At 32.6% G+C, this 241883-nt stretch overlaps 17 protein-coding genes and 2 long non-coding RNA genes across 32 annotated transcripts; 9 read left to right on the top strand and 10 right to left on the bottom strand.

The window, feature by feature from the left end:
* The first annotated feature begins 17653 nt into the window (after nt 1–17653).
* LSm3 (U6 snRNA-associated Sm-like protein LSm3) lies at nt 17654–18464 on the top strand. Its single transcript, XM_088230443.1, has 3 exons — nt 17654–17891; nt 17975–18082; nt 18220–18464. Exons 1-3 carry the CDS (start codon nt 17871–17873, stop codon nt 18397–18399), a joined length of 309 nt encoding a protein of 102 aa, XP_088086569.1. The 5' UTR covers nt 17654–17870; the 3' UTR covers nt 18400–18464.
* Nucleotides 18465–20157: 1693 nt separating this feature from the next.
* LOC148285070 (U3 small nucleolar RNA-associated protein 14 homolog A-like) lies at nt 20158–24988 on the bottom strand. The gene is made up of 3 exons (XM_088230700.1): nt 23942–24988; nt 21810–22002; nt 20158–21669 (listed from the first exon to the last, which is right to left on the bottom strand). The coding sequence occupies exons 1-3, from the start codon at nt 24613–24615 to the stop codon at nt 20293–20295; spliced, it is 2244 nt and encodes a 747-aa protein (XP_088086826.1). The 5' UTR covers nt 24616–24988; the 3' UTR covers nt 20158–20292.
* Nucleotides 24989–28871: 3883 nt separating this feature from the next.
* On the bottom strand, nt 28872–42442 carry fl(2)d (Pre-mRNA-splicing regulator female-lethal(2)D). 2 transcript variants are annotated; one of them, XM_088230645.1, is made up of 5 exons: nt 42354–42442; nt 41194–42079; nt 32540–32664; nt 30397–30739; nt 28872–29942 (listed from the first exon to the last, which is right to left on the bottom strand). In XM_088230645.1, exons 4-5 carry the CDS (start codon nt 30638–30640, stop codon nt 29461–29463), a joined length of 726 nt encoding a protein of 241 aa, XP_088086771.1. In that variant the 5' UTR covers nt 30641–30739; nt 32540–32664; nt 41194–42079; nt 42354–42442; the 3' UTR covers nt 28872–29460. The 2 variants fall into 2 exon arrangements, with proteins under 2 accessions (XP_088086771.1, XP_088086761.1); XM_088230635.1 differs by having other exon boundaries at nt 41847–42079.
* Nucleotides 42443–42604: 162 nt separating this feature from the next.
* Nucleotides 42605–64721, top strand: LOC148285068 (glyoxylate reductase/hydroxypyruvate reductase-like). 2 transcript variants are annotated; one of them, XM_088230581.1, is made up of 11 exons: nt 42631–42960; nt 55495–55557; nt 57695–57778; nt 57908–57991; nt 58121–58217; nt 60594–60742; nt 62254–62443; nt 62516–62679; nt 63314–63478; nt 63559–63684; nt 64200–64721. In XM_088230581.1, exons 1-11 carry the CDS (start codon nt 42717–42719, stop codon nt 64316–64318), a joined length of 1485 nt encoding a protein of 494 aa, XP_088086707.1. In that variant the 5' UTR covers nt 42631–42716; the 3' UTR covers nt 64319–64721. The 2 variants fall into 2 exon arrangements, 1 of the variants encoding a protein (XP_088086707.1); XR_015823010.1 differs by lacking the exon at nt 62516–62679 and having other exon boundaries at nt 42605–42960.
* On the bottom strand, nt 64369–66217 carry Lamtor3 (Late endosomal/lysosomal adaptor, MAPK and MTOR activator 3). Its single transcript, XM_088230682.1, has 3 exons — nt 66044–66217; nt 65767–65959; nt 64369–64597 (listed from the first exon to the last, which is right to left on the bottom strand). The coding sequence occupies exons 1-3, from the start codon at nt 66085–66087 to the stop codon at nt 64460–64462; spliced, it is 375 nt and encodes a 124-aa protein (XP_088086808.1). The 5' UTR covers nt 66088–66217; the 3' UTR covers nt 64369–64459.
* A 156-nt stretch (nt 66218–66373) lies between these two features.
* LOC148285066 (endoribonuclease ZC3H12A-like) lies at nt 66374–104045 on the top strand. The gene is made up of 4 exons (XM_088230572.1): nt 66374–66641; nt 100207–100730; nt 101539–101658; nt 102332–104045. Exons 1-4 carry the CDS (start codon nt 66618–66620, stop codon nt 103563–103565), a joined length of 1902 nt encoding a protein of 633 aa, XP_088086698.1. The 5' UTR covers nt 66374–66617; the 3' UTR covers nt 103566–104045.
* A 3229-nt stretch (nt 104046–107274) lies between these two features.
* On the bottom strand, nt 107275–111450 carry LOC148285065 (uncharacterized). Its single transcript, XM_088230693.1, has 3 exons — nt 111228–111450; nt 110928–111062; nt 107275–107899 (listed from the first exon to the last, which is right to left on the bottom strand). Exons 1-3 carry the CDS (start codon nt 111338–111340, stop codon nt 107290–107292), a joined length of 858 nt encoding a protein of 285 aa, XP_088086819.1. The 5' UTR covers nt 111341–111450; the 3' UTR covers nt 107275–107289.
* Nucleotides 111451–114482: 3032 nt separating this feature from the next.
* LOC148285064 (uncharacterized) lies at nt 114483–116673 on the bottom strand. The gene is made up of 2 exons (XR_015823030.1): nt 116608–116673; nt 114483–114575 (listed from the first exon to the last, which is right to left on the bottom strand). It is a non-coding gene; the product is annotated as an uncharacterized LOC148285064 (long non-coding RNA).
* LOC148285063 (uncharacterized) lies at nt 116434–125391 on the top strand. Its single transcript, XM_088230597.1, has 12 exons — nt 116434–116749; nt 119556–119698; nt 120612–120771; nt 121071–121222; nt 121948–122064; nt 122141–122322; nt 122570–122697; nt 122780–123194; nt 123306–123454; nt 123986–124075; nt 125025–125107; nt 125223–125391. Exons 1-12 carry the CDS (start codon nt 116720–116722, stop codon nt 125251–125253), a joined length of 1680 nt encoding a protein of 559 aa, XP_088086723.1. The 5' UTR covers nt 116434–116719; the 3' UTR covers nt 125254–125391.
* Nucleotides 125160–140477, top strand: LOC148285062 (death-associated protein kinase dapk-1-like). Of its 3 annotated transcripts, XM_088230617.1 has the most exons (9): nt 125160–125414; nt 125684–125881; nt 127040–127222; nt 128723–128965; nt 129252–129471; nt 129560–129706; nt 129788–129877; nt 132142–132365; nt 140338–140477. In XM_088230617.1, the coding sequence occupies exons 1-8, from the start codon at nt 125292–125294 to the stop codon at nt 132354–132356; spliced, it is 1419 nt and encodes a 472-aa protein (XP_088086743.1). In that variant the 5' UTR covers nt 125160–125291; the 3' UTR covers nt 132357–132365; nt 140338–140477. The 3 variants fall into 3 exon arrangements, with proteins under 3 accessions (XP_088086743.1, XP_088086735.1, XP_088086752.1); XM_088230609.1 differs by lacking the exon at nt 140338–140477 and having other exon boundaries at nt 132142–132487; XM_088230626.1 differs by lacking the exons at nt 125160–125414; nt 125684–125881; nt 140338–140477 and adding an exon at nt 126152–126955 and having other exon boundaries at nt 132142–132487.
* A 35-nt stretch (nt 140478–140512) lies between these two features.
* LOC148285061 (glutathione S-transferase-like) lies at nt 140513–148491 on the bottom strand. 3 transcript variants are annotated; one of them, XM_088230657.1, is made up of 5 exons: nt 148351–148491; nt 142980–143127; nt 141481–141648; nt 141013–141155; nt 140513–140792 (listed from the first exon to the last, which is right to left on the bottom strand). In XM_088230657.1, the coding sequence occupies exons 2-5, from the start codon at nt 143113–143115 to the stop codon at nt 140625–140627; spliced, it is 615 nt and encodes a 204-aa protein (XP_088086783.1). In that variant the 5' UTR covers nt 143116–143127; nt 148351–148491; the 3' UTR covers nt 140513–140624. The 3 variants fall into 3 exon arrangements, with proteins under 3 accessions (XP_088086783.1, XP_088086799.1, XP_088086791.1); XM_088230673.1 differs by having other exon boundaries at nt 148426–148478; XM_088230665.1 differs by having other exon boundaries at nt 148278–148375.
* A 3400-nt stretch (nt 148492–151891) lies between these two features.
* Nucleotides 151892–166037, bottom strand: LOC148285060 (glyoxylate reductase/hydroxypyruvate reductase-like). 6 transcript variants are annotated; one of them, XM_088230535.1, is made up of 25 exons: nt 165526–166036; nt 165379–165429; nt 165234–165293; nt 161148–161231; nt 160911–160994; nt 160674–160757; nt 160437–160520; nt 160200–160283; nt 159963–160046; nt 159726–159809; nt 159489–159572; nt 159252–159335; nt 159015–159098; nt 158778–158861; nt 158541–158624; nt 158304–158387; nt 158067–158150; nt 157830–157913; nt 157580–157676; nt 154388–154536; nt 153820–154009; nt 153584–153747; nt 152787–152951; nt 152579–152704; nt 151892–152054 (listed from the first exon to the last, which is right to left on the bottom strand). In XM_088230535.1, exons 1-25 carry the CDS (start codon nt 165842–165844, stop codon nt 151936–151938), a joined length of 2700 nt encoding a protein of 899 aa, XP_088086661.1. In that variant the 5' UTR covers nt 165845–166036; the 3' UTR covers nt 151892–151935. The 6 variants fall into 6 exon arrangements, 3 of the variants coding, with proteins under 3 accessions (XP_088086661.1, XP_088086679.1, XP_088086670.1); XR_015823001.1 differs by lacking the exon at nt 153584–153747; XM_088230553.1 differs by lacking the exons at nt 160200–160283; nt 160437–160520; nt 160674–160757; nt 160911–160994.
* A 341-nt stretch (nt 166038–166378) lies between these two features.
* Nucleotides 166379–172188, bottom strand: LOC148285059 (uncharacterized). Of its 3 annotated transcripts, XR_015822996.1 has the most exons (5): nt 171740–172188; nt 171160–171222; nt 170847–170936; nt 169801–169875; nt 166379–166600 (listed from the first exon to the last, which is right to left on the bottom strand). It is a non-coding gene; the product is annotated as an uncharacterized LOC148285059 (long non-coding RNA). The 3 variants fall into 3 exon arrangements; XR_015822995.1 differs by having other exon boundaries at nt 170847–171222; XR_015822997.1 differs by lacking the exon at nt 171160–171222.
* Nucleotides 172189–179482: 7294 nt separating this feature from the next.
* LOC148285058 (uncharacterized) lies at nt 179483–195104 on the top strand. Its single transcript, XM_088230434.1, has 8 exons — nt 179483–179693; nt 185600–185700; nt 188520–188537; nt 190597–190710; nt 191999–192772; nt 192862–192974; nt 194046–194189; nt 194839–195104. The coding sequence occupies exons 1-8, from the start codon at nt 179483–179485 to the stop codon at nt 194954–194956; spliced, it is 1593 nt and encodes a 530-aa protein (XP_088086560.1). The 3' UTR covers nt 194957–195104.
* A 331-nt stretch (nt 195105–195435) lies between these two features.
* Nucleotides 195436–197651, top strand: LOC148285057 (uncharacterized). Its single transcript, XM_088230509.1, has 2 exons — nt 195436–196803; nt 197327–197651. The coding sequence occupies exons 1-2, from the start codon at nt 195572–195574 to the stop codon at nt 197544–197546; spliced, it is 1452 nt and encodes a 483-aa protein (XP_088086635.1). The 5' UTR covers nt 195436–195571; the 3' UTR covers nt 197547–197651.
* Nucleotides 197652–200764: 3113 nt separating this feature from the next.
* On the top strand, nt 200765–202715 carry LOC148285056 (zinc finger protein 277). The gene is made up of 2 exons (XM_088230496.1): nt 200765–201142; nt 201242–202715. Exons 1-2 carry the CDS (start codon nt 200872–200874, stop codon nt 202309–202311), a joined length of 1341 nt encoding a protein of 446 aa, XP_088086622.1. The 5' UTR covers nt 200765–200871; the 3' UTR covers nt 202312–202715.
* A 2271-nt stretch (nt 202716–204986) lies between these two features.
* Nucleotides 204987–225668, bottom strand: LOC148285055 (brefeldin A-inhibited guanine nucleotide-exchange protein 3). Its single transcript, XM_088230476.1, has 23 exons — nt 225245–225668; nt 225030–225163; nt 223765–223884; nt 222668–222842; nt 222182–222311; nt 221627–221806; nt 221443–221538; nt 219052–219282; nt 218152–218379; nt 217938–217993; nt 217172–217473; nt 216527–216694; nt 215985–216168; nt 215344–215464; nt 214271–214466; nt 213494–213635; nt 212660–212903; nt 211647–211740; nt 211404–211571; nt 210608–210811; nt 208476–208649; nt 205729–208392; nt 204987–205295 (listed from the first exon to the last, which is right to left on the bottom strand). The coding sequence occupies exons 1-23, from the start codon at nt 225327–225329 to the stop codon at nt 205098–205100; spliced, it is 6294 nt and encodes a 2097-aa protein (XP_088086602.1). The 5' UTR covers nt 225330–225668; the 3' UTR covers nt 204987–205097.
* Nucleotides 225669–225712: 44 nt separating this feature from the next.
* Nucleotides 225713–236116, bottom strand: Prp6 (pre-mRNA processing factor 6). The gene is made up of 18 exons (XM_088230486.1): nt 235905–236116; nt 235761–235820; nt 233760–233883; nt 233422–233552; nt 232926–233185; nt 232096–232160; nt 231807–232002; nt 231314–231507; nt 229861–230131; nt 229299–229435; nt 229083–229160; nt 228744–228960; nt 228067–228230; nt 227801–227977; nt 227513–227646; nt 227128–227278; nt 226933–227043; nt 225713–226557 (listed from the first exon to the last, which is right to left on the bottom strand). The coding sequence occupies exons 1-18, from the start codon at nt 235997–235999 to the stop codon at nt 226333–226335; spliced, it is 2790 nt and encodes a 929-aa protein (XP_088086612.1). The 5' UTR covers nt 236000–236116; the 3' UTR covers nt 225713–226332.
* A 2752-nt stretch (nt 236117–238868) lies between these two features.
* On the top strand, nt 238869–239978 carry LOC148285053 (pre-mRNA-splicing factor Syf2). The gene has a single exon (XM_088230466.1). The coding sequence runs from the start codon at nt 239051–239053 to the stop codon at nt 239747–239749; it is 699 nt and encodes a 232-aa protein (XP_088086592.1). The 5' UTR covers nt 238869–239050; the 3' UTR covers nt 239750–239978.
* The last annotated feature ends 1905 nt before the right edge of the window (nt 239979–241883 follow it).

Below are 241883 nucleotides of genomic sequence, written 5' to 3'. Positions count from 1 at the left end.
AACGAAAATACTTTATATTTTCATACAAATATTCAAATTTTCCTACAAATATCGATTTTACTTTATACCATTTCGATCTGTACCGATAAAGACAGTGCTTGTAATTATGGCCCTGAGACTCGCTAAGCGTTTTCAAGGTGAGGGTTTTTACAAATTATTTATGCCTTATCATTTTTTTATACCTTTTGTCTTTTTTCATATTTTTCATTTTCTTTATTAACAATAAGTACTCGTCATATATTTCATTTATTAGCTTTCGTATGATTATTTTATTCTGTGTCCGGGCGGATAAAGGATACAACTTTGTGTGAGAAATAGAACCAGAACTCTGGATGAGTGTTTTTGACTCAATGGCTTCTCTCAAGTAAAAATCCTGAAAAACGAAATCGAGTTAACATAAGTGCAACTTGTTGTATAATGGTAAGCGCGTTTGCTTACCATTTTTTAGATCCTGAGTTCAATTCCCAGTAGGGCGGAAGTGAAATATTAATTTGAATGGTTTTCTAAACTGTAATATTTAAGTTTTCCTGGACTAGCACTAGTCACCTTAGCTTCATGTAACAGATGATGTGCCCTATGCACCACTAGGTGCGGAAAGGGGAATGATGATTATGATGATTCTTACAACTGGTATTGATCGCGCCACTTGCCTGTTGGCAGATGAACGCTCGAAATGGTCTTGTTCGTGGGATACGTTTTCCTTATTTACTTTGCCACCGAACCCTAAATACAATGAATGCAATTACCTACCTTGTACTGGGTTCTGGCACTTTTATTGCCTGGAACGTTTGTCGTGGCAGTCAGGATCAGATCAGATCTTATGGTCAGAAAGGAGGGACACTTGACGATTACACGACACAGTGGATTAAATAAGTTATTGCTCGTAAAAAACATTTATTCGCGATCGCGGTGAGAATATAAAAAGCACATGCACACACGATTAGTTCAGTTGTTATTATGGGGCCGGAACAATAATTGGAACCCACCACGGTAGGCATTGCAACATCTTAACCGGGGCCTAGTAGGTAGCAAATAAATTTGAACGCCTCAACCTAGTCAATGTGCTATACACACATAGAGTAATGTGACGTAGCCAAATATGCCGTGGACAGTTATAAAGGATAACTGATATAGTATTCGCATGTAAGTACTATTGTTTCAACAGTCAACTTGAAATTTCTTTCTTATAATTTAAATGCCCTGTTTTGAAACATAAAATGTTTTAATTACCTTTCTCAGTTACACAGTTATCATTATAGTCAAAATAAATGTCAATTTTTTTTTTTTAGATTAGATAGATTAAGCCATCGTCATTTAAAATACAAAATGAAAAAAAAGATTTGCACATCGTGGCATAATCTTAAGTCTATAGTCAGTCTAACGCCGTTTTCTAAGAAAAGTGGCATAGTTGCTCGGTTTGCAAAGGGGTTAATTACTATTTTGAAATAGAGCATCTGTCTGCAAAATGTCTTCATTCGAGAAACGTGGAATTGAGCTTATATGCATTTTCAAAATATTTAATGCCATATGTGATGTCCCACCTCTATTACAATGAACTTTTTTTCATGTTTCCAATGTCACCAGAAGTCAAACTCTGCTATTTATCAAATCTTCTAAGAGCAACTTTTGTTTTTATGCCCCAATGTCCAGAATGTATAGATTAGTCAATCCGTCACACAACATGGAATTATTTGGGGTTGATCTTCCGGCTTTTTTCGTAGATCTCTTCGCCACCCAAACAGTGTGGGATAAAGTTGGATTTGCATGATTCTGCTGGAAGTCTTATATGTTTATTGAATTTATGAATATATTATTTACCACTATTTTTTTGCCCTTATTTGTCTTAGCTACATAATTTTATGTTTTTTTTGTTCAGTTTCTTGTACAAATGTTTCTTCATATAACTGTTGTAATTGGCTTAGGCCGTACATCCAATAAATGAAATAAAATTATTATAATGGTTACAAAGGACATCTATCAACTATGCAGATCTACCTGCCAAGGGATCACAAGTCTCTGTATGAAAAAATTACCTACATAATAAATTTACGAAATACTATAATGACTTGTTATTTAAAATATGTAAACATGCTTTATTTTTAAAACATACTTTATAATTTCTCATTTGAGAGTTTAAATCGGTTTTTTCTTCCATTTATAATAATGGAACAAATAAATAACTTTTATTGAGTACACCCTTTTTTTATTTTATAAATGACATGAAGCACGAAGGATGCTTCAGTTTTAAAACTATCGCAGGGGGTACAATAAATAAATTATACAATTAATTTATTATAACTGATAAAGCGCCTTAAGTACATCAATCTGCTTAACATTTCAGACAAAAATAATCCTGAAATATTTATAATGGAGATAAGCTATGTATGGCAAAAGTCGTTATGGTCTGTTTGGCCGTTTGTTTGTTTGTTTAGATTAGTTATGAATTATGGGCAATAATTAAGAATATAAAATAGTAAAGGCATTATTGAAATAAGAATATAAATAAAATGGCCGAACACTGTCCAAGTGCAACGGAAGGTCTGTTAAAGTCCATCAATAGTCCGGCTCTTCTTGAATAAGTTTTCTGTGATTTTTTTAGAAGGATCATACATTTTGCAGCAATTAAGGCTTGTATAAAATAAGCAATAAAAATAAGCAAGGAAATACTAAGCAACTTCCATATTAAACTAAACTTATTATTTGGGTGAATCAGATTGTTCATTAGCTACTAATACAATTTTAAAAACACTTGGGTTCTCTTCCATCGGTTACTGAAGCTTATATTCAGATAAATAAGTTGTAAAGACACTTTTCGTATATTTTTTTACTATTTATTTATAGTTAATGTTGTGCACACAGTGCTATGGTGTCATTTACTTATTTATTATACATAAGACCAAAGCCAATTACAACAGTTATATTAAAAAACATATACTCGTATACAAGAATCTGAACAAAAGACATAAAACTATGTAGCAAAGACAAACAAGAGCAATAAAATAATGATGTACAACATATTCAAGAACGTGACCAACATACAAATTTCGAGCTAAACCATGCCAATCCATCTTCATCCCACACTATGTTAATGGCGAAGTGATCTACGAGAAGCTAGAAGATCTATATATTTATTTATTTAACTTTTTGTACATAATGTTATTTGTACATTGGCGGGCTTATTGCCAAATGGTAATTTCTTCCAACCAACCAATTATATATATATCATATGCATATGTATTTTTTTACAGTAAATATATATATATATATATATATATATAAAGTGTAGGTACACAACACAGTATGCAATACATTTTTTAACAAGGAATAACTGAGAATACAGATGATATTTGAATAAATCCGTAGTATTTGACAACACAATATTTTTTTTCATTTAAATTACAAATTTAAAGGCTTCAATTAGATTTCTTAATCTGTAGAATCACTATGTAAAGCGCCCTTGATACGAAAATGGCGCTGTATAAGTTATCCATAATAATAATAATAATCTTATAATATTAGAAATCAAACATTGATTTGAGTGTACCAAACACTTTATTTTATTTTTACAAATATAAAAAAATATTAAAAAAAAAAAAAACAAATAACCATAAAATTTATATCTCAAATAAACCAATTCCATTACATGTTGAAAGCAAGGGGCGTAAACATATACTCGAACAAATGGAAATTAATAAATATCTAAATAACCCTAATTTAAAAATAATTATCGGACAAACCAACCTAATATCTTCACCACTATTAAACATATATAAATAGACTGTTATTCTTCACTTCGTCCCTTTATTTACACGCTTACATAATGCGTAATAAATAGATGAATCACGTTACAATTGCATTTACATATTGTGATGAGAAATTCTTAAAAATAGAAATATTGTATGATAATACATTTATGTTTATATAAATTTCTTTATAATATTTCAATCATGTTTTAAAATGAAAAAGAACAGCAACCTATTATAATACTATTGATATATTTTCGACAACAATTATCTAAAGTTATAAAACTATAAAGCTTCATTAAGTATCTCACAATACATACATGTGTGTCAATAAATACTTACTATGTTATATTTTTTCCGAAATTCAAATATAAATACTCAAATTCTCCATAACCTATTAAACACTTAGCCTAGCCCTTAACCACTGGTTTTTCCCTCAATTATGATTGATGAACATGCTATAGTTCATAAGATTATTTTTATTTTCTACTTAAGTACCTTGAATTATATAACTATAGAGGGAAATTTAATCCGTCTAATCTTCACATTTGTTTGAAAATGCCCTAACAAGGCAAAACAATTGTTACGAATTTTTTATTTTTTTTATACATATTTGTAAAAATAAATTTTGATTTATTTTATCTTCTTTCTCTCTCTTTCTTTCAATTTTCTGTCTTTCTTTCATACAATATTGTATTATATAAATAGCAACGCGTGTAAGTTAGTTAAATTCCTGACGATGAGGTAGTAACCTCGAAACCGGTCGAAGTGTAATTTAAAAAAAAAAGTGGTTTATACAAATTTATAAACAAATAAGTGTAAAATGTCATACCACAAAGTGTGTTCAGTAGACTCAAATCAGTGTTTGATTTCTAATATTATAAGTTTAAATATGGAGTTCTACAAAATAAACACCAAATCAATCAATAATAATAATAATAATAATAATAATAATAATAATAATAGTAATAATAATAATAATAATAATAATAATAATAATAATAATAATAATAATAATAATAATAATAATAATAATAATAATAATAATAATACTAATAATAATAATAATAATAATAATTATAATAATAACAATAATAATAATAATAATAATAATAATAATAATAATAATAATAATAATAATAATAATAATAATAATAATAATAATAATAATAATAATAATAATAATAATTATAATAATAACAATAATAATAATAATAATAATAATAATAATAATAATAATAATAATGATGATATAATTGATATTCGTTTCTGTGTTTTGAGTATGGAGTGTGTTATGGGAATATATTTATATTTAGTTTAAATAAAAGAAGGCTAGTGAAGATAAAATAATACCAATGAAGCAAGCTTTTACATTTGTATTGAAAAGCTAATTAGTTGAACAAGTCCAAATCGTAAATCTTCTCATATTAAAAAAAAAAAACTCTTTCTAATTAAGAATTTGAGCTTCTCTAGTATTGTAATTATTGTTGTTAAATAATAAAGTGTGTCAAGTAAGATGAAAGGGAGTACTGGAATTTATTTCAGACAGCAAATGGGCACAATCGATCTGATTATTAATTAAGTAAATTGTAAAAAAATCATTGATCCGCAATCATACGCTATTTGTAAAGGCAAGGTTAGTTCAATATCATCATCATCATTCCCTTTCCGCACCTAATGGTGCATAGGGCGCTGCAATGGTACACCAGTCCCAGCGTATCTTTATCATTTTTGTTACATGAAGGTAAGGTGATCAGTCTTACGCTTCAGGTACCAGTCTAGGACCATTTCTTACGTTTACCGTTTGTTCCCTCACGATACAAATTTGTCCAGGTGTAAAATAACTCATATATCTCTTATATGATGATGCATTTGATGTAAATAAGCAATGTCCATATTTGAACCTTTTTTAAAGTTTTGACCATTTTTAAGTTATTAGTTCCGAAAAATGCCTCCTGGGAATCGGTTTGCGTAGACATGTCTACTGTTTGATTGTGTAAATTTACGACTCCTTACAAACGCGTCGCGTTTAAATTCAGCAATCCAATATTTTACCATGTAATCTGACGGAGCAGACTCACCGTAATGTTTATCGAGCTTTTCTGTTTTTCTCTTTCGCCGTTTTCCCTTTCAAATAATAGTGTTTAATCACTGCACGAAATTCGCTTTTTTCAATTTTTTAAGAAACACAAAAGTTGTTTACTTCAAACGACTACAACAAATAAACTAATCGATGAATTTGGGTGACATATTAACAGCTGCCGTTTGATAGATCGCAATTCGGAAAAAATAAATATTTTTTGTGTTTGTGCTGCCATCTAGCGCTAGGTAGCTTCATTATCAATCCGCCCTCGTATTGTCAGATTTTTATTGTCTTTGAACCAGCCGCGACCCCATATTTATTTCCTAACAAACCGCAATATTAAAATTATCATGAAAACAAATAAGTTCTTTTTTTCAAATATTTTTTTATTTTAATGCGGGTTTTTCATTTATTTTTGTAAATATATCGTATTGGAAATACAATACCTTTTTTATTGCAATTACCTGGCAGTACTAATTTGTACCACCATTTTTTTTAAATATAAAGAGTTTTAAAAAAACATTTAAAATACATAATCGTTTTCAAGCTTTAATTAACATAATTCAAAAAGAAAACGTTCAAAAACCCCAACTAAGTTTAAATTTATATTCAGGGAACTAACTATGAAACATTTTACTGTAAAAAAAAATTTTATAATCAATATTTTGTATTAATATTGTCCGGAATTAGCGTGTAGAATAACGCCAACATAAATTGACAAAATATATCAAATCAATTAATGTATTTAAATAAATATTATTTGTTCGATTTCAATTAATAGTATTATGTAAATAAATGGATGACAAAATATTCAATTTAATGCATTTCTACACACAATATAAATACAATGTAGGTTAATCACATTAGGTACATGATATTATATCGGTAAATTTAAAAATGAGCAAGATAACCCTGAACCAAAAAACTCCCTAAGAACTCATTATTAATACCAAAGGGTGTAAAAATACGATACAAGATTGTACTTTCTAGAAAAGTACCAAAAAATTCGTACCTCCCCAACATATGAATACGCAGTGTCGGTGTGAATGTGAGGAATCAGTAACTTGGGGAGGGGGAACAAGGGAAGTAGAGAGGGGGGGATCGTTGATTCATCGCGGCTATCAGTTGCAGATTGCACTCGGGGCTTTTTAGTGCACCCTCTTCACCCCCCAAAGTCTCCAGCCCCAAGCCACCACTGAAGAAGAGATGCGTAGTATTTTTCTATAGGTAGGTGGCTAAATCAAACATTATTATTATTGAAACATTTAAGTTTGTAAGTGAAAATTCTTGATGAAAGTTCATTGTAATTTATTATATAAATAAAAGACGGGTTAACTAATATTTTTTTTATTTTTTATATTGATCCTTAAGATAAAAATAACTTTATTTAATTTACTTTTATATGATTTTGAATTATCTATCCTTACCTCTGTTTTGTATAAATACATTGAACTCCTTAATAAAGATACCAGTCTCGAAGATGTCGTGAAAGCGATGAAACCGGTTACTGGATATTCCAAATTTGCGGATTAAAGTATCACTCGTCTTTTATTTGTAAAATAAACATTATTATTATTATTGATAACTTATATACCGCTATTTTTGTAATTTAAAATTAAAATTCTCTTCAAATTCATGATACACGCTAAACGTAATAAAAACCTTTTTAGTGAGATGGGTTTAGTTGAGCTGGGTTCATGTTTTCAATGAAATAGGTTTTCAATTGATGTAATATGTATATGTTTTTACATCGATCACATTAAAAAATAAACAAAAATGCACACTATAATATATCATCGGAATTTTATTGTTTTTGAACCAGACGCAACCCCATATTTATTTCCTACAATTATTAAGACTGGGAGCCTCGTTCTGTTACATTTAAAATTATGTTTTATAGAACTCATTTAGGAGAAAAAAGGGCATTAATGTCTCGAAAATCGAAAAAATGCTACGAACTGTGAAGAGAAGCCATATATCCTTCAAATTATATTTAATAATGCGTACTTGCAGACAAAGTTTACCTGACAAAAAAAAACTTATGTATGGGAAAAATTAATACAAACGCAAATTTATTTTAGATTACCTTTTCAAATTGTATTATTTTTCATTGATGTTTTGTTAATATACTCATATATTTAAATTGATAAATGTATATAGAACCAGAACCGCGAACAGGGCTTTTTTTTCCAGTAAAATTCCTGAAAAGGAAATTAATCTGAGATTATTAGCCTCATGTTGTACTGGTTGGTGTATTTGTCTGTCATGCTTAAGGTCCCGGGTTAGATTCCCGGCAGAATCGAGGTAATTTGTCGTTTGGTTTATGGTTTTTCAGTAGAGTAGTTCGTGGATTATCTTTCTTCTGGACTAAAACTCCAAGGTTACCAGATTTCAGAGAGCTTCTTCAGACAGCTTTTCTCGTTTGGCAACGGGCAATTTTTCTTTGTATTTGGGCACCGCCGCGCCGCGCCGGGGAGAATTAAGTCTTCAGATGCAGTGTACGGTATGTGGTGGGCAAGTTGCTGAATCTCAAGCGTAAGACTGATGACCTTGCATTTGTGTATCAAATTACCAAGATACAGAATACAAATGCAATGCCCTGAGCACTTGATCATAATAAATCACCAATCACAACTTTCTTGACATATTACACGGGGTATTGTAATCGAGTATTTATATATATATATATATATATATACATATACTATGTTATCGTCAACGCATTAACATCTTTCTCGTTTCTCTTGTCAACAGAGAATGTTATACATCATAACACTTTAATAATACTGGCGAATCGCAATAATCGAATCAAAATATTGGGCATGTGTCTGCCTTTATAAGATTATGTTACACTCTCGTTATTCTACATAAACATGATTTACAATTTTGATTTATAAAAGACATAAAGTTGTGTAATATTTAAATCGTTTTAATAAATATCAAAAGTACTCATACCTATTTAAGAGTCCCATTGAATTGGGACTTATGTCTCAAATAATGTACAATAAACTAATGTATGTAAATAAATGAATAAATAAATAGTAGGTACACCTCGATATGCTCCTATACAAATAAATAATAAACACCTACAAAAGGACGCTCTTGACGCCAATTTGCCTTCAAGCTCGTAGGTATTATTTATAGAGGTGGAGAGTGGTAAACCTTCTTTATTTATTTAACTTTTTGTACAAAATGTTATTTGTACATTGGCGGGCTTATTGCCAAATGGCAATTTCTTCCAACCAACCAATTAATCTAACAATTCTGGAAGGATGATGTAGGCTCTTTTTGAAATTTAAACCAAAGGTCCTTTAATCTTATCCAGCCTGTGTATGGTGTAAATAGTCAATAATATGGTGGGATTCGCCGTAAAACTGAAATGTGTGATTTTGCAGGTTGAGCGATGGGCAAACGGAGGAACATAATATATAACACCTATACAAAATAGGTACTCAATATCTACCACTGAACCCGAGAGAGCTTATGTTGATTTTCCTCACCTGTTGTGGCCTGTGTCAACAAAGCTCGGGCTGGCGCCTTAGACCAAATAATATATTGACAAATGCTTCACACACTCCTGACTAGAATCTCCCACATTCTTCCAAGTGTCAGAATTTACACCTTGGCTTTGTGATCAATTCAAATACAGCCATCTATTATGCATTTTTATAAGTCTGTTTTTTACATTATTTTTTAAATCAACACCTCGACATTCATTCTCGTATTTATATTCCTACTGGGGACGTTAGATACTTTAGACCTTGAACGGTTTTATTTGATAAATTGAACATATTGATTTAAATACATTTTTCACATAACTAAAACTGCACAGATAAAATAATAATTTTCGCAAAACTATGCAAGATCTGAAATGAAAATATGAAAAGATTTTATGTTATTCATTTTTAGTAAAACAAGTATTAAATATTTTCCATGAATCTATATTTATTCGTAGTTTTGCGAAAAACGCTGTTAATTACTTGTTTTATTTAGGATTTAAAAATAAAATTAAATGCGATAATACCGTCGCGTATTTGTGTATTTTTTCAGCGCGTAATCAAGTCAAAAAATATTATAATTTTGAAAATGTTCATAACTACGGTGCACAAGGAAGGTGTTCATACGAAGAAAAAAATATATTATTCCGTAACATAAATATAATCCACTATAATATCTTTACCATCTCCCACCTGCAGAAAACCTGCTTACAATGCTTCAAGCCCCGAATAAATAAGCACCACCTGTTCGGCGCTTTTCGGTTACCTTTTTATTGAACTTTTTATTTTGCCATGTGGTGTTAATAATGCGCAATGTGAAGGTACGTAAATGTGTTCGATACGTAAATTCTGACATAATGCATACCAGCACTGTATTATAATGTTTTACAAAAACTAATGCCAGTTTCATATAACATCCTGGTCATCGACTTAGCTATCGTGACTATCAATAACCAAACTCATATCGTACAGAAAGCTGTCTGTGCGGCTTGGCTTATCCACCCGCGTTTATATTAAATCGTAATTTAAAATATTTTATATATTTTTATGTAAACAAAAAAATTGAAAGAATTCGAACTTTTTCGCACCTACCCACTTATTATTATTATTGTGAATAATTTATATAGCGCCATTTTTGTGAAAATCACAAGAGCGCTGTACAATAAATATCCCAGCACGTTTTGCAGCTACATAGCGCATTGACGGTTGGGATTAAAGTTCCTCGTTTTTAATTATAATTTAATTTAATAACAGATAATCATAGGAGCTATATTACATCATGTCTTGCAGCTACAGAGCGCATGGACGCTATGAAGCTTAGCCCACATTTACATGATTTAAAAAATGTAATTTGGTTTTTATAATTATTTTCAAGTTTACAAATAAGAGCTGTATTACAACCATCGAGCGCACAGACGGTTGGAATTTTAACCCTATTTGTGAATTTTTGTTTTTGAAGTAATTTTGGAGTTTATGACTAAGATTTACATAAAAAATATACATTAGCAGAATAAAAAGTTAGTCGAGTGTTCATGATAAAAAGTGAACAATAAAGAACCAAATAAATAAAGCACTGTTTTCACATATTGTATTATTGTTCACGAGATGAAAGCGACTACCGATGTCCAAAGGGTTCTGGGAACGTATTCTGATGGGAAGTTAAAATTTATCTTCAATTTTATCTACAAAGAAAAATTAAGTTTTCTGTATGAAAAATATAATGTGTTTACATTTTTTTTCTAAACATGTTCAATTACCGGTTACCGACGAAGATACTTGGAATTTTCACACATACATACACACTTTCCTACATAAGTATCGATATTAGTTTATACGTATATACTCTAAGGTTTATACTGTCTCAGTAGAAGAAGAAGATAGCCGATAGATAGATAGATCGATAGATCTTCTCTACCGACGAAGATAGCCGTTTATAATCGCGACCCTGGTAACCGAAAATATGTTGAATTTTCTAACATAATGCAATAAAATAAATGGTTTTCTTTTTCACCCTTTGTTCAAAATATATGCACACATTGACAACTTATAAACACAAATTTAATGTTTTTTTTAAACAATTTAGAACATTTTTTTTAATTTTAAGCCAGAGTTGGAGAGAGGAACTATATTCCACGCCCGACCCGTACGAAAGCTGGGCGTTTAAATACCCACGCACGTACTATATTATTTATTTATTATTGTACAATATAATCTGTGTACCTACGTACCTTTATTATGTAGGTACAAGTACCTATGTACTATGTATATACCAGTGTTTCTCCTTACAATATTATTTCAGGATTGTGGTTTACGTAAGTACCATATACCTTCACAATATTTGTGGTTTTTTTTCTGGTAAATGAAATATGTTTTAAGAGTCATTTATCGTTTTCATTGGCGAGAGGTCTCCTTATTAGGTACCTAATTCATTTTTAATATATCACGATTTTCTTCCGGGCCAGTAGGCACCTACCTGCTTACTTTACTCACCTTTGTGCGCTGGAACTATAAAGGTATGTTTATTTAATTTCTGCATATGTACTCGAATTGAGAATACTCGAGAAAAACTGCATAATACTCGTGTCATTAGATGTTTCAAAGTCATGTTCACAAATTCTAAATCATAAATATATTAGGTAGAAATCAATTTTGAAGCGCAACCTAAAACTAACTGAACCTTACTTGATTTGATGTTTATTTTGTAGAACTCTATATCTGCACTTATAATATAAGAAATCAAACACTAATTTGAGTCTACTGAACACTTTATTTTATTTTTACAAATATAAAAATATACGTATGGTATTCCTCCCAAGATTATTGCTGTTATAAAAGCACTCCACATAGATAGCAATTGTCGTGTGAGAATCGGCAGCTCTTTGACTGATTGGTTCAGGGTCTCCACTGGAGTGAGGCAAGGCTGCGTTCTTGCACCGTTCTTATTCATCATACTGATGGATTTTATCTTATGCAAATCAATACCACCTGATCGAGGTATAGAAGTGAACTTCCCCCTAAAGTTGTGTGACTTGGAATATGCAGATGATGCAGTCCTTTTTGAAAAGTCTGTTGGTGATTTTCAGGAAATTGTTGACACACTGCAGGAAAACTCAACTCGTCTGGGTCTTAATATTAATACAAAAAATACTCAGATTATGTGCAACAAATTTTGTCCTGACCCTGATCAGCCTCTCTATAATAATGGACAGAGGATTGAGAAAGTTGACAGCTTTAAATACTTGGGAGTTCACATAACTGAGGATGGAAGCATGCATAAAGAGCTCGCAACCCGCCTAGGAATTGCTGGAGCAACTTTTAACATGATGCGTGTTGTCTGAAACTCTAGTCTATACTCGGTCAAAACAAAATGCCAAATATTCAACTCTTGTATAGTGCCAGTTCTCCTATATAGGTGTGAATCTTGGCACCTTACCAAAGTTCAAAACACCAAACTTCTTAGTTTTGAGAATAAGTGCTTGAGAAGAATATTAGGTATAAGATGGTTCGATTTTATAAGTCCGAGAACGGACGTAGCAGCCTCCTATAACGAGCGTCTTGAGGATGCGGCGGTGGACCTGGCAAGGACACGTGCTGCGCATGCTCCAGGAGAACCTAAACCCTAGTTGCCTTTTCTTTAAACCCGCGGGATCACGCCGTCCTGGAAGGCCGTCAATGACGGTCTTTAGACTTTATTCGGCGGAATTAAGGGGCGCTGGATTGACATGGGAAGAAGCGAGAGTGCTGGCTGGCGATAGGGTCCCCTGGAGGCAACTGGTGATGTTCACATGCTCCACTTAGGAGCGGATGTGGAAAAGAAGTATAAGAAATATAAAAAATATAAAAACAAAAATTTCGTGACGATAGTTTCGCCTTGTTAGGACATTTTCAAATTAATGTGAAGATTAAATGGATTAAATGTTCTTATATAGCCATATAATTCAAGGTACTTAAGTAGAAAATAAAAATAATCTTATGAACTATATTTATTTAACTTTTTAATTTATTTATTTATTTAACTTTTTGTACATTGGCGGGCAAGGAGGAGAGATTTAGGAAGAGAAAGGAGATGTTTCTTCAGACGTGATTTAAGCAGAGATAATGTAGTAACATCTTTGATGGTGGATGGGAGATGATTCCACAGTCGAGCCGCATGGACACTATATGAGTTAGAGAAGAAAGAGGAATTGTGGATGGGTATTAAGAGAGTGCCTTGAGAATTAGAACGAAGAGGTAAAGCATGCACTGATAAGCGTTGAAATTTTTCACGTAGGTATATAGGAGCGTTAGGACTATGAAGTACATTAAACAGAAGTGAGAGGGAGTGATAGTCTCTCCGCTGTCTAATTTTGAGCCATTTCAGTTGCCTACGATAGTCAGAAATGTAGTCATATTTCCTTAGACCAAAAATGTACCTTATGCATGTATTCTGAAGTCGTTCAAGTTTATCGAGTTGCTCACAGCTTAAATCAGTCATGGAAACATCAGCGTAATCTAGAATGGGTAGTAGTAATGCTTGTACAAGGGTGCATTTACTATTAATGGGTAAGAATTTTTGCAACCTTCCAAGTGAGTGTAGACTGAAAAATATTTTGCGGCTTAATTCATTAGTATGAGCTCGCCAGCAGAGATGTTCATCTATTTGTACTCCTAGATTTTTTACGGATTTTCTGTATTGAATATTGGTACCATTGGCATTAAGAGGATTAAGTGAAGATACGTCTAGCTTACTAAGCAATCTTTGACTACCCGCAAACATAATTTGTGTTTTAGATGGGTTTATTAGTAAACCATACTTTTTTGTCCATGTTGACACGCAATTTAGTGTATTAGACATCGATTCTTTTGCTTCGCTGGTGTTTTCAGGTCTGCAATGAAGATATAGTTGTAAATCATCTGCATAGAGATGATATGAACAATTATAGGATGTACATTAATCATAATTGAGGGAAAAACCAATAGTTAAGGGCAAGGCTAAGTGTTAAATAGGTAATGGGGAATTTAGGTATTTAAATTTTGGAAAAAATATAACAAAGTAAGTATTTATTGAAATACATGTATGAATTGTGAGATAATTAATGAAGCTTTATAGTTTAATAACTTTAGATAATTGTTGTCGAAAATATATCAATAGTATTATAATAGGTTGCTGTTCTTTTTCATTTTAAAACATGATTGAAATATTATAAAGAAATTTATATAAACATAAATGTATTATCATACAATATTGTATGAATTGTGAGATAATTAATGAAGCTTTATAGTTTAATAACTTTAGATAATTGTTGTCGAAAATATATCAATAGTATTATAATAGGTTGCTGTTCTTTTTAATTTCAAAACATGATTGAAATATTATAAAGAAATTTATATAAACATAAATGTATTCTTTTAAAATATTTCTATTTTTAAAATTTTCACAATATATAAATGCAATTGTAACGTGATTCATCTATTTATTACGCATCATTTAAGCGTGTAAATAAAGGGACGAAGTGAAGAATAACAGTCTATTTAAATATGTTTAATGGTGATGAAGATATTAGGTTGGTTTGTTCATTTATTATTTTAGAATTAGGGTTATTTAGATATTTATTTATTTCCATTTGTTCGAGTATATGTTTACGCCCTTTGCTTTCAACATGAAATGGAATGGGTTTATTTGAGATATAAATTTTATGATTATTTTAAATTAAGTGATTGGCAAATTGAGAATCTTGTTTTTTATTTTTAAAGGATCTTATGTGTTCTGAATATCTAGTTAAGAAAGAGCGCCCAGTTTTCCCCACGTAAACTGCATTATAGTCGTTACATTCCAGTTTGTAAATTCCGTTGTTTTTTTCAAATATTTAGCTTATCTTTTGAGTTTTTTTAAATAGCTCCGTTATTATTGTTTGTTTTGAAGTCTAAGTTTATTCTATATTGTTTTAAAACATTGGAAATCTTTAGGGAAATCGGACCTGAAAATTCTATGCAAGCAAACTTGTTCATTAATTGATTTTTGATACGAGGATATAGGTATTAAGTTAAAACTATTTTTATATGTTTTTCCGTTTATTATTTTATCAATGGTCTTTCCACCAAATTCATTATTTTGAGCTATGATTTTTATTGTTTTTAATTCTGTTTCGTGTGCAATTTTATCTAGAGGTACGTTTATTAGTCTGTGTATCATGGAATGATATGCTGAGAGTTTGTGAGACCAAAGCTAGGGTTTCCTAGGACAGCGGTGCCCGTATCTTAACGGCCGTAGTGAACGGTGATGCGGTGGACAGCCGTCGTAACGTCGACTAGAGAGGGGTTTCCTAGAGAAACGGTGTTAAATGGTGTTGATAACACCGTTTTCCTAGGAAACCACTCTCTAGGCACCGTTACGACGGCTGTCCACCGCATCACCGTTCACTACGGCCGTTAAGATGCGGGCACCGCTGTCCTAGGAAACCCTAGCTTTACAGACTCAACAACGGTACACACCGTACACCACGTGAATGAGAGGCATTCCTCGCGATTGGCTGGTTTTAAACTCGATCGGCGTATGTATTATTATGATATTATGTGAAGTATATTGAATTACCGAAAATTTGTAAACATTAAATAAAATGACTAAAGGTCGAGTGCATAATAAATAATCTGAAACTGCACTAAAAATATTATGTATGTTTACAAATTCATAATTTTTATTTGATATTCATCACACACTTGCATTTCGGGGGGTACAAAAATTAATAGTTATGAAGAACGAATTATGTGCTCATTATTACAAGAATTTCTAAATAAACAAACCAGCCGCGTGATATCCGATAAAGAATGGCATATTTCATGCTTATCGTCCAAATCTACACTCCACGGTAAAATTAGGGTGGATTGACAGTTATTTATATTTATTACATTTATTTTTAATCTTTGTATTTATTTTTCATTTATTCAGCGGCTGAGCTCATGTAAAAATCCTGTAAAAGGAAATCGAGTGGAGATTAGTTTGCCTCGTGGTGTACCGGTCATTGGGTGTGCCTGGCATCAATGGGCGTGTTGCGATTGTAATCGACGATTCAGTCAGATTCTCGGCATGCATGGGTTTAAAAATCAATATTGCGCAAATCACGCCTGATTTCCAAAATCCCCTGACTCTGTCAAACCAAGTCATCGAAAGAGTCGAGAGTTTCAAATATCTGGGAGTAGGTATATCTTATGGAAAATGGCAGGCCACTAGGGCCGAAAACATAAAAATACCAAGTTTTGAGAATAGGTGTCTTACAAGATTTTTGGGTGATCGGTGTTTTGACTTTGTAAATAATGAAGTAATAAGAGAACGGACGCAGAAAGCTCCGGTGACATCTGCCATCAAGCGGAGGCGAAACGGTTGGTTAAGCCATATACTGCGGATGCCTCCCGAGAGCCTTAACCAGGCTTGCCTACTTTACAAGATTATCAACGCCCTGGACGTCCGTTGGCAGTTCATGTCAGAACTACGGGACGCGAACCTGACTTGGGAGTATGCACAGGATCTAGCAGCCGACGAATATGCCTGGAGGATTTTCATCGACACCATATTATGCTTTAACTAGGGAACGGACATAAAATGATTATGGAGAATAATTTTTTAGGTCATAAGCTGTAAAAATCCCCCAACTTCCATATTTCCTTTACTAAAATGTTTTCTATCTTTGATGTAATATATTAATAATATATTTCTCTGGGTGGTGAAATTTAGTCTTTGTCTGCAAAAAAATGTACAAAATCAAAATCGTTGATCGAACCAACTGGTCTAAGAAGAATATTTAAAAAAATAATTTTTCAAGTAAAATAATTCAGTCACATGAATCTACCCTTATCTTTAAAAGTTACAGCTCTTTAAAAAATTTACAGATAGAAGAAATGTGAATGTTCAAAGATAAGCAGCATGTTGAATGTTACACAATGTGTAAAGTGGCCACATAAACCAGCCAACGGCAGGTCATAGATCCTGTAAATGCGTAGCCGTCCATGTTCTCTTCTCTAAAAGATTCTCAATCTCTGTTGTTTTCTATGTTATTCTTAATAACTCCCTAAGTGGTGAAATCCAGTCCTTATCTAAATTGTACTATCTCAAAATATTGTTCAAATTTATAATTATTAAATTACTTGAATAAAAATGATGAAAAATTGTTTAGTTCAATGGTTAAGACAACTATTTTTTGCAATAATCAATATTTTTAATAGGTGCCAATTAAAGGCTAAAATATTACTATTTTTTTTTAATTTTATACAAACACAATCCAATAGATGTTGCACAATCCATCATTCGCATAAATTTTATAACAAATCAGTATTTTTATGCGTCACACTTTTGCCGTTTATCATAGACCAGTTACAGACAGCCATTTAAAAACCATAGAACAGTATATATAATATTCTTATTCTGACATTTTGACAAGCCGCATACAATAAAATTAACATAACCTCTAGCTTTAGTCGCATTTATTTGGTAAACCATTCTGAAATTGTGAACCTACAAATAGTATTAACCAAACATTTTTCCTTCTAAGATCGACTGATTGAACAGTTTGTAAAATGGCTGATGATGCGGAAAACGTATGTTCTTTTATATTCAAATTGATAATTCCCAACATAATACTTTTGTCTTAATAATGTTTACAAACTGTTCATTTTTTTAGATTCCTATTATGACTGTAAAGGAGCCATTAGATCTGATACGTTTAAGTCTTGATGAAAGGATTTACGTTAAAATGAGAAGCGAGAGAGAACTTCGTGGTAGATTGCACGTAAGTTAACCATACTCTGTTTTATTAGCTTTTTAAAGCTGTGTGCTTCTTTCATCTATCTCGGATTTTTAATTTACATGAACAGTAAGAATTTGTGTATGTATATCTGTCAAAATACAAATGTGTGTTTTTTTCAGGCCTACGATCAACATTTAAACATGGTTTTGGGTGATGCAGAGGAAACGGTCACTACTGTTGAAATAGATGAAGAAACATACGAGGAAGTTTACCGCACAACCAAAAGACATATTCCAATGTTATTTGTGCGCGGCGATGGTGTTATTCTAGTGTCACCCCCCATGAGGGTCGGAGGCTAATGCTTCATTATGTGAATTCTCTTCTATAATTTAATTTTATCATCATTAACATATTGATAACAATATTAAGTCTTTTATTCATTTTCTTCAGCATTATGAACAAAGAGAGAGAGTTACTGACCACTGTCAGAAAAGCCTCATACTTTGGTCACATATTCCGCAATGAGAAGCATGTCCTTCAACTTATTATGGGAGGAAAGATATACGGCAGGCCATAATACTCCGATTACTTAACCCTTTGGGTTTCCAACCAATGAATTTGTGCAAAATGTACAGATAGTCGTATTTCAAGCATCTATAGATAAAACATAATATATTCTATGAATGATTCATATTTTTTTTTAGCTATTTCAGAATGCATGACTTTTTAAATGTTATTGAATACTTCAGAATTAATATAAGTTTGTCGCAAGAGGCAAAATTAGCAGTTCACAATGATGTCCTGGTCCCGACACTGATGTATGGGAGCAAAGTATGGAATTGGAAAAACAGGGATAAAAGCAGGATAAATGCTGTTGAAATACAATCTCTCAGGTGAATATGTGGTAAAACAACGTAAGATAGATGCACAAATGTTGAGATCTGTACATTATGTAAGGCTGAGATAAGCATTATTGACAAAATCAAGAAAGGAGCTCTGTGTTGGTTTGGACATGTAGAGCGAATGGACAGCATAAGAACGGCTAAAAATGTTTACAATGCGAATGTTGATGGATGTAGAATACGAGGAAGACCGAGAAAGACATAGCATGACCAAATCCAACAAATACTTAAAGATGGACATGTTTAAAGTCAGAATAATCACCGCGCGTGCATGAGAAGATGTATGAATGTAGAGGAAGCAGGGTCTATATGTAAAGATAGAGTGATGTGGCGTTCTATCCTCTCTGCCTTCCCTTACGGTGAAACGGTGTGATGGTTTGTTTGTCGTTTATTCAGAATAAATATTTATACTGCGAAATAATGTTTATATGTAAATATTTTATATAGGCGCAAAGGGCCCTCCCCGGTACCAAACGCATCAGAGAGGATGAAAGCATTTATTGCTGTTATTTTGGAAATGAGCGTAACCCGCAAACCTGCATTACCAACTCTACTGATTTTTCAGTTTCTACCAATTTTGGGAGCAATCTACCGAAATCGATGGTAATTCTACCGATTTTTAAATATATTGCTATATAAGCTCTCCTCACCACGGTTTGGTTTTAGAGAAGCGCAGTGAAACCATGGATAACCCCTCCCCTCGCAGACCACGAAAACAAAAAAATTAGGCCGGAAATGTGAAGCTGTTAAAAAAACACCCCCCCCTCTCATAGAAATGAAAAAATGTGAAACTATTCTAACTGATAACGAATCTACAGATTTATTTTTCAAAATCCACCGATTTTAGGTTAGCAGCGCTGCCGCAAACCAACATTATTGTCTTACTGGGCAAGTAATTCCTGAAATATACCATGGTTTGAAAAAATATTTGCAAAAAATCGTTTTCTGTCCATTTTACAGTATTTTCATACTGTCACCCAATTTTTTACTTTTTATTCTAATTATCTATTGCAATAGGCTCAATTACAACGGTGAATTATTACTGAACACATTTTAAGTTTTTAGCCATATTGTGTAAGTCTCGTTTGCAATATAAGACAGACTGAAAATAATAACTTACTTTTTATTAATTTTATTTAGTAAATATTATTAAATATTACATTTCTATAAAATTACATAATAGTGAGTAGAAATTTGAAATGCTGTAAGGGACAAGGTGTAAATTGTTCAGGAGAAAGAAAATTAAGCTTTTTTAATTATAAATTCATGTGTAAAGTTTATAAAGATCAAATTCTTGTTGCACAATTCTCTCCTAAATAATTTGCATTCACCAATGTTATTATTTATTTTTTAAGAACTAATTTTGTGATTAAATTTCAAAGGTAGACTATGATTCTCCCTTTTCTTAACAAATAGTTGACTCTCATCCATTGGTTCAATAATGATACCTGTTTTTACAACAACAGCTGGTCTAGTCAATTTTTTGTGGGCAGTTTCTGGTATAAATGTATTGCCTATTGGCGCCCTCAGTGTAGATTCAAAATCACTGACACTTGTAAAAGGGAATGGTAGTTCAGATACTTGATGAGCTTTAATCCTAAAGTCTTTAGACTCATTTATAATAACATTATCTTTTTTACTATCTTGACGCGGGAGAACTTTGGGTACATTAAAGGTAAATCTTTTACGTTTTTTTTGCTTTAATCCTTTACCAGCCCAAGAACCCCAACCAGGAAGAGACAAATCCTCTATTTGAGGTTTGTTTTTATTTATATCATTATCTTTGTCTAGTTGGAATTCAGCAACAATATCATCATCTTCAAATGCTTCTGCTATTGTCATTTTTTTCTCATTTTCTTCATCATCTAAATGGTCACCATCAATATCCATATCGGGTAAAGTGGTAAGTAAATGTCGTGGTTTTATTGCGACAAATTTATCAGGATCAATTTTGTTTTCACTATTGATATTATTATTTACATTATCCACTGCTGTATTAAAGTTTTCGGCACTAATGATTTGCTTTTTTAATACTTCTTGCTCTTGGGAGTCAATTTTATTAGTGCTTTCATTTAACTCTTCGTCAATTTGCGGCCTTATATTCTTTCTTTTGAATTCAAGGTTTGATGAACTATCGTCACCATATGCTTTTGATTCCTTGTTTTTACGTTTACTGCTAGAGACATCTGGTGTCAAACTATTGATCTTGTCAGTGACCTTAGTTTTTAACCTATATTCAAAGTCATCAAATATATCTTCTACAGTTAAAGTTGAACTTTGAACTTTTTTTTCTTTAGTAGGTGTTACAAGTGAAAAATTCTCAACGTTCCATTCGACTGTCGATTTAGCAGATACTTTTTTAGTTTTAAAGTTTTTTATCTTAGGCGTAGAACTTGTTTTTTCAATTTTATTTTCAATTTCTTTTTTGATATTATTATTATCTCGCTGCGCAATAATTTGGGTAATCTCTTGATCTTTGCTTGTTTCACCATTTATGACACGAGATACATTATTTCTATCCTCCCAGTACTTTTTGTAACCGCTTACAAAATCTGCAACTTCATTAGACTGATCATTTTTAACTTGGGAGAACCATGGATTGGAAGCATCTTCTGGCAAAATTGGCAATTTTTCGATTTCTTCATCACTTTCCGATTCATTGATTATTTGACTCTTCTGTGTTAATTCTCTACTTATAGCAAGTTGCTCAGCCAATTGTTGTCGCGTCTAAAAATAGATTAGATCTTAATAACATAATTAAAACTTTGTTGAAATCTAAATATGAATTAAAGTTAAACAAAAATAATACTTTATAACATGATTACAAAATGAATATTTGTGATGATTTATATATAATATATAAATACCTCTTTGTCATATTTTGCCCTGACCAATTTATTTTTGGCCCATTGTCCTGTACTTTTGTGTCTCAGAGTTACCCTTTCCTGTGCTCTGGTTTTCTCTAGCTGTTCCAATTTTCTAAGAGCTTGTTCTGGATCAGTCTTTTGTAAATTCTCAAAATCTTTTAACTGTTGCTTAATTTTCTCTTTCCTCATAATTCTGTAAATACAAATTAATAAATAGTAAACCAAATAATATAAATATGTACTTGTCCATCAAAGAGAAAGGCTAATTTTGATTCAAAGTAAATCAGGCTTTTCTACTATAAAATGACATTGTCTTTTGTATGCTGATGATGCCGTGCTTCTTGCTAGCAACAAAAAGGACCTGCAATTCATGGTAACAAAAGCCTATGATGTATGGAAGAAAAGTGATTTGATGGCAAGTGCTAATAAATCGAATGTGATAGTTTTTGAAAGAAATGAAAGTATGACTGAATGCGAGTTCACTGTGAATGGCGTTATACTGAAACAGGTAGAGGAATTTGTACATCTAAGAAGTATGTTTACTAGGGATGGAAAAAGATATTGAAAGGAGTTCGAGTGCCGCGAACAGGATGAATGGTACACTAAAATCAACTTTGGCAAATAAATGTTTGTTGGAGGAGGCGAAATTAGCAGTTCACAATAAGGTCCTGGTTCAAAGATCATGATCACTTTTAGTTTTTTTTTTTATTGCAATTGAAATTTGAGTTTAAAGTTTATTTTTACCACTTCCAAAAACTTTCCGAGTTATTAAAAAAAACTAGACATTACTGGCACGTAATTTTGAATTTGTAGAACCGTACAAGAGTGCACATTAAAATTAAAATAAAACTTGTAGCCTATAACCAAAACATTTTAATTTTTATTTTAATGATTTGATTTCAGATTTTCGGTAATAAAGATAAAAAAGTATGTGTGGCCTAGATTTTTTTTCTGGGGCTGATGGGATAGCAAATGACCTCTTCTTTCAGCCAATTTATTTTGGCAAACGATTACATAAATGTATTAGTATTAATATGCCGATAGATTCTACTCAACTAAATAAAATAGACGTTACTGGCCATTTACTGCTTTTCAAACTAGTAAAGTCGACCTAATGATCAATTAACTTCCAAATTCGAATACGAGTAGGTACATTCATTTAAGATGTTTTTAAAAATGGAATATAAGAAAAAATAAGTATTTTAATTAGTCTTGTATAATTATATAATTCAGAACAGCCTTTTATATTTAGTAATCTATAAGACTTTTTGAAGTCAAGTCTCATTTATTAGTGAAAATAATAAGGTTGTTGTTATTTTAGGAAGCTAATTCAAGTAACACTAGATGCATTTTTTTTCCTGATTTTAAATATGTATTTAACTCATTTTCGAAAAAAATGTTAGATGCGTCCTTCATTCTTATGACAGCAGGATAGGTAAGTGACAAATATAGTTGGTTTGAGAAGGGTGACAATAATATAGAGTATTTTGTCTAGTTCTACGTTTTGGTAAATTATAATGCTTCTTTCCATTCTAAACTTCTCTATCATTCTATCTTCCAACTAATTGTGGCCTAGGGATGGGCCTTCGTTCTACATAATTCGCTGCGTGGCACTGAAATATTAATATATTTAGTATGCATAAGCTGTTAGAAAAAAAACAATGTAGATTTTTCTTCTGGACATGTCCGGAGAAACGAGAAATAAAAATGTCCAGAGGAACACAGAGTAGTGATTTTCGATAATTTCAAAAGATTTTCATTTTGAATTTAAGTTATTAGAAAGGTAACTAATTTTGCGGTTTCTTAGAAATAAACGCATTCTAGATTAGAGTTCGACTATTATAGAAGGAATGTTCAGTCTCCACAACACAATAAGAAAATAAAAAAACTTCCTTGAAAAAAAAAGATAATTACCATTCCTCACTTCAATTTGACAGGAAAGAATGTAGATTACACCAGTATAGCCAACACTAAAATGCGCATTTGATGAAAGTGCTTAATTAATATGAAAACTGATGTTTTAGGAGATAACACTACTGTCCCGAGGAACATGTGTTACCCCTTACATATTATAACACAGTAGATTCATACAAAGGACATTACGTTTTATAAAAAATAAATTGTAAACAAACCTGTGAAACTTTTTACTTTTTATTTTGCTTTGTCTTCGAGCCTTTGCTTCTTTATAGGACTGTTTAGCACGAAGTCTAGCAGATTCCTTTCTATGCTCCATCATTTCACTCATCGTCATGGGAAACGTTTCCTCAGCAGGTTCTTCTTCAGTTGGTTTTAATTTATCGAGTTCATTTTCCAGTTCAGATTTCAATGTAAATTTAGATAAATAATCTTTAGTTACTGGTTGTTTGAAAATCGTGGTTTCTATAGGAAATTTTTGATGCTCCAAAGTTCTGTTTCTGGATACCACAGCATCCCATCTCCCTAACTTTTTTTTTACTTCGTCGAATCCTGTTGATCTCTTAATAACGGCTGCTTCGTGTTTTTCAAGTGGTTTTTTAAGGGTTTTAATGTTCTTTTGAGCAGTTTTTAACTTTTTACCAGTGTCCGCATGTTCGCCAGAACTCTGTAATATCTTAATAAGATCACCCACGGCAACACCACTCTTAAGATTATTATTAGATTTGGAAACATGGAACTCTGATTTCTTTCCAGAATATCCTTCCCTTGTAGGTTTTAAAATGTGCTGAGTTTTGTCCAAAGTATTTATTGCTTTTATTAAACGAGTGTGACTGACTAAGTCTTCATCTTCATGATCATCGATTTCAAAATCGTTTTCACTTTCAGACATTCTGTTTTTTTACTTATTAAGATAACAAGCCGAATTTTATTTTGTATAAGTTAATATTTCTTGTTCACATAAACTGAGGAAACTAAGAAAATAAACACTAAGCACGCGTTATCAGCCAAGCGAAAGTAAGGTTATTTTTCTTGACACTTGACATTAGGCTTGTGTCATTCGTGAACGATCGAATCTTTATGATTCGATCATTTTCAAATATTGAATGATCGAATCACTTGTACGAAAATATTGGATTCTCAAAACGATTGGATACTGAAAAAGATTGGATTCATAAAAAGATTGGATTCTCAAAACGATTGGATTCTTAAAAATAACGAATATTAAGATCGAATGAAACTTAAATCTACGGATCTACTACTGCGAGTGATAAGCGAGACAACGAATAAGAAAACATATTTATTGAAGCGAGACGAAAAGCACAGTATGGAGAATTCAATTTATATACGAACGGCTATCTGTAAAAAGGGTCCAATATTATAGAAATAATATGTTTAGAGCATATAGCAAATAAACTTTTTCGCTACTAAGATGACAAGTATTCCATGCACAAAATAACTAAGGCCAACTACAGAGGATGTGATGAACATTATAGGTTTGATTTCTTATCAGTATATCAGTAATTACTTACCGGGTACCTAATAAGATTTTTTCCGGTGTCGATTTATATTTTCATAAATAGACACATATTATTGTCATTCACCAAGCTATTTTTAACATAATTTATATAAGATGGTTAACAAACTTGGTAAAGTATTTCTTTGTGCGATTCCATGTGGAGAATAAATCAATCATCACTAAAGTACATCATATCTTAGTGTTGCGTTTACTAAACATAAACAATAATGTTATTACACTCGAACCGAATCCCTTTCTATAAAAAATAATTTATCAAATGAAAAGATGTCATTGAACTTTTAATAGTTCATAAAGTAAAAAAATTGACTTCATTTTTGAACGACTATAGTGTAAAAGTAATATGCAGATGTACTCTCGCTTATCATTTGAAATATTGTTTTATGACATCATCATCATCATTCCCTTTCCACACATAATAGTGCTTAGGGCATTGCATTGGTATACCAATCGCAACGTTCCTTGATCATTTCTGTTACATCAAGGTAAGATGATTAGTCTTAGGCTTCAGGTGCCAGTCCTGAGACTATGAAATATTCTAGTGTAAAAACGCCTTATTAAATAAACATTTCATGCCAACCATGTCAGAAATCAAACCCGAAACCTCTTGCATAGTTGGCAAACGCGCTGACCACTACAACACGAGGCCAACTAGGTATACTGTTTTATGACAACTGCGTTATAATTTACATTTTAGTGCTCCATTTTAGGTGTTTTCTAATACAAAATGAATAATTATGATGAATATATAATATATATAATCCCAAAGTATGCAAATAAAATTTTACAATTATTTTTTTTAAAAGCTAGGAAATTTAATTTCAATTTCAAAAACTGTGGTGAATTACAGAACAGTACACCAAGGCTTGAGAAAAATCACATTTGATTTTTGTGTTTACACCGGGAATCGAACCCGGAACCTTTCGGGTACGAGTCAAGCATCTTAACCACTAAACCACGGAGGCCGCCAATATGAATTTAGCATGGGTAACCTCAGGTTACACACAGTGACTCAGGGGGAATTTTTTCATTTAGTATGTCAAAGGTTAACACAATCAGATCTATTTAACATATTACAACAAAGATGAAAAACATTTTAGAAAAGGTAATATGGAAGTCTAAGCATCTACAGGGGATAAATAGTGAATGTTACATAGTGTGTAAAGTGGCCATTTAAACCAGCCAATGACAGGTCATACGCCTTGTAGATGCCTAGACTTATATATTACCTTCTCCAAAATGTTCTTTATCTCCGTTGTAATATGTTAATATTAACAGCTCCCTCGGAAATTGAATCCTGTCCTTGTCTACAAAAATTTGGACAAACTTAAAATATTGTTGATAAATCCACCTGATCCATGAAAAAGTATAATTTTTTTTTTTAAATAAGCCGTTGCCTAGTATGCAGGTGAAATAATTATATCATATGAATATCACCCCCATAAATAAAGGTTTCAGCTTTTCAACTTCACAAACATCAACAAATGAAAGAATTGAAGGAATGTAGATGTTTAAATATGGACAGAATGGTGAATGTTACACAGTGTGTAAAGTGGCCACTTAAACCATCCAATGACAGGTCATACGCCCTGTAGATGCCTAGACTTCTGTATTACCTTCTCTAAAATGTTCTTCATCTCTGTTGTAATATGTTAATATTAACAGCTCCCTAGGAAATTGAATCCAGTCCTTGTCTACAAAAAATTGGACAAGCTTAAATTATTGTTGAGATCTACTTAAGATTAAAATGGGTCCAGCCTTTTAGCATGATTCAATATTTCCATACACATCACAAAGTGATAAAACCAATTGATTCAATCATTTTTCAAACCAATCTTTTCAAATGAACGATTGACAGAAGCAACTCTATCGATCAATTTATGATTCAATCAAAAAATGATAGAATCATTTGATTCGATCATTTTTGGAACCAATCTTTTACTGATTCGATCTTTTCAAACGAACATGCCTACTTGACATAATAAAACCATAGACATATGGACAGCACCACAGACAAGAGTAATTTTTTTTTTTTATTCAAGCATCTTCTTCTCTTTTTTTGGCCTTTTCACCTCCCAACTGGGGTGTTCTAGCCAGTGTCGAGTTTCAGATTTAATTTATTTGAATATTTACACATGTGTTGTTATTATTATATTATACAAATTAGTGAGTTAGTATTTAATACTGCATATATTAGACAACTTATTTACAAGTCATTACCATTTATAATTACATAAAATTTGTATATACGTTTATTGGGTGGGGACTGGGGACAAAGGAGTTAGAATATAAAGAATGGGATGTTGATATCGGAGAGGTTAAATAGAAACTCAGGATAACATTATGGGGCATCTAAAAAAACATGTTTTAGATATTTCTCCTCAAGATGACATTCGCACATGGCAGAGTTCCAGACATGGATTCTGAACAGGTGAAAACAAGGTTTTTCTTGTTTCTCAAAAAAAGTTTTGTTTTGGCTTCTGCCTGTTTGAAAATCAATAGATTTTTTAGGCTTTTCCTTTTCAAGACTGCCTCCGCACATTGCTATCCCACCATGGGGCAGGAGGAGGTTTACTTCTATTATTTCCTTGCTTTATATGGACATGTCTGTCTGCTGCTTTGATGATGTATGATAATAACGCTTCATAGCATTTCATTACATTTTCTTTCATCGTGGGCAGCTCGTTCACTTTGAGTTCAATGTCATCAGAGAAGTCCTTCCACTTAACTCTTTCCGTAATGTATCTCAGTCTTCGCCTTCCCCCAGGGAATAGGCCACTTTGGCAATGTCTATAGCTGAACATGATGTCGACCAATATGGGATAGTGGTCACTACCAAGAGTGTCTTCTTTGATTGACCAATGCAGTAATGTTATTCCAGCACTGGAGATTGATAAATCTACAGCACCGGGTCGATGGTTTGGGAGTTGGAGACGAGTTGGGAAACCATCATTAAGAACCTCATCTAAAAGATCAATAATGTCTCTTCCCATTCTGTCGCATGTCGGAGCGCCCCACAGGGGATGAGCATTAAAATCTCCAAGAACAAGGAACGGAGGAGTTAATTTTAGAAACATAGAGAGGAACATTGACTTTAAAGGTTTATTGGATGAGGAAATATAGATGGATAGGATAGGATACCTTTGCAGCTGTCACTTCAAAAGGGCAACCTGCAGGTTTAATGTTGACAGGGGTAAAGGAAAGGGAGTTTTTGATAAGGGCCGAACCACCCCTCCCATCATCGTGATCATCACGGAAACAATAGATCCCAGTATCATCTATCTCTCCAAAATGACATCGAGAGACAGATTCTTCTTGCAGGGTATGAAGATCTTTTTATTTAAGTGGCTATGGGCGTTCCACTGTAGAATCCTCATCAGAGGAGTGATTTTGAATATTTAAAATTGAGTTAATATGTTGAAGTTGGTATGCAACATTGCTCTAAGATTGTAAATTGCAAAATGATTCGCAACATTTGAGGCACATATTTTTTAAAGTCTAGGGGTTCTATTAAGGACAATTTTATTTCCTTATATTGAAACACATAGTAATGATTTAATTTAGTGCGTACATTATAGGGGTCGGTGGTTATATAATAGGAAATGCCTTGAGATGTACATAAATAAGTTTATTTTTTGTCAAAATAAATTGTTCCCGAATAAAAAAAAAATTGCATAAATTCAGAGCTATAAAAAACAATATATACAAATTGTAAAAAATTTTCAAAAATAAAGAAGAGTGCGTTAATTTCCATGTTTCATTATTTCAACAAATAATAAAATATAGAAACAAACACCTTCATCATAAAATATATCAAACAGTTTTACGAAATTGTCGCCAACACAAACAAAAATTTGTCACGATTGTGATGAGTGTTCTTTATATATTTAAGATAATTTAGAACCAATTAAGTAATGTAGGGGAATTTTGTCCCAATTTTCTCATAGATTTGTAAACAAATACAATTAAAATAATCAACATTGTCAAAGTTTATTTTCTACAGCAATATAATATTCTGTATACAAATATTCCACTCGTCGATAGCGGTCCAAGTTTTTCACCATAAAAGTACATTTACCTACTAAGTGTTTTGTATTTTTTTAACAAGCTTGCAGACGAATCACCGAAACAACGAATTATAGTACAAGTGTATCGTTTTGCATAGAAATAATAGCGTAATATTTATTCACTGGAATGAGTTCAGTTAGCATCTCCATTAGTTGCCGCCAGTGCGTCGTCTTCCTCACTATAGTCGAGGGACAGTACGGATGCTCGCCGCTGCTTCTTACTCCGAGTTCCACACTCTCCCCAGTCACTCTCCACCCCGCGCTTCTTATCTACTCCGCTATCGCACTTAGTTCTGGCTTTGTTTTCATCTACCCCGTTAACATTCCAACTTTTATCCTTTTCACTAGTCCGCCCGTTGGCAGTGCTGTCCCGACTGTCATCTTCGTCCTCGCAGATCCTCTCCCTCTCTGACACCTTTAGGATGAGGCCAGGGTCGGAATCGTAGTCTCCATTAGTGAGGGTAGTCCTCCCAGCCGAGGTGCGGAGGCTTCCTACCTCCGTCTCCAGAACCTCGGCTCTCTGCCGCGCCGCTCGTAACTCCTGTTGCAGGTATAAGATGGTGCTTTGCATTCCCTCTACATCTTCGTCCAATTCTTGGAGAAACTCGTCCAACTCTGCGAAAAGATATACAAACATACATATTGTATTTGTAAAAATTGTTGTAAACCGCTTTTATTGAATATAGTTTTTTGAAAATAAATAATTACTTTTAAAAACACTTATTTAATTAATAAATACCGCATTAAATTTGTTTACGGAAACATATATACATTATTAAAATATTACAACAGAGATGAAGAACATTTAAGAGAAGGTAATATAGAAGTCTAGGCATCTACAGGGCTTATGACCTGTCAATGTCAACCTTAAATGTTCTTCATTTCTGTTGTAATATGTTAATATAAACAGCTCCCCAGGGAGTTGAATCCAGTCCTTGTCTACAAAAATTTGGACAAACTCAAAATATTGTTGATACATACATTATCTTTTAATCAGCCATAGAAATATTTAGTAAATAATAAAAGCAAATGAACATCAACAAATGAAGTGTTTGTTTGGTGAACATACCGGATTGAGATTTCTTCGCTTCTTCACTGAAAGCCTTCTGCAATGCTAAATCTCCCTCAAGTTTGGCTATTCTCCCACTCGTTGTCATTTTTCCTAGCTCTTCGTTTTCTTGGTGTAATAATCTGCATTTTGCCATAAGTTTCTTTCCGGTATTAGAATCAGGTGTAAACTTCCAAGCGGAAAATTCATTTTGAGTTTCTTCTAAATGGTTTCTCGTGCCCGTCAATTCCTGTTTCATCCGCATTACCAGAACATTAACGGCGGGATCCAGTAAGCAGCTTCTCGCACTTCCAACAATACCGATAGCACCCACTTGTGCCGACTTTAATTCACCAATTTGAGCCTGAAAATAAATGCAAGAGTGTTACATATGACATAATTCATTGTTCATGTTATATTAAGCATTAAAAAATATCTACAAATTACAATGATGAAAATCAAATGATTTCTTTTGATTTCAAATGGACACGATTGCTAACAACAAAGAGGAACTGCAATTCTTGGTAACAAAGGTCTACGATGTATGCAAGGGAAGCGATTTGCTGATAAATGTAGATAAATCGAATGTGATGGTTTTTGAAAGAAATTAAAGTATGACTAAATGTGAAATCACTGTGAATGGAGTTATACTAAAACAAGTAGAGTAATTTGTGTACCTGGGAAGTATGTTTACTAGGGATGGAATGACTGAAAGATATTGAAAGGAGGGCGAGTGCTGGAAACAGAGTGAATGAAGCACTTAAATCAACGTTGGCAAATAAATGTTTGTCGCAAGAGGCAAAATTAGCAGTTCACAACGGAGTCCTGGTCCCGACCCTGATGTATGGGAGCGAAGTATAGACTTGGAAAAACAGGGATGAAAGTAGGCTGAATGCTGTCGAAATGTGATCTCTCAGGCGAATATGAGGTAAAAGAATGTACGATAGATGCACAAATGTTGAGATCCGTACCTTATGTAAGGGCGAGACAAGCATTATCGACAAAATCAAGAAAAGAGCTCTGCGCTGGTTTGGACATGTAAAACGAATGGACAGCGAAAGAACGGCAAAAATATTTACAATGCGAATGTTGATGGATGCAGAATACGAGGAAGACCGAGAAAGACATGGCATGACCAAATCCAACAAATACTTGAAGATGGACATGTTTAAAGTCAGAATAATCAGCGCGCGTGCATGAGAAGATGTATGAATATAGAAGAAGCGAGATCTGTATGCAAAGATAGAGTGATGTGGCGTTCTATCCTCTCTGCCTACCCTTACGGAGAAACGGCGTGATGGTTTGTTGTTGTTGTTGTTGTCAAATGAACATTATTACAAAATGAATTTTTTTATTACATCTTATTTTAAAGTTTATATTTTTAAAATTAGTTTGAAAAAAAAAGAAGTTTTATCAAAGTTACTACTTAAATATTTTATTCCAATGTGGAAGTTCAGCCCTACAGTAAATTAGATATAAAAAATGTATTCTTAGGCACGGTAAAAATTAGAGCATTAAATTGTACGGCAAAATTTCCTGAAAATGTATGAAAAAAATAAAAAATTATATTAATAAAAACAAACTACTTTGCATGACGTCACTAGTTCTATTGAATCAACCAATGATAAGAGATATATCATAGATTTCCAGTTTACGGTAGGTCAACTGACCACCAATCAGCAGAACTCCTCGAGAAGAAGGCGAAGAGAACTTGAGACGAGTGAAGTAATTTAAAAAATATAAAACTTGAAAAATCATAGAGCTGATAATACAACACATAAAAATCAAAAGAAAATTAAAAAACCACAAAACTTCGTCATTGAAGAATGTGAATATTATAATTTTGGGAGTGTACTACTGAAACTTGATGGGTATCATAACAGTAATATTGAAAATCATGATCGGGGTGTAAAAATTATATTCGATTGCAGCATGAAACTAGGCATATAGATGAATTGGTAGAAAAAGCAATCGTACTAGACAAGGTCTATACTATTAGTAGTCCAGTAAAGATGTTATGGAACTGTTCATTTTTATATGTAGCCGGGTGCAGATGCAGTTATAATAAAACTCTTTATTTGACTATAATTTACTAAATTAATTCCGATTCAATTGGTAGAATAATATTGTTCAGTCGCTTTGAATATACAATGAGGATACTTACTACGTAGTCTTGTACTTCCTGTTCCTTGGCAGCTAGTCGTCGAACAAGTACTCTTTCTCTGTGTTGTGACTCGGAACATTGCAGTTTTCTTCTCTCTTCCAGTTCTCTTAATTTCTCCAAGGAACCTTCAAAAACAAATCCAATCAGTTGTTTCATCAGGGTGTATTTTAACATAATGCAAAAACATCATGTCTAATACATAATCATTGTATAATAAAAAAAGCACAAACATATAAATAAATCACAATTTATTTAACATTTAATTGATTTACAGATTCAATTAGTGACAGTAATAAACACAAAAAAAAAATTGTTAAAAATCCAATAGTAACTTATGTGCATGAACTATTTTACTTTTTAACTTTAAATAAGTACTTAAATCGGTAACACTAATCTCTGGAAACAATTTTTTGGGGTCTGTTACAAATCACAAAATTCACATTATTTGTGAAAGTATCAATACACTTAGGTATTGATACTTATCATAAAGCGTAACAAAATATTTTTCCCATTTTAGCAAATTTTTTAGTGAATATCAATACCCAAAATTAAAAAAAAAACATACATTAATTAATTTTAAAACAAATTAATAAATGTGGAGCACTCAGTCAAAATGAAATGCATAATATTATTTTTTTTATGTACAAAATTTTTACCAGTGACCGGGTTTCGCCGTGACCGACATCTTTAGACTGGTGGGAGACTAAATAAATTTCTATATTATATACAAGTGTTATGGTTTTCATAAAATTTAGATAAATATAATTCAAATACATTTTTATTATGAAACTTGATAAAATTATATCTTTTACATCAGTTTTTATTATATACATTCAAACAATTGTTATTACTTTATACTTAAATGATTTTAATTTAAACTCTTCTATTCCCATAATTATATGAAATCATGACCCCTGCTTGCACTTGTGTATAACACAGAAATTCGTTTAGTCTTTTACCAGTCTGACGATGTTAGTCATGACGAAAACCGGTCACTGGTAAAAAATTATAAATAAAAGTGGAATAAAACAACATTTGTAGTTTTACTATTATAATTAAAATGCAGTTCCACCAAGAAATGCCAGTAGAAAAACTAAATCTATAATATTAATTAGTTTTTTCCATAATAAATCCATCTACATACTTAAATTTATCATAAATTTGTTTTATTTTAATCTACAAATTTGCACAAGTGGATAAATTAAAAATAAATTCTAAGATACTTAAATGAAAATTGAATGTATCTATAACAAAAAAAACTTCTTTTCACACAGTAACGTGTAAAAAAAAAATGTGTAAAATAAGTATACTAAAAAAAGAAAAGTGCTGGATAGGTTTCCTTATATAAAAATCAATTTGGGATTCCAAAAACACTAAATCGTTCACTATTTATTGTACATGATTTTTTTCTTAAACATAAAGTGACATTATATTATACGCCAAGTAAGTAAAAGAGCGATGTAGGGTATTCCAACAATGAAAAGTATAATTATATTATTATTATCAATTGTTAAATTAATATTCCATTTTAATGAGGTTTAAAAAAAAAGGAATAACACGCTGAGCCTCTATTTAGAGGCTTGTCAGCAGGTGGGATAGAGGGGAAATGGAAGGAGGTAATGAAAAATACACAACACCCAATGAGGAACTTAAGCCCTAAGGGAAATTGGGTACAAAAAATGTTATCTTGCGCGTGGTAAAAATTAGAGCATTAAATTGTATGGCAAAATTTATTGAAAACGAACGAAAAAAAATTAAAAATAAAAACACACTACTTTGAATGACGTCACTGGTTCATGTGAACCATCCAATAATACGAGAGCTTTGAAGGATATCCGGTTTGGTCACCGTAAACGAACCAATTGGAAGAATTGCGGAGTTATTTCGGAAATACAAAACTTTTAAAAATCATAGCGCTAATAATACGATATTTAAAAATTTGGTTTAGTTTAATATTTTATTTAAAAATAAAAAAATTTAAAAAAGACACTGAACTTCCTCATTGAGAAAAAATCTTTCTTGGATTTTTTTCTTGCAACTGGCAGGAATCGAACTCGCAACACCAGTTTCACAGTTGGCTGTCTAACTAACTGCGTCACGGCACCTTTTCGAGTATATCTATGTATACACCTAACAAAAATACTCTTTTAGACATATTATGATGCAGCAGAAAAAAATCGCATAATAATTCACTTTTTTTCCGAATAGCAATAGGTCAAAATAGGAATAAAACAGAAATATGCATACATTATATGTACACTTAACACAGATATAGACAAAAAGTTAGTTTAGTAACATATAAAATGTGCATCATACATAAAATATAATAAAAACTCTTCAAAAATATATATTATTTTATAAAAACAAGTAGAAATAAAAAATCTATCCAATAAATGTTATTATTATCAAATACATTATGTTCATTAAAATATTACCTTATTAATTTTGAACATTGAATCATATGAAGAAACATGCGTAGTCATGAAATCAACATTTCAAGAAAAACCATTTTTTAGTTTCAAAACCGTTTTAAACAGTACTGATAAATGAAGTGCTTATCTTTTTTTTTCATATTTGTAATTAATCAACATTTTTGAATGACTCCAAATAATTAGTCACTATAATAATAAGCAAACAAAAGTATTATGCAGATAAATATAAAAATATACCTCATTGTAGGCATTGTAGGTAAGAAACATACTGGTATGCTTTATACGCGGAAGAAACCTTCAAAGTCAATGTAATTTTCAACAGAGTCACATTCCAAAAAAAATATTTTGTGTTCAGAGTTAGTTTTCATCAAGTGTCTGGACAATACGAACGATATGATAGCAGAATTGGATATGGTTAAGTTTCTCTTTTGCTTTCCAGCGGAGTCACAGAAAATGTGTAACTCACAAACAGAAGCTGGTTTGAAATTAGTTAAAAAATAAAACAGAAATGTGAAAACTTCATTAGGACTCCTTTTTACATTAGTTTCAGGGTATGTGTAAAATACAGAATTTCTATTGGGTAATACTTGAATATTAAAAGAATACATCAAATGTTTACTTTTCCACTTTGATTTTTAATTGAAATTCATCACATATCGCATGTGTCAAATCTTCCGAGAGGTAAATTCGCTTGGAATATTTAAGGCTGTAATGGCTGTTACAGCCTTTAAAACATCGAATATGTTCTTTTAGTTTCCGGCGGAGACTAGATTTGGACCCTCTTTTGTCATTGGGGGCGTAGCTTAAAGATTTTTTGATATGGTCTTTTTTCCCTTCCCAATACCATGTATAGACATAAAAGCTTTAGCACAAACAGTAATGTACTTGTACTGTTTTGTCTCCGAGTCAGGGTCAGGATTAAAGACAACTTTAACTTTGTAGTTGTATAAAACATAATTTCTAGTGGTAGAATCACTTGAACGAGGTCTTCTTTGTTTCACACGCATAGCAGTTATCAAAATATTTCAATATATCTATTATTTGCCTTTCGTTCACATTATCAAAGCATTTAAACCTTGTACACATGGAGTTTTCTCCGGTCTCATGGCATTATAAATTGATTATATTAAAAACAGTTGATAATCTACCAGTTTTTCGTTTCTTCTTGGTTGACTGCAAAATTATCACACCATTGTCGTTGTTATCACTGTCACTTATTTTTCAACACTGATATTATAAATAATTATTGAGACCAAAAATCGCACCTTTCCACAAAAACCTGTGATACGAAGTAATTTACATAGCAAGTAATATGCATTTTTCAACGCGCATTCTTGAGATCCGCCTGACCAGCGACTGACTACGCACGTTTCTTAAAATTACGCGCGAACTTTGAATGTTTATTCTCCGTATCATACTGACTACTCGCGTTTCTTCAGCTTGGCCCAAAATATTAAATACGTTTTGCAAATAATTGGGTGGATATTACGGCATTTTGATAGGACGCACAGGTACACACTGTTAATACCTAAAACTTGGCATATTTAACTCAAATTTGTAAAAATCATGACTCCGCATGTTTCTTGCGCCTACCCTTCATATGAAACATTTTACTTTGTTAGAATAAAATAAAAGCAAAAAGTAAAATGAAAAGTAATAAAAATTTAATAAGGTATCCAAAATAAAACACTTTTATTGGATTGAATTCTACTTTTATTGGATTGAATTCTAATTTAATTTTTAAATATATATATATATGTGTGTGACGTGTTTTGTCTTGTTAGGAAATTATCAAAGAGTTTGATAATGTCCTAACAAGATGAAACACATCATATATATAATTTTTAAAAAAAGGTAGAATTAAATCCAATAAAAGTGTTTTATTTTGGATACCTCACCAAATTTTAATATGGAATTCTACCAATTATCTGCATACACAATAAATAATTGAAAAGTAATGATTGAAATGTATGAGAATTAGTGAAGGAAATGAAAAAGTACTATATTATTAGTTAATTTAAGCAAAGAGAGGAAATTGAGGAGATGTAGTCTTAAATTCACTATCCACGTAATCATAGTTTGCAAGTCTTAAAATTTGATTTGCGGATATAAATAATAAATAAATCAAAATATTAAAAGATAAAATACAAAAAATAATATTGTGTTCAGTTATTCTTAGATAAGTATGTATATGTACTGTAATTCTTTTTTTTTTAAATGTTGCTTGCTGTGACTTATTATCTTTCTTATACAATTAAGAGACAAACACATACTTAAATTTGATAATTAATGTTTGGCATACCAAACTGAAATATTATTCAAAAAAGTATTTTTTCTCTTATGCATAATTTGTTCTATGAGAATGTGTAGTGTAAACTTTATTTTAGCCACCATGGAATTAACATTAAACCTAACTAGATTATAAACTTGTTAATATTTGAAGTAAAAAAGAACACTGGAAACATAACAATAAGAATTTATCCTAGAACTCACTGAAGGTCAAGTTGTATTACGTTGAAGTAAAAATAATTTTGAACAATGCAGAATATGTTACATTAAAAAAAATATAAAATAATTTATAATCGATTCATCAATCTTAATATTACAATCGAGAGAGAGAACATTTTTGAGAAGATAGTTTTGATAAACAATTCAAACTTGGACATACTAAAAATATTATTAATTGTTTACATTCTCTATGATTTACTATTTTTCATATAATACGAATCTAATTCAGGGAACATTCGTTTTTGTTCAATCATGTTAATATCTTCAGCAGATAAACTGAAGTCCAGTAACAATGCAGGTAATGTTGTTAGAAATGGCGAGTATTACGATATAGAGATGTTTCTAGAATTATAATTTGCAGTAAAATAATTGTTTACATAATCAACCTATTTTTAAGCAACCGGTTTGTAGACCCGTGGCTAGTGTTGCGGACAGCTCTACCACAACCTGATTCCCATTTTCTAATAGTGAGTTATTTACAACTCATTGAAAATGATACAAAAAACTGAAATATTTGGGTAAATCAAAATGCTATTTCTTAATAAAAAATATTTAAAAAAATAATTCATGTCGAATTTTTTTTTTCTACGAGGCAGAATTTATAATGTGTCTAAACACTATATTTTATTTAGAAAAATCGATTTATGCCTTTTCTAAAACAATTGAAATGGAAATATTGCATTTCACTATATGAACCCACATTTACTATCATCTTATTCAACAATCCACCTCCCACGAGCTAACGAAATTAGATATCCTAATTTAAAAGGATGTACCAAATGTGATTGTTTTATACCTTTATACGGGTGTCACCAATATAATATTATATTTAACGGTTTACCTACATTTCAAAATATTAATAAATGATATGAAAAATTACAGCGCTATTAATTTAAGCAAATACTTAATACATGTTATTCTTTCACCAATTTTATAATATAAACTAAATAAACCTAACCAATATTTGACATAATTTTATTACAAACAATTGTTAATGAATAATTACAAAAAAATATAGTGGAAATTATGAATAAGGAATATGTATTATAAGCAGAATCATAATTCATATTGATAATTAATATGTTACATAATATTTCGACGAAAAGTCTAAGAACTTACTTTTTTTTAAAAGGAAAAAGAGAAATAATTGAGTTCTTATTATTTACTCAAATATTTAAATTTTTTAGAGCATTTCCTAAAAGTCGTAAATAACTTGTGCTGGAAAAACAGAAATTGAGTTGTGGCAGAGTGGGATTTAAATCTCGGACCTTTGGCCCGTGAGTCCACAATACTACGAGACCACAACCCGGTTCAAACTTATACTTATTATGTAAGTGTACGTACAAAAGGTTATTTGAAATCACATACAAATTAAAAATATATTACTTATTTGCCAGATTTAGCCCCCTCGGATTATTTTGTTTTTTCAAGCTAAAAAAAATGGCTCAGCGGTAAAAGATTTGCCAACAATCAAGATCTGGAGTCTGCAGTTAACAGCCATTTTGAGGAGTTCGACGGTTCTCATTATAAAAAGGGTATCGAAGGGAAGGAACATTGCTGGGAAAAGTGTATCGAGCTAAAAGGAGACTATGTTGAGAAATAAATATATGTTTTTCAAAACTTTTTGTTTTCTTTGTTGTTTTGCATGTGTGCGCTTTGAAAAATAAGATTTTTATTTGTTGCAAACCAAACATGTTATGTCTTTGTAAGGGTAAAGTACATTGTATTTCTTTTGAAGCGTCTGTTACAGTAATTGAATATGTTATGTTTTTAAGTTAACATATAATAATTCAATGTTAAGTTAAAATTTAAAAAAATACTGTGCACTTACAAACAACAAAAGACACCATAACTCGCTCATTGTATATCTTGCGGTGTCATATTATAGACACACCTTTCTTGTATTTATTTTAAGTTTCACAGATATAAATATTAGAGGAATACAACCCAAAATATTAAGAATAAATACGTATTTTGCATTCAACCAGCTGTTTTATAAAATATTGTATAAACCAAATGATCTAAAAGATGTGTTCCATCTAAAGTGTTTTTTTTATTTTGTCTTCTTGGTCTCAGATACAATAAAAGCCTCTTCACCATTAATGATAAATGTTAGGACAATTTCAATATCGATTTGAAAGTTTCCTGTTAAAAATGGTGTATTCACTTTTAAATTTACAAATTAGCAAACCTTTTTACTATGTTTCATGGCTTGATAATGATTGACCATAATTGACATCCTTATATTTCTAAATGAAACATCATTAATGACAAAGAAGCTTAAATTCCACCATAGTATAAACTTATTCGATCGGTAGTGATAATTAAAAATCAACAATAAGATAAATAAAAAAACAGGAAAAATTAATACTTATTAAAAACATTTCTGATAAACTATTACTAATGGTTAAACTACGAGATGTAAAAACTTTTATGGTAAGTTTTGAATCTCCCGGGGATTTTATTTTTGAGTGATATTAGCGCCAACGTGATTTAAGGAATGGAAAATATATATGTAAATGTCCAAACTTTGTTACCTCACCGTTGTTTGAAGTGTCACACCTGAACGTGGTTTATATAATCTCTGACATAGATGTATTATTTGATTCTGCTTAATACTTCATTAGTTTATGGATTATAATAAATTATTGACTAATATTATTAAGTGTGTTATTCCAATAAGTGTCTTTTACTATATTTTAGCCTTTAATAAACATCAAAATCAAGACAAAATACCACCATTCAAAACATGATATCCCATATATCAAATCAGTTGGAATAACAACCATATTTAGTACTGGGTTCAGATTTGGGTACTATTTAGACGTATCTCCATTCCTAATTTTAATTTGTCATTATTTATTCTGTTATTAATTTCAATATCAATAAATTATTGGAATATTCTTTGGGGAAATAAAATTTGGGTTGAATTTCTTTAGCTTTGCAAAGTTCCACAAATTTAGTACTGTCTCGCTGAGATCACTTTCATTTTTCATGATAGCTCCCCAGCTGTCATTTTTTTCACTACTCCTATCTGAGCTAACACAGATAAATAGGAAGCGGTCCAAATCCACTCAGATCGGATGTCACCATCCAAATGCAATAGGATTAGCGGTTGCCACAATACGAGTAGCATCCTAGCAGGTTGAGCGCACTCAAATCATGTCGATGCAGCTTTACAATATATTATTTTACTCCCAAATGTTGATTATAATAAATTAATCAATTTGTTCAAATTTTTATAAACATTTTTGTGAAGAGGGTATTTATAATATATAAAATAAAACAATATTTATAACAAAACCAAAAGTAGCCTCTAGGCCGGGCTGCAGTCGCGACAGTAGTAAAGGTAGCATCCTAGCAGGTTGAGCGCACTCGAATCATGTCGATGCAGCTTTACAATATATTATTTTACTCCCAAATGTTGATTATAATAAATTGATCAATTCGTTCAAATTTTTATAAACATTTTTGTGAAGAGGGTATTTATAATATATATAATAAAACAATATTTATAACAAAACCAAAAGTAGCCTCAAGGCCGGGCTGCAGTCAAAACAGTAGTAATATATCCTATTCAGGAGGATAACGGAGCGTACCTGGCAACACTCGGTGGTAAGCCGGATAGGAATATAGTGACTTGGCTCGTAACAACAACACGGTTGTAATCTATGAGACATACAAACTAAATGTATCTAGTACAAAATAATATACCATTGGATAAAATCGGCTGTAGTAATGTGCCTCACTATACGACTTGATGCCGGTGTCAGGATGCACTGCCACTTGTGTTACCGTGAGAAGAACGATTTAGGCAATTCACTGTTTCAAATGATTTCTTATACATTCACCAGTATATTTTATTAAACCGATGCCATATATTTGACCAAATACATTGGTAATTTTTAGCAATACACTTAAGCACTGGCTAATGGACAAATTGCCATTATTTTTCACATCACAATAACCGGTTCACATTTTTCACAAGAAAACTTTTTACGGTGGTTTTAATATCACTGGTAACACCAAATTCAAATTAGAAATAGCGAAAATTCTTCTTACGCATGAATTAGTCAATGTGAGACTACTGGCTTCGCTCTCGACCATAATGGATGCGAAGAGCTCATTTGAAACACTGACATTATTCGGAATGGAAACAGACACATTTGTTTTATAAAGGAGATAACCAAAAGTATGAGGCAGGATCGATCGCGGCAACAACTCAAGTCGATAGAATTTGGCAAAACTATAACTGAACAGAAAAATCGTAAACAACATTGCACAATTTACACAGCCGAACTCCAACCTCTCCAGCTTGGCGCTTCAATACACGGATAAAAATCCACAAAGTTGTAGAGTTTTAGTACCTTCGATGGATTTGTTGTGCGCTTCGAGGTGGTCTATGTACAGTTCTTGCGAGCGCCAGGCGGTGCGGAGGGATTCGGTGCCGGCAGCGTCTATCTGAGCAGCTGTGAACACCACTCTACTGGGAGCATTACCGCTAATAGGAGGCGCTCCACTTCCGCAATCCTCTGACATTCTTATTTCGAAAGAGGATTGGGAGAAGCTGGGTGAAGTCAAATTTCTGATATGAAGACCACTGGAAAATAAACGCACGTGAGAATATATACACAACAAACATTTGATAGTTACGGTTGCGAGACCTCGTGCAAACAGACTGGAGAGACATATATGTCATTTACTGCAGAACCAAATAATGTTAAAAATTTCAATTGAGGTCAGATTTCATCAAGCTTCGAAGGTGGTAAGGATAGACAGATCTGAGATTATGTCAACCCTATAAAAAATACACTCCTCATGTAAATACCAATCGAAAAACGGTATTATTTATGCAACAATTGTTAAAAACTCACCTCCGCTAGACGATTAACGGCTAATAACTAAATAACATTTCATTTGTACTAAATTTACGAACGCGACGGCCATTTGCTATTTTCAACACGGAGATGAACCATAGACAAATTCAGAATTCAGCGGGTTTTCAACCAACGCAAAACCTTTTAGACATTCTTTAAATGCTTGCACTTGCCACTACTAAAAAATCATTACTGTTTGTAGCGCTACTGTCGACGGCGTGCGCCCAGCCACGCCGTGCCGGCCGGCGTGCTTCTAGACGAACCGCCAATTTATCCACTCAATCCGACTCAATCCACTTCCATTCGAAATCGCTGTCACGCTGCCGTCTAGTTTGTGTTTTTGCACTTTTTTTATTCGAAATGCCGAAATGTTGCGTACCGAATTGTAAATCTACGAAAAACCTACATCGTTTTCCGAAACGATATCCATTTTTATTTAAAGAATGGATCAATCGTGTTCAAAGTCCCAAATTTATGAATTTATCCGATGACGAGATTAATCGACTTTGTTTTGTGTGCATTAAACACTTCAACGCATTCAACTTTAGCCAATACAATAATATCCAGCTTTTATTGTGCTCTGTGCCTACGATTGGATTGCCAGGTAAATTGCATGATATTTCATACATAATTATTTCAAGAATTTGACTCATGTTACACGTTTATTTGTCATGTTTGCCTGCCCTGCAAATTTTTATTGACAATCTTTATAACTCAGGGAAAGCATACTTTATTAATCTGGACCCATTTTACAATAAAAGTTATTAGTATTTCTGCAAAAAAAAATATGTACGACTTAGGTTAGCTTTCCACTGTAATTGCACCTTATTTATCTGTCTTCTTTTTTGGAAGGTGGTGTTTGTAATTTGTCTTACAATTTATTAATCTGGTTATTATGTATCTACTATCTACAAACATGATGTAGTGCTTTTTCCTGCAACTTCCGACATTTTGTCTGTAGTCTGTGGATAAATTCGAAAAACTTCTTCGTTTTTTTATGGCCTTATCTTTTTTGTTCTGGCCAGTGTCGAGTTTTTTTTTTTTACATATTTACACATGTGTTAGTAATATAATATATACAAGTTATTACAGCCTTTCTTCTCCCGAGTGTATAACTGAATATAATTAAAATTTATTTGAAACTGTATTTATTTGCTCGAGTAAACTTGATTTTTAAAAGTGGTAGAGAGGTGGAGAGAAGTAAAAACAGGTATTTAGTTATGAATTTAAGTATATTAGTTAAAACGTTTGAAGGCATAAAACATAGTAGGTCCAAAGACAAGAAACAACAAATAAAGTGTATTAAAATAAAAATAATGCAAACTTAATTTTAATTTAAACTATGACTCTACTATAGGAAGGGAGGAAATAATTCTGTTACTTAAGTTGGGTGTTATGTCAGTTGATGCTGATGATGGAACCGTGTGATCTTGATCCCTTGGTGATGTGGTGTTGGATCCTGGGTGATGTTGACCCTGGAGGTGGCAGGCTGGCTGGTGGAATCGGGTGCTTGAAGGTTGCGTCAGTTGTAGATAGCTGAGAGCTAGTTTCCTCAGGGGGAGGAAAATACCCTCCACGTCTCTGTGGGTGGCAAAGTCCAGATTTCCCACGTCTCAGTGAGAGAGCCTCCACGTCTCAGTGGGGACAGCGTAATTGCAAGGGATGCAAGAGAGCAAATAACTCCCTTATGCTGCTTATATACTATTTTGATGGGTGCCTTGTGGTGGGGGGTTGTATCTCTCTCCCTATTGGTCGTAAGCTCCAGGCTACCCTTTTCCTTTGCCAGATTAAACTATGGAATTTATTAATTTAATTTAGGGAGTGAAATACCCACATAATATTAAGTATTCTTCGCATTATCTTCTCCTTCCTTTTTCCTTTATTTTTAAAAACTATTTTTATTATATTTATTATACCGAACTTACAAGAATTACAATAATACTATACTAACAAAGACAACAGGTTTTATTTACATTAGAATATCATTACATACATTTTTATTGATAATATTTAGACATTGGGAATGTTAACTATGATAGTGATTAACCTAAATACTTAATTAAGAGTTCTTATAATTACAAAATAATGAATTGGGAAAAATAAAGTCAGGTCAGCTTACTGTATATTATAATTTATGATCGGAGGGTGTTTATGAACAGATGAAGTAAATTATGAGCATGGACGATTATTATATATTTCTGAAGATGAATGTTGTATTAAAGTCAATTAAAACACAATTTCCAAAAAGATAATTAACTAATTTGGATAAGTTATTTATACTTTAATATTTTTTTAATTAGCGCTCTCTGTGAGATGGCCGGCGAAGCTCTATTTGTTTTTTCTAAATTTATCTAGGCGTCGCACCTTTCTTCCACAAAATGATAATTATTTACAGTAGTTATCGTCAGATGGTGCTAGTGGTACTAAATATAACTTATCACCGGCCCTTGGACTTGTGACGTACGTCGGTTTCTATTATCGAGATTATCCCTTCGCTTTGTCAACTAGAGGTGTGTAGTTCGCGAACGACCCTGTCATACTGACAAGGTCAGAAACATTGAACTAGAGACATGTTTCTTTCATCTCGGTCAGTTAGTTCGCGAGCGCCGAACTAAATACCTCTTTGTGTTATTTGGCTCTTTGTGTCATTTGGATCTTTCATATCCTTCGTGTCTTATGGATCTCTAGCTCATTTTGTTCATTCATTGAACGAGATTGTGTCCTTATCTCTGTAGTTAGTAGGTAGATTAGGTACCTACACATACACTCTGTATCTATAGTAGGTACCTAAATGCGTCGACTGTCTGCTTTGTTCTCCTTTATCTCCCACGAGTCACACTTGAAATTTAATTGACACTAATTATGAAATGTCACAATAAAAAAGCTATTTTATGAGTTATTATTTACGTTGAGATGAAAAGTATTCGTATTTCACTAATGCCCTCTAATGTGAACAAGAGGTTAGTTTGTTCACTCGAGTTTATTAGATTATATATTTTTCTGTTCAGTATAAATAATTACAGAAACCATTTAATTAATAAATTTATTTATTAATTCATGATAAAAACATTCATATTCACTAACCTAATAATGGCTTTTTAGGCTGTGCCTGTGTTAAACCATAATAATTAATATTAAAAAAAAAATAAAGTAAATTAAAATAAATAGTGATTAAAATATATCAATTTCAGAATAACAGTCCCAATCGGACGATATAACAACCTAATAGTTGTGGAATAATTTATTAGGTCAGTTATCCATTTTGTGCTAGAGGCCGATTAATGTTTTTTTTAAAAAAATATTTGTGAATATATATTTTTTCATTTGGCTTAGTTTGTTTTATAATAAATATTGTTGCCGACGTATGTCAACTTGGCGGCCCTTCCTGGGGCCTTTCAATATATTTTAATCAGGAACTTTAGTATGTATGCGAGGTACTACCTCCCCAATAAATACTAACATTTGTCGCTTTCCGGGGTGGTCATCGCCATACTGAAGCACATATAGAATAGAATTGAATAAAATATTATTGACTGCCTATAAAATTATTTACTGTGTCACAGAGAAAAATTATTCATTATTCTGTTTGAATGGGGAACTGCGGCCGGGTAGCGGGGGGGGGCGTCCTTATACGTGGCGCGAGAGAGACCGATAGAGCGGGCGAATGTGCTCGCTATCTCTCTCGCCGCGTGATTGGTCAACCTAGTACCGCCCGCTATTGGCCTAGCATCGCCGCCGCACGGAAAAATGTATTGTATGTATAGCCCCGCCGGGCAAATAATAAATCAGTCAATCGTTAACACCACTAAGGGCTTTTACTCTCCACTTCGTCTCCCTGCCTCGCTTCAACCAGACCTCGCCGCCACCTAGAATATTGGACCGCCGCTACCCCTGGACTTGGAACTCGGATACTCTTTGGATTGGATTTTGGACCCCGGATAAATTGGACCCTTGGCTACTTCCCGGGAACACACCCCGCCGTTACCACCGACGGAGAGATACCGGCCTTACAACCCGGTTGCCTAGGCAGCGATACCTCCCCAGAGCTTATAGTTCGTCGGCCGAGGCCTGCCTGCGCCCGGCCACTCTGCGTCGACATCAGCGCCTACAGTATACAGTTCTTGTGACTGGCGCAATTGCTACGGAAGCCAGTGATCCGCTGCGTCTGTTACATATATCATAACTGCACTCGTTATAAATATAAAAACCTATTTTTTTTTAATGTAAACCCTCTAAGGGATTTTAAAAATTAATTGCTTTTACTTTTATAAATAAAAAATTAATAAACCTAGCATGAAATATAACTTTCTTTTAAATAAGGTTTTTTTGTTTTTTTTTTTTTTTTATAAAATAATTTATCTGTTTTCTACAGGTTTGTGATATTATAATATCTAAAGAACAATATTATCAAATCTATAAAGAAAGTCATTCTGACAAACCAGCCACCAGGTTTAGAATTATTTGTTTTATTCACCGCTCGTACGCATTTGAGACACGAAAGATATTGAGACACAGGTGATACGATGATGCGAAAGATGCGGAGATATGATGACCCAAATGAGCCGAATAAGCAAAAGGCACATTCGTTCAATTGAATTACTTAAAAGATACGGTCACTTTGGTGATGCAGAATGGCCGTTTTCTCTCATGCCACGCAAATCCATACGACCCGGTAATTTTACCGCGTTTATTCTGCAAACGCATACAAAATGTGTTACCTCTTCATACATGTTGTAAAAATCCGACAAATCTGACAAAAGGGTATTATCACCCGGGAGGAATATCGGATTTAACATGGTGCACATATAAAGAATTCCTCAAAGACTCTTTTAGTGTTTATAAAAGCTCTAATAATCAATAATTTCATTCACAATTTCGTTTACTATTTTCAAGATCTCTAAAAAGCTATTTTATTCGGTTGGTAATAAATTCGATCATCCAAATCCACCCAACAGTACACCACGAATCGTGCATTTGTTTGAAATGTTGGTAGTACCGAATAGAAATTCAAACGACGCATATTGTTGTCTATGATTTTTCCCCCTCTCTAGCAAACCTTGAAATAAATGGCGACCATAAAATGGGGCGACATTTTAATCGTAAGGCGACTTTGATCAGCGGATATATTGTTTATATTTATCTCTAACTTCTGATCATTAATAAATTTCGGTCAATTTTAACCCTTTTTTTTATATGGTAATACGGAATACGCTTTAAACGCAATTGTTATATAACTTAATTTCAAGTAAGAATCGTCTAGCTATTTTTGTTTTTTTAATTTAGTGACTATTTATTCAATGATATAAGTAATTTCATGTAATTTGCATTGTCTTGACATCACTGGTATTTATATCACTGAGTATCCATTATTATGATTGTTTTCATATTTTAATTTTTATTTAACGAAAAATAAGAAGTTTTCTGAAATGAGCTGAAATTAATCATTTTATTTGCACCTTTTTTTTGCGAGTGACATGATTCGAACTTATTAATAAAAGTTTTTAAGACGACCTACAAAAAAATATTTTGCTCAAATACTAAGAAAAGCTGTTATAAAAATTCGAGCTGTTTCCGACCTGTCCGACCCTTCCGAAAAATATTATGGTCTTTAAAAAAAAATATATACATATATTCTTTGAAAAGTACAAACATAATATATAAATGTCCTAATATTAACGTATATCTAATTATTATTATAATATATACTAATTATTAACATTTCTAAACAAAATACACACACTTAAAATTTTTTATTTTAAGCTAACTCAAAAACGATTACTTTTTAAGAGCTAATTTATCTACTACACACATGTTTTATTAACTTACATTAAAATGAAATGTTTTTTTTGTTCTCTAATTTCTAATGGTATTTCCTTAAACCATCCAGCTCAGTGCATCAACGAGTTCTGTGTCTTCGTCTTCTTACTTAATACCGATCGTATAAAATACATTTAATCAATTGTATTTATTTTTTTGGTTTACAAACAATAAAAAAGAATTCACGGAAACATTGAAATAAAAAAATACACAACCTATTTTTCATCAACTACATGTAAACGCACTAATAAAATACATATTAAAACAAAATGACCAATATAACCCACTATTTTATAATTTAAATTAGAAAGGGTATAAAATAAATAATATGCACTTATTAGTGCAATTTTTAGTTTTAATGTAATTTATTAATTATTCGGAAAATATTGTTTTTAAATCAATACCAATTTTTTTCAAAAAAATCGAAAATAAAATATTCGATTATATCAACAGGTTAAATAATATCCATATGAACTTCACGAAGAGCCTTATTGGAATAGTAATGCACCGCCATTATTTGTTTCAATTAGCTTCGATAATAATATCGATTTATCGTTTAGAAAAACGGTTATTAAAGTAAATTTATGTATACTTCGGTAAAATTTATATTTAAATACATTATCACCAAACCCTTATCAGAACCCAATGGTGCATAGGCCCTATCATTGTTAATTTGAATGTTTATATTATTTTAATAATTATATTGCCATAGTAAAGTAATAATTGCATACAATAAACATTAACGTATGCGAGTGTAAGAGTCCTTGTTTACACATTCAACTTAAGTAAGCAGAATATTAATTATCAACAAAATTACCAAAACAATCAAATTATACAAAAAAAACAATTAAAAATACTTTATTGATAAACCACTTTATTTGTTCACACAACTGACTAGTTTCGGCTACAAAACTTTTCCCTCTTTAGGGTTTTTTAACAAGTAAACATGCATAATACATATATTTGGTTGTGTAAACAAACACAGTGGATCACAAAACAGTATTTTTTATTCTCAAATAAGAATTATATATTACGATGATCCACAATGTTAGTTTTACAAACATCTAAAATGATATAATTACATTATGTTCATCATCATCAAAATCTTATTTGCACCCAATGGTGCATAAGGTACTGGAGATGCAAGTAATGATGTGCCGCAGGAAAATTCCCGAGAGCCTAACTCCCCTGAGCGGGAGTACATTTCTCCACATACCCGAAACCGTTTTAAAGACTGTGGGTCTTCCTATCGGTTTTACTCATACAAAAAAGCAATATTTTTGTCAATAAATGAGTTGATCTTTTAAAATTTCCAATTTCATATATTATTTTAATTAAATTTAACTCTACTACCTTCACTGCCCCTTTCACTGTGAGTCTAAAAGATTATATGGATGGTCTTAGTCGGATATTGTCATTCATCCTTATAAACATACGTGTGTATATTGCAAGCATAAATGGTAGCAAAAACAGTATTTACTTGTTTTACAATAGCCTATGTCCATTGTAATAATTTTATAAATTTCGTAACATCAGATAAGATTATTTTTGAATTTTCTAATTCCGACGCCCTTCATGTAAGTCACCAAAAGATAAATCCTATATTGACTAAATTATGCATTAATCCCATAATAACCAATGAATAATTGCAGTGTAGATTTGCCATTGAAACTATTATTTTACGTAGATTATGGCCAGGAATCAAACCCAAAACCTTAAATATTTTAGGCGAACGCACCAACCACTACATTTCAAGACAGGTTTATCTCCATTCGATTTCCTGATTCAGATTTTTTACCTGCAAGTAGTCTCCGAGGCGAAAACACTCGTCCAGGATTCTGGTTCTATTTCACATTCAGAACTGTAATTTTTATCTGCCCGGACGGACGTAGAAAAAAGATGCATGTGCAATGTTCATAGTTTGTATACACACATAGATAAACATATGAAAAAATGATTCATATTCCAATTTATATACATATTTTTTATGTTTAACTTATTTTTTTTTATGAACAAATAACTTCATTATTGATGTTATAAAATAATCATTATTACATTTATTTACATATTATTCATACATTCATGTAATCATATATGTATGTGTATCGGACATCGCCGCGCGTGCGGTAAATGAGACATACAACGCGGCCTGTGACGCGGCGAACGAGCGCCAAGCATTAGACACCGACACCAAGCCGAGCGGCCCTTTTGCGGGCTCCCAGGCGAAGATGGTAGCAGCACGGAAAAAATAGTGGGAATGACCACGGAGAGGCGGTCGAACCCCCGGCCGCGACTGAAGCTTCCCGAGTGGCCGCCAGGGCGACGAATGGTGCTCGGACGAGAGTGTACGATGCCAGTGTTTTTATAGTAATATTTATATGTCAGGTTTTCATGTTTATTTTCGGCTAGGAGTCTCGATTTGTAATGTAACTAGCTGCCCCTTAAATAAAGACGGTAAATTATGTCACTCGCAGGGGCAGAAGTTAGAATATCGAGACCCTAGCCACATATTTGTATCAGATTGCGGGGAATCAGACCCTGTCCAATCCCATTAAAACTTATGTCACCCTCTTTATCAGTATGTAGGACCTTTCCCTGTATCATTTGTACATTAATTAAGATACGGGGAAGAGGCCTACATACTCGTTTCATATGTAAGACTTATCCCGAGGGAATTATTAGACCTCATAAGTATGAGAGTAAAAACAATATGTGAAATTGTCCAGCCAATGGGAGAGCGTGCTACGACGTAAGCCGGGAAAGTCCGACCCTTTCTCGCTCTCCCTTGCGGCCTATGTATGCTGTCTCGTACTGTGCCCGACCGTGACACTGTACAAATTTGTTGATAAAACCTCTGCCTTTTTTAAGAATAAATGTTGTGTATAAATCGAGATCGCGTTTTTATTGAATCTACGCCCTCTCGCCGATCGCCGAAGACCCAGCCTGAAGAAAGTTATCTCACCCGAGATAGCCGGTCAAATAGCAGCTGCAGAATCACCCCTATCTACAGTTCAACTGTATGCACGGCGAGGTGTCGTGTATAGTATGTGTGTATATGAGTACTTACACATATATTTATATTTTTGTTTTTTATTACTTTGTTGAAATTTTTAAATTTTTTCGAATTTGGATTTTAAGCTGAAGCGTTCTTAACAATGTTCTGAACAATTTTACATCGATTGATAAGGTGGTTGATAGCTTTCCTCATTAAGGTTTGAAAAAAACAAATCATTTTTCAATAAGTACACTTATACAATATATATATACACATCCATACATATATACACTCATACACACACCCTCACACACACCCTCACACAATATATATATATAGTCACCCCCACTAACATGTACAATAACACTGATGCATTATAACAAGTAAGTACTTAGTATAAATATTATTATGTTATAGTAAAAGTTATCCTCATAATGGCATTGAGACACATTATATATATATATATGTATATATTTCTACCGACATATTAAAACCATTGTATAAATTTTATAATGTGTTTTGTTTTTATAGTACACAAAGTTAGAGTTAACTCTAATTGACCAGTGAAGTTTACATATTATATTACATGCTAAGGTTATCAATTAACTGATTGAATTTTTCAAGTACGATGATATTGTAAGGAAGAAAAACATAAATAAAGGTAATTTAAAAATTAAAATCGAATTAAAAATGTTCTGTTAAAAATTTCTAGTTGGTATTTACATAAATGGAAATAATATTATAATGAATAAAAATGTTTACAAAAAGTAAGAGTTAACATAAATAAGAATAAAAATGTTTACAAAAAGTAAGAGTTAATATAAATAAGAATAAAAAAACAGCATTAAGTGCACAAACCATTTTTTTTGAAAAAAGGAAAAATATATATTTACTTACATATTTCAAGGGATTAAAAAAACCGATGAGAATCAACTTCAAAAGAAATAAAAGACAATAAATTTAAGTTCATTTAAAAAATTAATGTTAGGAAGATTGAAAAAATCAGTCTAGTCGGTCTAGAGGGGAAACGGTAAGCTAGTAGATTAATTAGTTCTAGGGAATCAAATTTATTATTCAGAGTTTTGTAAAGCAGGATCTTATTGAAGATATCTTTTCTGTATGTTAATGAATTAAAGTTATGAAATTTTAAAGAAGCTAGGTATATAATTTGGAAAATGAAAATTAAATTTGTATATATATATATATATTAATACATAGGACCTTACTCATAAACCTGGTATAAAGTTATGCCTAGGCATAGTGGTAAAAGTAGGATGGGAATACCATCCTTATTGAACCACTGTTATAAGGATGATATTTCCATCCGTATTCTACCACCTATGCCTGGGGTAACTTTATACCAAGTTTATGATGATGAGTAAGGCCCATATTCTTTTGAATTTGACATGTTTTGGATACACATTCCATTCGTTTTTTCATCTTAGGTATGCGGGGATCCGTATCATCAATGTATGTAAACCCTAACCTTGGAAGTGTTTCGAAGATAATGACAGTGCTTCCACATCCAGTACTTGAAATATATTTTATATCATTTAAATATACTAGTTGTTCCGGACGAGCTGAAAATGATGGAAGCCGCATTTGATTGTCTATTATGTAATTGTTTATTGTATGTTTATAAATAATGTTTAATAGTATAAGTTCTCGGTATATGTGAAAGCCAAGGGCTGAATCCATAATAAAGGCGATTTGAACCACTTTCGGGTTCGGCCTTGGCTATACCGAGGAAAATATAGAATAGGAAAGACTGGATTATTTATGTATGTATTTTGTATGTGTTTATTCATTGTGTATTCATATCTGTATGTTGCTCGCGCGCGCGCGGGTGGACGCCGCTATTTACGTGGCCGGCCGTCGGAACAGAGTGACTGGGGAAGGCCGGGCGAGTGGTCGCCCGTACCCCCACTCCCGGATGGTGGCTAGCGTACACGGCGGCGGCCACGCGCTCGGGCGTCGGGCAGTGCGCCGCGAGGGCCTTATAATGGGTACACTTAAAAATAAATGTTAGTTCGCTCAAGACAGTACTACTGTGTTGTACTCTCCGCTCCTGCCCTTCGCTTCCCGCTGGACTTCGTTCTTCACTGCTGCTTTCCGCCGTGACTGCCCTGACTGCGCTCGCCTCTTTGCACCAACAGGACGCGTTGGAAAGCCCTTTTCAGAGCCACTGAGGTTGACTTAGCGGTCAGTGCTTTCTCGGTGCACCGGGCTCAGGCCCCCCATTTACGCCGGGTGGGCCGATTGAACGGAACCAGGGAGACGAAGCCGCCACCCCCCCCTGTAACGGGTTGGTTACACTAGTATTAAAAATCGATAACAATGGTATATTCGTTTATTCCATGCAATCAAATAATAGAAATATTTTTTTGAAGTCTGCAAAACCAACACTTAAAAATCTATGTAACTAATAAAGAGTTTTTGCTTTTTTTATAAACAGGACATTAAAACCAGGATAAATTGTTTACATTTTATTTATTTTTATGATTTAAATATGGTTAATAAATAATATGTAATATATGATTCCGTTACTTCGAATCGTCATTCGAATATTCAAATTGATACTTTAGGAATGAAATCGTTCCAGAGTTCCCATCCCCTTCCGTTGGATTACCAGGTTAATTCATGATATTTCATATATAATTATTTGTTGAACATGACTAATTGTCGCGTTGGGGAAATAAGGTTCTATCAAACAAAATGTGTTTTTTTACTTTTAACTTTTATAGTCTTTATATTTAAATATTAGTTATATCTATGCAAAAAAGATTTTTCATTTCATTTCATTTTTTTGCACCACAACAGGCCAGGAGGCTCAATTACAGTGGTGAATTACATTACAGAACAACCAGGCTAGAGAAAAATCACATTTTTAAATTTTTATGTTCTCACCGGGAATCGAACCCGGAACCTTCCGTGCGTGAGTCAAGCGTCTTGACCACTACGCCACGGAGGCCGCCGAGATGAAGATGAGCGAGCTATGCTTAGACTCGGTAAAGGAACCATTGCTCAGGGTACGTATTCCGATACAAAGTTTAAATTTATCTTCAATTTTATCTCCAAAGTAAAATTAAGTTTTTTGTATGAAAAATAGAATATGTTTATATTTTTTTCCTAAAAATTTTCAATTACCGGTTACCAACGAAGATTCTTTAAATTTGCATACAAATATACACACTTTCGTACATAAATATCAATATTAGTTTATACTGTCTCAGTATATACCGATGAAGATAGCCATTAATAATCGCAACCCAGGAAGGCAAAAGACTAAAGCCGAATATTTTTCTAAAAGTGATTTAAAAGGAAACCCTATATGCCGAACTTGTAGAAATGATTCACACAAAAGAGGAATTTTTGGATTTGGGATGTATGGTTACTAGGGATGGAAACACTGAGTATGAAATAAAAATGATAGTGAGTTCCGGGAACAGGTTGAACGGTTCTGCGTTGGTAGAGTGAATGGACAGTGAAAGAACAGCTAAAAAGATTCAAAATGTGAATGTTGATGAATGCAGAAAACAAGGAAGACCTCTTGGTCTGTCATTCTCACGACATGGCATGACCAAAGCCATCAAATACTTAAGATGGGCATGTCAGAAGTCAGAATAATCAGCGTGTGTGTATACCACATTATGGTTTGTTTGTTATAAGTTAACTTCAACTGTCCGTAAAGGGAAAACAATTTTCTACTTGAATGTATATGTTTTTCTAAATATGTCAATCACAAGTACAATAAAGGTATTAAAAATTTTCACACAAATAGTATACACGTTTTCATTGGTTTGACTTTATAGATGATTTGAAGAAGACTGATTTCCTATTGTAATTGCACCTTATTTATCCTTCTCATATCTACACAATGGAATAGTTCAGTGCTACGGGAAGTTGTTGTGTTTTTAAAAATTTGAGTGTTTGATTATAAGGCAAAGTTTCTCGAAAAAAATGTATGAAAAAATCAATAAAAATTATTTTGATAAAAATAAACTACTTTGAACAACATCAAAAGTTCTTCTGAATCAACCAATAATAGAGTGTTTTGATAGATTTCCAGTTTTCCAAAAGCCAACTCTCTAATCAGTAGAACTCAATGGCCAGAACTTGTGACATTGCAGGTGGAGTAATTTCAAAATAACAAAACTTGAAAATCGTTTCGCTGATAATACGATACATAAAAATACTTTTTAAAGTTTTGATTTACCATAGCTTGATAGTATATTAATATTTTTATCTTTTTTAAAAACCTCTTAACTTCCTCATTGTTATTCTGTGTCTTGCATGTGGTGTCAGTAATTTGTATATATTTTACAGGGTTTGATAAGTCACCATCCAAAGAAAATAGTTTTTGTTATTTGACGGCTGAAAACAATCTGGGTAAGTGTTTTCTATAATTTTCACATTTCCTTACACCCCTTTCTCAACCATACATACAATCTCAGTTATTCTATTGCTGTTAATGCTCATCTACCTTCAGTCTTGTCACAATTACCGTCTTACATCTCACATTTTTTTCAATCCTCACTTAATCCTCCTTAGTTTATTGGTCGATTTATCCAGCAAACAATATTAGGGCAGCAAGTAATGCCTATTGATAAATGGTGTTATAAGGTATAAAAAAATAAGCACTTGCAGGTTGCCGAAAAAATTAGGTATCCAAAGTCTAAAATTTTAGCATATTTTTTCTGTGACATGAGGGTCTTAAGAATGCATACCAGACTGCAGGATCCATTCCTGATCAGCTTACATAACGTGTTCCACCTGCATCCATATTTTATACTTCTTCCATATGTTGAATGACGTTAAAGTCTTGAGTAATCATCACTTAAACCAGCATACAAGTCATAAGCCCTCTAACCCTTTATAGGGCAGATGAATTATTTTAGAATTTGAATTTCAAATGTTATATTTCAAAATACTTATTGCCCGCATAAAATAAATTCGATAAAAAAAATTATAATATTTTTTATATTTTCAGAAAAACTAAATTTTTCATCAGTCAATATATACCAATGATAGTTTAGAGTCATGATAAAAAGATAACTGATATAATATAAAAATACACAGATATACTTTGAAAAAAATTATCATTCAATTTTATATTATAAACAAATACAAATATAAGTATAAATAACAGTAATTACATTTTTTTTACGACTGTTTTGACAACGGCATAAACACATGGATTTCTAGGTTACCGCGCCAACTTCACGCAGTTGGAACAATAACTTAACCAACGACCGTTCTGGGCAACGTATTGAAGTAATATAATTGAAATTTCTATGGGCGGTATTGGAAATATGACCCTTAAAGCGACTGGTTAATATATTAACCGATTTCGGCCTTAGACCTATCAAGGGTTAAATGGAAATTTTGTTATGGGAGGACCATGATACTTTTTAAGGGTATGAAAACGTTAAAAGCATGCTTGTGCAACTCTTTTGAAACTGTATTATTTTTATTGCATTAAAATTCCCGTTGAAACCTACACCAACAATATACTGGATGTGGACCGAATACCTGTAAAAAAGATATTTCTACCCGGAGTTCAAACTTCACTCTACCCCAACTTAATTCCCATTTTCTAACATTGAGTTATTTTCAACTCATTGAAAATGGCCCCGTATTTGTGTAAATAGAGAATGGAAGTATTTCTTTAAAAAATGAGCCTCCTAAAACATAAATAACTGTAAATATTGAGTTCTTAGTGTGTTGTATTGTACCAGAGTTGGTGTTTCTGTACTGGTGATACTACTTTATAATACAAGGCAGCTAATGATTTTTATAAATCATTGTTTTGCAAAGTGTGCATACTTCGCATCCTTTCATATTTTCCATCGTAGGCCTACTGTATCTAACACCACAAAAGACAGGTTAATTGTTTTATTAGCCTCTAACTCAACGCCAAACTAACTAAATAACTTATAGTTTTATACTTAATTACTTCAAAGAAAATGTCAATAGCTATTAATATTGGTCTGCATATGTAAAAAATGTAAATAAAGTCAAACATTTGTTCCAAAATGATGTACCTATGGCATTCTATCCTCTCTGCCTATCCCTACAAGGAAATTGGATGGTTATTTAGAAATCTGAGGACAGCCACAACGGGTGTACTTAAATTACGAGGTCATAGCTGTAGACTCCACAATTCATTAATGTAGTAGAGATTCATTGTACACATAACATTGGTCCCAGCCACAACAGTGGTTGCCACTCGATATCTGTAGCCTTCACCTGACACTCTAAATGTTGACATTTGCTACTCAGGAACAAACAAAAATCAAGGCCAATAACCATTTATGTCATCTACTTGTCACCACTGGCGGTCACATCTGTCTTTAAGTGGCTGGTGACTTGTGGCTGTGGTGAGTTGCCCGTGAATGGGTAGCCTTATCAATTTAGATATATTAACTATAATTAACGCTTATCTAATCTTATGTAAAAAGATAAGGACTTTCTGCCTATAAATAAGGTTGATCAATCTTTTGATTTATTTGTTTCCATCAAATAGGAATGAATTCCGAGCCTTTAAACATGGACCCTGGAAAAGAGATTCCTGTGAGCTCCTCAGAACTTCCTGAAGCTGGTTTGAAAGGTAGCCTTATCAATTTATACTTATTAACTTAATTATTTACGTTTATCTAATCTTATGGAAAAAGATAAGGACTTTCTGCCTATAAATAAGGTTGATTAATCTTTTGATTTATTTGTTTCCATCAAATAGGAATGAATTCCGAACCTTTAAACATGGACCCTGTAAAAGAGATTCTTGTGAGCTCCTCAGAACTTCCTGAAGCTGGTTTGAAAGGTAGCCTTATCAACTTATACATGTTAACTTATAAAAAAATGCTTATCTTATCTTATGGAAGAACGTAATGAATTTCTGCATATATAAATAAACTTTATTAATCTTACTGAATTTATTTACATTAAATAGGTACAAATTCTAAACATTCAAACATTGACCCTATGAAAAAGATTCTGGTGAGCTCCTCGGAATTTCCTGAAGCCGGTTTGAAAATGCTTCGGGGCAAGTAAGTATAAGTAAATGATAAAATAAATAAAACAACTTTGTTTTTAATCACTAATTTTTTTTTCTTCCACCGACCAGTTTCAAAGCAAACAAGCTTCTTCGTCAAGGTTTACGTAACTAATGAATTAATTCCTATTTTATTTTTATCATGTTAACTAAATACTACACGTGGACCCAATAATTTAAGTCTTTTTTTCCTTGCAAGGGTGGTAATTTGATATCAATATTTTCGAAGCTAGACAGGAGAGGAGTAAAATAAATATTGTTTATTTGATTATAAAATTATTTTTTTCTTATTATGAATCGCTTTTTTAATTTCTAAGATTCGGTCGGTGTAAAAAAATATATATTAGCCGTTAAAAACAAAGTTGTTTTATTTATTTTATTATAATAAATAACCACAAAGTTAGTGCTTCAAATATAAAATTTATATAAGTAAATGACTTTGTGTGCAATATTTTTTTTATTTTTAATATAAAATAATTAAATTATATAAGTACAGTCAAACTTGGTTATTAAGAGGAAGATGGGACCAACTGAATTAGCTCGTTATAAGCATTACTCGCTATACCAGAGAAAGGTTTTTAAAAAAAATCTAATCACCATTGCATATAGTCACTAAGTATACAAATAAATATACGTATAGTTCATACAGATAATTGTAAAAATAAAACTATTTAGGCAAATTTTAATATATGCTCACAAACATACTACTTTATAAATTTAAAATGCAGATAAATAAACATTCTTATTTTTCCACAATATTTACATTGTGGATAAGAATTTTTTTTTTTCTTCGACTTTGCCTTTTTTCTAAATAGGAGTCTAATTTTTACATTTTCTCTGGTATTGTGATCATGTTCATGTTGGCTTTGTAATTGTTTTTCCAAAATCCTGTGTTTTAAAAAAAATTATATTATATACAAACATCATGGTAAAAAATATTATTTAAAAACTAAACAGCAAAAGCAATTTATCAACTAGCGACGGCACAGATAAAAAAGCTAGTATATAATGCAGTCGAACTTGGTTATTGTGAGGAAGATGGGACCACTTGAATTTGCTCATTATAAGCGTTATACCAGAGAAAGGTTTTTTTATACAAGCACTATTGCACATTGTCACTAAGCAAACAATTAAATACATATGTGTACATATATATAATTCATACAGAAAAATTTTACAGGCGGTAGGTTTTAACTGATCTGGTCTAGAACTCATTTGATATCACCCACTTGTAATGCTTATTGTGTATTGAAATAAGCCTAGAATATAAAAAAATCTAAAAAAACACCGTAAAAACCCCCGAAACAAGCATCTCATTCATAAACTACAAAAGCAGCTGTAAATTGTAACAATGTGCCGAACCGGCACTTACTTAGTTCACAAAACTTGGATTTTTTAAAAACCATGTGTGTTCATTTTTCAATATTGTCGGCGAAAAATCCGATTACGTACTTAGACACTTACATAGCTATCATAAACATAATCCGATCCCAACGCCCGGCGGTATTTATCCTTTACGTTAGCCAACCGTTTAGATTTTATTACTTAGCTTCTTATTTCGAGAATGATGTTTTTAGCAATTGAAGATTTTTGTAATTTTTGACAATATTTTTTTTCGGTATGTCCTAGAAGTAGCTCGTTATAACAGTGAATAATTGTATGGAGAAAACCACAAACTAAAATGTCGACTAATGTTTCCTCGTTACATCCGAGATTTCGCTATTTTCGTGATCGTTATAACCGAGTTTGACTGTCTAAAAAGTAGTATATAGTTGGCCTCTTAATATACTTATGGTTTTGTTATTGGGGCATTCCGTGAGGGGGAATTTTGAATATCCATTTGTCACCTCTAATTTAATAACAACATCGCTAAACATATTTCTTTACAAATCTATACAAACATATTAAGGAAACTGTTACACACAAATTTACTATTTAGAAATCCCATCAGTCACAGAGCTCTTTCCCCCGTGAGTCACAATTTTGTTTTTTTCTTCTTTCTATTACATGCGTTACAAAAAAAAATCTCATTTATAATGCGTAGTTTGGCAAAAATTGGTCTTCAAATGCACAAAGGTAGAAGAAGAGATTTTCCCGTGTCCCACCAGTCAAATTCATTCAAATAATATGATTACACAGAACATATTGGCTGGCTTTTTCTTGAAAGCAGCACATATAGTAAAATGGTTCTTTATCTTATTTTAAAAACTAAAAAAATGTTTTACTAATGTTTAAATTCTGATGACACAGTTACAACTCAAAGTTGGTCAAATTCTGGAATCAAATGTCTCATCAGTAGCAACGGAATGCGAATTAATACGAATTATGAAACTAAAATAATTAATTTCTTTATTTTTCCATGTGTTTTTAGATTTGAACTTTTACAACCAAAGTATAATGGCTTTGATAAAGATACTTTCGATGAGTTTACTAAAGAAATTGAACAATTGATTCCTGGTGTTGATGCAGTTATATGGTGTTCAAGGTTAAGTTTCGGAAAAGATCTTTTAAATATAGCAGGTAATCAATTTTTTTTTTGTTTCACAACCTCCTTGATAATATGTAATAAAAGATGCAGAGCAGTTTTACTATTTACATATTTGCAAAAATACAAAAATATATATATACACAATGGGTAAATTTCATAAAAATTAAAATAAAAACTTTTACAACCAAAGTATAATGGCTTTGATAAAGATACTTTCGATGAGTTTACTAAAGAAATTGAACAATTGATTCCTGGTGTTGATGCAGTTATATGGTGTTCAAGGTTAAGTTTCGGAAAAGATCTTTTAAATATAGCAGGTAATCAATTTCTTTTTTGTTTCACAACCTCCTTGATAATATGTAATAAAAGATGCAGAGCAGTTTTACTATTTACATATTTGCAAAAATACAAAAATATATATATACACAATGGGTAAATTTCATAAAAATTAAAATAAAAACTTATGAAGTACTGTTACAGTTAAAATTTACACAAATATTTTGCTTTGTATCAAACTTACTAAACAATTTAAACTTTCAAACATAATACGTCTAATCAACCATGACCCATCTCTTGTCTTTTACCAATACCATATTTAGGGGTCTGGAGAAAAATAAACAATTCGATGTGATTTAAACCGATGTTTCCGAAGCTTTTGACAAGGTCGATCACCAAATACTGTTGACCAAACTGTCTTCATTTGGTATTCGTAATCCAATTGTATTGTTCTTTAAGTCATATATCAGTGAAACGAAACCGTTCGCAAGGGTAAATAATTCCATTTCAAACAGCATCAATATATCTTTAGGTGTATCACAGGGTGCTCACCTTGCTCCAATCTATTCATCAATGATCTAAAAAATGATTTTTTACTTTATCAATTTGGCCATTTGCTAACGACACTAAGATTCTCAAACAGATTGACAGCCCTTCCGATTGTTATCTATTACAATCTGATTTGCTGTCTTTTAGCACCTGGTGCTCATCCAATAATCTACATCTCAACTTAAGTGTAAGCCTATGAGATTTTTTTGTCTGGAAAATCCAATTATATATGACTACTCACTGAACGATTAAATATTATCATCTCTGTCTAGTATATGAGATTTAGGTATTATACTTGACTCTAAACTTTCTTTTACAATTCAAATTGAACATGTTATCAATAAATCCTTAAAACTCCTTAGATTTATTAACAGAAACACAACTGACTTAAAAAAGATCAATACCCTTAAAACTCTCTTCTGTTCCTTAGTTCGCCCGCACCTAGAGTATTCCTCTGTTATCTGGGCTCCATATTGTAATGCTCACATTAAAAATATTGAATCAGTTCAACATCGATTTTTAAGAAAGATAGAAACATACCAGTCTTAATTTCTTTGATAACAAGTTGTCTTCTTTCATATGATCACTGAATTGGAAAAATAAACAGTTTTCACTGTACATACTTGACACTCATGACACAATGAAATAATATTATTTTATGGACATTTTGTCGCTATAATGGTGATTCAAATTGTAATGAGTATTGTAAATATTTTAGGTAGACAATTAAAGGTAGTGTCTGTAATGTCAGCTGGGATCGATCACATAGATAAACAAGAGGTCTTATCTCGTAATATCGTTCTTAGTAACACACCTAATGTGCTCAATGACGCAGTAGCAGATATGGCCATACTTTTACTTCTCGGGGCTTCAAGAAGGGTTCCTGAAGCCATCGAACAGTGCAAAACGTAATTATATACACACAAACTTAAATTGTACATTAAATGAAATGTTTTTTACTGCAATAGTTTTATTTTCAGTGGTGAGTGGCAAGTAGGCCCTCAGAAAATGTTGGGACCAGATATTAAAGGCAGCACAGTAGGAATAGTTGGTTTGGGTGGAATAGGGCAAACTATTGTCAAAAGGCTTCAAGGATTTAATGTAGATAACATCTTATATTGTGGCCACAAGGAAAAGCCAGAAGGTATTTTAGTTTGTATGTTGATAACAAAGTAATATTATAACAGAGACGGAGAAGGGAATATGGAAGTCTTTTGTCATTGGTCGGTTTAAGCGGCCACTTTACACACTGTGTAAAATTTCACCATCCTTGCTCTGTTTGAACATCCATATTTTCTCAATTCGTCCATCTGTTAATTTTTGTAAAGTTAAAGAGCCGAAACCTTTATTGATGGGATGAGATTCGTCCGACTGAACTATTTAAACCTTCATACTAGGCAGTGCTTAAACCAGTTGATTTTATCAATATTTTGTGATGTCGAAATGTTTGTAGACAAGGACTGGATTTGGACACCGCCTAGGGAATATGAAGTAATTTATGAGTGGAAATGACAAAAGCATAACGCAAAGATATATTTAATGTTTTGAACACCAATAAAATTATTGATAAAATTACACCTTCATTCTCTCTCAAAATCGGTTTTCTGCTACTTTTTTATGGTATAGTTAGCTTTATATGAAAGGGCTGTACATAAACTCTTCATCTATGTAAAAAAAATACATTAAAAAAAATTTGCAACATAACTAACGCCTTCAACCAGCTATGACTTTAATTTTCTTTTAAAAAATCCTTCTAATCTGTATTTTTTTATTTTCAGGAGCCAGGCTAAATGTAAAATTTGTGTCGTTTGATGAATTGCTGAAAAGAAGCGACTTTATTTTCTTAGCCTGTCCATTAAATGAGAGCACAAAACATTTAATGAATGCTGATGCATTCAATAAAATGAAAAACACCGCAGTCCTTATCAATGTTAGTCGTGGAGGTCAGTTTTTATTTCTTGTTTGAAAATATTTTTTATGCATACGCATTTATTGTATCTGTATGTTGATAATATTTTTATAGGTGTGGTGGATCAAGAGGCTTTGATCGATGCATTGATAAATAAGAAGATCTGGTCTGCTGGATTAGATGTCACTACACCAGAACCGTTACCAAAAAACAATCCACTGAATTCATTATCAAATTGTTGTAAGTTTAACGAAATAATCTGCATATTCAAAACTAAGAGTCTTGATTGAACACATATCTGCATGTAATTTTACACTCAATTTGTTAAGATCGTGTTTCAGGAGAGTACTCCTCCATTTATTATAGTTTATATTTCTTTGATTTTAAAATTATACACTATAGCAAGACTCACTTAAATAATCAATAACAGAAAAGTGCTTACAAAAAAAATATGTCTTAAAACTGGCAGATACAAAAACTCAGTGAATTGTTATAAATATATGTATAGACGGTGTCTACGTTTAAGGCGCGCGGAAGGAATGTGGTAATGTGTGTTAACGCTGCCTGGTTGAGTTCAATATAAATTGGCACCTCGATATTTAAGAATATAATATATTCGTGAATATCGACCAGCCAATTTTTATCTAAACTCAACCGGACAGCGTCACAACACACTACTGAATTCCTTCTGTACTATAAAATGTTAAATTGTTTCTATAAAATTCTATAATTTTTTTGTATTTTTAAAATTTTAGTTTTGATGCCACATTTGGGAAGTGCGACTGTTAACACCAGAAATGAAATGGCAAAGCTTGCATCTTTGAACGCCATTTTAGGGTTGAATGGGAAGCCCGTACTCACACGAGTGTCATAAAATTATGAAACCTTTTGTTTACATAGCTACATAAAAATAAAATACTAAAGTCGTTAAATGTTAGATTTTTATTACCTACATATTATTTAATGTTATGATAAGGTTACATTTATAGATTTTTTATATTTATTTTCAAATAACTCATGCTTCGGTGACAGCCAATTTTAAATCATTTAACAATGGATCTATATGTTCCTCTAATGACATTATGTGTCCTGTGTTGCAATTGTCACTTCCAATAAATGTTAAAACCAGGGGTAATTTATTTATTTGTATGACCTGAAAATTTAAATATTGTTTCATATTTTCTTATAACATAAATACAAAATGTGTAGTATGTAAGTAAAAAATCAAGATATTTATTTTAAATATAGAAAAAAAAAAAAAAAGTTCTACAGAAAAACAAGGATTTTTTTTCATTTCCTTTCTCCTTTTGGTATCTTAGTATTTTTTTACATAAAATCTTCAGCAAATATTTTTTCAATTTATTATTGTAGATAAAGTAGTTTCTCAATTATATCCCACGTTTTTGGCGGCTATATCTTATACATTGGTGTGAAAGTCTTCAAACAAAATGTTTATCCGGGAAAAGTGAAGATTTCTGGGAGTAAAAATTAAATTTTATTGGGGCAACACTTGCTCATTAAAATAATGTTACAACTACAGATTTATTTAATATTTTGTATGATACACTTTTTGATTGGTTTTTTAAAGCATTTTGGCATGCTCAAAATAAGTTTTTTGGTGATTTATTGCGGTATTTTCCCCATTCTTCGAGTCTTTTTCATTTTTTTAAAGAATCATCATCATCATTCCCTTGTCTCACCTAACAGTGCATAGGGCACTGCATTGGTACACCAATTGCAGCGTATCTAGATCATTTTTGTCACATGAAGGTAAGATGATCAGTCTTACGCTTCAGGTACTAGTCCAGGGACTATGAAATATCCCAGCGTGAAAACACCCTTATAAAAAAATATTGCGTATCAACCATGTCGGGAATCGAACCTGAAACCTCTTACATGGTAGGCAAACGCGCTGACCATTACACCACGAGGCCGACATATTACAACCAAAGTTATATTTAATCATTGCACCTGTAATAACTAATATAGTTAATTGTTCAGGAAATAATGAAACCATTTATCTTTTGATGAATTTTGAAGTGCATAAACTTAATGAAAAATACATTTAAAAAAGAAAGTTCACTTAATGGATATTGCCAGCGCAATGACGATTTAAAAATTCTGATAAAGACTGTTTTTTTCAGACAGAGAGATACGAGGTAGGTATTTGATTTGATCATTTATCATGATTGACATATAATAATTTTCATCAAATTAATAAAAACCTATCAAGATTGCAATTATACCAGATGTTTAGGTAAGTGCTTCTTAAACAATCTGAAAGAATCATTCAAAAGTATATTAGATAATGAAAATAACTACCTGGTAATTAGAATACATGCATATGACGGATTTATTCTTTCCTAATCCTAACTTGCTTCCTTGGTCGGTGGCCATACCAAATGTAGAAATGAAGTTAGGGCGGAGGGCCAATTGTGGCGCTCTCTCAGTGGCTGCTCTAACTAGTGGTACTCCATCTCTATCGGTGATTAGTATACAATGTAGGCCATTTACCCTGGAATAAGTCATGAAGAATATAGTGTGAAAATCAAATCACCATTAATCAACAATAAAATTACTATAATCAACATATTTGTACTTGTCAAGCAATTGGTTCAAATATTTTCTAAGTTCTTCGGCCATTAGTATAGCTTCAATAAACGTTTTATGTTCTAATTAAATAGGAAGTGAACAACAAGCAAGAATATTTTACTAAATTGTGACAGGAGTTTATACGTTTATAGTTTGACAACCGAACGAATTTTTTGCAATTTGTAATGTTTTATGTTTGACGTTTGTCTATAGGTACTATTTATCTATGGCCAGGAAACAGGTATCTACGTCAAAAATAATACCTTTCTTTTCGTAATTAAATTATCTTTGGAATTGAAATTTTGTCTACGTCTATGGATTTTCTGTTAGAAAATTTATTTTTGTGTAGGGTGTCGGCGTTCGTGCATGGTAGGAAATAATAATATAATGTTTTTTTTAAAACACAAATTATAACCAAGTAACATAAAAAATATATTTTTTTTAAACTTTTACTTTTCGTGATATATTAAATTATGTTGTTTACTGTTGTATTGTGAATATGGTGATCGAGGACGACTTTTGAAGTGTGTGCAATATATATTTTCCTTTTGGGATGTGACTTGTTTCTAAATAATATATAAATGGAATCGGTGAATATCAATCAGGTGAGGTTTATTTGCTGTTTTATGTATTCTTTTGAAAATATTTTCTAAAAGGCATGCAATCTCTTTTGTGCAAGGAATACTTTTGGACCCGGACGTAAAAATTGCCTCTGTATTGTTCACGCACGTCATTTGTTTTGACCATTGAGTTAATACGTCAACTGGTCATGTTATTATAACTATCAACTTAGCAATACTGGATGTAAAACACATTTTATTTTTATTTGTAGGTAAAATTGTTTTAGAAATCTGTTATGTACTCGCAATAAGAATAATTATATTACGTCACCTGGATATTTTGACGTTTTGTTAGTCAACATTTACACTGCTATAATATATTATGTACCTACTTAGAAGTTTTATTAATTTCCTTTTGCATGATCAGAACATACAGCTCTATTCCAATTAATCAGAATTTATCGAATTCAAATTTATCTTACATGAAATTTTCTTTTTTTTAATGGGAATTCATATTTACATTTCAGTCCTACTGAACTGCTTATTACATATTATAAACAAATTATGATTTTAATTTTTTTAGTTTTTTACATTTTAACTTACACTTAACTCCAATAAAGGGTCTGATTCTATAGAGAGGAGTTCATACTTTTTTTAGCTCAAAGGCAGCAATTCTATATAGGCCCGAGGACATATAACCTTATCCCAGATTCATGGAAGTGTGGTGGGATTGTCAGGCTGAGTAAGGTGTTGACTGCATTTTTAATCTGTATTGGTCGGAGGGAGTCAGAGTAATTGTCCGATGTAGAAGGACGTAAGCTGATTTCTAGTTTTACTGGTAATGACTTAGGATTATAATAAAATTATAATTGTTTTTTGTAAATATTATCATAAAATACATTTTTTATTGTCGTAGAACGGGGAAGCTTTCCCTAGTTAGGCAGTTTAGATGAGCCACCAGCAAAAACAAAAATAAAACCTTATTTATTTTCTTTAACATCTACTTAATGTTATGTAGTTATAACTGATACCATTTTAAACATGTTTACTTTGTATTTTCAACTCTCATTTGATTATGGTATGTTCCTGCTCGATGACACCGCTGCTTTGTGTTAAGTCTGAACAAAGTGCACAACTTTTATTATATCGTTGACTGCAATCCATCACTGCACAAGTCAAATTTGACCATTATACAGGAGAGAGGAAAAAACATGTATTTCAATGTCTGTCAAGTAAAAAAGTGGCAATATTTTTTTGTTTACATATAAATCTTTTGAACGGTTTCAGCTCTTTAACTTCACAAACATCAACAGATGGATGAATTGAAGGAATATAAATGTTCAAATATAGGCAGAATGGTGAATAATATATTATGTTTACTGTAAATCACACCATGAGTACTTTAGTGTATTACGTCAAAAAATACATTTTTGAAATAAGTATACAGTTTTGTTCAGAATTTTATTATTTTACAGTATTGCTCTTTTTATTACTTGACCACATAAATTCAAAATAAAATTTACGGCTAAATGGTAAAACAACACTAAAGTATTTTAGCAATAGTTAATTAGGTTTAGTGTTTTACTATATTATTAGGACATAATACACCAAAGCATTAACATAATAAATATTATTGGTGCATTAGTGTATTATGTAGAGATATCCCAATCCCTTAGATTTTGCCAAATTTCAAATTAATTTGGTAATGAAGTTTCTAACTTTAAATGCTCATCTCTTTAGCATTTTTTAAATTAATACTCTAAAGTTCTCATGGTGCGAAATTTGTCTGCCTGTTGATTGTTATAAAAAACTCTTATTTTGATGTATATAATTTTTCTTAATTACTTAGTTTTATTTCTCCATTGCAAATACGTAAGATATTTAATCCATTATTATTATTAAAAGCTGTCAAATTTCCTCTTCCAATAATCAATATTATTATTAACCAAATTACAGAACAGCATTAACATAGCAAAATTCTAAACTTATTGATTTATTTATTTACGGACGTATTAAGTCCATTTAACAATGGTAAATGAATTTCTTTATCATAAACAGGCACAATTGAAATAAAATACAAGTAAAGAAAATTAAAGCTAGGACAAAAATTTAATAATAATTACGTCCTCAAGACAAGATTTTGTATATCGGTATAAGTACACCAAAAAAGTCCAGATCTTGTCTCGAGTTTACAATGCGACACAATCGGGACATTGGACAGCTTCTATATGTATAATGTAATCAAAACGCTAATATATATAACTTAATTGTATGTAATATATTAAATAAACAAATAATAAAATATTCGTTTGTAATTTGGTGGAAGTTTTTTTTAATATTAAAAATAATATTTACTTAGTTTATTTTTAAGCCATGACAAAGGAACAGTCATGTTCTTAAAACCTGTTAGCATATAAAATTTATTTTAATGTTTTACATAAAATATGTATGTACATATCAATATTCTTATTCTTTGTTATTCTAGTCGGAGGCCTATCCGGCCCATTTGCCGTATCTTCCGTTACGAATAATGCAAAAGGTCTATTTTTGTATGATTTCTTCCTTTTTCTTTTGGTGATCCGGACCCTTTTGCTTTCGCGGTAATTTTACCCCCGTAAGCTTGAACTGTAAGAACGGATTGACAAATAAACGTTAAAATCGAATAGATTGACCATTGAATTAAAAATTTCTAAAGGTATGTTAACCATTTTTACTTACAACCCATTGGATTGCACGTATGCGACCTGTGACCGACTCGACATTCAGTTGTAATAACTCTCATTTTTATTTTTCTGACAGAATTTTTAAAAATGAGTCATGAAAATGTATTATTATTACCATAATAAATCTACCTGCAGATTTATTTTTCAGGATAATATATATTTGAATTCCTTTAAATTTATTTATTGCATTTTCAATTATAATTCGTAATATAGGCTATTTATTATTTGCCGACAAAATTTAAATCACTTTGAGAATATATTTTTTTTATAAAATTTTACGTAGTTTTCTCAAAAAAAAAAACGTAAATGCCAATTCAAAAAGAAAAAAGTCCCATTAAGTACATGCTATTATTATAGGTAATTATTCTACTGGAGATGCAATGTACTATACCTTTATATATTACTAGCTGAACCCGGCAACGCTTTGCTATTTATAGGTTTGAGTACATTCTCATATATTACATTATCATTTTTGTGTTTCAGTTTACATAAATTGTGAGGACAGAGAATTTTGATAAATAGGTATTCGAATATTGTTTTCCTGTCACTGCTTTGCAGGTGCCTACCCGATACTGTGCGAAAAAGACAACTGCATGTCAGACCTTTTGTTAGAATATACAAAATCGACGTTTCGCTGTTCCGTTTTCCGCACCTCAAAACTGAACCCATTTTGTGATTATTTTAGACAGAGTATCGGAATATATTTTTTTGTATCAACTCGTTTCGCTTTTTTCAAAAATAGTTATAGGTATTTGTATACCGTGTGCCCAAAGACAGCAGATAAAACTGTGCTTTTTTACGGGTTTTTGGGTGGTTCTAGTTCCTATAGTAAACATTTTTATATAATAAACGCAACAATAGGGACACGCCAATGGTAAAAATCTATAGTGTGTAAAAAAACACTGCTGTAGTGCCACAATCCAGAGAGAAAATACGGAAATACGTTTTTATGAAGAAAAGTCAAACCGCATTTTCTCTTAAGATTAAACATTATTAAGTATACTTACAAAACTTTACTTCATAATGCTTTTATGTAACCATAGAAACGAGTTCAGCGTTCTTAAATAAAACCACCGACCTATTAATACACGGAACCGTCTAACATTATGACACTTAACTCATGCCCAAACGCTCAGTCCTGCCCTACGCGTATTTAGTCGTTCTTTAACCGCCAGTTGGGTTTTGACGTGAGCTTAAAATTTAATTCGAAACCGATCTGCTTGGTTGTGTCGTGAAAACATGTAAAAACCGTTTGGATAAACGTAATCGATAGTGTAACTTCAACTTTATTGGTAAGTAGGTACCTAGGTACTTGTTTATGATTGAATTCTAGAATTTGAATGAATTAATTTACAAATATTGAATTTAAGTAGGTACCTAGGTACTTGTTTATGGTTGAATTCCAAAATTTAAATAATTAATTTTCAAAAATATAATTCTTTTTGAAAATGTCAAACTCCGCTCTTCTCACCAACAGGGGTGCACTTTATTAAGGAATGCGATTTTCACGAATGTGTTGAATGTCAGTTTATATTATTATTATTGTAATACCAAAAAACCAGTAATAATAAATAAACGGGTAGAAATTATAAGGAATTTAAGGAAAGAATCCGATTGGGATCCATAAGAAGAGAATGTTTGTAAACATTCAAAAACATATACATATATTTTTTTTTATACACATAAAAATAACATTTTTCCAATTTTTTTGTATAATATGCATTCTCAGCGAACGCAGCCCTGGTGAACAATGAATCAAACATTTACACTACTAACTTTTTTTCTACTTGATAAATTGAAGATGTTAAGAGCTATATATATATATATAGCATATATGCTAATTGCAAAAATCTACATTTCGATGAAAACCGCACGTAAATCGGTCCAGTAGTGGTTCAGTCTATCGAGGACACACATATACAAACATTGCCTTTTATATATATATGTAGAAATAAGATATACAGGATGTTCTTTAAATCCTGTCACATCCGAAACCACGATGATCCGTATGGACAAGAAGACATATTAGCATATTTAGAACAAAGAAAATTTAAAAAAAATATACATAAAAAAAAAAAACAAATGGTTGCTTCTGCAGGGGAGAAGTGAGGGAAGCGCGGCGCAGTATCAGACTCCCCCCTCCCTCCCCCTCGTTTCACCCTTGCAGAAGTAAGCAACCATTTGCTTTTTTTGATATTTTATTTGTTTAAATTTTATTCGTTCTAAAAAAATATTTTAATGAGCCAATATGTCTTCTTGCTCATACTGATCATCGTGGTTTCGGATGTGACGGGGTTTAATGAACACCTGTACATATGGGGCCGTATTAATAAACACTAACCCAAATGTTTTTTTTTATTTTGCTATCAGTCGTTTTTTTTAAGTAGGTAATAATTGCGTTCTTGTAGTACTGGAATGCAAAAAAAAGTATTTGTGTTCATTTTCAGTAATAAATTTACTTTATATAAAAAAAATAACCATCGAAATGTTAACGAGTTTTTCTTTGATGTTTTAAATCAAAATTCTTATTTTTGATATACAAAATCAAAATATTTTCATTTTTGGGGCTCATTTTCAACGAGTTGTAAATAAATCACTGTTAGAAAATGGGAACTAAGTTGTGGTAGACCAGGTTTCGAATACCAGACCTCTGATCGTGGGTCCGCGACTTAAGCCACGGGACCACAATCCGGTTCGATTTTTGTAAGTAAAAATGCTGAAACCTTTGTTAATGTTGATGCTGATGTTGATGAGATCCTGCCAAATCTAAATAAAAATAATATAGTTTCATTCTTAAATACAATCAAATTATGAAATAAGTATTTAATTAGTAATTTTTATGTACATATTTCACAATTTTGAAGTACATAAATAATAACAGCTGACGAACAGTGTCGTATCTGTGGTAACGGGGTATATCTCTTTCTTACATGAATGATTGGACGTGTATCTTGATTTTCTATCTCTTGTTTTCAAATTGTTAAAAGCAACTTGCTCCGTCATCGGTGATACTGCAATTCCTCGTAACCTGTTGTTTTTACTAAAATGTTTTACTGCAATTAATTCGTTTTAAGGACTAAGAGCCGTTAGTTTTTAATTATTGGTATTTTTACTCCAAATAATGATAGTTTTTCTGATACCCTTGCGTTATTTTTGGTTGATTCAAATCGTAAGTAATATATTAACAGATCGCTTTTTAGGTTCGATACCCTTGCGGTATTTTTGGTTGATTAAAATTGCAAGTAACATATTAACAGATCGCTTTTTAGGTTCGATACCCTTGCGGTATTTTTGGTTGATTAAAATCGCAAGTAACATATTAACAGATCGCTTTTTAGGTCCCCCTACCAAAAAAATTCATTGATAGCTACGCGGTATCGCAGTTTCACCGACGCTATCATAGGTGGAATAACGTGTCTATTTTTTACACGTAATTGATTTCATTCTAGTATTTTCTTCCGGAGGTAGTTTCCCTGTTATCGTCATTTCTCTTTTATCAGTTGTTTATCAACTCTGCTTATATTTATTTATTAATTTAAAATTTCATTTACACATTCACTCACTTATTATGGCCTTTGATATGTATGTAAACCGTCTCCAGGACAGGCCATTTTTAGACGGTCTGATAATTAACATATTCAACGGATGCCCCATTGTACTCAATAATGGTGACACGTATTCAAAGGTCCATTTTTTCTATGATATCCTCCAGTCTCTCGTAACCCTAATTTGTAAAACTCATTAATCCACTAACGGTCGAAAATGATATTTTGGCGTTTTCTGTCAACATTTCAAATAATCTATAATATATTTGTGTAAAACTTTTATATCCATACAGTGTTGCATTATTAAAAAAAAAAACAATATGTCGAATAAAACTTCGCTACTATTCGCGCCTTCTTCTTCTTCAGCCTTGTTCTCTCCACTGCTGGATAAAGGCATCCTTCAAACGTCTCCATTCCTCCATATCCATGTTTTACCGGCTATAGAGGCAATGCCATCGACCTATATTATTACTATTCGCTACAGTAGCTGAACTAAAAACTGTTTTTACTCTCCCCTGGAAAAAAGTAATCTTGTGATTTATGAGTTCTACAAGTTAGGCCGAAGTTTTAATTTCATTTGCTTACACTGCGGCTTACTCCTTCGAGATTCGTCGCTTATAATATCGACTATAGTAATTCAATTCACTTATTTAAAATAACATATTAACTAAAATTCAAGACGTGCATATCATAAAAAGAAAAAAATACATAAATAGACTCTTGTAAAAATAGTAGGAGAATCCTGCTACGAAAACCCCCTTCGGATACATGGAAAGATCAACATCCAGAGCGATGTTGTTCAGCATAGCGGTAGCCCTTCCAACAGGCATAATCGTCGGCAGGTTGGTCCTGTATATTGGAAAATGAAACAATCTGCGCTGACGCTGTCTAAGGTAATCAAGAACATACATAGATCATCATAATCTCAGAATTATCGACCATACCGCGCAACAATCGATAAACTGTGTAGTCAGATACACATTCCTTCTAGTCTCTAAACCGTTGTACCCAAGCATACTTTGGAGAAACTCGGTCGGGCAGAGCCAAGGATAATACTCGCGCTCTCTCATGTAGAGATATCTCCGAAATTCTTTTGAATTTTCTCTATCATAAGAGAGTATTTCAGTTAATGTAGCCCCCACATCATCGAGCCACTCTCGAGTCTATTTCGCACCAAGGAGTTGTAAAGAGTTCTCAGTACGCGGGTGTTTTCGAAAACACTGGCAGTACGCAGAACGAATCTTTTTAAAACATTTTCAATGTTTTACCAATGATTGCCTCTATGTGATCATGAAATGTCAGGGTGCTCACAAATCTAACTTCTGGTCATTTATTTTGTAGTAAAAAAATATAGTTTTTTGGGCCCTAGTGAAGGCCGTTACCGAACACTTAGAAATATTAAACCTAAGTTTGTTTCGCCTTCCCCATTCACATATATTAGATCTTATATCCGCTTGGAGATGACGAAAATTGGCAAAAGTCGTCACCTTTAAGAAAAGTTTTAAGTCATCCACAAATAACAGAAAACACGAGTTCAAAATTACAATACGTAATATAAAACTACGAAGCCCAAAAGTTGTTAAGGTCTTCTATCGAAATGTCCTTTTTTTACTGATTAATCATTTTATCCTTCTGTGTACAATCGAATAACGTTTCTTTGTTTTCGCAATTTTTCAACCTATCTAAATATTTTATGTGGTTCTCGTCAATGACGTATAATCAAATAGACACGCTACAAGCGCGAAGAAAATAGCATTTCAATTCGTGGGTAATTGCCTTCCGGGCCTTTATTCTCTAACCGACTTTTATCATGGTCAAACGTGACGCTACGCATAAATATGCTGCATGCCGTCGTGTGTAAAGAAAACTTGCTTTCATTGGACTGCAACTGTAAAAAAGAACAGATATATTGTTTCATTCGTAAAACCAATCCAATTTATTAAGTATAATAATAAATAAGTTACATATCAAAGCACATTTTCCGCGAATATAAAGAACATAAATAAAATAACATTAACAGCTAGTGTGTAACTTTGGTAACGACTTACATACAAATATTGATTAAGGAAATATGTATATTTATTTATTTATTATACAACGTCGGACCAATTGGTATAAGTATGTTTTATTGTATTATTATGTATATTATTTATTATTTATTTATTATTATTATGTATGTATATTTTATTGTATTGTATCACTCGCTAGACTGATAAACAGATTGAAATTTTATGGGATTGGTGGAACGGTTCTTGTGTGGTTAGAAGAATTTAAAAAAACAGAATCCAGTACACCAGGATAAACAAAACATTAAGCGATTCAGTTTCCTCCTGCTTTGGCATCCCACAAGGTACTATTCTAAGTCCTATACTCTTTATAATCTATGTCAATATAATGTTCAATTTACCACTTAAGGGTGAAATCATTTCTTACGCCGATGATACTGTGATGAATTTAATGAAAAAACTTGGAATGAGGTTAATAAAGTGGCAAATATTGACTTAAAAGTTTTTAAAGAGTGGTAAGATCAAAGTTACCTGACAATGAACTCAGAAAAAACCCATTACCTAACTTTCACATTAAACAATAAAAATAGACATAACCTTATAGACCTAAAATCTCGCGACAAAAACTGCGAAGACCATACAAACTGTTCTTCTCAATGTGTTACCCTGACCGAAAAATCTAAGATAAAATATCTGGGAATAATAATCGACCCAAATATTAAATGGAAAGAACAAATAGATTCAATGTGCAAAAGACTAAGAAAATTATTCCACATATTTTTAAAGCTTAGAGATATTTTATCGACGAATCAATTGAAGACAGTTTATTATGCTCTCGTACAGTCAATCATTCAATAGTTGGATGGGGAGGGGCTTATAACGCTCATCTTAGAACCTTAAAAGTTCTACAGAAAAAAATCATTAAAATAATACCATCCTTATTCTCAACTACCGAACTATTCAAAAAATTTAATGTTTTAAGAGTGGAGGATATCTACGGAAAGTTGTATGTTCCAGGTGCATAAGGAGAGCCTCCCATCGGACCGTATTACGGGAAGGTTAAGAACAGGATGCCTTGTTCTACAGAGAACTAAAACTACCACAGCCAAAAATCATTATACTCACATAGGACGGGAGCTTTTCAATAATTTACCACAAAATCTACGTCAAGAAATAAATTACGGAAAATTTAAGGATAAATTAAAGAAAAGCTTCTTGACATAATTAACATTAACTGTATTTCGACAATGGAGATGTATGTTTAATATGTGCCTGTGTTTATAAATTTATTTTTATTTTAATATTTTCTCAATTTTTTAAAAATTGTTTAATTTTTTATTTATTTAATTATTATTTTGTTTTGCATTTTTTGTTTCTTTTTTATGTTATTTTGTAAACTTGCCAAACACAAGAGCCAGACTCTTTTTTGGCAAGTTCAACCTTACGTGTCCCATTTTTATACTGAATGTATTGTTAATTGTTTATTAATGCTAATAAAGGTTTTTATTTAAAAAAAAAAAAATGATTGCTGCGATTTTCAAAATGTGACAGGCTGCCAGTTTACGGATTTGCGACTCAAGAGTCGGTTTGCATTACGAGCAATACATTTTCAGGGTTCCAGAAGTAGGTATTGTAACTGTTTCTTTGAATTACCGAATCTATTTTGACTTTCAGTTCTATGAACAAATATCTAATTGCAGCAATGAGTTTAAAAAAGTGCCGCTCTCCATGTTTACAGGAAGGATGAATTTTGATAGCAAACCATGTCGGAGCATAAAACTTGACGACATAATATTATGTTGCAAGAATTACTAAGTTTTTAGGAGATTCCATCGAAACGTACAATTACAGAAACATTTTGCCTGGCAATATATTTTCTAAATCCTTATGAAACCGCTCAACTATTCAGTACACATATGAGTATGTTTGGCTTGTGCTAATATTCGGGTAACTTTCTCTCTTCGGGTTGAAACAGAAGTGCAGGCCTCTTTTTCCATATGTTTAGATCTTTTCCTATTGTAACTGCTGCTGATTAGCGGCCGGCTTATTGAGAGGAGCAGTCTACGTTGAGGATTTTGATTGTGCTTGAAAAATACACTATCGTCAATTTCCGATTCACTTTCAAATCAACACTTTGAGCCTGTCTGTACTTTCTTTTTAAGTCTGAATCTGAAATTTTTGCCTTAGCATTTCCCTTTTCTAAGCGTTGATTGTTTAATTGCTTTGACACTTTTAACGGTTTCAAGTTTCTTTCACCATTCTTCTAATAGTTTGTTGGTCGATAAGGAAGTTAGACACTTTTTTTGTGTCGGACATGCATTTATTAATGTTCTTACACTTAATGATAATAATCTTTATTTGGCATTTAAAAATTACGTTTACATAGCATACAATATTATAATATGCAATGTATACGACAAAAATATATTTAAATATCATTATTCCAACAGTATAATTCAAAGTACTATGTATATTTTCACATGTTTGTTTTTGTTGCATCTATCTATGTGGGTTAACCCGCGGACGTAGGATGAAATGTCAAACAACCTTTCTTTTAGTTAGATTGAAACCCAAATTAGAACTTATCTCGCGAAACTTTGATATCACTTTGATATCTGTCCAATTCTTTACCACCTTATAAGCCCAAAATATCAAGTTTATTTGTAGCAGCTCGTCAAACTATTATTGACAATCAATTTCATAAATTAAAAAAAATACTTGTTTATTTTTATTACCTTATACTTGTTTTTTATTTTTTACTATTATATCAAATTGCACTGTAGTATTGGCAAATACGCATTTCATAGATACATATTTTTATTTCTTATTTTTTCGTGATAATATATGCTTGCTTGTTTATTAATTTAACTTAATAATGTCTTTCTTGCTTACCGTAACACTTTATTTATTGTTTGCCTTACAGAATTTATTTGATAAGCTTCTTTTTTTTGCATTTTTTATTTATTTGCTTACTGTTTTTTCTTGCATACCTTTGTTATTATTGTTTTTTTTACTTTGTAAAACTTTTTATCATATCCTTTTTAACTAATTTCACAATTTTTTCTGTATATTCTGTTTATTATTTAGTATGTTAGCATGTATTTCATTTTTATTTTTTGTAAATGCCTTTTAGGCGTTAATGAACAAAATAAATAAATAAATAAATATCGATCAAGAGGCAGTTCGACTTACCAGAATGATCTCATACCTATACAATAATACTCTTTGCACTGCTGATAGTGCTGATGAGAATAAAAGGCGGAATTTTATAATTTTTACACTATCTTATTTAAATTTAAATAATATAACCGTTTTTTTTATTTCATAGAATATAATTGTGTTGTCGTGTCCTTGCTGTTCATCAAACTGCTGTGTGGAGGCTTACCTCACCAGAGTTTAAACATTCAAACAGTTTTATGATTGAAGGGTACCCGGTGTAGTCAAAAGGTACCACCACATTTCCTGTTTTAGAATAAACTATTAAAATTTAGAAATATTTGGGTTCTTGCGATTTACCCGAGTATTTCAATTTTATGGTTATACGATAGATGAGAATCGTATAATAAAAAAATTGTGGCTATTATCATACGATAGATGAAAATCGTAGATTACCTTTTTTTAAATAAATATTTGCGTTCTTATGATATCAAATATAAATAAATTAAATATTTCAAATATTTCATTCTGAGGCCATTTTCAACGAGTTTTAAATAACTATTAGAAAATGGAAATCAAGTTGGGGTAGAGTAGGCTTCGAACCACGGAACCTTTGATTCTTAAGTCCGAGACACTAGCCACGGGACTACAGCGCGATTCGAACTGATTTTAACTCGGTATTAGAAAATGGGCACTAAGTTCTGGTAAAGCAGGATTCGAACTCTGTACCTCTGCTCCGGGAGTCCGTGACTCTAGCCACAATCCGATTACTGAAACAGTCTTACTTACCAGCAAGTTGTATTCTTTATTATGGCACTAGGTCTATGTTTATAATAGGCATTGTACAATTTGACAAACGGCCCGGCCCATCTCACGCATTTTCATATTTCAGTGTTTGAGAAGTATCGATTTACATTTTATTTAAAAATAACTTACACGGAAGTAATCCGATGTAACTGCACGGTATCGGTGACCAGTTGACCTCGCCATTTCTGGAAATGATGCGTTAATTATATTTCGAATACACACAAGCAATTTCTGGTGACCTTTATTATCTAGACGCGTTGCTGTTTTATTCAAAGCAAATATCCATTGCATTTGTATGTTGAAAAAATCCTTGGCGCTATTGCATTTACGTTGAATGCTGCGAATAGTGTCGTAATGTGTCATGCGGACATTTAACCGATGTAAACGACGACGAATTGGGAGTTGTTTGATGACTTACACCTTACACTTCTCACTTTCACTCGCGTCGTGCGTCGTGCGGTGGCAATGGGACGTTGTGTCGGTACTTGGACACCTGCGACCCTTTAGTGTCTTCAGTACTATTCCACGGCCGTCACGGGTGCCTGAAAAAATGACGAATTAAACATTTTTACAGAATAGTCCTTTTCATAACATCTTTGTAAGGGGCTGCCTTTTTTCCTCATCATTCCCCTTTCCGCATCCAGTGGTGCATAGAGCACTGCATTTGTAAACCAAATGCCGTGTATTTCGATCATCTGTTTTATGAAGGTAAGGCGATCAGTCTTACTCCCTGTCCAGGAACAATAAAAAAATGCAAATCAAACCCAAGACTTCAAAAATGGAATACGAACGCGTTAAACACTACACGACGAGGTGGGCTTATCTCCACTCGATTTTCTTATTCAGGATTTTTACCTGAGAGAAGCCATCGAGTCGAAACACTCGTCCAGGGTTCTGTTTCACACACAGACTGTATTCTTTATTCGCCTGGTCACAGAGAAAAGCCTATAGTAATAAATAAATAATGTACACCATTAAATTATCTATAATGGTGTAAATTTTCAAAATAAAATCTGTTTTTAGCCACCCTGTAAAGTTTAGTGATTACAATAATTTACCTTATTTGTACTGTACGAGGTATTTTGCAGGTCGAAATTTTGCAAGTCAAATGTCGTCTTATATTTTTATTCTTTGATATATTATACAAAATCACAAATGCCTTGATGTTGTGTCGCCTTTTCACGCAAATTTCCGACTAAAAGTTAAAGATGGGTCGTTTGGGTAATTAGATGATTTCGCATGTGGCAAAGGACCTGATGAAAACAAGATGCATAATGAAATTATTGTATCACATCACTAAACCAGATTTAAATTCATAAATATAATCGATGGCCACATACACACGTGTGTCAAGTCCGATAATGCGATTTTGTTATGTGAGTTTAGTATCCTTATCGCCCAAAAAATACTTAGTGGCGCACAAGTGTTTCAAGTGATATTTCACTTACTGTTGTCACAATTTTCAATACGAATTTATTTGCAACACTGGCTGCACGTCGAACAGAACATCTAAATTATCAAATTTGCATTTAAAAAAAGTAATATGACAGCAGGTGGGAAAAAGGGGATATGGGGGGAGGTTATGAAAATACACCACAACACCCAGGAAATCGAACCCGCAACTCCAGTTTCACAGTTGGCCGTCTAACCGACTGCGCCACGGCGCGGCGCGGCGCCTGTCTTCGTTATACGAGGGTTGCCACTTAAGTTTTGAGATAGACAAGTAAAAAAAAAATTCTCCTTGAAGATCAATACACTTTTGTATGCGTTTGAACCTCAGAGTAATAACGCGTAACCTAGAGAGGAGCCCAAACGTAGAAAGACCATTATATGACTATTGGGTATTAAGTTAGCTACAGTTCGCAGCAAAACAATGGGCCGTACTCAGGTCGAGAATTGCCAAATGGATATTAATTTGCATTGTTAGACGAGGACGACCAAGGAAGACGTGGCATGATCAGATAAACCAAAATCTTAAGTCTGGTCATGTCAAAAGCAGACAGAACCGAAGGGCATGTATGACAAGATGTATGAATGTGGCTAGGATTGTATGCCAGGATAGACGTGTGTGGCGGTCCATTCTCTCTGCCTACCCCTACGGGGAAATGGCATGATGGTAGTAGTAGTAGTAAATACTTACATGTGTATTTATCATTGCAGGGTTATTCCAATATATTTTTCTATAATTCGCCTATATTTATTATGTAAAACTGAAAATACATGTGTGTGTTTATTTTTTTATTTATTGAGACATATATCCCAACTCCATTTAACCAAAGTCCTGTGTTGAGTTTGTTTGTTTGTCCGTCACATCTCTGAAATGGCGAGTTGTAGCAGCCTGAAATTAGGACACGTCATTTAAGATGCGATTTCAAGGTTAACGTTGCTATTTTCGAGTAAAAAATTTAATCGACCTCTACTCGATAAAAACTCAAACTTTATATGTAGGCCTAGTGCGGCCCAGACATATTGCCCATAATCAACTGTCATTATTAACAGTAAACATACTTTAATTCACAAATGTATTCCCTAAATTGAGAAAAAATAGTATCTGAAGTAAATATGTTGATATAAGGAAAGTTTTTAAGCAACATAATACACGTGCCGGGACAATAAATGTCAAAAATCAATGTAAATCATGGTAAAATATTCGGAATCAATTACCTGGGAAAACTGACTCCTTAAACACCTTTGACGCTCCTACTGCTGCACCCAAAAATACTGCAAATTACCATAGTCGATTTTTATTTATTATAACGTAAATATCGAAGTTATTTACAAACAAAGCCAAGTACAGCTACAAATGCATCCGATCGAACCGTTATGTTTATGTTGTCAAATAAAACAAAATGGCCACCAATTGGTTGCTAACCAACAAACCAACATCACTTGCGTTCTATGAAACATAGTGATTGGGCGTCTCTCTAGGTTACGCATTATTACTCTGAGGTTTGAACCAATTTTCAAAGGACTTTTTCCAGTCCGATTGAGGTACCTTCAAACATGTGATTTTAACGTATCAACCACCTCTCAATTTATTTTTGATATGCGGGAATAAGAAAAAATCATTGGGAGCTAAATCAGGACTGTACGGCGGATGACCCATCTATGTTTTGAATGCTCAAAAATTCACTTGTTTGAGCTGATGTGTGACAGCTTGCATTGTCGTGGTGGTGAATGATTCGTCTTCTGCAATTGGTTTCCCTTATTTTTTCGAACACTTCTGACAAACAAATGGTGGTGTACCATTCAGATTGACCGTTCCACGCTGCTCTAGTGGAACGGTGGCGACATGTCCAGTTATTTCGAAAAAACAGGCGACCATTTGTTTCGAGTGCTTCGTGCGCGAACAACTTTTGTTGGATTTGGCTCGTCTTAAAAGACCCATACAGTCGATTGTTGTTTAGTTTCGGGTTCATATGCATAGATTCGTCGCCTGTCACGATCTTATTGACTTACTGATTTTTTTGTACCAATCGACACGAGCCTTTTTTTGAGCGATTGTTAAATTGTGCGGTATCAAACGCGAACAAATCTTTTTGACGACCAAATGTTCATACAATATTGAATGTATGCGAGTGGAACTAATTGCCCAAAAATGCCTCTATCTCACGGTATGTCACATGACGATCTAGCAATATCAGTTCACGCAAAGCATCGATTTTTCTGGCGCAACAGCCGACTTTGAACGACCTTCACGAAATTCGTCCTGTAACGAAGTGCGATCACGGTTGAATAAAAAAAAAAACAGCGAAACATTGTAGTTCTAGATGGTGCTTCATCACCAAAAGTCGCAGCGAGTTGATCGGCACACTGTTGTTGGTATCCACGTCTAAAGTCATAGAAAATCATCGCACGAAAATGTTCACGATTTAGTACCATTTTTTTTAGTAAAATTAATTTTTCAAGTATCTGTAAACAACACAAATATCACTCGTATGACAAAACGTTCTGAGTACGTTTACCATTAAAAATGGCAAACTTTACGATGACAGTGTCAGATTTGACAAATTCACACTGGTGTTGCCATATCTCAAAACTTAAGTAGCAACCCTCGTATGGAGCCCACATTAAATTATGGAGTGTTGAGGTTTGGTAACTACGCGCGGCGAATTAAAAAAAAAACAAATTCAGTTTTTTCATGCGCCGTCTCGGGCGTAGTACTATGCGGGCCATGGCCAGAAGAGATCGGGTTTAAAAATGAAGAATTAAGGTTAGTGGGATACATAAAGAGTGCAGTGTGTTGTGTACCGAGTCCGGATACACGGACGCGCGGTAAACTCCATGCACCACGCTTGCCTGTTGAAATTACGCTTATATTAGACGATTATTATTTGGACCTGCAGAGAACGGCTGCGACCGCGGCCGCCAGATCCGGCTTGATGAAAGTATGAAGTAAACGGTTCGTTAATCGGCCGTGGCTGTGTGGCTGCATAATATTGTGTTACTGAAATACTGAATTGACACATTCAAACAGGCGTGCGATGTCGTACTGTGCATAGAATTTTAAATCTCATCTATTCATAATTTATTTTAAGAAACGCTACTCAACGACTGCCCATATGGAAGAAAACTTACACTAAGCCTACACATGTAGTTGTGACCGTCTTCCGATTGCCGTGGGAATTTATAATCATTAACCTGACGCTGTTAATCTATCGAAAATCCTTGTAGTTTTTCCGTATTTATTTTTAAATAGTTCAGGGATTTCCCAATCGTATGATACATATTTTATTTTTCCTCTTGTTTTTTTATTGTATTACAAACGATCATGCGGTTTAAACATTCAATCTTTCGACATTCGTTATACCCAACTAAAGAAATTAAATTCTAGTATAACTATAGACGAAGTCTACGTTCAAGTCGCACGAGAGGAATGCGGTAATGTGTTTTGACGCTGCCCGGTTAAGTTTTGATAAAAATTAGCGCCTCGATATTCAAGAATCAATATTATTATTATTTCAGTAAAAGGCCGTGCAGGCCCACGTGTCGGACACGAATTATGTAAAAGGTAATTTTTTTGTATGATTTCTTCCAGTACAAGATTTATCTATTTATACGGGGTGAATTACTTTCCCAGTAATTTAATCCCCAAAAGCTAAAATTGTAAGAACGGATAGTCAAATAAATGTTCAAATCGAAAAAGTTTGAAACCCTCAATTGAATAATCCTAAATATGTGTTGACCCTTTTTTAAACTTATTTCGTTATGTTGTACGTGCAATGTTTCGGAATGATAAACAATATGTAAGTATTATATTATTATGACATAATAATATAATACTTACATAAATTTACCTCTAAAGTAGTTTTTAAGATAATATTTTTTAATTCATTTAAACGTATTATTTCATTTTCGATTATAATTCGTATGCGGGATATTTATTATTTGCTGAAAATTTTTTAATAACGTGGAGATATGTATAGATTATCTTAAATTAAATTTTTTTTTCATCGTCATCATCATCATTCCATTTGGTGCATAGGACACTGCATTGCTACACTAATCGTAGCGTATCTCGATATGTTTTTTGTTACATTAAGGTAAGATAAGAAACACCACTTTAAATTAATATTTCGTATCGTTGATTCTGTTTTTTTGTAATTTGTATATACTCGTACTCTTTCTTTGTAAATCTGAAATACGTTTTGCTTTCGTTCACGTACTCGTGTTTTTGTCATTTTTCTAACATTTTTTTAATTTGAAATTTATTTAAATGGGAAACCCTTACGGTTTATATATTGTAAATAATATTTTGTTTAGTTTTGTCTGGTAGTTTGTTGTATAATTTCAATGCCTGGTTTATTAGTCTCGACTGTCCTTGTCTCGTTTTAAAATCTTGTATGTGATATTGTTACGATATTCTCGTATTGTGTCTGTGTTTACTACAATTTATTTCCAGTTATATTTCATTGTTTACAATTAAATTTGTAAATAAATTTGGAGGATTTTAGTTGAATAAGTTAAGCTACATTTAATTTATTTATTTATTCACACTCTTTATCAAAATACAATTCCATATTCACTTTGCCCAGCTAACAAGGGTACATACCCCGTTCCAAGCTAGGCAATTACATTTTAATATATTATAATACTTAACAAATTAATATAGAGCACAGACAAACAAAATATAAACTTATTCGGATACACATTTTGATTCATATACATACAGACATACACATATATACACACATGTATATATAAATATACACATATATACACATGTGCATACACACACACGTACATACACCCATGCGCATACACATACATACATTCATAAAAACATAGACAATTTATTTATGCGAAACTTCATGGTTGTCATCTATAAATATATATTTTTAAAATTATTCCTTATTTTTATATTTTATTTTTGACATCCAGTAAGGTTCTCCAATCCGTGGCATGCATCAACTTTTCTGACTCCCTACGACCAATGTCATGAAAGAGCGAGGTCAACACCTTCCGTAACTTGACAACACTCCCGTCTTTCCACGATTCTGGCAAAAGGTTATGGACCTTTTTGCCTACGTTATAGTGTTGTCTCGATGCCAGAACAGTGTTGACCCCTGCACTTAGTATCAGATCCCTATTAGAGTATCTTGTATTATGGTTGTGGTTGACGCTTGGGTAAATGTCTCTCTTTATGTGTGTAACCACTACCGTTCTCAATATATACTGTTGAATAATATTCAGTACTCTGAATTCTTTGAAGTTTGTGAATTGTTTAGTTTGTTTAGAGAGTTCTTTAGTTGCTGCTAGATAAGGGAGGTCATATACTTACTAATTTTAATATTTTATTTTGCTGTCTTTACGTCATTTTGGTTTCCCGTTCCGACGTATTTTAGATTTTGCATAGGCTTCATACATTAGAATTTTTTTCCGTTTTTGGAACAAACAAACAATTTTGATATAAAGATTAAAGTTTCAAAATGGATAATATTACTTTTTTTTCATTAAATATAAGTTAGTTTGTGTGTATCCATTTTGTCAACATAGTTGTGTGTTTGTTTATGTCTTTGTATGTTAATGCGTCAGTTTGATTTTTATAAAATAGTCCTTTGTCGTCGGCATGCTCCTATGAAACTGTACAATGATAAGTCATTAATATATAGTGTGTTTGGAAATCTGAGAAACCATAAGCATTGAAAAAAAGAATTACGATTTGGATGACAGACATTGGAAGTAAGGAATCTGAGAATTTATTGAGGATAGTCATCTAAATACAATGTAATGTATTTTTTGTATCTGCACATATATATATAAACAGGGTGTTCTTTAAACCCTGTCACATCCGAAACCACGATGATCAGTATGGGCAAGAAGACATATTAGCGTATTAAAAAAAATATTTAAAACGAAGACAATTTTTAAAAATAAAATATTTATAAAAAAAAACAAATTGTTGCTTACTTCTGCAGGAGTGAAGCGAGGGGGGCGCGTCGCGCTGTTGACGGTGTATCAGACTGCCCCCTCCCCCCGCCTCGTTTCTCCCCTGCAGAAGTAAGCAACCATTTGTTTTTTTTTTTAATATATTATTTTTAAAGATTTTAGTCATTCTAAAAATTTATTTCAATGGGCCAATATGTCTTCTTGCTCATACTGATCATCGTGGTTTTGGTTAATAATTCATCTTATTTTTATACTAACGTAAACCGTACTTTTTTTTCTTCAATATTATTTTGATTTATAGGAAACATATTCGATAACCACATTTGCCGCAACAAATCGGTTTCTTAGAACAGGCATTTGCCCATATAGGAACCGATTGCAACATTAGGCATACTAATATTTCTGGCTTGCCGACCCTTCATATACTGAGCCTACTCCTCGTACAAGCAGAATTTGCCAGTGTTTTTGTGCCATTTTGTAAAATATGAAATGTTTGTATAAATTAATAAATAAAACATATAACACTGGACCCAAAATAGATCCTTATGGTACTCCAAAATTAACTGTTTTTGTTTGACTTTTTTTTCGTTTGTGTAAGTATGTATCTTCCGATCTGTTAAGTATGATTTCATTCTTGATATTTTACTCATACATCCTCTTCCCCTCTCATTAATCTGCATAGTTTGTATTCCTTGATAATATTTTTGCTAACTTTCTTCTATACACAGCTGACAGAGTCCCCTAGGACATAACAGCTGCGGGCGGATGATGGACTTAATGATCCCCTCAATGTCTGAAATGGGCCGTTAGCTGGATAGCTTATTTATATAAAACGTAACAATTATTTAATTATAAATTATTATTCTTTTTCCATTCAAACAGGCCTTGGCAGTATTGATTACTAGTACCTAATCAGTAATCTTTTTAAAATTGATATTAATGTCTAACGTCATAAAACTGATCGCTGTTTCTTAAAATAATGCCAAATCTGAAAAAAGCCATTTAAGTAATCTTTCATAAAAAATCGATGGGTCCTCTTTATCTATTCACGGAGCCAGTACTCGCTAGGTACCCATTATTAACTCTCAAATTTCCAATATAATGTAAAACATAGAATTTTTGTACTTTATATAATATGTAAAACAACCAGATGACTTTTATTGTAAGACGACGTTATTTATATTTAGATTGTACAGAAATACTAATAAAATACATACTATTATTTCTGTACGTGAAGGTATTTCTCAGTATTTCCCGTTCAAACAATTTAAAAAACAATAGCGCAAAATTATTTGATTCGTTTTTAATTTACGTTAATTTTTTATAACATCTTGGCTTAAGTTACATACCAAATAATACCTTAGTTGTGTTTGACGTCAGAGTAACATAAAGGTCTATCAATTCCTGAAGTAGAGCCGGATTCGACATTATTATATTATTTCCCTCTCAGGCGTAGGAGAACAGTGCTAATGGCTGGCTATGGCCTTAACGTAGGCATCTTTTATAACGTCTTGGCTTAAGTTACATACCAAATAATATCTTATTTGTGTTTCACGTCAGAGTAACGTAAAGGTCTATCAATTCTTGAAGTAGAGCCGGATTCGACATTATTATATTATTTCCCTCTTAGGCGTGGGAGAACAGTGCTAATGGCTGGCTATGGCCGTAACGTAGGCATCTTTTATAACGTCTTGGCTTAAGTTACATACCGAATAACACCTTAGTTGTGTTTGACGTCAGAGTAACATATAGGTCTATCAATTCCTGAAGTAGAGCCGGATTCGACATTATTATATTATTTCCCTCTCAGGCGTGGGAGAACAGTGCTAATGGCTGGCTATGGCCGTAACGTAGGCATCTTTTATAACATCTTGGCTTAAGTTACATACCAAATCATATCTTAGTTGTGTTTGACGTCAGAGTAACGTAAAGGTCTACTAATTCCTGAAATACAGCCGGATTCGACATTATTAAATTATTTCCCTCTCAGGCGTGGAAGAACAATGCTAATAGCTTGCTATTGCCGTAACGTAGTCATCTTTTCAAAACAAGAAAAATTCATTTAATGAATGCCATTTATTATTTTTTTAAATCCCTAGTGTTGTAAAGGGCACTGCAGTTAAAATAAAAGTATTGACTTTACCGAGTCTTTACTACGCTTGCCTACTTAATAAAGGATCTAGTTCTCCGACGTCCTGGACGTCCACTACTGACCTTTTGTCGGCAGTTCATGTCAGAAGTACGGGACCCGAATCTGACTTGGGAGGATGGGAACTAGCAGCCGACGGAGACTCCTGGAGGCTCCTTGTGTACACCATATGCTCCAACTAGGGAGCGGACGTCGAATGATAATGGTGTAAAGGCAACGTTGAGCAAGGTAATCAAGGTATTCTTACTATAGCAACGTTGAATTGGTAATCAATACTAAATTCATGAATTTTCTTACAGTATTTAAAAAAACATTTGTTGCATTGTTATTCAAGTCTGTATAGAAACACGTAAAATGTGCATAAATAATTAATGAAATATTTCGGTATTTTTAACAAAAAAATAATTTTAAGAAAACCTGTCACTAGTTCATCCCGCGCAACGCGATAATCATTACGCCACGGAGGTAGGAGAAAAACGATTTAAAATACATTGATTTTTATTTTTTATGATTAACGATATTTGGTTGTACCTAACGCTGTCATTGGGAAATGTAAATGGTATCTATTATCTATACTAGATACCTCGTGAATTCATATCCGTTTGTATCTGAGCAACAATCTAAATGTAAAATATTTCTAATCAAATATCTACCCACCATCTCTTGGCGATAAAGTGCGCACATCCTTCGAATGTCTTTAGCATTATAAAAAAAAACTTGTACTTTATGGATGAGAGCTCGGCGAGGTTCGGGTGAAGGTCTCGTGTCTCGTCAGAGGATACGTAATGCGCCAATACGACACTGCTGGTTTATAATAATATAATCATTCCGAATCGTGGCTTTCTGCAGACAGATTTTTCAACACGGGATACAGCCAATTGATCAGAACGGGGATACGTATCACGCTTCACGCTGCAGAAGTGTTGGATGCATACTTTAGTATAATGCCGCGTGTAGTCGTGTCCATATTCCATATCCTGTATGAAGCAGGTCGGCGACCGGCCTACAGAGAGCGCGGCTGCGGGTCAACTTCTCTCTCTGTGTCCGCGTTCGGGAACTCCGCTCTCCGCTCCACGGTGATCGGTGATCGGTGATGGCTGATGGCGACTGCGACTCGACTGCAGACTCGGCAGACTGGTGACACCCAAGCGATCGCTCGCGCCACTCTCTTCTCGGTATCTCGGTAACCGACAACCCCACCGGCTCTACACTCTACACAGTCCACCCAACAGATTTACTACAAATTTAATCTAATATCTTGAGCCATGTTTTTACATCATCGCCATATTTAAATCTACAAATATGCGCATGTTGTGGTGTAGGCAATCGTTACTTATTTTATTATTAAATTTATCTCTACTATCCGCCGATATAATTTATAATCAGCAATCAGTATGCCAAGCTATTGATTTTAACCCTTTGACGTAGCGGATTAATGAAGTAATATCATAGATAAATAAATACAAAAACCATTTTGATCGCATACCATTTATTACGTTTATTTGTGACAAACTATCCACTTTTCAGACAGCTACTAGCGATGTAATTTATTACATACTTATGAAATCACTCGGTTCGTGCCTAAACGGCGTTTGATTATGTGACGTTTATATTTTATGTATTATACGTAAACCAAAAGAAGGATTCTGTCAAGATTCAGGATCTGCGTGACTGTTTCAATAAGATGTGTTTGAAAAAAATTACACCCATTTTATTACTATTTACATATATATTTGAACGGTGCCTCATCAGATCTCATTAGATTATACTTACTTAACCTATGTGTTTGTACGTGGTTTGTCACCGGCGTAATATAAAATAATAAATTTAGAATTTAGTAGGTGGATAAATTGGTTTAAATACTATATCCGTGTAAACAATGTAGCCTCGGGTTAATAAGGGGTTATCTCGTACTGGAGATATCAATCAGTACACATTTTGTATACTCGAATTCTTGTATCCGCAATGGAAGGATCCGATATGAAGGTTATACTTTCACATATTTTTAATGTCAATGCATACGGTCGTGTTGTTTGGTCGGTTTGCCTATTTGTGTTTTTTATGTCATGCATCAAATAACTCAATTCTTCTTCTTTGTCTTACTCGATTATAATATTATCCTATTGTTTGTTTGTTTAAAATGCAGCTCTCCAGCCTTTAAGGATTCCCGAATGCTTGCGTTATATGGGTACGTCTATAACGATAGAATCTTCCAGATATCCTAGTTCTCGGTTTGCACTGCAAGGCGGATGTTGGAAATAAGATCTAAACAAGAGCGTTGGTGGGTGTGCAAGAACTATTAAATAGCATGTCTTTCACGCAGTTTGGGAATACTGATCGAATTCGTAATAAATACAACCGTAACCACTTTCAAACGTTGTTTCCTATTGGGTATCAACGATAAGATACTTTTGGTATTGAGTATCAATTGACATCCGAGCTGTGCTTAAAAGTAATTTGTTCCACTCGGTCCATTCTTCATTAAGTCTTATTATTTTAATATATCGTCGGCGATACTGCAATACCGCATAACTAACTATTGATTTAATTATTTGGCTGGGGATCTAGAAAAGAGTTCTGTTAATATATTATGTGCTATTTCAATCAACCAATAACACCCCTGAAGTATCAGAAAAACCTATCATTATTTCGAGTAAAAATAGCTACAATTTAAAACGAACAGCTCTTTGTCCCTATAACGAATTTATTTCAGTAAAACATTTTCGTAAAAAAAAAAAACAGTTTGCGCGGCATTGCAGTATCACCGACGATATTTCGGTTATTGATTTTCAAAAATAGCTGGGTAGACTCAAAATATATCTTCTCTATCCATCCCAGATGTGCTATGTAATGAACATGGTGTGTCCGTGTAGTATTTTCAAATGTGTAATTTCTACCGAAACCTTCGGTCCGTGTCTGTATTTCTCAACATCAATACTGCTTTCACGAAAATGTTGGACAGTCGTATTGCTGAAATAGAGTATTTGTCGGAATATTCTATGTGCGTTTTCAGAATTTTCACCAGAATCCTCGATTGTGTCATATCACGTAACATTTCATTAGCTCCCCACCAAGAGTAGAAACAACAGTATATGTCGTCAGTCGGCAAACGCAAGTGCCGTGGGCTTTGAACCGCCTGCGCCTTTTGATATGCGCTATACGTCAGGTATTGGTACTGTACACCGTATCCGAGGCAACGACGATGATGGAACGGACGCCGAACGCCTACTTTCTAGGTGGTTCGCTTTATATCGACACTGGCTGCGATACAACTAGATACCTACTTCCGGTTTCATTTCGTCTCGCGAGTCACGAGTCACGAGACAGCGCCGTCTATTCGGAGTACGCGGAAATCGGATATGTACTGTCAACTTTTCATAGTTACTACTTGGAATTGCCAACCTCTCTATCTATATTTTGTCCCCGTTTACACTCTTCAACGGTAATCCGGTTTGTAATAATACCTATCCCAGTTTTTTTTCCTAAACAATTCATTGGCCTTATGACCCAACTTGGATGTTTAGCAAGACGAACTGTTATTATTAACTTTTTATTGAGTCATTTAAATATCACGTGGGTGTTGTAAAAACATTACACCTTGGAGATTATTTCGACAATGTTCGTGCATAGCTTAATTTGTGTTTTGAATGAAAAAATCTATGAATATTTCATATTATGCATTTAAAAAGTTGTAACGCGATTATGTTTATGACTTTTTGATAGTTTATTAATTATCTATCGATTTGGCGTTTATTTTGTAGAACTCCATATTTATACTTTTAATATAAAAATCAATGTTTAATTTTTATATTAAAAGTATGTTTATTATTTAGTTTTAGGTAGATACTAGATACTCCGTAAGATGACTACTTTTTATCACGAGATTCTAATACTATAAATGGAGTTTTCTTCGTGGACTCTACTATTGTAAATGTATCTTCTTCATCTCCGACGTCGATGCTACTATTTGGTCTCCTCCAACAATGCGCTCCATCGGCTCCTGAATCTGGCCACCCTCGTCAAATTTCCACTCCCCGCTACCCCCTGCTCAGGTCCCGTTCTACACAATATATTCTCTATATCCCTAATCGCTTCCGTATCCATCTCTTCGTGGTCGCGCTTTTATTTCATTATCATTGCCATTGTTTGGTCTTTGGTCTACGACTTGGGTGCACTTATTCTGTTGTTTAATATTTTCTTGATCTCTAATTGTCTACTCACCTTTATCCGCACCCGGTGGTGCAAATAGCGCCATTGATATGTCAATCGCAGCTTTATCTTTGCGAATAAACTACACGAATATGGAGGCTAGGCAGAGAGGATGGGACGCCACACGTGTCTATATTTGCATAGACTGCCCGAACCGAATCCGGGATATCTAGCGTGGTAGCCCAGCCGCGCCACGAGGTGAAGAAAAGCATTAAAATGTGGTATTCTGTCACAAAAAATAAAAAGGAAAATATATGTGGATCGAGAAAATGCGCCCATCGGCCATTACACGCGCAAAAGGAAAGCATGTTGTCTGAACCGAGATCCGGCATGTGTGTGGCGGCGGCGGCGGCGCGGGTCGGCGGGGCGGGGGAGCTAAGTGGTCCAGTGGGCGGCGGCGGGCGGCGGCGGTGAGGGGACATCCTATTCGGAGCCGCACCGAGCGAGCGGTCCACCGACACTTGAACCACTTCACCAACGGACCATATCTTCACCAAATAATACGGCCTGTCCGTTTCCCAAACCTTTTTACTTTTCAATTTCATTACTTTCGACCCGCTGGTTTCTCTTCCCGAGGATCAGTCTGATGATGCCCAACGAGTAGTGATTATAAAATAATACGTTTGACACAATAACGCACGGTCGTTTTATGACCGAATTTCGAGTTTTTTTCATATTTATTTATATTTGCTGCATATTACGACGGCTATCGGCTATAATACGTAGTTACTCGGTACCCACTTGGTGCTAGTGGCGCTACGCACTTCAAACATTATAATTTTTGGATAAAATTCATGTATTTCTTGTAAAAGCATCCCCGTTTTTATTCTTATCTAAGACCAGTAAATAAATAATAAGTTTTAGTCTTATAATTAACTTAATAACAAGTAACCTATCTGGGTAAATGCAGATAAATAATAATAATACTGCAAAATTTGATTAATTAACGTTTAATAATCAGTACAGTTCAGTTCAGTGCCGAAATACGTCATTTTTTGGCAAGCGTTGTTAATATTACAGGTATATTATTTAATTGCGCAACATAGCATTCATTGATGTTCATAGGTGTACCAAATACACAAATACTTTTTTCAGAACCAAATAGTATCACAATATCACCGAGCATTTTATTTACCCATTTTTAAGTCAAATATCGAATATCGGTCAGCGTCATCGCTTATAGTTTGCCCAGAATTGAACGCATGCCCAATTACTTACTCAATATACGAAGAATTAGAGATCATTGAAGAATCTAGTCTCTAGACCGCCATTTAGAATTTTTATTTTATTTTGCTTCTCTAAAATCAACAGATGGAAGAATCGAAGAAATATGAGTGTTTAAATAAAGACAGAATAGCGAATGTTACACAGTGTGTAATGTGGCCATTTTTTATACTTTTTATATCTTCCAGTAGACTTGGTTTCAATTTAAAATAAAATATATACCCACTCACAGGCCATGCCTTTGAGGGATTTTTTTTGTGTTAATGTAATTGTTTTTTTTTGTATTTGTAACTTATGTATACCAATTGTAAAATGCAAAGAAAAAAATATTATAAATAAAAATAAACATAAACACTTCATGACAGGTCATAAGCCCTGTAAATTCCTAGATTTCCATATTTCCTTTTCTAAAATGTTCTTTGTCTTTGTTATTTTTTAATCTTAATATTTCACTCCCCAGGGGGTGAAATCCAGTCTTTTGTTTACAAACATTTAGAGAAACTTAAAATATTATTAAAAAAAACTGTATTTTTATGTCAAATGTACAGCTCTTTGTAGGTATATGTCATGTTTATTGAACTGTTAGGAATAAGTGAGCTTTCTGGAATATTTCATAAAACACGCAACTGTTGCAAAACCCCCATATCCGCATTAGCTCAAGTCAACAGGGACTATTATAAGTACCTATTTATTTTCACCTAATACATTTTTGATCACAATGTTCACATTTTTGCTATTGCTAATCGTCAAAAATACCACATCGACGTCAATTTAAAAATATAATCATCGCGTGCTGCTAGCTGCTACTACCGGGTTGCAGACCAATGACTTATGACACAAATGAATCGAGATAGCGTTTTATCTTCTCGGGCACATCCTTGTGTTGTTAGTGGGACACGAAATATGAGCACGCGCACGCGGTGCAACTCTCCAGTTTTCACTTGGCCATAGCTCGCATTTCCGGATTATCAGTCAACTTATTGCTTAGTGTCGCGGTGTCCCGCTGCAAGTGCGATATTAGTATAAGAATTCAACGCCAAACTGATACACTAAATAAAATTCTAAATAATTGCTGGTGGCGGCTTTGAAAATTGCGCGAACATGGTTACCAATTTATGTGTGTCAATGCTAAATCTCCAGTTGTAATATTTCACTTGGAAGGTAACGTGATTTACCTACGTGAGGCGCCAAAAATAAAAACTTTGTGGCATTTATTTAAGTTAATTATTGCTATCAGTGTGCAGGGAGCTTTCAGAGTATATTAGGTATTATTATGTAGGCAAAAAAAACTATCCCATTTGAGGAAACCCATGTTTGTATTCAGTTTGTACCGCTGAAATTCAATTCCATGTTTAAAATGTCAACTTCGTTAAAAACTCCTAATTCTGAATACCTATGATTCTAAGTTCTGATAATATGCAATGTTAAACATCTTGTTAGCGAAACTATTTTTTATTTTATTTATTAGTATTTATATTAATTAACTTTAACAGTTAAGTAAATATGTATGTCTTTCTTAGAACAGGTTTCCCTAGTGAAGAGGACTCTTAAACTATTTTTTTATAAAACAATATTTTATACGGTATTTTAATAAAATTGTTGCATCGAGGCATTGATTTCGTTAGGTACATTGTCCTTGGGCGCAATAATAACGTGTTCTCGCGTTTTCCGAATTAGCTAATCTTCGACAAATTGTTTGGCAAGATCCTTAAACGGATCCGTGAAAGCTGTCCAAGGAGGCACTGGTCGACCTGTTTTCTGAATATCCGCCACAAGTCGTGATGGTACTAACCGAGGCTATCCTCATCATTATAATATACGCAGCGGCGGTCAATAATACGCGTATTTAGCAAAGTCGGGCGAGTGATCTCCCCGCTTGTAGGTATAACATAGGTCATCGTGACCTTTCGAGGACTAATGTTCTTATTTACCTCGAAAACCGAATCGAAAATCGCCTCGTAAAATAAGAATTATCGTTATGACGGAAACTGATAACATCAGCTTTTGGGAAAAGTCCCTATTTTCTCGATAGCATTCCTCTTGTAGACCCGCAGGGTAGACTTTAACTCTGGTGAGCTAACGAACGCAATCGCCGGATGAGCGGAGCCGGATTCGAGGAGCCTTCATATCGATATTCGGAATATAGTCGAGTGCCTAGTGCCTAGTGCCCGGTGCCCTATACACGCCCGCCTAGTGCCAGCACTCACTGTACCCAGTACAGCGGCCGAACCGGACCTGCGTCTGTCATTGGGCACAGCCAGGTAAGGTCGGCACGTGAAATCGTTTTAACGCTAGGCGATTGAACTTTCGCACGGATGCATCGTACGATGCGACGAATCTTTATCGGCGCTGTGATTACGACTTATCAGACTTAAACAAACGTTGAAATAATCGTTTTTTTTTAATATGTTTTCGCAATCGTCACCTCCGTGCGTCGTCGTTCAGAATCGGAGCGTAATATCGTATGGAAAATCCCCAAAGCCCCTTCGCTGGAATCGTTTAAACTTCGAAAAATGCGCATATGTCCGGTGCACATTGGGGCAAGATTACTGAAAAATCGAAAACAATTCACTGGGTGCATTTAACACAATATATTTTTATTTAATTTGAATAGAAATGAGGTCTAGTAAATACAAAAGAGGATGTTAAATAAAATAAAGACTAATTGAAACTAATTATCTGCACAACAACAACAACAAACCATCACGCCGTTTCCCCGTAGGGGTAGGCAGAGAGGATAGAACGCCATAACACTCTATCTTGGCATACAGACCTCGCTTTCTCTACATTCATACATCTTCTCATGCACGCACGCCGATTATTCCTACTTTTGACATGTCCATCTTCAAGTATTTGATGGACTTGATCGTGCCATGTCTTTCTCGGTCTTCCTCGTTTTCTGCATCCATCAACATTTGCATCGTAGATCCTTTTAGCCGTTCTTTCGCTGTCCATTCGCTCTACATGTCCAAACCAACGCAGCACCCCTTTCTTGATTCTGTCAATAATGCATGTCTCAGCCTTACACACTTCACGGATCTCGACATTTGTGCACCTATCATACATCGTTTTACCACACATTCGCCTGAGGGATCGCATTTCGACAGCATTCAACCTACTTTCATCATTATTTTTCCAATTCCATACTTCCATACTAATTATCTGCAACTTATTTAAATGACGGGAAAGATCGATGTATTTATTTATTCATTCAAAATTACACTCGTTCAAATATTAATGAACTTATTAAGGCGCTTTGGGCTGTGCCCGTGTCAAGCCATAATAATTAACAATAAAAAATACAAAGTAAAATTAATTCAATTAAATTATAATGCCATGTGATGCACTAGAATAACAATCCAGAAATACAAGGTATAAATAATGAATAATAAAATTCCAAAGAAGACAATGTAAAAAAAATAATCAGATATAAATATTAAAATATAAATTATACAAATTGAGATTCATACATAATTTTTATATTTATACATTTATAAAAAAACATCTTAGAATTCGGTCAGGACAAGGCAATTACTTTCAAGTGGGAATTACCAGTGTTAATATGCACGCAATATTTTAAGGGAATTTGCAAAATATTTTAATATTTAAAATAATTGTATGTTCACATTAATGTATTCATAAATATATTTGCCTATTTTATCGTTTTTATATGAATTGGTACTTGAATAATTTATTTTCTTACCGTTGAGGTGTAAAGGCAAGTTTTGTAAAATAAGATTTTCGGTCATATGATAAAATCTTTCTTGGTTAATATCATATTTTTTAAGATGAAAACATATCTAGATCTTTGATTTTTATGAGATCATATTGGTGCCTTGTGAGTTACCATAGTTGAGGAGCTTCTTCCCCAGATTATAACTTGGTTTATTTTACTTCAGTTGTCTTTTAAGTGTGTTTTTATTTGGATGCTCCCTTAGGTGAGCATATTATTTCAGCTCATCATTTTGATGCAAATATTTTTCAAATTTATTTTCGCTGGAAAATCTAATTGTAAAAGTAATGTGAAGTACCTAAGATTTTCGGTTTTGGAGCGTTTGCATGGTTCAGAAAAATAATCCAAAGCTCGCGAACGACCAAACTGCAGTTTTGTAGGGGTAATATCAATATCGTGCTGTGTAACACAAATTTATGTTTACAGTCAATATTTATTATTCACAAGCGGACCCGACAAACATTGTCCTGCCCGAACGTTAGCTTGTCTGCTATTAGCTGGTTGAACAAACATTTTTTTCGTAATTAATTACACACCTTATTTATTTTTGAACTTTTTTAAGCTATTTATATATTCGTAATAAGGGTTTGTTTTTTTGTTTTATCTCCACTTGTGATTGGCTAAGAGGCCTCATCGTGCAAAAATCACTACTCTAGTGCCACAATCTATGGAGAAAATACGTGAATGCGTGTTGATGAAGAAAAGTCAGACAGCATTTTACCCTGAGCCTTCTAAAATTATGACACTCAACTCATGCCCACCGCGAATTTAGTCATTCTTTAATCGCCAGCCGTGTTTTGATGTGAGCTTGACATTTAATTAGAAATCTAAATAAATTACGAAAATGACAAAATATATCGTTTTAACTTTACATATTTCATTACACTACATATTTCCAATTAGCAAAAGTGCCGGTCTGAGGGTATATAATTTATTATGACACAATAGTTTTAATAAAAAGTCGATAATTTAATATTACATATCACTAACACGGGCTGTAAGAACCGTTTTGTTCGGGTGTTTATTTAAGTACGTATACGAAACAAATGCTATAATAATTGCTCAAATGATAGTACAAAAATAGTGGTGCATTTATGTTGAAAACTACCAAAAAACGTATTAATGTGAAAATTTATAATATTTGATATATACCTGTGATAACTGAAGCGTTTTCTCCCTTTTCTAGTTCTATTTGAACATCCTTTCATGGCACAAGTCGGCATAATGAATTTTGATGTAATTAGCACTAAATACACTAAACAATCATCAAAATACCGACAGAGCGTTTGACAGTTCGAAGCAATACTGCCCGCGTACGTAAAAAATGAGCATCATAAAATTTTAAAATCGACTACAAAACAAAAAATTAGAACCGTACCCACAGATTTATTTTGTCTCCCTTTCTCTCATTTAGAACATATTGTAAAAAATGAAACAGCTATAATAGGCAACATGCATTGGATTGGTAAAATGTTTTGTTATCCCTCTACAGATATATATACTTTAAATTTGTACCTGTATTTAGTATAAGAAAATGTGTTAACCATTGTTGGAATGGACCGTATAAGTCCGTCAATAAATAAATAATAATAAAAGATAAATGATTGTATCGTGGAAGCGTGCAAAAACTTTCCGGATAAAAGGAAAAATACTTTTCATTGATATGTATGTACCTAAGTACTTGTTTATGATTTAATTCTAAAACTAAACATTTTTATTATTCAAATATTGGATTTAATTACCTTGTTACTTGTTTGTGGTTGAATTCCAAAACATGAAATAATAATTTTTCAAATAAAGAATTATTTTTGTAAATGTCAAACTCTACGCTACTTACCGGCAGTGGTGCATTATGTGTAAGAATCCGTTTTTCAAAAATGTCTCGTTAATTTTTTTTAAACATTACTAAAAAATCCATTAAAAATATGTTATCATGTAGAAATTAAGAAATTGTTAGGAAATTAATCAATTCAGTATCCATTAAAAATAATTGATGTTTGTAAATGTTAAAATACAAACTTTTTCAATTTATAAAAAAACAACATTCTCAAAATTTTTTGTAATACGCATTCCAGTCGAATGCAACCCTGGAAAATCGATGAAAACACATATATGCTTCTAACTTTTTTTATACTCAATATATTGAAGGTGTTATTATTTTTAAACCTTAAGCACATAAATTAGAAAATTTTGCAAAAAACCGCACGTAAATTTATCAAGCCATTTTCAAGTTTTTGCGAGACACAACAGAGCGATTCATTTTTATAAATATAGATAGATATAGATTATAAATGTAAGTTTATATGACCAACTTCAATCCATTTTACTCTAATTCAGTTCCTTTAAAAATATTTCATTCATACTGCGCTTAAATTGTGTTATTAAAAAAAAAAATCATGGTTTTTATATTACTATAAATTTTTGCATCCCAATTTTTCCAATATGTTGAAAATTTATATTTCTGTGATAAACACGTCATTTGAACTAAAACCTATGCAAAAAAATAATATATGAATAAAAAACTTTACAAATTAGTGTTGGAAAACTTAACAAATTAATTGTTTTTAAAGTTATATGTATATGCTCTACATTTAAGGAATTGCTTTGAAATATCAAACATGTTATATCCTCACCCAACATAAATCTTATTGGTTCCTTTTTTTTCGCAGAGTTATGTGGACTCATCGAGTAAATGTAGCAGTGAGACATCGAGTGCCGATACAGTTGTGGAGACCAATGAAGACTCCAGCTACGACTCGGATTTCGAGACAGATGAGGCATCTACGTGGCACGGAGACGTGGCCCGCACTCCGAGCAGCTCCACCCACCTCCCCGTGTCTCGCTCGTCCTCAGCCGCAGCTCACCACGACGTATCCCGCACCGTGAGTGACACCCTCGGAGCCGAGTTTGCCGAATATGTGAGCACAGAACAAGACGCCAAAAAGCCGCCGGGGTACGCAGCTCGCGTAGAGTTTGCTGTGAAGCTCGGCTATACAGAAAAGTTGGTACAGTCCGCATTGCAGAAACTTGGACCGAACCCTGGTAACAATGAATTACTGGCCGAGCTGATTAAACTCGGTGCTCAAATTTGTCGAGTACCCGACCCTTCAACTAGCTGCTGTAATGATACCACTGCCCACTCTGCTTCTCACTTGAGGCCCATTGTTGTAGATGGAAGTAATGTTGCCATGAGGTAAAATGCTTTTTATGTTTCAGAATGTTGATTTATAAAATAGTAATTGGTTGAAGTCTTGTATACAAATGCTAAATTTTAGAACAATTTTGATCCAATCCATATTCTCATAGGAATCCATTTAATTTCTGATTAAGAATCTCGGGCTCATACAAACATCATTGTATATTGTGTAATGGATATTTATTGTGCATTCCCACAGACTAATTTTAAAACAGAAAATTAAACCCTAAAAATTTGCAAAATTAGCCCCAAGATTTATCCTTCAGATTTGTAGTTATTCAGTTTTCTGATCTTTATTATATGAGCATTAAGTATAATATGAGCGTTAAATGACTCAAATCTGGCAATTATTTGAAAAAAATTCTTAGGTAAATTGTTTAATTTTTATCTCTAATAGGCATTTAAGTTATTTCCCATATTATTTTTTACTTATTTAAACAAATGCTCAACTTGTATAACCACAGATGGCATTGCCATGTCTTTTTTATGAATAATTTCAAGGGAAGATTTTTGACAAGTGACGCCGTACAATGTATGTCCATACTCATTTTTGCATAAATTATTTGAGATGTTCACGGTACGGCCGCCATACTTACTCAAATGTTAATGCTAATAATTGGTTTTTAACAAGGCTAGATTAATAAATCAGTAATAAATTTAACGATAAGTAGGCGCATATAGATGAGAAATAATTAAATAACACAAAATACTATCAATGAACTGACCTACTAATAAGAATTTAAAGATAAGTTTCATTCATTTTTTCTATTTTGAACATATCTCAATATATACATTTAATTTTTAGCCATGGAAATAAGGAAGTTTTCTCATGTCGAGGCATCAAGATATGTGTTGACTGGTTCAAAGCACGTGGACATAAAGAAATAACTGTTTTTGTACCTAAATGGAGAAAAGAAGCTAGCAGGTATTATGTTTTTTTTTGTTCTTGTCTTTTACATTTTGAATCACATTGCTGGAACTTTATTATTTAAAAAATCTCTACGTATTTTTTTGTGTTATGTGATAATGTATGTATAGTCGGAGTCCACGTGCAAGGAAGGAATGCGGTAATGTGTTGTGATGCTGCCCGGTTGAGTTTTGATGAAAATTGGTGCCTCATTCAAGAATAGAATATATCCAATATTGACCAGCTATTTTTTTCTAAACTCAATCGGGCAGAGTCCCAACCCACTATCGCTTTCCTTCCGTGCGTCTTGAACGTAGACCCCGACTATACATAATACTGGCTCAATCCTAATACCGAGTATCTTAATCTTTCAAATATTGTGTTCAATATCCTTACATCTAACATATTATTATCCTATTTTAATAATACGTATCAAGAGATTAATGAATTGCTACCAATTGGAAAAAGATATTTTTCCAATTGGTAGCAATTGGAAAAATATCTTTTTCAAAAGCTTGTATTTTGTATATAATGTAAATAACATTCGATTTGCTTATTTAAGTAAAACATAGATGTTAAATTTAAGATCCAAAAACTGGATAAGTTTCTCGCCATATAAATAATAATTTCAAAGAAGGATTGATTGTATTATTATTTTTATTAATTAATAATGAATTATTTTTCTTCGTAGACCTGACAATCCTATCACAGACAAAGACATCTTGGATGAACTAGAACGGGATAGACTTTTAGTATTCACACCGAGTCGCCATGTTGGAGGGAAGAGAATGGTATGTTACGACGACCGATACATTTTAAAACTGGCATTTCAAGTGGATGGAATCGTGGTTTCCAATGATAATTACAGAGACCTATCTCAAGAAAATACAGATTATAGGAAAGTAGTAGAAGAAAGAATACTGATGTACTCGTTTGTTAACGATCGGTTCATGCCTCCCGACGATCCCATGGGCAGATCTGGACCCAAATTAGATACATTTTTACGTATGGCTAAACGTAACGAAACACTCTCAACATGCCCATATGGAAGAAAATGCACTTACGGAAATAAATGTAAATATAACCATCCTGAACGTGGAAACATGCCCCACAAATCTGTCACCGAGTGCCTTTCAGAGCATGCACAGAAACACATTCCAACAAAAGGAAACCTCAGAGAATCCAGTCCTAGGAATGACCTGAAAACAAATAGCCTGCCCTTGTCCTACGAAGGTCAAGGGGCGGTGCCCCGGGGGAAGGTTGCCCTCAGCCGCACTCGATCGGCTGCACCAGCACACACCCTACCACTCTCCCCTCTCGATCCTCTTACTCACGCATCGGTGGTTTCCAACTTCAACCGAGCTCAGCGAGAGTATCACCAAGCTGTCTCATCAGAATACCACACCACAATTAGAAATTCGGAAGTACCTCCCAAGAGTCGAAGCATAGAAAATATATCGGGATTAAAGGATATTAACATCGGAGTTGGATCTTCTTCGGGAAACCGCGGAGCGGGGTACTCACCCGGGGTAAGGACTAGCGGTGGAGTTGGGGGGGCTTGGGGCTCCTACACCGAGGGCCAGGATCCCGCTGACGGCTGCAATATGCACAGAAAGCTGCACCGCCAGCTCACGCTGAATCCGGCATACGATCCCCGGCTGTATCGCATGATGCACCCGACGGGGGCGTGGGGCTCGCCGACTCCCGCTCCGCCCCCCCAGCATCAGGTGGTGGGACGTAACGCCTCGGCCCCCGCAGCATGCCCCCCGTGGCAGTGGGCCCAGAGCCACCACGATGCTAGGACCCATATCCACTACCACCTGTCCAGCCTCTTTCCTGAAGACCAAGTCCAAAAAGCGATGGCTCTGTATCCCGATGAGATCAACCCGCAAAATATATGTGCCGCTATTATAAATCAAAAGTAATTTGTATATTTGCTTTTAAAGGGCCAGTTTAAAAAAAAAAAGAGTATAAAAAAGATTAGTAAATATAATGAAAAAATTAAATTTGCAGTTCGTTTATACATAAATTGCATATTTGTTGACTGCTGACTGAAGTCTATTTCTGTAAATATATTTTATTTAACGATTTGCCGCATGTTTATAAAAATTGTAGTGACTTGTATTAGTTCGTTTAATAATATTTACAGAGATTTCATAATAATGTTCTTTGGAACTTCAGTGTACGGCTTTAGCCGCAGTATTTAAGATGTATTGATTTCATTTACTTCATACGGTGAATATCTTACTTCACTTGTGTGCGATTAATATGGATATATCTGCAAATACTAATATAATCACAATTATTTAATTTGTGGTCTGTTATGTATTTAAATATACTAAAAAGTATTAGATAAAAATATACAGAAAAACAAAACAAAAAAATTGTTTATAAAGAAAGAAAAATTAAACAATAATGTACTTTTCTTATTCTATTTACGCTTTTGGATTTATTATTGCCTCTGCTAAATATGTTTTAATGTTCTTTTATTAAGATATTACAACAGAGATGAAGAACATTTAAGAGAAGGTAATATAGAAGTCTAGGCATCTACAGGGCTTATGACCTGTCAATGGCTGGTTTAAGTGGCCACTTTACACACTGTAACATTCACTATTCTGCCCATATTTGAACATCTATATTCCTTCAATTATTTCGTCTGTTGATGTTTGTGAAGTTAAAGAGCTGAAACCTTTATTTATGCGGGTGAGATTCATCTATTTGAATTATTTCACCTATTATTTCTTTTATTAATTTGCAAACTTATTTATGCAATGGGGAAGTTCAGTAGTTTTTTTTTATTACTTGTTAATAGACCGTCAAACTAAGCCAATTTTTTTTTGTTTATTTATTAGTATTATCAGCGCTATGATTTTTTAAAGTTTTAAAATTACCCCGCATGTAATGTCGCAAGTTTTTGTCAGAGAGTTTTGTCGATTGGCAAGTGGCTTTCCAGAAACCGGAAATCAATCACAGCACTCTTATCATTGGTTTATACGAGTGAATTTGTAACTCAGTTTAAAGTACAGTAGGGCCTCAACAATCCGGACAGGCAAAAATCAGGACCTTGGTGGATTACCAAGGCGTTGGTCTGAAATATTTTGAGGGCAATAAAACATACGTTTCTTAATTTTATTTAGTCAACTTTAAGAATATTAATAATAGTGAATAATAAACATGAAAGGCTGTGCATTCGAAATGAAGCTAAATTTTTTTAATGAAAACAGAAAAACAGAAGTGTGGCCCTCGATGTAAGTGAAATGCCTTCCGTCTGCCCCGGGAACGCCCCCGCCCCATGCTTTTGGATTACTGTGATCACCAGATAAGTGAGGGTCCGGATTAGCGAGGCCCTACTGTAGTTCACTTTTATACATTTTTCAGAAACTTCGCTGATCAATTAAATGCTCTAATTTTTACCGCGTGCATGAAAACATTTTTTATATCCAATTTCGCATAGCTGTGAACTTCCTCATGAATAGATATACATATCATTACATTAACAGTAAAGAGATGCCTTCCACCCTAAAATAATTTCTTATATATTTTTATTTCTTATAAATATTGTTTGCTATAAATAATGTGATCCAATGATTATTTCCAGTAATCCTTACTATTTTTATTAAAAAAACGAGCGTTAAAAAGATTTATGTACTTAAATTTACATTCTTTAATATTCCTACTGACAATGCCCGTTTTAGGGGAAGTCTACCATTGTATAATTGTATTCAGTCTCCAAGGTTAGTTAACCCCTTGCAGGGTATAAAAGTAAACCAGAATCTTTTTTAATGTAAGCTGAATTTTTATTATAATGCTTTTTTTCTTGTTTAAATTATAGTTTTAAATGGGCTTAACAAATAAAAAACAAATAATTTTCATAATGTAAAGAATAAAAAAAACCATATGTTTAATCATGTTTTTTGTTTTTTATTGTTAATGGTTTAAATTAAGAAACTCACATTTTTTTATACTTTGATAATTTTATGCCCAAATCACAAAGCTCTATAAAAGTGTTGGTCTTGAGCATTTTTATTTTGCATGATTTTACAATAGTGCATTAAACAACACAAAAAACCTAGATTCTTTTATATAATATTTAAAAAAATCTCGCATTGATAACTTTATTTAGAATAGTAAATTGTCTTTTTATTGAGGCATATTAGACATAGCTTGTCGAGCATTTATGTACTATAGAATCTTGTCTTAAATCTAATTGATCGGTGCATTGAAGTGCTCTTTGCCCTAGAATATTATCTAGAGTATTTATTAGAGATGCTTGGTAAGCTCCGTGCTAAAAGTCAACTTCACATTGAAGCTGACAGAAGTTGTATCCAATGAGATGTATCATGACTGTCTAATGAAATGTATTATATACAAAAGTTCTTTTGGTACTGTGTACTAAATTTTTATTTGTATTTTATCACATTCCCTCAAAGTGTGGTGTTGTGTACAAAATGTTATATTGTATCATTACAAAAAATCTCGTTTGATTTTTGTAAAAATTAAACACGATACTGTAATAAGAAGTTGCCATGCAAAAAGTATTGATAAGATATAAATATCTATTGATTATTTTTAATAAGAATATTAAAATACTCCTTTTATTTATGGAAACAAATTTACTTTAATAACAGGGCACATTGTGCCGAAATATATATCTCAGTTAGTAGAAAATTATTTCTTTACATCCTTTAAAATCTTATACATATCCTTCAATTACTTACATTCACATCCATATTGATGCGGGTGAAATACCTCCCGCATCCCCCGGGAACACCTCCCCCCCACCCCATCTGTCTGGATTACTGTGATCACCGAATAAGCGAGTGTTTGAATTAGCGAGGTTCTACTGTAGTTCATTGAACAGTGAGCAAAATGTAAAACTAATGTTTTGAAGTACTAAAATTTTTTTTTAGGATCTTTCTGTTATTGTAACGTCAGCGGACGTGAAAGATACTGCTGCCATATATTTTCTGCATGTGCAAGTAGCAAAATATTTTAGTTCTATGAAAATATTTGATCCTGATCAGATAGTGGGCACTAAAACTTCATATTTATGGTTCACATCAGTAAATTATTATGTTCTCCATTGCAAAAAGTAGCATGTGATGTTTGGCTATACGGAGTGTGGATTTTTAACAATGATATCCATAAATATACTGTACACATATAATTATGCTTTATAAATAATACTGGGGTTGATTTTAAAATTGAGCATTCCATGATCAGGGTAGTTCTGCCCTTTTTTCAAATGTACCATTCAAATAAAAAATTATAAAATTTCCGAAAAAAATGCTTGAATACTTAAATAACACTTAATATTGTTTCTAGGCATTCTTGACTCCCCATCTAATTTTTTGAAAATCGTTTTTTGAATTTTGTCTTTGTCTCATTTTATTTTTTAAGAGTCATTAATTGTGTTATTGGTTTTAATTTTTTTGGCCGTAATAAAATTATTTTAATTCAATAAATGTGTGATAAAATTTTTAGTATAACCAACAATATAATGTAAAGTTATTCAAATTTATTTATTCTGCAAAAAGTTATACAGAATACATTTCGTTTTTGTTTTTTCAGTGTATGGTGATTATCTGTTAATGTTGACTGTCTAATGTATCTTAAATTAAACAATAAAAAAATATTCAAAAACATTTATTTCATATTTTTATTTTTCAACCTGTTAGTATTGTTCTGTACTTTATTGATAATGAGAGGTTTGAAGGGTTTGTTAATTAAATTTTGTTTATCTTTAATATTAACTTTAGATAGCTGATCTATTTTTATAAAATTTAACTGTTTATTTATTTGTGCTTCTGGACTTTCTGTACCTTTAGATAATATTTGTGGTACAAATGCCCTTTCTTTTTTACTATTTCTATACAAATATATTACAGAAGTACCCCGACATATATTTAAATTCGAAGCTTCATCATTTTCCATATTTTTCTTTGTTTCTATTGGAATTTCTAACTTAAAGGGAATAATTTCTTGTGAACTGTTATTTCTTATTATATTTATAACTTCAGTAAATCTACTAAGTGCTTCGTTTTTCAAACACATTGTACTACTTTTAAATCCAAAGTTGATTTTGATAACGTTAGTCAGACCACGAACTCCAGTTACAGGAATGTGATTAGATGTTGCCATATAGATTAAATGTTGGACCAGGATTCGAGGAACTTCTGCATCAAATATCAATGCTGAACAACTGTTATTCTTTAAACACCTTGCAGTTTCGTTTACTCCAAAAATTATGTTTTTCCTGAAAGGTAAAGGAAAGGTTATACTAAGTAGGAATTTATAACAATTACAATTATTAACACTGAATATTGTTCATTTGCTTCGATCAATTAAACTAAAACATACTTGGATCTCAAAAGATTAAGAAAAAAAAAATAGTTAGGCATTTACAGGGAATACAACCAATAAAGTATCCATAAGTATTTCTTATTTTTTACTTATTATTAAATTAGTGGGTAGATTATAATATAACTATAGTCTTCAATTGACATTCTTTTTTTCACATTTTGAAAATGGAGAAATGTCAATTGAAGACTAACCCTGTTCAGGACGCCCCTCAACGTCAAGAACTGACAAAAACATCGACAAAATCAATGCTCTTGTTCGTAAAGACCGTCGCCAAACCATTAATCAACTATGTGAGATGCCTGGATATCATTGAGTTTAATTCAGAGGTTTTGAAAAGATTGAGGGAAAGTATCCAAAAGAAAAGGTCAGATCTTTGGCGCACAAGCGACTGGTTCTTCCATTATGACAACGCGCCGGCCCACACCGCTCTCTCCGAAAAGCTGTTTTTGACTAAAAACGGCATGACGCCAGTTGTTCACCCCCCCTACTCACCTAATCTAGCCCCCTGCAATTTCTTTTTGCTCACCAGACTCAAAAGGGACATGAGAGGAAAGTGATTTGCCACTGTGGAGGAGGTAAAACAAAAATCGCTAAAATGGCTAAAGAACATCCCGATAAGTGAATTTAAAAAATGTTTTGAACAATGGAAGGATCGTTTGCAGAAGTGCGTTGTGGTAAAAAAAGAATACTTGGAAGGTGATCAAAATTTGGTGTAAAAATATTAAAAAATAAAGAACTTATGACAAAATTCCAGTTTTTTTGGGTCCCCCTCGTATTCTTGTAAAAAAGCTAACAACCTTTTAAAAAAAGTAGATAAAACTGAAATAAAAAAAAAGTGTTTGCGATTTATAAAAAATGACGCCATCTTAATATCAGTAAACAGTTTTTACAAAATTATCTAACATATTTTTACGAATAAAGCTAAATCTGTGCGTCCAGGTAAGATAAACTGAGTAAAAAAAAAAACAAATAAAAAGTCTCAATGTTCCACGGTAAAATTACCGTCATTTACGAAAATTATTGTTTAATTTTAACTACGGGTATTTTACTGCGCCTTTTGGTAAAATTACGCAATTTTACATCCATTCTGATAAAAGTATTGAAATTTACAAATATACAGGCGGTAGGTATTACAAATACTTTAAACAGTGTACATTGTAATATAAAAATAATTTACTATTACATAATGCTACTTCAGGTTAGCCTGCTTAACGAGGCATCAAGTTCTCAGCGTCTTAGACCTCCGCTGCTAATTTAGTTGGTAGCTCATGTCACAACTAGGAGGTGCGAACCTGACTTGTGAGGATGCACAGGAGCTGGCATCCGACCGAGATGCCTGGAGGATCTTTGTAAACACCATATGCTCCAACTAGATAGCGGACATGGAATGATGATGATGATGATGATTGATTGATTGGTGGCCTCCGTGGTGTAGTGGTCAAGACGCTTGACTCACGCACAGAAGGTTCCGGGTTCGATTCCCGGTGAGAATACAAAAATTAAAAATGTGATTTTTCTCAAGCCTGGGTGTTCTGTGATGTAATTCACCACTGTAATTGGGCCTCCTGGCCTGTTATGGTGCAAAAATAAGTATAAGTATGATGACTTTTGGTAGGTCAACTATCAAATAATTATTAAAAAGTTAGTGCTAATAGCGCTTTCCGCTATTTTGATAAAATGTATTTGATGTTCAAACGTTTATCTTGGAAAGTATTGATCCTACGAAGAAAAAATAGTACTATTTTTAAGTAAATTTTATTTTCTCAGACTTTCGTATATTTTTTTTCTATAAAACCGTCAGGGTCGTAATTATACACAAAAAACTGATTTTAAGCACCATTTATTCAAAATCGTGGCATGAGCGGTGGTCGTTCAAGGTCACAAACTCAAGGTTTTACTAAGGACCTTATGTCCACCGATCCTGTTAAGTTTCAAAACATAATAACCCTTTTTATAATAAAAAGTGAAATCAGTACATACCGAATGACCTTGAACGTCCCATACTTCTAATAAATCTCGACAACTACCAGATGGATCTAAACCTGGTTTTTGCAGTCATGTAAAGTGTCTTAAAACAAAGCTACTCGTATTTGTAATATCTTTGAAAAATTAAAATTAGTACGTCAAATTCGTTTCTTACCGAAAAATACCATATTTTACCAAAATCTGGTAAAATTCCCGTAAAATACCGCGGTAATTTTACCGCCTTGCATCTCTTAATATAACTCGTGCTATTTACCCTTTTTACCTTTTTTACCAAAGCAGTGGTCAAGTGAAAATAGAAATATTGTTGCATGCCATTGGTTCTCGCTATTTATTTTGTTTGTATCCTAATATTGCACTTGTATTATTTTAACTGAAAAAATTGTTTTCAAAGAAATCTTTGAAAACAGTTCTTTTCCTACATACTATTATTATTTAATTGTTTTATTATTTAGAAAAATATTATTTTAGTTATTAATATAACTAGATACATAAATAAGATAGTGTAAATGGAAGTTTCGACATAGGTTGTGTCCAGTGATGTGTTCATACAAAAGAAAAAAGGTACTTTTGTATGAATTAATTTACACAGAAAAGGTAAAGATTATATTTGAGAAGAGAAATAATAAAATAAAGATGAATATTACATTTCATTCGAACTAGAATATACACTCAAGAAATACAAGAGCGTCAAATAATTAAACATTTGTCATAATACATATTATATCCGCTCATACCAGCACTTTCACTGATTGGGAATATTTTGTAGCAATAAAATATGTAATGTAATGTAAATAAATGAGATTGAAAAGGCTTCTGGTTCGATTTCCAGTGATGATTTCAGTCAAAACGATGATTTCGGGTAAGCCTGGATTTTCCATGCAAATTCAGCTCTTTAAAGACATCTGCTGAACACAAAAATTATTGATTTTTATTACCGTAATTTAATGTCTTCCTCAGAATCAATATCCATGGGAGAAAGATCTCTGGAAGATTTATTTTTGGAGAGTGACTTCACAAACTTCAAGGATTTTATCTCTTCAAATATGTTAGTATTGTCTTCCAAAACTGGCCTGCAAAATAATTATTTGATATAACCTAAAATACATATTCAGCATTGATATGGGCAAACGTTGATATTATTATGGCCAATGCATTTTTAAACACCAGCTTTTTTAAATAATACTAGTTGAGATATAAATTACATATTAAAACATTCACAAAAAGTATTTAGGTACCAAAAAGAAGCATTATGTGACGATAAAATATTACGTATGGTTTTTAAGGGTTTTTTCTTGGCTGAAAGCGTTTTATTTTGTTGCTTTTTAGACATAACTGGTGTAGTGGCCATGATATGTGATAAATATTTTTATTATTAGCAAGTTATGATTATATTAGTTATCACGCCGACTTGACAGCTCGAGGTAGTTTGACCCACAGATTATATGTTTGACCACAGGTTTGACGTTTGACACAGAGCACAGAGATTATATTTACCGATGAAAGTAGTCGACTACACTCGATGGGTAAATGTAGTCGACTGAAAGCCCGAATGCAGTATGGTAGTCGAATGAATTCACTCAGAATATTGGGTAGCCTCCTCCCAAGCCAAGGGTAAACATCTTTTCCAACTGAAACTAAATGTAACAGAAAAGCCTTGGTTTTCCAAAGTGATTCTGAACAAGTTTGAGACATCCTCCATATGCAGAATGCGCATTGGACACTGCTGCAATGGTTCTCACCTGTTCAGAATCCATGTCCGGGATTCTGCCATTTGCGAATGTCAGCTAGATGAGGAAGATTTAAACCATATATTTTTTGGATGCCCCATAAATGATTGTTATCCTGATTTCCTATCTGACATCTCTGATATTAATATCCCATTCCATATTCTAACTCTCCTGTCCCCGCCCAATAAACGTGTATTTAAAATCCTATATCTAGTTGTAAATGGTGTAAAGCTGTAAATATTTTTTTATCATTATATTAAATACTAACATGCTAACTTGTGTATATATATTATATTACTAACACATGTGTATATATGTAAAAAAGAAAAAACAAAAATACTCGACACTGGCCAGAACACCCCAAGTTGCGATGTGAAAAGGCCATGAAAATACGAAGAAGAAAAAGAAGAATGAATCTACTCGACTACAAATAGACCAATAGGCGTGCGTTAAATTCATTCGACTACAAATAGACCAATGGGCGAGTCTCACGCCGACTATCGAATGAATTAGTAATTTCCAAACTAATGAATTCACTCGACTACAAATTGACCAATAGGCGTGCGTTCAATTCATTCGACTACAAATGGACCAATGGGCGAGCTTTACGCCGACTACTTTCATTGACTACTTTCATCGCCAACTAATTCGTTATTACGTAATGGGCGCTGGGATCTGGCGGACGTGATAGTTGAAATAAAATGCTTTTGTTTTTTGTAGTTATGTCAGCACAGATAAAATAAAGTGACGTTTGTTTATAGGTCTGCTGCTAGCCTATTTGTGTACTTAATAATAATAAAATTTATATCAAATCCATCCGATCTGAAACATCAACACAATAACAGCTGACTGTAGTTTTACATGCGTGACCTTAAGTATATACTCTAAGGACCTAAAATATTTTTTTATATAATTTAATAAATATGAAACAAAAATATTTTAATTTTCATCCTTTCTTTGGCAGATAAATATTAGGTTATGTCAAGTAATGATAACCACAGACTATAATTATACCCATGTAAATATTCTAAATTACATAAAGTAAGGATCATGGTTGAAATTATTATTATTGCCATAGTTAAAAAAAAAACAAACTGACGTACCTAATGTTTGGATAATTTATATTGCGCCATTTTTGTGAAAATCACCTCTTATGTAGGTTTATAATTTGTTGCTCTACGGGTGGTATTTTTTAATTTTCAAACCATGTCTCTATTTTCCCATTTGTTTGTTTGAAAATCACTATTAATTTGTTTTTTTTTTTTAATATTTTTTTGAATTACTTTTTTATTAGGGTTACATACAATAAACACACGACTTTTTATATTCATGTCCCGGCTTTCTAGAAATAAAATCCGTATTAGAACGTGACTTCTGTTTTTCATATAATATTATTAGTTTAAGTAAAATAAAAATTCAAAACATTTGAAAATATTCTAGAATGTAACCAACTCTAAGTTTTCATACAATGTAGGTATCGTTTTTTGCTGGTGTTCATATTGTTATTGCTTTATATTTGTGTTGTTTTTAATTTTAATTTGTAAATCTATGTCACTTGTTTTTGGCCGATGTTATCACATTTTGGTAGAAGGCTCTTTTCTTAAAAAGGAAAAAAAAAGTACCTAACATTCCCAAAGCATGGATATTTCTCCCGAAAAACGGAGTTTGTCTTTGAATAAATTTCTGTGTCTATTGTACGGTATACCGGAAATAAATTATTCAATCGAATGATTAGTTCGATTATTTCCTTCATTCGATTGGTAAATTTAGTCGATTATTTTCATCTCTAATTATATTAATTTGACAGCATGACACATGACGGCTGACCCAGAGATTATTACAGCTTTCTTCTTTTTCTTCTTATTCGTTTTTTATGGCCTTTTCACCTCTCAACTCGGGTGTTCTGGCCAGTGCCGAGTTTTTTTTTTTTTTACATATTTACAAATGTGTTAGTAATATAATATATACAAGTTAGTATTTAATATAATTTATACATGTAATAATGTAACATATTTACAGCTTTACACCATTTACAACTAGATATTTACATAGAATTTCAAATACACGTTTATTGGATGGAGACAGGAGAGTTAGAATATGAATAGGGAATGGAATATTAATATCAGAGAGGTCGGATAGGAAATCAAGATAACAATCATTAATGGGGCATAAAAAAAACATGTTTAAATCTTCCTCATCAAGCTGACATTCGCAAATGGCAGAGTCCCGGACATGAATTCCGAACAGGTGAGAATCATTGCAGCAGTGCCCAATGCGCATTTTGGATATGGAGGATGTCACAAACTTGTTCAGAATCACTTTGGAAAACCAAGTCTTTTCTGTTACATTTGGCTTCAGTTGGAAAAGATGTCTATCCTTGGCTTGGGAGGAGGCTACTCAATATTCTTGCCATGTGCGAAGTTGCTTCTCCTTGGTCATAACAAGGAGATCGCCCAGTGGTAGTAAATTACTGTAGGCAGGATCCCCGGAGTGGACCCGGGAATACCACAATGGCTAAGGATCATGGACAAAACAATACTCTTATTAGACGCCTCTGATAAAGAAAGAAAAAATCAAGTTTCCACGCAGAGCTCGTCCTCGGATAAAAGGATGGAGGGGATTTGATTTTTTGTAAGGCATTCAAGGAATCAACAGTTGACGGTTATTACTAGTCTTGTCATTTTTTAAAAAATATTTACCTTTTTTTATTAAATCTGTTTCTTTTTTGGTTTCTGCAGACAGAAACTGATGCTTTTTTAACTATTTTTACAACTCGTGTGGCTTAACTGCGATAGGAAAACCCGTTGGTGGAAGGTAGTATCGCTTCTTTAATAATAAATGTGTCTTCTATTGCTTCTGAAATCATTTTATAGGTAAATTGTTCAGTCATTCGAGGCTCTTCCTGATTATTTTTTCAAGTCTAATATTTATAATCTGTTGCACAAATATCACATTCTGGAAATTAGAATATTCGAATACTTGTTGCAAGTATAGTTCGTTTTATTTTGCAGGCTCTCGGAATTCTCGTGAAAAGTTATTTTTTATACGTGTTTTTTCTTGTCAGCTAGCACTGATAAAATAACATTCTCAAGATACGATGTAAGTCTTTTTTAAACTGGGTCATAATAATTCAATTAAATGATAGTTTTTAATGTCACTTAAATCTCGGATGGATTATTTATTATTATTTATATTTTTATATTACGTATTTTTTCTCTTATCATTTACATTTGCTACATTTAACATAATTTGAATTATTATCTTAAGTGTAAATAATTTATTTGGTGTGTGCATGAATGGCATATACTAATTTACAAAGAAATAGTCAATATTAATGAACATTATGTTTGTTTACCCAATAAAATAAATAAATAAAATGATCTTGTACTTAATTTTGGAATTGGTGCTTGTTAGATATTGTCTTACTTCTTGAAACATTATTTACACGGTGCAGAAATGTCTTCCTTATGTCGTATGTCGGTTTAAATTCCAAAATACGAACCAGATTTCGTTTTCACAGGTAGAAAGCATATTTGGTGGCATATCACAACCAGTCCCGAAAATATGGCAAATCGTGTATTTTCTTAATATCGCTTTAGTGCAAAACTAGTTCAAGTTTATCGACTCACATAATTCACACAGTATAATAGTAATTTATTTATCGAGAACAGCGGTCGCGCATGCTATTCTGACGGCCGCTTGCTCAGTTTAATGCAGTTTTACGAACTAATTTGAGAGGATGAGGGGAAAGGATTGATTATCAAAGCTATTGTAATGCATGATTTAATTGATGATTATAACAAAAACACATTAATTTATTATCCAAAATTATCTTACCAAAACATGACTTTTTTCAATAAAAATCTAAAATTCAACCCCTCGCAGTAAACCTTTAAAAAATATTTTTTATTTCATTTTTCCCTTATTCTACATACTATAGAACATTTTATCCGCATAGCGCCGTTTTTATAATTTCATTTTTTTTTTCTCCGTACAAGATCGATCCACCCTAATGAACATGTATTCGGTACTTACAATGAAATGTGATCCCATCTTGTTTCTTTAAGATCCCAGCAGTATTTTTACACTTCAAAACGACACAACACGGTATAGTTGAATTAAAATCGGGAGTTGCGTACTGAGCGACGTCTACAAAGAAACTAATGGGTCAAAACGTAAACCTACTCATTTATGAGGAGTTTAGTCGCCTTCTGTTTGATGTGCGTATGCGGTTTCTGGACTATTCTTAATTCTATGACTCTGTATATAATAGAACAATACCCATACATCTGTGTGGGTATTGTGATGGCCTCAAACTTGTTTGTTATTATTATTTCTATGACAGACCCCAATTACTACGAAATAATTCAAGACTAATGTGACATCTCATTATCTGCATTTTTGAACTAACCAATCATAGCATTGCAAGTACTAAAACAAATTAGTCATAAGTTTAGAAATGTATGACGTCATTTGTTTATCTTGACTTTATGACTCAACGTCACAAGTCACAACACATACCTAATTGTTTTTCTTCCGCGAGCCTTGAATGTAGACTCCGACTATACCTATGTAGGTAGGTTTCAAGGTTATACATATCTACCTTTCCGTTGGTTGCCCCGATAACTTTTGGGGTGAAAATAGGAGCTTTCGCACGGAGTTTGCGCGGAAAATAAGTACTTACAAGTACAAATTCACAAAGCCATGCACAGCCACAACTAGGCTCGTGATAATGGTATCAAAATGGATAAACGAAAGGGAGAGGCGGCTTCTACGATGTATTACATTTTATCACTATTTATTTTGATGTAATGGTGTGCCTATCACATAGTGCTATTGATTATAAAGAGGTTTTAGTTATTTGATTTTCCTTAATTCAGCACGGTACCTGATAAAAGTGACAGACTGTGAACTGACAGATGATTTTGCTGTGTTCCAATTTTCTGCTCGTGTTTCTACGATAACACGATCGTTATGTGTACCATACGAGAATAAAACACATGGACGATTTGAATCGAAGAAACAATAATGTTAGTACTTTTTTTACGTTTATAATAGTATTATTTAATATGTTTATATTTAATGTATCCTTATAAATAAGTTTGTAAGCAACGACGCGATATTACAAGATCATCACCCGCCTATATTTTTGCTTATCTAGGTATTTATTCATTTGAAATTATCATTACCTACCTATCATAATAAATATACCTACTATTTTTATTTTATCAATTAGGGAAGACAATAGGGGATAACACACGATATGATTTAATATTACATTATTCTTTATAATAATAAATTATATATTTTCACATCATTATTTGTTTATCAACATCGAAATCAATTTCGATGTTGTGAACTACCTACATAATATATTTTTTATTATTTACACCGTTTAAGTAGGTAGGTGTTTCTTTTTTCATAATATAAGTTCAGGTATAGATAAAATGGGAAAAGGTCAGTAACAAAATGATACCGATGAAAATATTTATCCATTAAGTTAATATTTATGTATTTAAATTTTCTATGAAGTCAAATTAGGTACACCGAGAATATAGATTTTTAGGAAAATTTAATGTTTTCATGGACGTCTAAGAACGCGAAATTCATTTAAAAAAATGCATGAAGAAAATCAGTAACCAAAAATAAGATGAAAAAATGTAAAACTCTAAAAATGTAAATGTAATGGAAAGACAATAATGTTATTTGAAGAGATTAATAACATTTTTGAGAAGAGAATATTGAATTTGAGTCATTTGTAAAACTCGTGTCCCGATCATTAGCCGGTTTAAGTACCTAATCGGTTAAATAATTTACTCACTCTGTATCATTTACCATTCTGCCTATGTTTGAACATCTCGATCATCAATTGACAGATTTATCTCCTTAATTTTTGTGAATTCATTGACCAATAATATCGCATATTAATAAAACTTAAATTATCATTTACACGTTATTCAAATTCATTAGCATGTAGAAAAAAAATATTTTCTTTCCCTTTATTGAGTCGTAATTTATCATATTTCCATGAGTTACAAAACTTTTTAAAATTTATTTTAGCTTTATGGCTAGCTTTTAGGTTTATTTTAGCTTTTAGTAATATTAGCCAGAAACAAAAGTATTTAAATATTAAATGGAACCAAATCACAAAAAAACAAGACAGAGAAATCAGATAAAACCTAATACAAAATTAAATTACATGGGTACTTAAAATAAAAATAACGAAATTCGGAAATAAAACAGATATCACATTAATAGTATATTATGTATTATGAATTTCAAAACTAATAAAGTACATAAAAATAAAATTGTATTAAATATTTTTTTTTTTTAAAACTATTGATAAATAAAATCTCTTAAAAACGTAAGATGGACACATTCTAAAGATAATGGCCATTAGACACATAATATTACAGTAGCAATGCGATTATTGAAATTTCTTCAACTCTCAAAAAATTGTTTGTCCGTAATATATCCAGTTTTTTTAAATATCATTGATAGTTTTTAATTTCATATTATAAAATCGTCAGTTTCTAAAAGAATGAAGTAAAAAAAAGAACAATTTTCTGGCGTAAAAATATTTTTTCCTGGAATTAAATAAAAATATGTTTTTTTTGTGAAATTTTTCAAAATTTTTTTGTATGAATAATTTAATTAAAAGAAAAAAGTATTTATTTGAACAAATATTTTTCACTTGTTAATGAGAAATACTAATTATTGATATTTGCTTGGCTTCCCTTTTTTTTTATCACCACTTCAATTTGCCGCATCTTGGAACTCATCAAATTTTGGAGATAGTCATTAGTCAAATAATCATACCATTTTTATTGATGGGAGTAAAAAGTCTTTCAAATTTTTTAAATAAGGTTTGGCATTTACAGTTCCATAGATGAATGCAAAATGTCCCACTCTGTAATAAAAGCATCCCCAGATCGTTTGTTCAGCAAGATGTTTTTGTTGGCTGAAGACACTTGGCGCTAAATCCTTCTCCAGATCTCAGTCTAATGTACTGGATCCCACCCAACCAAAGAATTTTAATTTACCCTCATCGGAGAAAATGAAACCTTTTCAATATATTATATTTCTGTCCATTTTTTAAATTTTCTAATAATTTTATGCGATTTGCGAGCATTTTTTCTGTTAGAAGTGGTTTTTTTGCTGGCCTCCTTGCCCAAAGGTCACATTCCCAGAGTAGACTCGGGTTGTAGACGACGTATGGTATGAACACTTACTGAGGCACCGCCAGCTTGACTAAACTCAATTCTTATATTCCTTGCACTTTTGAATCGATTCTGCAGGCAAAATCGTTTCAGCAATCTATCATCAGCCGATGTTTCTTTTTTTATTCCCTCATACTATTTTTGCTGGCGGCGTTCAGCACGTTTATATTTTTTACACAATTTAATACTGTAGTTTGACTACATCCAATCAACCATCCTGTAGCTTTAGAACTATGTTTTTAGGACTTCAAAGTAAGAATTAAATGTTTTCATAACCCGTCCAATTTCTTCACTTTTCCCATACTTTTGACTAAATTAAAAAAAATGTTTATCTGTGTTAACTCATTGATATTCACAATTAAATTAAATTATTTGTAAAGGTAAAAACCCCACATGATGACTAAAAATATTTCAATGCTACACAATACGCTACTGTGTACAAAATATGTAATTATAGAACATTTTTGGAGAAATCTGAATGTAATTTGATTTCATAAAAAATTTAATGCATAAATGAAGGTGTTTGCTCTTGTTCTTTCCCCTTTTAAAATTTTTTATTGCATTCACATTATTTTTAAAAAAATTGACCTTGGGCCAATCTACTAACATAATATAGTCAGAAGACATGTCGGGAGAAGCGGCACTCGTGGTGGCAGCTCGCGGTGGTCAAGCGGCTGTACTAAAGCAACTCTTGGCTCCCTCCTCACATGCCTCTCCACCCCTTTGCCAACAAACGGCCGCGCTCTACGCTGCATCTAGGTATCTATGCATTTTATTGTTAACAGTTGCCTTTCTCTTTTATTTGTATGAATCTGGTTGTGACCTTGTAATAGTATTCCAGATTCACGGATCTGAAAAAAGAGATTCAAACTCTACTCTACCACAATTTGATTACCAATTTTGACAGGGTCATTTACTTTTTAAAAAATAACAACAAAAATATTTTGTGAACCAAAAAGAAAACGAGAACTGCTTAAAATAGGGAATTACCAGTAACCTAAATTTACAAATATATACAATGTTATCTTGCTTATTTATTCTATGTCCGAGCGGATAAAGAATACAGTTCTGAGTGTGTAAAAGAACCAGAACCCTGGACAGGCTTTTTGGACTCGATGGCTACTCTCGGGTAATAATCCTGAAAAAAAAAATCGAGTGGAAATAAGTCCACCTCGTTGTGTTGTTCGCCTACCATTCTTCAGGTCTTGGATTCGATTCCTGGCAGGGTAGATGTGAAATATCGGTTTTAAAGTTAATTCTACACTGCAATATTTCAATATTTCTGTACTGGTATCTGAAGTGTAAGACTTATCACTTTACCTTCCATGTGACAAAAATGCTGCAATCGGAGTGCCAGTGCAGTGCCCTATGCACCACTAGGTGCAGATAGAGAAATCAGGATTTATGCTTAGTAATTCGCTTTTTATGTAGCTATTTGTTTATTTGGTTTACAAACAATGAAAAATAATATTTAAATAAAAAATGACACTACTTATTTTTCATCAATTACATGTAAACACTAATAAAACACACATTTCAATAAAATTAACATTATAAATTATTAAAATTAAATGATCGTAAAAATTAATACATTAATATAAAACACATATTTTGTGCACATGTAAACACTAATAAAACACACACACTTAAAATACTATACTTTTGTTTGTAGGGCAGGTCAACTAGAAGCAGTAAAATATTTGATAGATTATGGTGTAAATGTGGATACAGGGATACCAGAACCTCCAATACTCGCCGCTTTATCAGGGGGACATTCTGAAGTTGCCATGCTCTTAATTCATCATGGCGCTGATTGTGATGTCAAAGACTCGGTAATTTCTTTTGAATAATTTAAAATCGTTAAAGAAATCAAACACAAAAGTAATACCTTTTTAGTATCTTTTTTCTGTTTTTTACCTTGTAAGATAATTTTTAACACCGTAAGGCAAAACCATAAAAAATGAGATAGTAATAATGTAGATATGAAATTTAACAAACAAACAATAACGGTAAATTTTAACTTTTATTGTTTGTATTGAAAAGTTTTGTCAAAGGACCAAGCGTAGCAATGTAAATTGTATGGTTTTTGATTATTAAATTTCTTACAAAAGTTCTAATTTCATATAAACAGAGAGGAAATAGCTGCCTCCATCTTGCTTGCGCTGCTGGCTTGTATGATGTAGTAAGGTGTTTATGTGCCATGGGGTGCACACAAAACCATAATCTTCGGGGTCAATATCCACTTCATATTGCTGCTCGGAATGGATTCATTCATATAGTGAGGTAAATATTTATCTATGATAAATTTTTCACTACCCCAGTAATAAAGGATTTATTGGCAGTTTTTTATTGGTCAGGTTTTTTTAATCAATCACTTTTATAAGTCTTTCAAATAAAAATAAATCAATTCAATTACTCTTATATAAATTGAAATCAATAAAAATATATCTTCAATTTAATTACTATTATTCAAATTCTAACCTTACCAGTTTTGTATAAACTGATGCATTTTTATATAGTAAATGTAATGAACGGTTTTCACTGGAAAACATTAAAAACAATATTTTTTTATCGGGAGTTTATACACAATAACTTTGAAACTAACTATTTAAAAGATTTTATAAGTTGATAAAACTAAAAAATTACATAAAAATGGATTTATAACTTGTTTTCTCAACTTTTGTCATTTAGAGTGCTTTATCAGTATACAGACAATTTGTAACATGTAATTTTATAAATGTCTGTTGGCTTTCCAATAAATTAAAATAATTTTAATAATAAATATACCAGGCATAAAGATGTCGCGAAAGCGATGAAACCAGTATCTTGTTACTCCAAATTTGTGAAGTTAATTATCACTCATCTTTTATTTCCAAAATATATTACCATTAAGTTAAATTATTTTAAATAAATCTGTTGGATTAAAAGTTATTTTATTAACAGGTAAATAAGATTATATTATTTTTCTTGAGAAATATTTACAGTGAGAATATTAAAAAAATTTTTAGGCTGCTTTGTTTCTATGGCTGTAAAATTGATCAGCGAAATGGAGATGGGATTCGAGCTGACATTACAGCTTTAAAATATGGACACAATAATATTGCAGAGCTGTTAGACAAACTGAGGTATTGTTAAAGATCACATACTTTTATTTTACTTCGATAATTTTGAAATATTACAATTCATTTTCATTTTTTAAAGGGTGGGAGGATGGAGTGCGGGAGGTTTACGCAGTCAGTTGGGGAGTGGTAAACGACCTCTGGTACGTCTTCAAGTACGGTTTCTTGGACACAGTGGCAGCGGAAAGACAGCACTGGCAGCCTCACTAAACGCCGGCCTGCTGCACGCTCTATTACGCAGATCAACCTCTCTCACAACTAGATGTATGTCCTTAAATCTAATTATTTTTTTCATTTCACGTTTTTGTATTATTATTTTTTTGTTAATTCAGGCCTTATTTCAAAATACGATAATATATATATTGGCTGAAATACCAACTAACAAACTGTCATGACCTGTTCATCTTCACAGGTCGCAGTGACGTCACGAACTTATAAGCACTGACCCCCACTCCAAAGAATAAGAATATGTCTTGTACAAAAAATAAAATGACTATTAATTTTATTGTAGCGCGTCCATCTTCCCCTAGCCAGTCTTCTCAAATTGAAATGGATGTGACCCCGAGACACAATTCTTTAAGTTTTGATTACTGTACAACTCCAAATTATATTCCCACAAAGGGTATACAAGTTCACCAGGTAAACTATTATGTGCACAATTGTTATGTACATTTAATTTCAAATGGAAAAAATATTTAACTAAGTCTTTTTGTAATTTTAGATGGATTTAAATAGTGTTGGTGATATAACAGTTTGGGATTTTAGTGGTCAAGAAGCCTATTTTCAAATTTATCATCACTTTCTCAGTGATGTGTCTATCCCGCAGCCTGCAACAGTATTTCCTTACTCTGTGAAACGGAGAAATTTCAATTCTAACGAGTTAGCCAAATATACAGCCGCAAATGATAATGTTATAACAAATATTGGAAAATCCCATATAGAAACTACTATTGACAATTATTTATGCTACAAAAGTAATAGTTTTTCATCTGTTAACTGTACTGTGAGTAGGTACTCGCATCTCGTTGTGTATGCAATTATGTTCAATTTAGAAAAGCCATATTACATACAACTGCAACAGTGTACATTTTGGTTGAATTTCATTATATCTAAGCAGTCACCATGTAGTACTCCAGGTGAGTTTTTTGAAATATTTAAATGCATACATACATATTTTTTTTTATTATCTTATGAACACACTCTTACCTAATTCAAAAGAACATTAATATTTTTGGTTTTTGTTTTAGGAGGTTTAGGTAATGTTATATTGATTGGAAGTCACGCAGATCTTCGGACGCACAAAACGACACAGGGAGATTTTATTTATCCCGCTGGAGATAATTTATTGCAAGAAATTCAGCAAAATTTTGCGTCTTTTTTTAAAATTCACACACAGGTTGTATTGATTTATTTATTCTTTACTAGATATCCACAAATTATTATTAGTGGCAACCCTCGAGTTGTATAAATGATAAAGAAGGAAACAATGATGATTTGTTAGGGTGAACCATGTAAATTAAATAGAAATAATATAGTATTTTTTATGAATGTTTTACTTACCTATGACTAAACTGTTTATAGTTGTTTCATTGCGTTGAGTTACTACATAGTATGTTCAAAAATAAAGTAGATTTATGAAATTTAGACAATGTTTTTATATATTACATAATAGGTAATAATATTATTTATTTATTTATAGAGCAGATATATTTTAAAATATTAGTTACTAGTATTAAATATCTTTCAGTTCCTGAAGAAATAGACAGAGATGTAACAGATATACCAAGATACAAATGCATTACGTAGCACTATACCAAAATCTTAATTTTTTAATCAGTTTTAAAATAATCACTAATTATTTATTATATACTTTAGGTATTAATTTGCATGATTGTAGCATGTTGTTATTTTAGATTACAAATTCCAGGTACTTGCTCTGGATTGCAATGCTTCTACGTCAGTAGGGCTAAGGAGCTTTAAATCATATTTAGCATCTGTGAAAAAATCCATTACACAGGTTAGGATTATATTTTCATAGATCTAGATTTTTAAACTTTTATTTGTTTAATTATAACATCTTATGCAATGGCATTTCAATTTCATAACTACCCAGCCACAGTATATTGTATCTCCAACTTACATACCACTAGCGAGACTGGAGACATCGATTTGATTTGTTTTAGGCAGTCAAAATAATTTTAGGTAAGTATTTAAGTTGAAAGACAACTTATTTATTTATTTATGTGGTATTAAAAAAATGATATTGAAAATATTTTTATCATTTTTTATTTAATCATTTTATTCTTACCTATGTATTATACTTACCTATGTATTATATTATGTAGGTATGCATATTTTTCAATCTCTCCTAAGATAAAAATTTCCTCATTGGAAAATACAGATTGATGATTATTAAAAAATAGTAGATTGAATATTACGTAATCATAATCATGATTATTCTCGGTGTCATTTTTATATGCCATGTTTTTATTTATGGCTTTCTAAATATAAAGCATTCATGAATTATGTGTTTTCTGATTGGATTAATATTGAATGCATTCGTGATTATCCATATTAATAAGTGCCAGACATCATCACATAAAACCTTCCTTAAACATGTCCAGTAAAGTCAATTGGTTTGATAAAGAAACGTGCCGGACGCCAGCACCCTTTTTTATTTGTTACTGTAACATCTCCTTTACTTTTAATTTCCTGATAATGATCTGGATATTTGGCAATCCAGATGACTTTAGTTCGGATAAACAGAGTTCTACTGCATATATTTCAATATAATATTATATGAATTTACCTACAACAAATTTGTCACATTGGTATATTCTACTTTGTGATATAATAAATAAAAAACATTAATTTTAAACTTCACAGTTTATTATTTCCATTTCTAAATTTAAAAAAAAAAACTTATTTTAATTTATAATGCACATTTTTTTCTTAATTTTGCGCAGGGGACAGATTTTATTGGAAAACAGAGAACTACGGTATTTGGAAGTGAATACGATTTGATTCACGGATCTCCTGTTCGCCTGCAGTTAAGTCTATTTAATTACACTTTAGTTAATGTTTTAAAATATTTGATTATCTTCATAATATTGTTTGTTTTTGGTCTATGATTTATTGATTTTCATTCAACTTTTTACTTTTAGGTTTCTCTTGGTAATTGGAATGGATTTTTAGAATCAACTTTATCATGGATTATCAGTGTCCGGAAAACTATGGAATCTTTTCCTGTCATGGACCGTAGAGCATTTATGGAAAATGTACGCTGTCATGTCAATTTGTTGGCGAGTGACGATCATATTAGTGATGTTATTCACCATCTTCATGTGTTGGGAGAGGTAAGAATATATATTATAAATGTTATAAAGTTTTAAGGTCTCTTCTCTGTCACATTAATTTTATAGTAGACATATTCATCTGCTAAATTTTTTTTTTTCATGTAAGAATTGATTCGAGCAGTGTAATAGGCCCCTTTTTACATTTTTTTTATTTAACAGGTATTGGTGGGAACAAGTTGATAATTAATTAGTGATATTATTGTGTATAAAAATAACAATTTTCTCCAGGTAGAGAAAAAAAAAATTAAAACTTTTATGATGTATTATAGATCCTTTTTGTTGGAGATGTTGTTGTACTATGCTGTTCATGGCTGTGTGGTGTTCTGGGAGCCTTATTAGGACGAGGTGGTTTGAGAGAAGCTCGAGCCCTCGGAGTATATACAGCCCATGACTTCCAAGCTCACTTTGGGTACTGTGATGCCTCTCAACTTCTTGGTTTGCTACAAGAGATGCGGATCTGCACAATGGTAAAAAACTGTGTTTAATATTATGGATAATCACTTCAAAGTTATCATTTCCTGCAAATATTTTTTAATAAATCAATCTTTCGAATACCACAAAAAACCGGTCTGGTTTTGAAATTTCACATTAAAATTTAGCTACATGCTTTTTGTACACAATTCCACAAAAATATTTTGAGTACAAATTAGTTCGGTCCGTTTTCAAAAGATGGCTCTGGCTGTTATGAATGTTTCATACATTTCATAGTGATTGATGGTGATAACTGATTTCAGAGAGGTTAGACTATGTGTATAATCTCTGGGTTAGACTCTCGTCGTCTGTCAATAATACTTAGTTTATATCGCTTTGAGTTTCATACAAAAAACCTGTTTTTTACTGTGCTGAGTATGTAAACTTTTGTGCTAACTAAGCAGCATTTGCGGGAGGTTTTATTTTTCGGATTTAATTGGAAGAAAAGTGCAGATGAAGCGCATTGAATGCTTGGTGACAATGCTCCAACTGATAATTCATATAGGGGATGGTTTTGACATTTCAATTCAATTTAATTTCAAATCATCAGATTTCGGAGTTGAAGACAAGCCTCATTCTGGACAGCCTAAACAATTCGAAGGCAAAGAATTGTTCATGCTGTTTATCTAGTGGGACCAAAAGGGTGTTGTATACTATGAGTTACTACAATCTGGTGATTCCATTCCTGGCGACCAGTATAAGCTACAATCGATTCTTTACAATCGATAAAAACATCCGGAATACGAGCAAAGACATGCCAAAGTTATTCTTCGACATGATAACGCTCGCCCTTATAAAGCAAAAATCGTAAAAAAATATTTGGAAACGCTCAAGTGGGATATTTTACTGCACCGACCGTATTCGCCGGACATTGCTCCTTCTGATTACTGGTTGTTCCAATGAATGCAGCACGGTTTGGCAGGTCACCAGTTCACTTCATTCATAGAAATCGAATATTGGCTCCTATCTTGGATTGCCTCAAAAGACGAGACATTTTTTCGAGGTGGAGTTCAAAAATTACCTGAGAGGTGGGAAAAAGTAGCCACCGGTGGATAATACTTTGATTTGAAGTAAATGCATTTATGACCACAAAAAAACAAATGGACTAATTTGTACTCCCAATAAAAAATATTATATGTATATCCTTTTTTCAGTGTGATGTTGATGATGAAATTGAATATGAATTTCCATGTTTCAATTTTGTGGAAACTCTCGAGGGCTTATGGGATTCAGATGATCCACGTTATCAATCTTCTGATTCGTGCTATGGAGGACTCAAGTTAAGTCAAGCTAGGGGATTCACACATCTTCTTGCAACGAATTTCCCTCATATTCAGGTATGCACATTTTACTTGAAAACAGTATAATAATAATACAGTGCTTTCTCAGTAATATGCTACTCAAAAAACTGGGCAAATGTTCAATTAGTGAAAGTGGTGAAATATTTATTCAACGAATAATTCCTTTAACAAGAGAAAATAATCATGATAAAACAAAATACTATCGGCTTGTACAAATAAACAAAATGTACAAAAAATGACTTAAAACTGGAAATATAGATAGGTATACCTAACAAAAGAGATCATAATTTTTTTTTATCTGAATTTAAGTATACATAAAAAAAACATTACAATAAAGTTTTAGAGCGAGACAGGGAATGCATCATATTGGGTCCCTTTATAATAAGGTAATCAGCATCAGAGACAGTATAACTTCTTCTTGAAAATTATTGGTTTTTGTTAGTTAATGTGTTTAGTTATTGTTATTCCTTTTAAAAAAATTAGTAGTATTGTTTTTAAATTCTTAGTATAGTTTTATTTCTCTGTTTATTTGATTGTTTATGATCATTTCCTGTTTTTTCATTTGTATTAGAAACGCACCGATAAACGTTTAGTTTGGCAAAATCTAGATATTGTTAACAATTAATTTGTATATAAATTTTCACAAATAATACAAAAATAATAAAATTAAATCTACATGTCCAAGTTTGTTTGCTAACATATAGAGCTGTGGAAAAGTTGAGGATCTTATGTAGTTTGAACTGTGTGAATTGTCGTAAAAAGAAATCTACTATCTCGTTTTACGCCATCTCATGTAAAAATTCATAGAATTCAAGATTTCAGGATACAAAATAAATACAAAATATTTTTTTAATTACTGCAGAAATTTTATTTAATTTTGTTATGCAACTTCGCTTATCAATTATTAAACAATAAATCACCTTCTATAGCCCAGTCAAATTAGACAAAAAAAGGCAATCGGTGGTAAAAAATCCCAGAGTTTTAAAAGTGGTCTTGAACGCTCCCTTTAGACTTGGGTTAAAGGGACCATTTTCCACTTTTTCTTATAAATCTCGAAAACTATTACTTTTACCGAAACATGGCCACTACAAAACTAAATGTGATAAAATTTCCTACAAAAATGATTTTCAACACTTTTGTCTTAGGACGTCTGGTTGCCGAGCTATGAGCTTCTAAAGTTTGGCAAATTGCATAGTCTAGCGTTCAAAATCCTTCTAAACTAATTTTGTTTGCATGCGATAAGCATTATATAGAAATATTGTGTGTAGAAATAAAACTTAAAGTTTTACAGAGAAGGAGATGAGTTGTTTTTTGTTCCCTTCTTTTGTCGTTCAAGGCCGATGACCCGACCCTCCCCGCTCTTCCCCTCCCGTACTACCTAACACTTCTACTCATTTGGGTTTCATTATTCAGTTTTTGTGTGAGAATTATATACAAATACTGGCAAATTTCAGAGCTTAAAAAAAACACATCAATAATAGACCACTGTACTATACTGTATTCACAATATATAATAATAAAAATGTGCACTCTTAGGTTCAATTACGCGATGAAATCGAATCATTGAAAATTTCTGATAACATTGGAGATTGGGGCACCGACTGTGACTTGTACCAATGGTGGCACGGATCAAAAATAAGTTGGTTAAACACTGAGTGTCTTCTGACCTTGGATGGTCCTCCGGGAGGAGAGTTCCTTGACATCAGAGTGAGGGGGCCACCAGGTTCCTCGCATATTTGCTTTCTGCATCTTGAAAAAGTACTTCACTGTATTTATCAGGTATGATCATTTTGCTAGTAAGTATGAAATGCATTGATATTTTAATATTTAAAAATCTATAATATTCTTTGAAAGCTTGGCTCAGGTGTGAGACACGTCATGAGAATGTGGACCCTGTCCATACATCTTTTTTTCTCAATAAAAAGTAAATATTTTCTTATTATTTACTTGAATACATCGATTTTGAGGCCACTTATATAATAGTCATGATACATTAAATATAGGTATTATCAAGAAGAAAAATAAAAATCCTGAACAAAGAATTACCGGTCTTTACTTTTTTCAGGCTCTAGGAAGAACTGCACCAGGGCTTAGTTTAGAATACTCTGTGATGTCTGCTTACCAGCTCAGGACACACTGTGAGGAGCCGTACAGCTGGTCAGGAAGTCACATCATCACCAAGATGTTACAGTACCAGAATGATGAAACGACCACCATGAGTGCTGTATTCTTATCTAATCCTAATTCAAATAAAAAAGAAACATTGGAAAATTTAATTTGCTTCGGTAATAATACATTTTACAATTCAAACATTTCTCCATTAGAGTTTTGAATAAAGTCTGTTATTAATGAATGTACTGATGTATGTTGCAGATAGTCCAATTATCAGTGAAGTTTTAGAATGGTGTTTGGACATTAGCGTAAGGAATATGAACCCTGCATTACTATCAAGATTATCGATCATGCTAGATCCCCCTCATCACCTCGGCGCTCACTGGTGTATGTTGGCTGTTGCTTTAGGTCTAAAAATTTATCTGTCTTAACATAATATTTCGTAATGATAAGATAAATAACAAATAAAATACTGTGCACTCATTTTAGGGGTCAGCCAGGACTCAATAGCAGCATTTGATGCTGAAATGGAGACGTGGCATACGCAGAAGCTTTTAATGGCTGTCAATTGTAGTATTGGTAAGGAGGACATTAATCTTATTCTTAAATATATGTAAATTAGTACCGCGAATGAGATCTCAGGTTTGATTGGCCGAGTCAAAATAAAATATTTATGTTATAATTAATTTTTTAATAAAAATAAAGTTACATGATTTTGCCAATATTTAATTTTTCTTGCCCTTCTGTGTTGTTATTGTCCCATATTAATTAAAGATTAAATTTTCGCTAAATTAGTGTATAAAAAAATAATAAAGTGAATGTGCAATAGTCAAGAGGCACACTAGTCTTTATGAACAGTTCTTGGGAAAGGGCAGATGCTTTCATTATAATACTTATTAATATATATTACTAGAGGTGGTAAAAAAATTGTAACTGCTGCTTTAAAACAGTTACCCTTCCGAAACACTTAAACCAGTTTCACAAAAATAAATTAAATCTTGTTAAAAAAAACAAAAACTAAATCACCAAGTGCAGAAGTAAATACAAAAATACATTTCGCTTAGCGCGAACAATTCAACGCCCCGCCGCACTCCGTACCGCGCTTCGCCCTGACTTCAAGTCTTTATCCACAATACCTACCTATTCGTATTGTTATCTCCCAAGGAAGAAGGACATACACATATACGCATGAAATCTCCCCGGCTCATCTTCCCTCCGCCCCTCACTCGTGCAGTCCTACGACCCTGTGCATCGTTTTTCTGTTTATTAAAATATTCCAAATTTTAAACAGCACGAAGTCGTTAGTCGTTACCGTTATATAAATAACACCAAAAACTTAAGGTTTTTCCACAACGGAGAAGCATATTAAACTGAAACAGTGTCATAACCAGTTGTAACCTTTAAAAAAATTTAAAAGAACGGGAAAACTTTACCATTTTAAATAAACCGTGAGCTTCTTCACCATTTAAAAACAAGGGTAATAGTTGGGGTAGGGTAATATTTTTTACGTTTTTGCGCTATTCATCCCAACTCCATACAATACTGTTGGAGTTCACATACAGTAATGAGGCACTTAATCGCACAATTTCTTTTAAATGCTGACTCTGCCGTTTGTATAGAAGGAATGCCAAATTTACTATGTGGCTCAATTTTAGTGTACGCTCACATAAACAATGTAAGTAAAAAAGCCCGCCGTATACGTGCATCAAATAATTAGCGCTTACAATTTCTTGTATATATTAATATTTTAACGTGGGTAATTTATTGGAAATGTTAAATTAATAATTAAGTACGTATAATACGCATATAATCCGAATCGAAACATGATTAAAGGTTTAAATGAAATGACATTTTGTGAATTTAAAGGTTTTTAAAATTTATTTATTTATAATTTTACAATTTTGAATTGTAAAAGTATTTTATTTTATTTATACTTTTACAATTTTGAATTGTAAAAGTATAAATATTTTTTTTTTTTAAAAGTAATGTCTCTGGGGTGTCCCGTAATTTTTTCCTATTTGGCTTAATCTACTCATCGATCCGTGCTCACTATCTCCACTATCCATTTCTTAATAGCAATTTTATATTGTGAGTACTTACTAGTTGTCCTTATGGACAATGGAAGTAGATTGTACACTTTGACCGAGTAGTAGACAATCCTCTGACCGATAGTTGTATTCATTTTTAATTGTTTTTGTAGCATTTGCATTAAATAAAAGTTTGAAGCTAAAAAATATTAATGTTAATCCATAAAATGAGGTTCCTATAAGATACTCGTACATTAAATAATAGTTTTAAAATGAAAAAACATTTTTGAAAATTAGTAATTTTTCGCTTCTTAATTAATTATCAAAAATTGAGCAACGGAATTTCGTATTTAAAAAAAAATATTTTTTTTATTCATAACATAATATTTAATGCAATAAGGGAAATGGGGAACCAAAAAAAAAAATTTATATACTTAAATTGAGAAACTTTTGGGGGGGGGAGTGTCACCCACTGCATTAAACAGCTTAATTTGTGAAAGGGTAACTGTTATTGCCATTTTCATAAAAAAAGTGAAATGCCCATCTCTATATCTTACCCTTGCGTAGAATACAATCGATATATTAGTATGCTTCTGGGCTAAAATATATATGCATAGTAAACTATATATCTTTAAAAGCTCAATTGATTTTAACCATCAAGCCATATTATAAAACCGATCTACTCTTTGAAATGCAGCATTCTGGGATTGATTTATTTTGTTAATGGTCATAAATGGAAGACTGGTTTTGATTCTGTTTAACGCAATTTTTAATACAATTTATTATAAAGTGGTAATTTTTAAAGTGTTGTTTTAGGAACACTTCTGGCAAAGCTTCAGGAACTCGGTCGCGTCGATGCTGCAGAGCTAATTATGAGTCTCGCACCACTGTACAGAGTAACTAATTACAGAGATTTGGATTCGATTTCTTCTAAATCAGATGATGATAATGTTATTACCTGCGATTTGTCTAAAGAGAGTAATGCCAGCTCCAATACAGTTCTGGGATCCAGAATACACACTGATGTGTAGTTCAGTATGGTAAATTTTCATTCATCACTATGCTTATCAACTTAATGCATCAATAGAATGAATGTGTCATAAAGCTCAAAATATTCTTAATGTACAAAAATATAATGCAATACATATCATGTAGTTTTCGAAGTGTATGGAAAAAATATTCTTTCTTCGGTAACAGCAACTGTTGTTGCTGAAATGTATTTTAAAATCAAAGGTAAGATAATTCATCCACATAAATATTATAGTGTGTATAGTTATACGCCCAGTGTTATTGAATTTAATATTAAAATGTATGTATTTTATTGTTAGTATTGATAATTTATATTTTGTTAAAAATTACAAATATTTATTCATGTTTATGATTCATTTTAAGACAGAATTCTATTTATACACTAAATATTTTTTTATTATGTTAAAAAAACCTACAATAGAGAAATAATAAGTTGTTTTCAAAACAAGAAGTACTCATGTTAACTCATTGTTTGCGGGAACCGAGTAAACACATTTTTACTATCACTAGAAAAGAAAAGACGAAACCATTAGAGTATACAACTAGAGTAAGCAAAAGCGTTCAAAATATGGTCCCTCAACTTGCGGCCAATTGGCATATTATTATTATTACTAGCTGCTATTAATCTGATGCGTGTATGTCAAGTGCACATGTTTATTAAACATTATAAATTGATGTGTGATCTAGGCGGTTTTTGAATACATTAACTGAACCAATCACTTTCTCACTTCTGTTCGATAGAACGGGCTTTAGTCTGTTGCGAGCATTCCTCGGCTAATTTTGTCTGTGACGCATTTGCGGAAGATAGCGACATACTGAATAGAGCTCACAGTAGACCGATGTAAACAGTCCGTGCTTTTTACTGTACTACGTGTTTTGCTTGCCAAAGTCGACCTGACGATACTTGCTCCCTCTGCTAGTCATTCCCTTTTCTTTGGAGACGACTTTTTAGCACGGATTTGTATGGAGTGTCATCTCTATATATTATATCTCAATGGACGAAACACGTATTAGTTCCCTGTTAGTGGTAGCAAACGCTTAATCTAAGTAAATATTACACGCTACCTATTACTGGGCTGGGTACTACCTAAGTACCTGGCTATTTGTGGAATTTGGGTTTGGAACCAGACTATAGTCAGAAAATAGTTGTAAATTTAGCACTTGAAATACAACAGGTACCTGCAAGATAGACATTTCTTCAATGATGTCACAATATTATTATTGTCAAGACATTATTTACTTTAGTTTTACATAGATTATTCCGCTAAGTTATTTTTATTTTAAAATCAGTGTATATTTTTTGTAAATAAATAAATATTAAGCCGTTTTTTTCAAAATACCATAACTGTTTATAAAAAATATGATAATGTGAGTGAAAATTATATTAATGAATTTAATTATTACACAAAATACTGAAAAATTTATTTACAAAAAAGCCAATTTCTCATGCACAAGTGAAAAAGTTACCCGATTTATGTGGATTAGCTCCAGAGCGCCAAAAATGTGTTAAAATTTTTAACCCTTTTGTCATTCTGAATGTAGAAAAATGCTATATTAGTGGATTTTTCAAACTGAAACTACAGTTACCATCTATGTTTAGAATCTGCTATCAAAAGTAAAAAAATATTGGGTGTAAACATACGTTGTGTCCGGTTTTTCCAAATGAAGAGATAGAGAGATAAAAAAAAACAACAAATTAGTCAATAATGTATTCTTCTTCATTATTTTACATTAAATTAGTCAATAATTCATGGCGTCTTCACCGTACACTGTGCAAATATTGCGAGCAGCTTTGGCAGCTTTATTCCCTCGATTGAACGCGAACAAAAGGGGGTGTCGAAAATGCTCACTTTGGTATATTTGACATTTCATTTTGAAGGCTTGTAATCAAATAAAAAAATACATGAAACGCAAAAGCGATCATAACATCTTGTAGGACAGAAAATTTTATTTCGAATGACGTATAACCTCAACCATTTTGTTTTACTTTCGGTGCTCATTTTTAAATTTGGAAAAAACAGACACAACTTGTGTTAACACCTCATAGACAAGGTTAACTTTTTTAGTATTGGATTTGTAGAGAATTATTATAAACATGCTTATCTTTGAGGATTTATTTTTATATTAAGAGTTCTATGGTGAACTACAGCTTTAAATGTATTTCTCTATATGTACAATCGCGCTTCTTTACTTAAATGTTGAAGATAAGTTTTAGTAAGGGTAGTATTTATACTTTTATTCCATTTCCAATTTGAAGCATTAAAATTGTACGTTTTTTTAATTTATAGTTTACCGTATAATCAAAGAAAGTGTTGGACAATGGTTTATATAACTTTATATTTGATCAAAAACCAGTTTAGTTATCATCTGGAATTTTTCGTTTTATACAATTTTTTTGAGAGTATAAATTGGGTTCTCTTTTGGATTGGAAAACTATATAATACAAACAAAATCTGCTCAATTATTAACTAAGCAGATTTTATTATACAGTCGAACAGAATTAATTATACAGTCGAACTTCGTTATAACGATCACGGAAATAGCGAGATCTCGGATATAATGAGGAAACATTAGTTGACATTTTAGTTAGTGGTTTTCTCCATACATTTATTCACTTTTATAACGAGCTTCTTCTCGGACATACCGATGAAAAATATTGTCAACAGTTGAGCAAAAACTCTTCAATTGTTCAAAAACATCATTTTCGAAATAAGAACCTGAGTAATAAAATCCAAATGAGGGACTAACTTGCTATAGATGATACTGAGCGTTGGGATCGGTTTACGTTTATGTAAGTGTCTAAGTACCTAATTGGTGTTTTCACGGAGAACATTGACAAAGTATCACTCATGTGGTTGAAATTGCGTGTAAAAAAATCCAAGCTTTTAAAACTTTGTAAGCACAAGCTCGGCACCTCATTATAATTCACAACTTCTTTTGTAATTTATGAATGACATCCTTGTTTCGAGGATTTTTACAATGTTTTTTTTTAATGTTCTATGGTCAATGCATAATGAACATTACAAGTGAGTGATGTCAGATAAGTTTAAACTTAACCCTTGAATTGTAAACATGACTACTAACAAGCAAAAGTGTTTCAATTTTGCGAAAAAGTGGCAATTATTTGTAAAATAGAACCTGGCGTGAAATATGTTGAAGCGTGTAAAAAGTTTTCTCTATCCTTTTCACATTGTGAAAAAATACAAATGTTTATTTATCTGAATTTGAAATTTAGAAAGTGGTATGTTTGTAAGCATTTATCATATTTTTCAATAGTGACAATATGCAATGGCGATTGGATTTAACAAACCTTTCTCTGGTATAACGAGTGATGCTTATAACAAGCAAATTTAGTCGGTCCCGTCTTCCTCGTAATAACCAAGTTTGACTGTATATCATTACCCATTTAGCATGATAAAAAGTCTCATGCAGCTTTAAAATTTTGGAGTTTTCAAATGAAGCTACAAAGAAAATTATTTCCCTACTGTTGGGTCTTTTTTTAAAATATGATACACCAGGCTTATTCTGCCACAATTTAGTTTCGTAAGTTTGTTCGTTCATTCGTCATATATCCATCTCACTTTAACGCAATCAAAGACATAGTTCGCTCTCATTTCCTCTCATGCAATACTAATGAATTTACGTAATGAATTAGTTACAGAATAAGGCCACTAAATTTCAGTATTTCATGCTACATAAATCAAAGTATTGAGTTTAGTTGAGAATCGAGACCCTACTGCTTGCTTATAATATGAAAATTAGTATTTGGCAGGATTATAATGTATTTGTGTATCTAATATTTTAGTGATACCTATATAAAATTTACATAAATATTTAGTCTGAATTAGAAAACTAGTCAACATTTGTTGTGCTAGATTTAGTTGAAATTTAAATATTTATGTCAAATGCATATAACTAATGCCCTTTGCATCTTTAAGTAATCCACAAATAATATAAATTCATTGATATTTTTACCAGTGTTTTAAAAAAAGTTATTTGAACAAAAACATTCGCTAATTAATTTGAATGTTTTATCACCTAGTTTAGTTCAGATGGGAATCTACCTGAACTCATTTAAGGAAAATATTCTTATAATAAAAATGCCTTATTTAAAACATAAATGCTTTATGAATATTTTACAGAGAAGTAACTTACCTTTAATTTTTATTGATGAATAGTTAAGAATTTTACAAACTAATGTTTAATTATAGCTTCTATAGAGCCAATGTGATTATTGAATTCAAATGAATTAATTACTATTAGATAAACGGGATTCTGAAGTATCTAGGAAGATCAAAGTGGATGAGTTTTCTTGTAATTATAAAGTCTAAATTATTCCTAAATCACTTGTCATTCATAATGATGTTTAAAAAATATTTGTTTTCAATTTCTGAACAGATTTTGTATTAATATTATATTTTAATGCAAGGACATAAAATATTGAATACATATTTTCATTGTTGCACTTTTCATAATCTCTGCATACATATTTTAGATTTATTATCAAAGATGGTCGGACATGTTGTTTTGACAAATTCTGTAAAACAATATTCATTTGAATACTATTACTTATTCCTAATTTTTAATTTCTGTAAATATTTTATATTGATATTCTCTCATTGTCAAAATTCTGCACTTGATAAATTCTATTATGATTAATTCTCTTGAATTTCGACAGCCTAGCTGTTAAGATATTTTGTCATTCCAATTTATAGAAACCCAATGAAAATGTCTTAGCTGCTTTTGCTAAAAATCTATAAAAACCTTTTAGTTATGTTTGAATTACATATTTAAGGTTACAGTATTTAATGTTTCATCTGTGTGAATGAAGGCAAAATATAATCATATCGTCTTTTGATCTTTTTTAGTCTGAGTATTTCAAAATAATTATTCGTTTATGTAGTCCAATTAGATGCAGCTATCTCGAATTTTGCTGTAGCATTTTTTGGGTTAAGTGAGTTTATAAACAAAATATTATATTATGTAGTATAAATTTCTAGCCATTTTTGTGATTACACAATTAGTTTATCTTTATAGTACAATAATAAACTTATTTAGCTAGCATTTATTCAATAATACTTGCATATTATATCTGTGATGTAAAATAAAATGTATTTTATTTTAACCGACAAAGAAATGGAAATATAATATTTTCAGTATTTAATTGTTTTCATTAATTTTTAATTTTTTGGTTTTAAACAATCGACCCTTACGTCACCATTTAAAAATTACATTTTTAACTTTGTATGCTTTTTTCAGCAACCTGCTATGTTTTATTTTTTTTAATGTACCTGAAAAGGTGTGAAAACACCATATATCAACAGACATTACTTGTCCTAATAGCTTTCACTAAATAAATAACTTTTTTGGGTGATTCCGTGTCTGTGTACATTGTGTTGTACGTTGGATTTGTTCCTTTGAAAAATCCAAAAAAGACCATACCCGTTAATATTGCGAATTTCACATATGAACCGCCCATTCAAATATTTAATAACCTCTGCTTTATGTGTGCGTAAAAATAAGTTTTCACATAAATCATTCTAGTGTTCCAACTGACCAAACAAAATTTGTATCCTTACTTGGTTCACCGACAGGCACTAATACATTAACATACGTTTATTAAACATTCGAACACACTGTAATGTGAAAACACCTATTTATTATTTATATATTTCTAACTTGTTTTAATTATTTTTCATCATAATTTTTAAGTAGGTATGTCTAATACACCTTTCGGCTTTGTGGTGTTGTAGTCAGCGCGTTTGCCTACCATGCAAGAGGTCTTGGGTTCGATTCCCGACGTGGTTGACACGAAATATTAATTAAAAATGGTGTTTTCACATAAGAATATTTCACAGTCTCTGGACTGGCACCTGAAGCGTAAGACTGATCATGTTAACTTCATGTAACAAAAAATTATAAAGGTACGCTGGGATTGGTGAACTGATGCATTGCGCTATGCACCATTATGTGCAGAAAGGGAATGATGATAATAAAAGTAAAAAAAATGTACGGTTTGTTACTGGTTAATTTCATATTTGTTACACACCGCTATTTTATAATTTCTCAATCATATCAATAAAGGTTCAGCTCTTTTACTTCACAAAATGAAAGAGTTGAAGAAATATGCACGTTCAAACACAGGCAGAGTGGTAATCAAATAAACCAGCCAATGACAGATCATAAGCCCTGTTAATGCCTTAACTTCTATATTCTCTTCTGTAAAATGTTCTTCATCTTTGTAAAAAAATTGTTCATCATTCATCCAGGCATCTCACCATGCAATTTTAACTGTTTTTACAGCTGTTTTGTGTTATTATTAGAACAAATTATTACAAAACATTTCATTTTCTGATACAAATTCAATAGAAAAGCCGGTAGGAATGAATAGGGGGCAGTTAAAAATAATTATAACCTTTTTTGCCAAAATTAGTTGCATGAAAAAAGGAAATATAGCTATTATGTACAGACGCAAACCATTTACAATTCACCAAGAAAATTATTGTGTGCATTAAAAAATATATAATTCATATTTTGACACATTTCAGTAAGTACCTATTATAAATGACTTCACAGTAAAAAAAATAAGAGACCCATCAAAAGATTTTAATTATCTTTGTTATGCAGTCAAAATCAATAAAAATGACAATTAGCAGATAAATAAGACATATTTTAAATTTATTGCAACAGAGAGGGAAAACATTATTGAGAAGGGAATATGGAAGTCTAGGCATTTACAGGGCTTATGACCTGTCATTGGCTGGTTTAAGTGGCCACTTTACACACCGTGTAACATTCACCATTCTGCCCATCTTTAAACATCCACATTTCCTCAACTCTTCCATCTGTTGACTTTTGTAGAGGAAAGGAGCTGAAACCTTCATTATGTGGGTGAGATTCATCCGGCTGAACCAAATCACCTACTAGGCAACGCCTGAAAACAATTTTCCAATTTTTATACTTCTTCTTTTACCAGGTAGTTAATTCAACAATGTTTGAGTATGTCCAAATGCTTGCAGAGAGGGAAAACATGATCATTTTCAATAATGTTTTCCCTCTCTGTTGCAATAAATTTAAATATGAACAACTCCCTAGGGAGGAAATCCAGCCAATCTGCAAGCATTTGGACATACTCAAACATTGTTGAATTAATTACCTGGTAAAAGAAGAAGTATAAAAATTGGAAAATTGTTTTCAGGCGTTGCCTAGTAGGTGATTTGGTTCAGCCGGATGAATCTCACCCACATAATAAAGGTTTCAGCTCCTTTACTCCACAAAAGTCAACAGATGGAAGAGTTGAGGAAATGTGGATGTGACATTAATAAAATGAATTTTATTATGGCTATATATTTATACTTGTTTTTATATATTCATTTTGATTAAAAATACAATCGGGTTGTGGTCCTGTGGCTAGTGTCTCAGACTCACTGCTCAAAGGTCCGTGGTTCGAATCCCACTCTACCACAACTTGATTCCCATTTTCTAATAGTGAGTTATTTATGACTCCTTTAAAATGGCTCTCAAAATTAAATATTTGGGTAAATCATAAGAATGCAAATATTTATTTTTTTTTAAATAAATTATAATATATACTATGTTTAATTTCTATTTGGTGTGGATTGGTCCAAACCTTTGGCTTCTTACAGACTTTTTGCACCCTTTGACCAGGAACGAGATGTGAATGCATTCTGTAGATTATTATGAAAATAAAACTTTGTTATTCACTAATTGTGTTACGCAATTTTTATTCTTTTACAAGAACACTGCTACAGTTTTGGGAGAGCACTCCTCCCATTGGCGGGTAAGAGATAGAGTTTTATATCACCCATCGATGGGAGGAGTGCTCTTCCGAAACTGTAGTAGTGTTCTTTTAAGAGAATAAAAATTGTGTAACACTCATAAAAAAGTTTTATTTTCATAATAATTTATAATGAAGTGTTGCGAAGTGAATGCCGATTCAACTAACAATATTGCATTCTGTAGATGCTGTTAATTGTGAATTCTCACCAAAGACATGAAGAGAGATGTGGCTAGCTGTGCTGATCCCGTTGTCTCAGCTGCTTTCAAATTTAGCATAGCATCATATTTGTCTTTTGAAGACAGACAGTTGCCAGAGGAGGAGTAGATTTACACGGTATTAAATTAAACAATTAAGACATACGGTAAATATATTTTATTAATATGAAACTTTTAACTTTTACATTTGAGTAACAAGAATATTATATAGTATTGGAGGCAATATTTTTTTATCTTATATTTTATAATAGGACTTAAAATTCGCACTTGGGAGACTTCTCGTACCAAGTTTTGATGGAAGGAAGAGCCAGAACATTGGTTTTGACGGCTTTGAGGTTAGGACACTTGGCGAGGATGTCTTGGCGGCAGATGAGGTTTAAATAATCCACAATTCCGACAAACCATAGATCTGCCCATGTAAGCTGTAAATTAACATAAGATCCATTAAGAATAGTGTAGATTTAGAATAGGAAAATTAAAAAGAATTTAAATATAAAAATGCAGTAGAGTAATTAATCGCCAGTGATAAACATTTGTTTACAGTAATTTCCATAAAATAATTAAATGAAATATTACATAAATGTGGTATTACACGACCCACTATTTTTATATATTTAAATTTATTTTTCATTATTTATTTACCTTCCCAAGGGCCAAGTGGCCTTTGTTAGCCTCTGCCATGGCCTCCAGTTTCTTAAGGAAGAATGGAATCACTTCATCCTTCAGGGGAACAAATCTCTTTTCCTTTAACTCTTCATCAGGTTCATAGTGAACAGCCGATACCTCTGCACAAAAAAAATCCATTGTAACATTAGAAAAGCATACGCATTTATAAAATTTTAAAATGGGGAATATCCTTAAAAAACTATAAATGATAAACTTTACGTATGCACATAATATTAATTCTGAAAATAACCCAAAGAGTGGGCAATCTATGTACTCTTATAATGGCGAGGGTTGAACTAAATTGCTGCTGCATCCAAATAGCAATCAATTAAAAATATTGGATCTAATGTAAATATACTGGTACAAAAAATGTTTGCTATTACATCCAGTTAAGCAGGCAGTACACAAATGAAAAATGTAGCTATACGAACACAGACTACATACTTTGTCTGAAGTCATTCAGAGAGTCGACAGCAATATCGATCTCCATAGCCTCCAGATCAGTACTTCCCGCGAGACCGAACTGCTTGGCCAGGTAGCGGGAGATGGCTCCACTCTGGTAATATGTCTTGCCGTCAATTTCCAGAGTAGGCATTTGACCCATGGGCATAGCTGCAAATAAACAATTTATTTAACAAGTAAAATACACAGCTATTACATAATTTATTGTATACTGTAATTATAAAAATAATGAAATGGAGATCATGGGCAAACAAAAGAGGTGTTGGAAAGTTACAAAACAGATGGGCCGACGACATTGCCTCGATAGCCAGTGAACATGGATGATAAAAGCGGGTGATAGAAAAGAGTGGAAAGGTTTGGAAGATGCCTTTAACCAGCAGTGAAAAGAACAGGGCTGAAGAAGTAATGAGGAAGTTAAGTATTTATTAACACATTCGGATTGAACACATAGTACAAAATATTAGTTATCACTCTTAAGAATGTCGTGTTATAATCTAATATTGCAGAGTTAAAAGCACGTTAATATAGAGGCCAACCAAGAATTGCGCCCCATCAGAGATTACGTCCTGTTCATGTAAAAATAATGATTACAAAAAAGGCTCAAAAATCAGGCAAAATGCTTGCAGTTGGGGTACATTCATCGCCCCGCTAGTTTGACATTCGAGCAGTTAAACTATTTTTCTACATACATAACTCCCACCATTTTGTAGGCACTTGTCATAGCACAACACAAGCTTTTGTCTTCCCTTTTCATGAAAGGGTGCCGCTCTCTTCATAAAAGAGGACATTCTTCACTTTGTTCGTCATCGCCCACATTATCACGACCTTCATTGAACTGTCTAACCCATCTCCTTACCATTGAATCACTTATCACATGTTCTCTACATAGAGATCTACACCGATCTGTGAGGTGCACGTGCACTTCACAGATCGGTTGATGAATGTGGACTGGTTTAATGTTCTTCGCGTTAAGAAAATGAATTACAGGTCTTATCTCACAAGCGGTGGATTTACCATTTTATTCAGCATTTCAAACAAGCACCAAGAAGCGTACACAACAGTCAGCTAACTCATAATGGCATCAACTCCTACTTAATATGTCATGGTAAATACAATGCACGAGCAAAACTGTGATGGCAAAAAATATGAACTAACTTACTTTCTAGATCAACATGAACAATGGAATAGTGGAAAAAATATTAGCCTCAATATTTTTGATCATTGGGTTGAGATTAGCTCGCTTTGTAGTGTATATGCATTTGCCCTTTGTTAAGAAGCAGTGACTATCATTCCTTAAATGTTTGACGTGAGCCCCTGAAAGGGTGTCTGAAGGGCAACACTGATCGTCTTGCCTTAGTCTAATAAAAGTGATCAAGATACGCTGCAATGGTGAACTAATGCAGTGCTTTAAGCATCATAATGTGCGGACGTTTGAAAATTGTACATTTAATTCTTTATAGTGAAATCTTTTTTTTACATACATTCCTTGAATTTAGGCCAATCCTCGGAGCTGATGCGGCGATCTTCGAACTCGATTTTTCCATAGGACAGGAGAAGACGAATCGGTTCGCCGAGGGCCTTGATGGGGAAGTAAGAAACTCGGTATTTTGGTGCCATGGTTCTTTAGTACTGAAAAATAAACAAGAATTTAGAAATATATCGATAGTTTTCATGACTTTTTAAAAGAATAGGTTGATCGTTTTTTTTTAGTAAAAATTAATTATTAAAAATATTCAGATTATTGGATTTAACCTACTAGGGTATTAGGATTTTCAGATATTTCTTTGGAGATGTTCTTATATATATTTTATTTTTTTAAATAAAATTTTGCATCGTCTTATTTAATTCAAAGAAATCAATTGAAGAAATATGGATGTTAAAACATGGGCAGAATGGTGAATGTTACAATGCGTGTAAATAAAGCACATAAACTATTTGATTCACCATTCTGCCTATAAATATTCTTCAGTTCTTCCATTTGTAGATTTTTTATGACGTAGGTAATCATGTAATTAAGAAAAGTATGGACACATATTTTTTGTTTTGGTTTGTTAAAATAATTAATTTATTTGTTTGTTTTATAGTATTTTTTAATTATATTTAACATATATCACCAAAAACTATGCACCATTAGATTCTGAAATTGTGGGACAATGAATATAGTATTATGAAAACGTCATGTTGTTTTGAGTTCAATATTTAATATTTGCTTTCTAAAAGTTTTATCAATACGCTTATCTATTCACATCATTTGACCTCGCTTCTGTCAAAAGTTCACCTTACTTATAATTTTTTTTTTATTGATAATAAAGAAATAAGATGTGGTACAAAGGTTATCGATATGGCAGAAAGAGTGGGAAGACAAAAGTAATAGTGGGCGGGTCATGTGGCGAGACAAGATGTTGATAAGCAGACCCCCAGAATACTAAATTGGAGACCGTATGAACATAAAAGGAAAGCGGGGAGACCACAGAGAAGATGGGCTGATGGCATCGTTGAACTCGTGGGAAATGGGTGGAAACAGAGGGCCCAGGACAGAGAAACATGGAAAAAATTGAAAAAGACCTATATCCAGCAATGGAGAGAAACGGGCTGATAATTCTTAATTATCCCACACATCAATTAAATCCCAACACAAATTTAAGGGGTTATAACTGGACGTTCTATCGTCCCCAATCCCGCCTCAATCCCAAGAAAAACTTTCTTTCCAGCAGAGTGGTTTCAGACTGGAATAAATTGCCAAGTCTAGTTGTCTATTCCATTTCGGTCAACCAGTTCAAAAACCGTTAGGATACTTTTTTGAAGGAAGAAGAAGAACGCAGACAAAAAGCAGTACACGAGATATTGCCTATAATAAATAATAATAATCAATATAAACAAATGGAGGAAATATTTATGTGTATACTCGACATAAAGCTATGTAAATAAAGGTCACAGCATGCATGTGCGTACGTACATACATCTGTATTTGAAAACGTTTTAGAAATAAAAATAGACTATTGTGAATGGCGTATGCATTATTTAACGTTTGTCGATTGGATTATTATTATTATTTCAATATTCACAATAAATAATTTTTTAAATATGTATTCTATTTCGTATCACTATATTTCACGAACTTCTTTTTTGCACTAGATTTTACCCCCTAGAGCAGCGGTTGGCAACCAGTGCCTCGCAAGATTTTCATCCTTCACAGTGGATATCGATAATGTGCCAAGCGATTTGCAAAGTAATACCACATTTAAAATGGCTAAAGGAAAAAACTAACTTGGTTGGATTTCTATGGGAGTTTGCCTTCTGAAAACTACAAGGAGTTAGAAAGGTTCGCTCAGCAAATATTTACTATGGTTGGTAGTTCATGTATTTGTGAGCAAAATTTTTCGATTCCGAATTATCAAAAAAACAACCAGTTCCTGGATATTAGACTCATATTTAGACGCAACACCACGCATCTCCACTTCAAAAATGTTTACTTAAAAATAAAAAAATAAATGCAGCGACAAAAACCTCATTGATTTTATTAACGACAATAAATGGTAAAAATATGTAATTAGCGTTTTATTTTTAAAACTAAAATATTTATTTACAAATATTGTAGGTATGCTGTAATATGGCACAAGTATGGCTTGCACTAATCCCCAAGTAAAATATTTATTACTAATGCAGTGCCCTATACACCACCAGGTATGAATAGGGGTAAGGATGAGACATGATTTCAGGGTCGCGATTATGAATGCTGTTTTCATCGGTACATATCGAGACAGTATACAGTAAAATCAATATTTATGTATAAAAATGTGTATATTTGAAAATGAAAATTTGAAATATCTTTGTTGGTAACCTGTAATTGAACATGCTAAGAAAAAAAAAATACATATTCTATTTTTCATACAGAAAACTAAATTTTATTTTGTAGATAAAACTGAAGACAAATAGATACGGACCCAGTTCTATAAAAACTTACCCCTTTTCAACATTAGATATCGCTAGTTTTTTCCATACTTTTATTCTCTACAGTAAACCAACACGCACGGGAATGCAATATTCAACCAAGCACATAGAATCGAAAAATTCTATGTGAATATGGAAGTCAGCCTATAGGCAGAATAGTAAATGCTATCCAGTTACACAAATATCTAATACTGATATTAATCCAGTCAGGAAAAAATCCATAAATTGTCAACAAAGATTAGGACATTCCCAAAATTTTAATACTTTTGAGTAGATACTTATTGATACATTTAATTTACTTAACACTCCGATGGTCACGTCAGATCTCACAGACACGGTTTCTTATTTTCGTAAAATGCAGCTCGTGTGTGCGCTCGGTGATCATTTTAAAAATGGAAAAAAACAGACACAACTTATTATTATGGATAACTTATATAGTGCCATTTTTGTAATAAAATACCTCAAGGGCGCTTTACATAGTGATTCTATTGTTAAATTAATTTAATTGAAGCTTTTAAATTTGTAATTTAATTAAAACAATTTATTTTGCTGTCACATGCTACGGATTTATTCAAATGATTTAGAGAACAAGTGGGTTTTAAGTTTTTTCCGAAATATCACTTCACTTTCACAGCCTCGCACCTCTGCTGGGAGAGCATTCCATGCCATAGGGCCTGCAACCGCAAATGCGCGTTCACTAAATTTAGTACGCTGTTCTAAGCGTGAGACGCCTGTCAGCTAGTTCATCTGGAATGCATAGTTCCCTTAGATATTCCGGAGCAGAGTTGTGCAGTGACTTATACATAAGCCAACAGAGTTTGTATTCGACCCTCTGTGGAAAACGTAGCCAGTGTAGTTCCCGAAGTAGTAGAGTGATATGACTGATCTTAGAGATTCTGAAAATAAGTCTCGCTGCAGCATTCAATACAGATTGTAGGCGAGTCATTTTGTTCATTGGTAGACCTACATAGATACCATTACAATAATCGACTCTAGACACTACCAATGCATTTATTAATTGACGGGCGGCATCAACCGGCAAATTTTTGCGTATGCATTTAATTTGTCTCAGCTGGTAAAAGCATGAACTTATCGTTCTACTAATTTGAGCATCAAGAGAAAGGTCAGAATTGAGTAAAAGTCCCAGTAGTTTAACGGTGGGTAAAGCGGTACTCCCTACATTGGGTAGGGCCGTATCCTGGATCAAATTCTGTCGTCTGGCTGAAGCCACCCATAGTTGTTCAGTTTTTGATGGGTTTAATGTTAGTCTGTTTTCAGCCATCCAGTTTCCTATTTTCTTATGTTAAACTTATGTTAACACTGATACAATATATCTGTGGCTTGGGTCTAAAAGAGCTAGTGCTATGGACATTATGGCAGAGTAATTTTATAGCTATTTTGTGATGTTACAATAAACTATTTGAGGTGTTTAAAACTATTTTCAAACACGCTACCACTATGTGTATATAATTTTATTAAATATGTGTATTTTTTAATTGACCCTCCTAGACCCAAGGCCCTTTTAGACCCAAGACACAGATATTATATTGACGTGACTATTGGAGTGTTAATATTTGTCATTTTAAAATGTAGACATATGAAAATAAGTCCATTATTTTGAGAAACCATAACCATTATTTTATATATTATGAAATTTAATAATCCATTCGCACTTTATTATGCAAGTTACTTATTGTTGCTCTAGATGGGACACTCGTATATACAAACAAGTCAACCTTTCAGGGCAGAGAAAAAACTGCGAGTCCACCATACAGTGTAGCAAGGCCAGTTACGAGAGGTCACTAGCAGACAGTTTTTAGTGAAATAAGCCTCCTGTATATACAAGGTATCACCAGAAAGATGGGGTGGTCAAGATGCTTGACTCACGCACGGAAGGTTCCGGGTTCGATTCCCGGTGAGAACACAAAAATTAAAATGTGATTTTTTTCAAGCCTGGTTATTCTGTAATGTAATTCACCACTGTAATTGGGCCTCTTGGCCTGTTGTGGTGCAAAAAAAAAGAAAAAAAAATATATTTTACGTATATTTTCGCATCAAAACATAAAATTGGCCAAAAATTTCGAAGTGTTACAGCTAGAAGCATTTGAAGTCGAAATGTTACAGCTAGAGCAACGATGTGTGGATAGTTCATTTCGCTATCTCAGTTATACGATTGGGCAATCAGTTTATAATGGATTTGTTCATTGTGATTGTGAGATAGGTCTATAGGTGTTAGTAAGAATTTCTTGATTGTATGGGTGAATTGTGTATGCTAATCAGAATGAAACACGAAACCCAAATTCGCGAGTTAGTTAACTCTTACTAAAAAAATCCAAAGCATTTTTTCGAAAATATATTTACTCGTCTGACATTTCAAGTAGGTAGATATAGAATAACATATATACATATATATATATGAAACAGGAGAACACAGCCATGAAAAAATAATGTTCTAGAAACTACGAACGAACGTATTGCAAATAAGTAAGGTTTTCAGAATTCATTCGCTATCTACTTCTATTATCTTGCATTTAGAATACACTCATAGTATGCAAGATAATGCTATATACCCAAGACGCATTTACAAAAAATGAAATCTGTTTTCGAACGAAAAAAAATAATATTTCCGATGATTTCCAACATGATTCAAAGTTGAAATTGTGATAGAGGGTTGTTGTATTAATTAACAAAATTGTGATGGGTATGATTTCGTATGAAACGCCACGAAAAATATTATTTTGACGTTCAAGTTTATGTTGAATTTGTAATATTTTGTGAACTTTAAAAAAGTTATTTTTACGAACTGAAGCTAAGTTTATAAAACTTACCGATTTAAGATCCGTCAATCGACTACAGCCTACAAATCAAAGATTATGAATTAATAATGAACTAATGACTCACCGATTATACGTGCTATGCGCTAGAATGAACGGAATGAACTAGAACTAGGTGAATAAAAAATGAATTAAATATTACGAATTACAAGCCGGCCGGCACCACCCAAAACCGACTAATCGAAATGCAAACAAAATATAACCTTGAAACGCTGAATGAAACGAGCGAGTTTTAGTAGTTAACATTTTTGTCGCTAGATGCTGATACACACACAGGGCACGTGAATTTATTTATTTATTTTGATTTATTCGTACCTACTGATGACAGAAGTTACGAATAAATAAATAAAAATAGTGCTTGATGGCAAAAAACATATATAATCCCAGTGGCCCCGATTGTGTTCATTATCTTTTGTGTGAAGCGTGAATAGTCATTTTACATTAGACATAAAAATAAACATTACAATGCGTCTGGAGAAGTAAAACTACATTAAATACTCATTATTTATTTCTCATATTTTTTATAAATTAATAACAATATTTTTTGTAATAATTTAAGCTCTGCCTACATCCACAATATTGTATGCTGATTGTATGTTCTTTGGTTCTTACCGTAGGTAGTAGTGTGGGTAGTTCTCTAAATACCTACCAATACCAGGTGTCACCAACACCGACTAGATATGTATCTAAATTTACAAAATACTGAATTTGAACTTATAATAAAATACTAAGCTGAGATTTTCATCAACACAAAGACTATATGTATTCAAATATGATTCTACGCTCTATATATGATTCTACGCTCCTTGTGGACTATTAGGTATGCTCATTTTAGATTTTTTTACCAAAACTAATAGAAAAACAGAAGTCACGTTCTAGCACGGATTTTATTTCTAGTAAGCCGGGACGCGAATACGAAAAAAGTCGTGTGTTTATTGTAAGTAACCGTAATAAAAAGTAATACAAAAAAAAGAATTTTGTAAAAACAAATTAATACTGATTTTCAAACAAACAAATGGTAAAATGGAAATAAAGTAAGAAAATTAAAAAATACCACCCCGTATTAAGGTGGAGACTCTCATGCTTAGACTACTTGAAATTTCTCGATTTGGCGATCTAGCGGCAAAAAATTTAAGCTTTCAGAATTAACCCAAAAATGAAACCATTTTATGGTCATTCTAGTTTGGCTGTATTTTCAAAGATGTCTCTAAAGTCACCACCAAGGTTACGATGGCTAATGTCTAATGTACCATTTACCATACTAGACAAACAAAACATGGTATTTAAAAAAAAACCTTTTTAAAAAATTCTCGAATAAACCGAACACAAGATAATTGCCACTTTTTCTGGCAGTTCATTGAATGTTTTCTAAGCTTTAACGTAAGAAAAAAGCATTCAAGCATAGAATTAAGAATAGTCCAGAAACCGCATACGCATATCAAACAGAAGGCGACTCAACTACTCATAAATGAGTAGGTTTACGTTTTGACCAATTAGTTTCAGTGTAGACGTCGCTCAGTACGCAACTCCTGATTTGAATTCAACTATGTCGTGTTGTGTCCTTTTAAAGTTTAGAAATACTGCTAGGATCTTAAAAAAACAGGATGCAATCACATTTCATCTGTAATTTGCAAATGAATGTGTATATAACAAATGCATTACTTAAAAATAAATTTCGTTAGTGTTGCCAGGGTAGATTTTTTTTTACCCTACTTTGCTCATCTAAAAAAAGAACCAATGAATATTAGACCTCGGATTAAACAACGCCGTGGGGGACATTTGAACGACATTATCTTTAAAACATAAAATATTATTTAACATGATATAAAAATATCAGTTTTATGTCAATTAAAATTTGTTTTATATTTTAAGTTCATTAATTCAATGACTCTTATTAAATGACCCTTTACTTCATCTACTCTGTTGTGTCAATCAATGTTTCCGCGTGCACAATAAAATTTTAGAGAAATTAACAAATTACTTTTTTATACCTTAAATTTGTGTTATGATTATTTTTTTTCCCCATCAAGCAACATTACCCGGCGACTTCACGAATGCGAGCGGCGAAAGTAAGCCGGAGTGGGGGAATTATTGGACACAGTCCGATGTATTCAAATATGATTAACGCTCCTAAACTATTCTTAATTCTATGCATTCAAGACATGTTTGTGTTTTAGAAACATACCGATAAACATTGATAAAGTTACATAGGCAATACATCTTACTGCATGTCATAAAGTGACATTATTGAATAATTTTATTTTTGCCAAATTAAAAAAAAAAAAAATTCGTTGCTAGAATTTTATCGCCCCATGCGCTTTGTAGCTGTAAGATGTTTCGTAATATTAGCCTTTATATTAGGTAAATTCACTAACTAAATATATTCTTCAACTTCTTCCGTTGAATGATAAAACTTCCAACTTTAAATATGTACTGTAATAACAAAGACGGGCATCTGTCGATTAATCATGTAAATGGATTTGAGCTAACATAACTTTTTTTACTGAGGTAGGTAGTCTGTGCCTAATTTTTTACTTTTGCGCAAAAAAAAATTATTACGTAATGAAACTAAGCTGATTTGGTATTCGTGTGTCACAACCCGTGATATCCTTTTATTGGTTGATTGACAAAGTAAGTGATTTTTTTAATACTAAATCAATGAGTACATATCAATGTCTATTTTTGATTACGTTTTTTATCCATGCTTGTCTGTTGTCCTAATCAGTGACAAACATGCACTGTGTGTCCTAATCAGTGCATTTGCTGATCAAAAAGCATGTCATGTTGGTTTTATATTTTTGTGCAACAACTATAAAAAGTGAAAGTGTATAGTGGGTTTTGCACGTTGGTTTAATTAGTGTCCTGACGAAGAGACGTGTACGTCTCGAAACCGGTAGACATAGAAAAGTCGGTAAGTGGTTATATACAAATATTTAATAACATTTAGTAAAATCTTTGACCACAAAGTTAATGCTTTAAATATTAATAATATATGATAAATCATTTATTTGATTTATTTATTTAATTATTTTTCATTTACAAATGGGTACTGTTTATTTATTTATCTATTTTAATGGTGTCTTTTTTCCTCTGGCATTTATTGAATAGAAAACTATGGGTATAATCCGCTTGAGGTCGATTTGAACGTCGTCCAGAATTCACCTTTTTATTTATCTTGGCCTTGTTGATTAGACAACCCTTCCATTGTCTAGGATGAGTTTGTATTTTGTCTTTACCCATTTGGAAGTGAGCAAAATTTATATGGTTGATTTTTGTTCAGTGGCTATCCATACCATGTAGGTGGTCTTATGAGCATCAACATGCGTAAGGGCCACAGCGTTACAATGGCGACCATCTTGGTGATCACTTCAACGCAGCATTACAATACAAATAAATAAATTACCCCTGATTTTAACATTTATTGGAAGTGACAATTGCAACACAGGACACATAATGTCATTAGAAGAACGTATAGATTCATTGTTAAATGATTTAAAATTGTCTGTCAACGAAGCATAAGTTATTTGAAAATATATAGAAAAAATGTATAAATGTAACCTTATTATAACATAAAATTATATGTAGGTAATAAAAATGTAACATTTAACGACTTTAGTATTTTATTTTTATGTAAACAAAAGGTTTTATAATTTTAAGACACTCGTGTGAGTACGGGCTTCCCATTCAACCCCAAAATGGCGTTTAAAGATGCAAGCTTTGCCATTTCATTTCTGGTGTTAACAGTCGCACTTCCCAAATGTGGCATCAAAACTAAAATTTTAAAAATACAAAAAAATTATAGAATTTTATAGGGAAACAATTTAACATTTAATAGTACAGGAGGAATTCAGTAGTGTGTTGTGACGCTGTCCGGTTGAGTTTAGATAAAAATTGGCTGGTCGATATTCACGAATATATTATATTCTTAAATATCGAGGTTCCAAATTTATATTGAACTCAACCAGGCAGCGTTAACACACATTACCGCATTCCTTCCGCGCGCCTTAAACGTAGACACCGTCTATACATATATTTATAACAATTCACTGAGTTTTTGTATCTGCCAGTTTTAAGACATATTTTTTTTGTAAGGAAACAGTAAGCACTTTTCTGTTATTGATTATTTAAGTGAGTCATAGTGTATAATTTTAAAATCAAAGAAATATAAACTATAATAAATGGAGGAGTACTCTCCTGAAACACGATCTTAACAAATTGAGTGTAAAATTACATGCAGATATGTGTTCGATCAAGACTCTTAGTTTTGAATATGCAGATTATTTCGTTAAACTTACAACAATTTGATAATGAATTCAGTGGATTGTTTTTTGGTAACGGTTCTGGTGTAGTGACATCTAATCCAGCAGACCAGATCTTCTTATTTCTCAATGCATCGATCAAAGCCTCTTGATCCACCACACCTATAAAAAAATATTATCAACATACAAATATAATAAATGCGTACGCATAAAAAATATTTTCAAATAAGAAATAAAAACTGACCTCCACGACTAACATTGATAAGGACTGCGGTGTTTTTCATTTTATTGAATGCATCAGCATTCATTAAATGTTTTGTGCTCTCATTTAATGGACAGGCTAAGAAAATAAAGTCGCTTCTTTTCAGCAATTCATCAAATGACACAAATTTTACATTTAGCCTGGCACCTGAAAATAAAAAATACAGATTAGAAGGATTTTTTAAAAGAAAATTAAAGACATGGCTGGATGAAGGCGTTAGTTATGTTGCAATTTTTTTTAATGTACTTCTTTTTACATAGACGAAGAGTTTATGTACAGCCTTTTCATATAAAGCCAACTATACCAAAAAAATGACAGAAAACCGATTTTGAGAGAGAATGAAGAGAATGTAATTTTATCAATAATTGTATTGGTGTTCAAAACATTAAAAAATATATCTTTGCGTTATGTTTTTGTCACTTCCACTCATAAATTACTTCATATTCCCTAGGCGGTAAAATGCAGTCCTTGTCTACAAACATTTCGACATACACAAAATACTGATAAAACCAACTGGTTTAGGCACTGTCTAGTATGAAGGTTAAATAGTTCAGTCGGACGAATCTCATCCCATCCATAAAGGTTTCGGCTCTTTAACTTCACAATTAACAGATAGACGAATTGAGAAAATATGGATGTTCAAACAGAGCAAGGATGGTGAACGTTTTACGCAGTATGTAAAGTGGCCGCTTAAACCGGCCAATGACAAAAGACTTCCATATTCCCTTTTCCGTCTCTGTTATAATATTACTTTTTTATCAACATACAAACTAAAATACCTTCTGGCTTTTCCTTGGGGCCACAATATAAGATGTTATCTACATTAAATCCTTGAAGCCTTTTGACAATAGTTTGCCCTATTCCACCCAAACCAACTATTCCTACTGTGCTGCCTTTAATATCTGGTCCCAACATTTTCTGAGGACCTACTTGCCACTCACCACTGAAAATAAAACTATTGCAGTAAAAAACATTTCATTTAATGTACAATTTAAGTTTGTGTGTATATAATTACGTTTTGCACTGTTCGATGGCTTCAGGAACCCTTCTTGAAGCCCCGAGAAGTAAAAGTATGGCCATATCTGCTACTGCGTCATTGAGCACATTAGGTGTGTTACTAAGAACGATATTACGAGATAAGACCTCTTGTTTATCTATGTGATCGATCCCAGCTGACATTACAGACACTACCTTTAATTGTCTACCTAAAATATTTACAATATTCATTACAAGTTGAATCACCATTATAGGGATAAAATGCCTATAAAATAATATTAATCATCTCATTGTGCCACGAGTATCAAGTATGTACAGTGTAAAACTGTTAAGTTTTCTAAGCGTATACAAAATATACGTTTATTACAATAGATAATTTAAATTGTTTAGTAAGTTTGACACTAAGCAAAATATTTGTATAAATTTTAACTGTAACAGTACTTCACAAGTTTTTATTTTTATGAAATTGACCTAAAATGTATATATATATTTTTGTATTTTTACAAACATGTAAATAGTAAAATTGCTTTGCACCTTTTACTACATATTTTCAAGGAGGTTGTGAAACAAAAAAAATCAATTATTACCTGCTTTATCTAAAAGATCTTTTCCGAAACTTAACCTTGAACACCATATAACTGCATTAACACCAGGAATCAGTTGTTTAATTTCTTTTGTAAACTCATTGAAAGTATCTTTATCAAAGCCATTATACTTTGGTTGTAAAAGTTCAAATCTAAAAACACATGGAAAAATAAAGAAATCAATTATTTTAGTTTCGTAATTCGTATTAATTCGCATTCCGCTGTGACTGGCGAGACATTTGATTACAGACTTTTGAGTTGTAACTGTGTCATCAGAATTCAAAAATTAGTAAAATATGTTTTTAAAATAAGATAAAGAATTATTTTACTATATGTTTCAAGAAAAAGCCAGTCAATATGTTCTGTGTAATTATATTATTTGAATCAGTGACGGTATTTCCATAGAAGCCCAAAAGCCAGGCTTACCTAACCGATTTCAAATCAAATTTACCTAATCTGTACCTAACGACTACAAATAATTAGTTTCATTGTTTAAAATTTCGTGCCAACGTGTGTTAAGTCGTTATTCTTATCTAGAGACGAATTTACTTCAAAATACGCATGTATTTAAATGCTCTTATATGTTTCCACAACTTTGGTAAGCAGAGCAAAAATAATTTAATGAATATTTTCATAAGATATTTAATATTTTCATACATATTTATGATATTCAAATATACAGGAAGTTCTTTAAACCCTGTCACATCCAAAACCATGATGATCAGTATGGGCAAGAAGACATATTAGCATATTAAAAAAAATATTTAGAATGAAGAAAATTTAAAAAAAATTAAATATGAAAAAAAACAAATGGTTGCTGACTTCTGCAGGGGAGAAGCGAGGGGAGCGTGGCCGCACGGTTGACAGTGTATCAGACTTCCCCCTCGTTTCTCCCCTGCAGAACTAAGCAACCAGTTGTTTTATTTGATATTTTATTTTTGTAAATTCTATTCGATCCAAAAAATTATTTTAATGTGCCAATGTCTTCTTGCTCATACTGATCATCGTGGTTTCGGATGTGACAGGGTTTAAAGAACACCTGTATATAAATATATTTATTCAAAATTGTAAATTCAATTTGGGATTGCCCTGAACTGTTATCTCTCATCAACTTCAGGGTGCCTGGAAAAATTGATGAAGAAAAAATTTGCCAAATTGCTAACAGAAGATTAAGAAACATGCATTAAAGGTAGTTATACAGAAAGCAGCCAGCCACAGAAAAGTGAAACTGAGATAATAGCCATTTTGTGAAAAGAGTGAATTATAAAATCTACATAATAGTTTGAATGTTTTTGACATTAACAAACGATAAACAATGAATACATAAGTTTTTTTTATATATTAAAAACAAGAATCTTATTGTGTATTTGACCAGTTAAAAAGATTTTTAAAGTACCATAAGATTTTTCTGGTTTTGTGGGTGTTTTCTGCAAATTGAGAAATGCCATTTTTGTGATCGACATCTTTTTCCGGAGGTGATTAATACAGTTTTTTATATGAAAGCGGTCTGGCTGTTTTTAGCAGAACATAGAATCGACCTTACTGCACCCGATAACAACAATATCTCATTTTTCCGAAATTGTGGACTGGCTGCTTTCTGCATAACTACGTTCAAATGAAATATATATACATTGTCATTATTAGAGTTCACATGAGAATATGTTTATGTGTCCCCTTATTTCAAGATTAAAAATAAAATTAAAATAAATAAAGAATAGTAATTTTCCCGACGAATGACATATTTTTCCGGGATAAAAAGTACTGATCAATTGCCGTTCCTTTAACTATCGCTATGCAAACAACGACGATCTGTTAGTATGGCGACGTAGTATCGTTATTCGATCATAATATTAATTCATTTTTCCACTAAGAAAATTCCCCGGGAGCGATATTATTTTTCCGGGATCAAAAGTAACCTATTTTACTTCTCAGCCTCCAGCTATCCCTGTGCGAAAAATCAAGTTGATTGGTCACTCTGCTGCGACGTGAATAAAACACAAACAAACAGAAAAACACGCTTTCGTATTTATAATATTAGTATAGACGTAAAGATGTTTAATAAATCATCCTTTAAAAGAAGTTATAAAATAATTATAAATAAAAGTGGAATAAAACTATAAAGTATTTTTACTATTATAATTAAAATGCAGTTCCACCAAGAAATGTCAGTAGAAAAAAAAAACTCTTTAAAAGAAGGTTTGCAAAAAAGTTTTTATATACAGTCGAACTGGGTTATAACGATCACGAAAATTGCGAGATCTCGGATGTAACGAGGAAACATTAATTGACATTTTAGTTGTTGGTTTTCTCCATACATTCATTCATTCACTTTTATAACGAGCTACTTCTCGGGACATACCGAACAAAAATATTTTCAACGGTTGAGCAAAAATTTTTCAATCGTTTAAAAACATAATTTTTCAAATAAGAACCTGAGTAATAAAATCTAAACTGGTAGCTAACTTAGGACCGATGCAGCTGGGCCGGGATCGGGTGATGTTTATGACACTATATAAGTGTCTAAGTACCTTACCTGGTGTTTTCGCCAACGTTGAAAAAGTATCACACACATGGTTGAAATTGCGTGTAAAAAATCCAAGCTAAACCCTGTAAGTACTGGCTCGGCACCACATTACAATTTACAACGTCTTTTGTAGTTCATGAATGACATCTTTTCAGTTTTTTTAATGTTTTATGGTCAGTGCATAATAAACAATACTAGTGAGTGATGTCAGATCAGACAAAAACTAACCCTTGAATTATAAACGTGTCTACTAACAAAAGGAAGTGTCTCTTAGATTGTGAAAAAGTGATGATTATTAGTGAAATAGAATGTGGTGTGAAAAATCTTATGGTGTGTAATAAATAATCTTATCCACAGTGTTAATATTGTGGAAAAATAAGAATGTTTATTTATCTGCATTTTAAAATTAGAAAGTAGTATGTTTGTGAGCATTTATTAAAATAGTTTTATTTTTTCAATTATCTGTATGAACTATACGCATAATTATTTGTTAACTTAGTGACAATATGCAATGGCGATAAAACCTTTCTCTGGTATAGCGAGTAGTGCTTATAACGAGCAAATTCAGTCGGTCCCATCTTCCTCATAATAACCAAGTTTGACTGTACCTATATAATTTTATATTAAAAATAAAAAAAATATTTCACATACAGTAATTTATTTACACTTACTTGCCCCGTAGCATTTTCAAACCGGCTTCAGGAAATTCTGAGGAGCTCACAAGAATCTTTTTCATAGGGTCAACGTTTGAGCGTTTAGAATTTTTACCTATTTAATGAAAATAAAAGCAGTAAAAGATTAATAAACTTTATTTATACATGCAGAAATTAATATTACATAAGAATAAAATAAATATGAATTTTTAAGCATAATATAATAAGCATTTTTTAAAAGTTAAAATGTATAAATTGATAAGGCTACCTTTCAAACCAGCTTCAGGAAGTTCTGAGGAGCTCACAAGAATCTTTTTCATAGGGTCAACATTTGAATGTTTAAATTTTTTACCTATTTCATGAAAATAAATGCAGTAAAAGATTAATAAACTTTATTTATACGTGCAGAAATTAATATTTCATAAGAATTAAAAAAATATGAATTTTTAAGCATAATATAATAAGCATTTTTCAAAAGTTAAAATGTATAAATTGATAAGGCTACCTTTCAAACCAGCTTCAGGAAGTTCTGAGAAGCTCACAAGAATCTTTTTCATAGGGTCAACGTTTGAATGTTTGAAATTTTTACCTATTTCATGAAAATAAAAGCAGTAAAAGATTAATAAATTTTATTTATACATGCAGAAATTAATATTTCATAAAAATAAAATAAATGTGAATTTTTAAGCATAATACAATAAGCATTTTTTAAAAGTTAAAATGTACAAATTGATAAGGCTACCTTTCAAACCAGCTTCAGGAAGTTCTAAGAAGCTCACAAGAATCTTTTTCATAGGGTCAACGTTTGAATGTTTAAAAATTTTACCTATTTAATGAAAATAAAAGTAGTAAAAGATTAATAAACTTTATTTATACATGTAGAAATTAATATTTCATGAGAATAAAATAAATATGATTTTTTAAGCACAATATAATAAGCATTTTTTAAAAGTTAAAATGTATAAATTGATAAGGCTACCTTTCAAACCAGCTTTAGGAAGTTCTGAGGAGCTCACAAGAATCTTTTTCATAGGGTCAACGTTTGAATGTTTGTAATTTTTACCTATTTCATGAAAATAAAAGCAGTAAAAGATCAATAAACTTTATTTATGCATGCAGAAATTAATATTTCATAAGAATAAAATAAATATGAATATTTAAGCATAATATAATAACCATTTTTTAAAAGTTAAAATGTATAAATTGATAAGGCTACCTTTCAAACCAGCTTCAGGAAGTACTGAGGAGCTCACAAGAATCTTTTTCATAGGGTCAACGTTTGAATGTTTGTAATTTTTACCTATTTCATGAAAATAAAAGCAGTAAAAGATCAATAAACTTTATTTATACATGCAGAAATTAATATTTCATAAGAATAAAATAAATATGAATTTTTAAGCATAATATAATAAGCATTTTTTAAAAGTTAAAATGTATAAATTGATAAGGCTACCTTTCAAACCAGCTTCAGGAAGTTCTGAGGAGCTCACAAGAATCTTTTTCATAGGGTCAACGTTTGAATGTTTAGAATTTTTACCTATTTCATGAAAATAAATGCAGTAAAAGATCAATAAACTTTATTTATACATGCAGAAATTAATATTTCATAAGAATAAAATAAATATGATTTTTTAAGCATAATATAATAAGCATTTTTTAAAAGTTAAAATGTATAAATTGATAAGGCTACCTTTCAAACCAGCTTCAGGAAGTTCTGAGAAGCTCACAAGAATCTTTTTCATAGGGTCAACGTTTGAATGTTTAGAATTTTTACCTATTTAATGAAAATAAAAGTAGTAAAAGATTAATAAACTTTATTTATACATGTAGAAATTAATATTTCATAAGAATAAAATAAATATGAATATTTAAGCATAATATAATAACCATTTTTTAAAAGTTAAAATGTATAAATTGATAAGGCTACCTTTCAAACCAGCTTCAGGAAGTTCTGAGGAGCTCACAAGAATCTTTTTCATAGGGTCAACGTTTGAATGTTTAAAAATTTTACCTATTTAATGAAAATAAAAGTAGTAAAAGATTAATAAACTTTATTTATACATGTAGAAATTAATATTTCATGAGAATAAAATAAATATGATTTTTTAAGCACAATATAATAAGCGATTTTTAAAAGTTAAAATGTATAAATTGATAAGGCTACCTTTCAAACCAGCTTTAGGAAGTTCTGAGGAGCTCACAAGAATCTTTTTCATAGGGTCAACGTTTGAATGTTTGGAATTTTTACCTATTTCATGAAAATAAAAGCAGTAAAAGATCAATAAACTTTATTTATGCATGCAGAAATTAATATTTCATAAGAATAAAATAAATATGAATTTTTAAGCATAATATAATAAGCATTTTTTAAAAGTTAAGATGTATAAATTGATAAGGCTACCTTTCAAACCAGCTTCAGGAAGTTCTGAGGAGCTCACAAGAATCTTTTTCATAGGGTCAACGTTTGAATGTTTAGAATTTTTACCTATTTCATGAAAATAAATGCAGTAAAAGATCAATAAACTTTATTTATACATGCAGAAATTAATATTTCATAAGAATAAAATAAATATGATTTTTTAAGCATAATATAATAAGCATTTTTTAAAAGTTAAAATGTATAAATTGATAAGGCTACCTTTCAAACCAGCTTCAGGAAGTTCTGAGAAGCTCACAAGAATCTTTTTCATAGGGTCAACGTTTGAATGTTTAGAATTTTTACCTATTTAATGAAAATAAAAGTAGTAAAAGATTAATAAACTTTATTTATACATGTAGAAATTAATATTTCATAAGAATAAAATAAATATGAATATTTAAGCATAATATAATAACCATTTTTTAAAAGTTAAAATGTATAAATTGATAAGGCTACCTTTCAAACCAGCTTCAGGAAGTTCTGAGGAGCTCACAAGAATCTTTTTCATAGGGTCAACGTTTGAATGTTTAAAAATTTTACCTATTTAATGAAAATAAAAGTAGTAAAAGATTAATAAACTTTATTTATACATGTAGAAATTAATATTTCATGAGAATAAAATAAATATGATTTTTTAAGCACAATATAATAAGCGATTTTTAAAAGTTAAAATGTATAAATTGATAAGGCTACCTTTCAAACCAGCTTTAGGAAGTTCTGAGGAGCTCACAAGAATCTTTTTCATAGGGTCAACGTTTGAATGTTTGGAATTTTTACCTATTTCATGAAAATAAAAGCAGTAAAAGATCAATAAACTTTATTTATGCATGCAGAAATTAATATTTCATAAGAATAAAATAAATATGAATTTTTAAGCATAATATAATAAGCATTTTTTAAAAGTTAAGATGTATAAATTGATAAGGCTACCTTTCAAACCAGCTTCAGGAAGTTCTGAGGAGCTCACAAGAATCTTTTTCATAGGGTCAATGTTTGAATGCTTAGAATTTTTACCTATTTCATGAAAATAAAAGTAGTAAAAGATTAATAAACTTTATTTATACATGCAGAAATTAATATTTAATAAGAATAAAATAAATATGAATTTTTAAGCATAATATAATAAGCATTTTTTAAAAGTTAAAATGTATAAACTGATAAGGCTACCTTTCAAACCAGCTTCAGGGAGTTCTGAGGAGCTCATAAGAATATCTATTACAGGGTCCATGTTTACAGGTTCGGAATTCATTCCTATTTGATGGAAACAAATAAATTAAAAGATTAATCAACCTTATTTATAGGCCGAAAGTTCTCATCTTTTTCCATAAGATTAGATAAGTGTTAATTATCAGTTAATATATCTAAATGGATAGGGCTACCAGTTCACGGGCAAATCGCCACAGCCATAAGTCACCAGCCACTTAAAGACAGATGTGACCGCCAGTGGTGACAAGTAGATGACATAAATAGTTATTAGCCATGATTTTTGCTTTATGATTGTCTGCTCTTGAGTAGCAGATGTCAACATTTGGAGTGTCAGGTGAAGGTTACAGGTAACAAGTGGCAACCGCTGTTTTTGTGTGTGGCTGGGACCAATTTTATGTGTACAATGAATCTCCACTACATTAATGAATTGTGGAGTCTAAAGCTATGACCTCGTAATTTAAGTATGTACATCTGTTGCGGCTGTCCTCTGATTTCTAAATAACCATCAAATTTCCTTGTAGGGATGGGCAGAGAGGATAGAACGCCATAGGTACCACATCATTTTTTATTTATATTTTTTATGTATGCAGACCGATATTAATGACTACTGATATTTTAACAATGTTTTGAGTATGTCCAAAAGCTTGCAGACTGTTGCTTTCCTTCACTGTTGCAACAAATTTAAATATTGACGTTTTCTTTATAGTAATTAAGTATAAAACTATAAGTTATTTAGTTAGTTTGGCATTGAGTTAGAGGCTAATGAAACAATTGGCCTGTCTTTTGTGGTGTTAGATACAGTAGGCCTACAATGGCAAATATGAAAGGGTGCGAAGTATGCACGCTTTGCAAAAAAATGATTTATAAAAATCATTAGCTGCCTTGTATTATAAAGTAGTATCACCAGTACAGCAACACTAACTCTGGTACAATACAACACACTAAGAACTCAATATTTACAGTTATTTATGTTTCAGGGGGTTCATTTTTTCAGGGTCTTCAGGGTTCAGAATGCCTTCCCCTACAACCGAGCTGGTGGAACCAAAGATACTCCATTGCAGTACCACAAGTAGAAACAAAAAGGTTACTTCCTTCCTCTCTTCGGTCTTTACCCAGGGTATATACTTTCCTAAGCCAGAACACAGGATATATAGCTTCTACATTAATCTTCAAAAGCTTCCAACCTGACTGTCTGTGTAGAGACGAGTCAGTTTTTGATCCAAACACTGGCCATAGGATAATGTGGTCAGTAGAATCAACAAAATAATCTGGCGAACACCTTAAAAGTGTAAGATCGTGAACTCTTCGCCCAGATGCGAGTAATAAAATTAAAGCACATCTACGTGATGCTTCAAACAGGGTTATATCTGTTGGTGGATTATTCTCTAGCCAACTGCATACAATCCTGGGATACCAAATTGGTGGTTTATGTGATTTAAGAGTGGTTTAAGCTATGCCCTTCATGACTTGTTTCACTATCGGGTGGCCACTAAGCTGGCTGTTCCTGTTAGGAATGCTAAGCATGGAAACAGCTGATTTGTGAAGTGAAATAGAGCTAGGAGCAAGACCTACTTTTACTTTCAAGTATGCTAGAAATCGGGCCAACTGGTTTCCAGATGGGTTTTTGAGGTCAACATTATATGTGTTGGACCATTTTCGCCATCTATTCCATGCTACTAAATAAGCTTTAAGAGTGGAGTCCCTCCAACTAGATGTTAAAAGTAACTTTTCCGCTGGAGACCACTCGGTTAAAGATTCTTCCCAACCCCAATCAGCCAAACATTCAGATGGATGTCGTAGATTCTGGGCGGATGGTAACCTGTGGAAGTATCCTCGAGGTTGTTCACGAGATCGTTCTCTGCTAGAGCGAGTCTCACGGCCCTCGCTCGGATGTCTGGGAGCCAGAACACTTTGGGCCACTTGGGCGCTATGAGCATGTACATCCCTGTCAATTCTCTCAAGTATGCTAGGACACGAGGAATCAAGCATGGGGGAGGGAATATCCAAGCCAATGGGTAAGTCCAGAATCTGCTGAAGGCATTGTGGAACAGAGCATTCGGGTCTTTGGTATCCATCGAAACATATTGCTCCACCACGTGAGCTGTTTCCGAGGCAAATAGATCTATTACCGGAGTTCCCCATTTCCTGAAGATAGGTTCCGTTGCCTGAGGCAAAAGAGACCATTCCGGTAGCTTCATACCACGAGAAAGATGGTCTGCGAGGCCGTTGTATCGACCTGGGAGGTGTTGAACTTCCAGAGTGATACTGTGCTGATCTATTATGCTCAATATTTGATAAGTAAGAAGAAGCAACGTAACTGACCTTGTGCCTCCTTCGTTTCGAAGATACGCTAGAACCGTCTTGTTGGCCGACTGAACAAGTACTGAAGAATGCTTCAAAGTCTCGCTCAGGTACTTGAATGCTTTCAAAATGTCAAACATCTCCTGACGGTTGCTGTGCCACTGCGCTTGTTCCTCCGTCCAAAGACCCGAGAGATGGACGGTTGTGGGTCCCGCCCAGGGTCAGCCCTCTGAGCACGAAAGGGCTTATCTTTCGGGACCGCAACTGTGCGTTTTCCAGAAACTTGCTTCGGAAAAGCGAATTCTCCATCTCGGTTACCGGAATGGGACAAGACCAGTTGACCGGTCGAGATGGAAGGCATCCTGAAGCACTTGCTGGCTCCCCCGAGCCTCTGCAGTAATGATGGGAATAATCGAGATATTTAGATAATCGAAATACAAGCATTCGAGACATGCAAATAATCGAATTCAAAAATCGAATCAATCGATTTTTTTACTGTGAAAAAAAAAAAAAAAAAAAAAAAAAAAACACAACTGTAACTGTTGGGTGGGGGGATAAAAATGTTGAATCCAGTTTAAGGAAGCCACAGCTGACCTAGTACTACCAGCGGATGCCGAAATACCCACTTCTTTCAGGAGGGATTTGACCCAGCCGCCAATGATAGTGGGTGAAGCTTAGAAAAAAAATGTAAACATATTATATTTTTCATACAGAAAACTTAATTTTACTTTGGAGATAAAATTGAAGATAAATTTTAACATCCCATCGGAATATATACCCTGAGCAATGGTTCCTTAACTGAGTCTCAGCATAGCTCGTTTATCTTTTTTGCATATTTTTTTTACTTCTACCAGTTTCAGGGTGACCTGGTTCACAGTGATCTCACATTTAGTAATGCTTTCAAAAACCATTACATTGAAATCATCAAAATTTATCGGCAAATCGCTCTCTATTTGCATACACCGTAGACTTTTATAATACGGTTTTAGATGAATGAAAATATGCTTTCCCTATAGGCTCTGAAGACTGTCAATAAAAATAAGCACCTAAGTGAATCATGACAAAGAAACAATGTAACATTACGTTGCAGTGGGTAAATAAGGTTCTATGTAGATTCATAATTTTTTTTACGATATGAGAGTTTGAAATGAAGAAATTATTTTATCTAATATTTTCTATGGATATTGTCTTAATAAACTTAAGGGTTGATTTCGCTTTTCTTTGAAATTTTGATGCAGATAGAATTGATATTTAAATATAAATACTATAAAGGTTGGAAGTAAAAAAACATATTTTGTTTGATAGAACCTTGTTTCCCAAACGCGACGATTAGTCACGTTCATCAAGTAATTATGCAGAGAATGATAAAAGCTGAATTATATTTGCTGAAGTTGAAAGCATTGAAGTGTTTAATGCACACAAAACAAAGTCGGTTTATGTTTTTATCGGATAAATTGTCAAACTTGGGACTTTTAACGCGGTTCACCCGTTCGCGAAACAAATGTGGATACCGTCTCGGAAAACGATGAAGATTTTTCCTATTGCTACAGTTAGGCACGCAGCAATTCGGCATTTCGAAGGGAAAAAGTTCAAGCGCAATCCGAAACTACTATAAAAAGTTCACAGGACACAGGCATGATGTTGGGATATTTCTTTATAGTACAGCGCCTATGAGGTGAGTTTCACAAAAATAGCGCTATTTAAATTATTCAAAAATAATAATTGTATAGTCAATGAAATATTTACGAGAAATGTTAGTGGTACATCTTCTTTTTGTAGCTGTAGGTCCACCAGAGACAAGGGGATCTAAAAACAGATAGATAAAGAGTTACACTGGATAAAAAGAGTTAGATAATAAAAACGGACAGGGATTTATAAAATGTCTACTCACCAGTAATATTACTTCTATGGCCAGTAGTGATGAGGTGTTCCGGTCTTCGTCCTTCAACAGTAATTTGTTATTTTGCATTAAAACAATTGAATGACAAAACATGAGCATGGTTTATATGATTTTACAAATTTACTTCAGCAATATTACCTTGAAAATTAGCGCAGTTTTGTGGTATATTAAATTCTTTTTTTATTTTTGCTTCCTCGGCTATTTCTTCTTCAGTAAATAAAGCCGGCATTGCTCCAGGAAGTAGCCTACAGTTTCCCTCAATGAACTTTGCCTGAAAATGTCTTTGACATACGCGAAATGCACAGCGAATTCTACTATGTGATAATGTGTCTAATTTTGGGTTATTAATGTTACTAATCCAAGTTTTAAAGACATCGGGCTCATTTTTGGGAAAGCAATATAGTTTGAAGATGTCCCCGGATATTTGACAAGAAAGCACACAACACTTTTTTGACATTGTTATGATTATTACAGGCGAGAAAATAAGAGAAGGTTTAAAAATAAATAATAAAAGAGAAAAGGTGATAAGACCGGCACAAACACAAAAACAATAACGAAAGAAGGACACAGACGCCGTAGATTTGCACAGGTTTTAAATTTGAACCGTTTTTCACACGCGCGACATTTGCTTTTTCCAGCTGTGTGACCCACAGACTACAGATATCTTTAGACAGGAAACTATGGTACTATATCTAAGTACTTTTGGCGTCGATCGCAGCGCTATCTAGTGTGGCATACAAGAAGCTTGACGATGGCGCGAAAATTCAAATCACTGCGTTGCATTATATATTGATATTTATTGTACAATATCAATACAAAATTGCTTAATTAAATACAAGTATTAGCACGCAATTTAATTTTTCTGTCTTGTATTTAAAAAAACAATTTTATATTGATATTGCACAATAAATTTATTATGGAATAGGAATACATAAATAAAATTTTTAAAAAACATTTTTAATAGTTTTATTTTACTGTTAAAATAAATCAATCGATTCTATTATATGCGTCAGAAAGAATCGAGAAAGAAAACTGACACTTATAAAATAATATTATATACATGTGTGGTTAGTATATTGGATTATCAAAAATAACAATTGAATATTATTTAAAAATTGTTCAGCATTGTGATCAGCATTGGATCCCTGCTAATCCTGGATGAAAAATATTTTCTTCGTGCAGATTAAGAGCCATGGCATCAACAATCACCATTCTGAAACAAAAGAATATTATTAATGGTGGATAATTTATTTTATTTCACATTGACATTTCTAGGCTGCTGCTTAGGAATAAAACAAGAAGGAAGCACTTATAAGCTTATTAAGTAATGAAATGAAGTGCTAATATGGCAGGTAAGAAGAAAAGGGTATGCATGTATCTACTCTATTGTCTGCGCTTCTTATTCTTAAGTCTTTTATTATAAGACTTTCTAGCTTGTAATTTGAGAGGATCAACAATGCAAGACTCTAATTTTTTTCGCCCAGTTAATAGAAAGTTCATTTGTTTACACCAAGAAAAATATATAATCATAATACTAAGTTAACAATAAAATCAAAAAGATGGCCTCTATGTGCTGGACAAGATAAACATGCTAGATTTAATTTAGATAGTACTATTTCCTTCAAACTCGACATAACATGAAACTTATGGCGAATAATCGGTAAATTATTTTTGCAGTGATTGACAATGGTATTAAAAACTTTATAGATTTTGATTGTTGGGTGGATTAAAGTATTTGGACCACATGCCCTAGAAGTTATTAAACTATGCCCCGGTAACTGTATTTCAGATTTAAGATCCAGTCTACATTCACAACAAGATCCAAATTTAGATAGAGCCCGTTTTGCCACATAACCAGCTATATATTTACAAACCGCAACATATTGACACTTTTCTGTCTTGAAGAACTTGTTGGTAAGGAGTGACTTCGATGTCCGATGTTAAAAAAAGTTTTAATGAATCTAAAATTTCACCGTCATCATTTTCACAATTTGCTCCAATGGAGCGAGTATGAGATAAGTTTGATATGAGAAGCGACTTAAAAGCATCTATAAAATTTGAACTAGAGGGGTTAATGTTACGTGCACCCTGACTTCTTACCATGCCAAAAAAGTTTTCAATGGGGTCTTGGTTAAGGTTACGTGGAAGCACAAAAGTAAATTTATAACATGTAAGTAATTTATTACTCAAATATGATATTGCTTCCAGAGTTGTAATCCAGTTACGCACTGTAGGTGGTATTGATATTTTTTAGTTTTAGGAATCTACAAATTTTACTGATTTTAAGATGGAAATAGCTTCCTGCCAAAATTTCCAGTGGGGAGATGTTAATCTGACTCCACAACGGTATTTACAAATAATACTATCAGCATTGAGAGAACTGCCATTTAAACTGTCGAAAAGTTTATTTATAAATAAGATAAGATCAGCAGTCTGTGATGCCCCATCGTCAATATCATCCACAGTATCTGCCAAAGATTTCATGGTAGTTCCTACTGTCCTGCTGAACACCTGAGCAGCAACCTTGACCTTCATTTTTCTAAGTTTATCGGGGAAAATATGACAATCTGTTAATTTGTGCATTTGGAAAAAGTCTTCCCCTCTTGCTTGATCGTAGGTGTATGATTGTACAATATGGGACCACTTAGCTATTTTTGATACAGAATTTTGAACAAAATGTACATCTTTTACTAGCATATTATTTCTAAATCCCTTCAAAAGATGTGGCACATCAAACATTTGTACGATTTCATGGCCTTCAATTTCAAACCCGTGAACTCTACATTCAGTACCACCCCGAAGGTACATTCTAGGTACAATTCATTGGCAGACCTGCATAGATACCATTACAATAATCGACTCTAGACACTACAAACGCATTTTTTAATTGACGGGCGGCATCAAACCTTTATTGATGTCGGTGAGTTTCATCTAGATAAATTATTTCACCTCCTAGGTAATGCCTAAAAACACTTTAATTTTTTTATGCAAGTTTTTTAATCAACAATATTTTAAGAGTATGTCCAAATGTTTGTAGGGAGTTATTTAGATTGAAACTTAAAGATAACTGGTAAATGTACTAAGAAGTTATATTATTTCTTGGTAGTTGTAATAATATAATAAAAAATAAAAAAAGTTTTTGTGCAACTGTCTCACAAATTGATATCTCTTCCAAGAAAAATATTCCGTTTCACTAATAGCTAGTTCACGCATAATGGATTGAGCGAGATAGACAACAGTTACCGAAATTACAAACAGCTGTGGTAAATTACATATTTTTTACATTTATATATATTTTTAATCTTACTTTGTTACTCTAACAAACAATTTAACTCTGCAAAGCGTCCTTTTTATTGTGAATAAATTTACAAAATATATCATTCAAAATGATAACGGATAGTGAAAGTGATATAGAAATAATAGTACCTCACCGAGAAACTTGGAGACTTAGCAGCTCAACCTATTCCGAAAGTGAATTAGACAATAACGATCAACTTCTAAGTGATGTGATGATAGTTTATATGACTCTTATGGAAGAAATCGAAGAAACTTTTTCTGAAGTATTCTTGGATCAAAATCGAGCTAATATACCTCATTTACCACAATTACGTTTTGTTTGTAGAATAGTTTGTAGAATAGAGTTTGTATAATAATAATTACGTTTTTTTTGTAGAGTAATAATTATTACCTAATGAACAGCTAAAACATTTAAATTTCCCATTACTGTGGGTACCCATTATAATAAATTAACAAATTATTTTTTTAATATTCAAACGTCCTAATTGACAATCATTAGGTTCCATGGTAAATTATTTTTATGTTTTATGGCTCTTTACTTATTTGTTTATATTCTTAATTATGGGGTTTTCCGGTGATATAGGGACCTCACTAGATAGGAGTTATTATATTAAAGTTAAAATATTCAATTAGTTATTCAACGAAGTACGTCAATATTTTCGTAATCACTGGGTCGGGTATAATAGCGGGGAAAGCACAGAATACAATTATTTTCCTCAAATATCATATAAGTGATTGAAAAATCTAAATACGAGTATTTACATTGATTTATTTTTTATTTCACTGTTTTTGCAATGTAAAAAAATCGCTGTTTCAGGTTCCGGCTAGCTAGAAGTTTTATACCACTGACGGTTAAGTGCAACAAGCAGTTCCCGAATTCATTTACCCTTTTGAGGATTATGTCGTCAGCATCAGTCTAGTTAGAACTTTATGATAGGGATTAACAACAACGATATATCGTTGTTTAGTAGTGTAAGGGGTTAGCATTATTAATAAACTGCATGAACATGATAGAAACAAAGTATCTGTGGATATTACGTAGAACGAAATCTCTCTGTCCAAGAACCAAGAACCAAGAGAAAATGCATAATTGAATACATGTCATTTGATACTAACTTTTTGGTGTACTCTGCTGGAGGGCACTCGGACCAGAAATACGCAGTGGGCCTGATATGTCATCAGCGTTGATATCTAAAAAAATTATTAATTAGTAATATGTGACAATGTGTCAATGAGTCGGACAAGTAACTGTATGTATACATTTTAAGTTCTTTGAAAACACAAACAGCTTTAATATGCCGATTTGCTGGAGAAAATTATGGGTCAGAAATTTGTTTCAACTGAGAGGGTCACTTTCATGGTCATGTCATACGATATATATGTGCTATAAACTTTTTAATAATTAAAAAAGGAATGGCCCACGCTCAGACGCTGTAGTCTTTGACGATCACAAAAACGGCATTTCTCAATTTGCAGAAAACACCCACAAAACTAGAAAAATCTTATGGTACTATAAAAATCATTTAAACTGGTCAAATACATAATAAGATTCTTGTTTGTAATATTTAAAAAAAACTTATGTATTCATTGTTATCATTTGTTAGTCAAAAACATTCCAACTGTTGTGTAGATTTTATAATTCACCCTTTTCACAAAATGGCTATTATCTCAGTTTCACCTTTCTATGGCTGGCTGCTTTCTGTATAACTACGTTCAAATATCATCACTTTTGACTTACTTTGGTTCATCGGCAATTGGCTCTCCAGGCATACATCATACATTCTAGAGACTATTTGTTGCAAATCCTCGTTGCTGCTTGCTAACAGAACTGCATCATCAACATACAACAAGCAGCTGACTGAAAAATTATCAATTTTTGCTCCAATACCCATACATTCTATCTCTTTCATGCAGTTGTCCATGTATAGATTAAACAACCATAGTGACATTACACATCCCTGTTTCACGCCTTTTGAGATCGCAAACCAAGATGTAAATTCTCCCATTAACTCTTACACACGCTGAACTCTCCTGAATTTATATGTATTGTTTATTATTTTTTTCTTTTTAACAAAGAAACCAAGATGTTTCTCTTTCTCTTATATATAAATATGTATGTCTGTAAATTTTTATTACAAAAATAAAAAAATATTACTACAAACCAGAAATAGGTTGGATGAAAGTCGTACCACTGCAACTGGCAACGCCTTCCGGGAGTGCACAGGGGAGTTCTTCAGTAACAGCTACGCCGACTGTAATTCACAATAAAAATAAAATGAACATCATACCAGATAACATAATGCAAGAATTTCAGGAAAAACCTTGAAAGATCGAGTAAGGCTTGAACGAATAGAAAAGAATAAGCTGAGATGGTTAGGACGTGTAGAAAGCATTAACGACAATATAATAACTGAGATAGTACATAAGTCTGAAAGAAGGGGTGTAAGGAAATGTGAAAATTATAGAAATACATACCCGAACTCTGTTCACCAAGTAAATAATGAAAACTATTTTCTTTGGATGGTGACTTGTTAAACCCTGTAAAAAAAAATACAAATTACCAACACCACATTGCAAAAGCACATCCTTACAATTGTATACACACCATGCCACCCTAGTAATTGTTTGTAAATAATGACCAAATAAAAATGTCGGAAGTTGCAGGAAAAGGCACTACGCCAACTTTGTACATACATAATAACCCGATTAATCAACTGTAAAAACAATATAAACTCCGATTGAGACAAAAAATATGGTAACGATATAGCAAAACTGTAAGACAAATCACAAACACCACATTCCAAAAGCAGACTTGCAATTGTATAGACACAAGACGGATAAATAAGGTGCAATTACAGTGGAAAGCTAACCTAAGTCGTACATATATTTTTCTTGCAGAAATACTAATAACTTTAATTGTAAAATGGGTCCAGATTAATAAAAGTATGCTTTCCCTATGAGTTATAAATTTGCAGGGCAGGCAAACGGGACAAATAAACGTGCAACATGAGACAAATTCTTGAAATAATTATGTATGAAATATCATGTAATTTACCTGGCAATCCAATGGTAGGCACAGAGCACAATAAAAGCTGGATGTCATTGTATTGGCTAAAGTTGAATGCGTTGAAGTGTTTAATGCACACAAAACAACGTCGATTAATCTTGTCATCGGATAAATTTGGGACTTTAAACACGATTGATCCGTTCTTTAAATAAATGTGGATATCGTTTCGGAAAACGATGTAGTTTTTTCGTAGAATTACGATTCGGTACGCAACAACTCGGTATTTCGAAGAAAAAGTGCAAAAACACAGAGAGCAGTGTGACAGCGATTTCGAATGGAAACGGATAAATTGGCGGTTCGTCTAGAAGGACGCCGGCCGGCACGGCGTGGCTGGGCGCACGCCGCCGACAGTTGCGCCACAAACTGTATTGATTTACTAGCAAGTGGCTTGTGCGACATCGGAAGAATGACTAGAAAGTCTTGTATTGGCTGAAAACTGCCTGGTGTGACCATAGGTAGAGGATATAATATGCTGCGTGACCACAGACTACAGATATATTTAGACAGGAAACTGTAGTACTTTTTAATTTTTTTTTTAAATTCAGATAAAAAATAAAAATACAATATTACAACTGAATACAATTGTTCACATTAATTATCCCATTACGTAAAAGAAATAAACAATCAGTGTTACATAAAGAAGAATTATAAATGTAACTATTCATTTCTTTCTTATATATATTGTATTCCTAACTGTATTTTTTATTATATTTGTAGAAAAATATTCCTCTGTAAGTATAATGATGTTGTGCTGTAGTATATATATTAGGGTGATGCTTAAAAATGAAAGTTAAAAAATTCAACGGTTTTCCCATTTTGATCTCTCATATGTAAAATGGAGTTAACTAAAATTTTGTTGGATTTCATTAAGCTTAAGGGGTCGCCACTAGGCTTCTAATTTCATAAAAAATGTTAAAAAAAGATTTTGACACCGATGTTCATATCTATCACAGGCTATGAAGTTGTTGATTGACTTCCAGTTTAAGTTTCTGGTAAAGGGGTGGATCAGTTTCTCTGCATTCCAAAACTTGAATCTGCTGAAGGTGAAAAAATTGTATCAGCAGTTTATGAATCCTTCCTTTCATGGGGTTTACTCAATAAAGTAAAGAGTATGAGTTTCGACACAACCGCATCTAATACCGGGTCTCAAAAAGGGGCTTGTATTTTACTTGAACAGAAAATGAATAAGGAAATGCTCTGGCTAGCATGTAGGCATCACATAATGGAAATTATGCTGAAATCAGTTGTTCATAATGAAATTGGGCCTTCGTCTGGACTAGATAATTTATTATTCAAAAGATTTCAGAAAAACTGGCAATTAATCAATAAAGAAGAGTATACGACTTTGGATACTGATGAAAAATCTATTGAAAAGCCCCAAATGTGAAAGATGAAATAATCAATTTTGCTAAGAAACAGTTGACAGAATATCATCCCAGAGATGATTACAATGAAATCTTGCAACTAAGCATTGTATTTTTGGGAGGAAAACTAGAAAATGGCGTGTCATTTAAAAAGCCTGCAGGTCTTCACCGAGCACGTTGGATGGCAAAGTCTATCTACTCTCTGAAAATATTCTTGTTTCGAGAACAATTCAGATTGATAAAACATGAGGTAAAAGGTTTGAAATCTGTACTTTTACAGTCTTAATCCACATTAAGTATTGGTTCCAAGCTCCATGCGCTTGTTCAGCCTCAAGAAACGACTTAGAATTCCTCAAAAATTTAAAGAAGTATGAGGATGTAAACCCTTTCATAGCTAGAAAAGCAATAAATAAAGTATGTGGCCATTTATGGTATGTCTCAGAGGAACTTATCGCCTTATCATTTTCTGACGACAAAGTGGGAAATGATACTAAGAAGAAAATGGTATAAGCTCTAAAGAAAGAAGGAGCTGATTTTTGCCCGAAAAGAATTCATGTAGACATTGAAAACATTGGTAATAAAAATCTGGAAGATTTTGTCACTAGTAAAACCAAACAATTATTTTCTATTACCGGATTACGCTCCGATTTCCTCAAGAAAAAAGTTGAAGACTGGATCAAAGACAAGGAATATATTCAAAGTAAGGAGATAGTAACAAAATTTAAGGTAGTCAATGATACAGCAGAGAGAGGGGTTTCCTTAATCCAAGAGTACAACAAAATACTGACCCTAGGTGAAGACCAGAAGCAGTATATTTTGCTTCTTGTGAAGTCCTACAGACAAAAGTTCCCGAATAATGAGTTTTTTTACGTGTTAATTGTGCATCAAAATCTATTTGAGGACTCTAAACAACTAATATAAGCTTATATTAATTCTGTGATAAGTTTTTTTTAAATTGTGACAATTAAAGAAATTTTGTAAAAATCTGTTTTTTGTCTAATTTTCCTCTTGTTTGTTTACATCCCGAAAGTAAATTTTAACACATATATGATACAAAATTAGCTTTGGATAACATATATGGACCTTAAAACCTCATTTTAGGTTTTATTATGTAAACAAATATAATTTTATACTAAATACATTTTTTTTTAAATAATCACTTTTTGGGAAAATGTTAGATTTTTAAATCTTTCGTAGCGACCTTTATATTTTTCTCAAAAAATCCCAAAAAATTAATTAGGGAGGGTGACTCAAGAGATAAGAAACAAAAAATATATATCTAAGCATTTTGGCGTCGATCGCAGCGCTTCTTGGTGAGAGGTTCATAAAACTTAACGACGGCGCAAAAATTCAAATTACTGCGTTACATTATACAGGTGTTCTTTAAACCCTGTCACATCCGAAACCACAATGATCAGTATGGGCAACAAGACATATTAGCATATTTAAAAATACATTTAGAATTAAGAATTTAAAAAAATATATATGTTGAAAAAACAAATGGTTGTGTACTTCTGCAGGTTTCCCCCTCCCCCTACTCGTTTCTCCCCTGCAGAAGTAAGAAACCATTTGATTTTTTTGATATTTAATTTTTTAATATTTTATTTGTTCTAAAACATTATATATTTTAATGCGCCAATATGTCTTCTTGCTCATAGTGATCATCGTGGTTTCGGATGTGACAGTTTTGTGACGGTTTAATGAACACCCTGTAGATTGATATTTATTTTACAATATGAATACCGATATGAATATATGAATACCGACACAATATGAATACCGAAACTGTGAGAGTGAAGTGATGTTTCGGTAGAAACTTAAAACCTACTTGTTCTCTAAATCATTTGAATAAATTCTTAGCATGTGGTGGAAAAGTAGTATGAAAAAGTACATTATTTTTCTTAAATTAAAAGTTAAAGTTAGAATTAAATTTTTATCTTTATATAATCACTTCGTAAAGCACCCTTGAGGTATTATATTGCGAAAATGGCGCTATATAAGTTATCCATAATAATAATAATTATTATTATTATTATGAATACAAAATTGCTTTTTTTAAATAGAAAAGTATTAGAACGCAATTTATTTTTTCTGTCTTGTAATAGAAAAACATAATTTCATTTATTAATATTGCACAATAAATTTATTATGGAATATAGTGGAAATGGAATACATGAATAAAATAAAAATAAAAAAAACATTCTTTGTCGTTTCATTTTACTGATAAAATAAATCCCTCGATTCTATTAGATGCGTCAGAAAGAATCGAGAAAGAAAACTTACACTCGTAAAATAATATTATATACATGACCATCTATGTTAACATTAGGCTTTTTCACACATGTCACGCCAATCCGCCCGGCGCCGGCGCACAGTGTTTCACCCAGAACAAGCCAGCGAGACAAAAGTCAATTAAAAGAATCGACTAATTGATGATTCCATAATAATAACAACCCCCCATTAGTCACAGTTCGAGGCAATAATTATGGGAAATATTCCATAGCGATGAGTCATAAGCGGTTGAAATGAGGTAATTCCTTTTATGTTATCAATTTTGTTCCAATTTCGCAATGCTTTTAATAACATCTAACACGACTTGAAGTGAAGAGTATTACTATTGCTGTGATGGCTAACAGCCAGCTAACACGTTGTGCATGCCTTTGTATGATGAACGCGGTAAAATTACCGCGCCGCGCCGGGTGGATTGGCGTGGCATGTGTGAAAAGGGCCTTAGCCGCCCGAACGGCCAACCAACAGAGACCCTAAGGGACGATATAAGTTTTTTAATATAAAGAAAAATGTTCGCTCTTATGATTTACTAAACTATTTCAGTTTTGTGGGCCATTATCAGCGAGTTGTAAATAACACACTGTTAGAAAATGGGAATCAGGTTCGAACCTCGAACCCCTGAACCGCGAGTCCCCAACATCAGCCGCGGGGACGCAGCCCGTACTAATAAGTGAGACCGAAAGGCCAACTTTGCTTAACCCTTTTACTACCACCGTCAATCATCGGGTACACAAAGGATAATAATTATATCTCCTTATTTTTTTTTAACTTGACTCCATTTTACGTACGCATCTAGGCAAAAATATTCTCTACATGAAAAAATATAGTTTATATGTTAGAAGCCCACGCTTGTTCTGTTATTTGGGTTTTATTAACTATGCTTTTGACGGTTCAAATTGGCTGTGCGTCACAAGGATTCAAACTCTTTTTTAAAGTAAGATATTACTTTTACGTATTGTTAATATTTTGTTAATGGTTAATAGTTATATAAACTAATATTTTTATACAGTTATTAAGTATAAATATTTATTTGCGTATCATTTTTCGATCATCGAATTCATTAACTTCAGGAATTACATTGGTAGTTAAAGGGTGTTGTACGAGTATGCTAGATACATACTAATTTTCTATGTGATTTGGTACTAATTTAAATCACTAATTAAAAAATTATATATTGGTTTATATGTAGAAATTTTATGAAGACATGTAAATAATATGATTTTGTGCATTTTTTACAGATGATAATGGCATTGACGCATGATGAAATTACGGTTATGCTAGAAGGCGATATCTTCGATGTTGATCTGGAGACGGAATATTTAGAAGATTCTTCGGATACTCCGGGTTCGATCGGAAGCCAGTTTATATTTTAACAGGGACACAACCCTATAACGACTGTAATACGATGGTCGCAGGCAGATTCTGCCCATGTTGATGTGCCGTGTCCCGCTATCATAGTTGAATATAATAGGTTTATGGGTGGGGTTAACCCCAAGCAAAAGATTCTATCTTCGAATTGTATTTCATCTAATTGACATAAGTGTGGTTAATGCTTGGCTGTTGTATAAACGACACTCCTGTCAATTAGGTAAGAAATCTAAGGTCTTGATAGAATTTCGTGCGGAAATTACTAAGGCGCTTATGTCTAGACGAGATGAAACTCAAAAACGAGGTCGACCTTTTTGTTTTACGGGTGAAGCAGGACCCAGTACTAAACAACACCGTACTCTGCCTGCCATGCGTCCTATAACCGATATCAGATATGATGGTTAGAGGCATGGGCCCACCTTGATTGACAAACAGCAGAGGTGTAAGCTGTGTCATTGATCTAATGCCAGAAGTATGGTGTGGCTCTGGGTCTTTTAAAAAATAGAAATTGTTTTCTAAAATTCCTTAATTCATTTTGAAAAAAAATAAACTTGTAAATGTTTAATTTTAAAAAAAATGTATTCTAAAAGTATAATAAGAATTTATTTTGTTGTTTTCTTTTTATATAAAATATGAAATAATAATATATGCCTTCGGTACGGTGTTCCTTTACTTTACACCCTCTAAACCCCAATGTCATTCCTCAAGTACATGATTTTTTTTGTAAACTACGTAACTTTTCTTGTTTTTTGTTTTTGTAAAAATATGATAAAAAATCATAGAATACATAAATGCAAAAAAAAAAAATTTTTACTGGCTAGTATCACTCTGGTACTGAAAGGGTTAAAGGCCGACTACCAGAGGCCTGACATAACGACTGATGTTAGATTTATTAACAGAGGCCCGAAAAATCCCAACAAAAGTTGGCTGTAGCGATAGCCGGCGGATAGATAGCGGATAGATCGGCGATAGCCGACTGTTATCTGCTAGTTAATAATAATCGTATAATTGAGTATGTCCAAATGTTTGCAGGCGGGCTGAATTTCCTCCCCAGGGAGTTTTTCAGATCTTAATTTGTTGTTACAGAGAGGGAAAACATTTTTGAGAAGGAAATGTGGATGTTTTAACATGAGCCGAATGGTAAATGTAACACAGTGTGTAAAGTGGCCACGTAAAACCACAGTGAAAAACGAAGTAAAAAACATTAAATAACAAAACAAATTTATATACGTAATAAAAAAACATAGGAAAAAAACGTAGTAAAAGATGTAGTAAAGTACTTAGTAAAAATAGCAAAAATACGTGGTAAAAGACGTAGTAAAAAATAGTAAAAACAATACAGTAGAAAATGTAGTAAAATACGTAGTAAAAAAACACATAAAAAAAACTTTTGAAATCCAAATTTTAATACGTATTAAAAAAACATAATAAAAAACGTAGTAAATAACGTGGTAAACGATTTATTAAAAGTCATTTTAAAATATGTATAGTAAAAAGAAAAGAGTAGAAAATGTAGTAAAATGCGTATTAAAATACGAAGTAAAACACATTAAAAACAAAGCAAAAAGAGAACAATAAAAATCGAATTCAAATGCGTAATAAAATACATATTAAAAATCATAGAAAAAACGTAGTAAAAGACGTATTAAAAAACATAATAAAAATAAAACAGAATATTTTGTATATTTGATTATGTGCGATTCTTAATTTGTATAATTTATATTTCAAAAATTATTTCTGATTATCTTTTTTGCATTGTATTATTTGGAATTTGATTATTTATTACAATTACATATACCTTTTTTTCTAGATTGTTATTCTATGTCATTATAATTTAATCTAATTAATTTTACTATGTATTTTTATTGTTATTTATTGTGGCTTGACACGGGCATAGCCTAAAAAGCCTTAATAAGTTCATTAATATTTTAACTAATGTAATTTTGAATGAATAAATAAATTAATTAATTAATACCGCTGTACGAAATTGGCCGCAGTTCGTTATTACCCTCCGCTCCCCCATAACTTTACCTGCAGGTAGTAGGCGTACCTATATCTTCCAATATTTGTAGTAAATACCTACTAGACACATAATTATTTCAGTGCAATATTATTACTAGCGTAGGTAGTAATAATTGTGTTTATAGTGTACCGGTTTGACACTTCACATTCATTATATTATATTATTTGAAATATATCATAACCGGAATGTACCGATTCTGATTTTTCAAATCTAACTCGCATTTTTTTCATGTGTGTAGCTTTCTAAAACCTTCCTATTCAATTGACTCGAGCTGTGCAGATGTTACATATACCTAGGCTAAATCAATGCATTACCAGGTAGATTTAAGTGCACCCTTGTATGTAACCATAAATTGTGTATTTACCCAAAGGGATTCAGGCCTTGTTGCCGCCGTAAAATGTTATTCTTCATGGGCGAATTGTCGTAGGCATTACAGATGGGTTTTTACAACCTTCGCTTTTCTTAGAAAGGTGGAGGGGTGAGTTTTAGGGGCGGCAATGAGACAACACAGGAATAGAGTGGTGGAATTTCATATTTCAATCCTATACCTGGTCTCTCTGAACTCTGAGGCCTGTTCCTCATTCCCGCACCAGTACGTCGCGAACTCTCTTCGAGTTAGATTCAGCCGAGTTCCTCGCTCGGTATATTTTCACAGTGATACGTTAGTCGATTGCACTTTGGCGCGAAATGAATTACCTGCTTCCAATAGGAAACGATTTGAGGAAGATGTGGTTGATCGTGGAGTGGAAAGGTTCCAAGACAACGCATAATGGATACTGCCTCGTCAGCAGTGAGGACCTAGTTGACGATCTCCGCTTTGAAGATTATCACACAGGGAAATTAGTGAACGTGAAACAGAATGGAGTAATTCGCGCTGCCTGTATTGTCATCGTTTCGCGTAAGTTCAATAATTATATTCCTAATTAATTAATTAAGAAAAATTTAACAAATCGTTTGTATATTTAATTACAATAATTTAGTAGTACCTATTTCACCGTCTTTTTTCAAAAATCTTAATAATTAGGATTAAAGATTGTCAATTAATAATTATCTAGTTACTATATATGTATATAATCACTGCCTTCTGTGTTTTAAAACTAAATGTATTTTTTTTACATACTAAGTGAAAATTATATTAAATTGTCCACGTTTCGTTCGTGAAAAAAATAGAAAATAAATATGTTTTTTTTTTTAATTAAGAAGAAATATTTGCGTTCATATGATTTTTTAAATTATAGATTTTATCGTATTTACATTTTTTTGTAAACTTTGCCCAGCTAACAAGAGACAGACCCAATTCCAAGCTTGGTAATTACATTTTAATACATAATAACAATTATCAAGTTAATAAAAAGGGACGAAAGTAGACTGAATGCTGTTGAAATGCGATCCCTCAGGCGAATGTGCGGAAAAACAATGTATGATAGGTGCCCTAATGTCGAAATTAGAGCAGAATGCAATGCTGAGTTAAGCATTATCGACAAAATTAAGAAAGGTCTTTTGCGATGGTTCGGTCATGTGGAGCGAATGAATGATGAAAGAACGGCTAAAAAGATTTATGATGCGAATGTGTCTGGTTGTAGAAGTCGAGGAAGGCCGAGAAAGACATGGCATGATCAAGTACAACAAATTCTTGAAAGTGGTCATGTGAAAAGTCGGAATAATCGACGTGCGTGCATGAGAAGATGTATAAATGTGAAGGAAGCAAAGGAAGTGTGCCAGGACAGAGTGGTGTGGCGTTCTATCCTCTCTGCCTACCCCTTCGGGGAAATGGCGTGATGGTTAGTTAGTTAGTTAGTTAGTTATCAAGTTAATAGAATGAACAGACAAATAATATATATATTCACATTTACGTACACGTACATATACACAGGCGCATATACATAAACATACATAAAAAATTTAATTCAAATATGCGAAGCTTTATGATCGCCATTTGTTTTTAAAAAAATATTTTTTATTTTCATATTTAATTTTGAGAGCCATTTTTGACGAGTTGCAAATAACACACTATTAGAAAATAGGAATCAAGTTGGAGTAGAGTGGGGTTCGAACCACGGACCTTTGATCCGTGAGTCCGGGACACTGGTCGCAGGACCACAATCCGATTTAACATCGTTAGATACATCCGGTAGGTATCTCTTCAAATTGTATAACGCCGCCCAAAATATTGTTATTTATATTTTAATACATTGAAATATGAAGTTTTGTTTACATCTTGTGTAAATAATTACATTCAAATAATTTGATATAATATTAGAATTTTTATTTAAAACAAACAATTGTTTCCCAAACTCCCACAGGGCCATATTAAATTTAAATGTGAAAAATCTCCCTAGCAATAAAACCCTCACTGCGATCTTTCCTTTTGGTCAACGAATGATCGATATACTCAGCAATTGGCAAACTTACACAATGCCTTATGCACTATAAATTTTTAGACGCGAATAAGGGTAAAATAGACGACGAATATTATTTAGATGTATGCGCTTTGAGCCGTTATGGCGCTAAAATACAACAAGTTATACGCAAAATATATTGCAACGTGACCACGTTTGGCAGACCTTTCTACCAAGATGGGTCCCATGTCCCCTCCCCCCATAAATTATTCTTCTATAATAACAAAAGGATCAAATTTAGGGTAGGTACTACCTACCCTACCTAGTTGGATTGCAAAAAATCTGTTCCCGCATTCTTCAAATTTCGAATCCGAAAATCAGCTAGAAGTGCAATATACAAAAATATTCACGTGTGCACCAAACAGAAAGACTAGTTTAAAAGAATCAGAAATTTTTATTTTATACTTATTTATGTATTTTTAAGTAATATATTTTATAAACATTTTATAATAAATCTATTTTATATAATACACAGAAAACTGTTAAGGGGCATATAAAATCATTGTATACAATTAATAATTATCAAAAAATTATAATATTATAAGCTGTTGTTTTTTCGAATAATTAAAAAAAAATGGTTATGGCCCCGTGATAATGTCGTAATTTCTGTGTCTTGTTTTTGTTTTTTTTAAACAGTTTTTTTTATGAGGAACAGAAAATGGCTTAAAAATTAGAATATTTTGATAAATTATAAAAGTAATTTATAACTTTATTTTTTCCCATTTGAATTGGTGCATAGGGTACTGCATCAGCTTATCTATCTAGAACATTTTTTGCCATGGCGCCACAGTGGTTGGAACGCCAAATCTGGCTAGAAATCGCTGGTGTAAACACATTTAAATAGAAATGTGACTTTTCGTAAGAATTATTTATTTTTTTGCCTAACGAGAAGCTTATATTTAGGCCAACTTATTTCAAAAGTTCGGCTGTTTTTTTTGTCTTTTTTTTGACGTCAACATACTCTAAAATGTCATTCTTTTTCAAATGCATTAAAATTAATATAAATTCCTGAGCGTTTTGTAAAACCGTTGTCTTTTAATTAAAATTAAATTTTACGCGTAAAATTAAAGTAAATACTTATCTTACTTATCAGTCACAATAAAAAAATCATGATTTAAAAATATTTTAGTTCCTTATTTTTTTTTCTACAGAAACCGAATGAGTTCATAATGAAATTTGAGTTATAGTAATAAAAAAATTGGTATTTTCTAAAATACTTTATAAAAATGCATAAAGGGAAATTTTTACTATACTTAATGTCAACAATTCCTAGAAAATGAAAACCATCTATTATGATCATAAGGCGTGCGGTTCAGATATGAGTAATCAGTGTATAATAAGGCAAACAAAGGATTCCTAAGGAAAACATTATAATATATAAATAAAAATAGCTTAACAATTATGCATTCATTTTAACAAACAAATAAATTGCTCCCAGAATTATGTGTAATTAGGGGTAAGAGTTAATAACCAATCGACTTTTCACCGACCGATTCACGGAATCACATTAGGAATTTCTCCTAGTTTAAAATGCGCATTAATATGTATTAAACTACAGTTATTATGCGTTTTTCAATATAATTTGATAAAATAAAACAGTAAATGATTTTTTTAAAGTTCACAGAAAAATTCGTAAATGTATTAGAAACTTTGGTACTGCCCCTACGGATAAGTAGTATTGTTAAGTAAATTCTTTAATTATTTTCTGGAAGTCTGGACATTTGTGAACACATTTTTTAACATAAAATATATTTATTTAATATTTTGAAAATTTGTGTACGCCTAGTCAGATTTGACTTTCCAACCACTGTGTGGCGTATGTAAATATATTTTCCCAAAAAAGAATCAAATTTATATACTCTTTCTTATTATTCCTATATGCACCTAATGTATGTAAGTATATTATTATCGGTATGTTTTATAATTTATGTTTCATTTTTTTATTATTAATGATAGATTTTCTTATTTATATTTATGATACAATTATTATTACCTCAATTAGGTACCTGTAAGTTTTCTAATTTATATCTACTTTGAATTTTTCGATAGTATAAATTTAATTATTATTTGAATTTTTTTAAGCATCATTTAATGAAAAGAAAAAATACACGGAAAAAGAAGGTTCTTCCTAAACACAGGAATTTCCTAGCTTGTCGGGACCTGAAACAAAGAATATCTGTACATTTTGAAACTGTGAAATAAATGGTCCAAAGCGCGCCGCACAGGTTCTAATGTACACCAACCACAGCATAATAAATTCTATCATTTACAAGAAGGTAATATGATTGGATTCCGCTTTATAAATCAATCTTTCATGTTAACTATGTCGGGAATCCAATCCGAGACCTCTTGCATGGTAAGCAAACGCGTTGACCATTAGATCACGAGGCGGACAATGTACCTTTACGCAATTAAAAATAATCGAATTCTTTTATTTCTTTCCTGAACCGGATAGTGCATAGGGTACTAAGTTCGTTTAAGAAAATACAGCTTTAGCTAAAGTTACCTTTGAAAGATTAGTAAACTGCATTTTAAAACATTTATGTCGACACTGCCTGGTGGAGAACACTTTATTTGAATTATGGATAAATTATACAGCGGCATTTTCGAAATATAATAATACATACCTTAAGGGCGCTTTACAAAGCGATTCTATAAATTCATAAATTTAATTTTAACTTTTTGAATTTGTAATTTAAGTCAAACAATTTACTTTGTTATCACATGCTATGGATTTATTCAAATGATTTAGAGACCAAGTGGGCTTTAAGATTTTTCCGAAGCATCACTTTACTCACACAGTTTCGCACATCTGCTGGGAGAGCATTCCATGCCATAGGGCCTGCGACCGCGAATGTGCATGCGTTCACCAAATTTAGTGCGCTGTTTGCGTAGAGATATAATAACTTTTCCTCTCGGCCTAGATGTAGCTGATCTAAGCGCAAAACGTCCTCCACCTCGAGGAGAGAATATGGAAATCTAGACATTTACAGGGCTTATGACCTGTCGTTGGCTAGTTTTAGTGTTACACATTGGCTAGTTTTATTACCCACTGTGTAACATTCACCATTCGGCCTATGTTTGAACACCCATATTTCTTAAATTCTTCCATAAAAGTTGATTTTTGAACTGAATAAAGTTGAAGATGCCTGTTTAATATATGTAACAACAAACGAGTTTCGGTTAGCGCTTGCAATTCTGAACCCAAGTTTCTACGGCCCGTAGTATTGTTGTAATCTGTAACTAACTTTGTGATGATCTAATAGAGTCGCCTATACGGAGAAAAACCATTATGCGATTATTAATCACAAAGTTAGCTACATATTACAACAATACAACAGGCCGTAGGTAGTAGGTACTTGGGTTCAGAATTGCCAGCGCTAAACGAAACCGTGCGTTACTCGTTTGTTGTTAAACAAAAAAAAAACAAACTAAAACCAAACCATTTGCAATGCTTTTGTTCTATGCGATAGATCTTAAGGGCTTTTCTGGAGAATTATTAGTTTGATTATATGTTATTATGTATTAGTTAAGTATACCTTGATAAAGAAGCTTGTACAGCTTTGAAACCGGTCGGTAGAACAAAAATAAGTGTTTAAAAACATAGTTGTTGTTAATTATTTTATTATTATAACTAACCGTAAAGCCAAAATTATTATCTTTCAGCTACAGAACGCATAGATAGTTAGAAATCTAGACTATATTTAAAGTTAATGTTTATGTTAGAATATATTTAGTTAACTTATATAACATAAAAGCTAATATTACCGAACGTCTTGCACAGTGGCGTCTTTGATACCAAATTTCTAGTGAAGCTCAGATTTTAAGTATAATATGCGTAAATGTTAAGTAGGTACTTATAGTAAATAACACAGTACGGACCATGTTTGTAGGCATATTTGAGCATTTTTATATTGATGGCTAGTTTTTTATCTTCATAATGTGTTGATATAATACGAAATAAAATACATATTAGGTACTGGTGAATAGCAATGATTTCTTAGTGACTTCATTTGCTCACCTCACTTGCTTCATATGCTCCTTCGTCCCTGGTCTTGCAGCTACAAAGGGTATGGACGGGGGAAATTTTAGCAACTATAAATTAATTCAATAAATTTACCAAAAAATAAATCGAGCAAAGTTACAAGTTTGGGAATAAATTGTACATATTAATTATATTGACACAAAAAATGAAAAAAAAAACGAAACGAGCATTCCTTTACATAATAATTATTATGGTTTGAAAGATGAAGCTATTCTATCAATCTTACGAGAAAAGAGAAATAAACTTATTTTTTAGCTAAATAAAACAACTTGATTTGTTTTATTATAATGAATAACCACAAAGTTAGTGCTTTAAATATAAAATAGTTATTTTTTAGCATTCGTTTTCTTTTTTTTACAGAAGATAAGGAGTTTTTGGAAATGGAGATCAAGCATTTACAAGATGCCGTTCAGCAAATAGGACTGTCAAAACGCAAAGCTGCTCCGTCGAAAGATAATAATGTAAGTTTAAAAACAAGGAAGGCCAAGAAAGACATGGCATCAAAAGATGAAGTCGATATAATCGGCGTGCGTGCATAAAAATATGTATGAATGTAGAGGAATTAAGGTCTGTGTCAAAAATGCGAACATTAAGTGGTGTGGGGTTCTATCCTCTCTGCCAAACTCCTACGGTAAAATGGCGTGTGATGGATTGTTAAGTTTGTTTGTTTGTATTATTAAGGACAACTTATAAAGCAGTTTCCTATCATGATATAACAACGAAAATGGTGCACTCCCCGAGTGATGGTTTGTTTGTTATTTAAAAATAATATAAAATACGGTCTTCTTCTTTTTTTTTCTTTTTTTTATTTTGTCTTAAAATATTACAAACATAATACATCAATGCCCTAATATTAACTTATATATAATTATTATTTAAATATATATGCTCATTATTAACATTTCTAAACAATATAATATGTACACTTAAAAGCTATCACGAAAAATATTGCAGAGATTAATTAATTTGAAACAAATTATTTGAACCAATTTATTTAAAACAAATTCACCATATTACAAAAAAAATCTCCAAGAATAATCCCGAGAAAGAAAACATATACACAAGGGTAAAGTCGACGCCAAATTATTTCATTAAAGTACTTACCTACTCATTATAATCAAAGAAAACCCCTTCAATGATTTTTCGTTCAAAAAATAATTAAATCATTATTTCGGAAGACCCAAAAAAAAACTTCTTAAAGCCAGGCCGAATACATACGATTACTTTTTAAGAGCTAACTTATCTGCTGCACTCATGTTTTTATAACTTACATTTAAATGGTTTTTTTTGTTCTCTTATTTCTAATGGTATTTCCTTATAATATACCTGTACGGCTCGGTGCATCAACGAGTTCTGTGTCTTTGTCTTCTTACGAAATGGCAGCCTTACTTCATTTCTAGTTTCATATCCGTGTTCACATTGATTAGAAAAAAACCGTTTTAGTGAACTCTTTTGAGGAATAACCATTAAATATAACATTAAAATATTAATATATATATATATGAATAAACAAACTGACGTACTGTCAATTCTTATCAGCCCGTTTTTCTCCACTGCTGGATATAGGCCTCTTCCAAATGTTTCCATGCGTTTCTGTTCTGCTTCCATCCATGTCAGTCCATCTCATCTGTGGTCTCCATAATTTTGTGTTCTGGGGGTCCACCTATCGACTTCTTGTCTCGCCACATGACCTGGTATTCCAAATGAAATTATAGCGCGGTATAGCGCGTTTTTACGTACTAAATACGCATTATAGCGCGCTGTAAACGCGTTCGGAATACCAGCCCTGCCCTCTGCCATTTTTGTCTTCCCACTGTTTCTGCGATATCGATCACCTTTGTACGGCATCTTATCTCCTCATTTTCATTCTTTATGCGTATTCGCTCTCTTAAGGAGACGTCTAACATTTTGCCTTTCCATTGACCGCTGGGTGCACTTAATTTTGTGGACACTTCTGGCATTGAGTGACATGGTTTCAAGACCGTATGTTGTCACCGGCAGAACACAAGAGTTGTAGACTTTGGCCTTCAGATCCTTTGAAAATGCGGTACATTATATTAAAAATAAAAATATACAACAATATTTTGAGTTTGTCCAAATTTTTCTAGACGAGGACTGGATCAACTCCCTGGGGAGCTGTTAACATTAACATATTACAACAGAGCCAATGACAGGTCATAAACCCAGTAGACGCCTAGACTTCTATACATTCTCAAAAATATTATTAATCTCTGTTGTAATGGTTAACAAAATATACATTATTTTACATAAGTTTTGGTACCTACTTACATAAGATATTTTTTTGTCATGGATAATATTTTCTGTATAAAGCAGTGGTTCTTAACCGGTGCTCCGCGGACCGCTGGTGATCCGCGAGCTTGTTGCAAGTGCTCCGCGAAATTATGAAAACAAAAAGTTAATGTTGACTCATTTACTGTGCGAGTTGCAAATATAATGGCTAGATGGCAGCACCCTTGCAAAGAGAAGTTGTGTGCGCTCACCTCACAACAGCGGTCGAGAGAACCGTTGCTCGGTTATTAGCTCTTCCACGCAGGGGATTCCTCTTGCGTTATTGCGTTTATATAACCAATAGACAGACCCTATGATTAAATTATCTTTTGTCTGTTTATTTCGATAGTGTTGTGTGTATGCTGTTTATAACATAAGTGCATATTTAATTTAAATAAAAAATATTACAGTTTTCAACCTCATATTTGTGTGAGTTAGGTTTTTCAACATTAACCAATATCAATACGAAGAAACGCGAAAAACTTACCATTTTGGATGAAGAAATGAGAGTAGCTTTATCAAATTTTAGACTTAATATCGCTGAAATTTGTAAAAGCCGACAAGCTTTTAGGAGTCACATTAAATCATTTTCGCCACAAAAAGTTTCATTGGAGTATTTGTGTTTTTATGTATTTTTTTAATTTATGTAATTTTTTACTTGTCTGTAGTAAAATAATCAATATCATTTTTAATAAAAGTTATCTTTGTATGTTTTTTGAATCTTTAGTTTGTGTACCGCGAATTGAAACATTGTGACACTATTTTTTAGTGCTCGAATGATACCTACATCGCGCATGCGCATACGGCACCGCAGTGTGAAAAACACTGAGACGTGAGACCACCGTGAGACTAGAATGACACAATGACAACGCCAAGAAAGCGCGCCTTTTGTTTTTGTATCAAATGTCGGACGCATAAAAACTAAAAACTATCAAATCCATGGCGTAACGTTTTTGTGTTGGGATAGTAAATAAATATGTGCACTTATAAGTTTGTTTTTACAGATTGGGTAAATATACAAATGAATAATTTTATTACTTATTTAAACTAGTTAGATTCCAACCGTTTTTTTTATGGTAATCCCACTCCATTGCTGTCAACTGTCAAGTAGCCAATGATTTTAGAAAAATATCAATCAAATGAATTTGTTTAGTTCTATTTTTTTGTTTATTGCCCAACGAGCATTTTCGCCTAGGTAAGCATCTTCAAGACTAGTAAATCCAACATAAAAATGAAGTGTTTTTGATTGAAATGAACAAACCATTTATTTTTTTTATTGTTGTCTGTCCCTAAATTGAAATACTTTCATGTTATCATCTCCGAAAACTTATATATAAACAATATATGATGAAATTATTATTATTCAATAATATTGAAAAACGATTTACCATTCTTAAAGTGCCTACTTCGACGAAAGCGCACGTTGTTCAATAAACAAAATAATAAGATTAAACCAAGAATTTGAAAAAAAAAGTTTTATCAAAAACTTTTACTGCGGAGTTTTACCAAGAAATATCTACAAAAAACATCCATATTATTGTCATCATCGTCATTCCGGTAGACTGCATTGGTGCTCCAAATGCAGCATAATTAGATCACCTCTGTTACGTGAAGGTTAGGTGGTCGGTCTTACGCTTCAGGTGCCAGTCGAGGTACAGTAAGATATCGTAGTGAATTTTGCCGGGAATCGAACCCTGACCTCGAAGATCTAATTTATTAAATGTTATTATATATTTGTACATAACCGCTTACCGAGTTTTCTATGTCTACCGGTTTCGAGACGCACCCGTCTTTTCGTCAGGACACCAATTAAACTAACATGCAAAACCACCAACCATTATACGATGTTCCATTGTAAAACGGTCACCCTGTACCTATTAAACTCACGCTCCTCCCTTCATCCCCTCCCCCTTTTTTAACTATTTCTCCTACAACATAAAATATTTTTATAACCTAATCAGTGCATGTTCGTCCTAATCAGTGCATGTCTTTATTAAAATGCGTGTCATGTTGATTTTATATTTTTGTGCAACTATGGTGAAGGTGTATAGTGGGTTTTGCATGTTGGTTTAATTGGTGTCCTGACAAAGAGACGGGTACGTCTCGAAACCGTTAGACATAGAAAAGTCGTTAAGTGGTTACATACAAATATTTAATAACATTTAGTAAAAATAAACTTTATTCATCGAGTCAAAAATGCTCATCTAAGGTTCTGGTTCTACTTTACATACAGAACTGTATTCTTTTTCCGCCTGGACAGGGACAAAAGTATTGTCAAGTAGCAGTTATTCGTTATTTTTACTTGTCTAAATTACTCTATAGTCAACATATTTTAAAAATGATGTTTTTAAACTTAAATTCAATTGAAAATTTAGTGTCTTAACTTAATTTTCTTAGAAATGTGAATATTTGTTTAATAATTAAATTAACATTTATTTCAAATAAATTAATATTTAATTTATTAGGTAATTCAACAAATATACCTACATACATACCATTTGTAGATATTTGTTGGTATAATCCCACATGCATATCTTCAATTACATAATGAGGGAGTTAAGTGATTAAATTTGCTAATAGACTATTAATAGGTTTGAACCAAGTCAAAAAAAATCATTTTCAGATAATTAACAGTTTTGTAATTTTTAAATTACTCCGCCTGTGATGTCACACTACCATTTTTTTTTATTCTTAAGAACTTTTGTGACGTAGTTTATTTTTATAAATTTTTTCGTATGTTTTTGAGAAACTTCACTGTACAATTGATTAAATGCTCTAATTTTTACCACATGAAAGAAAACATTTTTTAAATCCAATTTCCTGTAGCACTGAACCTCCTTATTACACAGAATAGATAGAATTACATTTGGCATTTGAAATTTAACTATGTTGGACAAATATTTATTGTACAAAATAAATTGTTCACATGTACTTAGTTAAAATTTATTCGTAAGGGTAAAATTTATTCCTAGTTCTCAAGCCTATTAAAACAATTTCACATTAGAATTTCCAATAATTATAAATATGTTTCGAATATTACAAGTAAGAATATATATATTTTTTTATAGTTAAAGCCTGAAGTGCTCTCTCCAGCACCAGACTCAGAAGATGGAGATTTTGTTCAGAGTGGAACGGACTGGAACCCAAGTACATCAGATGCTGATTCAGAAAATGATACAAAAGTAATTTTTTTATTTTCACTGTCAAAATATCATCGTTATGCATATCATATCATCGCTATGATTTTTTTAAAGTTTTGTAATTTATAAAATCCTCATTGAAACTTTGAAATTACACCGCCCGCAATGTCACAAGTTCAGGTCAGTGAGTGTTTTAAAAAATTTCAGAGAAGAAGAAAATAAAAGTTGTGAACCCCATACACCCCTCCTAAATATCGAAAAGCATGGCTACTCCGAAACCAGAAATTGGTTGCCAGTTGCTACAACAACATAACAATGCTATAATTAATGGGTTATTGTTAACACATGGTCACATGAACCCGTGACGTTGCCAAGTAGTTCATATTTATCTAAACTATTTTTTAAAGTGTTTTATACATTTTTAAGAAACTTAGCTGCACAGTTAAATACTAATTTTTACCACATATAAAAAAAACATTTTTCGTATCCAATTTCCCTTAGCACTGAACGTCCTCATTATCTATTAGATCTATGTTGTTCTACTACAGTAAATTTATATGAAAACCTACTTTGGTCAAAATGTGCAAATATTTGTGAATTATTTTGGTTTTACTCTTTTTTTTTTAGTACATAAATAATACTTTTGTTTTATTTTCGCCCAGGAGTAAATATCAATAATAGAGTATCTAAATGATCTCTACTAACAAACTAAGATAGGTGATGACTTAGATAACTTACTTACTCACTTTTTAAATCATGTTTACATTTTTCATTATAAATTGAAAAAAGATGTGTACAAGTAAATGGACCTGTCCATTGCAGGACACTGTTGCGAGACATTGCATAAATGTGAATATTATAAATCATAATATGGTGCACACATACTGTTGCGTGTTGTTCAGATAGTGATTTTGAATTGATATTTATATTGTAATTTTAATTTTTGTACTATTTTTAAACAGTATTTATTTATTTATCATATATATGGCCTATGTCGATTAGAACAGTTAAATGAAGAAATATATTTACAAAAAACTGAACAAAATGAGCATAAAACTATGTAGCAAAGACAAAAAAGGGCAATAAAATAATGGTATTCAATATATTCATAAACACTATAAACATACGAGACTATGTGCATCCACTTTCCATTATGTTGTATCCCAACTCAACAAAAGGCTTTTGCTTTATGGAGTTTGGGATACGTCACTATTTTATGTAATATATTATGTACTTTGAATTCAAATAAAATAAATAAACAATATAAATAAAAACAAGGGATTTCTAAAAAAATTTCCATGTTCCTCCTAAGAGTTTTAATTCTTTCTAGGTTGTTCCAAAGAAGAGACCGAGTTTTAAGGGTAATATTTTGAGCAAAGCTAAAGAACTCCATGAAAAACGAAATCTTTCCAAAAATAATAAGAAAACGATTCATTCCCACGCAAAAATCATTACCAAGGTTCCAGATATAAGAACATCCTTATCAAACAGTTTTCATGTACAAAAAAGGCATTCATCAAACTTAGGTTCTCACACTCAGCATGCTATGGAAACTAGCAGTTATGGGATTGTTGAGAGAATGGATGACATCACACACAACAAATCTAATGGGAGTATGAAGATTGATACTCCACGACCGAGAACCAACCCAATGCCCCAAAGACAACATGTCGAGATAATTATACCTCCGATGACATTTGATCAACAAACACAAACCAATATGACAAATTCTGATTCAGCTAATATATCTGTACTTTATCAAAACCAAAGCCAATTAACATCCGAAATCAATTACCTTCAAAAAGTAATTGACGATTTTGGAGTTAAAATGGAATCTATGCAACGAACTATAGAGCAGCTGCAATCTGGATACAAACATCAAACATCTATGGAAGATCAAGATTTATATAATTCTAGTATGATTGATCAAGATATGTGTAAAAGCATTAATATTCTGAGAGACACAAATCGTAATGATGCTGAAAGACAAGCTCATAAAAGGTCGAGGACACCGTATTCTGTCTGTCCTCCTACTACACCAATTCACTACCAGCACCGCGCACCGAGCCCCTCTCCCGAGGGAGAAACGGCTGGATCTGATATGGTAACCGAATCTTTCTTAATATGTATCTACTTTAAATTCGACCGGATTAGTGGACTGTAAGGAATACTGATAATGTTATTAATTTTTAGATACCTATCGGAAGTGGAAAAACACTTATCCCTCGTCACACATACAATCAGATAAAGTGGAATTCCTACTCATACGCAACAAGAAAGCTGCTGATGTCAGTTTTTCCAAGAAGGTATTTATTTTTTATCTTATAATTATCATAAACTAAGCTAATTTGCATACCACAATTTTGGAGAAGGCTTTACAGATTACCTGTCTTTACAAATCTAACTTCAAGACTTTTTCACTTTACTAACTAGCTAAATATGTGAGTAAAAATAAATGATCTTTAAGATATAAAATCAACAAAGATATAAATATAAAAAAAACATTTATTGGTTTTTCAAATTATAAAAATGTATGATGTATGTAAAATATAGATCAAAATCACAATAACAATAACTTAAAATAATTTAACACTTATTACTATCATAGTTTAATAATTCTTTTTGTGAGAGAAATAGTTAAACTCACGCCCCTTCCTTCATTCCCTCTTTGTTCAACTATTTCTCTAACAACATCAAACCTTTTTATAAACTATAATCCAATAAGGGTTGCCTTCTAAAAGCATATTGTTTTAAATCGGCATGTTGGTTATATATTTTTGTGCAACAACTATGGTGAAGTGGGTTTTGCATGTTAGTTTAATTGGTGTCCTGACGAAGAGATGGGCACATTTCGAAACGTATTTCGTAAAATCTTTGACCACAAAGTTAATGCTTAAAATTTAATAATATTTATAACAATATCTTGACTTTGTCCAAATGTCTGTAGGCTAAAGACTGGATTTCACCCCCTAGTAAGCATTGGTTTGTATGTTCCTGATAATTACCTAAGACAGCGTCAGCATAGATTGTTTCATATTCCAATATACAGGACCAACCTGAGGATGGTTATGCCTCAACAGGCAACGAAGGGCTTCCGCTATGCTGAACAACATCGCTCTGGATATTGATCTGTTCCATGTATTCGAAGGGGTTTTCTGGAGCAGGATTCTCATACTACTTTGACATGAATCTCTTTCATGTATTTTTTTCTTTTTTATAATATGTACGTATTGAATGTATGTTTGTAATGTATATGTTATATTTAAATAAATAAAATGCCTATGTAAATACCTAGACTTCCATATTCCTTTCTCTAAAATGTTCTCCATCTCTGTTGTAATTTGTAAATGTTAATAATATTTATTTTTAACTTACAGAACATTGGCTACACATTCTTTGACCGGAAAATCTTCTCCAGCCTTCAGTGATAAGCCGGCTAAGATGAAACTAGATTCAAAGAAAATTGCTGATATTATTATGACAGTATCTCAGATGTGTAAAGTGCAAGAAAATTTAGTGAGGTAAATAATACACGATAAAAAAAAGCTGATACCTGATAGTTTTACTTATGTTGAAAACTTAAGGAATTGATAAAAATACTAAAAAATATTAGAAAATTTTATACATGAATACATTATGAAAAATGTACCGAGTATGTAACCGTTCCTGTTACCCTCTTGTTGATTTTATGATACTGTCATACTATCATAAATATCATTTGCTTTTATAGATCGAGCTATAACTGAATCTTGATGATACATCATCATTCCCTTTCCTCACCCAATGTTGCATAGGGAACTGAATTGGTACACCAATCGCAGCATATCTCCATCAATTTTTGTTACATGAAGGTAAGATGATCAGTCTTACGCTTCTGTTACCAGTCCAGGGACTATGCAATATTCTAGTGTGATAACACCCTTTTAAATAAATATTTCATATCAACCATGTCGGGAATCGAACCCGAGACCTCTTGCATGATAGACAATCGCGCTGACCATTACACCACGAGGCATTATAATATCGATGATACTGAGCATTATAATATCTTATGTATCAATTTTTTATATTGTTTTTGTAATAATATTTTAAATAATTATTAAATACTTTGCAGAAAAACCGTAAATATTTCATGTACAATTTAAACATAATTTCTATTGTTTTTTCCAGGAATATTATAACAACTAAGTGTTCCGACGAAAACAAAATGTACAGAATGAGATCTGAGAAAATGAAAAATAAAAAACAAAAAGAAGCTGAAATTAATCAAGAAAACCATTCCCCTTAAAACATAAATATTATTTGTTAATATTATTTTATAATTATGTTGCATGATTGCCAATCGACTGATTTTTTAAATAATTATTACTTCTTTTTTACTATATTTTTTAAGATTTTAAATTTGTTTATTTTTATTTCACAAGTACAAATATTATTATTACTTACAATTGTTGTTTAATAATGTAAACAAATAACCCTTTTATAAATATAATTGATCTGATCTCTCCATTTTTTTTTACCAAAAATTTTATAATTCTACGAAAATTAAATATGAATATTTAAAAAATATGTTTTCTTTCTTTTATATTTTATAACTAAATTTATTTTATAATTATCAGATTCTTTTAAACCTAAAGAACGCAATAAGTTACAATCAAATTCTTTTAGCAGACTACCACCTGACAAGTTTAGAGTTTGGCACAATCCCAAATTTTATTTTGGGAGGTGGATTATGTATACTTTCTAGGTCATAATGCATCAAATTTCACTTGCTATGTTAAATCCACGAGAATTAGTTGTTTTCATTTATCAACACGTGCTTCTTAAACAAATATAACATTTTGTTTTGAATTAATAAATTTTTATGGTGCTCAGATTATTTCAATACTTATAAATTGTGAAAATGTCGCCGAAATGTGAAGTGCCTCCGTTGAATCAATTATCAATGACTATTGTTGCAAAACAGTTAATCGATGTGCTAGCATCTTTAGAAGCTGATGATGATGTGACTCTAACATTTGTTGTGATCAAGTCTTACTTTGAAAACCTCGGAGTGACGGGTGACATCTATCAAGATTTATTAAATTTAATTATGAATTCTGAATATTTAGAGCCTACGGCGAGGTACTTCGCTTTGAAACTGCTACTTCAGGATAATGTCAAAATGTTGGCTACGGGAATATTTCCTGAAGACTTCTATGATAGAATTCTAGCCACAATTATCACACAGGGTACTAATTTAAATGCTTTGAATTTAAAAGGCATTTGGGTAAAAGATGAGCAGCTCCATCTTCTGTACGATTTAATAAAATCTTTACACCATCTTCATGTATTAAACATACCCCACATAGCTAATGACGAAATGATGAAGTATATTGGCGAATTCAGTGAAAATCTCAAAATGCTCGATGTGTCAGGAGAAACCGATATAACGGAAATTGGTTTAGATGCACTTTGTAAAGGTTGTCCTTCATTAAGGGACTCATTGACTGTTGTGAATATTGGAATATATGGAGAAGAAAATGTATGCCATACTGATGTAGCATTGATGATAGCAAATTTACCAAATTTATTAAATCTCGGTAGCTACTCTTTTGCTGGTAAAGCTATTCATCACATTGTACAGTCCAGAGATTTTCCAGATAACATACAGTCTAAATTACAGTATATTCATGATACAAAAACAAGCAAAGAGGCAATCAAAAGCATTCTAAAGGTTTGTCCGCAGTTAGAAACAATATATTTACAGCAGCCTGACACTGGAGTAATAGCTTTAATAGATAAATTTGATAAACTGAATCGCTTAAAACTGAATAAGTTTCCTTGTCACGAGTTTCACCAACTAATAGAAAGATGCGGTCACAAAATCAATTCAATCATGTTGTCTCAAGCTACTGGTCCTCTAAACATGACACATATTGCTGACAAATGTAGCCGATTGGTATCATTGGAACTTTATAAAATGGAAACACTGACACACGAAGAAGAAATTCAATACACCAAGCTGGAAGATTTAGAAATTTTGCATTGTAATATAAGGATGTCAACATTCAAATATTTGATGACATGTTCTCCAAATTTAAGAAAGTTAATCATAGGAGATGAAATAAAAATGAATGATTCCGATATGGCAAGGTAAATATCACCATATTTACAACAATAGTTATGTAATTTTGAAACATACATGTATATAGCAGTTGAAAATTACATCTTGTATAGCTCTGACACTCTGCTTTTAAAATTCAGTAGGGCCTTAATCATCCACATGCATATAAATGCAGGTTGTGGTGGATTATTGAGATGTTTGGATTGAAGCATATTTTTTTTAAACTTTTGAGTCATACGTCGACTGGTTTCGAGGTTACTTTCTTATCATCAGGACTTAAACTAACTTAGAATTACTCGCATTGCTATTTATATCATAAAATATTGCAAGAAAAAAACAGAAGAATGAAAGAAGGAGAGAGAAAAGGGGTAATATGTATCAAAACGGAAATATTTTACTAATATTTAATAAATACCTAAAGCTGTAGATAACAGATAGGTACTAATATTTAGTAAATACCAGAAACTGCCTATCATTTTTCACAAGAAGATAACGAATCAATCCTTATAAGGTTTATGCAGAAGTAATTTTTTTATTTTCTTTTATTTTCAGAATGTTGCATCACAATAAATTTGACCACCTAGAAGGAATTTGGTTTCCAAGTGCACCACTTTTGACTCTAGAATCTGTAGAGTTGCTGATGAATGCTTGTCCCAAGTTACGGAGCCTGGGACAGTTAAATGGATGGTCCATTACTCCGGATGATATGGTTTTACTCGCAGCAATAATAGAAAGTACCAACACATATCTTGTTTTATCTCCTCAAATCTAAACATTTCTGAATTTTTCTACTTTTCTATCTTCCTTACTACTATAATAATAAAATATGTTGTAGATGTGATGTAGAACAATAAACATGAAAAAAGTATTGTACCTACATACTGTTTTATTTTAAACTAATAACCTCAGAGTAATAACGCTATAGAGCCGCCCATACGGACAAAAATCATTCTAGGATTATCAATCACGAAGTTAGTTATAGTTTACAGCAAAACAATGGGTCGTAGGTACGTTAGGTAAGAAATGCAACCGCCGGGACGAAACAGTCCATTACACGTCTATTGTTAAACCAAACTGAAAATCTGCAACTCTTTTGTTCTATGCAATAGAGCGAAATGGCATCTCTACAGTTGTAGCGCATTATTAATCTGAGCCTAGTTTTAGAAATGCCCGGTTCTCAAGTAAGGATGATCAAATCAAGTGAGGCATTTTGATTTTGATATTCAGAATAACCTTCCAAGAGAATTTTTATATGAATTTTTTTTTAAAGACACATGAATAATTCATTGTGAATCTTATTTTTTATCAAAAGAGATGGAAAAACCTGTAATAAGATGTATATTTGAAAAGTACCAAATTTAATTTCAACACAATCATATTCCATTCCTCCCTCCCCATATTTTTGAAATTGAGGTTTTCTGAAACAGGTAGAAGAATTTGTGTATCTGGAAAGTATGTTTATTAGGGGTGAAAAGACTGAAAAATATGTTGAAAGGAGGGTGAGTGCCGGGAACAGTAAATCTCAGCAAATACATGTTTATCACAGGAGGCAAAATTAGCAGTTTACAATGGAGTCCTGGTGTCGATGACTGAGCCTTTTATGACCCAAGGATCAATGTAGGCCGAATGCTGTCGAAATGCAATCTCTCAGGCGAACAAGTAATAAACGGATGGGAAGATGACATAATGAAGAGAGGCGAAGGTTAATGAAGGCTAAGGCTCGATATTGAAGAAGAAGAAGACAAGTAGTATTGACGAAATTAAGAACTAAGTTTTGCGTTAGTTTGGACATGTAGAGCGAATGGACAGTGAAAGAACAGCTAAAAGGATTAACGATGTGAATGTTTATGGATACAGAAAACGAGTAAAACTGAGAAAGACATAACATGACCAAATTTAATAAATACTCGAAGATGTCAAAAAATACATATTTTCATATCTTGAGAGTACATAAGAATATGTATTTTTATTTATTTATTTTATTCATACAAATACACACCTATTACAAAAAAATATATGTAATAATAACGTATCTCAAACTCTATGAGGCCAAGGGCCCTGTGTTGAGTTGGAATACAACATAATGGAAAGTGGAAGAACATGCATAATTAAATAATAGCAAAAATAAAAATTTAATGTTATTACATAAACATACATATTATATTTCAAATGGCATTAATGTAGAGGAAGTGAGGTCTATGCAAAGATAGACTAAAGTGGCGCTCTATCTTCATGGGGAACCGTTTCCCTCCGTAGTGATGGTTTATTTGTTGGTTTCCTTCCCAGTTTTTGTCCGTCCTATCGATATTCCAATTTTTCCCCTTCCATCCTGGAAAAAAGATACTATACAGGTGTTCTTTAAACCCTGTCACATCTGAAACCACAATGATCAGTACACGACCAAGAAGACATATTGACACATTAAAATAAATTTTTAGAACGAATAAAATTTACAAAAATAAAATATAAAAAAAAACAAATGGTTGCTTATTTCTGCAAGGGCGAAGCGAGGAGTGGGGATGGGGGAGTGTGATACACCGTTAACCACATAGCCACGCCCCCCTCACTTCTTCCCTGCAGAAGTAAGCAACCATTTGTTTTTTTTAATATTTTATTTTTAAAAAAATTCTTTGTTCTAAATATTTTTTAAATATGCTATTATGTCTTCTTGCCCATACTGATCATCGTCGTTTCGGATGTGACAGGGTTTAAAGAACCCCTGTATATTTAATAATTATACCCTTCCATCATTGTTCCGTAATTTTCGCTTTGGTTTGTTTTTTTTAAGATAAAAAATAAATATTTCTGTTTTTATGGTTAACCCAACTATTTTAATTTTGGGGACATTTTCAATGAGTTGCAAATAATCTACTATCAGAAAATGAGGATCAAGTTGGGGTAGAGTTGGATTTGAACCTCGGACCTCTGATCTATGAGTCTACAACACTAGCCATAGGACCAAAACCTGATTATTTATTAATAAAATAATTTATGGATGTATACGAACATCGATGTTTGGAAAATATCGGTACATCGCTAAAAATACATAAATGTTTTTAGACATCGAAGTTAATTGAGTTGATAAATATCAAACGCCGGTATATCCACAACAATCCACCACAATGTCAATGTACCTACTAGCTTCTGAATTGAAACGGAGTTTTTTGACAGTGTTTTCATTGTAATAATGAGAACATGTTTTAATTCAAATAGTAGTAAAATTGTCAATTTCTTTTCACAGCGCTTTGTTGAAAAAATGGCAAAAAAAAATTTTAGTGGACGTACTGATATTTTTCTTTGATGGGCGGACATAAAAAAGTATAACAGCATTTTTGTTGATTTTGTGATTTATATGCGAAAATGTTCCTTCTGCATGCCTGCATCAATAGTATTTATAGTACACCTCTATGACTACCTAGTCAAAATATAAATAAAGAACTTTGTGCTTATTAAACTTTGATTTAAATAAAATAAGTACCTATGCACATTTGTGTCATATTTTCAGTGGCACAAATAGTACAAGATGGTCTCAGTAATATAAGAAGACTCATTCATATCATTCATTGAGTACTACAAATAATATAAGTTAGTTCTAGTAGTATAAGTAGACTCATTTCTGTCCCATCTTTAATGGTTCAAGTAGTATATTTGGATTATTTCTGTTATTTGTACAAATTACTCGAATGTTGTTACACAAATAACCCATTTTGTAAAATATGAGTTCTGTAGCTGAATAATTGGGTTCATAATAACGTTTTTTTGCTCTCCTGAAAAGTTGCACTTTTGCAGTTATACTCTTATGTCCTCATTAAAGATTTATCAACTCAATTGAGTTGTCGAATCGAATCGAACAACTCGATACATCGACGCCCCGATGTATCGGTGCTTTTGTAGGCGATGTGCAACCCTATGATTTACAATTTTTTTGGGTTCTTTTAGGTTGGCATCTCTGTCACAATATTTGACCATAGACTAACGATGTACACAGAAACGTCAGAAACATTTGACATTTTACTTGTGGATTTGACATTTCGGGCAACTTCGACTTTAACCAAGAATATTTTTACTATTTAAGTTTTAATGATTTAGATTTTACGATGGAAGAAATAACAAGACCGTCTAACATAATTGGACCACTAACATTTAATAGAAGTGATCAAGACAGATACAAAATTTTGTCATCCGATCAATTATTGCATCCGACTCTCATCTGTGAGTGTATGTTGTGTGATCAAAAATTCACGATGTTTGAAGAAGAAAAGAAAATGCTGACCCATTTATATATGGATCATCGTTTGGTTATATCTGATGCTGAACAAATTGCGATTTTGACAGAATACATACATTTTTGGAAACAAAAATTCAATGGTAATTGACAACGATGATTATTTACTTACCTAATTATTTTTAAGATTTCTTACTTATTTTATTTATATAAATATTTGTTCATTAACATTTTTTTTCAAGGTGTGGAATTGCGAGAGTACTGCTCCACAATGCTTTTAGATAGTACACCAGATGGAAAATCCTCTAAAAATGAGAAGTACTATTTACTTAGTGATATAGTTCCAATGGATAATCAACTCCGAAGAGATTTGCAGCAAAAGAGATTAGAAAAAATTCTTTCTCAACAAGCAGCAGAAAGAGACGACAAGAAATATGAAAGGGAATGTCTTTTCTGTAGAACTGTTGTTAAGGACTCGAGGGCTAATTTTTTAAATCACTTGTTTGAAAAACATAACTTTTACATTGCTAAAACAGAAAACTTGGTGTTTATAGGAGAGATGATAGAAATTTTATCAAATAAACTGGATAGCTTTATTTGCATATTTTGCGAAAAAGTTTTCAAGGATAGAAATATACTTAAAGAACATATGCGGAAAAAAGTCCACAAAAGAATCAACCCGAGTAATAAAGATTACGACAAGTTTTTTGTTAGCAATTATTTAGAAATGGGTAAAAATTGGCAGACTTATTTGAAAACATGCGGAGCACAAAAATCTAGAAAGTCAAACAGTAGCATACATAGTGTTAAATCTAAGAAAAGCAACAAAGAGTCCAGCTCAGACGGAGATAGTGACTGGTCAGATTGGGAAGAAAAAGACAGTATATCCATTACATGCTTGTTTTGTAAACATTCTGAGAAGAAATATGAAGAAATCACATCTCATATGACCAAAAAACATAATTTTGATTTTAGTGCTGTAACTAAGAATAAGAACTTCTATGAAAAAGTAAAAATTGTTAATTATATACGACGGCAAATGCATGTTTTGCATTGTATTTCTTGTGATTTTGAATTCCAAAACATTGAAGATCTCTCAGTACACATGGCTAGCACTTCACATTTCAAATTACAGGATCCTAAAGTGTGGAACCAGCCAGAATTTTATTTCCCGACCTTTGAAGACGATGGTTTATTGTTTTGTTTAGAAGATAATGAAGATTCTGCAGATGAAACTAGTAGTACTCCTGTTATGGATTTAAACACTATTAACATTTCTGAAGAAGTCGCTCTTTCTGTTCTCCAGGATTAAGTTCTGTAAAGATATCTTGGCAAAAGTTTTCAAAGTGATTAAAACATGAACTGTGCTTAAATTCTTGCCAAGATTATGTACTGTAGGGGTCCATGTTTATGACGTGTATGGTAGGAGGTAGAAACTCCCGCTCCTGAATCTCACACTCGACGGGCCCTTGCCTCGTGTACTGCACAGAGTAACTACAGTTTATCTGTTATTAATCGACTATTTTTAATCCATTGCTTTTTGCCGAGATAATTCAAATATTATTATTTTATTGGTTGAATTGGCATTCGCTTTCTAACACTTCATATAAAATGAATCTGAAATAAAATACAATGCCTGTTGATGGGAAGAATGTTTTCTAAAACTATAGTAATGTTCTTTAAATATAATAAATGTTAGTAACACTGATAACAAAATATTTTATTTCATAATAAGAAATTATTGGTTTCATTATACCTTTACTTTGTTTATATTATATTCTTTTTGGATTCCTCTAATAGGGAAATATCACATACTACGAATACCGATAAAAATATATGAAATGGATTTAGAATAATTAATCGTATTTTCAAAATCAGTATGGATATTGTGGAGAAATATTTTCATATATAACTTTAAAAAAGAATTTTTTTTTAAAAATGTCACTAGAAAAACGCAACATGTGACGTCAAGATTCGTGAGTGTTCTTAAAAAAATTTAATGGTTTGGAACAAAGCTAAAAATGAACATAAATCGTGACATATTTAGGGGCGTGGCCAATGCAATGACCGTTTTTTGCAGGAATTCAAAATTACAAATTTAAAATATTTTTTATGTTATTAAAAAGTAGCAAAATTTTATTTTTTTACTGGACAGTATTTCATAGACCCTTTTTACTTAAAAAATGTTTTTAAAAAAAGTGATATTTCCCTATTATTCATTTTTATTTTAAATAATTTTAAATTGAGTTGGATTATAATTTGATGAATCAGGATTACTTAAGTATGTTTCAAGTACAATATTTTTTTATTATTGGATGAAATTACATAAAATATTATCTTGTTTAGTTTTCAAAGGGGGTAAGATATTGAAGATAAAATTTAATTACTCATGTATTTAAATAATTAAAGTAAAGAAGTTAATGAGTTTACTTGAAGATGGACATGTCAAAAGTAGGAATAATCGACGTGCGTGCATGAGAAGATGTATGAATGTAGAGGAAGCGAGGTCTGTATGCCAAGATAGAGTGTTATGGCGTTCTATCCTCTCTGCCTACCCCTACTGAGAAACGGCGTGATGGTTTGTTTGTTGTTTGTTTGAAGTTAATGAGTTTCACAAAAATAAATTGACAGTTGTACCTGCAATGATCTGAAGGGGCCTACAGATAAACTTGACATATAACGACTGTTACACTGAGACAAATAACAATCGTCTTATGTCGACAGTAAAATTGTTACCAGACAGATCAGCCTGTAGGCACTATTATGCACAGCTTTGATAAGTAGGGAAGATTTATATTTGATAACGCATAGTATGAGCGAGCAATGATACTAGATATTTTGGTTAGATATCCATTTATTATTTAATTCACATAAATACATTAACAGCATTGGCTAAATAAAATTAAAATTCGTATAACAAAAATAATTTTTCGCTAGCATGATTAAAAATACATAACAATGGACGAAATATGAATAGTTAAAACGTATTTGGCACCATTCTTGTTAAATACAAAGATGGCACCACGCTCTTTCTATTATATTTTCAATATAAATAAAAAACATATATCATATTGATCAATATATGATTGTAGCATTTTCAAACTAAGGCTGTGTATTTGAGAAAATAGGAATCAATTACTGTAAAATGCCTTTAATACTGCATTCAAAATGATTTCATTCATTATTTTTTTGTAAGTATGTTAATCATATGGATATTTAAGTTACCAATACATTAAAAGATTTTGTTAATCAATTCTAAAAACGTATTGATTGAAAAACATTAGTTACACAATGATACTTATGTCGGCTTCGTGGTGTAGTAGTCAGCGAGTTTGCCTACCATGCGAGAGGTCTGATTCCTGAGGTTTGATTCCCGACATGGTTGACATAAAATATTTATTTAAAAAGGGTTTTTTTACAGTAGAATATTTCATAGTCCTTGTACAGACACCTGAAGCGTAAGACGGATCATCTTATCTTCATGTAACAAAAATGATCAAGATGCGCTGCAATTGGTACACCAATGCAATGCCCTAGGCACCATTAGGTGTGGAAAGGGAGTATGATGATGACTTATGTATAGTATAAATATGTATGTATGTATTATAATAAATTTTCATTTAAGCATATTTAATAGAATAATATTATTTAGTAATTGAAACAAATATTTTATGTGGGTCTTTTAGTGTATATTCTATAAATTTGACATTTGAAAATGCCAAAAATTTTACTGTAAGATATGAAATATTTTAATGTAACAAAAAATAAATACCCAATAAAAAATAATAGCATCTGTTGTAATAAATAAATAAAAACACCCAACATCTTATAAAAAAGGCTAAATAATTTTTTAAACATTATTTCCATTACTTTGCAATCTATTTTTAGTCTGTCAACCACTTTAGTGATTGGATGAAACATCAAATATACAGCTTTGTGCAAGAACTGTAAAAAAATAATAAAAATAAAAAATAATCTTATTTATTAGTATTATCATCATAAAAGCCATACGTTAGAATAAAGTTAAGATAGAATCTTGCAGTTGTATTTGGTCATGTGATTATATCCAGATTGTTAAGCTTAGTCAGATAAATGATTTTAAACAGTATCTCGTTTATTTGAGAAAGCCTCGATTCTTTGTATCAATAAAGGGTCAGTTGCGCACTTGAGTAATCTTGCATATCCATATTCGAGCATTGGTGCTGTCAATTCAAACTGATTCATGGGAAAGGACAGAATCAGTTCTAAATATGCTGCCAATATGTTCGCTAGGGCGATACGTTTGGCTTCAGCATCCTGAAACATTTATTGAAATAGTCAATTATTACTTACTATTTTTTTAGAGAAATTATTGTTATTTGTTAAAAGTGTTACTGCATAGTAGTTATAGGTAGTTGAAATATAAAAAAATGACATCTTTTATAAAAAAAATTAAAAAATGTAATTGTTTTACATGCAAAGCTATGCTTTAATAAATTATGATTTGTTGTTTGATAAAAATTATGATGAATATCAAACATACACATACATTTATTTATGTATTATTTACTAATTAATTAAACAAGAAATATTTTGAATAAAAGTAAAGCCAGTTAATTGATTCTGCTATTTTTTTTACACAGTAAATAAAATGGAAAGGAACAGAGGTATGTGTGAATACTTATTTGTTCGTGTCTGTGTATATGACAATGTGTTCTTGTGATGTACATATTTTACTAAAATGACTTACTTTGGAGATGCTATGTATCCTTTCTTGTTCAATTTCTGGAGGAACTGGTTGTGCTGGCAATAAAGGTTCCCCGTGTATGTTCAGGTTATTATTAGGAGTCATCTGTAGTTTATTGACCGTGAATTTCAAGTCCTTCTTCAAACTACTGTCATGGTTATTGGCTTCATCTAACTGTTTGTTGGATATTGGTTCACTATTTGTTTTGTAATACTCATTTGGTAAACTCTTCACCGAGTTGGCTGTACTGGCCGGCCGGACTGCTTCAAGCTCTGATTGTTTGTCATCGGTACAGTCACTGTCATACTCCAAACATACTGGCTGTTCTCTGAAGTCACTAAATGTGAATGGTTTTGGAACAGAGCTTTCGGAAGACTTGTCAGTTATAGGGGTAACGGATTCATAGGATGCTGTTTTACTGTTCATAAAGCATCTATTAGATTTATCTGGTTGCTCGATGTCAGATAAATCTTCATTATCTATGGAATTGGAGCTAACTTCGTGTATGTTGTCAGATATTTCACTGTTAGCTAGATCTGCTGCTACGCAATCTATTTCTATAGCATTAATATAGAGGTCACATAATAAATCCCAAGAATTTTTCAGGTCAAAAGTTCTGTTTAAACACTTGTTATCAAGGTCGTGTTGTGAAAATTTATCATTATCTAATAAATCCTGAAGCTTGTCAAGGGTCACCCGCTTTTTGGACAATCCTTGCAAGTGAAGTTCTGTAAGAGTTATCATTTTGATAATCCACGAGGCAGTTGTATGTTTGTAAAGATTTGCAGCACTGTCTAAATTTGACACTTTTTGAACTAGAAATTTTAATCCGGGCCTTATATCGAAGTTTATAGCTCTCCTGTATGACATGTCCAGACATTTAAGTAATATGTCTACATTATTATAGTTAAGTGCATAGCGATTATTAAGCACTAATCCACTAGATTTGAATGTATCTAATAAAATATGGTTCAGTGGCATGATATTAGTGATTTTTTGTAATAAAACAGTTGCAATAATCTGAATTAAGATTTGGTGCGCTAACAATCCGATAACGAGACTTTTGTGAGGAATTCTGATAGTCAATAAATCGGGGTTAGCGATTGATGCAGCATCTTGGGGATATAACAAGAATATGTAACTTCGATCATCTGTCAACACAAGATTCTTTATAAGCAGAGATTGATTATGTTGCCTGCTAAAGTTTTGGGCACTCTTGGTATTAATCGTGTGCTCTTTACTGTAGTCATAAAGGAATACTTGCTGTGCCATAGAGTGCAATCTCACATTATCATTAATAGAACTATCGCACCTAGCAGCTACTTTCACAATAGCCACGTCACCATAGAAACTGTTGGAATGCTCTTCAAAAGCCAGGGAAAGTTGTTGAAGAGGTGCTAAGCTAGCATTACAGGCTCTGTGTAAACTCGTGCAAGTTATTTCCCATTGCTGTTGTGTTAGTAAATATCCGGATGTTAGAATAATGTGGCGTATACACGATGCCCCCAGTCTAGCTATTATTTCGTGAGGTTGAGACACACATTCTACTAAAATCAAAAGCAGCTGTTTTAGAGAAAATGTCACAGATTTTATCTCAGAAGTTTCGCTGTGTTTTTCTAATTCTTCTTCACTTGTATCTGGAGTACTTCCGTTGAAATTGCTATATTTGTTAGAAAGGTTAGAGTCTTGATCTTCATGTTGTAAATTATTTAAATATTTTACAATCAGATCTGTTGCCATTCCGCAGCACTGCTTAAAGTTTGGAGCGAAGGAATCCCATTCCGTACCATTTTTGCTGACTTGCCTAAGCCATGTTTGCATGGATGGTAATAATAAATGGTTAATACAGTGCAAGCCAAAAGAAGGTCCGGGAATGACCATCATATCTTGGAATATTTTGAATAATGTTTCTAATGAGGCCATTTGGAATTGGCGGGGACAAGAAATACAAGCAGACACTAAACCTTCTATAAGCAAGTGCCATACTTTGAGAATGCCACTTGGTCGGTCAAACTTGACCAATGATGACATAGTAGATTTAGAACTTGGCAATGCTGTTGATAAAATCCTATATGATATGATATTACAATCAGTGTTATCAGACAAACTGGAAAATTGTTTTACATGCAATGCAGTTTTTGGGAAGAGAGCATCCACGACTTGTAACGGCATATCTGCATTGACTCTGTGAGCTGTGTTGAATGTAGGGCATTTGGGCATACTGTACATCATTCCTAAAATTTCAGCGCAGCTTTCGATGTAGCCTAAAGATTCTTTGCAAATTTCCACAGTCAATTGACATTGATAATTATCATTGAAATTGTCTTCATTCTTTATTACAAATCGCTGCGATAAATTAAACACAGTTTTAGAGTTACTATCTGGTGATTTTTGAGGACTGTCTGAATCTTTCTGACTGGAGAATGGTGTAGCATCTATATTTGATCCTCGGATATAACTCAGTAAACATAAAATGCAATCCACAGCGGCATTAGCGAAAACTAGAGTATTATCGGTGTTTAAAAACACCCTGAATATTTCCAGAACAGCGGAATATTGATTGTAGTTATGCGCTGCTCTCAATGTACCAAATAATGGTCTCCAACCAGATCTTATTTCAGTTTGATTAGCTTCGACAAACTGGCAAATGCAGGATATTATTTGCTCCTGTAAAAATAAAAATGTATTTTAACAAGAAAACATATTTTGGTTTTAACAGTAAATTTGATTATACAATTACTTATAAATACCTGAACATCACTATCGCACAATTCCAAGCACAAAAGATTTTCAAATGGCTTTAGAAGAGCTTCATTGAAATGAAAGTGCGGAAGTTCTGTCTGTTCATTTAGAAGTAATGTTATAGCATCATGAAGAGATTGAATAGCTTTTTTAGAAATTCGTCTATCTTTACTGCAAGCAGCCTGAAAAATACAAAATATTAGATCATTTAGTTTAACTCCCTTTAGACTGCATATCCTTATTCCTTGCTCACCATTTCAGTCGTATACTTAACCCCAAAGATTTTTGAGTTTGTTTATGAATTTGAAATAAGTGTTAGCTACATTTATGGACTATTGTGGCCGACACCATTAAAAATTAAGAAATACTAATTCTCTCGGTCTAGATTTTATTCCTATATTTTTCCTAAAAGGTTGTGTGGAACTGATAAAAAAACCACTTTGTTTTTTGTATAATCTTTCTATTAATACTGGGGTCTTCCCGGAAACATGGAAGACGTCAAAAGTAACTCCTATACATAAGAGTGGATCTAAGTCACCCATAGAAAATTACAGACCTGTCGCTGTTCTTTCTGCACCAGCGAAGGTATTTGAAATTATAATTTGTAGAATCATCACTTCCCGAGTAGAACCATTTATTATTGATGAAACTCATGGATTCAGGAAAGGCCGCTCGGTTGAGACCAATCTAATGATTTTCGCAAACTACATCACGGAAGCTCTGGACGCAGGACATCAGGTAGACTGTTCATATAATGACTTCGCCAAGGCCTTTAATACTGTCGACCATGATGTCTTATTAAAAAAGCTGTATGAGATCGGTTTCTCGGATGGTATGTTAAAATTAATGGCGAGCTACCTTCAAAATAGAAACCAATACGTCTCGTATGGTCTTTTTGCGTTAGAGAGTTTCTATACTTTCTCGGGCGTCCCGCAAGGCTCTAACCTGGGTCCATTGTTGTTCTCTATTTTCATTAATAATATTAAAAATGTAATTTTGAACTCGCGTTTTCTGTTATTTGCGGATGACTTAAAACTATTCTTAAAGGTGACAACTTTGGATGATTTTCGTCTTCTCTAAGCGGATATATCTAATATATGTGAATGGGGAAGGTGTAAAAAACTTAGGTTTAATGTTTCCAAGTGTTCGGTCACGTCTTTCACTAGGGCCCAAAAAACTCTATTTTTTCGCTACAAAATGAATGACCAGAATCTGATACGAACATCGAATGTTAAGGATCTGGGCGTTAGATTTGTGAGTACCCTGACATTTCATGAACACATAGAGACAATCAGTGGTAATGCATTGAAGATGTTGGGATTCGTTCTGCGTACTGCCAGGGTTTTTAAAAAAAACCCGCGTACTGAGAACTCTTTACAACTCCTTGGTGCGAAGTAGACTCGAGAGTGGCTCGATGATTTGGGGGCCACATGAACTGAAGTACTCTCTTATGATAGAGAAAATCCAAAAGATGTTTCTGAGATATCTCTACATGAGAGAGTGCGGGTATTATCCTTGGCTCTATCCGACCGAGTTTCTCCAGGGTATGCTTGGCTACAACAGTTTAGAGACTAGAAGGAATGTGTATTTGACTACACATTTTTATCGATTGTTGCGCGGTATTGTCGATAATCCTGAGATTATGATGAGCATTGGTTTGTATGTTCATGATAATTACCTAAGACAGCGTCAGCATAGATTGTTTCATATTCCGATATACAGGACCAACCTGCCGATGATTATGCCTGTTGGAAGAGCTACTGCTATGCTGAACAACATCGCTCTGGATATTGATCTGTTCCATGTATCCGAAGGGGTTTTCCGGAGCAGGATTCTCCTACTACTTTGACATGAATCTCTTTCATGTATTTTTTTATTTTTTATAATATGTACGTATTAAATGTATGTTTGTAATGTATATGTTATATTTAAATAAATGAATTGAATTGAATTACAAAAATTATATTTTGTACTTATTTATTTATTCACAGACTCGTTCAGTTAAATAAAATACTTAACGATTTTTTATTTACAAGTATACTCGGCAAGTACTGGTGAGATTATTTTAACTTTAAATCTTAAAATGGTGTTGTAACTCTTATTGTATTTTAGCCCCATTTAAACATAAATATTTATTTACCTTCATGTAATGTGGTCCCACAATGGTCCAAATGGCCATGTGATGAGATAGGGGCCGTGGCGCGCGAAGGCACTGCAGAGTTACCTCTCCCACGCGGGACAGCAGCCCTGCTCCCCCGGCCCCCGCTGGAGGTGGAGCCCTGCCCAGCACCCCCTTCCACCAACGCCCCCCGTGTTGCTCTGATTGAGAAGTCTCTGTACTTAACTAAAAAATATATATAAGGCATATCAGAAGATAACATCAACCTCTAAGAGAGCGAGGTTTTGAGAGAAAAAGTGGTTGCTGTTATTTTTTTAGATTTTTGACAAGCGACGCTATATAATGTTATACATATTATAAATATACTATACTAGCTAGCTACGAGATGTTGATTCTAAACAAAGGTTTAGTTGTTTGGTCATTAGTAATAGTTTAAAATAGGAAGCAAAAGTAAAAACTTTATTATTTTTTTCATTCAAGAAAATACACTTTTATTTTATTTGCACTGTTACTTCTGATTTTTGATTTCGTATGTATTGTACTGATGATCTAACAACCAGGCTTAAGTCTAAATATCCCATACTTATTTTGTAATCTTACAATTAGTATTTTGCATATTATTCGTAACAGATACTTAAACCAAATGATTAGTAAATTACATCAAGACAGCATGACCAATCGATTTACATCAAGAGTAATTATTATCTTATCATATACAAATGATCTTGTTGCTGAGATTGGTGTATCAATATAGTACTCTAGATTACAACAGTATTTTTCTTTATATTAAAAAATGTAATAAAATAGCACATCATACCTGTCTTTCAGATGCCAAACACAATTGTTGTAGAAATCCACAAAGTGCCGGAAGGTTTAATTTACTAGCAGCATCACCAAATAGTGAGTCAACTTGTTGAGATAAAGCACAGCATACTTTAGCTGCGTCTGTTCCGCATATAAAGCCGGGTGTATTACTTCTGTTTGTCTAAAAAGGATTACATATTACATTATCCCATATCAAATACATTAATTACGGTAAAAAATATAAGTTTGGACTTACTTCTTTATTTAATTTCTGGATTATAGATGCTACTGACATCTTATTGGTCGCTACGTTGTCTATGTTAGATTGAAGAAAACTGTATATGTCAACACTAAAATATTAAAACAATGGTTCAATCAACAAAAATGCATAAAAATATAAAGATACACCCTGTTTCAGGGCTAGATTGCAAAACTTCAAAGAAACATTCCTCAAAAAAACCTTTTTTTTAATGCAAAAAACTGAATGTATCAGAGATCTTAATTCCTTCGACCTCGGGACTGTAAAACAAGGCCTGCCCTCTCGCGATACGCGTGTTCGAAGAAAATAGGGAACGTTTTGTTTTATTTATTCATATAAAGACACATATTACAAAAAAATAATCAATTCAATCGAGCCCTTGCCAAGTCTTCACTCACTACTTAATTATATGCATTGCTGTTACATAAGTTTAAACTCCCAGAAGATAAAAACCATTAAATAATTTAATTCAGGGTAAAAAATAAGTATCCTATTTTACTTCTCACCTCTCCGGCTATCCCTAGGCAAAAACATATGTAAATTGGTCGCTCCGTTGAGACGTGAAGGAAACACAAACAAACAAACATACTTGCGCATTTATAATATTGGTATGGATGGATGGATGGATAGTGGATGGATGGAAGTATGCAAGTATGGATGGACGGATGGATACATAATGAGGAAGTTCAGTAGTTTTTTTTATTATTCTGCTGATTGATGAGTTGGCTTCCCGGAAACAAGAAATTTATCACTTCACATAACAATGTTGCAATTGATTGGTTGATTTTTAAAATCTTAGTAATTCATTTTTATGTATTTTTTTTATGCGTTTTTGAGAAACTTCGCCAAACAATTAAATGCTTTAATTTTTACAGCGTGTAAGAAAACATTTTTTATATCCAATTTCCCATAACACTGAACATCCTCATGACATACATATTTTATAAAACTTTACTAGAATTTTTAGAAAGGAGAATATTCCCTCGAAACAGGGTGTATGGAAAAATTACCATGTTTCATCATCTTGTCCTTGATTGAAATTAAAGCTTTGGTGTAGCTTGTCACTCAGGAAGTTGGAGTGAGAGTTGTGAGTGAAGGATATGGTTTTATTTCGTCCTGTTTGCAGTGTAATTAGTGGGGTGGTTGTGTTGCATTGTTGACCAAACAGAGTGTGTTCTAACCGCGACACATACTGACAGGCTGCGAATATGTGACGCCAACAATCCACTGAACGGGATCCCAATTCTAAACCACCTAAAATAATGAAAAACTATGTAATATTAAATATTCACAAAGCAAAACAGTTAAAACGATAAATAGCAAGGAAAAAATATACATATGTAATTGTTGAAATTAAGAACATGTAAATTGATTGTCAAGCACTCACTGTCAGAAACAGACCTTTACATTTTTAAACCACTTTCTTATATTTAATTCATATAACTTAGTTCTCTAATTTGAGATAATTAACCTTGAAAATGCCAAGCGGTATTTTTGAAACTAGTAAATTTTAACTAAATAATAATTATAATGGTTTCTAAAAATTTCATTTTAAATTAAAATAACAGTCACTGACAACTTGGAAAGTGAATTTTGTATTTATTTAGATAAAGTCTGAAGTATTCAGTACTATAAATTAGTGGTGACTGAGTTATTACCAGAGCTGGACCACCTATCATAGGTTCAGTTGGCAAAGAAGAACCAGACACTTGCTTACAAGGGAGGGGAGAATAATATGCTCAGATTAATTTACAAATGTGTATATTCCCGTCGCTTTTCAGTAAATGATGGGGTGCTAGATGCCGTTACATCCGGAGCTGGTTATTATTACAAAGAAAGATTACCAGAAATTAGGACATCGAGGGATAGGGCATGTGAGGAGACAATCTTAGTGGATGGAGGCTCGGAGCAAGCAGAATCGGACAGTAGTGATAGTAGACTACTACATCGGTTCTGTAAGCTCAGGATGTTGCTGATACGTGCCGCCTAAAACCAATTTAAAACAGAATCTATAATACAAATATTTAAGAAAAATCTATTGTAATTTTAAGACATAAGTTTACTAAGGCATATTAAAATCCCTTTGGACGGAAAACTAACAGAATAGTTTTAATAGACAATTCATAAATATTGTAAAACAGTCAAATTTTGAAAGCGGACATTATAAAACTATTGAATATTCTTTTTTTGACTTAAATTATATCAGGTGCAAAAGTATTTGTCAATAGTCTTACATATTTGTATATGAGAAATTTCGACACAAGGAGCAGGACAGCAAAATATGATGTATGATTTAAGTATCGCTAACTTACACCTGACTTCAGACAGTACATTACAATAATACATATAATTCCACCATTGCAATCTCAAGTTCTTTATTCCTATAGTATTTTAGTACAGTTGTAAGCTTTCAGGATGTGTAAATTTAGTGCCAAAACATATTTTAAAATCCAGTGCATCTTCAGCATACTCTTGGGTGGTATTTATAAATGCAGCATAATCTTGAGTGGTTATTATAACAATAATAAATACTACTCAGGATCAGCTCCATACACTGTTGACGTATCTAGTGACGCCGTGGATGCAGTGAAAGGAGTAATGTTATTTAACGCAACAATTACCTTGTGCAAACCTTCTAAAGCTAGGGAGACCAATTCATCTCTCACTTTGTCTTTTTTTAGGATAAATCTAGATTTCCGGGGCAATAATTTATGCAATTTGACTCTGGTAGAGAGTTTGGAGACAGAGTCGGAGTATCTCCCTACCAGAGGGGCACTTAGCAGGGTCACCATAGAATCCCACATGCAAGTTAGAACTCTGAAAAAATAACATTTTTATATATTAGAATTAAGTTTTTAAGGAATGGATGAAAATAATCTTTCGGAAATTATGAATTAAAACGAAATAACAAACAACATAATCAAATGCTAAAATGACTAATCAACCCAGTTACGAGAAAACTAATGGAAATTTAATGAGGAATCAAACACAGGACCCTGTAGCCAGTAGTTAGACCATTTATTTATTATTTCACTATTTTTGTATTTTTTTTTATTTAAAAATTATATTCCCTCACTGTCACATGCCCAGGGAAGTGTTAAAATAAATAAACATGTTCTAAATTACATATTGAATAAAATATTGCTTTTAACATTTAAATATAATATAAAAACTTATAAATTAAAGCACTTTTTGGCTATTTAGCCTAATCAAGTCATCAATCCGTGCGTAACCCCCCTTCATTGCACCACAGAGACATTTATTTAATTTAATTTTGCTTTTGAGACAAGCATTGTCGACAAAATTAAGAATGGGGTGCTTCAGTGGTTTGGACATGTAGAGTGAATGGACAGCGAAAGAATGGTTGAAAAGATTTGCAATGAGAATGTTGATGGATGCAAAAAAATTAGGAAGACCAAGGAAGACATGGCATGACCAAATTTAACAAATACTAAAACAAGGACATGTCAAAAGGTGGAATAATCGGCATGTTCGCATGAGAAGATGCATGAATGTAGAGGATGCGAGGTTTGTATTTAAAGATAGAGTGATGTGATATTCTATCTTTTTTGGAAACGCCTAGGAGAAAAGGTGGGATGCTTTGTTTGTTTAGTTTTTCTCATAAATAGGGATTCAATGAGATTCCCTATTTATGAGGAAAAATACTTGTATTTAAAAAAGTTTATCAAAATACCTTCGAGCCAATTTTAGCGCTGCAGTCTTCTCAGCTGATCCAACATTTCCATTAGGTGTGGACACCTCCTTTAACCTTTGCCAATCACACATTACCTGACTTGTACCAAGACCTCCAAAATCTGAAATATAAAAAAAATTATGATAATCACAAATATTTCCGACCAAAATCTATTTATAAAAACACATTGAATGAAAATTAATATGAAATTTACTAACCAGACTTAAAATTTTCGGCTATTATCATATTTAGGTGTGAACGAACAAACCTCAGAACTTAGATTCGGAGTTTCCAACACTACCATGGGACCATAAATTGACAAAGTTAGTAAGTTCTCTAGATATGCATTTATTACATGTTGAATAAAATACAGAATTTGATCATAAAGTGCGTGAGTAACGGCGATAACTGAATTGAACTGCACTATATTATCACACTCTGTGGTCCTTTTATATTATGTCCTGTTCTTTTGTTCTTAACGTCTCTATGGTGGTGATAAAGATGAAACACTCCAGAGCATTGCGGTGGATTCAATTTTGTTACAAAGAGTTAAAAGTCTTGTGTGTAATAATATTGGTCTAGCACAATATAATGTAATATATTGAATGTAATATTGTGAATGTATATTATTAGTTACTGACCAATAAGGAGGTTGACCAGTGCATTGTGCTCTTGTACAGACGGTTGGTATCCACCGATCTCCAAAACAGAGGTAGTGAGGACCTGCTGGTACACCTCACATAGCCAGGTGGAAGATAGGTATACCAGCACTCCACTTCCGTGGACTTCTTCCACAAACTCATCTTCTGATAGAGGAACTGATGTCTTAAAATACAAAACAAACAGCAAATCAGTATCAAATCACAAACAATTTAGAAGAGCAAACAAAATAAAAAAATGTTTGGTTTTCCAGGAAATAATTTAGTCTGCCAAAAAGGAGTAGGAAACGGTAAAAATCTGAACTACTACATTATTATAATGCTGGCAACACCAATGTATAAATTCTTGTTTTGTGATAAGTTATGACAAGGTCATGACACTCTTTTTCAGTAAGGCTGTTTTTAAGTAAAAACTGTTACTTTTATCATAGAATATATTTTAATCAAGTAAAACATATTCAAAGTGATGTTTTTGATTTAAACTGATTATTTAAAATATACTGACTTATGAATTAGACACTTACAGTATTTCCCTTGTAGTATCCGGAGTAAATGAGTTTAAGGTTAAGAAGGAGAGTAGAATATGTTGCCAGATATATTCCGTCAGCATTCATTATTGTGGATGTCGATGGAGAACGAGCTGCATTAAACTGGCAACATTTGGATGCAAAATCCTGCATTGATTCATCCACCTGAAAATGAAATTTAAAATCACTCACTGTCCTGGCATTCGATATTCCTAACTTGTACATAATATTTCATTAATAGATAATTACAGCGCTAATCAATCGATTCAACAAGAGAAAGTATACCAAATATTTTTCATATTTTTTTGTATGTACAAAAAATAATGTAGCTACTAATTTGTCAATTTTTGGGGAATCTTAAATCAACCTTTTCTAATTTTGAAAGATTAAAATTTCAAATCTACTATTTGATCATTTTATTTTGAATATTAACATAACATACACACAAAAGAAATACTCTAATAATTATAGTGTAATAAAAAATAAAATATTTCACTATCATTCATATTTATTTTTGTTTTCCTTCACTTTTGGTGTTTGTGTTATTTTTAACTATGCCCCATTTTATGTTAGAAAAGCAATGATAAAATTAAATGTGTTCTGCTCATTAGAATTAAAAAATGTTTGGAGAAACGATCTTACCTCTACACATGTTCGAAAAGAAAGCAGTTTTGGTACCATAACATTCTGTAAGGTCTTAACAAATTGCTTGGCATTTTGTCGCTCAACATCTACATTATAGTCTGTTATGTTACAGCGTCCCAAATTCAAGGTGGATGGAACCGATTTCATGAACCCAGTGTCATCTTTGTTGTTGGAAGACAAGTTTTCTAAGCTGTCTTTCCGGTAGGAGGAATGTTGCCGGGAAGGGAGGAACACACTGTCTGCATCAGAGTCCATCTCACCTTCTGATGCAGAGCCATTCTCTTCTGGACCAGATGTATCTAAAATAAGATTAATTAATCATATAAAATCTTTATTAACTACATCTATCATCAACCCATTTCCCACTTTCACGTTCATACATCTTCTTTAATTACATATGTATGTAGACTTTTCACTTTACTAAATTTAAGGTTTGAATTAACCTGATCATACTGTATATTTTGGCCTCTTCTTTTCTTCGAAGATGACGCAAAAAAAATGCAGCACAGCTTCTACAAGTTGCAAATTGCAAAATGGCTGCTGAGGACAGGCGGAGTTGGAGGCAAAAGTTGAAGGAGACCAAGGCTCTATTTGGGTTGTAGCACCATCGAAGAAGAAGAAGAAATTATCACAGTGACTCTTTTTTTATCTTTTCGATTAGACTTGTTGCAAAGTTGCATTCTCTTAATATTTTATGATTCGTAACCCTGTCATACATTGATTTCTAATACAATGTTTGTAAAAAAATATGTAGGCAACACACCTGACGAATCTGTACCATCATTTTCCAGTTTACTTTGCATTTCAGCAACAAGATCTCTGAAATAACACAGGAATATAAATAAAATACACATGCTACACACATCGTTGGTAATTTTTTTATGTGCAAGATTTTGGATATTGTTTCTGATAATGGGATATTTTTTTTAATGTAAAATCACAACCATTCGTTGGAATATTTTTCACCATAAGCTTACCTATAAGGACTTGGTAATCTCGCCAAGCTCTGATAAGTGAGAGGTCCTCTGTAATCAGCGTCTTCTAGCTTTAGCCACTTGTTGTTTATTTCTGTGGCATTTGGTGGAAGGTATTTCCCTTCACACAAGTCCTCCAGAGCACCCAGCAGGCTCACTATGCATTCCAAACTGACTAGAAGCACGTGAGAGTTGTTACTCACAGCGCACTCTTCAATAGCATCCATTATTCTGAAATCATTGAGAACAACACAAATGATTATGAATTATTATTATTTAAATCTATTTACAAGATTGACAGATAACATATTTGAAAAGTGAATATGGATATCTAGACATTTACAGGGCTTATAATATATAACCTGTCATTGGCTGTTATATATTATAAGCCCTGAGCTATAGAGATATTATAAGCACTAAATAATAACATTAACCATTCTTCCAATGTTCAAACATTGACGTTTCTTATATACTATTTGTATGTCAAAATGTTTGTAGACAACTACTAGATATTTCCCATTAGGGAGTTAATCAACATTGATATAATAAATTGAGTTTCTCTAGTGATATTTCTTGGTGGAACTGCATTTTAATTATAAGAAAAATATGTTGCTTAGTTTTGACCACATTTATTTATAAAATTTTGACCATAGACCGGATTATGTCATTACCAATAATATCAGACTGGTCAAAAAAATTATAAAACCCGGTCACTGGTAAAAAATGTATTATCAAAAGTGGTCAAAATTAAATAACCTTTTTCATTATTATTTTTTAAAATTTTTGTATTTATTTTATTGTTTTGCATCACAACAGGCCAAGTGGTGACAGAACAGAACACCTTTTTAGGGACTGTGTGGAACATATCCCTGTGTAAAAAGAGGTTCCAGTGTATATACTCACAATCTGACGAGTGCCATATCGTCGCTGTGCTGGTCGGAAACATTGTTGGATTGCCTCAGTATGAGGAGGTAGCAGAGCTTCTTGGGGTCCCCCAGTATGTCCTTAGTGCTGGCAAGGGCCTCTGCCCTGTGAGACACCGGGGGGTAAAGTAGCATGCGGTGGTAGAGGGCCTCTAGCACTGGCCGCATAGACCCAACACACCCCACTAGGCGAAGCAACTGTCCCGCAATACTGAAATAAAACATACCACGGAATAAGGAAGTTTAGTTGGATTTTTGCTGTTATTTTGAAGGTATTCTTTACAATTGTTTGAAGATTTACATTTTACCACCGCATTGTGCACATATTTATAGGATTATCCCTAGAGCCCTTACAGGGCACTGCTGACTGAATAAACACCTCGCAAGAATGAACCTTTCTGAAACATCTACGATAGTTGATATGCTCCACCCCTGACCTGCTACGAGTTGACCAGTCGAGCTGATGTGTACGCATTATATAGCCTATTATGCCTACGAGTAAAGTACCAAGCGACAAGTTGAATCATGCAATGGTTAAGTTACAACATACCGCAGACCACTGCAAAATGCTTTAAAGTGCTGTTTCATCAGGACAATGCTCCAGCACAAAAGGTGTTAGTTTCAATAACTACTCTTCACGAAGCTGGGTTTAAATTGAACACCCCCCATATTCACCTGATCTAGCCCCCAGTAACTATCCGATTCCCAAAACTCGAGGAACATTTGCATGAAAATAAATTTTTGGACGACAACGTGGTCATGTGCTGTGTTGACGAGTGGTCAGCAGGAGTCAGACAAATATTCTACCGGGAAGCTATCGAAATGTTGGAAAAATAAGGTACAAAAATATTTTCTCATCCACTTTTAAATAGGTCAGGGGTGGAGTATATCAATCATCTCTCGTACATGCACATTATGCAGTGCCGATGATGAAACACCCATACACATTCTATATGAATGTGATGTTTTATATCACAAAAAATACGCATCTTCAAGGGACCAATAGTTAAACCTTAGGATATAAGAGTGCTATTAGTCAATACTTTAAAGACCTGGGTATGGAGGAGAAGATTTAGCAATAAATATGAGAGCACTCGCTCTCCATTCAGAAGCCTGGCTCTTTAAATACCTATGTTTGAAGTAACATCAGGATCATATTTAGCTTTACCCCTTTCATTGAGAAAATAAATAAATTGAGAAATTAATACGTCGTTAGTTTTTTTTCTATAAATACATTTAATCTGAAATAGAAAATGCTTATAGTATTAGTTTACAAAAAAGTTATTAGTAAAACATTGAATAAGAATGTAGTTTTATATGAATAAGTATTATTATTAAATTGAAATATTATTATTAATTTCTAGATCATTGAAACACATTTGCAACTTTATACAAATAAAATAAATGATCATATTTATTGATCTGAGTAGATTAGGCACAAAATAATGTCAGTAATCAGTGTAAAAATACAATATAAATGCATGTTAAAAGGCATATAAAAATTACCCAAAATGGCAGCATGCATATTTAAAAACAGTGCCGATTTTTTAAATTATTTGTATAAAAAAAACAAGGGAACACAGGTTTCATTATTTACAGTATATTAAAAAATATTCTGTTTTAAAACATCTCAACATTGAAACTGTAAAAATGTAATTTAGAATATAATTAAAAATTTTACACTGCAAAAATAATATTTACAATTATTAAATAGTGATCCATTTTACTTCAAAACAATTTGTATTATTGTCAATTAAAATAAATTTGGCAATAAAAGTTTGACTACACATAATGATTTAATATTGCAAGTAATTTAATAAAGCGAAAACCAAGAAACTGGGTGTCAGTTATTGACATATTGATATATAGACGCGCCCTATAAAGGAAAATATTTTTAAGAGACACGAAAACGCACCCATAGTTATTAAGTTTGTTTATTTACACCAGGGCTGCGTTCAACGATCATGCATATGCTACTAAAAATTGGAGGATACTCATTTTTGGTACATAAAAATATTTATATTTGAATTTTTTACGTAAGGTAAGGCGTTAAGGCGTCACAAGTCGTAGTTTGACGTGGCAAAAAATAATATTTATATTTGAATATTAATTGTTTTAAGCTTTTTAAATCACTCATGAATAAATATTTACCTATGAAAAGTTACACAATCCTTTTTACAATGTTTATCCAAAAGGTTTTTACACGCTTTCATGACAGAAGCAGACATTTTGGTTTCGATCCTAAACGTCACGCCTGGCTGGCGGTCGAAGAACGACTAAATACGCGCCAGGCTCATGGCATATCTATGGGTATTAATATGTCAATGGTGTCAGTATGACAGTTAGTTATCTAATGTTCTGTGGAACTTACCTATAAACAGTTTTAGCTTGTTGACTGTTGAAACTAGGAGCACTGGCAAGAGATCCAGAACCTCTTCCGGAATCATCAACACTATGGCCTTCATCCCTAAAAAAGATGTATGCGTATTATGCACACACTCTTCAAGAATAAAATTATTCATATTTATGGAGTAAATTATTTCAAGAACCCTTGCCTAGATTTGATGTTTTTATCCACACGAGGTGTGCCGAGAAACGATATGAGAGCGGGACAAAACTTCTGCCATAGGAAGTTAGTGAAATGTGTGTTACTATTGACTATCTCTGGCAAACTTGTCACCAATGTAAGGAGACATTCAAGATAAAATATGGCTGTCACATTTGATTTTGTTGTCCTGAAAGTGAAACAGAAAAAGTTAATAAAATGAAACATGATCAAATAGAAATGATAATTCAGCGAGCAGAAGACAAAACGAAAATAAGTCATCAATGTTTTGATTTGTAAGCAAATTGTATCGTAGAGTTTCTGGCACAAGTTGGTAAGTACATTTTACTAGTTGTGAGATATTTCACTTTTGAAGTTAAAACCTCATGCCAAATTAACCGCAAGTTGAATATTATAACAACACAGAACAGAAATATGAATTCTAAAATAAAATAAATATCTTATTACTATTAACTTTGGCCGTGATAAAATTTATTGTTTATTATATTCCATACATTTCCTTTTTTTTTTTTAATACATGTGATTATGTAAAATATATACTTACATTTGTGTTTCACACAGTCTACTGCACAAATATTGCATAACAGGAATAATTTCACTAAAACAGGCCACTGCGGAAACTTTACTTTTGACGAGAGGAGACCCTTCATTTAATAATTCTTGACATTCTTCATCTGTAAAAGATTGGAATACATATCTTCATGATCATAGAATAATTACGCATGTGTAACATATTATTTTCTTCAACTATAATTATAACAAGTTATTTATTTCTTTAATTATAACATGTTATTTTCTTCAACTTTACATGAGAGCGCTTTAAAAATGTTTTTGACTTTTTATGTCACAACTCAATAAGTGCAAAAGTATATTATTTGAAACTAGGGTTGAATATAAAGCCTTTATAAAGCTGGAGGGACTGGAGGAGTACATGCCAGGATAGAGGGAGATGGCGGCAAATGTTGAAGGAGGCCAAGGCCCACAGCGGGCTGTAGAGCCATGATGATGATTGGTTGAGTTTAATATTTACCTAGTGATAAACAGAAAGCACGAATGGTCATGGCGGCTGCGGCCCGAGCAGGGGCTGCCACAGGGGCAGCTATGGCGGCTTCAGCACAGCGCCCTGCCAGCCACAATACCAGGCGCCCATTAAGGGCTCCTCCACTTCGTAAACCTAGAGCCAGGAGCACCCGAAGGATGTGGACCTGATGGCAAAATTAAATACAAGGTAAAACATTCAAATAGTCAAACTCTGCAAGTCCCATTTTGTAATCATTGGGATAAATAAAATAAAAATATTTAAACGGCAATGTTTTGAGTATCTCCAAATGAATATAAACAGGCTGGCCGCCATGAGCTATGTAAATCCTATCGCCCCTATTGGTAAACCCTGTACTTGCAATACAAAATAAGTGCTAAACATGTAAAATTGCAAAAAAATATTCCTCACAGCTACATTAGATACAAAAATACCTATTCTGAAATAGAATACAATGAGGAACTTCAGCCCTACGGGAAATTGGATACAAAAAATGTTTTCTTACGCGGGGTAAAAATTAGAGCATTCAATTGTAAGGCAAAGTTTCTTGAAAATGTACAGAAAAAATTATAATAAATATTTTGATAAAAACGCACTACTTTAAATGACGTCACTGGTTCATGTGAATCAACCTATAATCTAAGAGCTATGGAAGATTTCCGGTCTGCTTGTCGCTTCTGGACCAATGAGAAGAACTGAATGAGAATAAGCGGAAATGAACCTCTGACGTTACACGCGGAGTTATTTCAGAAATACAAAACTTTGAAAAATCGTAGCGCCGATAATACGATATATAAAAATTTAAAAAAAATAATTTTGACTTAGTTTAACAGTCTATTAACAAATATTTTTTTTTTAAAAAACCACTGAACTTCCTCATTTGTCAAATGTGAAGATACCTAATTAGTTTTATTTTAAAGGATATTATTACAATATTATAAAAACATCAGTTGTGTTTGAGACTCTGAGAGCCAATATCTTGCTATAGTAATAAGTTACGCAGAAACAAAACTAAGGAAATATGCATGTATATCACATTCACACACTAATGTTTTTGTGTGGATATGTTTATGACACTTTATTCTTACTTGTGTCTCCTGTGGATGGTACGCCATTGAAGACGTTGCACAAAGCAGCTGCGAAGGTAACCACAGTGAATCATCTTCAGGCTCATTTCCTCTATGGAATCGATCATCTCTTAGAATTTTCTAGAAATACATTTTAATAAATAATTATACACATAATACGATCAGGCAATTCTCGCATTGACATCAATAGGAACTCTGAAAATGGTTTTAAATGATTGGCAAGTACAGTTAAAAACTATGACACATAACAATATACATATTATTACTATTATGGATAGCTTAAATACTGCCATTCTTGTAATGCGCATACCTCAAAGGCACTTATAAAAGTGATTCTATGGAAAGTTAAATAAAAAATAAGAAATATTAACGTTCTCATAATTTACCCAAATATTTAAATTTTGGTGGCCAAATGGAAATAAAGTTCAGGTATAGTGGGGTTCGAACCTCAGACCTCTGATCCGTGAGTCCGCAACACTAGCCACAGGACCACAACCCGATTCTTGATCTTTCAGTAAAACAATTCATGTTATTACATGCTAAGGATTTATTAAAATGATTATGCCCTAGACTGCAGTTTGCTAATGACAATGAATTATTAAAGGTTAAGAAAATCCATTCTCTTTGATGTCCTTATTTTAATTAAGTGCTTTTTAGTACATAAATAATACTGTTAAAATTTTGGATATTTATATTTTAACCAAAATTAAAATATAGTAGTATGTTTTGCAAATGTTGTGCCCAAAATACTGCAACTTTTAAATTTTAATAGTTTTTATTAATTGTTTTTCTTTTTTCATGCTTACCCATCACGTTTTTAATTCTGACTATATATACCCATCAAATTTTGAGGATCCTTCTATATATACCCACACCTTAAAGGCTTCCAATATTTTGATAAGCTTTTCACTGAGAGTCCAAGCCTTCATTCCGTACAGGAGCACTGATTATACATAACACCGTACCATGCGCATTCGAAGGTTTCAATTAATATCATGGCTGGACAACACCCCTCTTATCTTGATGAACATGGATCTAGCCTGTTCTATAAGATATTTTATTTCAATATTGATTAATAATAGTTTAATTTATCTTTATTTTTGATTAGATATTAGATGAGAAGATATTCCCTTTTATTAATGAGGCCTTATTTATTTTCCTACTCAATTAGACTGAAATAAATTAACTAAAGGATACAGTATATAAAATTTTGAGAAAATTACTACTAGATATGTACTAAAAATATGTACTAAAAAATTACATACATGAAATCCATTTAAAGCTAATGACACTAATTTCGGTTTTTTGGTTTCCAAAGCTATTTGTAATGGTAGAAAGCACACTCTTCTTAGTTCGTAGGAAGGATCCCTGGTGGAACCCTGTTGTGTACACAGCAAATCTGAAATGTTTTCATTGTGTTTATTGTATAAGAGTGTATTATATATAAAAGTTTATATGTTCACTTGATTTGTTGGTTTACCATAGGCCTGCTGGCAAGATTTTCGCAAATGAGCTCCCTTGGGTCCATTAGATTCTTTAATAATATCCAAAAGTAGCTCTTCCATTTTAACAAGCTTCTTTTCTACGATAAATAGCTGAATACACTTTATCCTCTTGCTAGAGAATGAATAATTTTGATAAAATTCAAATAATTATTATTCTCAGTAAGGACAATGTAGAATGCCATTTTTTTTAATGTTCACATTTAACACAAAATGTCAAAGGTTCCATATGTTTATTTCTTGCACGATTTTCCACAAACAGAAATGTCATATGTTACCTGTAGATTCTGTACTGAGCATGCTCAGAAGTGGCCAATAGTGCAAGACTTGGAAAAATCAATACTCTGTACCCCCATTATAAAGGTACTGTGTGGATGCAATCCTGGCAAGATGTATTGTTTCCTGTATATTAAAACCATAAACAATAATAATAATAATATAACGGGTTTATTGAAACTTATATTTTTATTTACATTATTTTATCAAAACAAAACTCATACTTTATTTTTTAGGAAAAATGATTACAGAAAATAAACTATATTAATTTTTGCTACTTACTATTGTGCTTGTAACACAATAGTATTCAGTACAAATACAAATACAAGTTACAAATATTCAGTAAGTAATAAAAAAAACACACAATGAAGATTTAATTTAATATTCACATTTTACATTTAGAATTGAATTAAAGTAATTGTACTTTCAGTAATATAAGATCACGCTGCAGCCTAAAAATTTATAAGTAGGTTTGAAAATTAATTGATCCTCATTTTTACTTGTTTGAGTTGATATGATGAAAATTCTAAAGCTATGTAAAATACATATGAAATTAGCAACTTGAAATTCTTCGATAGCCAATTAATTTTGGTGATCACTAAACAGCTTACATTACAAAATGATTCTCCTAGTAACGTCAAAGGTCTCCAATTAATATGAACATAACTAAACTGTCCAGCTATTGTGAATTATTTTTTCAGACTAAACATTTCCTTGATAAAACAATCTGTATACTCCCACGCCGAGAGATAACCACCTTAATGTCAATACACCGCAGTTTGAATTCTGTTTACGTAGGAACTGTTAGATCTTTTGCTACTAGTAATAATACTTGTTCAGTATTGAGACACCAGTTGGTAATGTTTTTAGAAATTTTGCACCACTGTTCTCCGTGATGAGGTTCTGCTGTTTTACATCGTGTCTTCACATCTTCTTGCTGGGCATCAGATCCGTGCATTAACTCAAACTTGTAAAAGTAAGCCCAGGCATCTCCAAAGTCGGGATCTATTTTTACCTGAAATATTAAAAAAATTAGAAAATACTGACACCAAAACTGGATAAATTAGCATTAATTATATTCTATGGTATTTAAAATAAAAGAAATAGTGTTTAATTTTATGTTATTACAATTTATTTATCATGTTTTACGTTCACTGTTTGTCCTAATTTAAGACAGGACAAAAGTCAAAAGACAAAAGAATTTGAATACATAGTAAATCAAATTTTGTATTTTTAGCAACCAATATTACTTAGAATAAAGGAGAAAGTTATATTACACTTATAAATTTACCTGTGTTTGTGAAGTTTAGAATCAATCAATATACTCAAATTCTAGTTAACCAATCCTACACTGGGCTACAACTTAACTTGAATATGGTTTAATACTTACTGTCCTATTGAACCAATCTCGACATTTTTGGTGTTTTCTTTCACACCAGAAAAGTTTGGATACTGCGAGTAGTACATGAGCATCGTGTTCACATTTCTTGAGCGCATCAACCTAAAGAAATATGGCATTATAATTTTAGAAAAGTATAATAATGGAATCATATATCTTACATAGTTTTTAAATCATTTTACTTACACTTTTGGTTTTTCTCTGTGGTCTGGCTTCTAAGAAAATAGCCTCAGCCCAAAGCAACCCGGAGTTTGGACAATCTTGAAGGGCTCGCGCCATCAAAGTATTTGCTATTTCAAGATGCTTGCCCCGAATTTCAACACGAATGGCTTCTAACCTAAAAATGTATGTAAATATTTTATAACTGCACTGTTTAATAAGATAAATTAGAATTTCATAATCAAAATGCAAAGTTCAAAATATTTACATGTAAAGAGTGAACAAAAAATAAAGTGAAATAAGATTTTGGAGGATATATGGGTCAATGGTGTAAAATGAGATTAATTATACCTTGCTGGCTGATAATTGCTCTTATAAAATAATCAATAAAAAAATCATGAATTCCTCTTACCATATTTCAGGAACCTTCGGATTTTTTAGTCTTGCCTTTTCCAGGATTGACCGTGTTTTGGTAATAAAGCCACGTTTTTCTTCTAGCGCTGATAGGAGGGTCCACAGTGGAATAGAATTTGGGTTTTGTTTTATCTATTAGAATAAACATAAAAAATTATAAAATAAATCATAAACAAATCAAGATTTAATTCACCACTGTAATTGGGCCTCCTGGCCTGTTGTGGTGCAGAAAAAAGTAACAATATAACAAAAGATTATGTATAAATGATTGAAAAAATATAGTTACCCCTGTATTGTATGAATTATATGCGTTATCTAACTGTTTGAGCTGTTCTTCTATCTGTCCCTTCATCATGACTAGCTTTGGGAAATCTGGATAGACTTTGATAGCTTCACCCAGAAGCTCAAGAGACACGTCCAAATTATTGAGTGCCCACTCTAGTTTGGCTGATTTCATCATAACCTAGAGCAAAAAATACAATAAAAAAAAACTCTCCAAAGCAAATGTACTATGTACATTCTTTTAAAAAATATTAAATTTTCGGGACTTACTCTAGGAGTAGGAGCTGAAGCTCTGGCCTTGGCCAATAACCTCCTGGCTCTATCATACTCCTGGTTTTCACTCTCCAGTTTGACAGCTGCTAACCAGATCTCTTCAGAATTAGGGTTGGCCTGGAAGGCCAGAGACAATATTCCTCGTGCAGCAGGCACATCCCCTGTACATTAAAAATGTAAACTGTACATGATGATACAAAAGCAGTTGCCATTAAGAATATGTAAGTACTAAACTATAAATAATAAGTATTTTGCACAATATTCATACATGTTAATTGAATTTTTTGCACCACACAGGCCAGTAGGTCCGAGGTCCAGTGGTGGATTACAGCACAAAACATGCAGGCTTGAAAAAAATCCTATTTTAATTTCTTTGTGTTCTCACAGGGAATCGAACCCAAAACCTTCCGAGTGAGTCAAGCGTCTTAGCCATTACACCGCGGAGGCCTATAAGCACCAGATAGATACAATATATATTCTAGATAATATAGATGAGCAAATAAAACCAAAGCAATCTTGTAGATGCAGAATATATCCAAACATGTATTCCAATCCTATTTATTATCAATTTGGTTGTAAATTTTTTTGAGTTATTTAAAAAAAAAATTATATTAGTTTTGAAAAAATTACATATTGATATTACAAATGTAAAATTGTACATTATAATTTCCTACCTGCCATCCACTTGGATTTGGCACCCATGAGCCAGAGGACCTCAGACTTGGGACAATGAGCAACAGCGCGCTGTAGGAGCGCTTCCAGCGAGGGTCGGGAGCCATGGGAGCGCTCCAGGTGAGCAGCGCGCAGCCAGATAGACTTCTTGGAGGGGAACACGCTCAGGGCATGGCCGTACACTGCACGAGCACATTCCACCGCCCCTTGGGTCGTGCACTGAAGTCATAATAATCAGACCAACATTAAATTGTATCAGCGATTACAATCATCAACAAAATATATTTGAAATGAAATGTAGATGAATGCAGAAGCCTAGCATACAAATAAAAACTACTCACATGTTCTGCATCTTCCATCCATGTATGTTTTTGATCTTCTGTTTCAACTCCATGTCCTATTATTGAGCGAACGATAACCTAAAATATTAAAAATACTAAATAAGCTATGCAAAAAAATAAAGAATCAAAACAGAAAATCTATTTTCAAAGATACATAAAACATTTTCCACTGATACCAATGACTTGATGAAACTGATTTAAAAAAAAAAACATTACCTGACAGGTCATTGTAGCTCCAGATTTTTCTGCTTCCATAGCTTCTTTGAACCAATGTTCTCTGTTTATTTCAACACCATTGGAACTTAATGAACTTATAGCACGATCAATGATTTTCTCCACCATATTATTGTTTCCTGCAAACAAATTTTATATCAACATAAATACCTAATTTGAAGACAAATTGAATATATGACAGCATAAAAAAAAATGCAAGGTGAAATAATTATGGTAACTATTGATAAAAAGATGATGTGTATCTCTATACATATGGATATGTTTTTAAGAAGGATGGAATTCTTTACAAAGCTAAGGATGAGGAATAAGCTAAAATTATTTATGCACTGTGTACATCTGCTATTCTGCTCTTATTTTAAAAACTATCTATCATAAAAAACTGCCCTTTCTCAAAACTTTTTTGTTTCTATCTCAATAAAAAATCTCTTCAATATCTGTGTCAAAAATGTATATTTTTAGCATGATAAATGTCAATACAACTACATAAATATATGAAAATGAAGCGAGGAATTTTGTTCAACCATCTTTGTGATAAAGTTCTTACCATTAGCTTCTTCTAATTTAGCAGCTGTAACCCAAATTTGGCGGTCGGTGGGTATATTCTCTCTCGCTTTATTGAGCACCTTTCTAGCGTTCTCGTATGTTTCCAGTCGTGCCAAGGCCAACCACAGCTCCACACTAGTGGGGCAACATTCTACTGCTCTCGATAGCAAGATTTTTGCATCTTCAGGGTTTTCTAGTTCCACTGCAGCTTTCCATAACCGCACAGAGTTTGGTATATGTTCTAGAGCCTTACGATACACTCTTCGTTTCGACTAAAACACGAATATAAAATCTATTAAATTAAATAATGATATATATCATCATCATTCCCTTTCCGCACCGAATGCTACATAGAGCACTGCATTCGCAGCGTAGCTTGATCTTTTTTGTCACATGCAGGTAAGATGATCAGTCTTACGCTTTAGGTGCCAGTCCAGGGACTACGAAGAATTCTAGTGTAAAAACACCCTTTTAAAATAAATATATATATATATTTTTTAAAGGGAATAATCCGCTAAGCCTCTATTTTAGAGGCTTGTCAGCAGGTGGAAAAGAGGAGATATGGAAGGAGGTAGTGAAAAATTCACCACAACACCCAGACCAATTGAGAAGAAAATCTTTCATGGAATTTTTTTCTTGCAACTGGCGGGAATCGAACCCGCGATGCCAGTTTCACAGTCGGCCGTCTAACCAACTGCGCCACGACGCCTGTCAAACCATTTCAACCATGTCAGGAATCGAACCCGAAACCTCTTGCATGGTAGGCAAATGCGCTGACCATTACACCACGAGGTGGACAATACATATATTTAAAAAAATTAAGATAAATTTGATGTTTAAATATGTTCTCTATAAAAACGAATACTTTGTACAATGGAATTTTACAGATATGATAAAGCTGTGAGCAATGCAATAATAGTTGATGCAATATTAATAAAAATCTATTTCATTGTGGCTAAATAATTATGAAACATCATTTTAAGATTTAAAGTGGTATTATAAATGGAACTACTGTGGTTCAATACCAGCTTCAATTTTATTATTACTTACTTAATTTTACACAATTTTACCTTCGCTCTTTTAGAAGTATATACTCCGGTTAAAATAACTTTAATGTGTTGAGTTGGTGTCATTATTTTGTAGAACTCCATGTTCGAATTTTAATATTTTTAAAAAAAACACTGATTTGAGTCTGCTAATTTTATTTCTTCTTAAATTTATTTTTAAAATTGAATTATTATTTTTTATTTTTTTAAGTAGACAATCCTTTGCCTTATTAGGGCATTTTCAAATTAATGTATTTATATATTAAGATTTTATTGTGTATATTAAAATTGGCTGAAGTGCAAATTTGCAATCTTAGCATTGCTAATGATATACATACTTTGTTGATTATGAAATTGTGTAGCTTTTGCTATTGTATACTATTTATAAACAGATGTTTTGTGACTAACCTTAGTCTCCACCTCTAGATCAGCAGCCTTGATCCATATGCGTACACTGGTGGGAGCGTGACGGGCAGCCTGCGCTATAACTGCTCGAGCCGTATCTCGTGGTTGTAGGCGAGCAGCTTCCAACCACAACTCTTCACTGCTCGGATTTACCTCACAACCTTTCATAATTAGATTACGAGCAGATTGGACTTTTCCTAAAAATTACCATAATCAATATAACGTACCATACAACAAATTTAGAAAATGTAAATTAAAACTAGTCGCTTGGAAATATACTAAATATTGACAAAAAGTAATATAATTCAATTAAAATATTTGAAAAAAGGTGCACGAACAAAGCAAAACCACATAAATTTCCATTTCCTGCTGATTTTTTACATATTTCATCTTTTTAATATACAAATATTGTTGTAGAAGTGATACCATAATTATTATTGTGTATTGATTGTGGAGTGATTAAAATAATAATATTTATTTCTGATTCAAGCAATACCTGTAACTTCTTCCAAACGAGCACTAGCAATCCAAGCGGGGGGATGATTAGGATTAGTTTCCCGTACTGACTTCAATAGGAGTCTGGCTTTCTTTATGTCATTAATGTCACCTCCGTATGTTGGAATCATGGACTGTAAGTCGGTCAAATAGCCTTTGGGATCTACAACTGTTTGACCAGTTACTGAATCAGATACCTGTTAAAAATGAGAAAGTAATTTTAACAAAATACACAAAAATGTAATTCTTAAAAAAGCAAAAGAAATGTAAAATTAAACACATTTTTTTACCTGAGATAATTTCACATTCATTAATGTATTTCTCGCTTGGCCTATTTTACGAAGATCCATGTCCCCTGAAATAAAGATACAATTGTATCAATCAAATATTAAAATAAACTGAGAGATCTATGACCAAAACAATAAGTACTAATTAGGTATGTATGTAGTGATACAGAACGTTCGATATACAATTTTATATTGTGCTGCCTTGAGCAGCTTTTGTGGCTGGTTATTGCTGGTTGGTATTGACATATGAATGTAATACTAAGTCAAACATAAAAAAGCAATTTAAGAAATAACCTGGCCAGGAAAATTAATTTTCATAAAAGCAAAGGATTTCTAAAATGTGAATATAGTACTTACATATTTTACTGAGCCTTGGATTATAAAAAGTTTTCGACTAAGGTTGATTTTTTTTAGATTTAAAAAATATGACTTCTAAATTTGTTAAAATTTGAATTCTCTCAGATCATTTTCAACAGTACACTAAATTATAATAAAAAAGTCTTACATGGTTTTTTTTTTCAATTTTTATAAAAATTTTTCAACAGTGACCGTTTTTTGTTAAGACTCACATCTAAAATTTTACAAATAAAAGTGAAACTAAAAATATTTTATTTTTTATTATGTAGAGAACTCAATTGAGCACAGTAAATTTCAAAGTTGTGTGAATATTTTATTACTCCCTTATTAAAGCCTTTTCTGTTGCATACGATAAAAGTTTATCAGTTTTTGGGAGATTTGTGGAGATGCTTTTCCAGTTTGGATACATCGATTGGAATGTTTCTCCAAATAAATATGATTTGCCAGGTGGAAGATACCAGCACTTAATAAAATACCTGTAGGTGTGAGCATCCCCGGAGTCAGCACACCGGGGGTCATGGAAGCCAGACCAGAGGAAGGGTCCAGGCTGCCGGAGGTGTCTCCCCCGAGGTTGCGGGACAACACACTGTCAGGGAGAGGGGTGAACTTCTCAGCGCGAGGATTCCTCTGCTTTCTGTTACGAGCATCACCCACTTCAGGAATAGAAGCCCACTCGTCTTCGGATACAGTAACTAACTCTCGCTTTAGATCTGAGAATTGCTGTTGAATTTTCGGCCTGTGAATTAAATAATTTTTATTAAAACACGTAATGAAGATCCTTCCGTTTGTCAATGAGTCGTATTGAATCTAAATCATCTGTATTTATTTCTACTGAATATAGGTAGTCAATTTTAAGTGTGTACAACAGTAATGTTTAAGTGCACTCAGACATTTTAAATATTACTTCATTGGGATATTTATATGGCATTAACTAAAAAAACTTAGGATTTATTGTGTTAGAAAATTATTTACCTTTCCTGGCGGTATCTTTCCAAATCTTCTTTAAGACGTTTCTCTCTATATTCCTTGCGTTTTTCATCCATACGCTTGTCAATAGCCTCATATATAGCATCCGCTTCTGCATCATCTTTGTCATAGGGATCCTAAAAATAAAAAAGTACTGAAATGAGTTTGGTTTCCAAAGAAAAGTTCATAAAAAAATATGTTCAAAACATATTCTTCTTAAACATGTTCTTAAACAAATTAGTTACTTAATCAATTTTATTTACACTCTTCTTCTTTTCGACTTACTAAAAAAAAGGAGTTTTCTTTTTAGTTGGGATTTTTTTATATTTAAATAAAATTATTACCTTTGAAAACAAAGAGCCGCTATATCCAGAAAATTCATCATAATTTGAGTCATTCAAGTCTTCATCATCATCTTCTTCGTCATTCTTTTTGCGCTTTATTGGAGGTGGAGCATGTCTATCATCACTGGACATATAAAAATAACTCTTAAGTAATAATATAAGTATATGCTCACTATTGATTGTTTTCACTGAAAATTTAATCTGTATTTAAGTAAACATAAGTTGCCACTTTACACACTGTGTAACATTCACCATTCTGCCTATATTTGAACATCTATATTCCTTCAATTTTTTCATCTGTTGATGTTTGTGAAGTTAAAGAGCTGAAACCTTTATTTATGCGGATGAGATTCATCCAATTGAATTATTTCACCTACATACTAGGCAACGCCTGAAAATATTATTTTTTCAATTTCTATACTTCTTCATGGACCAGGTAATTTATCAACAATATTTTGAGTTTGTCCAAATTTTTGTAGACAAGAACTGGATTCAACTCCCTGGGGACCTGTCAATGGCTGGTTTAATATGGTCATAAGCCCTGTAGATGCCTAGACTTCTATATAACCTTCTCTTAAATGTTCTTCATCTCTGTTGTAATATGTTAATATAAACAGCTCCCCAGGGAGTTGAATCTAGTTCTTGTCTACAAAAATTTGGACAAACTCAAAATATTGTTAAACATAAGTTGTTTGAATAAGTAAATTGTTGATAGGAGCAACACATCGTATTTTGTCCATCACAGGGCAAAATTGGGTTATGACAGATTTTTGTTACAAAAGTGACAAGCGACCTCCGGCCACCTCTTGGAGGCCTCTGTGACAAGATTTGGATAAGAATAGTCAATTGGAAGGATTTGGGCGAGTTGCAATTTTATGAGGGATACTCAATATTCATCAGAATTACAGTTGTAATGAAAGTAATGAAGAGAAATATCGATGCAACTCCTTAGATTAAGGGACCGGACTTGATCAAATTGACTTTTTTTTTTAATTCGGGGGTATTTAACTTGAAATATCAAATGTTGTATTTTATGTTAGGTATAACACTTTATATTTATATTTTTACCATAACATATCTTTTTCAGAATAAAATACACATTTTCTTAAAAGTGGTTTAATCAAAATGCATTTTGTCACCATTAAGTCGCATCAAAATGCATTTTGTTCATGTGGTCGCCCCAAAAAATGTTTTATTAACAACACTTTTTAAATTATTTCCTAAAATAAAAGTTATATAATCTGTCTATTTAATTCTATACCATTTTAAAGGTATTTGGGGTATTATGTAGAAATAAACTTAGTTTAATATAGCCTAAATAATAAAATCTCAGTTTTTTTCCGTTTTAAAAGAAAAATACTAATGTGGACAAAATAAGGTTTGACGTGTTGCTCCTCAAATTATGTTTGAAGTGGAATTAAGACAATTTTTATGCAGCAAGGACTATGAATGTCGTTTAGGTATATTTATTCACAGTGGATTGCAATTTTGAGACAGTCAACCGGGTTATAGTCCCATTGTAGTGTTGGAAACTCACGGTACTATTACAACACGATTCCCATTTTTCCAGCACAAGTTATTTATGACTTTTAAGAAATGTTCTGAAAATTGAAATATTTGGGTAAATAACGAGAACTCAAATATTTATTTTTCTTCACTTAAAAAAAATAATCTTGAGCTATGGGTTGTATACACAGACATTGAACTAAGCACATTAATATAATATTGATTGCTGCAATCATTTACAGTATAGCAACATAAAATCCTTACACAATGATTAATTTAATAAACTGATGGACAGAATGGTACAATTTGCCATAAGAGGTCGAAGCACTTTACACCGGTTGATCAAAGTTAGCTATTGCTTCTCGACAGTTTGAGCAGTCCATGTATAACCAACCCAATACCGTCATAGAAAGGGGAGAATAAATAGGAAAGAAGGAAAATGAATAAATAAAGGCTGGACATCACTTAAATAATAAGAAAACATATGACACTTACGAAACATCATTGGCATCTCGCGCAGGTCCTATATCAGATCGAGTTGTAAATCCAGTAGCACTGAAAATAAAATTTAGTTTGTGATTTACAGATCAATGTTTGAATTGTAAAATACTCTAAAACAAGATTTATTTCAAAACTTACCCCCTTCCAACTCCGGCAACATAGCCAAGGGGCGCCGGAATTCCGAGGAAGTGTTTTTTATTGCGGTTAACAAATGCTTGAGGAGGAACCGACATCGTTTAAATTCAATTCATCAACAATAAAAAATTAAAGGAATCAAAACATTTACGAAAATGCTGCTTTTTATCGAATAAAACGTCAAACTGACAACATTGACAATACACATTACCAAATGGCAGTAGACAATAATAAAATAGAAATAGGTACCTACCACAAATTAATTGTATTTTTTAAATCTCGGTGAGGGTCAATAAAGTATTGTTTACATGTGGAAAATGGACGAGTCCTGGGACAAAACTATATTAGATTATCCATGTGTAAACGGCCTTTTACATGTGGATAATAAAATAAATAATGACAATTTGTGAACAGTCTCGACCGCGCAGAATGTAACGCTGGGACAAAACGAAACTTCGGCCGCAGTTCACACGTGAGAGCTGCGAAAATAAATGCACTACGCCGTTTGTTACGAGCGAGTTACGTTAATTCTTATTATTGATTTTATTCCAAGATGTATTGGAATTGTTAAAAGATGAACTAAATAAAAAGGTTTTTTGCAAACATTTTGGTAGTGGGGGTAAGAAATAATTGATCCGCGGATAAGGCCTGCCCGCCTAGATAGCAGTGAAACTTGGTACAAACTTGATTTAAGATGAATAAGGAAAATTTGACGCGACAAGTTTTTATCAAAAGTTGTTGGAATATTGTTATGACAAATTTGAAGAGACAAGTTTTGACAAAACTTGATGGAATCTTGCTATGTCAAGAATGGTATTTCAGAATCCGAAAGTCATATAGTGATGATCAACACATTGCCAAATACATAAAAATATGGAGAGAATTCCTTTTTTTATTTTTTTTATTTAAACTGTTATATTTAATCCCAGGACTTTTCTACTAGACGGATTTTTTTTGGCACCACAACAGGCCGTGAGGCCCAATTTCAGTGATGAATTACAGCACGGTACGCCCAGCCTTAAGAAAATCACATTTAGGTTTTGTGTTCTCACCAGGAATCTAACCCAGAACCTTCCATGTGTGAGCCAACCGCTACATCGCGGAGGCTGCCGAATTAAATTAGTGCATGACAAATATCCAAAAAAGTGGTTAATTCCAAACAACATTCAGATTGGCAATACTATCAAAGTCATAGAAAAATTATATATTTCACCGTTTTTGTCCGTGGGTTACATGTCATTTATAATGCGCGGATAAGGATGGTAAGATATCTGTAGTCTGTGATGCGCGGTTCTTTAATTACGCATCTATCATTGGACGTTTTTCCGGTGATTTTAAAACTTTTAATATTGTCGAAGTGTTAATATTCAGTTTAAAGGATAAACTATTGATATGCTACTGAGGAAAAAACATTAAAAATGAGTTTTTGGTAGCACTGTCACTCGACAAAACCGTTTTGTCAAGAGTTCTTTAAAAGTAAGTATGATATTAATATCTCATCCACTGCATAATGCTTACAATAGTTTAAACTGATTAATTATTAAATATCACAAACATTATACTATTATTGAATTGAATTGATTGAATTATGTTTTATTTACAGAACGAAAGGGCTGTTGATAATATATCGATATAATAAACCAATACTTTAACCCCAGAGACTCTTTTACTTCACAAAAGTTAACAGATGGAAGAGTTGAGGAAATGAAGATGTTTAAACATAAGCAGAACGCTTAATATTACACAATTTGTAAAGTGGCCACTTCAACCAGCCAATGACAGTACATAAGCCCAGTAAATACCTAGACTTCCATATTTCCTTCCCAAAATGTTTTCCCTCCGTTGCAACAAATTTTGATTCGAATATCGGATACTTTTAACCATGAGAAATCCCGCTAGTCGAAAAGCTAGTAAGTTATAAAACAGTTTTATTTATTTGTTTCAGAGTTGAGAGACAAAAGAATGCACCGGACTCTGATCTCCAGTCAATTGACATGAATTATTTGTCATCACATCATCTGACTTTCTTGGCAAAAATAGCCCATAATTTTTATTATTTATTCAAAATAAATATACTGAGTAATAATAACAAGATATTTTATTTAATATTAATATTTTTAAGAAGCTTCGTGGTTTTTGGTTTGTGTTTTTTTTGTTTCGTTTTTTTTGTTTAATTTTTTTTTTCTCAATTTTTTTGTTTTTTTTTGTTTGTTTTTTTGGTTTTTTGTTTGTTTTTTTTTTGTTTTTTTTTGCTAAATAAATCCAAACATCATGCAAGTTTGTTGGATAAGGTAACTAGGAAGTTTGCTTTAAACTTGCCTCAAGTTTACAGAGTTGCAATCTCAAACTTGAGTCAATCTTGAACTCTTGATACTTCAAACTTGATACAAGCTTGAGGCAAGTTTAAACTGCTATCTGGGCGTCTATTTTGATAGCAATGGTTGACTATTGGGACAAAACAATATTGTATTGCCCACGAATTTGATTCCCTGAGTGCCTAAAAAAAAAAAGAATCCTCCCTATGCTCTTATCCCGAGAACAAAACCTGCATGAAAACTCTATTTCTTATTTCTTTATCAGATGGTGCTGCGTTGGTTTGGACATGTAGAGTGAATGGACAACGAAAGAACGGCTAAAAGGATCTACGATGCGAATGTTGATGGATGCAAAAAACGAGGAAGGCTGAGAAAGACATGGCACGATCAAGTGCCATCAGAAACTTATAGATGGACTTGTCAAAAGTAGGAATAATCAGTGTGCGTGCATGAGAAGATGCATGAATGTAAAGGAAGCGAGGTCTGTATGCAAATATAGAGTGATATGGCGTTCTATCATCTCTGTCTACCCCTACGGGGAAATGGCGTGATTGTTTGTTTGAAAATTTGAAACTCTACACTGGCTAGAACATCCAGTTGGGAGGTGAAAAAGCCAATAAAAAACTAAGAAGAAGAAGAAGCGTCTGTATTAGATAGAAATTTGTATTTGCAGACAAGACAAATTGCAAATTTAATGTGAGTCAGTATGAATTAAATGTCAAATTGTCAGTATTGATTGTTTTGGTTTGGTTTGAGACAATTAATAGAATATAGTGAATAACGAATACTCTAATATTAACGTTATAGTAATTATTTTAAATCGTTCAATTCACGATGGGCGACGCTGAACCTCAAACTTCGAATGCAAAGTCTTTCGCAGAAAAACAAGCAGAACGCATGAAAAGATTAAAGACTCTACATTCAGCTAGAAATGAAGCCCGTAACCATAACCACCAAGAAGTAGTCGCTGAGGATGCGCGGAACAAATTGCCATCCAACCACGAATCGCTTAAACGGCAAGCTGAATGGTTATTACTAGATCAGAAGTCAAGAGAGGAGGCAAAATCAATGGGAGTGAACTATGATCAGGCTAAATTGCTCGAAATTTCAGCACTCGATGCTGAGAGAATAGAACGAAAGAAAAAGAAGAAAAACCCCGACGAAGGTTTCTCTACGTACGAACAAGCAACAATTAGGCAGTATAACCGTTTGGTAAAAAACATGGGGGCACCTAATTTTGATCAGTATGAACGAGAAAAGCAGAAATTAGGTGATGCGTTTTACGGCGGACCGAATGTTATCCTGCAAGGAACACATAAAGACAAGAAGGAGGCAGTAGATAAGTTGGTAGAGGATGTGGAGCAACAGATCGCTCGGAGGCAGAAGTATTCCCGGAGGAGGACGCACAATGATGATTCGGACATAGATTACATCAATGAAAGGAATGCCAAGTTCAATAAAAAACTTGAAAGATTCTATGGTGAACATACTATTGAGATTAAGCAAAATTTGGAAAGAGGAACAGCTATATAATCATTTATTTGACTATTTTTTACATTACTACTTAAGTATGAACACTACTCTCGTAATTATGGATAAATTATTTTGTATTCTGTAAATCCGGACTTTTTTATATGTATGTTGATAACATACAGCGGTTTTATCTAATCTAAATATGAAAAAAATATATTAACAATGGGTGATGCATATAATGTAAATAAAATAATTTGTAAGAATAAAGAATTGATTTATTGGGGAGAAATTAATTATTTGATGGTCACACGGTAGTACCATATTTTGCGGACAATAAAATGCGCACTAATTTTTGGTTGAATTTTCTGAGTAAAAAAGTGCGTCTTGCGGTCTGAAAAATACAGTAAGTATAAATTTGTCATTGTTGACAATGAATTCAAAGAATATATTTACTGGCCTGTCATATAAGTGCTTTGCAGTTGATAGACAACAACAACAACAAACCATCATGCTGTTTTCCCGTAAGGGTAGGCAGAGAGGATAGAATGCCACATCACTCTATCTTTGCATACAATCTCGCTTCCTCTACATTCATACATCTTCTCATGCACGCACGCCGATTATTCCGACTTTTGACATGTCCATCTTCAAGTATTTGTTGGATTTGGTCATGCCATGTCTTTCTCGGTCTTCCTCTATTTCTGCATCCATCAACATTTGCATTGTAAATATTCTTAGCCGTTCTTTCGCTGTCCATTCGCTCTACATGTACAAACCAGCGCAGAGCTCCTTTCTTGATTTTGTTGATAATGCTTGTCTCAGCCTTACATAATGTACGGATCTCAACATTTGTGCATCTATCGTACATAGTTTTACCACACATTCACGTGAGAGATCACATTTTTAAAAGCATTTAGCCTACTTTCATCCCTGTTTTTCAAAGTCCGTACTTCGCTCTCATACATCAGCGTCGGGACCAAGACTTCGTTGTGAACTGCTAATTTTGCCTCCTTTCCATATATTTCTCAGTCATTCCATCCCTAGTAAACATACTTCCCAGATACACAAATTCCTTTACTTGTTTTAGTATAACTCCATTCACATTGATTTCACATTAAGTCATACTGTCATTTCTTTCAAAAACCATCACATTCGATTTATCGCCATTCATCAGCAAATCGCTTTCCTTGCATACATTGTAGACTCTTGTTACCAAGAATTGAAGTTCCTCTTTCTTGTTAGCAAGAAGCACGGCACCGTCAGCATACAAAAGACAATTGACATTTAAATCACCCATTTTTGCTCCCATTCTTAAGCCTTTCAGTTCTTTCATGGAGTTATCGATATACACGTTGAACAGCCATAGTGACATGATAGAAAGCACTAAATTACCTTAGAAAAATGGTGTAACTGATAAAAGATAAGTTTTCATTTTGATGGGACCGCATTAGATTTATTTGAACTTGTTTTAAGAAAGAAGGTGTCTTGTCGTTTGAAAAACTAAGTTCACAAATTTGTTCGCCAGCAGTTTGTTCCCTGCCTTTTCTTTGCAGAGATAATTCACCGCCGAGTCACAGCACTTCTTCGCCGAACATTTATTCACCAAGGCATTTGTATGTTTATACACTTGTTCACCAAATATTTAATCAACCTAATATTTCTAACCTGGAGGATTTTAGTTTTGCTTAAACACAAAGGCTTATATCGTGAATGGAAGTAATAATTATTAAAGAACTTTGGCCGAGAAGATAACGACTTATCTGTCACCATCGAGCAGACTACTCTTAAGGAGTAGACAAAGAGGATAGAAAGCCACACTTTTACAAACATGGTATCTTGGCAGATAGACAGACAAGGATATAATGCCATACTTACATTTATATATATATATATATATAATATTCACATATTACAACAGAGATAAAGAACATTTTAGAGAAGGCAATATAGAAGTCTAGGTATCTACAGGGCTTATGACCTGTCATTGGCTGGTTTAAGTGGCCATTTTACACTGTGTAACATTCACCATTCTGCCCATATTTGAACATCTACATTCCTTAAATTCTTTCATCTGTTGATGTTTGTGAAGTTAAAGAGCTGAAACCTTATTAACAATATTGTTGAAAAATCCACCTGGTTCATGAAGAAGGATAGAAACTGGAAAAAAAAAATTCAGGTGTTCCCTAGTATGCAG

The sequence above is a fragment of the Micrasema longulum genome, unplaced genomic scaffold (assembly GCF_059751315.1).
Source record: "Micrasema longulum isolate JH-2025_06_02 unplaced genomic scaffold, ASM5975131v1 h1tg000066l, whole genome shotgun sequence".
Classification (NCBI taxonomy): Eukaryota; Metazoa; Arthropoda; class Insecta; order Trichoptera; family Brachycentridae; genus Micrasema; species Micrasema longulum.
The sequence above is the reverse complement of the archived record's forward strand: the minus strand, read 5'-3'. Positions and strand labels throughout refer to the sequence as shown.

Coding starts and splice junctions, on each gene's coding strand:
- LSm3 (XM_088230443.1), top strand. CDS start 17,871: ATGGCTGATGATGCGGAAAAC. Junction 17,892..17,974: donor TGGCTGATGATGCGGAAAAC/GTATGTTCTTTT, acceptor TCATTTTTTTAG/ATTCCTATTATGACTGTAAA. Junction 18,083..18,219: donor AACTTCGTGGTAGATTGCAC/GTAAGTTAACCA, acceptor TGTTTTTTTCAG/GCCTACGATCAACATTTAAA.
- LOC148285070 (XM_088230700.1), bottom strand. CDS start 24,615: ATGTCTGAAAGTGAAAACGATTTTGAAATCGATGATCATGAAGATGAA. Junction 22,003..23,941: donor AAAAGTAAAAAGTTTCACAG/GTTTGTTTACAA, acceptor TTGTATTTACAG/AATTATGAGGAAAGAGAAAA. Junction 21,670..21,809: donor GGGCAAAATATGACAAAGAG/GTATTTATATAT, acceptor ATCTATTTTTAG/ACGCGACAACAATTGGCTGA.
- LOC148285068 (XM_088230581.1), top strand. CDS start 42,717: ATGCCGAAATGTTGCGTACCGAATTGTAAATCTACGAAAAACCTACAT. Junction 62,680..63,313: donor CCACAAGGAAAAGCCAGAAG/GTATTTTAGTTT, acceptor TTTTATTTTCAG/GAGCCAGGCTAAATGTAAAA. Junction 63,685..64,199: donor GAATTCATTATCAAATTGTT/GTAAGTTTAACG, acceptor TTAAAATTTTAG/TTTTGATGCCACATTTGGGA.
- Lamtor3 (XM_088230682.1), bottom strand. CDS start 66,087: ATGGCCGAAGAACTTAGAAAATATTTGAACCAATTGCTTGACAA. Junction 65,960..66,043: donor TTGAACCAATTGCTTGACAA/GTACAAATATGT, acceptor GACTTATTCCAG/GGTAAATGGCCTACATTGTA. Junction 64,598..65,766: donor GCATGTATTCTAATTACCAG/GTAGTTATTTTC, acceptor TTAAATTTTCAG/GTCATACAAATAAATAAATT.
- LOC148285066 (XM_088230572.1), top strand. CDS start 66,618: ATGGAATCGGTGAATATCAATCAG. Junction 100,731..101,538: donor GGAAGTAATGTTGCCATGAG/GTAAAATGCTTT, acceptor TTTAATTTTTAG/CCATGGAAATAAGGAAGTTT. Junction 101,659..102,331: donor TGGAGAAAAGAAGCTAGCAG/GTATTATGTTTT, acceptor TTTTCTTCGTAG/ACCTGACAATCCTATCACAG.
- LOC148285065 (XM_088230693.1), bottom strand. CDS start 111,340: ATGGCCACTACACCAGTTATGTCTAAAAAGCAACAAAATAAAACGCTT. Junction 111,063..111,227: donor TCACATAATGCTTCTTTTTG/GTACCTAAATAC, acceptor ATTATTTTGCAG/GCCAGTTTTGGAAGACAATA. Junction 107,900..110,927: donor GAGGAAGACATTAAATTACG/GTAATAAAAATC, acceptor TTTACCTTTCAG/GAAAAACATAATTTTTGGAG.
- LOC148285063 (XM_088230597.1), top strand. CDS start 116,720: ATGGACGATTTGAATCGAAGAAACAATAAT. Junction 119,699..120,611: donor GCGCTCTACGCTGCATCTAG/GTATCTATGCAT, acceptor TTTTGTTTGTAG/GGCAGGTCAACTAGAAGCAG. Junction 122,065..122,140: donor GAGCTGTTAGACAAACTGAG/GTATTGTTAAAG, acceptor CATTTTTTAAAG/GGTGGGAGGATGGAGTGCGG.
- LOC148285062 (XM_088230617.1), top strand. CDS start 125,292: ATGGAATCTTTTCCTGTCATGGACCGTAGAGCATTTATGGAAAATGTA. Junction 125,882..127,039: donor AGATGCGGATCTGCACAATG/GTAAAAAACTGT, acceptor TCCTTTTTTCAG/TGTGATGTTGATGATGAAAT. Junction 129,878..132,141: donor GGCTGTCAATTGTAGTATTG/GTAAGGAGGACA, acceptor GTGTTGTTTTAG/GAACACTTCTGGCAAAGCTT.
- LOC148285061 (XM_088230657.1), bottom strand. CDS start 143,115: ATGGCACCAAAATACCGAGTTTCTTACTTCCCCATCAAGGCCCTCGGC. Junction 141,156..141,480: donor TCTGAATGACTTCAGACAAA/GTATGTAGTCTG, acceptor TTTTTTGTGCAG/AGGTATCGGCTGTTCACTAT. Junction 140,793..141,012: donor GCCACTTGGCCCTTGGGAAG/GTAAATAAATAA, acceptor GTTAATTTACAG/CTTACATGGGCAGATCTATG.
- LOC148285060 (XM_088230535.1), bottom strand. CDS start 165,844: ATGTCAAAAAAGTGTTGTGTGCTTTCTTGTCAAATATCCGGGGACATC. Junction 160,995..161,147: donor CCCTGAAGCTGGTTTGAAAG/GTAGCCTTATCA, acceptor TTCATGAAATAG/GTAAAAATTCTAAGCATTCA. Junction 153,748..153,819: donor GCCATCGAACAGTGCAAAAC/GTAATTATATAC, acceptor TTTTATTTTCAG/TGGTGAGTGGCAAGTAGGTC.
- LOC148285058 (XM_088230434.1), top strand. CDS start 179,483: ATGAATTACCTGCTTCCAATAGGAAACGATTTGAGGAAGATGTGGTTG. Junction 190,711..191,998: donor ATTCAGAAAATGATACAAAA/GTAATTTTTTTA, acceptor AATTCTTTCTAG/GTTGTTCCAAAGAAGAGACC. Junction 192,773..192,861: donor AAACGGCTGGATCTGATATG/GTAACCGAATCT, acceptor ATTAATTTTTAG/ATACCTATCGGAAGTGGAAA.
- LOC148285057 (XM_088230509.1), top strand. CDS start 195,572: ATGTCGCCGAAATGTGAAGTGCCTCCGTTGAATCAATTATCAATGACT. Junction 196,804..197,326: donor AATGATTCCGATATGGCAAG/GTAAATATCACC, acceptor TTTTATTTTCAG/AATGTTGCATCACAATAAAT.
- LOC148285056 (XM_088230496.1), top strand. CDS start 200,872: ATGGAAGAAATAACAAGACCGTCTAACATAATTGGACCACTAACATTT. Junction 201,143..201,241: donor TTGGAAACAAAAATTCAATG/GTAATTGACAAC, acceptor TTTTTTTTCAAG/GTGTGGAATTGCGAGAGTAC.
- LOC148285055 (XM_088230476.1), bottom strand. CDS start 225,329: ATGGAAGAGCTACTTTTGGATATTATTAAAGAATCTAATGGACCCAAG. Junction 217,474..217,937: donor TGATGGTACAGATTCGTCAG/GTGTGTTGCCTA, acceptor ATCTTATTTTAG/ATACATCTGGTCCAGAAGAG. Junction 213,636..214,270: donor CTTTAGAAGGTTTGCACAAG/GTAATTGTTGCG, acceptor AATTGGTTTTAG/GCGGCACGTATCAGCAACAT.
- Prp6 (XM_088230486.1), bottom strand. CDS start 235,999: ATGTCGGTTCCTCCTCAAGCATTTGTTAACCGCAATAAAAAACACTTC. Junction 232,161..232,925: donor GGGGATGCTCACACCTACAG/GTATTTTATTAA, acceptor TCTTTATTTCAG/GGGACATGGATCTTCGTAAA. Junction 228,231..228,743: donor CAAATCCAAGTGGATGGCAG/GTAGGAAATTAT, acceptor TTTAATGTACAG/GGGATGTGCCTGCTGCACGA.
- LOC148285053 (XM_088230466.1), top strand. CDS start 239,051: ATGGGCGACGCTGAACCTCAAACTTCGAATGCAAAGTCTTTCGCAGAA.